A 288,358-nucleotide genomic window follows, 5' to 3' on the forward strand; every position below is an offset into this window, starting at 1 on the left:
ACCTCAAACGGGAGCTCGGGTCGGGGCTGGGCGAGGACAGGGGCCGAACAGAAAGCCTCCTTTAAGCACTCAAACACAATGACAGCTTCAGGGTCCCAGCGCAATCGGGTTGGCCGGCCGGTCATTGTAGTGAGCAGCTACCTGACTGAAGTTTTTAATGAACCAGCGATAAAAGTTTGCGAACCCCAAAAAGCGCTGCAGTTCCTTAAGATTCCGGGGGCATGGCCAGTCCTGAATGGCCGTCACCTTCTGGGTATCCATGGCCACTGCCCCGGGTTGAATGACATAACTGAGGAACCTCACTCTCGACTGGTGGAACTCACACTTCTCTCCCTTAGCGTAGAGCCGGTGCTCGCATAACCGCTGCAGCACTTTCTTGACGTGATGGACATGCTCCCGCTTGGAGCGAGTAAATCAGGATATCATTTATGTATACTACCACAAACTTTCCTAGCATGGTTCATGAAGCTCTGGAATATAGACGGCTATTAGCCAATCCGTACGACATTACTAGAGTACTTGTACTGCCCCCTACTGGCGATAAAGGCGATCTTCCACTCATCCCCCTTCTGAATACGGATCAGGTTATACGCGCTGTGCTGGTCTAAGTTGGTGAATATGGTAGCATCTCTCAGCTGCTCGAGGGACGAGAGGATGAGACGAAGCAGCTCTCTACGTTTGACAGACACTGCATTCAGAGCACGGTAATATATGCAGGGACGGAGACCTCCATCCTTCTTCTTTATGTAAAAGAATCCGGCGGTTACCGGTGAGTTGGACGGTTGGATGATGCCTTGTGCTAGCTGCTTGATGATGTAGGCCTCGAGGGACTCCTCCTCTTGGAGTGATATGGGGTAGAGTCTTCCTTGAGGCAGGGTAGATCCCTCAAGGAGGTCGATTGCACAGTCGCACTCCCGGTGTGGGGGTAGTTGGTATGCTTTCGTCTTGCTGAAGACGTCATCGAACTCCTGGTACTCCGGGGGAATAGGGCTCTCCTTCTCTGACTCCGGGCTCTCGATCCTGGTGGCTATGCAGGGAATAGACATGCAAGACGTAAAACAACTGGGAGACCACCGGATCAGCTCACCGATTCTCCAATCAAATTGCGGGTTGTGCCGTCGGAGCCAGGTCAACCCGAGAATCAAGGGATACTTGGCCTTCGGGAGTACGTATGCCTGTAGAATCTCCTGATGGAGCACGCCTACCTTTAGTGAAATGGGGCCAGTGCAGTGCCGGATAGTTCCCTCCAGCATCCGCTTGCCGGTCACCCCCAGGACGGAGATGGGGTGTTGCAGCTCCTGCAATGGAATGCCTAGCTGGCGTGCAAGGTAGAGATTTATGAACGTACTAGCCGCTCCACTGTTCATCAGTGCCCGCATAGCTATCAGCTCCCCCCCCCCCCCTCGCATGACCACAGGTACAGTCAATTGGGAATGCGCAGTTACACCTAAGGCAGAGACACCTACCGGTAGACTGGGCGTCTCTCGCTCCAGTTTGACAGGACAATTGCGCAGGACATGACCGGGCTCCCCGCCGTAGAGGAGAGAGAAACCCCCCTGGGCACGTCTGCGTCTTTCCCCAGTTGTCAACGGAGTCCTTCCGAGCTGCATAGGCTCCGGGCGGTCGGTTCCCACAGGTGGCGGCAGTCTGGCCGCAGCAGGGGGATGGTGATTGCGGCGCCTATCCCGGACAGTGTTGTCCAGGCGGACCGCTAGTCGGACTACTCATCAAAGGTTCCAGATTCCCCTCGAGACGTGAGCTCTTGGAGCTCTTGATTCAGGGTGTGCCGAAATACGAAAGCAGTCCACCGGAGCCCAGCAGCGATGGTCAGGAATTCCAGGGAGAATTCCGCTGCAGACCGGGCTCCCTGTCGGCAATCCAGCAGCCGGTCCCCCAGGTCTCTTCCCACGATCGAACACCTTCAGGAGGGCTTGATGGAAGTCCAGAGCGGAGTGGAGCAAAGGGCTCTGGTCTGCCCAGAGGGCGGTGGCCCAATCCCGGGCTCTCCCTGTTAGGAGTGAGATTACAAACCGGACCTCTGCCGCGAGATCCCCAAACATCTCAGGGTGTTCCTCCACGTACATGTCACATTGCATGAGGAACCCCCTGCAGTGTTCGGGGTTGCCATCATATCGCTCTGGGAGCTCAGAGAATACATGTTTTTCTCGCCAGTCCATCATTCTTACTCCCAGATAGATTTTTTTCTTACCAGCAATACAGTAATGAAAGATATATGTGACACACAAATTCACCCTATCACAATCAGTGACCAACTTTTAAATGGTGGAGAGTGAATAAATCATTACTAACGGACTCAGAGTTTCTAGAAGTTATTAAAAAAGATTGGACAACATTTATGGAAACAAATAACCTGCCTTGTATCTCTGCATGCTTTTTCTGGGAGGCACAGATATGAATATGCTTTTCATATTCAGCACAAAAAAAGAACAAGGAAAAAGCACTCGAGACAGAACTAGAACATAAAATTAAAACTTTGGAATCAGCACATGTTGCCTCCCAAAAAAAAACACCATCTCAATGAGCTGAGAAAATGTAAAATGGAATTGCAAAAATTAAAGGACAAGAAAACTCTGTTTTACTTAAAGATTACGCTTGGACAATTTTGAACATAGTTATAAATCAATTTAGCAAACCAACTAAAACAGAATAAAGAAAAAGTAGCAATCAGTTACAGACCCCAATGGGAAGACAACTCACACCCCAGGAGAGATAAATCGGATATTTAGGGACACGTAATATTAATTCAACCAATTTTGAAATAAAAGAGTTCTTGAACAATATTGACCTACCAAAATTAAATAATGAACAAATAACGGCATTAGAGTTACCTCTCTCAATAGTGGAACTTTACAATGCACTACAATGTATGCCTAACGGGAAAGCCCCAGATCCAGATGGATTTCCAGCAGAATTCTACAAAACATTTTGGCCTCTGCTAGCACCACTATTCCACCTTATATAATACATCCGGATCATCCGTGCTCATTAAAGGCAGACAGTCCACTAACAACATGAGGAGACTAATTGACGTAATAGACTACAACATTGTCCACTTTCTCCATCACTATTTGCTATATTTATCGAACCATTAGCAGCAGCAATTTGGAAAAATAATATCAAAGGTATTCAAACAGCAAATATAACCCATAAAATTAGTATTTATGCAGATGATGTGTTACTTTTTCTTCAAAATACACAGGGCTCTCTTTCTGAAACTATAGTATAAGACTCAGATAACTTCTCCATCTCAGATTACTCTTAATCAGAACAAGTCAATTATGCTTCCAATATCTTGTGACTTCCAGTTCAATCCAACTGTCCCACTTCAATTTGGGAACGTTAGATACCTGGGTATTAACATTTCTGCCAAGGTGTCAGATCTGATGCGATTAAATCACAGTCCTCTGCTTAAAATGACCTGGCACGGTGGAATAATCTGCCCACATCACTTTTGGGAAGCGTTGCCACAATCAAAATGATGATCTTGCCAAAATTAACTACATGTTCTCAATGGTTCTGGGTCAACCTCCGCTGGCTTGGTTCAAATCACTGGACTCCTTAATTTCAAAATGTCTATGGATTATTTCAAAATGTCTATGGATTATTTCAAAATGTCTATGGATTAATATCTAAGCTTTACAGAAGCCCAAAAACTGTGGTGGTATGGGGCTTCTTCATCTGTACAACTACTTTCTTGCCAATAGATTGATATATGTCCTAAAAAGGACTACGCAAAACAATTAAGACCTTAACTAGCTGGATATCGAGCAAACTTTCTGTAACGATATTCGAATCCAAAACCTGCCATTTATTAGTCATATACTTTAACGACATTGCTGTTTTAGGAGCATTAATATCAGCACATCGATGACAGTCTGATGGGAATTTCCTAAAGTGAATCAAACTTCACTGGTGTCACGCTCAGCTCGTCCGATCCTCGTGTGCCGCGTACCCTGATCATCCACGTGTGCTTCCGCAATCATGCCCAGCTATTTCCTGTTATTTTCGGCTTGTCTTGTGTATTTAGTCTGCGTCTAAGTCCGTATTCCCCAGACTTGTCATTAATGTATCTTTGTCGCCGTCTACCCCTTTTCCCGTATCCTGTTTTCTGCCAAATAAACCCATGTTCCCTCATCCTCACCTTCCTGCCTCCTCCGTACCCGCTGCCTGCCTGCCCATCCAGCGTTCTGACAACTGGTCCCATGCAAACTGACACCCATCTGGAACAACCCTTAAATCCTGCTAAATAAAAAAGTCATAAAACTCCTTGCATGGCATAATAAAGGAATCAAGCGCCTCGAATATACAGTATAATCCAAGACAATCAATATGGTCTTATTTTACAAAATAGTAGAAACTTATGGCATTGAGAAAAACAAATATTAAAATATCTTCAACTTAAATCAATAATATATAATAGATGGTGCCGTAAGCAATTAGATCTGGAGCTTTCAGCTAAAATAGCAAACTTCCTAATAACTCCAACTAAAAAACTACTGTCCATCTCGCAGAATCTGATACAACACTCTCACTCCCTACCCACAAATGGGAAAGGGATTTACTCATCAACCCAGACACACTTCTGGAGGCAAATTTGCTTGAATACCTTTCTAATGATTCAGAACTCCAACCTGCAGCTAATACAGTATAAAATTTTACACAGAACACACTACACAGGGCAAAGGATGTTCCAGGATATCAAAAATACTGACATACCTGTATGCAAGACTTTTAAGAAGGATGCACCTGGTGGGGGACACAGACGGCCCTGGCCGGTGTGGGCAACCTCCTCTCATGGGCTGTGGGCCGGGTGGTCCTTGGTTCTGCTGCACCATGGTCGGGCCCTGGTGGGCAGTCCAGGGAATCTTGAGAAGCTCTGGGCCCTTCTCTGCAAATTGGGAGGTTGGGTTTGGGCCGGGCGGGCGGTCTGCCACTCTCCGATCACCGGGGCTCTGCTCCCAGGTAGGCTGGGAGGGCACTTTGTATGTATGGGCCTTCCTTCGATCATCCTGCAGTTTTGGGGGGGGGGCATGCTGGGTCGCTGTGGTGGGTGGCAATCCATCCTGCGGGTGGGCCATCTGCCGGGGGGTTCCCGGGTGATGGGGCCCTTTGGCCCTGGACCCTCTTGCCATAGTGGGGGGGTAGCGGGTGGGACTGGGGGCTCGCTGCCCATTCCCCTTTGTGGGCCTTCTTGTACGGGGGCTAGCACCCCCTTAGTCCCTCGCAGGCTTCCTCTCTGGTTGGGCGGGTGGTTTTCTCAGGGAGGCGTGGCCGTGGGCCCTTATGCCGTGGGGGTGGCAGGGTGGCCTTGCTTGCCTGGTTCCCCCTGCCTTCGCCTTGGGCTCGGGGGTGGGGGGGGTGCACTGTCACGCCCCCGACCGCATCAACTACCAGCACATACCTATTTGTAACATTATTATTTTTATTATTATTTGTAATTTATTTATTTATTTAGTCACGGTACTAGGGCGGGTGAGCTCGGAGTGGCCACACTAGAATTAAATATTTTTACACTGTAACTTTAATTTAAAATATAGTTGCCCACCTGGGGGTGGGGGGGGGAGTGGGGGGTGGTGATGAGCAATAAAAAAAAAATAAAATTAAAAAAAAGATAGCAAATGTCAATGCGATCTTATATTCACTAGATGGCGGTGTCGTGTGAAAATTGAATCCTGGAGTTGCGGCCGTACTACTGTGGTCCTGCAACTGCAGCCCCAAGTACTGCAGAACCATACTGTTGGAATTTCACTGAGAAAGATTATCTGTGAAGGATCAGCAATACCAACCTTATGATCGGTATGACATTAAGGTATGACATTACAGAGGTATAAAAAGGATCTAATCTGCTGTGCACTATTCAACACCAGAGGGTGCTCAGCCACCACAACCTCTTTTACATTGATTAATTCTTTAATTCTATGAAATTAATCTTAACAAAGGATAGACAGTGCATATAATATTATGTGTTTTTAAACTCTATTACATAGACGTTAATTGCTTTATATTAATTATATATTTTCCGGTGGCACTGCCCTGCTGGTGATTCCAACTCTTGCTGCTGTAACCCAAAGTCGTTTGTTAGTTGTCTGCTTTTAATTTTCTTAATCTTATATATTGTCCCTTCATAATGGTTAAGCATTTTATTTGTGTTTTAACTATGATAAGACAAGAGACACTTAAGGCGGCTCGTTTGGAGTTCGTTTTCCTCGTACTGGGAAGATGGTGGCGTAGAAGGTAGTGCTATCGTTTGGCAATCGGAGGGTTGCAGGTTCGAGTCCTGGTTTCTCCTGACGCCATCGAAATGTCCTTGAGTAAGACACTGAAGCCCAAATTGCTCCCGGTGAGCAGGTTGGTGCCTTGCATGGCAGCCTCCACCACCGGTGTGTGAATGGTTGAATGTGAGGCATGAAATGTAAAGCGCTTTGAGTAGGAGTAGAAAAGCGCTATATAAATGCAGTCAATTTACCATTTACTGCTCAGTGTTCGGTCGCATCATGCCAGCCTCTCCAGTCTCCATTGAAGGTTCCTTGCTCTCAAACGCAAGAGCTTTTGTCACTCCGTTGATTCACCCCACTTCTGCAAACCAACTAGAATCCATCAGAGCGGTGCAGTCCCGGCGGAGAAGAGGTCGGAGAGGGGGGGATCAGACAGTGACCCTGATGGAACAGACGTAGGTATCCCCTGCCAACAATGATGCTGAGTAATATCAGCTGCAAAGTAAAATCGAGGAGCTCCTCAACCACACCTAGCTATCAAATTACATAATAATGTCAAATGACATTATACGGAACATTAAGGGTAATGCTACAAACTACACTTGTTCTTGGTACAAAATGTGGCCAGTATACATAAGTGGTGATTCTGTATTCTGATTTATTCTGTATTATTTTCAGAATAATACACCTAATTTCAGTGTTTCATAGCTTACACAGGATAAGTAATTCAATATATTGCAATTATCACCCAAGGCTGGGCAACAAAATTGTAATTATTCAATGACAGAAATTTTGTCTTTGTCTTCTGATTTCTTCTTCTATTAATTAAAAAAGCAACAAAGTCATTGTTTTTTTTCTGTCTGTAATTTTAGAAGAAAAATGTGGTTAAAAATGTCAATAGATTCGTTTTCTGCTAATTTTGGTAAGAGCAGGCTGTCCTGCTTGACTGGTTCAAGAGGTGATTTTGCAGCAGAATTACAAACTTGTAAGATGATGGCAAATCCCACATGATCAGAATACATGTCAATTTCACACATGTGAAGCAAAGATGGGATGTGAACCCCCAACCATGGAGTAATGAGATAATAGTACCAGGCATTGAAACACCATCCTGCCCATCATATAAATGTGTTTTTTATTTTTCTCTAAATTCCACATTATCTTTTTGGAGATTATATTACTTTTTGCATAGCATTGTGGTCAGATTATTTGAAGATGAGAAGAAGATTCCTTTATACACTACATGGACAAAAGTATTGCAGACATCCCATTTTTAATCCATAAGCATCAATATGGGGTTGGTCTCCCCTTTGCAGCTGCCACTCTTCTGGGAAGGCTTTCCACAAGAGTTTGAAGCATGTCTGTAGTAATTTTTGCCCATTCACCTAAAAGGGCATTTGTGAGGTCAGCCACTGACAATGGGTGATGGCCTGACTCACAATCTCCATTCTAGTTAATCACAAACATGTTCAGTGGGGTTGAGGTCAGGGCCCTGTATGGGCCAGTCAAGTTTTTCCACTCCAAACTCACCCAGCCACATCTGTAGGGACCTTGATTTGTGCACTGGGGCAGAGTCATGCTGGAACAGAAAAGGGCCTTCCCCAATCTGTTCCCACAAAGTTGGAAGAATAGAATTGTCCAAAATGTCCTGGCATGCTGAGGCTTTAAGAGTTCCCTTCATTGAAGCTACAGGGCCTAGTCCAACAAATTGCCTTTACGCCTCCCTTAACTTGCTCTTTTGTTCAGTTGCTAGTTGTCCTGATTATATCTTACGCCTGTTCCTTGTATGCCCCAGTTTACTTTGCAAGTACCCGATCCTGCTCTGTTCCCAGTGGAGTCATTGACTATGTTCCCTAATGTTTATTCTTCTGTTTGCTATGTTTGATGCCCTGCCTGATCATTTTTAGTTACTTAGTACCCCATTTTGTTAGTAGTGTTTTTGTGGAACTGTGAGTAGATCGTCGCTTTCATTTCCAGCTGAACTATGCCTCACGCCCAAAACCCAGACTTGTCCACCAGATTGCCAGAAAGAGAAGCATGATTTGTCACTTTATAGAACACATTTCCAGTGGTGGCATGCTTTACACCACATCTGATGCTTGTCATTGCTCTTGGTGATGTGAGGCTTGCATGCCGCTGCTCACCCATGGAAGCCCGTTCCATGAAGTTCCCAGCGTACAGTTTTTGTGCTCAGCGCTCAGCGACCCTGCTCTGTTACTTTGAGGCTGAGTTTCTATTGTTCCTAAAAGCTTCCACTTTGTAATAATACAACTTACAGTTGACTGGAATATATAGCAGGGAAGAAATTTCACAAACTGACTTACTGCAAAGGTGGTATCCTATGACAGTATCACAGCTGAATTCACTGAGGTCTTCAGAACAACCCATTCATTCATAAATGTTTGTAAACCTGACTGCATGGCTAGGTGCTTCATATTATATGCTTGTGGCAATGGGTCTGAATGAAACAGCTGAATCATTAAGAGGTGCATTCAGACAGTAGAATATTCAGTGCACATTCATAATACATTAATAGAACATTCGTAAGCAGCATGCAAGTACACCTTAACATCCCAACATCCCTCAACAGCTGTAATATACATTAATGACAAACATTAGATAATAATAACAAACATTATAATTGTATAATCATGCAATGTTTGTTATTAATGTATGTTAAAGCTGTTAGATGTTAGGATGTTATGGTATACATACATGATGTTTATGACTACTTCATTAATACATCATGAAGGTGCACTGAATGTTTTATGAATGCAATATAAAAGCATTATGAAGGTGCAGTAAATGTAAAGTCAAATAAAGTTTTATTGTCACATATGTTTGGAGGGAAACAGTGAAATTATTGTCCCACAATTGCAGGGGAGGAGACAGGTACATCAGGGGACAATAGGACAAATCTGGACAAAGCAGTGCAATATAAATATGAATGGACAATATATGAGTAATAAATACAACAATGAAAGAGAAGAAATATACACATTATAAATAAGTTAATTACTTGACAGATAGCAAACAGAGCATCCATCCAAGCAGTGATTTTGTATCTTTAATGTTGGGGAATAATGGCAGATTGTTCACTTCATAACTGTGATGAGCGCTCCTCATGTCTCAGGAATTTTAATAGTCTTCCAGGGATTGGCAAGGAATCCATGAGCTGCATCCTCTCCGCCCCTAACAAACTGAGAATCTTGAGTCTGCATAATTGCATTAGGGGTCGTGGAAGAACTGAAAAGTCACAAAATTCAGAAAATATCACATACCTTTCTGAGTTTGTAAACAGTAGGGTGAGTTTGAGCATGAAAACACTGATCCTTATTTAAATAATCAGTCTTATGCTGTTTCCTATTAATGCCAATTTGAGAATTACACTCCTTTTGATTTTTCACATTAGAGATAAAGCATACAGAATGCATCACCTTTTCACATTCACACACTAAATGTTAAGCCAATTCTTCAGAAACATTTATTTCATGTGTTTGAGGACCCAAATTTGTATGTGTCCAGAGCATGATTTCCCCAGCCATATTAAAATGAAGTAATTATTTTTTTGAGTATACTTACATAAACTGTAGATGGCTCAAATATTTGATATTTCTCATTCTTTTGTGGTTATACCATTTGATATTTTCAGGTGCATTCAGTCTTACCTTTTGTAAAAAATGGTGCAAATTCATTTCAAATGACATGAAACTAACATATGAAATTTACAATGGAGATTTTTGAATTGCTCATATTGCCAACCCATCGGCAATTTATTTTTTGTCTTTATTCTGTTTGGAATAAAGAAAAAGTACTGAATAGCTGTATTTTTGCAAACAGCAATTAAAGCCCTGTTTTCGCATTTCATTTTAACCAAATATTGTTTTAATAAAACTGTTTATGATATCTCACATGTGGTTTTGTTTAAAAACGGACCATTTAGCACACTTCATATAAAATATTGAATATCACTATTTTGTCTAAAAATACCAAGATATGGTTTTTAATCACCGAACCCTATGGACTATACCAAGGAGATGAGGGACATACAGTTTCCTAAGTCACTAAGCAAGATCTCTGTTTTTTTTTTTACTGATTATGACTACATTTACCTGTGATAACCAGATTAAAGTGTTTACGTGTGTTTTTAATAACCAGATTGCTCTGCTTACACAACTTGCTCAGTATTTGGGTCATTATAACCCATCAGATTTCCCCATGAGTCGCTAAATGAATGGTTTCAATTTAGCTGTTAATTCTGGGAATCAAACATATCATTCACAGCTCTTGCATTGTTTGCAACAAGGAAGGAATTTATATCTATTCAGAATAGGACAATAATTTTTACACTCAATAAAAGTATATGAGGTATCATCCTAAATCTCATTTTGAAAATATATCAATATACCATAAAATTTTTATATACCACCCAGCCAGTTTGTTTCACTGCCCCCTGAAACTTCAGCTGCATTCTGGCTCACACCATTTTGTTGTGGCTCTCTTCCATTGGGTTGTGAGTGGACTTGCAGCATTTTTTTGTTTTGTATGTGTTTTCAGACTTTCTGTTGTTCTCAGGGTCAGTTCCTGTTGCCCCACTCTGTGGCTCAACTTGTTGAGCATGCACTTGCCTGTGAACTCCTTTGTCTTGTGTTCAAATTCCACCTCCTCTGTTTTTGTATTTTGTTCCCAAGTGTTTAATTCGTATGAGTTTCATGTTTTGTACTCTGTGCTTGCGTTTTTGTTATTCCCCTAGTGTAGATTCTGTTTCTTTGTTTCTTTGTTAGAGTTCCCTGAGTTTAATTATTAGTTTCAGCTGTTGCCTGTTCTTGTGCCTGCCCTTCTGTGTTTACCTGATTGCTCGTTGCCCTGCCCCCTCCCAGATTGGTTAATTGTCTGTCTCACTCCTGTTGTGTCGTTATCCGGTTTAGTTTTTGTATATAAGTTCCTGATCCTGCTTTGTTCTTCCTAGGGTCATTGGTCTTTCTTTAATGTATGTTTGTTAGATTTATGATGTATTGCCCGGCTGCCTGCCCATTTTGACTCCTTATGGGTTTTTTGTTTTTGTTTTTGTAGTAGTGTTTCCCAGTGTTTTCTGTTTTTGTTAAATGAACACCTTCTGTCTCGTGAGCCACAAGAGGGTCGTCCATCCTCTGTTCCCCACCTGCATGATGCCATGTCCGATGCCTGCCCGAGCCAACCTGTTTCGTGACCGTTGTCTGAATTTGCAGCGCATTGACACTTGTTGGCCACCGTATCTAAGTGTATATATTTTCGCACTGCCTGGCTGAAAAACAAGTCGTACTGTTTAATATTTTGTTGGACCGCCTTTGAATGCGGTCCCACCTAACGTTGAATGCGGTGCACATTCATTAATGCATTGTTTCCATGTGTTTATGCAACATCTCAAACTTTTTTTTTTTCCATCCAGATTTGCATTAATTTCTCAAGATCTTGTATTTATAATAGGTGAGTTGAACTACTCTGTAAAGTGTTCTTCAGCACATCTGAAAGACTTTCAGTGGGGTTAAGATCAAAACTCTGTGCTGCCCAATTCACATGTGAAAATGATTCCTTGAACTCCCTAAACCCTTCTTTAACAGTTTGATCCCCCTGAAACTTGGCATTATCATCCTGGAATATGCCCATGCCTTTAGGTAAGAAATGATTTATTGATGGAATAACCTGGCCATTCGGTAGATTCAGGTGACTTCACCTTATTTTGGTCCGGCAGTGTATATAAATGGCATGGGGTATATGCTGGTTTGGTGAGAAGCGACAAATGTGTTATAAGTGGTTAAATGTCAGTTTCTGCAAGGACCTAATGAATGATTTAAACATAATAAAACGGTGGGTGATTTCGACATGCTTACTTGATTTCTCCTTGATAACGCTCCAGTCCTCATAGCTATCCAGATGCTCTATCAGCCTGGCACACAGCTGCACATTGCCAACATAATCCAGGAGGACATCAATGATGGGTCCTGCCCAGCGACTCACTGAAGGCGTGGAAATTATCTCACAGAACTGAGGGGGAAAGGCAAACATGGCGCTTAATTTGTCTCAAAACACACGACTAGAAAACCCATCCTCATTATGGGCTCGTGTCTGCACAACACTCGCTTGCTCGGTGTTAATTTAGTCTCAAAACCCATCCTCTCTATGTACTCACTAGACCATCTCAACATGCTCATATCTGCATAACACTTGCTTGCTTGACAGGTTGAGTTTTTAGACTTTGGAAGTGGAAACAGTGGCTGATTTCTCCGCTGTTTGCTTTGGAAGACGAAGATGATCACTGGCCAGTCGATGAGAGAACAGTCAGGTTCATGCTCTGTCAAATCGGAGTAAAGAAATCTTACACTAAGTTAACATGTTTCAGAGATCCTACTTTAATATTGCATGTTTGAGGTAGTAATTGGAATCTTAAGCTTAACAAACAGCATCACAGATACCTTCATAGTGTCATGGTATATTTCTACCGATTTAACCTGTCAAAAAGCCAGCTTATGCTAGTATTTCATTAGCTTTGTGTCGGCCATTGGAGGAGGCTTTCTTGCTAACTTGTAGGTCAGTTTTCCCCATTGTATGTATTTTATCCTTAATCGGTCAAAAAAGGGCAACACTGCCTAAAGCCATCCATCATCTCCCGCTTAATACGAGGTCGGGTCGCGGGGGCAGCAGTCTCAGCAGAGAAACCCAGACTTCCCTCTCCCCGGCCACTTCATCCAGCTCCTCTGGGGGGATCCCGAGACGTTTCCAGGCCAGCCGAGGGACATAGTCCCTCCAGCGTGTCCTGGGTCTTCCCCGGGGCCTCCTCCCAGTGGGACATGCCCGGAACATTTCACCAGGGAGGCATCCGGGAGGCATCCTAAGCAGATGCCCGAGCCACCTCATCTGGCTCCTCTCGATGCGGAGGAGCAGCGGCTCTACTCTGAGTCCCTCCCGAATGACTGAGCTCCTCACCCTGTCTCTAAGGGAGAGCCCAGCCATCCTGCGGAGAAAACTCATTTGGACCGCTTGCACTCGCGATCTCGTTCTTTCGGTCACTACCCATAGCTCGTGACCATACTGTATGTGAGGGTAGGAACATACAGTATGTAATAGGCTACAATGACAAGCAATGATGCACTGATTCGCCCTGATACAAAAGCTGCGCGGAAGTTACCCAAAGAGGTTGGAGAAGGTTATAAAGGAAAAGAGAGGACATACAATGTATTACAGAACAGGGGATGCAAACTTATGGACTGATTCTATTTTCATTATTTCAGTATCACTTTGTTTTTACTGTATGTATTCTTTGGTCATTTTGTGACACTTGATGTTGCAGGAACATTTGTAAAACTAACCATGCATTAAATATTGTGTTGATGAATATTTTCTTTGTTTTATTCCTTTTCTCTTTTCAAAGTAAGGGGATGCAACTTTTGCACTCAAATGTGTGTGTATGTATGCATATGAAATTGATATTAATGCATTTTTTTATGCATATTATATGCTATATGAATTTGAGCATCTGGGCTGTGTAAAACTTTTCTCAACAAAGTTAAGTTTAAGTTTTTCTTCTGTGACTAATATAGCCAATAATTATGATTTCCATCACTGTGCTGTACATATGTTTTCATTCATATCTTTATTGGAATGGAATCTGTACACGGGCAGTTGTGCCATGCACAGCATGCAATCTGAGATCTTACCTGCACTGGAATGTAGTCCTGCACATCAACATTGTAGCGTATGTCATCCCTGGGTCTGTGGTAGGTCTTGATCGGAGGATGTGGGCCACTGCCATACTCACAATGGAAGCAGGACTGGGCATCACATCCATTATCCAGCAGGTACTTGAGCAGGGTCAGGTACTTCATGCAGAACATAATCGCAGCAGGGAAGGAGGTGGGGTGGGTGGGGATGTAGGCATTGACATTGGCCCCATGCTCTATCAGCAAAGTGACTGTCCGTATGCAGCCCTGACGCACGGCAATCAGCAAGGGGTTAAAGGTGTCCAGGTTGGGGTTGGCACCAGCTTCTAGGAGCATAGTGGCAGCTTCAGTGTTGTTGTTGCAGATGACATAGTAGAGTGCAGTGCTGCGACGGTCCTCGTACATCTTGGAGCGGTCGTGGGACAACATGGCGTTAACATCAAAGCCTGCCTCTATGAGAGTCTCTAGAACCTCATTCCTGTTGCGTTCTGCAGCCAGGTGAAGGGGACTGATCCCACTATGCCTCACAAGGACCTTGCTAGTGACCGGGATCAGCATGGACACAATTCTGGTTGGAGAAGAGAGGGGCTGAGGAATCAAGCTTTTAAATAATGACCAGTGTCATGTCCAGATGATTCTCATAGGGGCCACACTTTCATACACACACCTTCAGACATCCCACCTTATCATACTTATTCTAGATGCAAATGCACCACCACACACAGCTCTGGTGACATCATTTTTGTCGCCGAGGTCGCGTTCAGAGACTATGTGTGAGGGAGCATATGACTTGAAAATTCTTATTTTTAATATAACATCCATACCAAACTTCATAGATGTGAATTAAGAGCAGCTTTGCTCTACAGCGCTACCCCAGGCCTTGCATCAAAATGTACAGTTGCCTGGAAAGTTTACGCAAGACATATGAATATACAGGAATGTGGATGGTTCACCAGTAAGTTTGAACAAGCCTATAGGCATACTGATATCAGGGAAATGGCTGAGGGAGAACACCCCAGCCATGAAATGAATGAAAGAAGTAACATGTCAAAATAGGTGGTGAGGTGCTAGTGGCAAAACATACAGAGCAAAAAAACTGATTACCAAACTATGATACTGCACATCATTCACATATGTCAGGCAGCTGCTGTCAATTTATAGCAGATTCTCAGAAGTTGCAGGAGAGGTGGGATATCTGGACATTCAGGAGATATTTATTGATCTGCTATTGGGCTCTGTTTTGCTAGGCCAAGAAATTTCTTTTAGCTTATGTTTAATTTCCTGTAATGAAGTTTACATTAATCCTAGATTTGACTGTAAAGGGCAAACTCTATACACACTTCACTCAGAGCCGTACAGAAGCGGACATTTCAGGTCCAGAAAGTAAACATCCAAACCAGGATTTTGTTTCAACCAACCAGTTGAGTGACTCATTATATTCAACTGGTTGGTTGAAATAAAATCCACCTCTGAAACAGTAAACCTGTGTGTTAGTTCTACTCACCGAGTTACTGTGCTTCCCAAAACAGTTGCACTTTAATTTATATATATATATTTTGTGTTATTCCTAAACATTTTACTCCAAATATATGGTTAGGCTCTGTACCTTTCATTTCCGCGTTTGGCAGCAATATGCAGTGGAAGCAGTCCTCCTCTGGCACATATGTTAGCATTAGCATTTCGTGAAAGCAAAATTTTCACAACCTCTTCATGGCCATTCTTGCTAGACTCATAGAGAGCTGTGGCTCCATCAGCTGCCTGGCTGTTCACATCCGCGCCTGAAACAAAAAGACAGTAATGGTGTGATAATAGGGAACAATTTGTTTGTGGGGAAGTATACGCATTTTTTTTTTGTTCTTCTCCTTGTCCTCAGAAATGTAACTTGAAAGAAGATTTTTCCCTCTGTGCACCCCCTCTTTAGCTATGGCCAGTGAGAGCCAGTGAGGCATGCAAGAGTGTGCTGTAAACAAGCATATGATTCACTAGAAAGTAAACCTATAACTGAATTTATACAGCTCTAAAGAATGAACGATAAACAAGAGACTTCCTCTCTCAATGACAAACCGCGCAATGAATGGGCTCCTTCGCCAAACGGGAGAGATTCTGGACTAGCATCGAAGTGTATATTTACCATGCCTTATGAGGAAGCGCAACACATTGACACATCCTCCCTGTGCAGCTGCAAAGAGAGGAGTAATGCCATATTTGTTGGGGATGCTGATGTCGGCCCCGGCCTCCAGCAGAGCGTGACAGATCTCCAGGTTGTCACGCCACACGGCTTCATGCAGAGCTGTATAGCCCTGCTGGCAGATTTTATTCACCTTGCCTTTGAACTTCAGGATCAGCTGCACAATGTCCAGATTCTGTCTTTCACAGGCTATGTGGGTGAAACATTATGGGCTAACAGAATTGCCATGGTCACTGAGACAGAAATTAGCAATCAGTTTAGACATCTAGGCAGAAAAATCACACAGATCACACAGCAAACCAGTTGGTACATAAACACTACTGAGCAGTCATTACACACTACAGCAAAAAGAGAAAATAAGTTGAGAAACATTTACTGTGGATGTGGTCTTATGCAGGTTGAGCTGCAAAATTGGAAAGCAAAAGGCTATAGTAAAAAAAAAAAAAAGCTTTGTCTACCAAAAATATTTGTATACAATTATACAACAGTTTCTGAATTGCTAAAATACATTTCCTAAAATCTCTCCCTTTCTCAAAACACTAAACACAAACCCTAAAATTTAAGCTACACTCGCAATACCTTTGACTCATCTTGCAAAATCAGACAATATTCCCAAAACCGTATTACCTTTGCTCAAAAGCAAACACTGCTTGCCAAACTTATGTAATGTTTGCAGCATTCAGTACTCCGAAAAAGTTACTGTAAAGGACAAAGAAAAAAAATCCAGATGAGGCATGTTACAGTAAAATGTTGTGCAACTGCCAAGCCTGAGTAAAGGAAAAATATTCATTCTGCCTCATCATCACGTCTCACGGCTGGGTCAGGACAGAGTACTTTGTCTGCATCACAGAAAATGCTCTTTCTTGCTGGGTGATGCAGGAAGAATCCTCTGTTTACTGCCTTTGTAACTCACCTGTGGTACTTGCACTCTCATCTGGAATGTATTCTATGTTTTAGTTTGGCTTCTTCCCTTATTTAGAAACATGTGTGGCTAGTTTTGAGTCATGGTGTTTAAATGATGACTACTGTCTGCTGGCTGAGCTTAACTTTTGCAACCTGTGTTTTCAATTTTGCTTCAAAGCTCACCATGCTGTCTGTTGTTAGTGTTTTGTAAGGCATTCTTTTGTGTGTGGATGTAGAGTTCTCCCAGAAAGAAATTAAGTGCTACTGTTTTGGTGGTATGAGTCTATTGTGAGACATAGGTTAACTGTTTTGATGGCTGTAGTGTATTTTGGAGGTGAGATTAACCGTTTGACTAAGCTGCATGTTGGTATTCTAGACTGTGTTAAGAGTTTTGAGAAAGTGACTACAGTATTGCAGAATGTATCTTAGTAATTGAAAAAAACTGTAATCCCTGTGCCCCATCTTGCTCCCCATTAGACACAGAGAAATATATTCAAGTGAGAGCAATCTTGGGGTCACAGTGAAGAGTCAGTCACCCTGCAGCACTCAGGAAGTGGGTGACTAAGGGCTTTGCTCCAGGGCCCACGGACATGTGACTACTTTGCTGAGGCCAAGCTGAAAGCTTCTTATCATAAGCACATACAGTAGGCCTTGTCGGCTGAGCCACACATGCCCCCCTGTTTTTCCATTTATGAGAAATTTCAATGTTTTTATGACCAACTTGCATCAAGAAAAAAAAATCCCTATAATAATTAAACTTGATATCCACATTGATCTGTAACTTCCAGTAGGAAATAAATTGTGAAGATTTCTGTCTGATTGTACCTATGTAGAGAGGAGTTTCTTTCTCCTTATTGCTGATGTCAGGATCTGCTCCACTCTCCAGGAGCCACTCGGTACAGGCTATATGCTCAAAAGACACAGCCAAGAAGAGAGGTGTCTCATCCTCGAAGGTGCGAGCGTTGATCACCTTGTGATCGACTACATATGGGGAAACACAGAATACACAGACATGTAACCATCATGCATCTCTTGCCGTACATGATACAGGTAAGTGCTTTTTGGAATGAGATATTTTGTCACTGATTCTTTACCTCCAAAAAAACATATTGCTGCATTTAAAAAGTACAGAGATGAACTCACGTTTTAGCAAAACCTTGAGGCATTCTGTTTGGCCACGGTATGCAGCCTCATGTAGAAAAATCCAGCCTTGCTTATTTTGTTTTGTCAGGCATATTCCAGTCTTTGCCATCTCAATCAGAGTACTCACAGCACCGGTCTTGATTGCTTTAACAACAGGATCTAAGGGCCTATAAAATAGATCTGCATTCATTTACAGATTTTCTCAATTGCTTTGGAGCATTTCATGAAATATATTTAACATTGTTAAGACTGTAAGAGCATTTCTCAAAACAGTATACGCGTATAGCATGACACTGTGGTTTAACTGCAAAAGCCTGTAACGTGCACAAATGTTCCAATTGTTTCCATAGCCACAGGTGTATAAAATCAAGCACCTACGCATTCAGGCTGCTTCTGTAAACATTTACGAAAGAATGAGCCACTCTCAGGAACTCAGCGAATTCAAGCATGGTACCATGATAAGATGCCACCGGTGCAATAAGTCCATTCGTGAAATTTTCTCGCTACTTAATATTCTACAGTCAACTGTTATTGGTATTATAACACAATGGAAGCAACTGGGAACAACAGCAACTCAGCCACTAAGTGGCAGGCCGCATCAAATCACAGAGCGGGAACAACGCATGCTGAGACGCACAGTGTGCAGAAGTCACCAACTGTCTGCAGAGTCAGTAACTACAGACTTCCAAACTCTGTGTGGCCTTCAGATAAGCTCAAGAACAGTGCATAGAGAACTTAATGGAATGGGTTTCCATGGCCGAGCAGCTGCATCTAAGCCAAGTGCAATGCAAAGCGTCGGATGCAGTGGTGTAAAGCATGCTGCCTATGGACTCTATGAGAGCAGTGGAGACGTGTTCTCTGGAGTGACAAATCACGCTTCTCTGTCTGGCAATACGATGGAAGAGTCTGGGCTTTACCGGTTGTTAGAAGAACGGTACTTGCCTGACTGCATTGTTCCAAGTGTAAAGTTTGGTGGAGGGGGGATTATGGTGTGGGGTTGTTTTTCAGGGGTTGAGCTAGGCCCCTTAGTTCCAGTGAAAGGAACATTTAATATTGCAGCATTCAAAACCATTTTGGAAAATTTCATGCTCCCAACTTTGTGGGAACAGCTTGGGGATGGCCCCTTCCTGTCCCAACATGACAGCGCATCAGTGCAGAAAGCAAGGTCCATAAGGACATGGATGAGTGAGTCTGGTGTGGAGGAACTTGACTGGCCTGCAGAGAGTCCTGACTTCAAACCAATATAACACCTTTGGGACAAATTAGTGCGGAGACTGCGAGCCAGGCCTTCTTGACCAACATCGGAGCCTGATCTCACAAATGCTCTTCTGGAAGAATGGTCAGAAATTCCCATAATCACAGCCTTTCCCAGAAGAGTTTAAGCTGTTATAGCTGCAAAAGGTGGGCCAACTCCATATTAAAGCCTATGTATTAAGAATGGGATGTCATTAAAGTTCATGTGTGTGTAAAGGCATGTGTCCCAATACTTTTGACAATATAGTGTAGTTTTAGGTGTAAAATTATTACAGTGGAAAACTACATAATCTACTTTGACCAACAAGACTAAAGCAACTGAAAATTGCACCAAATAATGACAATTGTAAAAAACTATTTGCATATGGAGCATGGAAAATAAGTATTGAACGCATCAATGTTTTTCTCAGTAAATATATTTCTAATGCGGCTATTGACATAAAATTTACGCCAGATGTCAGTAAATACCTAAGTAATCCACACATACAAAAACTCAAAACAAATAAGTCCATAAATTAAGTTATGTGTAATAAAGTGAAATGACACAGTGAATAAGTATTGAATACATGAAGAAAGAAGGTGCAAAAAGGCATGGAAAGCCACATAAAACCTTTAAAAAGGATTGTCATTACCAAGGTGTCACACAAGAAGCAACTCATAATGGGTAGAAGCAAAGAGCTCACCTTCGCAACCTGATTGTTGCAAACCATAGTGATGGCTTTGGCTACAGATATATTTGTAAACTTCTGAATGTCTAGTGAACACCGGTTGGGATCATAATCCGTAATTGGAAAGAACATCATTTCACCATAAACCGGCCATAATCATGATCTCCTCGCAAGATTTCTGACAGAGGAGTCAAAAGAATAATCTGAATAATTCAAGAGCCAATGACCACTTCAGAGCTCGTTTAAAGTTTTCTGCACAACATTTGGACAAGCCAATATCATACTCCCATCCTGCCTGCTTTTGCCCCTGCCCTGTATACTCCCAGCCCTGCACTTTCTGCTTCTGCCCTGTCTGCTCCCATCCCCACCTTGCCTGCTTCTGCTCTCCATTCTGCATGGTTTTGCTCCTGCTCTGTCTGCTCCCACCCTGTCACCTCCCGTCCCTGCCCTGCCTGCTTCTGCTCCCGCCCTGTCTGCTTCTGCCCTGTCTGCTCCTGCCCTGCCTGCCCCCACTCTGACTACTCCCATCTTGTCTGCTCCCACCGCTGCCCTTCCTGCTCTCATCCTGTCTGCTCCTGCCTTGTCTACTCCGGTCCTGCCTGCCCCCACTCTGCCTACTCCCATCTTGTCTGCTCCCACCGCTGCCCTTCCTGCTCTCATCCTGTCTGCTCCTGCCCTGTCTGCTCCTGCCCTGCCTGCCCCCACTCTGCCTACTCCCATCTTGTCTGCTCCCACCGCTGCCCTTCCTGCTGTCATCCTGTCTGCTCCTTCCTTGTCTACTCCGGTCCTGCTTGCTTCTGCTCCTGCCCTGCCTCCTCTCCTCCTGCCTGCTCCTGCTCCCATCATCCCTTCTTCTGCTTCTGCCCTGCCTGTGCCTGCCTGCCTGCCTGATCTGCCCGTGTTCTTGTTCCTTGTCTCATGTGTCTTCATAGGACTGAATCCCCCACCTTTCAACTTCACTAACATAACTCCACTACAATTATCACTTGCTGATTCCAATTCTGGTTGACTTTACTTCCTAATAACCCCCCCTCCTGTCTCCTCCATGTGGATCCTCTGTTTTTATGAGCCTCCGGTGTGACAGTAATGAAATAGACTTAATCTGGGCATGTCAATTTTTCTGGAGACCTCACTTGAAAGGGGCAAAGATTTTGTCTATAAATATGTCACAAAATTTTGAGAGGCCTGTACTCTTCTTTCATATCATTGCAGAGTAAGAAATAATTTCTCCCTTTAATTCCACTTTAAGTGTGTCCCAAAGTATACCCTTAAAATATCAGTGAAATACTGCACCATTGACTTTAGGCCAAGGTTTTTTTTTCCAGGAACAGAATATGGGTCAGCAGACTAAGTCTCTAAGCCTGTGATCAGAAACTTGCCAGTTCGTGCTCAGCCTCAGCAGAATACTCATGTGTTTTTGGCCATTAAGCAAAGCTCTTAAGTCTGAACTGGACAGGAAATGTCATTAGGCCCTTGCTAAAAAAGACACTTACATCATGCATTATACTGCTTTCCCTCTGGAATAAATAATGGCTGTCTGTCTGTCGTCTGTCTGTCTGTCTGTCCATGCACCGAATAGTGCCCTTTATATGAAATGACATTAGCCATATTATTTCATAAATTTGGGTTTACTCATAAGAATATAAGACATTTACCAGAGGAGGCCATTCGGCCCATCAAGCTCCTTTGGGGAGAACTTAACTAATAGCTCAGAGTTATTAAAATCTTTTCTAGCTCTGAATTAAAGGAACCCAGGCTTTTAGCTTGCGCTACACTAACAGGAAAACTATTCCATACTCTAACTACATGCTGTGTAAAGAAGTTCTTTCTCAAATTTGTTTTAAAATGTTCTCCTGCTAGTGTCCACTTATAGCCACGAGTTCAAGTATTTAAACTAATTTTGAAGTAGCCATTTGGCTGAACAGCATCCAGACCTTTTAGAATCTTATATACCTGGATCATGTCCCCCCTTAGTTTCCTTTGCTCGAGGCTAAACAGATTAAGCTCAGCTAACCTCTACTCATAAGACATTCCTCTAAGACTAGGAATCATTCTTGTAGCCCTATGATGAACCCTTTCCAAGGCAGCAATGTCCTTTTTAAGGTATGGTGACGAATCCTGCACACAATATTCTAGGAGGGGTCTTACCAAGGAATTTAATCGTAGCATCACTTCCCTTAACTTAAACTCCACACACCTACAGATGTAACCCAACATCCTATTGGACTTTTTTTATTGCTTCCCCACACTGGCCAGAGTGGGACATGGAAGCATCAATATACACACCGAGGTATTTAAGAACATAAGAACATAAGAACTATACAAATGAGAGGAGGCCATTCGGCCCATCAAGCTCGCTTGGGGAGAACTTAACTAATAGCTCAGAGTTGTTAAAATCTTATCTAGCTCTGATTTAAAGGAACCCAAGGATTCAGCTTGCACTACGTTATCCGGAAGACTATTCCATACTCTGACTACGCGCTGTGTAAAGAAGTGCTTCCTTAAATCCAGTTTGAAATGTTCTCCCACTAATTTCCACCTATGGCCACGAGTTCGTGTATTTGAACTAATGCTGAAGTAACTATTTGGTTGAACAGCATCCAAACCTGTTAGAATCTTATATACCTGGATCATGTCTCCCCTCAGTCTCCTTTGCTTGAGACTGAACAGATTTAGCTCAAGTATCCGTTCCTCGTATGACATTCCTCTAAGACCAGGAATCATTTTTGTGGCCCTACGCTGCACCTTTTCTAATTCCACAATGTCCTTTTTAAGGACATTTCTCATAATCAGTTACCATTAATTCAGTGGAACCCATAAAATATCTTTACTTTATATTTCTGCTCCCTGCATGGATTACCTTACATTTATCTACATTAAATTTCATCCACTCAGAAATCAGTCCAGTCGCTAATTAAATCAAAATCCCGTTGTAGCCACTGTGCTGCTAATTCAATATCTGCTACACCACCCACCTTGGTGTCGTCTGCAAATCTAACCTGTTTACTATATGTATTGGTGTCAATATCATTAATGTAAATTAGGAACAACAGTGGTCCTAAAATTGAACCCTGTGGTACACCACTATGAACGCAGGCTGACTGTGACATTGTGCCTCTAATAACTACTCGCTGCTTCCTGTCTGTTAACCAGTAGATCCAAGCTGCTACAGTTCCTAAAATCTCTGCAACTTTGAGCTTAAGCAAGAGCCGCTTGTGGGGGACAACATCAAAGGCCTTCTGGAAATCTAAGTAGATCACATTGTAGGCCTTTTGTGATAAATTTCTCTTGTAGCTTCCTCAAATCCATGTTGGCTATCCCTGAAAATTATATATTTTTAAATATTGTATATTTAAAGTTATTTGAATCCAGGCAATCTACTATTTTCACTTGGATTATAGCTTCCATTACCTTTCCTTGGATTATAGCTTCCATTACCTTATTATACACTCTCCACCTCCAAGCGGAAAAAACTCAGTCGGATTGAGGAAAGGAGAGTATGGTGGTAGTAGCTCCATGAGCGTCTGTGGGTAGTGAACCAGGCCCTGATGAGCGGGCCACGGTGGAAATTCACATTGTCCCACACGATCAGCAAGTTATACTGATTGACCTATAGTTTGCTGGATTACTTCTATCCCCTTTTTTGAATACGGGCGTTATATTGCCATGCTTCCAATCATAAGGTACCATACCAGCAAATAAGGATTTCTAGAATAGTAAAGTTAAAGGTTGGCTAATATTATCCCTCATCTCTTTTAAAACTATAGGTAAAGATGCCATCAGGGCCCTGTGATTTATTTATTTTGAGCTTAGCTAGGCTTTGTACCACATCAGCCTCAGCCTATGCTAGGCATAGCAGCTGCTAGAATAACGTACTGAACAACATGTTGTACCAGATAAGGCGAAATTGCCAGAAAGTGGAAAAGTACAGACAGGGGCGGGGGCTGCTTGTAGAAGGGTATAAGACACACATGAATAGTAAGGAAGTCGAACTCTGTTGGGATACGATGTATTACAGACTTCCCAGATCGATCTGATGGAATAAAAAATGGAATAAAAGGTTATTGGAATAAAAGGTTATTGGACAATTCATCCACGCCTCCGGGTGATCTCTTCTCATCTACGAACCCGATGGAGTCGGCGTACTCCAACAGACCCAGTAGGATAAGCGGTTTGGAAAATGGATGGATGGATGGATGGATGGATGGAATAGACAACACGGTGGTTTGCCAGTTTAGAATAGCGCTTGTGCACTTTCTCTTAGGTATCTCATGCATAGTGCTAGTACCGCCTCAGTATGTCATCGAAACTGCGCAGCGTAAAACCACCTTTTTGTTTCGTGCTAATTTGACCTACTCCCATACTAACATAGTGATATTATAGGAAAACAACTGGTATAATGAATTGAAGTATAAATCAAAAGGTAATTTTATAAAAAAAAAATGTAAAATGATGCGTCATTTTAAAATATCGATGTCGACACATTTTCAGCATCGACATCATCGTCTACATCGACTAATCGCAGCAGCCCTAGAAAAAGCTGCACTCACACCTTACAGTCCCCACTGACAACCCACTACTTAAATGTTATAGATTTAAATATACCAGTGTTTTGCAGCTCTTTTTGTCTTCACTGAAACGAAAGCTGGCTCATAAAATCTAAAATTCTCCTAGAAATCACGTCTTTGAACTCCATTTATCGAGTGGCTTCAGCCTACTTTTAGCTAGCATTACAGTAACGGACTCTAACTGCTGAATTTCCATTGGCATACAAGTCATGCTTTGTTGCAGTTTTTCTCCATTGGTTTGGCTAATTTCTTGAAACAGAAATTACATTCTTAAAACTATAAGATCAGTCTTGCAGTTCTGCGCAACATTACAGCTAACTAGCAAAAGTTCATATCTCTCCCAAAACTGATCACACATGCTTCAAAACTAGATTCCTTTCCCATATAAAGAGTCAGTACCATCAAAATTTCAAAGATCTTTCTCAATTGTTATGTCTCATTTGCATTCACTTAGTGCTTTTCCCAAATACCATGGTTCACCTAAAAAGCTCACATCTCTCCATAAACAGTTTACCCATGTGTCAAAACTAAATTCCTTTCTCATATAAATAGTCAGTGCCCCCAAAATACATCGTCCCTTTGGCATTGTGTAAGCACTGCAAGTCAAAATGCATAGATGTTTCGTCACTACGGCAGAGGTCTAGCTAACAGAATACAATTATGTATAAAACTGAAAAAAAGGATTTTATAGTAAGAGCAGCCTCCAAAGTTTGACATCACACACTTTGAACTCATACTGCCAAGGAAATTGTAACCATTTTTATTTACACACATAAAGTAACTTCCATACATCAGTGTACATAAAAAGAAAATGTATACATTATTCTGTATATGTACAAAATATAAACACAAACTAAAAACAAAAATTATATTTAGCCTACAGTGCTGTAAATAAAGTTTCACAACTACAGTAAGACTTTCACTGGTCGCTGTCGTCACCCTCCCTCTCCTGGCCACCATCCTCATCGTTCTGCTCTGTTTGCCCATAGATTTTCGTACACATCACAACGGATATTTTCCCTTGTGATGCAATGAGGAAAGAAACGGTGCGAATGTCTCAATCATCCCCTACACTGATCCCCTGTGATGTCCTCACATGCAGCATCCATTGCATGGAGCAGGGACCTCTGGTCTTCAGCCCGATGTTCATACACTCTCCACCTCCAAGCGAAAAAAAACTCAATCGGATTGAGGAAAGGAGAGTATGGTGGTAGTAGCTCCATGAGCGTCCGTGGGTAGTGAACCAGGCCCTGATGAGCGGGCCACGGTGGAAATTCACATTGTCCCACACGATCACATAGTGTGGTAGGTGAGACCCTTCGAGACCTGTCTCATTTTCTGGGACCAGATCAGTATAAAGACGGTCCAAGAAAATGAGGAGCTTTTGAGTGTTGTATGGGCCTAAACTGGGGATGTGTGTGGCCGCACCATTCTCAGATATGGCAACACATATTGTTAAATTGCTGCCTTGTTGGCCTGGGACATCCACCGTGGCCCACTGACCAATGATGTTACGGCCACTTCTGCGGCCTTTGGCCAGGTTGAAACCAGCCAACACCAGGATGTGAGGTGTTTCATTCCCTTCTAGTGCCATTATTCTCTATAATAGAGTAAAAAATCTAATCAGTCATATAGAGGAGTCATACACAACAGTAATAGGAATTACATAGGATTGTTTTATGTTCTCCTCCACAAGTTCAATATAGCCTACTAATGGCCACTACTCCAGTGGTTCCAAACCTGGGGTACAGGCCTATGCAGATGTACTGCAGGGAATATTTGACACAAAGAGGAAGGAGAAATACTGAAGAAATACTGGTACTGCAGCTCTTTCACTCTGTCAGTGTTCCTCTCAAATTGTACCCTGTAAATCTGCTTCATGGTCATCTGATGCTTCTTCAGTACCCGGTCTATTGTGGAGATACTGATAGTTGACATTTTGGAATTTGTCATTGTTTTTAAGGATTGCATCACGGATCTGTCTCAGTGTGGTAGCATTATTTGCAATCACCATGTTACAGATCTCTTGTTCTTGTCATTCATTGAGAAGTTTTCCTCTGCCACCCATGTGAGGTTGTCATCCAATCCTAGACATAGAAGTCAAAGGGCAACACTGTATGACAATTTGTAATGTATGCCTTATGTATTTGTTATAGAATGAGTTACCAATGTAATTGTATTGCTGTTTTACTTACAGGTGTAATGCATCACTGCCCAGTGACTGGAATACTACTCTAAACTGTATCAATAATTCCATTTCATAGTATCATACTGTAACATCACATTGAGGTAAGAAATTACAGTACTGTAGGCCTACACACACACACACATGGAATGAATAGTTTATACATGTCTTGCTTTACAGTATGCACAGTACTGTATACTGTAATGTCTCCTATACAATAATTCCATCATTGACTGAGTACATACCTGTTTTCCTTGCGAAATGTATGGATGATGGGGGAGATTGTAGAATGAGGCACATTAGGCTGCATTCGGCGACCTGCCTCTGCCATTGTGAGGCCATGGTTGACAACATGGTCTATAACTGTGGCCCGAATTTAATCGAGGACATCATGGTGTCTTCGTGCTCCTCGGCCTCTTCCCCCATTCCACCACCACGCATCCTCACTCCTCCTCCTCTTCTTCCTCCTCCTCTTCCTCTTCCTCGAGCAGGAAGTTGCCCTTGTTCATTTACTTGCCGAGGTACCTCCATGTTCATACTGCAAATGGTACTAGCCCTGGCCAAGCTCTGTACATACATCCATCCATCTTCCAAACCGCATATCCTACTGGGTTGTGGGGGGTTCGGAGCATATCTCGGAAGCAATGGGCACGAGGCAGGGAACAACCCTGGATGGGGGGCCAGCCCATCACAGGGCACACTCACACACCATTCACTCACACATGCACACCTTCTATACATACATGTTTGCCAGCATTCACAACCATAGACAGCACCTGTCAGGTAACTAAACAAACTGTTTGGTTGGTCATCTGAGATGTGGGAAACTCCTCCTTCATTAGTCAAGTTCTAATTTCACCTGACTGTCAAATACTGTCATGAATTTATCAAACGTTCCAAGGAATTCAATTATGGTCTTCATGGTATTATGTTCTTGACTAATTTTGACAATTGAACAGACTATTGTGCATATGACGACTTACACAATGAAATCATACTGACATGTTTTGGAGAGAATAACCATTAGACTGAGAATCAACTAATCAGTTTAGATCAGCAAGATCTATTTATTTGGAAAATGTGCTAAATGTGAGCTCATTGTGCGAACTGTAGGCTACTTGTACATAACCGTTTGTAAAGATGCACTGAGACACTTGAGACATGTACTAAGACATTTGCAATTTGATGAAATCAATGAGAAATGCCATTCTGTTGTGAACAATTGCAAGGTGGTTTGGAGATTTGTCCATGTTATTTTGAGAATGTCATTTCTGTTTCAAGAAATGAGTCAAACCAATGGAGAAAAACTGTAATATAGCAAACATTACAGTCATTACTAATTTGACTTATATTCATGTATCTGACTGAACTTAAAACGGCGAAGCTCGGATGCTGTGCAGTTCAGTGGCTCCTCTCCTCTGACCCTGCATGCAGGCAGGCTCACGCTGTCAGCTCTCTGTGTCTTGCGTGTTTTAGCGCAGTGCCATAGCAAAGTTTTTGCGGGACCTAAGATTGAATTTACAGCTACAGTAGATCTCTCTCCATGTCCTGTTTGTTTCAGTGATTTGAGCAGCTTATGGATGTAGTGCCGATCACGTTTCTATGACAACAGTTTTAGCAACTGAAAAGGGGGGGCAGTTGGGGCGGACAAGACATACAGTAGGGGGTGGCACCTGCCCCCTCTTACACCCCTGCTGGGAAGCATACACACATTTTGACAGTACATCAAAGCTCTTTGATTTGAGTTAATAGTTTTGGATAGGTTACAGGCTTTTGTAGCTATAAACCATAATGTTGTGATATATGTATGAACTGTTTTGAGAAATGTTGCTATATTTTTGAGAATGTTAATTATGTGACATGAAATGTGCCAAAGCAATCGAGAAAAACCATAGTGACAAACATTACATGAGAACAACAAGCACCATAGTCATAATTGTATAAAATTCATCACATACACATTATATATATATATATATATATATATATATACAGTCCCTGACAAAAGTCTTGTCGCTTATCTATTTTGTAGAAACACCTGCTATTAACCTGACTTTTAATTAATCAATTGATGTTACAAATAGCTCATATGAAAAGCTAAAACCCTACCAAATGATGTTTAATGCATTGAAATGAAGTAGTTTCACTGAAAAAAGATTTATCATTTAATCAAGACAGAAAGGTCAAATTTTGGCAAGACAAAAGTTTTGTCGCCTATACAGAAATTGACCAAATGTACTGCAAATACAAAAATATGTCAGCAAATTCAGTAGTGGTGCTGTGAGATCCAAATTTAATATCTTGTATGACTTCCATGAGCTTGAAGGACTGCATCCATGCAGTTTGGCAAGGATTCATACAATTTATTGATGAAGTCATCAGGAATAGCAAAGAAAGCAGTCTTGCATGCCTCCCAGAGTTCATCAATATTCTTAGGTTTCATCTTCCATGCTTCCTCTTTCATCCTACCCCACACATGCTCAATGATGTTCATGTCTGGTGACTGGGCTGGCCAATACTGGAGCATCTTGATCTTCTTCGCCTTGAGAAACTTTGATGTGGAGATGGAAGTATGTGATGGAGCACCATCCTGCTGCAGAATTTGGCCTCTTTTATCGTTGGGAATATAAAAGGTAGCTAAGATTTCTTGGAATGTCAGACTATTGATGTTGCCTTCCACCCTGCAGATCTCTCGCACACCCCCATACTGGATGTAACCCCAGACCATGATTTTTCCACCACCAAACTTCACTCTTTTCTGGGTGAATCTCGGATCCATGTGGGCTCCAGTAGGTCTCCTGCAATATTTGTGGCGACTGTGGTGTAGTTCAACAGAAGATTCATCTGAAAAATCCACCTACTGCCACTTTTCCAGCGTCCATCCTTTTAGCAGGCTGTGGGCCTTGGCAAATGCCACACGGTTTTTCAATTGTCTTTTGTTTAGTGCTGGCTTCTGGGCACTGATTCGACCATGGAGGCCATTTCGAGACAGAATCCGACAAACTGTTCTGGTTGACACAGGGACTTCAGGTGACCAGGTCTCGTGGAGCTCTGCTGCAGTGGAAAATGGGCTGGCCTTGGATTTTCGAACCAAGAAACGGTCCTCTCGAGCAGTTGTCTTGCGGGGTCTGCCTGACCTGGGTTTGTCAAAAATGTCTCCAGTCTCTTCAAATCTTTTTTTTTATCCTCTGTACTTGACGCTGAGACACATTGAAGGTGTCTGCCACATCAGCAGTGGATCCGGTCTTCAGCCTCTTGATGATCAACACTTTAGTCTCAGGGTGAATCTTAGGCATGTTTGCAGAGGTCTAGTTGCAGTTGATGTGAAGGTCTAGTGTAGTGGGGTTCTTTTTATACACACCTGAGACCTAATTGATCCATTATTAGTCACAGGTGAAGCTCATATGACAAGGCGACAACACTTATGTCTTTGAAAAAATTGATTCAATGGGCTTTACCAAGCTTTCAATATTAGAATACTTTTTGACAGTTTCGTTTTGCACTGAAACATTACTACAAAAGCTGTTGGGAATAAAATGAGCCATTTCTTGTAAAAAAATCTTGATTAGAAATATATTTCAGTGGCACTTGAGGTCAATTTGTACACAAGCGACAAGACTTTTGTCAGGGACTGTATGTGTGTGTGTATGTCTGTGTATATATATAAATTTTTTATAGCTGTTATCGGTATGTTGCAATGTTATGGTACTTACATGCTGCTTCTGAATGTTCTGCAAATGCATTATGAAGGTGCAGTTAAAATAAAGTGTTACCAAATATTTGAACTAAGTGCAAAGGCTTCCCCAGAAGTGAAAAGAAGGAGGTCCTCTTAAGTGGAGCATAAGCAGGAGCAATATCTAAATGCTGCATGGAACTGAAATAACAAGCCATCTGGTTTATCTAGCATCAGAGCAGACGGAAGTGGCACTTACTCCTCCGGATCAAGGGTGACTAACATTGACCCATCGTATCTCCTCCAAGCTGCATACTGCTGGCCATCACTGTCGATGAAGGAATAGCACTTTCTTGCTCCTGGACCTGGGTCTGTACGAGCATTTTTCAGAGTGATGCTACAAGGAGACATACATCATGTTCATAAGCCAATTCACTTGGATATGAATTGAATGATAATACACTAGAATTTTAATAAATTGGTTCTCTGAATTGGGAAATTATCATTAGTCATGCATTTTTTTGGCCCAGGTAATTGATCATACATGTAATACAGTTTATGTTAAATGGGACCTATTATGCGTTTCCAGTTTTTCCTTTAGTGTGTTATATGTGCACATGTGAGTGAACCCATCCTGGGTTGTTTCCTGCCTGTAGCCTCTATGATAGGCTCCGGACCCCCCATGGCCCTGAGTAGGACAAGCAATTACAGAAAATGGTTGAAAATGGGCATACTGTAAAACAGCCCTTCAAATGAAAATGGCAAGATTATATTAAGAAACAGCTCAGCTTCTAGCTCAGGCACTTGTTACCCCATGACTTAACAACTCTCTACTAACAGGTTTACCAGGTTGTGCCATCAGGCTACTGCAGATGATTCAAAACCTAGCAATATGTCTGTAATTTATTCAGACAAAATGGTCTCATGTCACACCACTCCTTGTATCTCTTCAGTGCCTCCCTACTGAAACTCACATCAAGTCCTTGGTGCTGGCTTACAGGTCAGTGGACAGGCACCCATCTCCATTTAAAAACTCCTGAACACCTATGTCCCATCTTGCCTCCTACAGTCTGCAGATCAATGCTGCTGGGAGTTCCCTCCAGCACATGAGAAGTGTCGCTCCCTGGTGGTGGAATGAGCTACCAAACCATATCCGGTCATCAAACTCCTGCTTTACCTTCAGGAAACGCCTTAAGACTGTTCCATGAATTCCACTACTATTTATTGTTCTTTGAATGCTCTAATGTTGCACGTACTGGCCATCAAATAGTCTTATTAGATTCTGATTTGTCATTAGTTATAAGTCTATTTGTGTAGCTGGTGGGTAGCTCCTGCTCCAATACTGCATAAACTTGTAACTGGGCATTCATTGGAAGCTCAGCTTAGCCACACTTATGCATATTTAGCTCCTTGACAGTCGTATGTTTGTCATGTGCTATTTGGCTGAGTTGTACATTGCTTTGGACAAAAGTGTGTACTAAATATGTAAATGTAATGCAAATATATATAATGATCATAATTATTCTTACATTAAGCAAATAAGTTTCCACCCAGTTAAAAAGTTATGCATTTATGCATAAGTAAATAAATTAATCCTTACATGTACCATGCAAGGTTAAAGTGCACAGATGTCTAGTTGAAGACAGAGTAAGATGAAACATTGGCCTTTGGTACTTCATGTACCACAGCCCACCTAGGCTCACCATGGTGTGTCATCCGCTGGTGGAGCAACATGTGGATGTGCAGAAATGGAATCTGCAATAGGTGGCCTTGACTGCATCTGTACTATCGGTGTCTTACTGTGACCAGCGTAGTCCACAGAAACATGGGCATCTGTTAGGCTGCGTTCAACAGCCAATGAGATCAGCTCATCTTCCGTCAATCCGCTGTAAACACTGTAGTCTTCAGATGCCATTGATAGTCCTCTTGTGCTATGAAAGGTCATAGAGATGTAGCAAAACACATGGCAATAGCAGACATTCAATTAGTGTGTATATATATGTATATATATATATATATATATATATATATATATATATATATATATATATATATATATATATATATATATTAAAATTTTACACTTCAAATTTATATTTAATTATCCATTTCCACACTTGACGGCGATCATTACTACAGTAACCTAAAAATTAGAAACAGGTGCATCGAATCAGGTGCAAATGATTAGATTATTATTAGACTAACTGCTGGCAGTTACAATGACAATGTCACCTTACATAAACAACTGGGGCCGGTTGCACAAAACACCTTAAGTTAAGATTTTCCATAAAGTCCAAGTTAAGCTTTCCTTAAATAAAGTCGGTTGCACAAAACACCCTTAAGTCTTCTCCTTAAGGTTTCCTTAAAATGTGACCCATCACCACGAAATGAGTCTTAAATCGCACTGGTATAAATACACCCATAAGACTCATTTCGTGGTGATGGGTCACGAATGTTCACTTAATTATATTTAAATTTATATAACTATAAATATATATAGTCATATACTTAAGGAATTCTTTAAAATTCCCTTAATGGTTGCACAAAAGACCTTAACAACCAAAGTAAGGAAAAAACATAAGGCACCTATGACTTAATAATAGTCATAAATGAAGAAAATGAACGAATCCTGATAAGAGTGTCCTGCGACTGGGAGTACCCAATGAATAAGATTAATGACGATCAATTGATTTTCCCTGAACCACAGTCAATTAATCTTTTTATATGTCCTGTGATGTGTTTAAAATTATTAAATCTGTTTAACAGATCGATCTTTCGATTTCACAGAATAAAAAAATGATGTAATGATATCCTACTAATTAGTGCGGACAAGTTTCACCCTGGGCACCGGCAATATTAGATAGAAGTACATTACTTACTGAGCAAATTTTTCCGATGCAGAAATATGGATACACTATATTTTATAGGCTATATTTTTGTCAACATTTCTGCTAATAATCATAAGCAGGTGTGACACTGTACAGTTTTACTACTGTAAAATGTCTTTCAATGCAGTAAATCCCTTAAGATTTTTCCTGAACTAAGGAAACATTTTAAGGGATTCTGTCCAACACCCTTAAATAAATCCCTCAGTTTAGGAGAAATTGCCATTAGGAGAAAGCGTCATACTTATGGGGAAAACTTAAGGTGTTTTGTGCCCCTGGTCTTGTTTGGTCATAGCCATTGGGGTACATGGTGCCATCATGCCAACACTGCTGCACAAGGCTCCCAGAAGAGAGGTTGTTGATGCTTATGAGTCTGGCAAGGATTTATAGGTATTTCCAAGTTAATTGAAATCAGTCACTCCACTATTTGTAAAATAATCCTCAAATAGACTGGCAATCTGTTCAGGTCACCCCAAGAACCGAGCACAAGATGTATGAGGACGTCTCAAAGACCCCAAGGGTATCATCAAGAGATCTATAGGCAGCTCTTGCCAGAGTCCATGTGAAAGTGCAGGAGTCAACCATAAGAAAGAGATTCCACAGATTTGACCTGCATAGGAGGCCAGCAGGGAAGATATCTCTAATCTCAAAACAGATTATCACCGCAAGATTGAAGTTTTAAATTAAATGCCAACAAGAGTGACAACACTTCTGGAACACTGTGCTCATTCAGAGGAGTGAAAGACGGTGTTATTTGGCCTCAATGCCAGATGTCATGTTTGGCAATAAAAGGCAACATTTGAGAAAAAGAACCTCATACCAACTGTGAAGCTTGGTGGTGGGAATGTTTAGGATTGGGGCTGCTTGGCTGCCTCAGGGCCTGGCCAACTTGCCATCATAGTGTCAACAGTTAATTAAACATCATATATCTTTGAGGAGAATATCAGGCCATGTGTGAAAATGTTGAAGGTGAACCATAAGCGAGTCTTTTATCATAGTAATGACACAGAATCCATGACTGAGTTACTCAAAACAAAGAATACAAGAAACCCCTCCAACATTACACAAGTGAAGGAATATTGCGTAGAGGAATGGATAAAATTTTGGTATGTAAGAAACTGATTACATTTATAGTTATAAGAAATGCATTCATATTTTTTGTTATTCCTGTGTAATATATGTCATAATCTACCACATACATAAATACTAAACTTGATCGCCATATGTGAGTGCCTTTGACATTCTATTAATAGAAGTTTATTGATGCAGGCTATTTACACACCTCCCAACAAACAGCAAAAATCATGTATAAGGTTCTTCAGTCAGAAAACAATGCATTCTAACAAGAAATATTAATGGGATTAAATAAAATTGGTTTGTTAGAAAACTTTTTCAATGCGCATGAAATAAAGGGGTGGCCTGCCCCCTTAATGCATGAATCTGTATTTTAAAAATGTGACATCATTTGGCATTTGTTTAGATATTTTCCACAATTTTTTTTCTGTGTGAATACAGTAGTAAAAAGCGATGTGGAAAAACAATTTTGTATATATAGCATCCAATTAAATATTTAAACACATTTTAATGCACATGGTTGCTGTCCATGGTATGTACTGTATGTATAAATTCCATGTTATGTTTACATGTTGTATCAAGGTGTTGTTTGACATAAAGTGAATAGAAAAGAGAAGATTAGTGTGTAAAACGTATTGGTCAAGAGCAGAGCATGGTAAAAGGGGCAGGTAGGCACTTACCTATCTTCGGCTTGTTGGAGGATGAAGCCGACCGTAATGCTTTTAACTGGAGACCTCAGCTGTTGTCTCGACTCACTGCCTCAGGCAAGTCCTCACTCTTCCGCAACTGGACACCCACGTCTGGCGTGAAGTGTGTTTATTTTCTATTAGCTCCAGTTTCTTGGGTGATGGAATCAACAACAACAACTGAAATGTTTTAAAGGGAAATTAAAATGTATCACATTGTGGCTGCACAACACCTGGGTTTCATTCCTACCCTTAGTTCCATGTTTTTGCCAATTACATGGTATCCCATGGTCCAAAGACAAAAAGTTAGCTTGTCTTCACTGTACCTATGGATCTGTCCCCAACTTTTTAGACAGATTTTTTTTTAAGCAATGGCCTAATGTTGATCAGGAATGCATATAATTATTATTCTTGAAGTATTGTGCTTTTCTGCCCTTCTCTTTCCTGTTCACTGTGTATTAGTCATTCTTTATTCTTGCTCTAAAATTCAAAAACAAAAATTATATCATTATACATCATTTTTGCTACTTTTGTAAGTGTAAAAATGATTTTCACTGATTTTTCAGTTAATTTATACTATATCGATAATTGAATTTTAACTAGATTTCAGAATAGGTTTATGTATTTGTATGGCTGCCAGAACAAAATAATATAAAGTTAAGACCCATATCAACATTTTATTTGAATGACACAAAATACATAAATAAACTATTCTGTTGGGTTGAATATGACTATGCATTAATTTGTTAGTGGTATATATGTGATGTTTAAGTAATGAAAAGTCTTAGGAATGTGGTAAACAATCTAAAGATCCTTCATCGTTCACCCAAGATGACCTCTCTAAACCACCGGCATATTAGAAATTAGATACAGTTAGTATACATGTATCATCTGAGTAACGGTTCCTAATTTTAGGGCATTACATTCCTGCAAGATGTTGTGACTCTGATGTCACGTGCAGGAAATGCCAGTTTTTTCTAGAATATGACAGGGTGCCAGAAAACATAATATTAAACCAAACCCAAACAGGACTTCTGTGTGCGTGTCTACTCAAATGTTTTCAGTGGAAACTTTCAGCATGCTGCAAACTGAGAAGTGTTTGAAATGGACTGATCTAGGAACAGTGAACATGTCTCCCAGTGCTCTGAAGCATGAGTGCACTGAATTTATATACTGAACTAAACTTGGCTGCAGAGGGAGAGAAGTACAGTAACAATTAGCCAGCAGCTGTCTTCCTAACATAACAAATTTTCCCCTAGATTTGCTGACCCTTCAGTGACTTTTTTATAATGACTTTTTGAGTAGATGTTCCTACTTTCCTACACTCAACATGGCTCTCCAGCTACTGGTTGTGACTTGACAGGGAGATCCACGAGATTACTTTAAGCCTCATAGTCCAAGAACAGGTGTTATTCCACAAAGCAGGATTTCTTCATTAGCCAGATAATCCAAATGAAAGGATTGCCAAATAGGAATATCACTTATCCCTCTGCCAATTGGACAGTTGTTATGTTTTATGTTATGTTTTATGTTATGTTGTATGTTATGTTTTATGTTATGTTATGTTATGTTAAACTGGTGCCAGTTCTGTTCCCAAAACCTTATATGTATGAATATGATGAAAAATACATTTATTACACGTTATCATCAAACAAAGTGTGCTCCACAATGTCCTCTTTGCAAATTTAAAACATTAATAAAAACTATCTAGAATGCTGAAAAAATAGTTTGTCACCTTTCCCTGCTCACAAATGCTACAGTCCACTATGAAAAACAATATTAAAATCCGTAAACAAATCTGGTAACACTTTACTTGATGGGGCACAAATAATATAGTATTATACTATTACTTATTATTAACCACAAACTTAAGTCTTAGTTACATAGTTATTTCATTTTAATTCATCATTAATGAATTAATGCATTTCCTATATGTATGATTTCTGTTAATTCTGTGATCCTTTGTGAACTTCTGAATTAACTGCTAAAGGAATTACTGAAAGGATAAGTCAGGAATAACACAGGTTAAATGCTTATGTCATATTTGCTCTTCATTAATAAATCATGATGCATATTTCACCCCAAGCAGTTACCATATTTGTGAACTACTGGAGAAACTATTGAACTACTGAATAAACACGTAATGAATGACACAAGTTGAATACTGATCTCATGTTTATTCATCATTAATGAATCGTGCCTCTCCTGGAGCCGACACCTTATCATGGTGGAGGGTTTGCGTATTCCAATGATCCTAGGAGCTACGTTTCCTGGGGCTTTATGCCCCTGGTAGGGTCACCCAAGGCAAACAGGTCCTGGGTGAGGAACCAGCCGTAGTGCAGGTTATTAGACCGCTTATGATGAGAAATGACATGGACACACGTTTTCCCTCGCCCGGACGTGGGTCACCAGGCCCCCCCCTGGAGCCAGGCCTAGGGGTGGGGCTCGATGGCAAGCACATTTTACTAACTGTGTCTAACTTCTAATATGCAGGTGGTTTAGAGAGGTCATCTTGAGTGAACGATGAAAAGTGCAACTTACATGCATATACAGTATAGTGATTTTCTTAAGCACAAATATATATTTTGAACATTTCTTGAAAATACACACTTTATTGAGAGGAACACAAACAAATTAATTAGTATGATTTTCAAATGACATTTAAACAGTTACATGAAGTTTTGATAACTCACTAGACACAAAGCCACATAGACATGAACAAACGCAAATACATGAAGAATAACCCAATCCAAAACACTGGACAAAGAGCCAGAAAACCATGGGAGAAAACAGGAGCGATGCACAGAAAGCTGATCGGCAAACACTCAGCATAGAGGGGTTCTCAGTAATTCACAAGGTTCTACCTGAAAGGCAAAAGGTTAATTTAAGGAAAAGGAAAACCTTTGTACAATTATGTTAGCACAGATGAAAATTGTTGTGCTGGTTAAAGAAGCAATAAAACTGAACTTCTTTGGACTAGTTGAATATCTGGAGCATCAACAATTGTGGGTTTGATTACAAGCTCAAAATGGTCAGAAACAAAGAACTTTTTTTTAAAACTTGTCAGAGAAATGAGGCTATTACTTCATTTTGCAGTGACACACCATGGACGGCACTTAATTGGAGCCAATTTCATCCTAAAACAGGAAAATGACCCAAACACAGCTTCAAACTCTGCAAGAACAATTTAGAGAAGAAGTAGCCAGCTGGTGTTTTGTGTATAATGGAGTGGCCAGTACAGTCACCATATCTTAGACTGTGACAGCAAACTTCAGTGCAAATTCTGGAAAAGCGAGAGAAAATGTGCACACACAGTAAAAATAACTGAGGCTCTTACTCAGTACACTGCTCTCAATGGACCAGCCATAATCGGTTGTTGATGTGCAGGGCTCCAGGCTGCGACCAAAATTGTCACATATGCCACTTTTATTGTGAGTGTGTGATTTAAAATTTCACTTGGACGCATTTGTACCATTGTTTGATAATCATTAGGATGTTTTGCTGCATAGGTACTGTGTTGATTGAATTGTTATTGAAAGCTTTTTTTCTTCTTCTCCGGTTCAGTGCGTATTTTTTTTGGTGAACATATGCATGCACACAGTGTGGTGGTGCAGTGGTTAGCAATAGGAATATCACTTCCCCTCTGCCAAATATATAATGTGTTGGGAATGCAGTTTTGTCACTGCTTTGCCATTTAAGTCACTACTTTTTCTTTTATTTATTATGTTCTCCTCGTGTCATTGTAGGGTTTTCTCTGCGTGCTCCAGTATTCCCCACCAGTCCAAAAACCATGCTGAGGCTGATGGGTTACCGTGCCCGGGTAAGCAGGAGCAAGGAGATGGAGAATCGGGGAATGAGGGATTTATTCGGGATACAAGAAGGAACACTGGCAACATACTGTACCGTCACAACATTACTGACCGGACTGGGGAAAACATACCTAACATTGACTTAAATACACTGGACTAATCAACAACAACAAGAAACAGCTGGTAACATGGGAATTCCACACGAGGTAGATGAGGGGTCGTGGCACACTGGAGGAGCAGACGAGCGGGGCATGACAATGGGAGTTTACAAATTTGTAAGCGGAGAGACGTTGTTCCAAACACACAATTTTTATTAAAAGTAAAGCCATAAAAAGATTGGTCCGTCAAAACACCATATGCCTGAAGTACAGCCCGCGTACCAGTAGCCACTTCTTGCCGTACTAAGACTGGGCGCTGAAACCTAAGACATCGCATGATTTTTCCTGGTTCTGTTGTGCTAACAGATGAAAAAAAGATATAACTACAAACCACAATGGCAAATCACACAAAACCCAAAAAGGAAAAGCACTGCAGTCTAAACAAAAGGAAATCAACCAAACAAATAAAATACAAAACAATTTACATTGATGACACACTAAGGACATTACCCATTCAAAACATGACACCAAATATACCAAACCAAAATAAACATAATACAATCAAAACAGAAGGAACACAAAAAAAGCGGGGGAACAGTCAGCCCCTCTAACTCCCGCTCTCACGCGTGTGGACGCACACACCCCCCCAAACAGTTCCCCAGCTAAGGACCCGCTGATGAATCGGACTGCTACAGGCTAGACGGAGTACAAGACAAACTGAAAACGTGCAAAGCGCGAAACCGTGCGAGCGTCACTAAACAGCAGCAGTAAGGCAGAGCAGAGCCGCCGCTAGGCAGGGCAGCAGTGGTTCCACGTAAGATGAAGCAGCAGTCACCGCCGTGCCACAACACACGAAACCCTGTGATAAGACAATAAGGTAAGGGCTGATTAATTAGAATGTAACGCTATCTGCCCACATACAAACCAGGCAAAAACGTTTAACTCACACTTCGGGAGAAACCCAGCCATATTAATCAATTTGTTTCCAAATCTGGTCAATGGTTTCCATGAAAGTTGATGTATCAAAACTTACACCAGCTTAATTAAAATCATCAGTAAAGCGGCAATCAGTCTGATCATAAATACCAAAAGGACTGATACAAACCCCCTTCTGAAAGCCCACCAAATGGATGGTCAGCCATTGGTTCAGGTTTCGAATTCCTGGTCATGCCTATTCATGAACTTTAGACTATAAAACCTGGCACCTCAGAACAAAGACAAGGAGAGTAGCAGAAAACATCAGCCCGAAGAGAGGCAGAGAACATCAGCCCAGGAGAAGAGAAGCCCACAAGAAGCCCTCCTGAAGCCTGAAGACCCAGCTGGACAAAGAACTGCAACCAAGACAAAGCTTCACAAGGAGAGAGAATCAAAGGGGCTCCACTCCAACAACTGCTGCAAACACCCCACCTCCCTGAGGGCCATCAGCCTCTGCAACCAACTGCCAAGACACCCCCTCCCCCCCACTCCTCAACCACGTAAACTATCCATCCATTTTCCAAACCAGCCCATGGGGGGCCAGCCCATCGCAGGGCACACTCACACACCATTCACTCACACATGCACTCCTACGGGCAATTTAGCAAGTCCAATTAGGCTCAGCATGTTTTTGGACTGTGGGGGTAAACCGGAGTACCCGGAGGAAACCCCACGACGACATGGGGAGAACATGCAAACTCCACACACACGTAGGCGGGGACTCGAATCCGGGTCCCAGAGATGTGAGGCAACAGTGCTAACCACTGCACCACCATGCCGCCCTAAATTTACCATTTCAATAACAAAAAGTTGGTATTATTTTAGATTAAAAATTTAAAGATCCCACTCATTTATTTCATAGGGTTACATGTAAATTAACTGATGGGGTCCAGACATATTCTTATTTGAGTATTGGTCTGGTTATGCCAAGTTAGGTCATTGTTATTTTCAATGGTATAAATACTGCCTTATGTACTCGTACCATTACTTGTTATCAGCAAGTGCACAAAAGGTATCAGTGGAACCCTACTATGAAGGTTACATAGCCTACGTACAGCATGTGCTACATGTACTTTATATTCTAAACAATGATTAGCTAAGTAATTCCAAATAGTTTAAATTATTGCCATTTTGGGTTATGAAAGGTTTCCTAGGAATGCTTTGCTTTTGGATAGTGAGGGAAACCTGTATTTAGCTTTACTCCCCATTTCTTGTCAGAGCACAACCCTGTAAACCCACCTGACACTTAATCACAACTCTGCTGCCAGCAGGCAGGCAGATGGCTTTGTGTGTTTTGTCTTACTATGTGTGCATTTTGGGAGAGTTCGCTTTATATTACTTACCTAATTAGTGCTGATCGTTTTGTCAAAACTTATGGTGTGTTCCATTTGAACTGGAGATCTGGAATTTTCAAGCTCGTAGTCAGAAATTTCAACTGGAATCCCCCCCCCCCCAAAAAGTCAGACTGGAACGTCAGTGGAACCACTGCAGCTCTGGCCTCAGAATTCACAATGGCTGTGCCCTTCATCAACCGAACTGAAAGCTGTAGTGATATACATCGTATACAGTCATCACTTAAAGTTCTTGCCATTCTTAATATATCCATCTTCCAACTATTTTTCTTGCCTATTGTTACAGGAAACCAGAAGTACATGGCAGGCAGCATAGGGTATATGAAAGAGGACACCCATGATGGGATGCCAGTCCATCACAGGGCAAAAGGCAGGGGACACCCAGGATGGGATGCCAATCCATCACAGGGCAAAAGGCAGGGAACACCCTTGTTGCGATACCAGTCCAGCACAGGGCACAAGGCAGGGGACACCTGTGCCACCCTGCCCTTGATTTCAAAATAGAGAAAATAGCCTCTTTACATCATGCATAAATGTTTTATTAGATGTAACTAATGACAACAATAAAGCAGAAGTAATGACTGATGGTGAACTACTGAATAATATGCATGTATAATAAACAAGTAAAGGTGAAACAGAACATTGAAAATTATAGCTACAGAATAAAGCCCTAAATACATTAGGAGTATAGAGGTTACATAAATTGGAGGCACCACTGGGATAAATTGTATACAATTTAGACCTTGTTATAGTGAGCTGCTTATGGTATTGGTGAATTGTTTTAACAAAAATTCTCATTAACGATATTAAATAAGAAAAAGGGTAAAGAAAACTGATTGTTTATTTATTTTTTATTTTTAGCATAAAACAGAAAAAATTATTCATATAGAACTGATGAGAAACAAGCCCATGCACAATCTGATCCACTAGAACAATTGAAATTTACAAATTTAATATAAAACAAACAACATTTACACATTTTTCAGCAAAACATAATAGTCTCCGTATATTTCATTCTGATTGCAAAACAGTTATTTATCATGAAAACATACATATGGAAGTTTGTGGAATTGCCTGGTTTTCTGTGGCTAAGAAATTATGTGGTTCTTTAAAATATACATAATCTTTCTACTAATTTTTTATTATACAGGTTCACATACATCAGTGATCGCTATAGTTTAAATAAATTGTCAAATAAGCATATGGCAATGCATGTTGTGTTGTTTGCTGAATAAGACGATCTTCATTTATTATTATAACATAACTTAAGATCAGATCACATTTCAGGAGTCATTCATGCAGAAATCCACACAATTGCAAGAGGTTCACATTCTCTTTATTGGTGTAATTACCGTTGTGAGTAGTCATATGTCATATTTCATATCATGTCATGATTTTATGATATATCATGTTTATATGTCATATTTAGTTACTCATATTTAAAGTACTTTTTCATTCAGGAAAAAATGAAACCGTAGAAACACATTAATTTAAAGGTGTTGTGATTCAGACCATTTATACAACATAATAAATCACATCAGATCCAGCTTTCATGATTTGACAAGTAATTTAGTAAGATAAGAGTGATATAGAAAACTAACCACCCTGGATTATTCTTATAAAATTACTTGAGTGAATGTGGCTCTTTATTTTCATCTTCAAATATTTGTATTATATACAATTATGACAAGAAACAGGGCAGTTCATAGAAACATTTTGCAAGTGTTTCAGTTTGGTCTCATAAAATATTATTGTTCTCCAATATGTGCAATTTCACACTCTACACACTGTATACATGTTAAAATAAAAAGATATTGTTTCTAAAAATGCAAAGATTAATCACTTCAAATATGTCTTCAATCATAATACATACACACCTGCTCACACTAATTATTATTTACCATATTTGATATTTATTTGATTACTGTGAATTTTGTTCAAACATCAACAAAGTGATACAGGTTTTGACATACACACTTATTCTCATATGAACCAATATTGCCATGATTACCAGTAGAAAGACCATAAAAACATGTTAAGTTTTTATTTTTAAAATCCCATAATTAGTCATTATTCTGTACATTTGTAATCTATTCTCATTTAATTAAATTTAATAGTTAGCTATTTCATTTAGTCAGATCTAGTCATATATTACATGGTATGCCTTACTTCCAAAGTGTCATTAAAAACATTGCATAACTGTACTTTTACTTAAAGAAAAATTAAACACTTTAAATAGTTAATGTTTTTGTTTGTTCTCAAAGGCATGTATCTGTATAGACTAATGTGACATTTTCATTGCAACAGTACAAGTATACGCATTATAAGTAAATAAGTTCAATAACAGATAGCAAACAGAGCACCCATATGCTAGTACAAGCAGTCATTTTATATCTTTAATGTTGGGGGATAATGGCAGATTATTCACTTCATAACAGTGCTGAGCGCTCCTCATGTCTCAGGAACTTTATTAGTCTTCCAGGGATTGGCAAGAAATCCACAAACTTCATCCTTTCCCTCCCTAATAAACTGAGAATCCTGAATCTGCATAATTGCATTAGGGGTCGTGGAAGAACTGAAAAGTCACAAAAAAAGAAAGTGTCACATACCTGTCTGAGTTTGTAAACACTAAGGTGAGTTTGAGCATGTAAACACTGATCCTCATTCCAATGATCAGCATTATGCTAGTTTGAAAATTACCCTCCTTTGCTTTTTTGCATTAGAGAAATAAAGTACCCAGAATGCATCACCTTTTCATGTACACACACTATTAAGCCATCAGTTCAAACATTTCTGTGTATGAACAAAACTGTTAGGCAGAAGAATAACTGAGATGGGTTAAATCAGAATCAGAGAGGAAGGGGAGCACCGACAGGTACAGAGAAACCTGGTACAGAGGGATGGTCCTGAATAAGCCACTGCATGTTATTATATAACGATTGGGGCTTTATTGATCCCTGTGGGGAATCTTTACACCACCCACAACTTGCTCTTTGTAGATGACAGCAAGCTAGCTGTGAAGGGCAGCCACCTGTTGCAGCACCCAGGGAGCTGAGGGTTAACGGCCTTGGTCAAGGGCCTACAGACATGCAAAGGCCAATTTTGAACCAGTGATATTCTAATCACAGACAGAGGCTTAGCTCATTGTGCCACATGCTTATCATATGTATTTACAATCACAGTCCATGTAGTTTTACCAAATTAATATGAAATTAACAAAAAATTGGGGTATTGATTGAAATAACAAATTATTCACAGATTGCTTCTTAAGTATGTTTTACCTCTTGAAGAGTCCAGCTAGTAAGTGAAGTTTTGGAAGCAGTAGGGTAAGCAAAATACAGTTAAGGTCAAAATACAAAAACATGGGACAGAAATGAAGAAATTGAGGTGTCATATAGGAATATCTCATCCTCTTGAGAAAGTAATGTCAGAATCTGAGGTACTAATGAAAATTTACGATAAAGCTGATGAAAAATTAAGAGGTTAAAGTTTAAAGAGGTGGAGCTGCGATCCATTAAGATGCATTTTGGACATAAGGAGGCAGAGCTGAACTCAGCTGGGCTCTATATAAATTTAAACCCTGTTTTATGGATTGAATATAAACTTGTATCTTGTCCTGGGTGCACCCAAGCCTTGTGCACTATGCTTCCTGGGATAGGCTCAAGTAACATGAAATACTTACATCAATCATGTAATTTAAGACAATAATATAAGGAACATCACTGATGATGTGTCCAGAAGCATCAGCAGATGTATTTACACAGTGAGCACCCTGAGAGATCAGTGGTAGCCAGGAAAGGCTGGATGACAACCACAAATAGTGCGGTGACTACAGGAGAGACAATGACTGCTTGGAGAGACGGCAACCCGGGCAGAATACTCTGGCAACCCATTCTGTGTCCACCATGAGGAGGATGCCCAACCAAGCTACGACGTACTCAATGGAAAGATACCTCCAGGGGTTTCCCGAGAGGGGGGGAGGATGAGCACCCCAGTCTGACGGACACTATGGTAACAGACCCAGGCAACAGACAAACGACTATGAGCAAGCAGTGTACATGTGGTAAAGTCTGCAAGAACATCCATGGCTTAAAAATCCACTAAGCAAAGATGAAATGTTCGATGGAAGCAGGAGCATCACAATGCACAGGTGTTCAACCTGGTTAGACGCAGGAGAAGCCTGGCCTGGAGTCACCCCACAGTGCCCGGAACCTCCATGTGCTGACGACAACTCTCGTACTTAAGTCGGACCAGAGGTGGATTAAATGGCCTGCAGCTACCATGACTTCACTGTGGAAGCAGTTTGACAATGATGTCGACCAAATTCTGGAAGCGATGGCAAAGGGAGGGGCTGACCAGAAGCTTCAAGCCATGATCACGATCATTGTTAACATTGCAGCTGAACGGTTTGGCGAGGAGCAGAAGAAAGGCTCTGGAACTTCTTATGCAAAGAATCATAGAGCTGCAAAGATCCACAACATCATGAAGGAGATGAAAGCACTGAAGGCCCAGCATAAGAGGAACTCATTAGCCTAGCCCAGTTGTTGTGCATCCTATGGAAGAAGATCAGAGTTCTCCGCCAGGCAGAGTGGCATCGGAGGCGGCGACACGAGAGGGAAGCTGATGGCGTGGGCTAGTATGCATTTCAAACCTGCCAAATCAAGATCCGTGGTGCTGAGGAAAGGAAAGGTGGAGGTTTCGGTTTTGCATCACAGGCACAGCCATTCCAAAAATCACAGAAGCCAGTCCAGAGTTTGGTCAAGGATTTTGACAGCTCTCTGAGAGATTCAGCATCTATTCAGTCAACCTGCACTAAGTTGGATGAAATCCATGGACAAGTCCAGTCTTCCTGGAAAATACAAAGCCTGGGTCTACCAGCATGGCATCCTTCCAAGGATCCTGTGACCCATTCTCGTCCATTCTGTCCCAATCACTACAGTTGAGACCCTAGAGAGGAAGGTCAGCAACTACCTCCGGAGATGGCTTGGGTTTCCAAAGAGCCTGAGCAGCATCGCACTCTATGGGCGCAACAACAACTTGCAGCTGCCCCTAAAATCCTTGGAAGAGGAATTCAAGGTAACAAGAGCTAGGTTAGTGGTGCAGTACAGGGACTCTAGCGACCCAATGGTGGCCAAAGCTGGAAACCAAATGAGGACAGGCAGGAAGTGGAGGGCAGAGAAGGCTGTCCAAGATGCTGAGGTAAGGCTGCATCACAGAAGCCTGGTGGGAGTGGTCACACAAGGTTGAGCCGGGTTAGGTTCTTTCCCAACTCCCCAAATGAACACCAGAGGGAAGGAGAGGCGGTGCCTTGTCAAAGAGGAGGTGAGAGCAGCTATGGAGGAGACAAGGTCCTGTAAAGCAGTGGGAATGAGGCAGCAGGGCACTTGGACAAGATAGGAAAATGCAGTTGAGAGGAAAGTGACCTGGACTGAGATCTGGAAAGTCAAGCCTCACTACATTAAATTCCCCATCCAGGTGGGGTATGATATGCTTCCAGGCCCATCGAACCTGCAGACATGGAGCATAGCAGAATCACAAGCTTGCCTATTGTATTCCAGGAGAGGCACCCTAGAACACATCCTCAGTTGCTGCACCACAGCACTTGGAGAAGGTCAATACCGGGGGAGGAATGACCAAGTCCTTAAGACCATCGCTGAAACCATCAGCACAGGACTTGAGTCGGCAAAGCAGTTTCATCCCTCCAAGAAAACCATCACCTTTGTCAGGACTGGGGAGCCAGCAGCCCCAGCTGAAAGAGCACCAGTAGGCATCCTTACCTCTGCTAGAGACTGGCAGCTGTTGGTGAACCTTGAGTGGCAGCTGAAGTTCCCCAGCCACATTGCTGTCACCACCCTTTGTCCTTGACATTGTCCTTGTGTCTGAGGCTACCAAGCAAGCCGTGCTGCTGGAGCTGACAGTCCCATGGGAAGACCGCTTGGAAAAAGCCTTTGAGAGGAAGCTCACCAAGTATGCAGGACTGGTCAGCGGCTGTCAGCAGACTGGATGGAGAGTGAGTTGCCTCCCAGTGGAGGTTGGCTGCAGAGGTTTCGCGGCCCGTTTCCTTGGCTGGTGCCTTAAGCAGTCTAGGCATCATTGGACAGCGTAAGAGGAGAGCCATTCTCAGTATCAGAGAGGGCCTCCAGATGGCAGTGGCTCAAGAACCATGGAGTCGTAGTAGCTGGATAGCCATCTGGACAAAAGCTAGGGTCTGATCAACCCTGGCTGGGTCACCTGGATGATGGTGTTTGATGTTGAAAGACCCGAAACACCCAATGATTCCAGGAACATCACTGATGATGTGTCCAGAAGCATCAGCACATGTATTTACACAGTCACTCAGGGAGTTCAGGGAGAAATGTGAATTTTTCTGGAGCTGAACTTATCAGCCAGCTTGTTTGGTTTATTAGCATAGTTCTCCATAAAGTAAACTTTTAGAAATGCTGTCCCCCCCAGACCTCTCTATGATGGTTTCTGTTAACCTTATAAGAAACATCTACTGTTGGGAAGGATAGCTTTTCCTGTTCCAGACACAGAGTCTGACCAGATTAGCATAACATGGAGATTTGACTTGATTTGATAATGTATTCCTTTCCTTCGCCAGAATCTTACTGCTAACCAAAGACTTTTAATCAATATGTATATTAGTATGTTCATCAGTCATTACAAAATCCTTCTTTCAATCCATCTATCCCATAACCATACATTCCAGGAATAAGCACAAGGCTGGTGTACACCCTGGATAAGATACCAGTTCAATATGATTTTAGATAAAATTCATAGCAGGCAAAAATAGCATAATTTTTTTCAGATACATATAAGTAGTAATAGAAATGGCTAAATGTTGGTTTCAGTCAGAAACAAATGAAAGAAATTATGAATAACAGGTGATTTTGAGGTGATTACCTGATTTCTCCTTGATAGAGGCCCAACCCTCATAGCTATCCAGATGTTCTAACAGCCTGGCACACAGCTGCACATTGCCAACATAATCCAGGAGGACATCAATGATGGGTCCTGCACAGCGACTCACTGAAGGCGTGGAAATCATCTCACAGAACTGAGGTTGAAAGACAAAAAACACATATCAAATAACAGGGGGTCCCTGGGCCTATCTCAGGCAGCAGAGAGCACAACGTACGCTCTTGATGGGATGCCAGCCCATCCATCAAAGGGCACATCCACGGCAAATCACCCACCATGGGCAAATTAGAGATGCCAGCTAGCCTAAATATCTGACTTTGTATTATAAGTGTATAATTTTATGGGCGTAAAGTTAATATTTAGAAATATATATAATTTCAATCAGGGACAGCAGGTGGTGGAGGGGAGGAGAGAGGTCTAATTGGGGCCCATAAAAATTTGGAACATCACTGGATTGGTCTGGGGTGGGGCCCAAATATGATCTGCTGTCATGGGGCCCGGAATCTCTAGCGGCACTCCGGAGTTCAAGAGATTTAATTTTCTAGTGATATTCCAGTGATGCTAGATTTTGCTCAAGTATCAATACCCCAGTTTACTCAAGTACAGGATACATCATACAGCCACTTTTCCAGTATAGGCGGCAGAGTGTCAAAAATGAATAGCATCATGGGTAGCACTGCAGATTCCAGAACTGTTGCTGAATCATGCTTCTTTGGATTGTGGGGGGGATCTGGAGGAAACTGACTTAAAAGGCCTGTCTGAAATTACTCTTGGTCATTCTCTGAAACACTGACTGCTGCTGGACTGTAGATTCTGTCCTACCACATATCCCACACAACAGATTTTTTTTAGTGTCCATTTGCACCAGAGGAAGTGGCTTGCATGGTTGCATGTCACTTTAATGGCTGAAGGCACCAAAGTCTGATACAAATTTATTACATACTACTACGACGACTACTACTACAACTACTAATAATAATAACAAGTGATAATAATATAATAATGATACAAACAACAAGAATAATAATAAAATAATAATAATAATATAGCATTGTTGGCCACTGACACCTGGGTGCAAATTGTCATGACCCGGCTCGTCGGCTCCTCGTGTGTGCCACACCCCCTGATTACCCACGTGTGCTTCCCTGATTGTCTCCAGCGTTGTCCGATTTCTATGCTTCGTCTTGTCCTATTTAAGTCCTGGTCTTACCTGTTCCCCTGTCCGTCATTGTGGTTTGGTGATGGTGTTGCTGTCGTGTCCTGTTCCAAGCCTCAGTGCCATAATAAACCCCAGTTTTGCCCCGATACCTGCCTGTTTGCCTGCTCTGTACCAGCCAAGCCGCACGATCACCGCTTCGTTCAGCATAGATCGTGACACAAATAACATCTACCTTTTAAAAAATCATCCCGTCTAATTGTGATGTATGTTTTGCACTGTTTCTATTATTTACACTGTGAAATTACACTGTATTTAAACTACCCCGTATATGATAACCCCCATCCCCCCACTTAACGACCTACCTGTTTAATGACTGCCTGGACTTACAACCAGCTGTACAAAAACTTTGGTCGTGGAAACGGCAGCGCGGCGTTTTTATTATATACTATTTGTTCTGCTTTCTAATTTATTTGGGTCAACGAAGGAAGGATAGTATCTTGTTTGTAGTAATTGACCTTTATTTAGATATATCATTTCAGTTTACACTGTACTCGCCATCTGTTGACATTACAGTAGTTTGATGCATATGCCTTGTAATGTGGAATAGGGAACCTCCAGTAGTACGTAAAGCACAGACGTTAAGGTTTTGCTGTCTTATACCTTTTTTCATAAGCAATGAGTTTTTTACTTGTTTCATATCTTGCTTAATATGTAGAAGTGACTTATTTTCTATGTGCTGTTTTAATTCTGCAATGTGCAAAAGGACGCTGAAAGTGATTCATTGTTTTGCAGTGAGGCTAATTTGTGATACAAGCCTATATATACTGACGTATCATTTTATTGATGATTAACGTTGTCACTTACTGGCCAGCTTGTTATAACTTCGCTAGATAAGAGATCGCATAAAAAAAAGATACCAAAAAAATAAAATGCACTTTCGCGTGCGTACGACTTACGCACAGAACCCTTCAAGGACTCCATAGATCTCCTAAGTCTATACTGTGTTTTATTACAGTTTCACTCATATATTTTAACCTTACACAAACAGAGAAAACACATAGCGGGAACAGTACTGTGTTTATTATTACAGTACTGGCTTATTGAGCAATTTGCTTATTGATCTAGTCATAGGAGCAAAACTACCGGTAAGCCTCTGATTTATTTTATAAAATAGCATCGTGCTCACGTGCTGCCTGCTGCGGCAGCTCCTTCGGCTTACAGTGCCCCGCTTATATAGATAGCCCTTGTTTTGTTGTATGTTGCACTGTGGTCCTGAGGAACTAAATTTTGTATCACAGTACTACTATGTGTTATCACAATAAAATGCACCTCACTTCACTTGATACAGCATGTAATTTTTTTCCGATTATGTTACCAACATGTGCAATAAGTATATCTTACTCTTGGTCTGATCATAGGGCTGAACACTCATTTCACAACATGTTAACTAAGATGTCGATCGTACCTGCACTGGAATGTAGTCCTGCACATCAACATTGTAGCGTATGTCATCCCTGGGTCTGTGGTAGGTCTTGATTGGAGGATGTGGGCCACTGCCATACTCACAATGGAAGCAGGACTGGGCATCACATCCATTATCCAGCAGGTACTTGAGCAGGGTCAAGTACTTCATGCAGAACATAATAGCAGCGGGAAAGGAGGTGGGGTGGGTGGGGATGTAGGCATTGACATTGGCCCCATGCTCTATCAGCAAGGTGACTGTCCGTATGCAGCCCTGACGCACAGCGATCAGAAAGGGGTTAAAGGTGTCCAGGTTGGGGTTGGCACCAGCTTCTAGGAGCATAGTGGCAGCTTCAATGTTGTTGTTGCAGATGGCAAAGTAGAGTGCAGTGCTGCGGCGGTCCTCGTACATCTTGGAGCGGTCGTGGGACAACATGGCGTTAACATCAAAGCCTGCCTCTATGAGAGTCTCCAGGACTTCATTCTTGTTGCGTTCTGCAGCCAGGTGAAGGGGACTGATCCCACTACGCCGCACCCGGGCCTTGCTAGTGGCCGGGATCAACATGGACACAATTCTTTATGGAGGAGAGACCGAATTATGGAGTCAGAATTATGGGAACCAATAATGTCAAGTCCCAAGCAAGATCCAAGCATTCTCTACTGCCCCATAATAATAATATGACTACTCATATACTTTCATTTAAGAGTTATTACACTAAACATGGTTCTAATATTCAACATTGACCATTTTTTATGTTGTCCCTCAGATGATATGAGATTATCAAACCAAGCTCTATTTATTAAATCAATATAAATATATAGGATATGAAATAAAATATTAATATTTGAATTAATCTATTTTCTTGAATAAAAGCCGATTAAAGTGCATACTGATATGAATGAGAGGTTAGGAGATCAGTAAAGGTTTAATTGCAACTGGTCCAACAGCTACGATAAGCTTGAGTTAATTCCATAAGTTACGGGAGAGCTCTCAGCAGAACTGCAGGCTATGGTGACTTACTTAACTGACAGTTCACTACAGTAGGAATATGATGCATAGTTCAGCAACTTTTCTCTGCAAAAGCAATGCGGGACAACAAAGCACATGTTACTCCGTTAGAAGCTGTGCTACTTACAGCTGTCAGGTGGTGCTATGAATTTTCCAAGACACTTAATACAGTGGTGTCTAGCTGTGCCTCTGTGGACATTGAATACACTCTTTGTATCAACAAATAAGTGACAAAAAGTGACATCAGGGTACTTGGGAAACTGCACCAGTGGTAATAAAGTTGCATGTCAAAATCCCCAGAATGTCGTAGGATTCATTATTACGAAGCTTTGGATTTATTAACTAAACACTCATTTGTATAAACAGACCTTTTTAAGCTGCTGTAAAACTGGAAATATATACTGTGTTTAAAAGCATAAGGTATTTCCATGCCTTAAAAGGCTTCTAAGGCCAGAAATTTCTGAGAAATGTATTGTGTGTCTGAGGGAGAAATAGCAGGAAAAAAATTGCATTTTAACATGGTGAACCCACATGTGACAATCAACAGAATATCTGTACTGCCCCCTCCCCCCACCCAAATGACATTCAACCAACACACCACGACTGTGGTAAACATTAGCTGTGGAGTCAGCTTAGGCCAGCATTCCCCTGGGACGCAGCTGTGCCCATCACCAAGATATTAAGGCAGTCTACAGTGCAAAACAGGATCCAACACGATATTAGGAAGGTGAAAGTGCATTCAGTGCAATATAAAATTCACATATAATCATGTAGAATTTTAAATGTAAAGCATTGCTCAGTTCTCAGTTTGACATGTGAAAACCTGGTGCAACAAAAGCATTGAGAAGCAACTCTTCTGCTCTTTTTCTATTGAAAATATGCAGGGTTTCAAAATGTAATATTAAACTGAATATAAATGCATTTGAATATTGCACTTCAGTATTTAAAACAGAACAGTATTATGTTTTCATCATTGTAGTTTTAAACTGTGGCAATAATAGTTAAAATTCTTCAACAAAAATTTCTGGCGAAGGAATTCCTTCCTCAGGAGAAGGAAATGCAAGGGAGAATGACTTATTGAATGAGTATTAAATCCTCTCTGGATTCAAATGAAAACATACATCAGTTCAGTGCACTCTAGAACACCCTTGCTAAAACCAAAGGTAAGAGATTAATAATGCCTTTGTGGTCAACTAGCTTAATCTCGCACTGATAAATTTGGAGAAACCCAACTTGATCCCATTTCTATGGGAAAACTTAACCCCTACCCAGCCCTGACCTGAACCATAAGAAACTAAACAAAATACGAGACTTCTTGCATTTTTACTTTTTTGATTGCAGTCACAGATCTTTGTGGGGAGCTGAAAAATCATGCGCACAACTTTAAAATAACAGGGTTTTATTACTTTGGTCCCTAAAATGTAATATAAACATAGTCCACACACACACACCCATATATATATACACTGTGCGTGTGTGTGTGTATAGCATTAGAACATATGGAAATTAAGAGTAACACAAGAAAAACTAGTAAGAATTTCTTCTGTTCTCCAAAATGTTACTGATACCTTACTGGATGGCTGGATGAACACGGCTTCAGGTCCCAAACCCCTCCTCAGGGTCACCTTAGCTATTCCATATGTTTATGAAATATCACCAGCAGCTCTCTTAATTCATTAATTAAGTTTTAAAAAAAATCAATGAGTTATTGATTAGCTATATAATGCATTCTAGTGGTCAAGTCAAAAAATGGAGGTATTGGATCCCCTCACATTCAAGGAATGGCTGGGGTGCCCCTGAGGAGGGGTTTGGAAGCTGATATTAAACTCTATTTTCTTCTCAACAAATTTACAATTATATACTTACTACCCAGATAAATAGCTTTTAACATTTTCTTTGACTAAGACTTTTGCACAGCATTGTATTTCATATATCTGCATAGAGCTAGGAATTTGAGACCATTGTCCAATTGCTCAACACCTCACCAGAGGCATTCAATGGAATTTAGGTCAGGGAACTGGGATGATAATGGAAAAAGCTTTATTCTGTGGTCACTAAACCATTTTTGTTTCCCTGGTTTTTTGAAGGAAAAGTAGACCCACAATATTACAAATTCACCACCATTCTACAGTCAGGATCAGGTTATTTATATCTAATAATAAATGATTGTGTAAACAAATAAGTACTTACTACATTATTTAAACATACTTCACAAGTAGCTATATAAAGTGTCAGGCAGTACCTACCTATCATTCCCACGCTGAGCCGCTATATGCAGGGGAAGTAGCCCCCCCCTGGCTGCTATATTGGCATCAGCATTTTGAGACAGCAGGATCTTCACGGTCTCATCATGGCCATTCTTACTAGCCTCATAAAGGGCTGTGGCTCCATCAGCCGCCTGACTGTTCACATCTGCACCTGTAATAAACAAGACAGTGGCTATGTTACATGGGGCCTACTTGCTGGTTCCAAGCCAAAACATAATCTATCCCAATGATGACCTTCTGGCAAATGTTTTCTAATAAGGAAAACCAAATCAATACACCACTTACTGTTTTTCTCGATTGTTTTGGAGCATTTCTCAAATGACAATTAACATTTGACAATTAACAAGAAGTGTAACATCATTTTTGATTCTGTGAAATAAATTAGCCACTATTTAGTGCATACATGCAAACGGTTTCATAGTTTCATAAAATTGTCATTATTTAGACCATTCCAGAACCACTCCAGATCCTCTGCTGTCATAGTTCCTCAATTGTGGACTCTCCTCTTTACCTCACCTCAGGTGTTTAGTACATACATGCAAACAGTTTCATACAATTGTCATTATTTGGCATAATTTTTAGCTGCTTTAGTCTTGTTGGTCAAAGTAGATAATGTAGATTCCTATTTTCATAATTTTACCTCATCATACGTTGACTCATTTTTTATCAAATTCAGCTACATTGGTTTTTTATTAAAAATACATAGAAAAAATACTAATTGTCTTAAGTCAGTTTACACAACTTATGTTGATCAGGCAATGATGAGGTTATGTAAAATAATATATTCAGGTCAGGTCAGGTCAGGGCGGGGAGCAGAGATGCAGCGCATTGCCGCACCCACGACATGGCAAAACTCCTCAGGGTCTCGGCCTGCAATCGGCCAGGCAAACACACGGCCCATTCCTACCCTCTGGACATGGCCATCCATCTGCCGCAGCCAGGTGTTACATGGGCGTCCCTTTGGCCTAGTCCAGCTGCTTGGATCCTCAGCAATGAGGATCCTCCGAGCCAGATCATCCTCAAGGAAACGCGCCACATAGCTGTAGGGCCGTAACTGATGCTCCCTCACAATGCAGATAATGTGCCTCATTTGCACTCCTCTAGCAACCGCTCATTCGACACAAAGTCAAACCAGCGGTACCCAAGGACTCTCTAAAGGGAGACTGGTCTTCGTCTCAGTTCACTGGACAGCGTCCATGTTTCACAGCCATACAACAAGACAGGAATCACCCGGACTCTTGCAAAGGTATTAGGAGTGCCATACACCCCTTTCCAGTGACCTCATGACCCCCATGCTCTTCCAATCCGTCAGCTGACTTCATAGGAAGAGTCACCAGAGACATGAATGTTGCTGCCAAGGTAGGTAAATCTCTCGACAAGGTGCCTTGCGAGATGAAACACCTCCTTCTGGGAAGACTGGCAACACCAACACAACCCTCAGCAACCTTCAGGGTCTTATCACAGGTCTCCCACATCACATTAGAATCTGTAGTCACACCAAAGTCTGCAAGATCCTCACACAAACTGCATGCAGATTCATCAGAAACAGCTTGATCTTGGAGTCTGGCTACGTCTAGCCTCATTCTTCTAGTAGGTGGTAGCATACTAGATTTAAGCTGAATCTTCAAAGAAGCAACAACAAGTCTGTGGTCAGAATTCACAAACTGGGCACTTCTGCAGGAGCCTCCAGCATCTGCCCACGAGGATGTGATCGATCTCCTTTGCCGTACCATCAATATTTGTGCAAGTCCAATCATGAGGCTCAGGGCATTGGAACCAGGATCCAGTAACCTGCATACCCTGGCCTTTCGCAAAGTCAAGGAACATGGAACCACTTGAACCCTGGTCTTCAGACCCATGGGGACCAACACAGTCACCTTGTGGGCACCCTTCAACCACCGAGTGAAGTTGTGAGAAAATGTCTCCCTCAACGAGAGATCACTCAAATAATATATTGTATTGTATGAAATCAAATTAATTAAAATAAAAAATTATAAACTAAAAAAATTATGAATAAAAAAATATTGTCTTATTTGCCTGGTGTTTGGTGCTGATAAGGGGGCGGCATGGTGGTGCAGTGGTTAGCCTTGTTGCCTCACACCTCTGGGACCCGGGTTTGAGTCTCCGCCTGGGTCACATGTGTGTGGAGTTTGCATATTCTCACCATGTCATCGTGGGGTTTCCTCCGGGTACTCCGGTTTCCCCCACAGTCCAAAAACACGCTGAGGCTAATTGGACTTGCTCAATTGCCCGTAGGTGTGCATGTGTGAGTGAATGGTATGTGAGTGTGCCCTGCGATGGGCTGGCCCCCCATCCTGGGTTGTTCCCTGCCTCGTGCCCATTGCTTCCGGGATAGGCTCCGGACCCCCCGCGACCCAGTAGGATAAGCGGTTTGGAAAATGGATGGATGGTTGACAAATTCATTGGTGGAATTATTTGCTTTTGAGACAGGAGTTAATTGTTTTGGGCACATTACAGGGTTTTGCAGCTAAACCTTTGTATTATGCTATATGCATGTACTGTTTTGAGAAATGCTGTTACAGTCTTCTAAATGTTAAGCATTGATCAAACACTGATTCATAAAATATGCCAAAACAATCGAGAAAAGCTGTAAAACGATGCTGATTGTACTTTTAATTGTAAATCTTATTAATTTTTTTTTTTATTTACGTTGAATGCATGTATCAGTACTGCCATGATGAATTCCTACTACATGTCAGTGCACCTGGTCAATAAAGTGAATTGTGACAGTGAGGAATTTTCGGTTTATCCCAACGCTCACCACTTTTGATGAGAAAGCGCAGGGCCTCCACATGGCCACCTTGGGCTGCCACAAAGAGGGGAGTGAGGCCATACATGTTGGGGATGCCGACCTTGGCCCCAGCCTCCACCAGCATCTCACAGATTAGCAGGTTGTTGCGGCAGACTGCTTCATGAAGCGCCGTCCAGCCCTGGATGCAGGTTTTGTTCACCCCGCCACCGAACTGCAAAATCAGCTCCACCATTTTCACGTTGTCCCGCTCACATGCTGTCACAGCAAAGAATGACACAGCTTGTGCTCATGTGTACACCAATGGTGAACATCCTTTGCTCACACTATGCTAATTCCTCAAATATTTATACGAATTTGACGAACATGTTAAATATATGGCTGCCTATCCAGATACAGCCTTCGTATTATGAAGTGGGGAAAAAAATCTTAAGTTTATTGAACAAATGTCAACAATACAGCAAACAGTGATAGATGTACTGTGGGAAATTAAATGAGTTTCCTAGAAAACTCACTACAGCGAGTAACAGAAGCATGGAAATAAACAAACAGACAAATAAATAAACAGATGCACAAATAAATTAATATTTTTAAATTATCAGAATAACTTAAAATAGTAGAAGTAAAGTAGCAAAAAAATTACTGAATGAATTAATAAATTGGTGGGTGAATGAATGAATTAAATGAAATTGTCCATACTAATAGCCTGACGAGCTACTGAGCAGCCTGTCAGCCAGCTTACTGAAGCAGGGTACCTTTGAACAGGGGCGTCTCCTGGTCTTTATTAACAAGGTCAGGGTCAGCTCCGTTTTCCAGCAAGTAACGTGCACAGGACAGCTTGTCCCTGGAGACTGCCAGGAACAGCGGGGTTTGCTCGCTTGGGGTGCGTTTGTTGATCATACCGGGATGAACTAGGGAGAAAGTAGTGTAAAATTTACACCAAGGGCCACCTGAGAATATGCAAGTATGTTCGTCATGTTTTCCATGTTTAACCACAAGTTCTGCCCTACCCATGTATTGCACAAATTTGGAAATGTACACCATGTACAGTGGAAACCATTTATGGTGATCACTTCTGTCTGGGTGAAACTCATCACTATTAACAAATGTTCATTATAACTGATTTTTTTTTCTTCTTCTTTATGTGTCAGGCAGATTACCATCTCATTGACATTTGGATATTTATTACATGAATATAAGGTAATAAAACAGACAGCATTGCTATTTGCTTAATTTTTTTTGACAATTTCAAAATATAGTACAGCTGTTACAAATGCTTGTCAAATTACAATACTGTATAAATTAAATTACTGAACTGTGTATAATTCAAATATGCTGTAATACAGTACTGTACAGTACATAAATATTCAGATCAATTAAATTTTATTTACACAGAATTTTCACAATGTTACATTGTCTTAAAGCGCTTATTGTAGTTTAGCTGATGCATCCAGGTGGCTTGTTTTTGGCAGTTCGTTAATGACATTTGTCATTGAGAGAAAATGGCTATTTTCCCCGTCATGTTTTCTGTGCATGAAACATTAGCCTCAGGATTAGCCTATCAGCATTACCTATCCAGAAGCAGACGAGTTACCACAAGGCAAAGTAGGGTAATCAAAATAAAGTAAAAAAAGAATTACTGTAGTTTTAATTTTTTCCATATGTTGTTGTGTTTAAAAAGACCCAAAATGAACACTGTAAGTGGATTGCTTGATCACTTGAATTATTATTTTACAGGAATGATTCTGTCCCAAGCTTTTTGACCCATATAAGCAGTTGATCACTATAACTGTGATCACTATGAGTGGTTTCCACTGTACGTATATATAGATAACAAAATACAGTATTTAGGTTCCATTAGAAGAAACAAAAACCGTTATTAATGGTGTACAACAGGGTTAGAAAGCATATTTCACCAATTTAATAAGTGATGTTCAAAAGGATTAAGATCACCAACCTCTGAGCAGGACAGCCAAGCAGTCCAGTGATCCATAGTAAGCAGCCTCATGTAGTGCCAGCCAGCCGTCCTTGTTGGGTTGGGTCAGACTCTCCGGATCAGACTTTGCCATTTCCTTCACAGTCTTCACATCATCAGCTGAGATCGCTCTGACCACTGGGTTCTCCTCCCTAAAAGTCAGACTCCTCCTATGTATGACTACCTTTCTACATTATTTGCGCATACTTATCCCCATTGTATCATTATGTATTGCGCATTTATTGTCCACTCATACCTATATTGCACTGCCTTGTCTTACATTGTCTTTTCTTTTATTGCACTTCTGTTGTCCAGTTTACATTGCTGTTTGTCCTATTATCCCCCCCCCCCCCACCCCATGCACCTGTTCCCTCCCCTGAAACAGTGGCAAATGAATTTCACTGGGTTCCTCCAAACACACATAACTATAAAACTATAAACTTCTTTACTATGATCCTGCTTCTTACTATCGGCAGTAGCTCGTATAGAACTTCAAGACAATAATACAAGACTTTTTCTTTACAAGCACTTTACCATGAAAGTCATTTTCTTTATCAATCCCAAATAATATTTTGTCAAAGCCTAAGCTTCTAGAGGAATGATAGCCTTTAGATTGACCACACAGTTACTTAGGAAATTCATTCATTGGCTTTAAGGGATGGTGAGTAATTGAGGTGAAGACTGTAGTCATCTCCCAGTTTGCAGCAAGTCAAATAAACAAGTTTTGTGCCCTTGGTTGTATTCCTCTTAGTACACTTTTTCTCAATTGCTTTCATGAAACATACTTAACATTCTCAAGACTATAAGAGCATTTCTCAAAACAGTATATGCATATAGCACAGCACTAACGTTTAGCTGTAAAAGCCTTTAACCTGCCCAAAACAAACAAGTTTTTTCTCAAAAGCCAATAATTCTATGAATGAATTAGTCATTCCCACGAAAATGTAAAGTATAGTCTGCATAGTTCAAAAAAAAGGGTCAAAATGCTTAGATATATAGTCAGTATGTCAATGTAACTATGCTCCTCAGCTCCACAATTCTGAATGATAGTCATTTCCCACTTTCTCATTGTAACTGACTGATAATTTTTCTTTAGCAAACCTATACTTATTCATGCCAAAGACACCAATCCCAATATTGCAAGGCTCTATGTTACAGTATGTAAAGTTCACTGGCAAGAGAAAGCACTTGCATGTACATATAATTTCTTCAAATCTCCAGACACACTACAATAGCAAACAAAAAATTTACATGGCACTATATAACACAAAACCAGCAAAATGGCAATACATGAACAACAAAATGACATTGAAATGAACCAAAAACACTGTAATGCTGTATCACTGCAATTTATGGAAAATTATTTTGAAAGGTTGGTTAACTGTTTTGCATGTGGTGGCAAAATACATTTATTTTTAAGGTTTAAAATTATCACAGTGGGAAATTACATAATCTATTTTGAACAACAAGACTAAAACAGCTGAAAATTGTGCCAAATAATGACAATTGTACAAAACCATTTGCATATACTGTATGTGTTAAACCTTTTGTAAATTTGTGTGAAGCGATGAGAAATGATGTTCTGCTGTGCATAAGTCATTTTATGGTGTGGCGATTACACTTGTTGTTTTGCAAATGTTAATTGTCATTTGAGAAATGCTCCAAAGTAATCGAGAAAAACTATAGCACATATTGAGTCTGCCGTGTTGCCTATGATTGCAAAGATGATTTTAGAGAATCACAGGATGGCTCACACACAGCTGTACTCACTCTTCGGGTTCTGGCATGATGAGGGTGCCATCATATCGCCGCCAGGCCACCATCCGCTGGCCATCTCGGGTGACGTAACTGCTTCTAGTTGCTCCTACTAGCCTACAATGTGTCAGATGACACAATTATGAAGAGCAGTGACTTTGAATTCAAAATCTGCTGCACAGCCTTAGTAATCACTAAGTAATCATTAGTAATGTGAAAGATGAAAATTCTCTGGCTGTTTTGCTGGTGGGCTGTACTGTATCCAGGTAAAGAGGTAAAAAAAATGTCTGTGGGTTGAATAGATTCCACCCCTGACTGTCTGCAAGGAGTTCACCAAGCACTCCCCCTGCTGTGATTACTTGGAGTGAACTTATACAGAAGAGATCAGTTCTTCAGCTGCTGTAGTTACATTGTTAATTAGTGATTCAACTATTCTAGTACAAAAGTACAACCTGACTAGATAATTGGTGATGTAGTAGTGTCCTATCCTGTTTTCTGTAGGTAGCTTAATGTTACCCAGGTGGGTTTGCTGTTGGAGGGATCACTTCTTGGTCAGCAGCTTGAGCATGCTGCCTGGCGGATTGGCTTGGCTGCCTTTGCATTGCAGGTTTGCTGCTTGACGTGGCCTGGGCATTGGCTGCATTACTGTCAGCCAGACTGCGTTCGATAGCAAGCTCAAGCAGCTCCTCGTCCGAGAGGCCACTGTAAAGACTGTAGTCATCAGATCCCAGCGTTGAACATGCCCGGCCTTGTAACGTTGCACCAGAGGCCATGCTTGCTTCAGGGAAAGGAAAACTGCAATAATCTGAATGCTGTTCTTCCACAGCCCCTTTTCAATGTGGCAATAGGTCTAAAAAATAAAAAATATTTTTTTTCCAGAGGTACTCATGTCTGAACTTAAGTTCACATATGAATGGATTTGGTCTTGTCACACACTCAGGTGAATTTTTACTGTCATGACTCAAACACACATGACTCTAAAAATCTTTTGGAGTCCATAGCCCTAGTTCCAGAACCATTTTGCCAGAATTTATGCAAGTTTCAGTGCAAGACATCTAGTAAAAAGAAGCACACTGCAGAATGTACATTTTAGAAAGCATTGATAACTAAGGTGACCTGCACAACTTCCAATTTCTATTGACATTTGGAGAGAAAACATAAAGACAGGTACGTAGGCTGATGCAATGACTGAGCTCAAGCGAGCTCAAGCAAAAAAAATCATTTTACAGTGAGATGAAGTGGTGTTTCTGAATTGCCCAGTGTGTGAGCCTGTGATGAACTGGCACCCTATCAAGGCTGATCCAGCTTTGTCCCCTGGTAATAATTATGGATGGAAGGATGGATCACTTCTTTAACTTCTATTTGTTTTATTTAGTTTTTTTTATTATTATTTTTCCATTATGCAATACCATCCTCTCAGCAGTGGAATTTCCAGTTCCATGTTTCCACTCTTCCTAATTATTCAAGAACCACCACAAGTTCCTAAATTTATTTGATGTACTTTTCTGTTTTTGCTTTCCAGTAGACTTCCTGGTGTCTGTCCAATGGGTATAATGCACTGTAACCATAATGGCAGTCAATACCTTTATTTCCATTCCTTGAGTAGTGCACATAGTTATGCAGAGTCAGCATTTTTTTCCTGCGCTACAGCAATTACATGTTTAATTAAAGCCACTGCTTAGATAGAAAATCACGTAAACACTGTAGGCTGTTTGGTGCACATATTTCTATAAAGGTCATATTTAGATTAATAAAGTTAGCCACTGTCAATGTGACCCATTGCTGATCAGTAGGATTATGTGTCTGTTAGAGAAAAAAGCCTAAGGTCATGTGCTCTGTTCTTCAACACACAGAGCAGATGGCTTCCATAAAACACCACCTTACACCCTCACTGCCCTTAGCTTGTGTTGACCTTCCAATGTACATTACTGTGCTAATGCTACAATGAGATCAGACATTGTCATACATCAGACATTTTTTCTATGAGCAAGCAAAGGCCTGAATATAACTCTAGACATATTACAATGCTTTGAAAGTCTAGTCAACATTTGTTTAAGATACAATTTTCTTTTAATTTTTTTTCATGTTCATATACTTGAGGTTTCACCTGTGAAAGGTGTTATGGGTTCTTTTCTAGAAAATCAACTATGACAATATGACAATATGAAACATAAAACCAGCAACTTATTGCAAACAAAGTAAAAACACTGCTTTTTAAAGAACCACAAGTAATATTAAACAATGCTTACCTTCTTCCTTGATGTTTGTCTTGCTAATTTGCCATTAGCTCTGTTTAATGGTTAGCTGTGTCGCAAGCTCTCAGCAGGAGACCTGTAGCCACACTGCCGCAGAGCACCCTCCGAAGTGTCTAGGGGGTATTTTTGGCCTGTTCACATGATACACGCAGAGTGGAGACCCAACTGTTTTTTTTTTTTTTTACCTCTCAGGTTGCACACAAGGGAAAGAGAGTTTAGTTCTGCAGTGGCAGAAGAAGAAAGTAAACCGGACCCAGCATAAAATGAAAGTATTAGGTGGGCCCATAGTCTAACAGTAATACTAACTTCAGCCAGAGTCAGACAATAATATTAGCTGTACACAGTATCAGGTGGCAATGCTAACTGTCTGGCAGTCTAAGCCAGTATCTAACAGTAATATTAACTTGCCCCAAAATGAGACCATGATGTTAGTTGTGCACAGGTCATATAGTAGTGATAAATGTACACAAGGGTACCTGCCTCATGATAAAGTTAATTGGACCCAGTGTCTCACATGGATGCTAACTGTTCCACCACTGTCTTCAGTCAACAGGTTAATTATTCAAAGGTGTATTAAGTTATTATCTGGACTTCTATGATATGTAAACAGTACCATCAATCCATCTTATCAGTATTTTGTCATGGGGGTGGTGGTGGGCGGGGGGTATACACTCTTGACCAGTGACCAGGGGCCAACGGGCAACAAAAAGCGGCCAGGGAATTTGTCCTTGATTAAAGGCGGGGGGGGGGGGGGGGATCATTAATGATCCAATAATCATTGCCTGTGATGGGTTGGGCACCCCTAGTATAACAGCTACCGTCCCCTCTAAAAGTATTGGAACAGTGAGGGCAATTCCTTTATTTTTGCTGTACACTGAAAACATTTGGGTTTGACATCAAAAGATGAATGGTATTTACAGATCTAGACCAAAAAATTTGGTGTTCCATTACAAACGATGATATCTTCTAAGTTGTTTAACATAGATGTAAACACCTGAAGATAAAAGCTGAATTACTGATCTGTTGTCTCATATTCATCTTTTGATGTCAAACCCAAATGTTTTCAGTGTACAGCAAAAATAAAGGAATAGACCACATTGTTTCCGTACTTTTGGAGGGGACAGTATCTAATGCCAGGGTTGGGGAGGAATGACCAGCCCTCACAAGCCCATAGGGAAAATCCCTCAACTTCCTGATAACCATTCTGCACCTGTTATGCCAGCCTATCACAGGGCACATACTGTACACCCACACATGCTATGGACAAAAAGAGATGCCAGCTAGCCTAGGTGCCCGTCTTCAGATTGTGGGGGAAAACTGAGATACCTGAAATGGCCAGGAAACCTCCCACCTCCAATCACTGAACCAGCCATGAATAATACAAGAAATTAAAAACAATAACTATATATTTACATCCATTTTCTACACCCACTTGTCCGGTGTAGAGTCCTGGGGGGTTCCGGAGACTATCCAGGACACTATTGATGTAAATAAGGGAATAGCCCAGAATGGGGCATTGACACATCACAGGGCACACCACACCATTCACACCTGCGGCAGACACTTGAACGCTGGTCCCTGAGGCATGAGGTTAATCCTAATGCTAACCAATGAGCCATTAGGCTGCTCCTCATATACATAATGGTCTCATTAAGTCCATTGGAGTGAATACATGCAATTTACATTAACTAATGTACCTAACTGCATGTTTTTCAACTTTCGATGGATACCCATACAAGAAAGGGATAGCATACAAATGGCACACAAACCCTCTGAGGCCACCATGCCACCAAGCCATAAAATTATGCTTGCCTATAATATTAATGATATCTTTATTTATATGACTTACAAAATGTACAGTATGGACTTTGTGTATACAGACACTCCTCTACTTACGAATGAGATACGTTCCAAACAGCCGTTCGTAACTTGAAATGTGCGTAAGTCGTTAGTCAAAGTCATTTTAAGGGTATACACAAGTACAAAGAACTAGGATGCTGGGAGACGCACATTACGCTGCTGCGCGGCGGGAATAGCGGACAGAAGTCATACTAGGAGGAATTGGCGCACAGAGCCTAACGAACACAATTTGGACTTATAGTCCACTTCGTTCGTATGTCTGAAAGTTTGCAAGTTGAACGTTCGTAAGTAGAGGAGCGTCTGTATTTAATTATCTTGTCAAATACTAGTGAATAAGACGATAGACGTATAATAATGATAATTTAGAAAGACTGAGCACGTTAAGTGCTCAAGAGATATATTTTATCAGACTGACTGAGGACTTTAAAATATTTGGTGTATACAGTAAACATGCCATTGTGACACTTTAATTGTGAAGCAACAAACTAGGCCAAATATTTACCACAGTATATATAATCCATATAAAGTGGCTTGCACCATAATATCCTGCTCAATCATTCCATGCAAGTACTGTTTGAATTACTATAGAATTCCCATAGGAAATTAAATAGAATAAATCTAATATGCCACTTTAAGCCCTTGTTGTTGTTTGTCAGCCAGAGATTCCTTCCACAGTTTTCAGAGCCTGTCAGCCAGCTGGCACCTAAGGCCACCTTGCACAGAAAATGGGATGGGGCCAATGAAAGGCCTAAACAGCTCCTGTGCCTGAACCTGAGCAGGGCCAGTCTGGGACTGCAAGTATCCGATTACAGACAGAAAATACCAGGAATCTACCAGTCAGGGACATGGCAATGTAGGAAATGTCACTCACAGAGGTCACTGTCAGATACATTCTCTAGGTCCCTGTTTGATCTTTCTTTTTGTTTATTTTTACTCAAAATAATCTGCTATTGTTTGCTTTAATGGGGAGTTATGCATTTTAAAATGTGGTAGTTCAGTTTTCAATACCTATAACTTAACAGTCCAAGACCATAAGCCAAGACCATAACCACAACCTACATTTTCACATTTACTGTAATGGAATGCGCGGCGTGGTGGTGCAGTAGTTAGCACTGTTGCCTCACACCTCTGGGACCCAGGTTCGAGTTTCCGCCTGGGTCACATGTGTGCAGAGTTCGCATGTTCTCCCCATGTCGTTGTGGGGTTTCTGCCAGGTACTCCGGTTTCCTCCACAGTCCAAAAACATGCTGAGGCTAATTGGAGTTGCTGAATTGCCCATAGGAGTGCATGTGAGAGTGCATGGTATGTGAGTGTGCCCTGCGATGGGCTGGCCCCCCATCCTGGGTTGTTCCCTGCCTCGTGCCCATTGCTTCCAGGATAGGCTCCGGACCCCCCACAACCCACCAAGATAAGCGGCTTGGAAAATGGATGGATGGATGTATGTATTGGAATGCAATTGGTTTGTAGTATATAGCTGCTTTTGAGATTTTTATTTTTCTTCACTGATCTGAAGAAGGTCTTAAGATGTCTCTGTGTAAAGCTGTGTTTAAGGTCTCAGGTGAATGCTATTATGCTTTACTGTACTGTATGTCTTACCATATATTGTACTGTGTATTTCTGTATATTTTGAAATGACAGTAAAGTCTGACCTGATTTGTTTTCAGATAAAAGCAAAAGACATTTAATATAAATAATCTTTCAGTAAAACAATACCAAGCTTATTTAATGACAGCTTCGGATTCAAAGAAATTTCACTTTAGAGCTGAAACTGCCTTTGTTGTGGTTGGCTGTGTAAATGTAAATGTTAAATGCTGTGGAGAGCAAGCAGCCCCTGCCTTGAATAAGCTGCTGCCTCCCTCTACTGGTTTCTGAGAACCAGTGGAGTTACTGCCCACCAGAAGTATGTGCTTAAGTGTAAACTTCCCTACTTCCGGCACATAATCCTAGACTCTATGACTTTCCAAGTATCTAAGAATGATGTGGCTCATGTCGATTTGGTACAACAGCAAATATTCTGAACAGTTTAAAAATCGTCATTAATATTTAGGCTCAATAATAATGGTCATGCCGTGGTCGGATTTGCACTGAACCCTGAATGCTGATCCAGCGTGCCGCCCGTTCTTTTAACCAGATCTATCTATCTATCTATCTATCTATCTATCTATCTATCTATCTATCTATCTATCTATCTATCTATCTATCTATCTATTTCGGGGGGCGCTGACTTGCCAGCCACTTTGCATTGCAGATGATTGCTTAGGGTGCCACTTAGGCTATGACAACTACCACACATGAGGCATTTTCCTATCTGGATCTGTCACTAACCATTGACACGCATCAAACTAATGTCAAAAGCTGTGTTACATGAAGACTCTGAAGACACTACCTTCTATCTTGGGAGACATTTCTGTGCAACACATGTATCGTGGGTGCAATACCTTTTTCCTCCTAAGCCTGCCTGGACCACTGTCTCCATGGAGACCCGTTAGGCTGCTGCAGTATGTGTTAGAGAGTTGAATGCGTGTGCGCAGATTTTGAACTCTGAATGTCAAAGCTGGAATCCTTTTTCAGCGTATCGATGAGTAATAGAACAGTGTTAAACATACTAGTGCATCCATGAGTCAGATAGAGACTCTGCGTTCAAAAATCTCCGACTGCCTCTTTATTATTTTTTGACGTTTTCTTTGCAAACAGTAATTCACTTTAATATTACTAATTATGTAATACTTATACACATACTGATTAGATACAGACACGTTTTAAGCTGAGTTATGCCAATGCAGTACACACTCATACATCTGAAAGAGAATCGCCAGACCAGAGAGGCTTACATTTTAAATTAAATTCTATACAAAGGACAAACGTACTACGGAACTGAATTATTGCGAAAGGTTTATGTTTTCTTCTTGACGTTTGTGTGACATTTTTGTTAAGTGGCGAGTGCTGATATTCCGGCAGTAGAATTTCCGACAAAATAATCAATAAAAAATGGAATGCGTAAAATTTTGCTGTAAAAAGGATCCCTTGACGTCCTCCTGTCGCGTCAGAAATCGACGCAAAACTTTGTTGAAAGAAGAGATGCTCAATCAAGTCGCTGAGAGACGTTTTCCTGACGTCACAGCTCGTCTGCGCTTAACGAGGTACCGTAAAAAGACAAGAGGCTCATTTAGGGGTGGAACACAGCGTTTCCCAAACCAAGAAAGAGCCTGTACGGTTATGGTCGCTATAATGATTTAACACCATTGGATTCGGAAATAGGAAATAAAACCCATGTTCGGCAACAAAATGACATTGAATCAATCCAATTTGATTGGGCACATAGATGACCTGCAGGACCTAACCATCAACGAAAGACCAATACGGAGGAGTTTAAAGGTATTTCTGTCTATACTGGTCTTGAATGTCCAGTTATGTTCTACATTAATCAGTTTTGCCAAACTGTACGAGTAGATGTATTGCATTTGATAAATCATAAATGTATTTGTTGTTGTTTCATCCCAAATGTATTTCAGTACTTACATGTTTTTTTTTCTTTTTTTTCTGGTAAATTATGTAAACTAGAGATTTTCGCATCAAATTCAAAGTTTCAGTTGTAAATGAAATGCAGGTTATATTAATAACAGATTAAGTGTGATGCGATAACTCAGTATTTATTAAAAGGCATACTCGTTAAATTGTTTAATTGTTTCACCAGTCGAATTTGTACTGAGGACTACTAGAACACGATCTATCAGTTATGCGATCTTGGCAAATATTTGCGCAGTAACATTAAGCATTGAATGCAGATATGCGTTATGCGCGAGGATGTTTGTTATGTGTCATAAGGGATGTATCCAGAAGTGTTTAGATGGTCAGTCCAAACCACTACCACTGCAGCCTTTAATGCAAAACGGGGATTGCCCACTTCGCCACCGTGACGCAGTTTCTGTCAGGGGTCTCTTCCACCAGCTGTGCCCCTCAGGTTTCCGCTACAGATATCGTTGTTCGGTTTAAATCTTAAGGGTTTCTTAAGCGGATACTTTAATAGCTTTTTGATTTCTTATTAATAATAATAATAATAATAATAATAATAATAATAATAATAATAAAATGCACTCGTTTACAAATATTTAAATAAGTACTCTCGACGTGACATTCTGTCTGTTCGTGGTCCCGCATGCAGTTTTAAACTGCGCATACATGTGAATGTGTAAGGCTCAGATGCCGTGGGTGGGTATCTCCTGCTCACTGCTTCATAGGCGGAGCCAAGTAGCCTTCAGGAGCTTGAAGGTTTACAGTAGCAAAATACATCCTCCCTCTGCTGGCCAACGAACTCTCTGCTCTCTCCTGCTACACTGGGGGAAGTAACAAAGGCAGAGGAGCTAAGTCACTTCAGAGGCATGCAGTACAGCCTGTGCCTCCTTCCCAAGGGTGAAACTGTGCCCAGTATTGCAAACTCCTACCTGGCTTCAGCACAGAGTGCCAGGACCTTTCACTGTTGAACACTTTTTCAAAAATCTTTCTTTGCCCCAAAATACCTTGTACACCTGTGGGCACCTGTGCACTACAGAAGAAAATTAATTTGATGGTGGAGTTGTGTGTTTCCATTTCTCTACTCATATGATTCTGTGTTTGGATAAGTTTCTAACTTAGGGAATTTGATTTGTTTTCCTTTTTTGTGCTTAGGATTCTGAGCTGTTGTTCTAAAGAAATTCCTTTAAATTTCCTACCTTTTAATTTTCTGTTTTCCTACCCTTAGTCTGCAGAGGAGATTGAAAAGCTGACTGTGGACGAGGACCTAAACGATATAGAGCGAGCTGTGTACCTCCTCAGGTAATGAGGCGAGCCAAAAGCCACAGTGGATATTTTATTTTTACAGTACATCTCCTTTTATGGCTGCAGATTTACAGACTCAGGTAACGTTAAGTTTCACCCAGCATGAGGTCAGATTTGGACTGGCAGCCATTGTCTGCCAAGCCAAGTTTAGTTATCACTATTGCCCATGACTGAATTTTTAGATGTGACAATGTAAAGTTTCATTATAGTGTCTTTACACTTTTTTTTAGAAAATGGTAATAATAATATATCTGGTGCTGTGTGTTGAGAATGTATTTTTCACAGTAGCCTGGTCATCAGAAGGTTGAAAAATAGGATTTAGTGTCCATATTGGATTAGAAAAGGGTTATGTGCATTTCAAAGTACATGTTAATTGCTTAATTTGTCTTAGAGAAATGCATAAAAAAGCAGTAAAATGTTTAGCTACTTTATTCAAAATTTTAATTTTGCACATTTGGGGAATAAAACATATGGGTCAGTCAGTCAGAAGTTCAGCTCTGAGCCTTGGAGGGTGAAGGGTGTATGAAAATAAAGGCAGATTTTGGGAATATGAGTAAATCTATCTGGACACCAAAGCAAACACAAAGTGACATGCTGCCAGCATCTGCTTACTTTCTTCAAAAATCAATGCATTTATGCATTTTGCTGGGGAATGATTCAGTCTCTGGCTATGTCTGCCTCATAGGTGCCTGCTGGAAAGCCCTCATAGCACAGTGTCTGTGATACAGAGTGCTCTCTTCATTGTACCCAGAAGCGTTGTTTAGCACCACTCAAACCACACATTCATGTGCGGTCCCAGAGGCTTGAGCCACAAATAGTCATCCATCCATCCATCCATCCATCCATCCATCCATCCATCCATCTCTAATGCTGAATGTTTATTGGTTTTTAGTTATTGTTTTTCCGCCTATATACACTGTCATTGGTAAAGTGAAATTTGAGAAACTTTTAATAGAAATTTTAGCCTCAAATAACAAACCAAAGCTGTAGTACTGTACTTCATTGTGTATACATGTGGGAGGTGTTCCAATTACACGGTCGGCGCGTTGTGTATCAACTGTTTTGAAGGAGACAGACATCAAACATACATATATAAACTTTTGTGAATATCAAGTACGAAAATATTAAGCAATTGTTTTTCTAATAAATAGAATGCTACGTTTTGTTGTTTTTAGTAAAAACTCCAGCCAATTTTTGAGTGTTTTTCTATCCCTTTATTTATAGGCTTATAAGAAATTAGTTATAGAATATATATGTTTTCCCCCAGAAGGGTAGTATGTGGATCATCCTGGAAGTGAATACACACTTTGTTTTCCATCTAATGTGAATAATATTGACGATTCATGGTTTGGTAAAAATGTTTTTTTTTTCACTCTGGAAAACTTTAGCGCACAATGTTGCAACTTGAAAGCCCAGATCGAGTAAGTTCTTTGAATTCTAACAATATTTGATTCATGGCTCTGTGTTATACCTATCCAAAGTTATGAGCCTGAGATTAATGGGTACGAAAATCAACGCATTTCGCGTTTGGTGGGTTAAATAATTGCATTCCCCATTTAGAAGAAGCTGAAGCAGTTTATTCTGCTAATCATCTACTGTAGCTGGCTACAATTTTCTGACTCTACTCAGTAGTTGTTTGTTTAGTTTTCAAAGCATCTGGGGGTGATGAGGGGCAAGTAACTTTTTGAGTGGTGCCCCAGAAACTATACTGCCTTCCTTGACAGTATCAGTCAGTTGTTCCAGTTCAGTGTTTAACAGATCAATCTCAGGGTATCCCAAATGAATGGGCCTATATGTCAACATGGAGGGGGGGTTCATGTTAAGTCACATAGTAAGGACCACTCCCATATTTAAGGATGTGGAATGTTCTGGAATCTATCCCTTTGAGATTCTGTTGTTATGTTAGTAAACACTTTCATTAACTTGTATCAAACCACAGCTATTATTATGTCCCGCAGCTGTTTGGTTTGTATTGCTTTCTTTTTACCCATTGAATGAATGAATACGTGAATGAATAATAATAATAATCTATCCATCCATTTTCCAAACCGCTTATCCTACTACTGGGTCGCAAGGGGTCTGGAGCCTATCCCGGAAGCAATGGGCACGAGGCAGGGAACAACCCAGGATGGGGGGCCAGCCCATCGCAGAGCACACTCACACACCATGCACTCACACATGCACTCCTACGGGCAATTTAGCAAGTCCAATCAACCTCAGCATGTTTTTGGACTATGGGGGGAAACCGGAGTACCTGGAGGAAACCCCATGACGACATGAGGAGAACATGCAAACTCCGCACACATGTAACCCACCTTCACATTCTCCATCCATCTATCCATCCATCCATCCATCCACTCATCCATCCATCCAAGTATCCACTTATCCTGTTCATGGTTGCAGGGGGTTTGGAGTCTATCCTGGAGACTACAGGCGCAAGACAGGGAACAACCCTGGGGGGATGGGACTCCAACCCATCGCAGAGCACATTCACACACCATTCACTCATACATATGGGCAATTTGGTAACTCCAATTAACCTCAGCATGTTATTGAAGTGTGGGGCATAAGTCAAGTGCCCAGAGGAAACCCCACAATGACATGGGGAGAACATGCAAACTCTACACACTTGGAGCCATGGCAGAGACTCGTCCCAGAGATGTGAGGCAACAGTGCTATCTACTGAGCCACCATGCTGCCCCCATAAATCTTATATCCTATTCATTTCTTTCAATGTACACAAGTGAAATATTGTGCCTCTACCATCTTCCCTAGGGGTCCCTCTCCTTCCTTGGCTTATTTTTATACAAACCTCTTGAGAAAGCTCAAATTTCATGATTGTATAACACTATCTTACACACAGTCTATCGTGTCTACATTGCCACTTGGAAGCTAGAGTTTGGCTTGGAGCTCAGGGAGGGGTGCTCCTGTAAGGATATTGGCAGACTACCTATTACTAGAACACATGCTTGACTAAGCCTTCTATCATTCAAAGTAGTGCAGAGAATGCATCTTTGCCGGAGATTTATCAAAATCTTAAGAACATGTGATCATTCAGCCTGTGATCTTGTGATATATGTTTGCAAATTTGTGGAATTATTGGAACTCTGTTTTCTGGGAGTCAGACTGGAGTTAATGCTCATTGATCACCATTTATGGTATTACAGCTGACCTGTTGTCTTTATATTGCATGTAGGTTGATATTATTACATTTTTCCCATGTTTGGCACAATGCAGAATTTACAGTATTGTAGATCTTCTCTTAGACAGGTGGCTGATGGGTGTGTTAAGAAATGACAACAATTTATTGCCTATATTGATGTGCTAAAAACTCTGTATTGAGAACTTCAGCCTGTAAGATATCATGAGCAGACCTCCACCTGTCTGCATGAGTGTCTGTCCATCAGTCTGCCTGTCAATCGAGCTATTCATCTGTCTGTTTGCCTCTCTGTCAGGCTGTCCATTTTCTTACCTGCCTGCCTGTCTGTCCTCAATCTGCCTGTCCCCCTGTCCATCTGTCTGGCCATTTGCTGTCTGTCTGTTGACAGTCTGCCTGCTCATCTGTCTATCGGCCTGCCCATTCATCTGCCTGTCTATCTGACTATCCTAATTTATGTAATTTTTAGGATGGGGATGTCTGGGGTGGAAATGGAATTTTTGTGGCAATAAATGTTTCATTTAATTTGCTTTCTGTTCTTTCCAATAAAGAAGAGGAACTGAGCATTTAGTGCTTTTCTTTCATCCATCCATCCATCCATTTTCCAAACCGCTTATCCTATTGGGTCGCGGGGTGCTTTTCTTTCCTAAGTGGTTAATCAGTTAAACTGAATGGAAATAATATGATTCTATTTCTCCTTCAGTAATCTCATCTTTTAAATATAAATGCATTAATTTTGTTAGAACAAGCCTCATTTTAGAAATGTTTCCGTTATGAATGCAGAATACTCTAGATTTGGAGTAAATACTGTATAGGAATTAGATGATAAGTATTTTCTGAAAATTTTGAACTGGGCTATGAGCTCAATCTACTCTTTGCACCATTTTTTCTGGTGAGGGTCACAATGGACATATGTTGAGCAGAACAAGCTAGTCCTCCTGGTATTCTTGAAGCTGTCATCTTATAATGCATTATATATCTTCATAATGCATTATAATGATTGGTATAAGAATCAAGGACAGTTTGTACTACATTATGAAGGTATTTGTTTATTATGCATTATGAAAGCTTTGCGAAGCTCTCATCCTAAATGCAGTACATAGACCACAGGACATTTATCCACTTTGCCTCAGCCCGGGACTAGAGATGGTAGCGATGTTTCTCAGTCTTTATAGTTTCTTCTGTGCATGGTAGATTTTTAAGTTGCATTTATGGGTGCAATGACAAACTGTACACAGACAGTGGTTTTTGGAAGTGTTGCTGAGCTCATGCAGTGACTTCCATTATAGAATTGTGTCTGCAGTGCTGCCTGAGGGCCCAATGATCATGACTATCCGATACTGATTTTCAGTCTTGTCCCTTGCATATAGAGAATTCTCCGGATTCTCATAATCTTTCACTGATGCTACAGTATGTACCACAGATGATGAAATCCCCAATCATGTTACTGACCTATTGTCAATTAGACAAATTAATTGTGAGACATTCCACCAGGCATTTTTTTTAGTATTTCATTAGCATTATAACCTTTTCCAGTCTTGTTGCCCCTGTCCCAACTTTATTGAAATGTTCAGCTGGCATCGAATTCAAAGTGAGCATATATATATTCAAAGTACAATACAATTTTTATTTGCATTTTACACGTCACAACTTTTTTGGAAATTGGGTTGTATTGTAATGACTACACACTTCACCAAGACAGCCTGAATAGAGATGAATTAATAGAGATGGATACAGTATTTACAGTAAGTGTAATTCCCAGTAAGTTACATGCACACACACATTTATTGGGGGGGGGGGGGGGGGGGGGGGGACTGGTGAAGTGATGAGCTTAGTTATTATGTTTTGTCTGTGTGTCCCAGAACACTATTCAAGCAGCCAGGTGTTAATCTTTCCAAGGTCCAGTGTCCATTATCGGTTTCCAGTCTGATTCTCAGGATCAGCTGTCCTATGTTTCCGTTTCATCTCTCTCCATTTTGTCACACCTAAACCCCAATTGCTGTCCCTGTTCCATCCTCCTTTCCCCATTTATACATAATTCTGTTAGCCTTTTCTCATATACCAAGTCTTACAGTAACATTTTACCAAATATATAGTTCCTGAGGCATCATGGAAATTTAGTTGCCTCATGATTACCCTTTCACTGCAGTTAGGTTAGGGTCTGCAGGTGTCAGTGATTCAAGAATGTCAACAGTCTTTATATACCTTATGTCACATGATCAGACCAAGACCTTATGTCTTGTCAGAGGTACCACTGAAGCTTAGTTTTACGGTATTTGTTTCAGGCATGAAAGGAATTTCTTTTTGAGAAGAAGTATCCATGGTCTACAGAAAGTTCTCAATAATAATTGTGCCTGTGTTCTTGTCCTTAAATCCAGCTCGGGCCAGGAAGTGCAGAGGGCCAGCGTGGTCATGAACTTGCCCAATCTGGTGCGACAGAACCCTGCTGAGACATTCCGGAGGGTGGTACCGAAAGTCAGGGTGGGCTGAAGTACCACTGAGACCTGAGGATGCTAGGTCCCACTAGCAGTCCCGGTGATTTGAGCTATGTCTCACACATGCAGGAAGTGCTCCATGTGGGTGGGATGGAGCTACAGCTGGCTGCAGCCTCCTCATTTCTGACCATCCTGCAGGATGACATTGTCCTCATTCAGACGCATACACACTCCATTTTACAGATTGTCCTGCTCTACCTGGACCACCGGGATGCAGGTCAGTGCATGTCTAGTTTAGAGGTCTGAGGCTAAATGCAACCTTTTCATTATGATTAGTGTGTGATGTCACAGGTGACATCCATGAGCCTCTGAAAGCTTTCAAACGAATTGCAGTGTACAAGACAACCGGATGTTTACTATATAACATTATTAGTATGTGCAGTACAGTACAGTGCAAAAATCAAAGAAAATGTTTAACGTCATTTATCTGGGTAGTAAGTGTATATTTGCTCAGAGGAAGCTCAACTTAACATAAGAACATATGCACATTAAAATTAACACAATAAAAACTACCAAGAATTCCTTATGTTCTCCAAAAAGGCGCTGATATCTTGGATGTCTAGATGAACACAGCTTCAGTTCCCAAACCTCTTCTCTAGGGCATCTCAGCCATTCCATGTATTTGTTACATTTGACCACAAGCTCACTTAATTGGTGAATTTAATTAGTTAACTTAGTGAGGTATTTATTAGCTAGACAAGTGTACTAATGATCAAGTCCAAAAATATTTTAAATAGGTATCTTAGATGGTTACTGGAAATACTGGGATAACTTTAGAAGAGGTTAACCTGATACTCTGACAGACATTAAATCATAGTTTTAAACTGAAAGATCATTTTAACACCATTTCTTTAACCATTGTTAAAACTGACTTTTGTGCATTACTGTAGCATCCAATCTAAGATGTTCACTGCCTGGTGCCATTTGCATCCTGGAATAAGCTCCATTCTGACTGGAACCCAGTACCATTGTTGGAAAGGTTAACTTTGAAATGTAATAGACTACAGATTACTAGTTACTAAAAAGATTATATTCGAATGTACCACCTGCGGAAGCTCAAAGCCTAAGTTCTTTGTAAGGAGGAGTAGAGGAATAAAGAAAAAAGCACTTATGTTACTCAGTACATACAGCTTTTATTTATTTTTATTTACAGGCATTTATTTAACTATAAAATGAAAACATCCTTTATCTAGTCTCAGAATAACATAAACTATTCCAAAATCCAAACAGATTTAGATTCAGACAGGATAATCAATTCTTCTGGAGGTTGTTTTTCTTTTCAGTGGAAAAATTCAATGTCTTTTCAATTCCGTTTGTCAAACCCACTGCGGCAGACAAAATAACCAAAATAATAAAATAACTTTGAGCTCTGAGAAAATGATAAATAAATTAAACTCAACCAGTCTTCATCTACCCGGGTAGTGTTTTGTACCCTTTCTTTTACTGGAATGTAATAACATGTCAGTGCTCACCTGAACAAAGCGATGAGGATCAAATCTGTCCTCTGGTCTGATGAAAAGCTCCACTGCATGTCCATTGTGCGCCCCCTATTCATCCACTATATGTCCATATGTCCTTCAGTGAATCTTTCTGATGAATAGACTTATGTGGATTGTCAAGAACAAAAAACAATCTGCACAAGCAGGGCAACATTTAGCAGAGGTGAACATTTCAGGTCCAGAAAGTAAAAATCCAGACAAGGATTTTGTTTCAACTAACCAGTTGAGCATAAAGAGCCACAGTCACATAGTACTCAACTGGTTGGTTGGCCTGGTCTGGATTTTTACTTTCTGGACCTGAAATTTCCACCTCTGACATTTAGTCATTCTTTAAACAACAAATGTATTAACTTCAGAAGTACTATATAATCCTCTTCATTGCTGTACATGGAAAACACTTAATATTAGCACACCACACAACCACATGGCCCGCATTTCCCTTAGTTTCCTCTGATGTAGGTTTACTTTATTAAGTCAAGTTTAACTCCAATTAACTTTTAGTAACTGTCTTGAGAGATTAATCACCTCAAAACAAAAATAGCAAAACTAAACCTCATAATTTTTTAGCAAGAGAACATTTCCTCACTAGTTATAAATACATTGCTCTGCTTTGTTAGCTAACCGGTGTGGCAAACACTCAAAAACGCCGGAGAATGTGATAGTCATTAAATCTCTGGCAAGACACAGACCTTCTAACTCGTTTCAATTGGATTCAGTTCAGAAAACCATTGAATTGTTATTTTTTCATTGCATATCCTTAAAAGTTTTTAGACCTTTTTCTCGTATCATTACAAGCTGCATCATTCCTTTTCCCACTTTCTGCATACAGCCTTTCTTTCTCACCTCACCAGAAAACAGATTACACAATGCGTGGCCCAGACGGGTCAACGCAATGCAAAAGCCACAAGAATGCAAAACCACAACACAAATACAAAAGCCAGAATGGAAGTGGACCACAACACAAATGCATCTATATTATTTGTCCCCATTTCTGGGGACAATTAATGCTGTTAATTGAGACCACAAGCACTGGCACTAACTAGGAAGTTACACAGATGTACAGGAAAAAAGACAGAAGTAGCAAGAGCAAATGGAATTATTTTTGTACCTCAGCTAAATTGAATACATCAATTAGTAACTTTTTTGCTTGGGTCTCCATATTTCTGCATCAGAAAATTAGATCAATAACCAATCTACTGTAACACCAGTAGGGTACATGTTCCAACATGCCCCGCAATTGTAAATAGCCCTTGCATTGTTGTGGTTGTTAATGTTAATGGTTGCATTTCCCTATTGTTGCACGTGTGTTTGCCCGTGTCTTGTGTGTACCAAAAGTAGCCAAATAGACGTTGCCTGTATATTTTGTATATTTTTTATGCTGCACGACTCTTTTTCAGTGGTGAGCAATGCATGGCTCGAGACGCTGCTCTCAGCAATTGATGTCTTGCCGAAGGAGACGATCAGACAAGAGGTAGCTAAGCACACACGTGTAAATGCACACCTGTATTTTTAGACATGCACACACACACATACACAGAGCTTTGTATTTATATCTTTGGTGGGGACTGTCTATTCATTTCCATGGGCATAACCCTAATTCTAGGTATGACGGCCTTAACTCCTACCCAGCACTAACCATAACCATAAACAACCAAACAAAATACAAGATTTTTCACATTTTTAGTTTTTTAATTGCATTAACAGATTATTATAAAATTGAGGTTATTCTTGTGGGGCCCAAAACATGGGTCCCCACAGCATGAAAATAACAGGTTTTTGTCAGATTGTGGGGACGTTTGGTATACTATATACAGTACAGTACCAGTCAAAGGCTTTTGCACACCAACCACTTTTATATTTATTTAACAAACTACATATTTTTTATTCCTGTTAAACATTGGAAAGCTGTTGAGGGAACAACTATAAATGAAAATATAAGTCAAGTAAAGCAAGTTTACTTTATAACATGGAAAGAATATGTAAGAGTGCATGTCTGACATCCTATTAACTGATTGTGTGGTGATGGCAGTGTCAAATTCTAGGCTGTTCTTTAACTTTAAATGCACCAGTCAACTGTTTCATCCCATTGGCTGTCTCTTAATAATTCGTTAAATATCAAATGCTTGTCTAATGGTCCAAATTATAATTACATTAGGTAGGTTTTTGAATGTTAGTAGTGAGACAATTTGTGAGTCTGAAACCTTGATTATGGGTGGCAGATGTCAGCTAACAACAAGGAAAAGACAAGCAATTGTCACTCTGAGAGGCAAAGGCTATAGTTACAGAGCAGTTGCCAAGAAATTGAAAATTCCTTTCCCCCCAGTTGCTTATACCATCAAGAAACAACAACAAACTGTATCTAGTCTGGACAGGAAGAGGACTGGTAGGCCTCGATCCACATCTAAGCCACAAGACAATTTCATAAGTCACCAGTTTACATAACAGAAGGTTAAGTGCACCAGAAATGAAAGCGCAGCTGAATGAATGCCATGGCACCAACACGTCAACTTCAACTGTACACAGAAGACTGAGGGAGGTGGGGCTAAATGGTTGTATATCAGCCAGAAAGTCACTTTTGATGGTTTCTAACAAAAGGAAACGGTTTGCATGGGCCAAAGAACACAGAAACTGGTATGTAGAAGACTGGCATAAGGTACTGTGGACAGGAGTTAAAGTTTGAAATCTATGGTGTTATGTGCATTGGCACTGAGGAGAGGATGCTACCACAGTATGTAACTTCCACTGTTAAGCATGGAGGAGGCAGTGTGATGGTTTGGGAATGATTTGCTGGATCTAAACCTGGAAATTGACATAGAGTGAATGGAATTTTGAATCAGAAAGGCTACCATAACATCTTGCAGTGACATGCCACTCCATCAGGTAACACTCATCGGTCAGTCATTCTCTATGTAACAGAGCAATGACCCTAAACATACCTCCAAATTGTGTCACAACTATTTGCAAAGGAAAGAAAAAGAAGGGAAGCTGAACCTCATGGCCTGGCCACCACAGTCACCTGACCTGAACCCGACATGGCTAGTTTGGGATGAACTAGATAGAACTTTCAAGGCAAAGCAGCTAACTGCTGCATCACACCTGTGGACAATGATCCAGGAGTTATGGAAGGAGCTTAGAGAACAGGATGTAATGTCCCTTGTAGAAAGAATGCCTTGAATTTGCTCTGCTGTTATACAGGTAACTGCTAGAGGAGGTGACTTTGATGAATCAAAGGCTTGACATTTTCTTGCTAATAAAGGTACTCAAATGGTAGGCATGTAATCGTGAATCGGTTAAAAATAGATGTAATCGTGTGACGATTTAAACCAGCTAATGTGGAAAATGCATCGCTACTTTAGGAGCTCTTCACAATACTTTAACAGACAAACTGGTGTAATATTACATTTGATTTCATGACGTGAGTTTGATGTCAGATGTCACTCCATAGTCAAATCGACGTCATACGTCAGTTTTTGGTTTTGACCGAACGTGAGATGGTGAGGAAATTTGAAGTTGAGCAAAATTGATGGCCTGGTGGCGCAGTGGTTAGCGGTGCTGACTCACAGCAAGAAGGTTCAGTCCCGGGTCCTTTCTGTGTGGAGTTTGCACACGCTCCCCATTTTTGCCGGGGGCTCCAGTTTCCTCCTATGGTCCAAAAGTGTGCAGGATAAGCTGATTGGTCAGTCTAAATTGGCCCTAGTTGTGTGAGTGTATGCGCCCTGTGGTGTGTAGGCGACTGCCTGGGGTTGGTCCCGTGATAGACTCTGGTTCCCCCGCAACCCCAGTTGGGATTAAGCGGTTTCAGAAAATGGATGGATGGACGCAATGCCTGATCTTAAATCGATGGTGTGGCAGCTTCCCGGTAATCACAAATGAAAACAGCGAGAAAAGCACAGACAAGATAAAAACTGTGTGCAAACGTTGTATAAGACTGATAACATACACAAATAGCACGTCCACCGGCACCACAGTGAGCTGAGCGAAGATTATTAACAGGGCAAAAAGCTGCACATGCAAGCCTTAGTTTATTTATTTGGAGATTTTTTTTATGTACTTATTTTGATTTGAATTTTTTTAAACAGCATTATATTCATTTTCAGTGGCACTGTTAAGAAGAGGACACATTTTGCACAGTTTAAAAAGATAAATAAAGGAATATTTTTAATAAATTTGTCTGCAGCTCATTCTGCTAAAAAATCGTGATAAAATTGCATAGTGAACTCAGAATCGTGAATTGTATCTAATCGTTACATCACTATCAAATGGTGAACATACTGTAAATATATTTGTTAGCAAATAATATTGAGTGTATTTTAGTAAATATTAAGTGAGTAACTTACAAACGTAGAACATCTCAGTCTGTAGAAAAACTTTTGATTGGTAGTGTATATGACTAGACATATATAAATGCAAGCTGACATGGGTTCAGACAAGTAAATTTGTTTATTGTGATATAACAAGTAAGACATTGCCAGCAATTGGGAAATATTTATAAAATGCAATAGAGTAATGGCGAGACTGAATGGCCAGAGGTCAAAATCCATTTCCCAAGTGACAGGCTCAGTGTTCTTTCCTATTTTACTGACCCACAGATCTTGGGCCCACTGGTATCGAAGGCACAGCTCTCACAGACGCTGCCGGCCCGACTTGCCAGCTGCCGCATTCTGGGGAAGGCGGCTCTCAAGTTTGAGTCCCCACTGTGAGTGTGGCTGTGCCAAATCACTCAAGCCATGACCATCCTTTGCACCATATCTCCTTAAGCACTGGGTTCTACAATCACCACCATGCACTTGGGCTGGGTAATTAATCAAAGTTTAATTTCAGTTATGATCTGTCTGATTCTGGAATTGGTTTGTCTGGGTGAAGGGTAAAGAAGGAGCTACTGCCTATCGTCCTGTCTCTGTGCCAAGATGTGGAATTTGAGGTCCGATCCTGCATGTGCCGGCAGCTGGAGAGCATCGCCAGGGGAATTGGGTAAGAATCTCCTCTGGTCAGTCACTCGGGGTTTCTGCTGATTCTATTCAGCAGTCTGAAAATCTGCTTGCATAATGTAAACCGTACAAGTCAATATGTGTACCATGTGATCAAAGAAGAGGCGCTGAGCTGAAACAGCACAAATGAATTTGTTTTAATGGGCTGAAAATAGAAGTTCTGGAACATGGTCCCCTCCCCTTGCTTTGTGCAACTTCAGGAAGTAATTCTGGTGTTGCACATTCTCATCAGTCATCAGAATAAGATGTGTATCTCTCTCAGGGTCTGGCTTAGCATTCAGCTTGGAGGCTCCAGCATCCATGAATATTACGTCACGTCAGTGTTGTGAATGCAAATGAGGGCAAATGCATAGAATTTGATTGATGGCAATGGTAATTTGGTGTCTTATTCCATCCTGGTCATTCAACTAGTGTCATACTACATGCGGTTGATGTTTTATTGCTGGTAGTTGTATTGTGGCAAATTCATATCCCTTTGATTAAAATTAAAAACTATGTGCTGTATTGGGGGGCTGGGGCAAGGTGACCTCATAGGTCGGGGATTTGATTGGAGTCCATGACTATGTGTGTGTTTGTGTGATTAGGTGAAGCCCACCTCACTTAAGAATTCAATGACTATTTACACTATTCACAAAAGTATGTACAAACATGCCATAATCAACATCAGATGCAAAGTAATCAAACAACCAGGGAGATCCTCCAATAGAAAAATGGGGTAGCAACCACAGCGCATGTATAGTTGGAAGGAGAGAATTTAGGCATGCGGAGGAGAAAGATGTGACTGTGTGTGTGTGAAGCCTGCATGCAATTCCCAGTTGTCTTCCTAGGGTGGAGCCCACCAAGACGCTGGTGTTGCCAGAGCTCATGGAGCTGGCTCAGGATGAAGGAAGTATGGTGCGCCTGGCTGCTTTTGACACAATTGTCAGCCTCCTAGAGATGTTTGACAGCGGTGAGTGTACCTAGCTTTTGCCACCTGTCTTGTAGCTCTGTATAGCTTCACTACCTGTTATCTCACTTGCTTTGCTGGGTGTGTTCCGCTTCACTTCCTTTTATCTCACCTGCTCTGCTGAGTCTGTTTGGCTTCAGATCCTGTTATCTCACCAGCTCTGCTGAGCTGTTGAGTCTGTTCAGCTTCAGCTTCTCACACCCTGCCTGGGCAAGCTTAACATTTCTGTTACTCAACCAGGCAAGTCCCACTCACTGCTTTAAGACCATCCCGCACAGCATATCACCTTTGTGCAGTGCTGCTTCTTGGGAAGTGTCTCTGGCACCATCTCCACCTTCGATTGCAGAGGATCGGACTCGCATCATCTTTCCCCTGGTGAAGGCCTTCTGTGAGAAGTGCTTCCAGGCTGAGGAAGCTGCCCTGGCCTCCCTGTCATACCAGTATGGAAGGCTCTGCCACGGCCTCTCAGGTGTGTCGTCTAAGGAGGTACTACTACTTGCTGGTAGCATGAGTTTCAAAATTGTGACAGGCATCAATAACACAAATCAATTTCACAAATATGAAATGACACATGCACCGCTGTCAGTAAGGTAAGCACATCCTAAGGCAGTCCTTGTACAACTACTAGTCTCTTGTACATCTGCTTCTCATACTAAATAACCTTAAGGGGTTTTGGGGGAGGGGCTTCAGCTGTTTTTGTACTGACAGTCGCTTTTGATGAGCTGAAACAATCATCTTTGGTGTTCATTCCACTCTCCTGCTTTGTAAAATTCAATTTCCTCCTTAATCCCCCCCATCCTTGTATCATGCAGATCTGTGATCTCGCCCACATGAAGCCGTTCTACACACCATGCATCACAAACCTAACTGTTGAATCTTTACAAACTTCATTCTAAATAGATTTTTTTTTGTAGGTGCATTTCAATGTCCAGTCTTCAGTGCTGGTACCTGACTCTAGAAGAGACCCGTGATCACAAATGTGCCTGTTTGTCATAGGGAGCTTCACAGAGGAGCAGCACCTGTGGTTCCTGGAATTCTACAAGAAGCTGTGCATCGTGGGCCTCCAGCAGGAAAACGGACACAGTGAGGCACCCACTTACCCCCTGGAGCTGGAGAGCAAGTATGCGCTAGTGCGCAAGAACTGTGCCTACAACTTCCCAGTGAGTCCCCATTGCATCTGCTGGGCGACACTGTGCACTTTGTATCTGTGCATGTGCACCTGATAAGCAGAGAGAGAGGTCATGTGGAAAAATCTGCCTATTCAAAACAACACGGTCACAAACTTCTGCCACAAATCAATAAATTTGTAGGACAACCGGAAAGCCGTCTTTAGGGTGGTGCAAACAGGTGCAGCCGCACTGGACCGCGTACCCCAGGCAGCCCCGCTCAAAATGTAAACTTGCCTAGATAATGATAGACTAAAACAGTAATTCATTTGTTTTTTCCATTGATTGTAAGCAACTACTATTTATCTGAATGTTATTTTGGCTAAATATTAGGGCTGTAACAGTACACTTAATCATCCGTCTCCCAGTGACATTCATGGTGCTTTTACCAGGGCTGAAAAATAACTATAGATACGCGGCCACACTTGGTCGTAAAGAGCCAGGAATTTAGTTCATTATGATTGTTATGATATTATAGTTTCATTTTTAATTTATTTTACATAATTGTTTTTACAATGTGCAAATAAGCGTCTCGTAGGTTTTGTTATTCAGAAAATTCAGACACATTGATTTCGGTTTACAACCATTCTTAATTCTGCTTGTGTTTGCAGTTTTAATAATAAATCATTTTCAAAATTTTTTCCCTGCTGATCCAACAAATCCATATATACTGCTCTTTACTGAGCACGGTTTCTTGTTTAATCTGAGTATGTTGTTTGCCACCTGCAGGCCATGGTGGTGTATGTGGAGCCTAAGCACTTCCTGTCTGAGCTGTACCCCACCTTTTCCAGCCTGTGCCGTGACCCTGAGATTTCTGTGCGCCGCACGACTGCTGTCGGCTTCCATGAAGTAGGCCAGTTGTCGTGGCTCCTGAAACACACCAGATACTGTACCGGTAGGTTGACCAGATAATCCATGTCAGGAAGGACACTTTGAGCTACTTCAAGTTTTACAAGCTTTTAAAATGAAAGTGCATGGCTAAATCGTTAAGTTCTTCTTGTGCTTTTGTTAGATTGTTTCCTTGATTGAAAGACTCATCTAGCTGTTTCTCATTAACATCAATGACACGTGCATGATTTTAGGAGACGGCCAAACAGCACACAGCAAGAACTCGGGCTTAAGTGAAATCCTGGTCCTTCTAACTGAAATGGTAGTTTACAAATCTTGTTATAGCTCAATGTGTCCTTCCTGTCATGGATTATCTGGTCACCCTACATGCTGCTGATTGGGGGGCGTCCCTGACATAAATCCTTCCCCTTCCTTCATCTTGCAGGTTGCCAAACTGTTAGGACCCAGTGTACACTGTATCCACAAAGAGCTTGTGACACTGCTGCAGGATGACTCACTGGAGGTAAGAGCCTAAGTTCACCCCCGTTCAGATAGACAAACACTGGTCTGACTTGTGGATAAAGCCTGGAGATTCAGTTGTATCGCATAATTAGGGTAAGGTTCTGCCTATTCATCCATCCAGAAAACCTTTGGTAATTGTGCATTAAAATCTGTAAAAATGTGTAATGTTTGTAGAAGCTTATTTACACTTATACCACGGCAAATTCTGCTTTCTTACTCATTAAGAGATGTCACTTCGGTTTTAGTTACTTTTGTGTAACTACACAGGTAGTTCTGGCAGCATAACAGTTCTGTATTAATGTGCTTTAATGTTTATTAAACTTGTGTGACTTTTTACTTGTAAATAAGAGGTCATTTTTATCAGAATAACTTTCTTCGGTTTCCAAAATGCTAGCGCCTCCCTATTGAATATTTCTGTTGTAAACCATGGTACAAGCAGGATAAACCACTTTGAGGTGTGCGGTCATATGAAAACAAACAACAACTTGGTGTAATGCGGCACATGGTTCATGCTTTATTTAGAGAAATGAGACTCCAAGCAGGGGGCGGCATGGTGGTGCAGTGGTTAGCACTATTGCCTCACACCTCTGGGACCCGGGTTCGAGTCTCCACCTGGGTCACATTTGTGCGGAGTTTGCATGTTCTCCCCATGTCGTCGTGGGGTTTCCTCCAGGTATTCCGGTTTCCCCCCACAGTCCAAAAACATGCTGAGGCTAACTGGAGTTGCTAAATTGCCCATAGGAGTGCATGCATGAGTGAATGGTGTGTGAGTGTGCCCTGCGATGGGCTGGCCCCCCATCCTGGGTTGTTCCCTGCCTCGTGCCCATTGCTTCCAGGATAGGCTCCAGACCCCCTGCGACCCAGTAGGATAAGCGGTTTGGAAAATGGATGGATGGATGGATGGATGGAGACTCCGAGCACAAAAGTTTGGCTTATTCTCTGTGTATGTAGGTCTGATATTTTTGTCTAGCAAAAGAAGTATTAATGGTGTCTGTAACTCTACCTCTTATAGGTATTAGATGCCCTCATGACCCACTTGCAGGAAACTCTGGAGCTGGCCACTTTGCGGGGAGAGGGCGGTGGGCCTGAGAGCAAGGTATCCCGTGTACTGTCACTTTCTAAAAGGTGAGCACCCTCTGCTGGCCTATGGCCATTACTGCCTCTTGGTCTCCCTGTGTGTTTCTCCAGGTGAGCATACCAGATCTGGTTCCAGCCCTGGCAGCTGCAGAGCAGAAGGCGGCCGCCTCACTGCGCTGGCGTGTCCATGAGAAGCTACTGCAGAGATACGCCTGCCTGCCCCGTATTGTCTCTGGGGACCAGATCTACTTCCGCTTCCTTCAGAGGATGTTCACCATTGTCACCACCAACGTGAGACCGTCATTGAAAGTTTCTCATTCGACCAGAATCCATCACCGAACCACAAACACTTTACAGGCAGTCCCCAGGTTACAAACAAGTTCTGTTTCCAAAGTCTGTCTTTAAGTCAAATTTGTAGGTCATTTGTAATAATAATAATAATAATAATAATAATAATAATAATAATAATAATAATAATAATAATACTGTGGGGCGGCATGGTGGTGCAGTGGTTAGCACTGTTGCCTCACACCTCTGGGACCCGGGTTCGAGTCTCTGCCTGGGTTACATGTGTGTGGAGTTTGCATGTTCTCCCCATGTCATCGTGGGGTTTCCTCTGGATACTCCGGTTTCCCTCCACAGTCCAAAAACATGCTGAGGCTAATTGGAGTTACTAAATTGCCCGTAGGTGTGCATGCGTGAGTGAATGGTGTGTGAGTGTGCCCTGCGATGGGCTGGCCCCCCATCCTGGGTTGTTCCCTGCCTCATGCCCATTGATTCCGGGATAGGCTCCGGACCCCCCGCGACCCAGTAGGATAAGCGGTTTGGAAAATGGATGGATGGATAATAATAGTGTGCACAATACAGTAATAATAAAAGTAACTACATACTGTACTGTACCTCGAGCTGATGATCCGCTGAAGTGTGTGTGTTAGTACGAACCATTGTATTGAACCCAAATTTTTTATATTTATAGGCTCTATGGTAGTCGGATTGTATGTACGTATGTAAGTTTTCTGGACATTCGTAACCCTAGGCCTGCCTGTATATACTGCTCCAGTATCTTGCTATATGCTGTACAAGAATATGCAGATGATGAAGGTTGGTTCGATGTTTATATCTCGCTGCATCTCTCTCTTCAGAATGCGCTCCCAGTCCAGAAAGAAGCAGCTAGAACATTATGCGTATTCCTGCGGTACAACCGCAAACAAGAGCAACGGCAAGAGATCATAAGCAAGGTGGCTGAGCGTGAGTGGACGGACACAGGCTTACATGCATGCTTGCAAATTCTGAGACAGTATATGAACAAATTTCAGGATTGGTTGATGGTCTTTTATGATCATTAACAAAAGGGTAACTCATAAAAGATCATACTCAGTAACACAGTTTAAAATTTAGGGATAAAAGCATCAACTAAATACTAAAGGTAGTAGTGAGGACAAAAGTAGCAATACTACAGTAATGCAGCATTTTCAGCCAGTATACCGTGGCACGCTGGAATGTAGAATTTAAAAAAATGTACTTGGTCTTGAACCAACAGGTTAAGAGCAATGTAATGATTGTTATTTGTAAAAATATGTGTTTATTTGTGGTGTGCCGTGGAATCATTACCTTGTAATCATTACCGTGTGCTGGGGCAGAAAAAAAAGCCTTTGAAACACTGTCATAATGATTCCTTAGCTTTTGTCACAATAAAAATAAAAATAAAAATATCTGGACAATAGCAGTAAGACTGTAATGCAGAGTGTGGGATATTGTCTGTCTTCCAGAACTTGCCCAAGGCAGAAGTTACTGGAATAGGCTGCGCTATTTGGATTTATGTGAGATAGCCATGGACCTCTTCTCTAAATCCTACTTTTGTAAATACTTCCTGGTAATGGCCCTGGAGTTGGTCAATGACCCTGTAGCCAATGTCAGGTATGGAATTTTGAAGTACAAATTTACAAGCAGTTCCCCCTTGGTATTAAAATTACATACAGTTGGGGCAGTTTTATTTTGTAGTAACAGAACTGGCTTTGAGACTATGAGACTTATTTCTGTGGTGCTATAGATGAGTGCAATGAAGTATAGTGAACTTTAACATCCACAGGTACAAACTGTGCCACATGCTGCCCAGGCTAAAGGCATCTATCAGGCTGCCAGCAGATAAGCACTTGCTACAGCAGCTGGAGTTCTGCGTACACAGACTGCTGTGCCGAGAGAAGGACCAGGATGTGGTGGCGAGCGTTCGCAAGGTAAGGTTCTCCCCAGAGAAGGTGCTCTCAGTGTCCATACCTTTAAACTACCACCAGATGAGAAATTACCCCAGCAAGCCTGAACTGTCAAATTCTGATCAGTTCCAGTGGCAATTACAGATATCCACAAAGTACCTGTATATTCACTGTTCCATCATTGTGGTTGAACTGCTTCATAAGAAGGATTGCATTTTTTTCAGACAGTGCTGGAACTGGACAAACTAGACATCACCGAACCAGTAAGAAGTGCCTGTGACTTCTCTGGCTTTACATTATCATTGTTCTTGGCGTGAGTGACCTCCGATATCTCCCCCGTTTGCCAGTATCACAAGCGACATGAGCGAGACTTATTGGACCAGAAGAAAGAGACGGAGGAGGCCCTTTTACTGGAGATGGTGAGAAAAGCCAGGCCTCTGCTCTGCTGCAAATAACATTTAAGACATCAATGTTAATGAATTATCTATTTGAACATTTAATTGCATTTTTGTTTATCATTTTAGGCATTTGTTTGTTCTTTTTAGGGTATTCTGTTTGTATGGTGTACCAGAGAGAATAAGTCACTTTGAGCAGAACTTAGTGTGGGTCCGTTTATGCATCATAGGCGGGAGGGGGCATGTCCCTTTATTCTGATTGGTCCAGGGTCATCAGGGTATCAGATGTGTTTCACAGTCAGGGGTCACGTAGAGCATATATGTCGTAATAAGAACATAAGAACTATACAAACGAGAGGAGGCCATTCGGCCCATCAAGCTCGCTTGGGGAGAACTAAACTAATAGCTCAGAGTCGTTAAAATCTTATCTAGCTCTGATTTAAAGGAACCCAAGGATTCAGCTTGCACTACATTATCAGGAAGGCTATTCCATACTCTGACTACACGCTGTGTAAAGAAGTGCTTCCTTAAATCCAGCTTGAAATGTTCTCCCGCTAATTTCCACCTATGGCCACGAGTTCGTGTATTTAAACTAATGCTGAAGTAACTATTTGGTTGAACAGCATCCAAACCTGTTAGAATCTTATATACCTGGATCATGTCCCCCCTCAGTCTCCTTTGCTTGAGACTGAACAGATTTAGCTCAAGTAACCGTTCCTCGTATGACATTCCTCTAAGACCAGGAATCATTTTTGTGGCCCTACGCTGCACCTTTTCTAAGGCCACAATGTCCTTTTTAAGATATGGTGACCAAACCTGCACACAATATTCTAGGTGAGGTCTCACCAAGGAATTGTATAATCTTAGCATTACCTCCCTTGACTTATACTCCACACACCTGGAGATATACCCCAACATCCTATTGGCCTTTTTTATTGCTTCCCCACACTGGCGAGAATGGGACATGGAAGCATCAACATACACACCAAGGTCTTTCTCATGATCAGCTACCTTTATTTCAGTGACACCCATGAAATACCTGTACTTTATATTTCTGCTCCCTAGATGGAGAACCTTACATTTATCTACGTTAAATTTCATCTGCCAGGTATCGGCCCAGTCACTAATTAAATCAAGATCCCGCTGTAGCTGCTGAGCCACTAATTCAGTATCTGCTACACCACCCACCTCGGTGTCATCTGCAAATTTCACCAGTTTACTGTATATATTGGTATCCATATCATTTATGTAAATTAGGAACAATAGTGGTCCTAAAATCAAACCCTGCGGTACCCCACTATGAACGCAAGCCCACTGTGACATTGTGCCTCTTATAACTACTCGCTGTTTCCTATCTGTTAACCAGTTATCAATCCAGGTCGCTACGGTACCTAAAATACCTGTCGCTTTGAGTTTAAGTAGGAGCCTCTTGTGGGGGACAACATCAAAAGCCTTTTGGAAATCTAAGTAGATGACATCATAGGCCTTCTTATCATCAACTTCCTGAGTAGCTTCCTCAAAAAACTCCAACAGATTTGTTAAACAGGATCTACCTCTCCTAAATCCATGCTGGCTATCCCGCAAAATGTTATTGGAGTCCAGGTAATCTACCATTTTCTCTTTGATTATAGCCTCCATAACTTTACCAGTTATACAAGTTAGACTGATTGGCCTATAGTTAGACAAATTACTTCTATCCCCTTTTTTGAAAATGGGCGTTATGAAGGCGTGCTTCCAATCAGAAGGTACCACACCTTCAGATAAGGATTTTTGAAACAGTAAAGTTAAGGGTCGGCAAATAATATCCCTCATCTCTTTTAACACTATAGGTAAGATGCCATTAGGGCCCTGTGATTTATTTATTTTGAGCTTAGCTAGGCTTTGCAAAACTTCTGCTTCAATTATATATATATTAGCTGTAGACGATGCTGGATAGGTAATAACTGGTAAATTACTAAGGTCCTCAACAGTGAATACCCGTGCAAAACTATCATTGAACTCATTTACTATATCAATGTCGTTTACTATTATAAGACCCTTCCTATCCTGCAGATTAGTAATTTGAACTGTGGATGTTGGCGAACGAAATTAGGGATGAGAAAAAGGTCAGTGTCTTTCTAGCGACTATTGGACCTGAGGTTTATGGGCTTTTGAAGAACTTAGTCACACCACACAGGCCTGCGGCGATGACGTACAAACAGTTAACAGAGACATTGCTTTCTCAAACCCCTTAATAATGGCAGAGAGGTACCACTTTCAGAAACACAATCAAAAGGAATCAGAGTCAGTTTCTGATTATATAGTGGCGATACGCCAATTGTCAAAGCACTGTGTGTAGGTCGAGCACTTTGAGAGATCGGTTAGTTAGTGGGCGGATCTCCGAGTTAATTCAACGCAAATTGCTGCTGGAAAAAGACCTCACATTTTCTAGAGCATGCGAGTTAGGGCAGTCCATAGAAATGGCGTCAAAAAATTTTCTGGAAATCTTGGGAAAAACAGAAGGTATCTGTGAATCAAGTCTATAAAATAAAAGGGGCAAACAAAGAATAATAGCAATTTGGAAACAGGATTGGGAATTCAACTCCACGAGAGTGTAAATTTAAAAATGAGAAATGTCATGCCTGCTCAAAAACAGCTCTTTTTTGCAAGAGCATGTAGAAACAAGAGCCGAACAGTTAAAACCCAGTTTGTGGAACAGAGGATCAGACTGGTCAATGAAGATGACACTTTAGGAGTGTTTACAGTATATACTGCTTCCAGTGGGGACAGGGGCATCACTGTTAATGTGAAGTTGCATAATGAATACATTAGCATGCAGTTTAGATACGGCAGCAGTGTCTTTGGCATCTGAAGTTTTGTACCAGAGAACATGCCCATAAAAGAGACTAACATCAAACTAAAGGCTTACTCTGGGGAAAACATTCCATTGCTTGGATATGTTTTGGCACCAGTGGAATTTGTGACCAAAAAGCAAGGTTACCTCTGGTGATAGTCAAAGGCGATAGACCAGCCTTGATGGGTAGAAACTGGCTTGAAAGCTTTAAACTTGATTGGAGGAGAATTTTTACAGTTGATAATGAAGCAAATCAACTGGATCCAGAGTTACAAGCGGTGCTGAAGCGCCACCTAGTGGTATTTGTTCTGAATGCAGGTGCTATAGGGGATTTTGAGGCAACCATTAGGATGCAACCAAGTGCACAGCCAATATTTTCTAAGGCCTGCCTCATGCCATGTTCTCTGAAAGATGCTGTGGAGAAGGAATTGGAACTTTGGAGAGAGATGGAATAGTTTCAAAAGTGGAGCGACGTGAATGGGCCGCTCCAATAGTGGTGGTTGCAAAGGCTGATAAGTCAATTCGTATTTGTGGAGATAAGATCAGAGTAAACAGTCAGCTGGAAGAAGAAACATACCCTCTGCCCAATACAGAGGATTTATTTATAACCTTTTATCTGGAGGAAAATAGTTTTCAAAATTGGACCTTTCTCATGCTTACCAGCAACTCAAATTAGACAGAAACTCTGAAAAGTATTTAACCATAAATACACACACAGGAGTGTATCGCTATCGTCGACTCAGCTATGGCGATGCAAGCGCACCATCGATATTCCAGTCAGTGGATAATAGCAGCTATAAATGACCAACACGACAGGCAGAAATGTACTTTTTTTATCGCACAAGCCATGGAAGGGATGGGGGTGACACATAAGTGGGGGTAGGAACTGTGGAATCAGGCAAGGGGCAAGAATTTAGGATATATATTTGTTATTTTAAAGAAGGTGAACATGATTATTTAGTTACATTTAATAGGAACTAGTAAGCTGCATCTAGCATCATGCATCAAATACACATTAAAAACTTTAATATGGCCTTAGTTATTTTAATAAAGACATTCTTCAGTAAATGTCATATATTCTATAAGGTGTTCCCCACGGCCCCTGCTTATATTATCTCCAAGCTTGATTTGAGATGCTTGCTGGAGTATCATGTTAAGTTGACAATGGTAACTGAGCTGCAGCCTGCTTGGTAATTAATGAAACATAGTCCAAATTCAACAGTGTCAGCAGTCATCCACTTTGCAATGTGACTACGGAGTGACTATAAGGCCCCGTTTAACCGCTGGTACTTATTTAAAAAAAAAACTTTGACAGAATAAAGCCTTGGTTATTTTAATGAACCAGGGTGGCTTAATGGTTAGGGATGTGCATTTGTAATTGAAAGATTGCAGGTTTGAATCCCTGACCAGCAAGACACCACTGAGGTACCCTGAGCAAGGTACCACCCCCAAGCACTGGTCCCCGCGTGCTGAATTAGCTGCTCTCTGCTATGTCACATTGTCACATATGGGTTAAATGCAGAGGACACATTTCTTGTTGTGCTGTGGTGTGTCAACAATGACAATTAATCACTAAATTCTAAACATGATTTTTCAGAAAATGTTTTTCACGTTAATGTGCGCAAACACACACCCCGGAGGTCGGAGGGCTTTAGAGTTTAACTTTAGGTCTGTGAAAGTACGATCGCGATCTGTATCCAAGCCCCAAAACACATTTTAAAATTTTAAATAAAAGACATTAAAGGCGTTTGTTAGTGTTTAAAGGCTTTAAAAAAAACTTTAGCTGCCTTTCTTAAATGGACAAAAAATTGGCTCACCACTATTAATAGTTTATATGAGGATGGGGTCTTTGCAACATTCACATTCCTATCAGTCAAGTATAACCTGCCAAAGAAGCATCTGTTTAATTTATTTCAAAGCAGACACTTGTGCAAAAGCTGTTTCCTCATTTCCCTAACCGGCCACCAGAATCGGGGCTTGATGAACTTCTAACCCTTAATTGCAACCGTAAACAGCTTATCTCTGTCATGTATGATTCAATAAGCTCTTTAAATAGAGTTTCTACTCTATCCCTGAGAACCTGACTTTGGTACTACTTTTTCAGACCACCAGTAGAGGGATATCCTAGATAGAGTTCACTCTTCGTCCATCTGTGCTAGACATGGCTTCATGCAGTGTAAGCTGCTTCATAAAGCTCATTTTACCAATGCTAGACTGCCTAAAATATCCCCTGCAGAGGTGCTGACTGCAATAGGTGTGGAGGGCCCTAGGTCCATCCAAGAGGTCCAAAAATGGTGTGTGAGTGTGCCCTGCGATGGGCTGGCCCCCCACCCTGGGTTGTTCCCTGCCTCGTGCCCATTACTTCCGGGATAGGCTCCGGACCCCCCGCGACCCAGTAGGATAAACGGTTTGGAAAATGGATGGATGGAAGATGATTGGTGGAGAGGTCGATGAGTTGATCAAACTAGTTGCGTGTTCTGTTTGTGTGAAGTCTGCGTAAATAAGGAGTGTGAGGCGGGTTGCTAGGTTCTGTGATACAATCTTGATAGGGAGCATGTATTGAGAATTACAACTCATTCGTTATCAAAATGTAAAAGCCAGTCCTTGGTGCGCGATTGCGTGCTTGTCTGTGGCTTTGCTGTGTGTGTGTGTGTGTGTGTGTGTGCACGCGCATGAGCGTTAACAAACATAATTAATGTTTTTTATCCTTTAAATTATTAAAATAACCATGGCAATATTTTGTCAAAGTTTTTAAAAAGATGTTTTTGATGCTTGTTGCTAAATGCTGCTCACTAGTTCCTACAATTATTAAATGTAATTAAATAAACCGGTCCAACTTATTTTAAATAAACTAACAAACTACAACTAAATTGTTTTATTCCTTAAATCTTATTGGCTTAAAATTTTTATATTAATTTGTCATTCACCATTTAAGTTATTGTGTTTTATTCTATTTGATTAATCAAATGTAGCTAAACAAACCATGGCTGTGGTGTTACAGATGGACTTTTATTTAAATTAGAAATAGATTATTTTATGCTATTTACAAATAAGACAGATTAATAAATAGAGTTAATGCATTTTCTGCCAGGAAGGGTTGCTGACTGAGTGCTTCCCATACACAGGGTCAGCAGCTAAACGGGGTGTTATAGGCCCCCCGCTGTAGTCTCGCTGCTAACGTTTGTTGGATGGCAGCCATGTTTAATTCCATTATTCTATATGCACGTGCTACATGAGGAGAGAGCGAGCGCATGTCGGGATGTCTCTATGCGCATGCGCTACAGGCTGATCAAGTGCATTGTGGGAAAACTTCTCCTTTCAACTTCATTCGCCATCAGGGTTGGGCCGAAAAGGTACTTCCTCCTAAAAATTTGCTGGTTACAGTAAATGCTTTATTCAACCTTAATAAAACATTGGTAAATACTGCTAAAGTTTTTCTTCTTCTTCTTTAAAAATGTAGGTTAAATATAATGAGTTTAAGTGCTTTCTTATTTTAAAATACGGAAAGTCAGGACACGTGTGCCTACTCCTAACAGCACGTGGCTGCGGCCTGACACCCGTTATACTGTAGAAGTCCTGGACGTGTATACATACGTGTATACCATATACCACATGATCCTGGATCAATCAGACACGCCCCCTCCTGCCTATGACGTCATAAACGGACCCACACTAAGCTCCACCCAAAGTGACCATTTGTTATGATCACCGGTTGACGAACAAGCAGGAAGCAGGGAAGGACGAGGCTGGCAGGCGAGGATGCTGGATATGGGGTTTATTTAAGGGAAGACAGGGCAGACGGTGACAAACTAACATCAATGACAGACCTGGGGAAACAGACTTGAACACGAACTAAATACAGGACATGACATAAGACCAATGGAAAACAGCTGGGCACAATCGGGGAATCACACGTGGTCGATCAGAGGGGCGTGGCACACACACACAAGGGCTGGACGCCTAGGTCATGACACTATTATTCTCTCTTGTATCTTTTTTAATTTATTTAACTATAAAACTATTAACTATGTTTACTATCCTGCGATGGGCTGGCCCCCCATCCTGGGTTGTTCCCTGCCTTGTGCCCATTGCTTCCGGGATAGGCTCCGGACCCCCCGCGACCCAGTAGGATAAGCGGTTTGGAAAATGGATGGATGGATGGATGTTTACTATCTTGTACCATGTCTTGCACTGTATGTTTGTCTCTCATCCAGCACTCTTCCGTACCTTGCTATATGCATCACATTCTCCCCCTAAGTCACTAATGTTTGTCTTATCTTATCTTATAAAACTAAGTAGGACACATGATAGCATTATGTAGGTAGCATTATGAACATCTGCATGGCTTGGGGTTTGAGTCCTGCCTGCGGCTCTTTGGACATTCCCTGAAAACGAAAGTAACGAAATAGACTAAGGATATCTCTTAGTCTCCTTGCAGTATTTTAATAGTAAATAAATAGTAAATCCTTAATTTGCCATTAGCACAAGTATATTAAATGGTAAATGGACTGCATTTATATAGCGCTTTTCTACTCCTACGAGTACTCAAATTGCTTTACATTTCATGCCTCACATTCACCCATCCACACACTCATTCACACACCCATTCGCACACCGGTGGTGGAGGCTGCCATGCAAGGTGCCAACCTGCTCACCGGGAGCAATTTGGGGTTCAGTGTCTTGCTCAAGGACACTTTGATGGGGTCAGGAGGAACCAGGCCTCGCACCTGCAACCCTCCAGTTGCCGAACAATAGAAATCCCTCCTGCGCCACCATCTTCCCCGCCACCATCTTCACCGATATTATTCTCTTCATCGACCACATCTTGCTTTCCATAGCTTGGAGGTCACAACACATAGTCAGCCAATGCATCACGCCCCTGGAACTGGGGTTGCATGCCACGCACATGTAACTATTGTGCTGAGGCTGGGGCACAAACCCACTGAGCCATTTACTACCCCCTATGTTTTACTTGGATCTCCAGTGGGCATTTTAAATGATTGGTACCATGTTGTTTCTCACACCTGGCACAGGAGCAGCTAGAAAGACATCAGAGTGAAGGGAGACTTGAAAGTGACAAACATTTAGACAAAAAGCGTGAGTAATTTGACTCTTCACCGCACCTTATGCTCTGTGGCCTGATTCTGATACCAGTCATGTGCTATGAATCCCAGGTTTGGTCAACCACAATGTAAGGTCACTTCCTGTTGGGATTGTTAAGGGGAACGCTTACATTGGAATGTTGCTGTATATTCTTCAGACTACTTGATGAATATTATTCTGTATTTCTATTCATTCTTTTGAAGTTCACAAATGACAAGCCCTCTCCAAACCCTCTGTGATTTTGTAAGAATAATGACCATGACAACACTATCTTATCTTTTGGCCTGGGTACTTGCAAAAGCATCGATATGAGGATGATTGATTATGGCTATTTATTGTCCTCTCTTGGATCTGAAGGGAAAGAGACAAAGCGGACCAAACTGGCACGAAGCCGCTCTCTCAGCAGCCACCCCTCTACATCCAAGATGACCACTTTGGACAAACCTTCGTAAAGCTTTTCACTTCTGTCAAAGCTGTAGTGATCTAAAAATGGACATTTCTATGTGAATACTTATAGCACCTGTGAAATATAAACCAGTCGCATATTGAATGTTTTTAGCAAGAATTTAGATTTCATAAATAGTCCTGTAAACACGGCTCTTATCTCCCCTGTTACTGTTACAGAAAGGGCAAGGAACCAGGAACCTGCCCAGCAGTGAAGGGGCCCATTCCCTCCTCTTCAGGTTAGTATCCAGGACATTGTTTGACATATCTCTCCATGGGGAATTCGGGTTGAATGTAGTACATGCTTTTAAGATAGCTCAATTAAGGATAGTTCAGGTCGAGAAAGTAAAAATCCAGACCAAGACTTTGTGTCAACCAACCAGTTGAGTATAAAGAGTCAAGGTCGCAGAGTACTCAAGAACATAAGAACATAAGAACTATACAAACGAGAGGAGGCCATTCGGCCCATCAAGCTCGCTTGGGGAGAACTAAATGGAGGTCACAACACATAGTCAGCCAATGCAAGTGGTTGGTTGAAATAAAATTTTGCTTCTACTTTCTGAACCTACACTATCGACCTTTGTGTTGAAGCATCTGAAACACTCTGAAAAAGCTTGTACTGTGTACCATCATATAAGCCCGTGGCGAGAATTACAGAGTGAGTGTGGGAAAAGGGGCAGATCGTTGGGGTGTGTGCAAGGTCAGAAACAGATCAGGAATGTGAGTCATAGAGGAAACGGGAAATAAAGAGCGAGTTAATGTGAAAGCCATAGACAGGCCCTTATCACTCACAGATGACGGCCTCCGCTCTCACCACTTTGGCCATGCCCCCTCCTCCTCCATGCCAGTTCTGATCCGTAGCAACACCAGCAGCACTCTGGACCATCGGAGCAGCACGATCAAAGAGACCAGGAAGCTAACCATGTAGGTGCAGTGTATGCCAGCAACTACTGCAAGTATATCACAAAAAATGGATACTGCAGTCCTAAAATGTCTATGAATGATTGGTTTTGCTTTGGCTGATATAATTGTTAAAAACGGGTGAAAATCATTCCAGTAACATCACTGCAAAAAATAAAAATCTAAGCAAGCAATCTAAGCAATATTTTCTTATATTTGGACAAAATTCTAATTTTATTAATAAACTGACTAAAAACAAATCTTATGGATAAGATTAATTTGCTTGCATTTAGGCATATTGTCTTATGTCATGACCTGCTCGTACAATCCTCTTGTGTGCCACGCCCCCTCATTAACCCCATGTGGAATCCCTATGTTCACAAGCTGTTCTGCGTTCATGTCTGTTTCCCCAGTCCAGTCACTGACATTGTTTTTTCATGTTGTGCTCTGTCCATAATAAAACCCCATTTTTTGGATTTCCCCGCTCCCTGTTCGCTCATCCTGTACACAATTATGACATCATAATTTGGGAAATCTTACCAAGAACAATTTTATTACTGCAATGGTGGTTTAATTTAGCCAGTTTTAGGCCATCTTGCCTCAAAAACAGGAAAAAATATCTTTAATTTCGCAGGCCATTTTTTTGCCATTTTTTGCAGTGTAGTCAGTTTATTAATAAAATTTGAATGTTACCTAAATATAAAATCATACTTGCTTTCATTTTTTTTTTTTGCAGTGTAGACAAATCACTAAAAGCTAAATACGACAGATAAAATGACTATAGAGCACTAGATTACTGTATATTGAAGAGGGTTTCTTTTTGCCATAGTTCAACTAGACTTTCATTGTCTGTTGTAAATTTGTAATTTGTATTACTGGATATTGATGGATATAATTTTTTTTTTATTTTAAGTAATACATGAAAGAATAATAAATCATAAATTATTTTTCATCCTTAAACGATTGTTATACAAAGCATAAATTCTTTGAAGCTTCACTTCAAACTAAACAAATCAGTTTCCCTCATCTTTTCATTGCAGGCAAAGAAAATCCAACTCTTTCGGGATGCAGTAAAAATGGGAATCCCAGGAAGATTCTCCACCCATCTCCATATTCCCGCATTCTATGCCCGGCTTTCTCTTCATTGTGACAGTCTTTCTCCACCTATGGAGAAATCAGCATCCCTCTGATTTGATTCTCTGACTCTCCGGGTAACACAACAAATAGACTAGTAAACCAACATTCAGAAAAAAGCAATCCCTCCAGCTAACTTGAGCATGTGCATTTCAACGCAGTCCTTAGGGACCCCAGACATGTATGTTTGCTCCCAACATACCTGTCCTAGGTACTTGGTGTACTTGATTGCTTGGTTCAGATGGGAGGGAGCAAAAATGAGGACTGGGTTGAGATAAACTGGCTTAAAAGGAATATCAGAATTTGAAGTTTGCCAGTTAGAATACATACACACCCTTTCCTGCCTTATTCCAACAGTACTGGTATCATTTGTATAAAAAGAGAAAGAGATTAGAACAGTTGTACAGTATGTATTTCAGTTTATTTTTGTAACATAGCATGCATTGCTGTTTTTTTTATAGATCTGGACAGATGTCGTAGGTATTTTTATGAACATAACATGGTTAAAATCCCTTATTTTGAGCATCAAGTTCAACTACTATAACACAAGTGATACATGCCCATAGTAAGGTCTGTATTGAGTTTTTATTTCTGAGTATATAATTTAAACATAATGCAATTTACATATCACTATATACTAGTGCAGGATTTCCCAATTCAGGTCCTGGAGAATCATATTGCAACACATTTAGCAGATTTTCCTGTTCAAACACACCTTATTCAGCTCAGCAACCAATGGCCAGGTTTAGCAGGTGTGTTACTGGCTGAAGTTCTTTTTGGCCCTTTTGCAAAACTGTATAAGATAAGCAGTTATAGAAAATCTATACATATTGATATTGTAAATACTTATCTCAGCATAACCCTATCCAGGATAAGCAGTTGGAATATTGATAGTTATTCAGCAGTTTTAATGATAATGAACATGAATATCCTTTTCTATTTTATGAAAGAGGTAAATCATTAAGTTTCCAAACACAAGTTATTTCTAAACATAAACATAGGATTAGAAAGTGCATGACACAAAAACCAAAAAAGTGATTTTAAAATGTGACAAAGGGCTGAGAGGAACTGAGCAGGTTAGTGTAGGTCACTGAACCTGTCGCAGTATCACTCCATCACATCAGCTCTTGGTAGGGTCGATCACTCGGCCCATGAACAGGATGCTGTTGGTGATCTCATGATAGATGAGGAAGAGGAAGGGTCGGTTCACTGTGAGGCGGGGGAGCATGGAGAATTCGCTGACGCTGGTTGCCAGGGAAGCAGTAACTGATGTTCCCTCCTCATCAGCCTTAATTATGGCCTTATGCAGTACCTGAAATTAAGATGATATTATTTTCCCACATTTTCAATTTTTCCAAACAAAATTATATCTTACTTCAAAATTCTTACGGAAAACAAAAATACCAAGATGTCAGAACTTTAATATGATTTAATATAATTAGGTGACACACATAGCTTTGGAAAAAATTAAGAGACCACAGCAAAACTTTTAGTCTCACTCATTTCTCAGTTTATGGGTATGCTTCTGTAAAACATACATTTTTTGTAAACTTTACCCTGGCATCTTCTCAGTTTGTCATTAATGAAGGGCTTATTTCTTGCTTTATTGGACCTCAGTCCTCCTTCTAGCAGCTTATTACAAACTGTCCCAGCAGTCCACTTGTTTCCCATTATTTTTGAAGGTCATTTGATGTCATCCTCTGATTCATGAGGCATTGCTGGATAAATTGACGATCATCTTTGGCATTAGAAAGTCGCTTCTACCCTCTACCTGGCTAGTTTGTGGTCTTTGCCAGTGTTTCCTGTTTCACATTGTTCTCTGGAAGCATCCTGCCAGCAGAACCAGGATTATATCAGGAGTTAACAATGCAGATTCTTAAACAAAATGGAGTAATCTCTTGTTTTTTCCAGAGCTCTGTGTATGTGTGTTATCTATAATTATATTGTACATCTCTAGAGGAATGTTAGAGGTACTCTTTTGCCTATTTATCGGTATTTGATGGATATAAGTTTTAGGTAGGTTTTGTCTCATTCTCAAACTTAACTAAAAAACTGTACCATAAACCAACATGGCACAATCTCAGGATATCATCTCATAGTAACTGTACAAAACTGCTTGAAACTTCACTGTAATGCCGCAAACTTTTCCTCTTAAAACTATGCTGAGAAATTATCACTGTACACAAATAATTTACTGAAACGAATGAAAGTAGTACGGCCTGGTAGTTCAGCGAGGAGCACCCACCCACCTTCAGGTTTGATTCCCACCCATGGCTGTGTGTGCATGTGTGTGTGTGTATGGGGGGGGGGGGGGTAACTAGTTCAAAAATCATATAGTTTAACGAATGTGAGCTTTGTAACGGAATAGGCTGCCTATGAACTCTATGGTTTTGTATGAATTGTGTAAAACACACCAGTGCAAGTGTCTTTTGTCACCACAACTGTAGATGATTACTGTATGTGTGCTTAAAAATTTGAAGTTGTCAGGTTTACTGTTGGTTACCTTCAGGAAAACACTTGCCAACTACAGAAGTCTTTGATTATCTCTGTTCATTTACAGAAAGTGTTCACTAGAAATGACAAGCTAGCCAATACAATATCATCCATTTTAATCTGATAAGTTATGGTGTGACACGCTGAAACGATTTAAAAGAAAGTATGAGAACAAAATAAAAACTATTTTTTTGTGTCGGCCTCTGTATTTTGACGGTCACTCTCTTGTCAAGAACAAAATGCTTCGTATTGATGGTTCATCATCAATGTATCAAGATACATTTTAAGATATCTTGCTGTTCTCAGTATGGGCTCAGGGTTTTGTAATCTACTGTGCTTGATAGATGTATGATGCTCAAAATGTTTCCTCTCAGCCTGCATAAAATGTGTGTGGTGGGAAGTCGCTGGTTCAAATCCTACTTCATGCTGTTTTTGATTTTTTTTGGGAGGCCTTTGGATTGGTGCCTTGTGCTACTTGAATAGGCTCAACATGTCCCTGTACAGCTATAGGGAATAGATGGATAGATTAAATAAGCTGTATTGGTTCATAGGTAAACTACTACCCATGGTATGGCTAAATCACATCACAACAATGTTTATGTTTCTGGAATTTTCCTGCAGTGGCTTGTCTTACCAAAAAATGTTTCAAGACCGCTATATACAAAACTTAATCCACTTACAAATTGGCTCTAACACTTCCAAATCTGTTCAGTTCACAAGACTAATTTATATAGGAACAACTGGCAAACAGGTTTTAAAATCCTCACAACGTAACTGTAAATGTAATATAAAAAGACAATGAAGAGCTGGGGTAGGCAGCCTAATCCTGCAGTGATGGTATCCAGCAGGTTTTACATCCTATCTAATATTGCTACCATCTGCCAGAGTTCAGGAAAGTTTCATCAGAAACCAGGTAGGATAGAAAACCTGCTGGATATCAGCACTCCTGGATCTGGGTTGCTTACCCCTGATGTAGAGCCAGAGTGCTAAAACAGTCATATAGCACCCTGCTACTTGCTTTGCTGACTGACCTCAGACATCTTCAGTTCTGCCGATTTGCTGAACCCAGTGAGTTCGGCCCTGCTGTCAAAAATATTGTCGATACCAAGGTCAGGCAGCACCTTTGTCATGGCGTAGGACTGCTCCAGCCTGATCCTAGGCAGCTGCACCTCTAGCTTGCTGGAGAAGAGGCAAAAGAAACATGAAGCAGAAGTACATGCCAGGCCAACAGAAAGCTACAGGCCGGTGTCCCAGAAAGAGCACATCTAATAAAGCTACAGCAGCATTTCTCAAACCAGTCCTCAGGGATCTCCGGGTAGACCACGTTTAACACATTAGTCAAGTGTTCTGATTAAGTATTCCAGGTCTGGGGCCCATCCACCAAAGAATAAGCTAGCATATCTGTGTGAATTTGTGAGAAAAGGACATTTACGTTTTCTTGAGCTTCTTGACCCAGCCGAGGAAGTTCTCATTGGTGAGCTCCTCATCGATGGAGGTGTAATCGACATCCTTGTCTGGCAGAAGAATGAGCATGGCGACCTTGGCCTGCAATGGCAACTTCAGGATGCCGACTTTAAGGCTTCCATCATAGGCCAGATAGTACCTGTCCACCCTAAACATCATCGGCACTTGCACAGTTTTGTACTTGTTCACAAAGAAACGTTCTTCCTGCGTGAAGCTGCTGTTAAAGGGAAGCTCCCACTTAGCTGTGGAAACACAAACACTTCAGCTGGTCAACTGATCCAAACTGACCTATCAGTCAAACTAATGCACTTACGGCAGCCCAATACAGGCATCCCCAGGTTAAGAACATCTGATTTACGGATAATTCGTACTTATGAACGGACAGCCGGAAAGTCTATTGTATTAAAACTTTTTGTCAAATACAATGGTTTGTAATAATAAATGCATGAACTAATTTGTGATGCTCAAGAAAACATTGTGTGGCTTCAGCTGTTTGATTGTCAAAGGCACAGTATAGTACCCTATGTAGTTACTTTTATTATTACTATATAATAATAATTATTATAATGTACTATATTATTTTTCCAACTTACCTACAAATTATACTTAAAGACAGACTTGGGTAACAGATCTTGCTCGTAACCTGGGAACTGCCTGTACACATATTTGAGTTAAATATAAACTACATCGGGGCGGCATGGTTGTGCAGTGGTTAGCACTGTTGTCTCACACCTCTGGGTTCAAGTTTCTGCCTGGGTCACATGTGTGCGGAGTTTGCATGTTCTCCGCATGTCGATGTGGGGTTTCCTCTGGGTACTCTGGTTTCCCCCCACAGTCCAAAAACATGCTGAGGCTAATTGGAGTTGCTTGCCCATAGGAGTGCATGTGTGAGTGACTGGTGTGTGAGTGTGCCCTGCGATGGGCTGGCCCCCCATCCTGGGTTGTTCCCTGCCTCGTGCCCTCCGTGACCCAGTAGGATAAGCGGTTTGGACAATGGATGGATGGATAGTATAATGCAGTATCTTAATGCTTTTATTTTCTATACCCCCCTGTCCTATGCAGGGTTGTGGGAGTCTGGAGCCTGTGCCAGAAGCTATGGGCACAAGGCTGGGAACATCCGAGGATGAGGCACCAACCTATTGCAGCCCTATAGATAATTTGCTAACCTCAATTCACCTTTTTGGAATATGGGGAGAAACTGGAGCACCCAAAATAAACCCCACAACTACATGGAATTTTTTCATGCTGAACAATATTAGTATAATATTTAGTACCTACTTGCTTCCAAGTATTCAAGCAAATCATATAGTACTCCATGGCATGCACATGATAATAGCGCCACATGAAAGCACGTCACCTTGAAAGAAGATGCTGCTGATGAGCATGAGCTGGGTCTGGGGGTCAACGTTTTCAGCTACAGATCTCACGTTGCCACCTGTCCGGCTCCTCATGTAATCATTAATAGTGGTTGTGCTGGCCTGGACGTTTGAGAAATCCACTTTGTTGATGTCTGCACCAAAGAACTTCTTAGCCTGGTCACTAAAAGCTTTCTCCACCTCCAGCTGTTGTTGAACAAAGAAGGCCGTGGCCTGGTCTGGCTGAAGTGCCCCGTTCTGAGACAGACTCTCCTGCAACCCCTGAAAGAGTTCTGGAATTCGTTCTGGTTGGTTGCTTTGCTTCAGGGTTGCCAATGACAGCCCCGCAAGGATCTGGTCGCGTGTGAGCCCTGGACTGCCCCATAACATTGTGGCTAGTGATGCGGAAATGCTCAGGGGTGAGAAGACTATGTTATTGTCGCTGGAACTAGCAATCTTGCGGTAAAGATTAGTAGCAAATTCTGTGTTCCTGGCCACCAGTTCGATGACGTCCTGACTTGTCTCCTGGGCTTGGCCAAATGAGACCAAGGCTAAAGAGCACACCAGGAGGCAGAGAAGTCCTGTCTTCATCATGGTTTAATTGTTTTAATTAGTCCACCCTGCAAAAGCCACCGGAAATATATTCAGAAATATTCAGAAATTAGAAACCCAAAACTACTTTTGAAGGGATACATTAATTTAGGCTAATAACTGGCATAATAATAACGTTATTTACTTGTATATATTTAGGAACTTGGTTCTAAGTATTTCAATTTGCATGACACTTAAAAACACAGCACATTTTGTATACTGTAATCTGTATTGATTTGCATTGTTGCTTGCATGTTTACACTTATTTTATATTTTTTTTCTTAATTTTTGTTCTATATGGTTTGTTCGTGTATGTACCAATACAGCCAAGACAAATTCCTCGTACATGTAGGCAAACCTGGCCAGTAAAGTGTATTCTTTTTCTGGTTCTTTATTACCAATCTAACATTTAAATTCCTCAGGTGTCAAAATGAAGATTTCTGCTATTTAAGTTTACAATAAGGAAGTTCTAGAGAAGTCATATTCTATTAGAATAACTGTTATAAACATAGACATTACTGTGGCCTGCAGGCTCATCAATCCCAGTTCCACCATTTACACCACATGTTTGAAATGTTCACCTTAAATATCATAGACTTTTCCTCAGTGGTCAAAATAATGCATCAGAAAAATCAAACAGAAGTTTACAAACTGTGTCTCCAATGCATACAATCAAACGTTTTCACGTTTCTATTACTCATAACAAAAAATGAACCTTCTGTAAAAATAAAGGCACCAAAAATGTAGTGCAGTGCAGACGTCATCATTTCATTTAGTAGACGATGATAAATGCTCCCTCACTATTTAGAGATACAAAGTTCAAGTATGCCTTGCCATGGTCCATTAACTCAGCTAAGTATCACTCCTTTTTAAGTCCTTGTTTAAGTTTCTGGGGCAGAGGAATGATGTTAAAATGAGCAGAACCAGAAAAGCAGCTGTGCAATTTAAGATGGTCTGACACATTATGTTTTGAAGTAATAATTTCACCAAGAAGTCTGTTTTTTTCCAAGAGAACCAGATTTCCTCTTGGTATCTCAGCAAGTACTGAGCAACATCAAGTCCTTCAATTATAGATTTACTATAATAGATTCACAAAATAACGCAACCCTAATGCCTGAAACGCTTTTCGAAATTTCATGTCTTTTGAGATATGTGTAAGCAAGTTTTTGATTGCTTGTGTTACACATGCATTTTTCGATAGAAAACTACATAGAACATGAATTCAATGAAGACACTAGTTTCCTGTTAAAATGCATTAGTACAGCAGTCAAAAGAAGTTAAGATGGCAAATTTTTGTCCATGTTGTGTTTAGGCACAAAAGAAAGATCAGCCAGCCATCCATCTTCCAGCTGATTATACCCCAGATAGCACCATGTTACTGTTTCAACACTGAATGCATTGAATTATGGTCAGTGTTACAGTAAATTATCAACGTTGAAACTGAATTGATTTTTGGTCAAATTTTCAATATTGAAATATTGATGGTGCTATATAGTTATATATACAATTGATGCTATATAGTTATATATACAATAAATGCCGATTATTGTCGCTACACTTATTTGGCTATACTTCGTTGCATTTCAACATACAGTAACACTACTTGACGGAACACAAATAGTTAGTAACAACTCAATAACTACTAAATTACGAACAAATCATGAACTAATACAGTGGCTGATTGAGATAAAATATGCGTCACGATTCATTAATTATGAATTAACATGAGATCAGCATGTAAGTACGACTTAGTTTGTGGTGGATAAATAATAATAATTAATAGTACAATACGACATTATTTGTGCCCCGTCAAGTAAGGTATTACGGTAGTTTTTGTTGTTAGAATGTGAGCACTGAGATATCCCAGAGACATGTAGCTTAGGTAAGTCCCATCCATCATGTTCACTTTTGTACACTATTGGACCTAGCCATTCAATGCCAGTAATATATAAAACGGGACGCGCGTTGTTTACAAGTGCCTCATCCTTTCCAGAAACACACCGCACAATGTCGGCCACTACTCAGCTTTCGTCAATGCGTCCACGGAAAACAAGATCTGAATGATGAAATAATAAGAATACATCGCAAATGACAACAAATGACAAACGAAATTATGTAGGGAGCTCAACACCACAAATACGCAGTTATTACCACTAAATGATAAACGCAGCATCTCTGAAAGCATATCATAACGTACGACTAGCGGTAAAACAACGAAGCTGCTTTTCGGCAAAGACAAGCATACTGTTCCTTGAATAATGAATAAGGTTAAAATAAATGCATAAATACTAGATAAATGATATATATCTACCATACGTAATTTCTGAATTATGTTATTTCCAGGTTACTTACGTTTCCTTAGATCCGATGTCTGCGTACAAATATGACGATGCAATACGTGCAGGCGGCGGCGCTGGATTCACCAATCACAGAGCAGCTTGTGCACGACAGCGACGCAAGTATATTTAGTGTATGTATTTAGTTTTATCTTATTTAATTATATATTTTTATTATTTAATCTCACATTATTATTATCATTATTATTATTGTTATTATTATTATTATTATTGTTGTTGTTGTTTTTGTCGTCGTCGACGTCGTCATCATTATTTATTTAATCGTTTGTTTATCTATCTACTTATTTATTTATTTATTAGCCGTTTGACAAAAACATTTGGTGAATCTATGTCTGTATCTATTTATGGCTTGTCAAGAGTATTTATGTAAAATGTCACTATTTTAAATAAAAGGGCAGTAAGAACAGAACATATCTTTTAACAAAACAAATAAATAAATAAATGTACATTTGGCTATGTATGCATGCATCTTATAATGTATTTGCCTTTAAATACTGATATATACTGGATATATACTGTAGTACTTAATATTAAAATACATGAATTCAGCTTTATTATTTATACAATAAATATTTACTGAAAATTATAATTGTACCTTAGCATGTTTAATGTCTGATTGAAATTATGAATGTCTGTGAAATGATCTGTTTACTGTTTACTAAAATGCTATTTCATGACAGGCAACCCGATTTTAAATATATATCATTTCCCTCTATTATTTAATACAAAATGATTTAACTGTATTTATACAGAAGATTCAAACTGCGGTCGTTGTTTTTTGACTGTCAGCTCAGATTCTCATCCTATAATCCAGCAGGACCGTGTGACACAAAAAGAAATCCGATTAGTGTGTACTTTAGGATACCAATGGATCAAAGAGTCAGAGAGGATATTTTTGTTCAGGGGGTAGTAAGTGCATGTAATACAGCTCCAGTACATCTCTATTTTCTTTCCAAAAAGGATTTCCAACAAATTTTACCAGTATTATATACAGGCCTAATAGAAGTATGGGACTGGCCTGGTCAGGCAGTGGGTGGCACTGTTTCCTAAGATTTTGCTTGTTTGTTTTTGTGTGTGTGTGTGTGTGTGTGTGTGTGTGTGCATGTTGTATTTAACCACATTGAGAAGACACACACACACACAAATAGATCTACAGTTACTGTAGAACATCAAGGGCCAGATTTACTAAGCAGGGCAAAAAAAAACTAATGAGGTCCCCAGTTCTGTGGGTGATCTACTAAAAATGCTCAGATTTATGAACACAGACGCAGTCAGTTCATTTAAATGATGACCAACCTAATCTGCCAAGGGCAGCACAAAATATGACATCTCTTTCCGCATTAAATAACCCTGAAATATGCAGTAAATTGCCCACCGCAAACCTTAGTAAATCATGTTGTGTGATTCGTTTAAATACTTTTCTCCCTAAATTTTGCGCTTTGAAATGGAACTCATATAAATGCAGATGTAATATGACTAGGTGAAAAAATTGTCAACACCTGTCCACCGCTGCACGTCTTTAGTAAATCCTGACAGTACTATTTTAATGCCACAAGTAAGTAAGTCTGGCCCACAAGTGTAAAGGCTAAACAAGAATTTCATAGCAAAAATGTTCTTTCAGGCCTTTTTGGTTAAAGATTGTCACATTACCTGCAGTTTGCAAACAGTTCTGCACTTTAAGAACACGTCATAAATCTGTATGTAGTATAATGTAATGTGTTAATAACATAGTGTATTAATTCAATGAATTATATTTGTTACAGTAGCTAGTAACCATAGAGCCCTTCATGAGAAGACATGTGTTAGTAACAGGCATTTCATACAGCTGTGGGGGAGCTGGTGATGTCAAGATTGTTGTGTAATTGAATATGATGTATACTTCCAGAAAGCATAACATTTTTAAAAAGTCACAATTCTCTTTCCCACATGTCCAGTGATTTGTTAACTATACACCATGTATATTTGTTATGCATCTTTTTTGAGCATTAAAATTGGAAATAAATATAGTTATAGGCAGTATTAGTGGCTGGCAGTATGTTAGCATACCTTGAATCTGTTGCCTAGATTATTATATTAAGATTTAAGCACAGTATGCACATTGGAATACACATTAGCTACTACAGGAGAACATTACCACTGTAGTCTTTTTCCCCGTAGGGTATATGTGAAGTTGGGTAAAACATGTTTCAAAGATAATGGGCCTCATTCACCTGAAAAGTTTTCACAAAGATTCATGCATTCATCATTGTTTTCTTATTTAGAATTTGTTCTTGAGTAAGAACAAAATCTGCACACACTTTATTTGGACATTCTTAACTTCTCTCCCAACCCTTCTTAATTTCTGTGTCTTTACATAGCACTGCAGTCTCATGCCCTTTAATGGGGATTGACAGGGCATTAACCATCTGATGAATCTGATGTAGACTATCCTTAATACTTTCTTATAACCTTTCTCAAGAACACATTTAACAAAAATCTTTGATGAAATTGGTGGATCAAGCTCAGTGAAAACAGTCAACACTGCCACATTGTAGGGCTTGGGGTTAGGGATGCAGGCCGCCCACAATCTGGAAAAACCATATAACATTTTTTTGGTGAGCAAAGTGTGTGTGCAAGTGGAGCACAGCAAAATTATCTTTTTAATGACTTCACTGTTAAACAAGTTTGCATATGGCACAAGACAAGACACAAAAATAATATTATTCCCCATCCTTTTAAGTACGAATGTGTCTTGATTTCTCCTTCTTGAATCACCTTTTCCCAGATACCTCTGTGATAAAAAAAAGAGTTCCCAGAGATCCATAAGGAGATCAGGTGGCAAAAGCGATGGGTTTGGGATGCACGTTGTCAGGCCCAGGCTGGGTAGGACTCTGGAAGTCAATGTTGGGATCATCGTCCACCTGATAGCATTTCCCCAGGTTCTTGATGATGTTGAAGTTGTAGCTAGCAGTCTCAGCAAAGCTGTTCTCCAGGAGCCAGCCGTCAGATTCGGAGTCAGGGTCGCCCTGCCTCAGCACATTCTCCATGGATGTCTGCAGGTAGCGAACCCCTGTCAATACAGAGAGCTGCAGGAAGGGATCACAGCATGTCAGAGTAGAGAACCTAAAATATTTTGCTCTAAAATAAAGCCAATCCTTCTGCATTGTGACATTGTGCTTTCAATAGATCACGGTGTTGGCATAAGATATTAAATGGCAATTTTTTTGGGGCAGAACTTGCAGTGAATTTAAATCTCTAACTTTTCGCCGTGCTCCACTTGCACACACACTTTGCTCACCAAGGGCACCAAAAAATGTTATGTGGTTTTTCCATATTGTGGGGGGCCTGCATCCCTAACCCCAGGCCCTACAATATGCAAGTGTTGACTGTTTTCACTGAGCTTGATCGTTGTGGATGCGAGCCGTGCTCACAATCATTCAATCTGTTAATGGACAGGTCTTCAAATTAGTAATTGCCCCAAACAGAGATACTGTACTCTAGGTGCATCCTTATTTGAGTGCCATCATCATAGACTCTACCATTCATTTTATCCTACACTGGAAAAATGCTTTTATTATCCATGCCTGTAAGATAGTATTTGATGATTTTTTTAAATGTAAACAAATCAAAGCAAATCAGAATCTTTACTGACAAATGATCAAGGCCGGTGGAAATTTTTGTTGACACAAGTTGCAACAAATAGACATGATATTACGACAATAGGCAATTATTCTTTAAAACAATTCAGAGTTAAATAGAGTATCAGAAATCAGTATACCTTCCAACCCATGAAGTCTTCACTAATGTTGGCTGGTGGATTAAGTAACCAAAAGACTGGCATGACCAGTGAGAGATACTCGTAATATGGAGTAATGAAACAATCTTAACACACGAGCATATGGTGCTGGACTTTTCCTGGAGATCAGCCTTATTTGGCACATTAACCCAGCATAGGAAAGGTGTGGTATTACTCCTGTGAGATGCTCACAGAACAGAATAACACGATGCTGCTTAATGGACTAAAAATGTATAATTGTTTGGTAATAAAATACATATTAGTTGCGAGTAATCCACAAAAACTTATTTTAGCTACACTGGTCTATCCTCATGTTCTTCTGCTTACATGACTATTAGAATGATGCAAACATCAAATTTGATGCCCTTGATTAATGTTATGCCTCCCTATAGAAGTTCACAGGTGAAATATTGCTATTGCCACATATGCATTTAAGGTACGTTATGTGGCAGTTAAATTAACCTAATTAATTTGCCCATTCAGTCGAAATTCTTGAAAAATATTTAGCTCTTATATCTTTAACATTAAATAATAGTTAACATTAAATGTTTAAGGAGACTCAAAGGCCAAAAGTGAACCCAAATGCAACTGATTTCTCTTCATGACTGCATATAGTACCACTCAATAGCCTGGACACCCCGATCCATAGAAAGGTTTATTTGTACTTTTCTCTACATTTTAGAATAATCATAAAGACATGAAAACTATAACATAATATACAGCTCTGGAAGAAGTTAAGAGACCACTGCACAATATTTTGTTTCATTCATTTCTCAATATATGGATGTGCATCTGTACTGACAGTGCACGTCACACCTGCACTTAATGTTTCCCATTCCTTTTGAAGGTCACTTGATGTCATCCTCCGATTCATGAGAAACTGATGGATAAGTCGACAGTCATATTCGCCATTAGAAAGTTGCTTTTGCCCTCTAAATGGTTTATGGTTGTTCCCAGTGTCTTGTGTTTCACCTTGTTCTTTGGTACTGCTGAGCCTGGAAGAAGTCTGCCCTGCAGTGTAGTCTTGTTCCAGCAAAACTAGGATTAAATCAGGATTAAAAACACAGATTAAAATAAATAAATAAAAAATTATTGAGCGATCTCTTAATTTTTTCCAGAGCTGTATATGGAATTATACACTAACCAAAATAGTATTAAACAAGAAAAAAAAATATTTGTTGGGGGGTTGGGGTGCAGCTCTGTGGGTTGGGACTCTGTAGTCCAAATCTCATGGTCAGCAGAGTGATCCCACCATTAGGCCCTTAAGTGAGACCCTTAACCCCAATTGTTCCAAGGACTGGGTGATCATACTTTGTCCTCTGCACCAGTTTCATAAGGTGACCCCCTGGGATGCTTTTCCAGCTGTCCTGAAGGAGGTCCCACATATATGCTGAGCTCTCATTGGCCACTTTTCCTTCACTTTCTGGTCAAACTCACAATATTTTCTACCGTTAGGTGGCCGGGTCATGCGATGAGACACTCCATTACTCTCCTTTGTGGATGGCTTGGGGTGTATGCTGCATGACTTTTTGAAGAATTTTTGTCTTTCTGCATTTATTACAGAATTTGAAAAATCACCTACGTATAGAAACAGTGATATGGTGATCCAGAGTTTTCTAGATAATCACTGCAACAGCACAGACAGCATGTCCCTCACCTCAAAGAGCCAGATGAGGAGCACGGTGAGGCCGATGGACTGCATGATGTGGGTGTAGTACTCCAGCAAAGCCTGCCGGCAGCCCTGTGGCCACAGGTTCAGCTCCTCTGCTTGGTAGTTGTAGTTATAGTGGGCTGAGTTGTTAGTCACCTGGTGCTGGATACAAGGCCGCGGAGAGCTGGGGTTGCAGCAGCTAAAAGGCACTCCGTCAGTCAGGTACTTTCCCTCCACGTTGCTCCTCAGTCGGCTAGTATGATGGACATAGATCCAATGCATGGTACTTAACATTATTCCATCAGGTTAAGGATGCTAGCTACATGTTGTCTATATAGTATATGATTTTACCAAACGCAACATACTATTTTATTATTTTTTTGTGAAAGTAAGGTTACACAGTCCCAGGAGCAAAATGGGGTTAAGGGTCTTGCACAAGGGTCTAATGGTGAAGTCTTTCTGCCAACTCTGGGATTTGAGCCCACAGCCTTCTGACAACAGACATAGAATCCTGACTCTCTAAATCACACACCACTCTACCATGTCAGAATAAGCTTTATAAACCTTTATTATAGCAGCAAGCATTTTACAATAAACAATATTCTAGAACAGGAGAGGCCAATGTTTTCCGTGAAGAGCCAGTGTGTATGCAGGTTTTTGGGATAACTTTTAGGTCAGCTGCTCAAACCCAGGTGGGAGAGTTGTTCAGCCATACACAACAGCCCTATCTGGGTAATGTTGGCCACCCCTCCTCCAGAATGAGCATATAGTCCATTGAACCAAAGGTACCAGCACAGGGAATGATATCATGGCACAACATAGCTAACTATGACTGGAACCACAATGCATTAAGTGCCACCTGGCATAACGTTTGTTCAGTGCTGGAACATATAATATGTAGAGTTACCACTTTCCATGGATATTATTGAATAACAGTAATGTAACAATCAGGCGGAAATGACCTACAGTGAATGACATATCTGGGTTTTAAAATAGCAAGCACATGGAATTTGGAGATAAGTCCCATGAGAACCCTCACTTACTCTGCCACTTCTCCACGGGACATGTCCAGGTACCGATTGCTGATCCACTGTATATGGAACCAGTCATGGAAGCCATCATTGCCACAGCATTGGAAATGGATTTGGAGAAGGTCCACAGTCCGTTTGAGGAAACAGCGGCCAGGTGTGTCTGTGTCCTTGTAGAAACGCATGGCATCCTGCAGCCCTATAGACAGTGACTCCTCCAGCTCATGGCGCATAGCATAGCACATGAATGCTCCCGCCAGGAGGCAGAAGGTGAAGAAAAAGGTGCAGATAATGTAGGGGAGCATCAGCAGCTTCCAGCGCAGGAACTTGGTGGTGTCCACACAATCGTAGCAGATCTTACCACCCAGGAAGTTGATGGCACAGGCGATGAGGCCCACAGCAATCAGCATGTTAGGCACAGAGTACACCTCACGGTTAGACATGAGCTCCTGACGCCGCTGGATCTCCACCTTCAGGAAGAAGCCAAGGCTGAGCAAAATCATGCCTGTCACCACAGACACCCAGTTCAGGATCCACAGCATCTGGGCTAGCTTATCCCGCTTGGTTTTGGTGAAAGTCACTTTCAGGACCGCCATCTTGTTTTCTTAATTTTTTGTTCCTGCCTTTTGATATTTTGGAGGGGGGTGGGGCACATGAAAGAGGGATGGACTGAAAGAGGAAGCGTATGGGTGCTATAATCAGCTAAGGGAAAGAGAGTGGTGAGGGAGAAGCCAGGATGGAAAGTCCACGTAAGCGTCTTAACCAAGAGAACCTTGAAATACTGCAGTACGGCCTCAATCCTATGTATTAAGACCGTGTGAATAACAGAGAAGTGAATACAGTTTAAAAAGAACAACAGCAAAACAACAATAAACAGTTTTGTTGATAGATCATGCAGGTAAATAAGATGCTGAAGATGTAACGTATGTTTTTTTTTTCTATTTCAAATGTACTGGAGTCTCACTTGAAGTGGATTGTTATAAAAATAGACTTACAGTATAGTCAAGACATTTTATTGTCATTTCACATACTAAAATAAATAGTGTTTCTGCAGTGCATCAGATATCAAGAACAAAAAAAAGCAGTAGAACAAAAACATTGAACAATAAATACTGGATACAAAAAAATACACATCGAGGACGCAGGGCAAACAGCTTTGCAAAGAGACTTTGGGCCCCATGAAATCATATCGTATTGGGCCCCTGTCACTCCAGCACCCTTGGAATCATCCTAATTTTCCCTCCGTTTAGGTGCCCCTGAGTAGAAATAAACAGTAGGCGCAGGACAGTGCATATAGATTGTAGACAGTGCAAAATAATTAGAAAGCATATATTGTCTTTAGCTGACCATACTGAATGGAATCTTTTAAACTTTATACTGACAGACTTCTTACCTGTATGAGGAGATATTTTAAAATAACTTTAATTCCATGTCCTCTGTTGGGGTGTGTATTGTGTTACTGACAATCATTCTAAAATTCATTCAGGAATATGGTGCAGTTAGTCCCTCGCAGGCTGAGAAAGGCAGCACTGGTGTCTCTATCCTCTGTATCCTCCCAATGTGGTCCACTCCTCCCATCTGACCCCCCCAACCCTCCATAATCCTCTTATTGCTTGTAAGGTCCATGGGATTTAAACAAACCCTGGGGGATTGCAGGAGGCATCCTGGGATTGCTGCGAGAGATTGCTGGGATACTGCGAGAGAGTGGTGTTGAGCTGCGGTGATTGTTTTGGGATTGTTTGTGATTGTTTTTGGGGTGTTTGGAACGTATTTTCTGAGTGTTTGTGTGCTTTAATTGTTTAGTGGGTGGCTGTGTTATTTCTATTTATTGTTCTTATTTTGGTCGGCGTGAGTGCTTGTCTGTCCTGTCTGTTTATTAACAGCGCGATTGTTACGGGCAGTGAGCTGCGTTTTCTGTTCGCGTTTAACTCCATAAAAAACACCGGCGGGGCGAAATAGCTAATAATATCTAACGTCGGTAACGTTACTCAGCGCCAGAAAAGGACAGTTGCTCCTGAGCTTTGCTCGGTCGCCAGTCGGGGCCGGGAGGACATTTTCCACTTTTTTCCCCGCTCCGGCAGTAGCCTGCTGTGAGGGGGGTTTTGTGGTTTTTCGACCTCCCAAGAGCAATTTCGATTTCGTTTTGTTTTTAGTTCATACTTGGTTCAGGCAGAAGTTCTTTTGGTAAGTAGTAGTAAATTTATCGGATTTAAAATTTTAAATAAAAATAATAATTAAGTTCCGTTTCAACCCAAGTAACTTATTTTAGTGTACTCGGCACTTTATTGCATTTAACGGTACGCTAATTAATCTTTAAAGTTAAATACGCTATATAAATTTACTGGGCTGGGAGTACGGGGTCATAGTGAGTTAGTTAATTATGGGGCCGGCTCAGTGTGGCGTTTGCAACATGTTTGCCCTTCTGGACGTTAGTGTCCAGTCGGACTTCATCTGCGAGCGATGTAAGCTAGTGGACTCGCTCATGGTCAAGGTTCGCGACCTTGAGGAGCAACTGGCTCTCATCCAATGCAACAGTGAGTTAGAGGAGCAAGTTAATACGCCTTTTAGGGAGAAGGTGTGTATGCCACTAGCCGGGAGGGGGGAGAATGAAGAGCAGAGAGGTCGAGAGAGCTGGGTGACCGTAGGTCGTAGACGCAGGAAAGGGCGTACACACGTTGCAGAGGCGGCATCACCTGAGGTGACTGTGTCGAACAGGTTTCAGGTTCTTCCAGCTTTAGAGCCGGAACGGACTGGGGAGGCAGGTGGGCCCTTGGGCACTGAGGAGCCCCCTCCCCCCAGGAAGAGGGAGGTTGTGGTAGTGGGGGATTCCATTATTAGGGGAGTAGACAGTTATGTGTGCACGCGTGATAGAGGGTCCCGTACGGTGTCTTGCCTGCCTGGTGCCCAGGTAGGAGACCTTCCAGATCGTGTGGATAAGCTTTTGGCCCCAGCTGGGGTGGATCCAGTTGTCGTGGTGCATGTTGGCACCAACGACATAGGCAAGGGTAGAAGGGCTGTTCTGCAGGATAAATTTATAGAAGTCGCCAATAAGCTTAGAAGCAGAACGTCCACGGTGGTATTCTCTGAAATACTCCCCGTGCCATGTGCAAGTCAGGCTAAGTTAGCTGAGATAAGGAAATTAAATGCGTGGCTAAAAGGATGGTGTAGGAAAGAGGGGTTTAGGTTTATGGGGCATTGGAGGACCTTCTGGAACAGGTGGGACCTGTTCAAGCCGGATGGGTTGCACCTGAACCAGAGGGGAACCAGTGTATTGGGGAGGCGTATGTGTAGAGTCGTTGAGGAATGTTTAAACTAGGGACTGGGGGGGCAGGGAGGTTAGTTAACTATGTCAGTGGGGGGAAACGGAAAGCCCCAAATAATCATATTGTAAGTGGGCACCGTAATAGGCCTACCCTTTGTTGTCTGTATTTAAACGCCAGAAGTATTAGGAATAAAATTCATGATTTAGAGGCTTTTATCTCATCGGACTCTTATGATATTATAGGAATAACTGAAACGTGGTTGAGTGAAAAGGATGGACAAGAATATAATATGGATGGTTACATGTTGTTCCGTAAGGATCGTATAGGAAAAAAGGGAGGTGGTGTTGCAGTATATGTAAAGGAAAACTTGCAGGCAAGGGAACTTACTGATATAAATAAAACTACGGAAGCAATATGGGTAAAATTAGATGCTAAAAACTCAAATAGCCTAATTGTCGGTGTTTGTTACAGAACACCTAATATAGCTGCTGAGGAAAGCAGATTGTTATACAGTGAGATTAGGACTATGAGCAATAAAAATGATGTGGTAGTTATGGGTGATTTTAATCTACCAGGAATGCAGTGGGACATTGTCACTGGCTCTTCAGAAAATGAACTGGAAATGGTGGAATTAGTACAGGATTGTTTTTTTACTCAATTTGTTAACACCCCTACCAGGGGAGATGCCATTCTTGATCTTGTTCTCTCTAATAACCAGGACAGGATTGGTAAATTAGACGTTTTAGAACCACTTGACAGTAGCAATCATAACATGGTCAAATTTGAGGTTAAGTTTAGTGTTCGAAGAGCTAAGTCCAAATCAAAAATATATAATGTTAGGAAGGCTGACTTTAAGTGTATGAGACTAAAACTAGAAACTGTGAACTGGATGGAGTTAAATAACAAAACTGTTGAAGAGGCCTGGGAATTTTTTAAAAGCACATTATTGCAAGTGCAAGAGGACTTCATACCTGTTTCCAGCAAGAATAAATCTAGGAAATTGCAACCTAGGTGGTTTACTAGGGAAATAAAGCATAAAGTAAGGAGGAAAAGGGCTTTGTTCCAGCAATGGAAAATAACTGATGATGACAGAATTAAGCAGGAATATCTAAGTCTACAGGCTGAGTTAAAAAATGATATTAGACGAGCTAAAAGAAATGTCGAAAGGATGGTTGCATTGGAAGCTAAGGATGACGTTAAAAGTTTCTTCCAGTATTTTAACTCTAAAAGAGCTCTAAAACCTGAAATTACTAATCTGCAGGATAGTAAGGGTCTTATAATAGTAAACGACATTGATATAGCAAATGAGTTCAATGATAGTTTTGCACGGGTATTCACTGTTGAGGACCTTAGTAATTTACCAGTTATTACCTATCCAGCATTGTCTATAGCTAATATATATATAACTGAAGCAGATGTTTTGCAAAGCCTAGCTAAGCTCAAAATAAATAAATCACAGGGCCCTGATGGCATCTTACCTATAGTGTTAAAAGAGATGAGGGATATTATTTGCCGACCCTTAACTTTACTGTTTCAAAAATCCTTATCTGAAGGTGTGGTACCTTCTGATTGGAAGCACGCCTTCATAACGCCTATTTTCAAAAAAGGGGATAGAAGTAATTTGTCTAACTATAGGCCAATCAGTCTAACTTGTATAACTGGTAAAGTTATGGAGGCTTTAATCAAAGAGAAAATGATAGATTACCTGGACTCCAATAACATTTTGCGGGATAGCCAGCATGGATTTAGGAGAGGTAGATCCTGTTTAACAAATCTGTTGGAGTTTTTTGAGGAAGCTACTCAGGAAGTTGATGATAAGAAGGCCTATGATGTCATCTACTTAGATTTCCAAAAGGCTTTTGATGTTGTCCCCCACAAGAGGCTCCTACTTAAACTCAAAGCGACTGGTATTTTAGGTACCGTAGCGACCTGGATTGATAACTGGTTAACAGATAGGAAACAGCGAGTAGTTATAAGAGGCACAATGTCACAGTGGGCTTGCGTTCATAGTGGGGTACCGCAGGGTTCGATTTTAGGACCACTATTGTTCCTAATTTACATAAATGATATGGATACCAATATATACAGTAAACTGGTGAAATTTGCAGATGACACCAAGGTGGGTGGTGTAGCAGATACTGAATTAGTGGCTCAGCAGCTACAGCGGGATCTTGATTTAATTAGTAACTGGGCCTATACCTGGCAGATGAAATTTAACGTCGATAAATGTAAGGTACTCCATCTAGGGAGCAGAAATATAAAGTACAGGTATTTCATGGGTGTCACTGAAATAAAGGTAGCTGATCATGAGAAAGACCTTGGTGTGTATGTTGATGCTTCCATGTCCCATTCTCGCCAGTGTGGGGAAGCAATAAAAAAGGCCAATAGGATGTTGGGGTATATCTCCAGGTGTGTGGAGTTTAAGTCAAGGGAGGTAATGCTAAGATTATACAATTCCTTGGTGAGACCTCACCTAGAATATTGTGTGCAGGTTTGGTCACCATATCTTAAAAAGGACATTGTGGCCTTAGAAAAGGTGCAGCGTAGGGCCACAAAAATGATTCCTGGTCTTAGAGGAATGTCATACGAGGAACGGTTACTTGAGCTAAATCTGTTCAGTCTCAAGCAAAGGAGATTGAGGGGGGACATGATCCAGGTATATAAGATTCTAACAGGTTTGGATGCTGTTCAACCAAATAGTTACTTCAGCATTAGTTTAAATAGACGAACTCGTGGCCATAGGTGGAAATTAGCGGGAGAACATTTCAAGCTGGATTTAAGGAAGCACTTCTTTACACAGCGTGTAGTCAGAGTATGGAATAGCCTTCCTGATAATGTAGTGCAAGCTGAATCCTTGGGTTCCTTTAAATCAGAGCTAGATAAGATTTTAACGACTCTGAGCTATTAGTTTAGTTCTCCCCAAGCGAGCTTGATGGGCCGAATGGCCTCCTCTCGTTTGTATAGTTCTTATGTTCTTATGTAAACAACCTTTGTCACGTGGGCCAGTCTGATAGCTATTGCTGATCATCCTTTATTCTTTCTTTCTTGTCCCATATTATCAGTTCACATATTTCAATTCATAACTTTGCAAATAAATAAACTGGTTCCATCTTCACTTATGAAAATGTCTTCAATTCTACCAATGATTGTCTTCTGCGGAGTGTTCACCCCCACCTCAGCCCCATTCTCTGTCCTCCCGCTGGGAACCCTTTATGACTTTATTAAACCAATGGCATTACTGTATTCTTTATGGCCCCTGAAATGATTTTCATATCCAATTAAAAATAAATTAATTAAAAATGCTATTAGGAACAGCACCAAGGCAGCTGAGAGAACCTCGAGATGGTTGGGGCTGAGGAAGAGCGAGCCATGGAGGGGTGTTACTCTGACACAAGTCGGGGTCTGATCAACCCTGGCTGGGTCCCGCAGGACAGGGAGTCTGATGTTTTGAGACCCGAAACACCCAATAACACGGGAAAACATCACTGATGATGTATCTGAGTGCATCAAATGATGTTTTTTCGAATCAATGACCAAGAAGTCGCAGGCACAATGATTTCTGTGTTAGGTTTAGGTTCCTCAGAGATGGGCCTGTACACTAATTGTTATACTGATGATTTAATTTGAATTGCCCTGCTCATTTATTTCTGTTACTACCAGGGGTGGAAGTAACAAATTACTGTACAACTACTCACGCTACTGTAAATAAGTAGTTTTTTTTCCGTGTATTTGTACTTTTATGAGTATAATTTTACTGTACTTAAGTACAATTTAAAGTAACAAATCTATTTCATAACTTTTAGAATCACAATTCGTTCCCAAATATGGCAACGATTTTAATTAATATTCAAACTTTTTGACTGCCATTTTGGTGGCCAATAGTGGTATCCAGTGCCAAATGGAACAATGAACCCTGATATTTGAACGCAGTAGGTTTTGATCATAATCGCACAGTGAAAGAGCTCAGAGTAATTTAAGTACTGAAGGTTTTGAGAAACTTCATGGAAGACAGCAACATTCAAAACAGTAAAAATGACCAAGAAATACCGGAGCATGAGAGGCTCTGGCCGCGCCTAAAGGAGTTGTTCATGTACAGAGGGAGGAATGGAGATAGCATGTTGAAGCAGTGCAAACTTTGTTTGCCATCTGCGGTGCTGATTGATCAGTACTATGACATCGTTGTGACATCAGCTAGTCATCAACGGAAGATCACAGCCACACCAAACAAGCTCTCAGGAAGTAAACAAGTTACCAGATGTGATGTTGGCAGCTGCAAGCAAACATGTCCCTCAAGCAACTGTTGACAAGCTCATCATCAATTTCATATGTGAAGGTATACAACCATTTGCAGTGGTTGAAGAGCCAGTTTTTAAAGAATTAATTACCACATTGCAACCTCAAACCAAAGTCATCTCCAGGTCCACTGTTCATACCAGAATCTGTGACGCAGCTGATGACATAAAGACAACTATAACTACAGAATTAGCTAAAGCCAAATTCGTTGCAACCACTACTGATTGTTGGTCAGCTCATCAGAAAAGTTGGTGTCACTTAGTGTCACTTGCCCTTGGATAGAAGAAGAGTCCTTGGAAAGAAGATCTACAGCACAAGCTTGCAAAATATTGAGAGGGTCATACAGTACACATTTGACATGATTGCTAGTGCCTTGATGATGTCCATTGCCAATACAAGATTAGAGACAAAGTTGTAAGGTCAACGACTGATAGTGGATCCAACTTTATCAAAGCTTTCCATGTTTTTGGGCCACAGAATAATGCGGGTAGATGAGGATGAAGCAGACTTGGATGCTCTTGATGGGAGTAACCATAGTGAATATCATGATGCAAGTATAATCTTTGATGAAGACTCTGGTATGGAATATCAGCTACCCTGACATGTGCATGTCACCTGTTAAATCCTGCGGCAACAGCAAATGCTGCTCTTGCAGAGTGCATGAATGACACCTACAAAAAGCTTTTTCATGCAACCTTTGCAGAATGCCAGGGCATTTGTGGTGATCTCATCTGGCTAGTGAAGTGGTAGAGGACAAGTGTCAGCTACAGATCATTCGTCCCAGTACAACATGGTGGATTTCAACCTATCTTGCCATTGAAAGAATAATACACATCATTGACATGAAGGGGAAGATTCCATGAGGAGTGTATGTGACTAATTCAAGGTGAAAATGAGAGTAACATTAAATATTAACTATGCAGTCTCTCCCTATTAAAGTTATGATTGGCTTAGTTGTTTATGTTATACACATGCTTTATCTTGCAGGTTTAGTCCTGCAGAAGTTGCATTCCTCCAGGAGTATTTTGTCATTATGAAGCCACTGGTAAAAGCTTCAGACATTCTACAGTCAAAGTCCAGCACCTATACCACTTCTATCCAAACTTAACAGGCTGGACACATCAAGCAAGACCTGCATATCACTCTGCAAAATGGCCTACAGAAGGGTTTTGGACAGATGATGCTGCAGCCCTTTCCCAAGTTCTGAGCTATTCAAAATATTACAGTATCATTTATTGTGATTTATGTAATTTAACTGTGGATATTTAAAAATGTTCACAGAAAATTTTAAATTGTGTTCCAATGACAGCCTTGACACATCTGAAACAACATCTTGAAACCATAGAGCATGAGAGTGAGCACACGTCATTTGATGACGACGATTTCTTCTCCAGACCACTCTCCAGAATGTTGCAAATCCTGTTGAGCTTGATGGTCACCTTGCATGTGCCTCAGACAGCATGGAACTGCTTCACTCCTTCCCAACCATCAAGAAGCTGTCTGTTAAGCTCAACACTGCTCTGCTTGCATCAGCTGCATGCAAACAGCTCTTTAGCTGTACTATTCACATCCAAATGCAGCCAGATAGATTCCGTAAACTTTGAAAATCAGCTTTGGCTGAAACTGAACTTAACTTAAGGCCCTTGCCCTGTTGTGTGTAGTGTGCTGGGAAAAGTTCATACTACAGACAAAACTCCTGTTAAATGTTTATTTGTTTAGAACACAAATTTCCTGAATTTGATCCATTCATAAACTTCATCAGTGATGTAAAAATCATTGAAGTAGCTATTTTCTATATGGTTCTCTGATTTGATTCAGTGATTGATAATTGATAATTTATTAAATATATAAAATTTAATAAATATACTAGTTTTTGAGAAAAGTACTTTGCACTTTTACTTAACTACTTTTTTAAAACTAGTACTTTTACTTGTATTTGAGTATTATTTCAGCAATGTAACAGTATCTGTACTTCAGTACAAATTTTCTGTACGCTTTTCACCACCGGTTACTACACAGTCATTGAGGCTGGAAGGTTAGCTGCAGTGAATAGTGTGCGGGAACAGAGGCACAGAGTTCAGAATTTTCCCCTCGAATGGTTTTTTTTTTTATGTCCCTGGGTCGAACAGGGATGGAGGGAAAAGGGCAAGGTGTTAATGACTGCAGGGTCTGGTGGGTCCAGGCCAGTTTTTGGTCCCAGTCAGGGCATGGCTTTGGGCATAAGGTGAGACGTTGACAAGCTAAAAATAGATCTTTGATAATAATGCTGTGATAAAATGTATATTTCTTTTTGTTAACAAGATGAGATGTAACTAAAATGCAAACTCGTGAAATGTCAGACATTCAAAATACATGAAGTTTGTCTATAAGCATATTTAAGCAATACATTCCTGCATTAGTTAGATTTGCTGAGGGACGTATGCAGATCAGATCAGAGCCGTACGGATGCTGATGTCCTTAACCGATAATAATAATAATAATAATAATAATAATAATAATAATAATAATAATAATAATAATAATAATAATAATGGAGTTTGTATGTTCTCCCCATGTCGTCATGGGGTTTCTTCCGGGTACTCCGGTTTCCCCCCACAGTCCAAAAACATACTGAGGCTAATTGGAGTTGCTGAATTGCCCATAGGCAATATATATATACACTACTCACAATAAGTTAGGGATATTGTGAGAGACTCAGTGGATGTCATGCATACGGTGTTTGTTACACTTCAGACATTTTTGGGATAGGGAGGCAATTGTATTGGGATGATAGACACACATCATTTTGTGTTTTCCATGTAATGGTCTCATTGTGTACTGGTGTGCCTTATTGGGGCCAATGCCACAACACAACCTTTCTCAATGTGGCATCAATTTCAACAGTCTGTGGGGATAAAAAGCTGGTATTTTCAGCAAGTCATTCCAAGTTCATCAGTCAAACAGCCATGAACACACAACGTCATTTAACGGACGACCAGCGCCACCTGGCCATGGCGCCTTCAGATCAGTAGCAGGCAGTCAGATGTTGCTCGTGAACTTGGTGTGTCTCAAAGTGTTATCAGCAGACTTGCATCAAGACACAGAACTACTGGCAGAGTTCAGGACAGACCCGGGAGTGGAGCCCCACGAGTGACAGACCGCAACGATGACCAGTACCTAAGGACCACTGCACTCAGACATCGTTATGTAACTGCCACACAGCTGCAGGCCTGTTTACGAGATGTGCGGGGTACTACGGTTTCCAGACAAACCATTCGCAACCGACTCCACCGCTTTGGCTTGAATGCCAGACGACCGTTGCAGGTGACTCAACTGACACCAAGACACCGCCGTGAACGTTTGCAGTGGGCACAAGACCATGTGACCTGGACAATGCAGCAGTGGTCTACCGTCCTGTTCACTGATGAGTGTCGGGTCACCTTGCACAGAAATGATGGCTGTCAGCGTTGCTGGAGACGGCGAGGTGAGCGATACGCTGAGGTCAACATGGTCCCCAGGGTTTGCTTTGGTGGAGGAGGTCTGGGTAGGCATCACCAGTCACCGCAAAACAGATTTGGTTATTGTCCATGGCTCAGTCACTGCACGTTCTTACCTCAGAGACATCATTGAACCCATCATCATCCCCCAATTCCACCAGCACACCCCCAACTTTCTGTTTATGGATGTTATTGCTCTGCCACATCGTTGCAGAATTGTCACGGCTCGACCTCAGGAAGTTGGAGTGCCTCATATGGTATGGCCATCAATGTCCCCTGACCTGAACACCATAGAGCACGTCTGGGACCAATTGAAGCAGAGACTGGATGATCGTACCCCACCCCCACGTGACCTGGCAGAACTGCGTGTAGCACTTGTGGAAGAGTGGAACGCATCGCCTGAAGACAACATCATGAGGCTAGTGAGGAGCATGAGACGCCGCTGTCAAGCTGTCATTGCGGAAAATGGAGGAAACACCCGCTACTGACATTGCCAATTTTTGTTATTTGGGGCTGTCCCTGTTATTGTCAAAATTTTTGGGGTAATAAATATTAAGTTAATTTCAATGCTGTTTCTTCTCTACATTATTAGTAACATCAAAGGGAACTTTTACATATTTCATTAATATTCAGAGCAAATTGGAGAAGCACTCATGTACATTACAATATCCCTAACTTATTGTGAGTAGTGTATATATATATATACAGACCCTTTCCAAAAAATTTGAATACAGTATCATGGAAAAGTTGAATTATTTCCATAATTCCATTCAAAACATTAAACTTTCATACACAACTTAAATGATTTAAAGTACTTAGTTGTTTATTTGTACATAATTTGGGCTTCCAGCTCATAAAACCCACGAAAACAGGAATTCAAAAAATTTGAATACTGTGAAGACATCACCATTTACTTCTCGGTTTTTGCAGAAAAAAAGAAAGAAATTAGGATCACATCAAATCAATAAAATATGGTACTTTCAAAACGATATGTCACTCTTCAATACTTGGTTGGGAATCCCTTTGCCTTAATCACTGCCTCGATGTGCCGTGGCACTGAGGCAATCAGCCTGTGGCATTGCCTGGAAGTTATGGAAGCCCAGATTTTCTTGATGCTTGCTGTCAGCTCTTCTTTGTTTTTGGGTCTGGTGGACCTCATTTTCCTCTTGATAATACCCCATAGATTCTCAATGCGGTTTAGGTACGGCGAGTTGCCTGACCAGTCAAGCACTATTGATGGCATGGCCATTAAACCAGGTTTTGGTGCTTCTGGAGGTATGGGCAGGGGCCAGGGCCTGCTGGAAGATGAAATCTGCATCTCCATACAGATCCTCAGCAGAGGAAATCATGAAGTCCTCTAAAACATTCTGGTAGGCTATTGCGATGACCTTGGATTTAAGAAAGCAGAGTTTACCAACACCTGCACCGCACATTGCACCCCAAATCATGACCGACTGTGGATATTTCACACTGGACCTCAGGCAACTTGGGTTCTGTTCCTCACCCAATTTCCTCCAAACCCTTGGACCTTGATTCCTAAATGAAAGGCACACTTTACTTTCATCGGGAAAGAGGACCTTGGACCACTGGCCAACAGTCCAGTCCTTCTTCTCCTTGGCCCAGTTGAGATGCTTCCGACGTTGGCTGAGGCTCAGAAGTGGTTTGATCCGAGGAACCCGACAGTTGTAGCCCATCTCCCGGATGCATCTGAATGTGGTGGTATTTGAAACTGTGACCATTGATATGCTTGGACACAGCACTCTGTGAACAGCGAGCCTCCTTAGCTATGAACTTTTGTGGCTTACCCATCCTATGGAGGGTATCAATGATGCTCTCCTGGCCAGTTATCAAGTCTGCAGTCTTCCCCATATTGAACCTAACTGAGACAATTGAACCAAAGTGAAGCGATTTAATGACACCTGGGGAAACGTGTGCAGGTGCAGTGCAGTGAGGTTAGTAGATGAGTTGTGTGTGACACTCAGTTTAAATCATTCATGCCCTGTAAAATTTGGGCTGATGTCTTCACAGTATTCTAATTTTCTGAATTCCTGTTTTCATGGGTTTTATGAGCTGGAAGCTCAAATTATGTACAAATAAACAACTAAGTACTTGAAATCGTTGTGGGCCTTGAATCTATAAACTAAGAAAGTTTAATGTTTTAAATGGAATTATGGAAATAAATCAACTTTTCCATGATATTCAAATTTTTTGGAAAGGGTCTGTGTATATATATATATATATATATATATATATATACACAGACCCTTTCCAAAAAATTTGAATATCATGGAAAAGTTGATTTATTTCCATAATTCCATATATATATATACACTGAACAAAAATATAAACGCAACACTCTTGTTTCTGCTCCCATTTTTCATGAGATGGACTTAAAGATCTACAATTCATTCCAGATACACAATATTACCATTTCTCTCAAACATTTCTCACAAATCAGTCTAAATGTGTGATAGTGAGCACTTCTGCTTTGCTGAGATAATCCATCCCACCTCACAGGTGTGCCACATCAAGATGCTGATCTGACATCATGGGTAGTGCACAGGTGTACCTTATACTGCCCACAATAAAAGGCCACCCTGGAATGTGCAGTTTTTTGCTTTATTGGGGGTCTGGGGACTCAGAACCGGTCAGTATCTGGTGTGACCACCATTTGCCTCATGCAATGCAACACATCTTCTTCGCATAGAGTTTATCAGATTGTCAATTGTGGCCTGTGGAATGTTGGTCCACTCCTCTTCAATGGCTGTGCGAAGTTGTTGGATATTAGTGGGAACTGGTACACGCTGTCGTATACGCCGGTCAAGCACATCCCAAACATGCTCAACGGGTGACATGTCCGGTGAGTATGCTGGCCATGCAAGAACTGGGACATTTTCAGCTTCCAAGAACTGTGTACAGATCCTTGCAACATGGGGCCATGCATTATCTTGCTGAAACCTGAGGTGATGTTCATGGATGTATGGCACAACAATGGGCCTCAGGATCTCATCACGGTATCTCTGTGCATTCAAAATGCCATCAATAAAATGCACCCGTGTTCTTCGTCCATAACAGATGCCTGCCCATACCATAACCCCACCACCACCATGGGCCACTCGATCCACAACATTGACATCAGCAAAGCGCTCACCCACACGACGCCACACACGCTGTCTGCCATCTGCCCTGAACAATGCAAACCGAGATTCATCCGTGAAGAGAACACCTCTCCAACGTGCCAGACGCCATCGAATGTGCGCATTTGCCCACTCAAGTCTGTTACGGCGACGAGCTGGAGTCAGGTCAAGACCCCGATGAGGACGACGAGCATGCAGTTGAGCTTCCCTGAGACGGTTTCTGACAGTTTGTGCAGAAAGTGTTTGGTTATGCAAACCAATTGTTTCAGCAGCTGTCTGAGTGGCTGGTCTCAGACGATCTTGGAGGTGAACCTGCTGGATGTGGAGGTCCTGGGCTGGTGTGGTTACACGTGGTCTGCGGTTGTGAGGCCGGTTGGATGTACTGCCATATTCTCTGAAACGCCTTTGGAGACGGCTTATGGTTGAGAAATGAACATTCAATGCACGAGCAACAGATCTGGTTGACATTCCTGCTGTCCGCATGCCAATTGCACGCTCCCTCAATGCTTGTGGCATCTGTGGCATTTTGCTGTGAGACAAAACTGCACATTCCAGGGTGGCCTTTTATTGTGGGCAGTATAAGGTACACCTGTGCACTACCCATGATGTCAGATCAGCATCTTGATGTGGCACACCTGTGAGGTGGGATGGATTATCTCAGCAAAGCAGAAGTGCTCACTATCACACATTTAGACTGATTTGTGAGAAATGTTTGAGAGGAATGGTAATATTGTGTATCTGGAATGCATTTTAGATCTTTAAGTCCATCTCATGAAAAATGGGAGCAAAAACAAAAGTGTTGCGTTTATATTTTTGTTCAGTGTATATATCGCATCGTGATGGATAGGAGCATTGTGAAGCTTCTTTTGCCACATGATAAAGTTTTTCATGCAGCTTTCAGATGATTTACAGTTGGTTTTATAAAAATTCTAGACTGAATGGTGTAGCTTTGGTTAAAAGCAGAACAGAGTTAAAGTGAAACCCAGACCATTGTCTAGGTCCTCTGTAGCTACCAATGCTTACATACTTTTTTCCTGGTTGCTCACAATCACTCATGGTCTAGACACAGGTTTATTGATTTGGTGGGAAGATTATGGAATAAGCAGTCTGCAAGGGGGATTCACAGTGACTTTGATCAAATCAGAGTATTCCTTTGGAGTAGTGTTTTACAACCCAGTCCTTAGGGACACCCAGATCCAGTCCATATTTTTGTTCTTGCTCAGTTCCCAACACACCCATGCCAGGTATTTAGAGTTCCTGATTGGATGGAAGCTGGAAGGGAATGGGTACAGTAAATGCAGCCTGAGTGAAGGGGTACAGTGATCCATCCATTTTTTGTACAGAATCACAAAGGTTCAGAGCATATGCTGGAAGAAATCTGCTAAAAGCAGGAAATAACTGATGCCGGGGCACCAACCCATCGCAGGGCACACAAACCACTCACACTTAGACCGGAGTCTATCCCAGAAGCAATGGGCATGAGACATTTTGTATATACATTACCTTTGTATTTGTACTTAGAAAGTACCTACTGGTACTGTATTTTGTATGTGATTTGCAAGTTTAATAGTTGATATTCTGTGGTATTTTATTGTTATTATTTTTCCGCTTGGGAATGTGGGTTGTAGGTGTGATGTGGCAGTGGAGGGGATTAGGGATGTGATGTAGGAAGGGTATGGATGCATCTGAGGAGTGGTGAGGTCCAAGGACGAAGCCTTATAACATCTGTAACTGACTGTATTGAGAGAATAAAGCCAGTTCAGTGTGTGTCTTAGTGAAGGGAGGGCCAGGCAGCAATGGCCTTATGATTTACTCTTTAAAGTGTGTGAAGATACTTTGCATATTGCCTGGTTCTCCTGCCCGCTGCATGTTGGTGGTGCAGATTCAGTCCCAGCTCTGTCCTCAAAAAATTCCCAAGTGATTTGAATTTGTTTGCAGAAGTTTTACAAAACTTAATATAAACATGAAATATTTAAAATAGCGGAACATGAGCTCTAAAGTATAAAAAAGACACTAAGTATGAGCCTGCGGTCATAAGAAGCAGAATGAATACGGAACTGTGAGATCAGTGTCAGGATGTGGTTCTCATGGTCAGTGGGGCCCTAACATTTATATACATGGAAGCAGGCATGAAATTTGAGTCAGGGGCTTTGTACCCTCTTTACCAAGTATATAACCTATTTGCATGGTGTTGTATTTTTCTCAGTCATATATATATATATATCCATCCATCCAATTTCCAAACCGCTTATTGTACTGGGTCGCGGGGGGTCCGGAGCCTATCCCGGAATCAATGGGCACGAGGCAGGGAACAACCCTGGATGGGGGGCCAGCCCATCACAGGGCACACTCACACACCATTCACTCACGCATGCACACCTACAGGCAATTTAGCAACTCCAATTAACCTCAGCATGTCTTTGGACTGTGGGGGGAAACCGGAGTACCCGGAGGAAACCACACCATGCCGCCCCCTCTATCTATCTATCTATCTATCTATCTATATATATATATATATATATATATATATATATATATATATATATGAGCTTGTTTCTTTTTAATCCAGCACATTGCCTGATTACTGCTAAAACCGTCTTACACACCAATTGACCAACATTTACTACTATGATTCATGCACTTCATTATTTTAATCTTGGGATTTATTATTTTAATTTTATCAAAAGCTGGTGATCTTGAATGAGCAAGCATGTCATATTCAAAAAATTACTGCAGCACAGTGTAGCAAAAACTAATGCACTGACCATTAATAAAATATCACCAAGGTTTTATATGTAATTTAATTACTATGTTTTAACTACTCAAAGTATTTAAATATTCGAAGCAGTAAAATCTTCCTATACTCCACCTACAGTATAATCCACAACTTAACTGCGGAAATAACACCTCAGTTTTTGTATTTAACCAGCCATTTGACACATACTAAGTCATTCTTCACAGGAACTCTGTCAAAGGAAGAAAATGAGAACTGGAGAGATAAAGACTGCAGTGAAATATATTTTTGTTGGGCTCCTCTTCATCATTGAATATCCTGCCATGGGTAAGCGACAGTAAACACTGGAAAAAATTAATTTGATTTGATACAGTTGATACGAGATTGAAATATTAAGAATTTTTGAATATTTAAACCTAGACATTGGCAGATGGTTGTCTCTATGTACAGTTAAAAACCAAACATTGTGTGTCTGATTTTGTCAGAAATACTTATTTTATAAATAAATGAGGCCGTGCAGGAGTACTAATTTGGCAAAGGTGCAATGGAAACAGAGGGGACAGAATATTGTGATGAGTGAGCTTGACAAACCACAGGCAATGTGTGATAGGGTTTTGATAGCGTTTACTCTTTAATTCACTTTGATGAAGGCAAACAGTGACAAACACCAGTGTAACCTCAATGAGGGTACTGTAAGTATGCAGTTAACAGGGAATGTCCCCAGAACTTTAATCAATGTCATATATAGGTATTGTCTTGTCAAAGCTGGTATAGAACATTCTTATTATAACATTAATGGAACGTTATTTCCATGTTTTACATTTTAACAAGGGTTCTGACAAAGTTTTAAGGATAACATTATTACCTGAATATCCTTTTAATGTAAATAATGTTGAAAAATACTATTTTATAGTACACAATTTATTTTATAAATATGTGTACACTGTGAACAGCCTGGATCCTATGACCTTCAAGCTGTAAAGCATCAGTGCCAAGCCTGCTGCTTGTAATCATTCATTAGCCTTTGTATTTACGTACCTGTTTGTCTCGTCAGCCCCAGCCCAGTCCTTGATGTCGCTCCTCCTGTCTGCCCATGTTCTTCCCCTTACTAGTTTTCTTGTTTGGACACCTCGCAGTCTTGTTTGTCCTCCCATTTAGTTCATAAAACCCTTTTTGTTCACCAAACGCTTCCTTTCAAGTCCTTAATCTCACATTTCTTGATGCTACTCTACCAAACATTTTATTAGTATATATTTTACTATTCGTAGCTATAGTAGACATTGTAGCAATGAGCACATGGAACATGACATAGAGCAGCAGGTAGAGGAGCACATAGAGGCGCATGTGCAGTAGAGGAACATGCAGAAGAACATGCCTGCTGTCAAACACACACATGGGCTTCAATCTGCACTGCATCAGTCACTGTTTCCCTTTTTCATAAATATCTGCCTGACAAAGTAAATTAATATTCTTACCAAAAAGTGTAAATAATGTTTCCATTTTCTCATATAGGTGTCAGTGTGGAGTCCATTGCTGTATACTCCCAGGTGGGAGGTACTGCTACTCTGCCGTGTGACAATGTCATTCAGTCTGACTGCTCCTCAACCACATGGATTCATGCTAGTAGTGAAATCGAGGAATACAGTAAACTGGTTAATGATGGAAATATGAAAGATTCAAACTTACATGAGAAAATAAAACTGGGGTCTAACTGCTCTCTGCACATTCATAATGTCAGCACTGCGGATGCTGGGTCTTACACCTGCAGACAGATTATCAATGGAGAGCAAAGAAAATATGACACTTCAGTTTACCTGTCTGTTTTCACAGGTATAAATTTCACCGTTAGCCATAACGTTGTTCATAATGACATGCACCTGTGGAAGTAAATCATGATGTCTTAATACAAATCATAAAGGGATCAGAGCCTTCCTGGAATGTAAATGTTCTTCTGACCAATGAACTCCATTCCAGTTATTCCATGTGCATAAAATGCATTTGAAATTTTTGTTGAATGAATGCAAACATGTAATATTGGGGAAATTTGATTTAAAGACTATATATGTGTTTGCATTCCTCAGTTGTTCCAGTGACAGATTTGAAGCCTGGCAGCCCTATGACTCTACAGTGTCTTCTGTACACCTACCGTGGTCCTGGACAGTGTAATAGTTATCTATTTCATACTCAGACTTTGAAGTGGGTGAATGACAAAGGCACTGATTTGCAAGGAGATCCCAGATATCAGATACACACGTCCTCCTGCAACTCCACTCTGACAACTGAACTTCAGTGGACAGACAACAACAGGAAGTGGGGATGTCAGCTGACTGCTAAGGGGGAAGTGAAGGTTTCACAGAGTTACACCATCACATTCTCTGGTAGGAAATCTAGTAGTCTAGTAAATATCTGGTAGGGATATTTTGAATGAGTAATGAAGTAATGTGCAAAAAAGGAACAATGAACAGGTAAAATTTAATACAGTCGACTCTTCCACATCACGGGGGTTAAAATGAAAATATAGGGAAGTGAAAATATACAAAGAAACAAGATACAAGAAACATGAGATATAAAGATCACTGCAAGATCAGTGCAATCATGATGGCATATCACATGAGAGGCTGCCATAAGCACACTGGGCATCCTCCAAGCAGATTTTATGCATTTATGAATTACTAAACTTTATGTATGTCATCTGCTGCTTTCTCAAAACTCCTAAAAACTTCCAGAAAATTAAATTTAATGTCTTTTCCTAACCCTGTGATTCATCAAAACCATGATGGGGAAAGTCGTGATGCTGAAGGGTCATCTGTAAATGTATAAGTATGTATAATTAACGCCCTTTACACCCTCAGTCACTTTTTCTAACAGTTTCTGCTTATTCTAGGTGCAGACAGAACTCTTACCGCAGGTAATGTCTTATCACATGCCTGCATGCAGACTCACTAGCCTCACTATTAGGTACACCGCTTTAATGCAACCAACCTGCCCTGAAACACCAAATCATGTGGCTACAACTAAACATATGCAGTGAACAGACTGTGTAAAGAGGTTCAGTCACTGTTCAGCGAGGCATTTCAACACTAAGAAGGGTGATCTAAGCCATTTTGCATATGATGTGACTGATGTGATGTGACTGCTGATAGACGCAATGGCTCCTGCATCTCAGGAACAGCTACCTTCCTGGGATTTTCATACACTGCAATATGTGGGATTCCAATAATAAACAGCTAGTGAGTTCTGTGGGAGAAAACACCTTCTGAAAGAGGGAACTCTGAGACCAGAGTCAGTAAAACTAACAGGAAAATGTGGGGAAATAGCAGCTCAGTGCCACAGTGGTGTGCAGAAAGTCTACTCTGAATGCATAACTCGTCCACCGTAGATGTAGTTCTGGAGACCATGGTGGGGACTGCCAGGTACAAGGTACTAGGTAGATGTGCCTAATTAAGTGGCCACTGAGTGTGCTTGTGTTAGGTGTGATTTTAGGACTTGACCTTTAGGGGGCTCAGCCCGCCTTAGGGTTGCCACTTTCAAGAAATATGGGGAAGAAACATGGATCTGAGAAGAAAAATAGGATGGCCGACGTTCCCAACAAAGGGTCAGGACACATAAATACAGCTAATTAAAAAACAGTTATGACGAGCTTTCAAATAATTAATTGAAGCCATTTAGGTAAAGTCCTAATCCTTATCAGAACAACTTATAATATTTTGTGAACAGGATTTCAAGACCGAATGCTGAGAAAAAAATGGGTGGCCATATATATATCTGAGTCTGACCATATATTAACCGAAGGACAAAGTTAAACATGACAGATCAGCATGTGATTAATAAATATTCACTTATATGCTTGGTATGTCATTAGTGGGCAATGTATAAATGGAATATAAAATAGTAACAAAAGCATTAATGTAAATATACTGTACCGCATACAGACATGTCTGTAGTGGTTACTTATACGATAAAGCGACCATCTGCTACTACACTCACTGTCTGTTGTGCTTCACCATTTCAGTTCCCTCACTAACTCAGCATTTTGTATCTCAGCCTTTCTCCTACTATGATTTTTGAATGCAACACTGTGTGCTACTTGGCAGGTTAGACCTCTGAAGGTCACTGGTTTGAGTGCTGACCCCGGCAGGATAGTCACATCTCCTCTGGGTCCTTAACCATGACCCGTAACCCCCCAAATTGTTCCAGGGGTGCTGGATGAATGGCTGGATTCCGCTCTTAGACCCCAAGCTTTTCAAAGGAGAGTATGATGGAAAATCCAAAAAGAAACATTCCAGTGTACTTGTACAGATTAATATTTGTTAAACATCTTAAATACTTTCTTAATCTAGATAGGGGAGAAAAGCATTGTAAGCATTAACATATGATCCAATACAAATCTGCCTTTTTCCCACAGAGCTTCCTGTGAGACTGACGTTCTTCTTCCTGGCTCTGATCACCCCTATGATCATTCTGTTTACACTCCGCCTTCTTAAGGGTGAGTCTAGTTACAGCAAGTAACATAGCTATGTGTGAAGCATTGTCTCAGTATGATGTGTGGATTATAATATCATCCAACCCCCCATCCATGCATCTTCCAACTGCTTATTCAATACAGCGTTGCAGACAAATAATAGCAGTATAATCCAAATTAAATTACTTTTTATTTTAATTTAGCATGTCTTATTTATAATTAAATTATTCAGTTAAGATTTACTACTTACTGCTTAACAGGACTGAGGATGTTTCTCTTGTCCCACAGGTCAATAGTGCACAAGCAGCATTCTTCAAGAGAAGAACTGACTTCCTGCTTGCTACTTCTCCCTTACTTTATGCCTGTAGCATACATTTTATCTTCACCATGCGCTTAAACATTTTGTTAGAGTAAAAAATGTAACAAAATATAAATGCCATGACAATAATATGAACATCATTCAAAATATATTCAGTACAACAGATTGGAGTTTTGTTGTGTTTTTCTCAGTGAGTACTGTACATGCTGTGTAAACCATCCTTACAATTCAGTATTTAGTGACAATAATTTAGGATCGCAGATTCAACACTATTTAGCTTTCAGACAGTGGATATGTAGAAACTTTCAGACAGTGGATATGTATGAGCAAAGCTCTTTTCTTTATCATTAGTGTACATACCAAATTTATATGTTTGATGTGTAGTAATGCACAGAAAGATGTGTAATGCAGTAAAAATTGTGTTAATTCTAACCTCAAATAAATTATATAAATATAATATACATTTCAGTTTAACAGCACATAGAGTTTCTGAATTATTCAGAAAGTCCATTATCAATTAGTTAAATTAAAATATTAAAAAGTTTGAAGGTATGTGTTAAACCCAATCCATTTTTCATCCTTTGTATAGAATCTTCCATAAGCAGAGAACATTAAATATGAAATTTGCTCTAGATGGGATGCAACAGGAGAAATAACATAATAAATAATAAAATAATATGTGTATCTTACACACACACACACACACACACATATAGGAGTACCTGCCTAGGTCACATGTGTGCAGAGTTTGCATGTTCTCCCCATGTCGTCGTGGGGTTTCCTCCGGGTACTCCGGTTTCCCCCACAGTCCAAAAACATGCTGAGGCTAATTGGAGCTGCTAAATTGCCCATAGGAGTCCATGTGTGTGTGAATGGTATGTGAGTGTGCTCTGTGATGGGCTGGCCCCCCATCCTGGGTTGTTCCCTACCTTGTGCTTCCGGGATAGGCTCCGGACCCCCCGCGACCCAGTAGGATAAGCGGTTTGGAAAATGGATGGATGGATCGATGGATGGATTCTGAATATGAAATGAATCTGTATCCTCCTGAAGTGCTCAATGAAACTGATTGTCCAATCGGTTTTGACATTTGCAAAACCCTGGATAAATGGAGTTTATCAGCTCATCATCACCTATTTGTGAAACAGAGCACTCAAGGGTAAGTTCATCACCAGGAAAGGAGATGCAGGCAGTTGAGTGGGACACAGTATAAACGGGGTACTTCCCACTTGCAAAAGCACTAGTCAATATCATATACCTCTACTACTGCATCTCTCCCTACCCAGATGCTAACTAATTCTCTCACTGTTGGACTGTATTGATTTACTGACTGAGCTCCATATGCCTCTTGATCATACAGTACAATTAAAAGAGCAATAAATGGAATACAGAGCTGTAAGTATGGAATAACTTTAATATAAATGAAGAAAAGCAGAAATTGGCATGTTGGCATGGTATCAATACTAGACCTAATATTTGGTTGTGGGGGGGACATTTTTTGAGAATAGGCAACTTAAATTTTAAAAAACTCCAAACATCTATAAAGTGTGAACAAACTTGTTTTGATATGACAAGCATTTATTAAACAATAAGATAGCAAAGGGCAATAATTAGTGGAGGTGAAGTATATTCTTGTCCATAATGTAACCACCACGCCCGTGCGTGTGGTTACGTAGTGCTGTAGCCTAAATAATACCTGTGATGGGAAAATAATGAGACACATTACTTTTCACAGCAAATGGCTTCCATTGCATTTTATTCTGCATCTCACATAAGAGTTAACAATTCTCTATTAATGCACTATAACAAACTTTACGTTACAGACATAAGTGTTTTATGATGAAGTTATAAGTTAACACCGTGAACCATCCACTTAATACTGCACAATATGATGCATGCCGCTTTTCAAATGGCGTTACTACTGTTTTCATTTCAATAATACTTTTTTTTGCGACCGGCACAAAACCCCGCGATTTTTATGTATCCGGAGCTAATCTCCCTGTTTAACCTCCTTCACTAACGCCATGAAAACTTTAGTGCAAAACTCGGTATTTCGTAAGTTAAGTTTTTGTGATAAACGCATAAAGTTATCAAACTCTTAAACACATCTTTATCATTAACATTCACAACCATTTGTACAGAACACACACATTTTAACTAACCTGTGATGGGAAAATAATGAGACACATTACTTTTCACAGCAAATGGCTTCCATTGCATTTTATTCTGCATCTAGCCATTACCCGTCTCCCAGTCCCACCACTCTTGGAGCGCCATCTACAGGCCTGGAGACTAAACTATTTTAGTACCTTCGGCACAGCATTAGATCGCCCGTAATAATGAACATCACCGTGAGACCAACTTCCCCTTGAAACCAATGTTTTCTCCAGCTGTGATTTTAATAACTAACAAAATAACAATTTCTATATAATGCGTGTGTGATTCTTTTTCTTTTTTTTTTGTGGTATCGTTGTATTGTGATGTTTAATTGTGTGTCTGGTACAACACCCTCTACAATAACAATTAGTTTTAGTTCTTGAATGTTTGTCATCCACAAGGGATTCAGAAAATATTTGGACCCATTCAATTTTTTCCACATTTTGCTTGGTGGAGGCTAATGCTACGTAAACTGTGTAAATTATTATAAATTATTTCCCCCCCTCAATCTACACTAAGCATTCTGGTTTGAAGGGGTCTGAATATTTTCTGAATCCAACATACATATGAATTAACAAGATACTTAAGACTAAATCAGGCTAAATTCACCTCTGTACAGAACATTAACAGACTGTACTGCACACTACACACAGCATTCTGCTGTACTGAGCGTGTACTGAACTGTGGGCTTTAAATCAAGAAATAGGACCAGTTTAATTTCTAACTATAGAAGGAAAACCCTGACATGTACATATGTTTTATATAAAAATATTTAAATCTTTATATTTAAAAATATCTGTTGATATTTTTTTAAAAGATGGACTCAGAAGGACCAGCCAAACATTTCAGGGAATCATTTATTTTGTGTTAAGCATGCCTTACAATCCAGACACGGTTAAAAGACTATTCTATAAAAGCAGTGATTTTAATGTTAAATATTGCATAGCTTGTTTTCATTTTAAATTAAATACAATATATTGTGAGCCATTAAAAACAACCATGATTATCCAAGATGTTTAATTTATTAAGGTACCTAAATGAAATAATAAGTACATTAATAAGTGGAAAGCTGTCTGAGGTGGACGATTACTAATGAAGAGAAGCTGTTGTCAGAATAACAGCCCAACCAGCCCACTACTAAACAGTTTTAAATGCTTGCTGGTCACCCTTCTTCGCCTCCAGTCTCATTATCCCTTCCCTGAAAACCCACTCTTATGTCCAACTGTCCATCCCGCATAGTGACAAATACAGCACACCGAGTGTCTACTTCCAGCAGCTACAGGCAGGACATGAACAGGCTACCAACCTGCTCACATAAATACAGGAGACTAGGAAGGAAAGAAAGAAACCAGACCCTTCAGCCAGATTAACCCCCAGTGTTAAAAGTGCAGTATTTTACATATAAAACAAATTTCAAACTAAACCATGGAAGAGGGACGGATAAATGTTAATTAGCAATATAGAGACCAAAACAGCATTTTAGCAAATGTATTTATCTTCCATAAGAGCGTATACCATTCAGTTCTGCAACGAGCCTATTTTAAGAACTCTGGGAAACAAGGGAGGGCTAATTGCATGAACAGATGCAGGAACAACACACTGGGACACAAACCATCACCACTAACGAGAACAGGTAGGACATGAATAGGAATCAGAAGCACCCATATAAATACTGGACCCAACTAGAAGCTTCACTCAGATTAAGCCCGCCACAGTTGATCAGATCCCGGAATGTGTTCAGGTGGCGTGCACATTGGATCTTCTCACCAGATCCAGAGCCATCTTGAGGATTTCTCAGCTGCTTCAGTGACGTCCTTGATGGCTCTGCTCCTTGTTCTTCCTGTGATGCCTAGTACACTGAGGGCTTCTATCACCAGATGCTCATATTTAAAACTGTTATCTATCTTACTAATTGAACCATAGCACAGATTGTTTCATGGGAGTTGCTTTTGACAACATATATGTTCATTTTCCCTTTGAAACTAGGATAACTACAGCTGATAGACACCCACTGATCCTGTGCCTGGAAGTCTATGGAAGATTCATGTACATACTGGCTAAGTGGAGCATAGACAAAAGCTTTCTGGTGAATATGTTTGAGTGATGTGTTTTTGGAGGCCACCTAGATACCTTGCTTCACTGGGAGTGAAGTTGTGAATACTGGACCCAACTAGAAGCTTCACTCAGATTGACACTTTCCAGCAGAGTGAGCTATCCTAGCATGCAAGAGACACCGAGGACCCTGAGACAACCCAAAATGCTGGATAGAGGGGTTCAGTGAAAGAGGTGGTGAACCTGTATAGGAAGGTCAGTCTATCAGAGGAGACACTGTAGAAGGACAGAGTACCAGCCTCCCAGTCTAGATATATTCCTACTCTGTGGGAACCTGAGGGATGTATGGGTATGAGAGTCTGTTTATTATTATGACAGACTGAGAAACTGTCAGTAGAGCAGAACAGACTCCATGACTTGTCTTTGAAACCAATCTTGCATTTATCACTCCCTTTCATTCTGATTCCTTTATAAGTCACTCCAATATCGGCTCCATTGCCATTCCACTCAACCTCCCAGTAACAGCGACCAATCAAGCTCTCTCTACTGAGAACTTGGTTCCAGTAATTAGATTTCTTTGGATGATCAGGATATAGCTGCTCCACGCTCACACATGTCACCTTCTTGTTCCCCTCTGACAGAGACATCGATCCGCTTGCTGTGTTGGGGTCCAGTGTCAGCTGACAGGAGTCTATAGATAGCCAGTATTTTTTGTAATTGATTAGATCTATTATTACCATCCCATTAACTCTAAAACAGAAACTGATGCACAGACTTTGTAAAATATATGCAGATCAAAGGAAATTCTACACACATACTCCAACACAAAGATGTGCAGTGAAATTTTAGTGACATCCCAGACTCAAAAGAAAGTTTTAGAACTTGACTTTGTACAAAGAAAGCTGATAAATGAACTGCAACTTAATTTCATCTTTAGATAAAGTCACAAGCATGCACAAATTAACCTTGATGCATACAGTATAAGCTAAACACTCTCAAACACACAGACTGGGTATCCATCTTTTTGTGTGGACTCTCCATTCATTCTATGGGAATAACCCTAATCCTAGCTAGGACAACGTTAACCCCTACCCAGCCCTAACCTTAAGTATCCAAAGAAATACAAGACATTTGGCATTTTTAGTGTTTTGATTGCATTTACAGATTTTTATAAAAATTGAGGATATCCTTGTAAGTACTGAAAAAATAATAGTATTTAACAAACACTTACATTTCAGGAGCCATGGTCTGATCCTGCAATGCCAATCATGCTCCACACTATAGAATAATTATCATGACATAATGTTAGTGTATCAGGTTGTGTAACTGTCCTTCTTCACACACATATATAAACGTTAGTAATACTGACTGTGTACTCACCTCAAATTCTTGTTCGTGGGTTCCTGTATAATTTTGTGTTATCTAATGTTAAGTAGTGTTTTATCTTACCAAAATGCACTTACTGCCTAGACAAAGAACTTTAACTATAATTTTCTCTTAGAACACAAGCAAAACACATATGACACAGGAACTAACACACAGAAACAAGCACAGTGATCAAATAAGGACAGTAAAGGCAGGCAGTAAAATATGCTGATAACAAGACTAGATGAGGAACAGGTGAGACCAAGAACTAATTACTAAATAACAGGGGGATTAATCAATCAAGAGATTCGGAAAGGGTCAAATACCAAGGGTAACTAAAACAAGGAAACCTGAACGAAATGGGAATAAGGAGCAAAAATCAAGGAACTGTAACTGAAATACATAAAGACATAAACTAAGAGAACATACAATGACAAATGTTAAACAAAAAACAACTGAACAACTCACAAGAAAAGGAGACCCTGGATGATGGTTTAGCGCGTTAAGCGACGGGGTAACCCGAGGAGCAGGGAAACACACTAGGGTAACATCAAACAAGCCAAACGGGGTAGACACATGGAAGAGGGCCAGACAGGCACTGATCCTGACATTTTCTTCTGCAGTGTAAGAATTTTTCACAGTACTGTACTCTTTACTCACTTCAGTTTCTCCAGTTTGCAGCTAGGATCATCCTGTACAGCAGAGAGCCGCTTTATTCCCGAGACTCCTGGGTGATTGTAGCTTAGATCCAGCTCTCTCAGATGTAAGGGGTTTGATCTCAGAGCTAAAATCAGGGAAGAACAGCCTCTATCTGTGACTCTACAGCCTGACAGTCTGTAGATAGATAGGTAAAACATTGCCCATCAATAAACAAGATTACCTCAACATTATATTATGTTAAAATGCAATGTTATGAGTATTAAAATGCATGTCTTCTCCAACACACTGTGGAGTCCCCAGCAGTACTGACCTCAATATTTCTAGTTTGCATTGTAAATCCCCCAATCCACCACATAGCAGATCTATTCCTGAATCCTGCAGATCATTGTCACTTAGGTCCAGCTCTCTCAGGTGTGATAATTTTGATCTGAGACTTGAGGCCAACACTTCACAGCATGTCTTTTTGAGCTGACACCAGTTCAACCTTAAGAAGACAGAATTAATTATCTGCATTGTATTCCATTATCCATCCATCCATCATCTTCCGTTTATCCGAGATTGGGTCGCGGGGGCAGCAGTCTCAGCAGAGAAACCCAGACTTCCCTCTCCCCAGCCACTTCATCCAGCTCCTCCGGGGGAATCCCGAGACGTTCCCAGGCCAGCCAAGAGACATAGTCCCTCCAGCATGTCCTGGGTCTTCCCCGGGGCCTCCTCCCAGTGGCACATGCCTGGAACACCTCACCAAGGAGGCATCCAGGAGGCATCCTAATCAGATGCCCGAGCCACCTCATCTGGCTCCTCTCAATGCGGAGGAGCAGCGGCTCTACTCTGAGTCCCTCCCGAATGACCAAGCTCCTCACCCTATCTCTAAGGGAGAGCCCAGCCAACCTGCAGAGGAAACACATTTAGGCCCCTTGTACTTGCGATCTCGTTCTTTCGGTCACTACCCATAGCTCATGACCATAGGTGAGGTTAGGAACTTAGATCAACAGGTAAATCGAGAGCTTTGCCTTTTGGATCAGTTCATTCACCATGACAAACCGATGTTGTACCAGTCTGCCTGTCAATCTCCCGCTCCATCCTTCCCTCACTCATGAACAAGACCCCAAGATACTTAAACTCCTCCACTTGAGGAAGGACCTCCTCCACAACCCGGAGAGAGCACTCCACCCTTTTCTGGCTGAGGACCATGGTCTTGGTTTTGGAGGTGCTGATTTTCATCCCAGCCACTTCACACTAAGCTGCAAACTGCTCCAGTGAGAGCCAAAGGTCACGGTCTGATGAGGCCAACAGAACCACATCATCTGCGAAAAGCAGAGACCTAATCCTGAGGCCACCAAACCGGACACCCTCAACGCCCTGCTGCGCCTAGAAATTCTGTTCATAAAATTTATGAACAGAATCGGTGACAAAGGGCAGCCCTGGTGGAGTCCAACCCTCACCAGGAATGAGTTTGACTTACTGCCGACAATGCGGACGAAGCTCTGACACCGGTTATACAGGGACCGAACAGCCCTTATAAGGTAGCCCGCCACCCCATACTCCCGGAGCACTCCCCACAGGACTCTTCGAGGGACACGGTCGAATGCCTTCTCCAGGTCCACAAAGCACATGTAGACTGGCTGGGCAAACTCCCACGCCCCCTCCAGGACCCTGCCCAGAGTATAGAGCTGGTCCACTGTTCCACGACCAGGGTGAAAACCACACTGCTCCTCCTGAATCCGAGGTTCGACTATCCGACGGACCCTCCTCTCCAGCACCCCCGAATAGGGAGGCTGAGGAGTGTGATCCCCCTATAGTTGGAGCACACCCTCCGGTCCCCCTTCTTAAAGAGGAGGACCACCACCCTGGTCTGTCAGTCCAGAGGCACTGCCCTCGATGTCCATGTGATGCTGCAGATGCATGTCAACCAGGACAGCCCCACAACATCCAAAGCCTTGAGGAACTCCAGGCAAATCTCATCCACCCCTGGGGCCCGGTCACCGCGGAGCTTTTTAACCACCTCAGCCACCTCCGCCCCAGAGATAGGTGAGTCCACACCCAAGTCCCCAGACTCTGCTTACTCATTGGAAGGCATGTCGGTGGGATTGAGGAGGTCTTCAAAGTATTCCTTCCACCGACCCAAAACGTCCCGAGCTGAGGTCAGCAGCGCACCATCCCCACCATAATGTGTTGATGCTGCACCGCTTTCCTGCCCTGAGCCGCCGGATCGTGGACCAGAATCTCCTCAAAGCCATCCGGAAGTCATTCTCTATGGCTTCACCAAACTACTCCCATACCCAAGTTTTTGCCTCAGTGACCGCTGAAGCCGTGTTCCGCTTGGCCCGCCGGTACTCATCAGCTGCCATTATCTGAGTCTTTTTGGAAACATGTTTTGCTGTTGTTTACAGTTTACACCATTGGATGGTATATCAATTTAAAATAATTTAAAATTATCACCAAGTACAGAGAATTTATCTTAATTCATTTATTGTGTTTCGAGAGTATATTATGAACGATCTTAACAGTTGTATTGTCACCTGTAATATTAAATATTATGCAAGTTTATGGTCTAAACTTCACTCTTACTATAATTTTTTATCCTATGGAAAATAGTCAAATACAGGAATGAAATCCTTAAGTCTGCTTTGGCTTGTGTTTTAAGAAGGACTGTTTTCGGCTTTTCTCATTACTTATTTCTCATCTGAATTGACAGAGATAAGAAGACTATGGGACATAAAGAGTTATTAGAAAATTATGTCATTTGTGGATGTCCAAGTGTCATGCCCGGCTCGTACGATCCTCGTGTGTGCCACGCCCCCCTGATTATCCACATGTGCTTCCCTGATTGTACCCAGCTGTACCCTGTTGTCTTGCCTATTTCAGTCCATGTCTTGCCTTAGTTCTTTGTCCGTCATTGATGTTAGTCGATGTCAGATGTTTTCTATAGTCTCCATTTCCATAATAAATTCCCCGTCTTCCCTTATTTTGCCTGCTTGCCTGCTTCCTGCTCGCTTGCCTGCCCGTGCGTTACCTCACATTACCCGGCGATCGTAGCATCGAGTTTTTAATATAACCAAAATGTTAGCAAAACTTGTCAAATGCTTACACTCTACTCACTTCAGTTTCTCCAGTTTACATCTTGGATCCACCAGTACAGCAGAGAGAAGCTTCACTCCCAGTTTTCCTGGGTAATTGTAACTCAGATCCAGCTCCCTTAGGTGTGAGGGGTTTAACCTCAAAGCTGAAGCCAGGGAAGAACAGCCTTCCTCTGTGACTCTGCAGCTTGACAATCTACACAGATAGACAAAATCAGTACATAAGATAACTTCAGCAAAAATTAAAGTGCTAGACTACTCCAATATAATATGGAATACCCAGTAATAACAATCTCACTACCTCGGTATTATACAGTAACTCGGTATTAGGGGGCAGAGTGTGGCAGTAATCAAAAGGTCACCAGTTCAGTTCTAGCCTATCTGCAGGTCCTTGAGCAAGGCCCTTAACTCAGTGCTACAATGGGTGGCTGCCCTTCACAGCCGGCTTGCTCTCACTTACAGAATGCAATTTGGGGAAGGGGAATAATAATAATAATTATTATTATTATTATTTCCTGTGTGGAATACCCAGTAATACTGACCTCAGAATCTCTAGTTTGCATTGTAAATCCCTCAGTCCACCACACAGCAGATCTACTCCTGAATCCTGCAGGTCATTACCACTCAGACCCAGCTCTCTCAGGTGTGAAGATTTTGATCTGAGAGCTGAAGCCAATGCTTCACAGCATGTCTTCGAGAGTTCACACTGGTTCACCCTTAATAAGAAGAAGAAAATTAGGTAGTGAATAAAGATTTTTTAAACAAATAAATGCTGCTCTGCTTGCACAAGTACTGTACACTACAATTCTTCTTTTCACATAACCCATCTTGCTCCCCTTTGAAATATACACACAAATATACAGTTGGAGCAAAACATATATTAACTTCATATGACATATGGATGAACATGTAAAATAATAACTACACAGATACTGAAAAGCCAGACAAATAGGCAATGCCTTGATATTGTATTGGATGGAGGGCAGTGAACTGACAAACCAAACTATATGTCCTAAAGCTGGATGTCTGGTGACCCTAGAGAGGGGGTCGGGTGCTGTGTGTTGTAACATGCCACTTGCTTGACAGCCAACTAATCTGTCTTGTAGGTACAGTCAAAGAGAGTGAGTGAGAAAGAGAGAGAGTATGTGAAAGTGACAGAGGTTAGGTCAGGGATGGATTTAGTTTAGTTTAACTGTGGATACAATGATAAAATATTTGTGGGGAATATTGTTGCAAAAATTATGATTTGACGTATTTTCCAAAATGGCTATATTGTTACCATGTTTATGGTTTTAAATAAATGTAATTTCTATTCATTCATTCTTTAGAATTTTTTATATTTTATTAGGTTTATTTGGTTCTTGTCTTAATTTTGTGTATTCATTTTAGATTATTGGTTCTGAAACTATACATTTACAAATGTTTTAAAAAGGTGTGTTTGCATTCATTATTATAAAAAAAAAACATTTACATTTAGCTTGAAAGTATAACCAACATTTTTTATTAAAATAATAGCCATCATCTTAAAGCAGAGTCAGACATGTAGGCTACAAAGCTGAATTGAAAGTCATATGAAAAATTTCCATTATCTTTGTGTGTAGCCTAAGCTGACTTTCCCAACAAAGGTGATATTCATTGGCTAGTCACAGTCAGTCACCAACACCAAGTTGTTTGTCTGTTATTGTCGATTGTTGAGAATATCATCAAATCACACATGCCTAACACAGACACATCAAATTATAAGTGTGCTGCCACCCCCCCCCCCAGATCTTGCTCTGGATTAGGCTCTCTGTCACGCCCAGGAGACGAGCGAGGGGCGATCGCGGCTTGGACGGCTCAGAGAGCCATCAAAAATCAGGCAACAGGCAGGATATGGGACGAACGGGGGTTTAATCAGAAGATCCGGGGCTGGGAACATAGGACGGCAACTGACATCAATGACGGACAAGGGGAACAGGTCTGACCAGGACTAATCAAAGGAAGCGGACACAGCAGGAGACGATCAGTGAAGTATCACTGCCGGAGGCAGCCGGAGGGGCCGCAGGCGGCCGGGAGGCCGTAGCCGGAGGGGACCCTGGAGCGGCCGAGGAGACAGGGCGAGGGACCGACAAAGGGGCAGAGGAGGGAGACGAAGGGGACACCAAGGGAGGGGACATGGGAGCTGGAGGGGACCCTGGCGAGGACAAGGAGAAGGGGGGAGCCGCAACAGGCGGCGACGTCCGCCGACGCGCCTGAGCGGGAGGACCCGCAAGCGACCGCCGAGGACCCGGCGGAGGGAGCGAGCCTGGGCGACGAGGGTGAGGAGGGGGACCCGCAGGTGACCGCCGACCCGGGGGGCCAGGACCTGCAGGAGCCGACCAAGCCCTAGCGCAGGCGAGGGAGGGCGAGCTAGGGGGCAGGGCGGGCGGGACCCCAGCCCTGCGTCTGTGTCCCCGCCCCTTACGGGACACAGACATTATGACCCTTGGTTGGGGTCGAGTTCGCCAGCGTGAGGGCCTAAGAGTCACAAGGGGAGAAGGGACTGGAGTGGGTCCAGGGACTGGAGCTGCAGGCAGGGGGGGCGCCTCGGGCGTGGGCGCTGGAGCTGCAGGCAGAGGGGGCGCCTCGGGCGTGGGCGCTGGAGCTGCAGGCAGAGGGGGCTGCGCTGGCTGCGCAGGTGGTGGCTGCGCAGGCGACGCCGGCTGCGCGGGCAGCAGCGGCAGCTGCATGGGCGCTGGAGCTGCAGGCGGCAGCGGAGGCGGCTGCTCGGAAGCCGGGTCCGCAGGCTGAGGGTGCGCCTGCTCGGGAGTGGCCGCGGGAGCTGCTGCAGGCAGCGGGAGCGCCTGCTCAGGGGTTCTGAACCATTCTGTGCTGTTTAGCCAGGTGAAGCCAACAGTTGTCTCAGAAATTGGGAGAGCTTGCTCAGGAATGGCACAGGCAGGTGTGAGTGCATCTGCAAGCACAGTGAGGCGAAGACTTTTGCAGGATGGCCTGGTGTCAATGAGGGCAGTAAAGAAGCCACTCTCCAAGTCTGGGACAGACTGATATTCTGCAAAAGGTATAGGGATTGGACTGCTGAGGACTGGGGTAAAGTCATTTTCTAAAAAGATCATCCAGTGAAGAAATGGTGAGCACTACCAACAGTCCTGTGTCATGCCAACAGTAAATCATCTGGAGACCACTCATGTGTGGGATTGCTTCTCAGCCACGGGAGTGGGCTCACAATTTTGCCTAAGAATACAGCCATGAATAAAGAATGATACCAAAAAATCCTCTGAGAGCACCTGCTCCCAACCATCCAAGAACAATTTGGCGATGAATGGAGCAAAAGGCAAAAGTGATATCTAAGCGGCTCAGGGAACGAAACATTGACATTTTGGGTCCATGGCCAGGAAACTCCCCAGACCTTAATCTCGTTGAACTTGCGGCCAATCCTCAAGAGGTGGGTGGACAAAAAAACACCCAAGTATTGATTATGCAAGAATGGGCTGCCATCAGTCAAGACTTGGCCCAGAAATTGATTGACAGCATGCAAAGGCGAATTGCAAAGGTCTTGAAAATGAAGGGCCAGAGAGTGGATGGGAGTCTTTGCATAAATATAATGTAATTGTCAATAACGGCCTGTGACATTTATAAAATGCTTGTAATAATACTTCAATATACTATAGAAACATCTGACAAAAAGGTCTACAAACACTGAAGCAACAAACTCTAAAGGCACTTGTGTCGTTCTCAAAACTTTTGGCCACAACTAAGTAAAACTATCGTATCTGTGAAAGTGTGGCAGCCTTTTAAAACCTCTCTTAAAGTCACCTATTTACAATTACAATCCAGTATATGTACAGATCATTAGAGTACCTTGTCTAATACCTCATTTAATTTGTAGAAGCACTGATGCTGGTGCTAAAATTTAACAATTACAGTGGTATGCAAAAGTTTGATAATTGAAATTGATAATTTGATATTTGATAATTTTCATGCTTTTCCTTTATGAATCACTGGTTGTTTGGATCAGCAATTTCAGTTAAATATGTCATATAGCAGACGAACACAGTGATATTTGAAAGGTGAAATGAAGTTATTGGTTATTAAGTGGTTATTGGATGGATGAATGGATGGATGGATGGATGGATGGATGGATGGATGGATGGATGGATGGATGGAAAAACAGCTTGGAAAGCAAAGCTGTTGTTTTTCTAGCCATCGCAAAATACAACAGCAACTTCTTGGCAAACAAAAGAATTTTTTAATTGCTATTGGGTTACTGTATAATGCAATGTCTTATAATGTTAAGTAGTGTTTCATCTTAGCAAAATACAATTACTTCCTAGGCAAAGAAAAAAACTAATTTTCTTCAGCAACATGAAACATTTTTCAAAGTACTGCACTCTTTACTCACTTCAGCTTCTCCAGTTTACAGTTGGGATCCTGCAGTAGAGCAGAGAGCAGCTTCACACCTGAATCTCCTGGGTGATTGTAGCTCAGATCCAGCTCTCTCAGGTGTGATGGGTTTGACCTCAGAGCTGAATCCAGGAAAGAACAGCCTCTCTCGGTGACTCCACAGTCTAATAGTCTATGGTGAGTCAGACAAATCATATCATTAAATATGAATAATCAACTTTATGTCACTGCACACATACAACCACATTATCAGTATTAAACTCAAGTAATGATGTCTACTCCAGTAAACAGTTCTACATCTCCAGGTTTATTGTCTAAAACTCCTAACAGAATTTTTGCATAAAGGCTACAAAAATATCATTTTTTAGCATACCTGCCAAACAGTTGCAGTCGATCACCACAACTCTACACTGACCACCCCCCCCAAATACAAATAAAAGTTAAACTAATTAGCTATTTGATAAAAAACAAATATGAATAGACTACATATAATTACATTACTGTTTTGCTATACATTATATGTATTACACAAACACACCAACAAAAGATGTATTGAGGGATAGAGGGAGGCATAAAGGGAAAGCACACCTGTCAACTACTGATTGCTGTTTCTTTATTGTGTCCCCAAAATGCCAGTTTCTGTTGACTAAATATATATATATATATATATATAGAAGTTAGTTTATTGAGGCAGAAAATATTTTGCTTCACTGAAGTCCCTTTCATTAACATAAGTGCCATGCCATTTGCTCACAAAACTTTGCAAGATATTTTGAACTGCTGCATTTTTTTGTTTCAGGTGTAAATGATGGTTTTGATTATATATTGGCATTAAAAATATATTTTATCCGATATGAATGTTTTGTTTTCTTTTTCCTTTGGTTAGTGAAACGTTGCTTCACTTGTTTTCCTAAGGAAACCTTAAATAGTTTTACATGTACAGAATGGATATGAATATGACTCCCAAGTATTTAGGGGATACAGTGGGATTTGGCAGATGGGGGAACCCTAAGATTTGGTGTTGCAGTGCAGCAGGGAATTATGGCTCAAATTAACTGCCAAGTTGACTCAAGCTACTTCCATACTGCTGTATTTTCATGTAAAAATTGTTTTCAAGTGAAAACCATTTCCATCCACACAGCCCTTTACACATGATTTACTAAACCATTTCCATGCACATTGAAACAATTAAAATGTATATGATGTATAGCCTACTTCCTTGTCTGCTACAGTATGTTGGAATACTCATTACTTTTCTGAAAGGTGACCAGGTGACCAATGAAACAATGACAGGGTGCAACTAGTGGGATCAAATCAGGGATGGGCCATGTAAAAGTAAGGACCCATTAGGGAACTTTTAGAGTTTTTAAAAGTCTTTCTTTTCACTCATCCACACTGCAACTCCAAAACTATGTTTTCAGAAGTATATGGATAAGAGACTATTTACAAAAGTCTCCATCTTTGGGGGCTCAAAATTCCAAGGTAGTGTGGATGAAAGGAAAAATTGGAGACTAATATCTACGTTTTAAAATGAAAATGTAGCAGTGTGGATGTAGCGTGATACTACTGGCGGGACCAGGGGTGGAGCTAAAATCACCTCCTGCCCAAGCTGACAGCGAGTGCAGGCAGATCAGGGGAGGAGGGCCCTTATAAGAGATTCCTGACAGTCATCGCCAGCAGCCGCACCCCTCACACCATGCTAGCTCCACTTCAGAGTGGGACCTAATGTCACTCTAGTTAAGCTAGCCAAAGTGTCAGCTACCATACCGGCAGATAGCAAGATTCATAGCCAAGTTGCACATAAAACAGTACGTTTGAAGATATTTGTTGAGTTCCATTGAAATGTTACATTTAAAATTACCTACAACTTCAGAAAAAAACAACTCTATGAATCTCCCAATCAGATTTATTTACTTATCAAATGAAGTTGCCAGAACATTGTTCTGTATCATTCTGGCCTACTATAACCCCTGCTAGCAATACTGACCTCAGTACCTCCAGTTTACAGTGCAAATCCCCCAGTCCAGCAGAGAGCAGATCCACCCCTGAATCCTGCAGGTCATTGTCACTCAGGTCCAGCTCTCTCAGGTGTGAGGAGTCTGACCTGAGAGCTGAAGCCAACACTTCACAGCCTTTATTTGTGAGATAGCAGCTGCTCAGCCTGGAAAAGGATTAGTCAATAATAGTGGTGATGCAAAATATTAAAATGAGCATTTATTTTCCATATAACTAGAAAAGGCAGCTGTACAACAACACCATTGTAATCCTCTGAGAGCCCTGTTCCCCACTCCTTCAATCTAATCCATACTCCCTGCAAATGTACCAACCTGCACAATTACTATAAGTATTGGATGGCTGAAATGTAAATGCTAAAGCCAGTAAGTATGTTTTTACCCGAGTCCTAGTTCTGACGTGTAACCTCTGAAACAATACCTATTCATTTATTGCACATTCCACTTACATGCCAATTAGCAGAATCTTTCCCTACCAATTTGGTGGTTACCTGTATTTCTTTGTGTATGTCTTAATGTACACGTCATTAAATGTCATTAAAATGTCATTTCTATGATTCATATTTTTTATTTCTAAATATTTATATTCTATTTAGCTGGCCCCCCATCCTGGGTTGTTCCCTGCCTCGTGCCCATTGCTTCTGGGATAGGCTCCGGACCCCCAGCGACCCAGTAGGATAAGGGGTTTGAAAAATGGATGGATGGATGGATTGATATTCTATTTATTCCTCATTTGCACTATGACCAACACTTTCTGTGACATTAACATAGGTGGAGCAGCTACAAACACTTTATATTTTTTTTGTCTTTTTTGGTGGGCAGTGTTGGTGTAATTCCCTGAGAAACCAAAATGTTCCCAAACTGCCGATTATGATTGACTGTAACCAGGATTACCCATAACAAACTCACAGACACAATTAACATAATGTTTTCTATGTTAAACATCTACTTGTGAATTTAGATTCCCTCCATGTCACGAAATGTGTTCATTCATTTCATTGTGCATAATGCATAGAGAATTACTGGTAGCAGCCTATCCATCTTCAGTGACATTTACAAGAGCAGGAGCCCGATCTTCCTGTATCATTAGGGATGCTACACGCCCTGCTCATGGACTGTTTATGCTGCTTCCTTCAGGCAGGAGGCTTTGCAGCATCAGGACCAGAACCTCCAGACTGAGGAACCCAGTTCCCAGAGGCTACAAAACTGATGAACTCTAATGCTATTTGTTAACTTCTGCACTTCTGCACATCTCTAAATTCTGCAAACTCTCATCCATAGTACAATGCTGCTATAAATAATCAGTTTTTCATATCAGGGCATTGCTGCAATAGTTACCTTCAGTGCTGCACTTTATTACTCTAATTTTGATACCTTCGAAATGATGATTTTTTAAAAATTATAGTTATGTAAAAGAAAACACTTTGAGGTTTACGCTAACATTAATATGATGACTATACACAAACACAGTAAGAAGCGTTTAATCAATGTCCAAGATGAAAGAGGAATGATGGTTAATAATTAAAATTATTATATTTTGGTCACATTATATGTTAGAGCCATAGTATAGGTAATAGAATATGGTGTTGTTTATTTGTAATGTATGATATTATAGGAAGTTTAAGGGAGTGACTGTTTATTTGTAATGTGGAATTTCACTTTAATATTGTTTCCCGGATATGAAGAACTGTCTGACGTCACGAGTTAAGTATCGTAAAATGTCAGTAGTGCTGTATGCGACTGAGGGCGCAACAGTCTTTGACCGTGGCTAAAGGATATTGTGTTAATATTGGAAAAACCTTTAAGTTGTACTGTTACGTTTATATACTGAAGAGTTTGGAAGTTAAACGTTACGTTATTCTCTCAGAAAGATGATCGCGGAATATTAGAACAGCACTAACATTATACTTATGTCATGCTCGGCTCGTCCGCTCCTCGTGTGTGCCACGCCCCCTGCTTACCCACGTGTGCTTCCCCGATTGTACCCATCTGTGTCTGCTTATTTTGATTAGTCACGTCCTATTTAAGTCCTGGTCTTACCTGTTCCCCTTGTCCGTCATTGTGGTCTTTCTGCGTCTGATGTTCCCTGCTCCCAGTTCCCAAATTAAAACCCCTAGTTTGCCCTGATTCCGACCTGTTTGCCTGTTCCTTACCCAACTACCCGCACGATCGCTGCTGTGCCTGCCCGCGATCGTGACAACTTGAGGGAACATTAATAATTTAGTAGTACATGACAGTTCATGTATTCCATTCAAGCACTATATTAGTTAGCAATTAACTAATTAGTTAATTAATGGTAAGACTTCACTTGAGGGGGCAAATATTACTTATTAGTTTATTACTCAAGAACAAATCATGAACTAATATATCCCTATGATGCACGTGAACTGGCATGATCGATTAATGATGAACATGGGATTAGTACTTAACAAACACTTACTTACTGGTTAATTAATGCATTAAGAAAGCATTATTCATGTCCCCTCAAGTAAAGGCTGATTTTTTTATTGTGAAAAAAATTATCTTACGATTTTATTTAATTAATAGCTATATGTGTAGTTCGGTAGATGTTAGGTAGCTCCTGTTGTAATACTGCTTATACGGCATTCATTGCAAGCTCAGCCTAGCTGCACTTACAGTCAGGTCCATAAATATTGGGACATCGACACAATTCTAATCTTTTTGGCTCTATACACCACCTCAATGGATTTGAAATGGAATGAACAAGATGTGCTTTAACTGCAGACTTTCAGCTTTAATTTGAGGGTATTTACATACAAATCAGGTGAACGGTGTAGGAATTACAGCAGTTTGTATATCTGCCACCCACTTTTTAAGGGACCAAAAGTAATGGGACAAATTAACAATCATAAATCAAACTTTCACTTTTTAATACTTGGTTGCAATCAATTACAGCCTGAAGTCCGGAATGCACAGCATCATCAAACGCTAGGTTACATCCCTAGTGATGCTCTGCCAGGCCTCTACTGCAACTGTCTTCTGTTCCTGCTTGTTCTTGGGGCATTTCCCCTTCAGTTTTGTCTTTAGCAAGTGAAATACACACTCAATCGGATTCAGGTCAGGTGATTGACTTGGCCATTGCATAATATTCCACTTATTTGCCTTAAAAAACTCTTTGGTTGCTTTCGCAGTATGCTTCAGGTCATTGTCCATCTGCACTATGAAGCACTGTCCAATGAGTTCTGAAGCATTTGGCTGAATATGAGCAGATAATATTGCCCGAAACACTTCAGAATTCATCCTGCTGCTTTTGTCAGCAGGCACATCATCAATAAATACAAGGGGACCAGTTCCAGTGGCAGCCATACATGCCCACGCCATGACACTACCACCACCATGCTTCATTGATGAGGTGGTATGTTTTGGATCATGAGCAGTTCCTTTCCTTCTCCATACTCTTCTCTTCCCATTACTCTGGTACAAGTTGATCTTTGTCTCATCTGTCCATAGGATGTTGTTCCAGAACTGTAAAGGCTTTTTTGATGTTGCTTGGCAAACTCTAATCTGGCCTTCCTGTTTTTGAGGCTCACCAGTGGTTTACATCTTTAGTTGAACCCTCTGTATTCACTCTGGTGAAGTCTTCTCTTGATTGTTGACCATGACACACATACACCTACTTCCTGGAGAGTGTTCTTGATCTGGCCAACTGTTCTGAAGGGGTTTTTCTTCACCAGGGAAAGATTTCTTCGGTCATCCACCACAGTTGTTTTCCGTGGTCTTGCAACTCTTTTGGTGTTGCTGAGCTCACCGGTGCGATCTTTCTTTTTAAGAATGTTCCAGATAGTTGATTTGGCTACACCTAATGTATTTGCTATCTCTCTGATGGGTTTGTTTTTATTTTTCAGCCTAATGACGGCTTGCTTCACTGATAGTAATAGGTCTTGGCATCTCATATTGAGAGTTGACAGCAACGGATTCCAAATGCAAATAGCACACTTGAAATGAACTCTAGACCTTTTATCTGCTCCTTGTAAATTAGATAATGAGGGAATGACACACACTTGGCCATGGAACAGCTGAGCAGCCAATTGTCCCATTACTTTTGGTCCCTTAAAAAGTGGGTGGCAGATATACAAACTGCTGTAATTCCTACACCGTTCACCTGATTTATATGTAAATACCCTCAAATTAAAGCTGAAAGTCTGCAGTTAAAGCACATCTTGTTCGTTTCACTTCAAATCCATTGTGGTGGTGTATAGAGCCAAAAAGATTAGAATTGTGTCGATGTCCCAATATTTATGGACCTGACTGTATGTCTAGTTGACTCCTTGACAGCAGGAATGCTTGCAATGTGCTATACCTTGCAATTTCCACACTTGTACACTGCTTTGTTCAAAATAATGTCTGCTAAATATGTAAATGAAAATGTCTGTGTGTATAGAGCATACATGGCTCATTGTACAACTCACTGTGCAATACTATTTCCAACGTTCTTTGCACTGTCACTATCATTCATGGTTAAGGGGATTAATGAAATATCTATCTTTCTATCTGTCTGTTTTCCTTCAGTACCAAGCATTAAGCACTATTTTGTTCCTGTGGTTCCTCAATTGAGCCTATATAAAATATATTGCATTCATTTAAATATATGTGCTTTAAGTCAGACTAGACACATACCACTTACAAATCCCCTATATATTTCAACGCTAATTGACTGATTTTTAATTATATAAATGCTTTCGTTTTATAATAATAGATGGCATAATGGGTATTATCACTGCTTCATTATTAAAATTTTATTAAAATTACTTACAGAACTGTCCTAGATTTCTTGACCACAGGTAGCAGCCTCTGAAGTCCTTCGTCTGATCTGATGTATTTCTTCAGATCAAACACATCCAGCTCCTCATCTGACATCAGCAACACAAAGGCCAGAGCTGACCACTGGGCAGGTGAGAGGTCTTCAGCTGTAAGACTTCCTGAATTCAGGTAACTTAGTACCTCATCTACCAGTGATTTGTCATTTAGTTCATTCAGACAGTGGAACAGGTTGATGGTTCTTTCTGGAGATAAATTCTGCTGTATTTTCTCCTTGATGTAGTGGGCCGTTTCCTTAATGTTATGTGATCTGGTTCTTTTCTGTGGCAGTAGCCTTTTTAACAAACTCTTATTGGAATCTATTGACAGGCCGAGGAGGAAACAGAGGTAGAGGTCCAAGTGTCCATTCTTGCTCTTTAATGCTTGATCCACTGCAGTCTTCAACAAACTAGCTGATGAGTTTGATAGAAACATGTATAAAGCAGCAAGATACTCCTGAATACTCAGATGTACAAAGCTGTACATCTTCTCATGATACAACCCAGAGTCCTCTGAAAAGACTTCTGTGCACACTCCAGAGTAAACTGAAGCTTCATTGACATCAATGCCGCACTTTTCAAAATCCCCCTCATAAAATATGAGATTGCCTTTTTCAAGATTCTGAAAAGCTAGCTTACCAAGTTTAAGGAGGAACTTTTCATTGTGTTTTAAGCATACATTATGTCCTATTTCTTGAGTTTTCTCATATTTATCTTTTAAACTTGTCTGAAATATCAGGAAGTGTGTGTACATTTCAGTCAGAGTACTTGGAATTTCTCCACTATCAGTTTCACTAAAAAGTCTCTCAAGAACAGAGGCTGAAATCCAGCAGAACACCGGTATGTGGCACATGATGAAGAGGCTCCTTGATGATTTCACATGTGCGATAATCCTGCTAGCCAGGCTCTGATCATTAAATCTCTTCCTGAAATACTCCTCCTTTTGGGCATCAACGAATCCTCGTATCTCTGTCACCTGGTGAACACACTCAGGAGGTATCTGATTGGCTGCTACTGGCCGGGAAGTTATCCAAAGGAGAGCAGATGGAAGGAGATTCCCCTTAATGAGATTAGTCAACAGCACATCCAGTGATGTTTTCTTTGTTACATCACACCAGCTCTCATTGTTATGAAAATCTAGAGGAAGGCGGCACTCATCCAGACCATCAAAGACAAACAAGACTTTGTAGCTACACAACTCAGTCGAATTGAATGATTTCATTTCTGGTACAAAGTGATGAATCAGTTCAATGACACTGTATTCATCCTTAATTAAATTCAGGTCTCGGAACGGAAGAGCAAATACAGTTGAAACCAAAAGTTTACATACACTGTATAAAAAGACATATAACTTTTTTTTTCTTACTGTCTGATATGAAATCATACAAAACCCTTTCAGTGTTAGGCCTGTTCGGATTCCCAAAATAATTTATATTTGCTAAATGTCAAGATAATGTGTGAGAGAATTTTTCAGAGATTTTTTTAGTACTTTCTTCAAAGTCAAAAGTTTACATACATTTGCTTAGTATTTGGTAGAATTGCCTTTAAACTAAATGACTTGACGCAAACGCTTTGGGTATCCGTCCACAAGCTTCTCACAACAGTTTAATGGAATTTTGGCCCATTCCTCCTGACGGAACTGGTGTAATTGAGTCAGGTTTGTAGGCCGCCTTGCTCTCACACGTCTTTTCAGCTCTGACCACAAATTTTCTATGGGATTGAGATCAGGGCTTTGTGATGGCCACTCCAAAACATTGACTTTGTTGCCCTTAAGCCACTTTGTAACCAATTTTGCAGTATGCTTAGGGTCATTGTCCATTTGGAAGACCCATTTGCGCCCAAGCTTTAACTTCCTGGCTGATGTCTTGAGATGCTGCTTCAATATTTCAACATACTGTTCTTTCTTCATGATGCCATCTATTTTGTGAAGTGCACCAGTCCCTCCTGCAGCAAAACACCCCCACAACATGATGCTGCCACCTCCGTACTTCACAGTTGGGATGGTGTTCTCAGGCTTGAAGGCTTCCCCCTTTTTCCTCCAAATATGACGATGGTCATTATGGCCAAACAGTTCAATTTTTGTTTCGTCAGACCACAGGACATGTCTCCAGAAATTAGGGTCTTTGTCCCTGTGTGTATTTGCAAAGTGTAATCTGGCTTTTTTATGTCGCTTTTGGAGTAATGGCTTTTTCCTCGCTGAGTAGCCTTTCAGCGCATGTCGGTACAGGACTCGTTTCACTGTGGATAGTGATACACTCTTACCAGCTTCAGCCAGCATCCTCACAAGGTCTTTTGCTTTTGTTCTGGGATTGATACGCACATTCCGCACCAAAACACGTTCATCTCTTGGACTCAGGAGCCGTCTTCTTCCTGAGCGGTATGATGGCTGGACATTCCCATGTTGTTTATACTTGCGTATAATTGTTTGAACAGATGAACGTTGCACCTTCATATATCTGGAAATTGCTCCCAAGGTTGAACCAGTCTTGTGGAGGTCCACAAATCTCTTCCTGATGTCTTGGCTGATTTGTTTAGACTTTCCCATGGTGTCACAAAAGGAAGCAGTGTGTTGAGGTGTGCCTTTACATACATCCACAGGTGTGCCTCCAATCAACTCAAGTGGTGTCAGTTAACCTATCAGACGCTTCCAAAGCTATGACATCATCATCTGGGCTTTCCCAATTAGTTTTAAGACATAGTAACCTTAGTGTATGTAAACTTTTGACTTTGAAGAGAGTACTAAAAAAATCTCTAAAAAATTTTCTCACACTTTTTCTTGAAATTTAGCAAAAATAAATTATTTTGGGAATCCGAACGGGCCTAAAACTGAAAGGGTTTTGTATGATTTAATATCAGACAGTAAGAAAAAAAAGTTATATGTCTTTTTATACAGCGTATGTAAACTTTTGGTTTCAACTGTATGTAGTGTATATCCTGGTTTGCTTTTCCATCCACCCAGTCAAGAATAAATTTCTTCATGGAAACTGTTTTCCCAATACCTGCAACTCCTTTTGTAAGGACAGTTCTAATAGGTGTTCCATGGCCACTTAATGGTTTAAAAATGTCATTGCACTTGATTGTAGTATCGCTTGTCACCCTTTTCTTGGATGCAGTTTCAATCTGTTTTACTTCATGTTCATTCCTGTCTCCTCGAGTTTCACCTTCAGTTACATAGAGTTCTGTATAAATCTCACTAAGAAGTGTTGGGTGTCCTTTCTTAGCTTTCCCTTCAAATACACACTCAAATTTCTTCTTCAGGTTACATTTTATTCTCTGCTGACATTGTAACAGGAGTTCCCCTGAAATTCAATTATAAAACACAAAGTCTCTGTTTATTATATTTGTTTACATATTTTATTATCTATAACTTAAGGACCTAAATTTTCTTCTGTAGCTGCAACATATATTGCATTCATGAAATCATAAATAACTTTTCAAAACACTCTAACACATAAGTCAAATTATATTAAAATGATAAACAGTGAAATTTCTTTTCATCAAACCTATACTATATAGACAAAAGTATTAGAATACCTGGCCAGAACACCTACAGGAACTTTTATGACATCCTATTCTAAATCCATCGGCATCAATATGGAATTGGTCCCCATTTCAGCTATAATTGCTTTAAGCACTCTTCTGGGAAGACTGTCCATGAGATTTTGAAGTGTCTGTGAGTGTTCAGAAGAGCATTTCTGTGGTCAGGCACTGATGTTGAAGGTGAAGGCTCGCAATCTCCATTCAAGTTCATCTCAAACGTGTTTGATGGGGTTGAGGTCAGAGCTCTGCGTGGGCCAGTCAAATTCTTCTATACTAAACTCACCCTAGCCTGTCTTTATGGACCTTGCTTTGGGCACTTGGGCGCAGTCATAGTGAAACAGAAAATGGCCTTTTCCAAACTGTTCCTACAAAATTAGAATCATAGAATTGTCCAAAATGTCTTAGCTTACTGAAGCATTAAAAGTTTATTTCACTAGAACTTAGGGGTCTAACCCAATGCCAGAAAAACAACCCCAAACCATTTTCCCCCCTCCACCAAATTTTACAGTTGGCACAATGCAGGTAGGTAATGATCTACAGGCATCCACCAAACCCAGACCTATCCATCAGACTGCTAAACGATCACTTTGTTACTGACTTATTGCAAAGGTGGCATCAGCTACCATACTTGAATTCACCGAGCTCTTCAGAACGATCCATTCTATCACAAATGTTTGTAAACCTGACTGCATGGCTAGGTGCTTGATTTTATATAGCTATAGCAATGGGTCTGAATAAAACATCTGAATTCATTGATTAAGAGGTATGTCTCAATACTTTTGTCCATAGAATACATTTTTTTCTAAAGTACTAACATACACAGAATGGTATAAAACTTACTCTTCTCCAGTCTGTCAGCAATATCATTTTGCTTCATGGTCCTCAGGATGTACAGTGTGATCTTCAAAGCTCCCTCTCTACCACAGGTCTTCTGCATCTGATCATCACTGTCCAGGTAATTGTCCTCATCCAGCAGAGGCTCAGAGCATTCTGGGTAATTCTGGCCTAGATACTGTGTGAACTTCTTCAGTTCATCCTTCAGGAACTTTACAGCATTTTCCTCTAGTGACTAAAATAAACAGTTATAGTTATAATTACTTTTGCTACTGATGCCATAACTTCTCACAGTTTCATTTGTGAATTGCAGTTGTAAAAATCTTGCTTTAAACAGTATTAACTGCATACTTCATAGGAGTGTAACGGTACACATATTTGTACCAAAAATTCTCGGTATGTGTCTTTTGGTTCAGAATAAATATGTACCAAACAAATGCAACAAATGCAGAACCTCTATGTGTTTCCCCTGAACAAAATTCAGAAAGGGGCAGATGAATCTGCCACTATGCATGCGCACATACTTCCTAATGTGAAGCTATAAGTTGTTAATATGAAATTGAGTACGGTACAGGTATTTTTTTTTATTCTGCACCATAATGGATATTTATTTTGTTATGCTTTGTAATTTTTGAGACAATATTTGTGTTGTGCTGCACAGTTGTAATATGAAGCTATAAGCTGTTAATGTGAATACAGTACAGATCAGGTACAATTCATTTTCTAAATGTGCACTTTAATGGATATTTATTTTATTTATATTTACTTGAGAGAATATTTATTTTGATTTACTTTTAAGTAAATTTAATTTTTATTAGTAGGTTGCAGCAGTCTTGACAGGAAGAGTCATACTTTGTTCAGTAAAACACTGTTTAATAAAGAAAAAATAGAAGCAATTTGTGTTTCTTTTACCCCCACTGTACCAAAAATGTACCGAACTGTGACTTCAAAACCAAGACACATACTGAACCATGATTTTTGTGTACCTTTACACCCCTACTGTATTTTACTGTGCTAAAAGTCAGATAGTCAAAGGAAATGCCCTGTAAATAATCTTAATGTTGGGATAAAACTATGATGTCTGTAACAATCCATTGACTTTGCTATTTAAAAACTTCTCCTCACCCCAGTTTTTGTTACTATGGAATGGAGTTTAGTATTCACATTCCCAGATAGGGTTTTAATCAAAGGTAATGGTGAATGAGGCAAAAATGGACCATGAGGGATCAAATCTGGATGTTAGGAGGAATGACAGGCTAATGTCCATTTTGTCATGAAGTAGCAGTGTATTTAGACAAAATGCTTAGAAACACTGACTAGCTACACAGGGGAACAGAGCAAGACCAACCACCACTGAGAGACACAGTAACATTAGCAAAGCCTCAGCTGAGTGAGAGGGTGAGTATACACAGGGGTAATGAGGGCTAAGGGGAGACAGCTGTAAGTCATTATGAGATTAAGGGAAGGAATTGGGATGTCCAGCAGAGACCACTGCTGGCCAAGCAGGAGCACAACAGGAAAGAATGTGACATTTGCTGTGACTGTCCAAATTATCCATGTATTTATTGTCTGGATCATTGGAATATCATGTTTAGCTAATCAATAACATAAAATTATTCGGCCGGCTAATTAATTAAATGAGTTAGTGAAATTTAACAAATACATGGAATACCTGGGGTGCCCCAGAGAAGAGGTTTGCCGACTGAAGCTGTTAGTTAGTCATATATATATATATGGATACTTCATACATACTGCAAATATGGATGACAAATCTCTTTCATGACACACATCTGATTTTTTCATTTCGTTTCTGTGAATAAATCACATTAAATCAGCAAAAATGTAACTGTATGACAAAAGCTGCTTATACTGCTAGTTCAATAGAATATATTTGAAAATATGTTGTGAACCACCACATTGTATCAAAAAATTCTGTAACATCGACTCGAACCCATGTCCCACAGGTGTGAGGCAACAGTGCTAACCACTGCACCACCATGTCACTCCAAGTTCCAACATGTAGCTTGTAAATAATAATTTTTGTGACATTAATTTTATTCTGCCACTTCTGAAGCTCACCGTGGTTTTTCATATTTATCTCACTATAGTATATCAAAATATACTCTAAAAATACCCGATCTCAACTATAACTATACTGTTATTTATTCCTTTCTCCCTCCCCATTCCCTCTTGTTCTCCCTGTTTACGTCTTGACCCTAGACTGGGATGTAACATTAATATATTCATTAATTTCTCGAAATCAAAAAATGAGAATCATTGTACCAAAACTACATTAATTCTGGTTTGAATCATCAGTATTCATTTAAATGAATCTATTTTCACCCAGGTAAAATAGGCACATGGGATATATTCGCCTATTTATCCCCAGCCTCTTCCCTCCCTGTCCTTTGGCTCCATAAAAAAATACAAACACTGTGTTGCTTGTATGGTTGCATGTCACTTCAACAGCTGAAGGTGCCAAAGTGGGATACAAAGTTAAAAGACAGGATACATTAAACACAAAATCTAACCTTGTTCCAGTAATGGTTAGTCAAAGGCACACAGTAATCTTGCTAACATTAGCACAGCGCATGAAATTCATTTTCCACAATTTGGGAGGATTTCCCTCTTATGTGTACAACATGGGGAGGAGTTTTAGATTTTCATGTGGGGGGAGGGGGGTTCAGTAAAAAAAAAATATACGTGGATTCAATAGCATTAGCCATGGAATTTTTTTAGTGGAATAACATTTTAGGTTTCTGAGACTAGGTGCATATAGGATCTGCCTAATTTCCATCCATCCATTTTCCAAACCGCTTATCCTTCTAGGTCGCGGGGGGTCCAGAGCCTATCCCGGAAGCAATGGGCACGAGGCAAGGAACAACCCAGGATGGGGGGCCAGCCCATTGCAGGGCACACTCACACACCAGTCACTCTCACATGCACACCTACGGGCAATTTAGCAACTCCAATCAGCCTCAGCATGTTTTTGGACTGTGGGGGGAAACCGGAGTACCCGAAGGAAACCCCACGACGACATGGGAAGAACATGCAAACTCCACACACATGTGACCCAGGCAGAGACTTGAACCCGGGTCCCAGAGGTGTGAGGCAACAGTGCTAACCACTGCACCACCATGCCACCGCTCTGCCTAACTTAAATTGTTAAAATAATTAATGGTTTGTTAAATCACAGAAAAAGGAATGTACTTCATTATTAAAAGACACCATTTTCAATAAACAATTAAACAGAAGCTTTCATCACTGTCTGCAATATAATTTCTAGTATGAATCATGATTTAATGAGTCGATGGGAATATTTGTTATTTATTTGTCTAAAGAGCAAGATCCGTTCTTGAAAAGAGTTGGATAACCTATTGGCCAATCACTCTTATTGGACATACAACACCCCAAGATGAACCTGCTTTTTTGATTTTTATACAGTATAACCATAGTACTGCACGTTTTTAATAAAAAGCCTCTATTTTAAATTCCCAAATAAAACCAGTACATTAAGTCTGTAGAATCTCTCTATGAACTCGTTTGTATGTGCCTGTATGCCTTTAGACTGGCAGTGTTGATAATTTTTTAAATAGTATTGGTCTAAATGTCCATTTACCTTTGATCTGCAGGAAAATGCCCCTTGCTAAAATGAGTTGGGATGTCCATTGACTGGTCACTCTTCATGGAAATGCAGCTATTATCTGGTGAGTCTACTCTCTCCATCAGGACACTGTGGACAACAAAAGGAAGTAAACCTTTCAAGTAACCTCATCTTCTTTTTGTTGATATACCGGACATAATATGCAGTCTGCCCCATTAAACTAGCTGATATCTGCGTTTCAGGGCTTTTGCATGTGTATGTGCCTGTATACCTTTAGACTGGCAGTGTTGATAATTTTTTAAATAGTATTGGTCTAAATGTCCATTTACCTTTGATTTGCAGGAAAATGCCCCTTGCTAAAATGAGTTGGGATGTCCATTGACTGGTCACTCTTCATGGAAATGCAGCTATTATCTGGTGAGTCTACTCTCTCCATCAGGACACTGTGGACAACAAAAGGAAGTAAACCTTTCAGGTAACCTCATCTTCTTTTTGTTGATATACCGCAGTATATGCAGTCTGCCCCATTAAACTAGCTGATATCTGCATTTCAGGACTTTTGTATGTGTATGTGCCTGTATGCCTTTAGACATTAGACTTTCACAGAAGAAGCCAAATTACTTGTTTAATCACTGTCAGGTGTGATCATGGTTACACTGATGGTGAATCAAGAGTCTTAGGGCACAGCTGAGCTAAGGTCTATCCTGCTCATTAAGTAATTGGTAACATCAGAATTTGTCACTGAGGCCACACCACCAATTGGTATGAATTCAAAGCCTCTAGAAGCAGTCTTGAAGCACATGTTGCTCTTCTTTGAACATTTGCCAAGGTGAAGAAGGAGCTAACGAGTGAGCAACGGGTTCGAATAAAGGCCCTTTTTGATGCTGGCTGGAGTTACCGCCGCATAGCCAAGGACTTGAGATGCAGTCCAAGCACTGTAAAGTACAGTTGAGACCGCCATGATGCCACCAACTCACACCAGAACCGAAAGGGAAGAAGTAGGAAAAAGAAACTTTCAGACAGACAAGTGAAGCATCTCAAAATTCTCAGTCTTAAGGACAGTAGAAAGACCTCATGAGAACTGCGTGATGAGATCAACAACACAGTGACTAATGGTGCGTCAGTGTCCTCAAGAGCTGTGCGTTGGAGACTGGGAAAAGGAGGACTTGTTGGCAGAATAGCAGCAAAGAAACCATTTTTAAGAGAACAATATAGTGAAATGCCTGAAATTTACAAAAAGCACAAGAAATGGACAAAGAAAGATTGGTATAAAGTGTTTTGGACTGATAAGTCCAGGTTTGAACAGTTCGGTGACAAGCGAAGACTGTATGTTCGATGGAGGAAAGGGGAGAGATATAAAAAGGAGTGTCTCTTGCAAACAGTTAAACATGGGGGGGGTAGTATTATGGTGTGGGGTGCCATTTTAGCCTCAGGAACAGGTGACTTAGTGAAAATTGATGGTACCATGGATAAGAAAGTATACCACAACATTCTGGTGAGGTATGGCGTACCATCTGGGAGTCGTCTTATTGGGTCTGGATTCATTTTCCAAGAGGACAATCACCCTAAACATTCTTTTAACTATTGAACGAACTACTGGGTAAACATATACAGGATAAATATTATGCAATGTACAGTGCAGGCAGTAGAAACACTGCAAATACACACTGTATGGTACAATTAGACAGAGCATTTTTTAATAAACCAGTGTCTGGGTTCAGTACATATCCTTGTGGTGTGCTAGTGCTCAGAGTTATAGTGGAAGACTGGTGGGAGCCCAGTCTTACCAGCTAAGTACTCTCTGACAGGAAGCTTAGGATCCATTCACACAGTGGTGAGCTGAGGCCTAGCTGGTGGAGTTTGGAGGTAAGCTTTCATTGGACTTTAAATTTTGTCCTACCTCATCTCTCTCACTGGTTTATAAAAAAATGCCCGGTTCCAGTTCCTCACCCATACAACAACTGTGCAAAGTAAAAAGGATCAAACAGGTTTTTTTATTATTATTATAGTCTTAACAAACAATGCATTCTGTTGCAACAGATCAGTGCTAAAATCACCAGAAATCAACTCTGTAAACACTACCTCTCCTCCCTGTGAAAATTTTAACAAGGGCTTTTTCAACAGCTGCCTTTAAAAGTGAAAATATCAACAGCTTACCATTCAGTAGTCTCTGGCTTTTGTCCCAAAGAGCGAATCATTTCAGGAACAGCCCCACTCTTTTTAAGCTGTGTAGAGGGACTTGTTTCTGAATCAGAGTCGCCCATTATTGATATGTGCTGTGACAGAGTAAATGAATCCAGGTGGAGCCTCTATGAACAGGAAGGTAAATATACAATATATGTTTGCCATGAGGTGCAAACTACAAGATCTAGCTCTCAAAACATGTATACATGAAATGAAAAGTTGTCTGTCTCTCTGAAATGTTTCAGGCGTTGTTTTCTGTCTGATAATCCTGCGCTGAAAGTCAGCATAATCGCACACAGGTAATTTATAACATGTTAAAATGCTACTAATTTTATTTAGATTTAAACATCATTGTGCATGTAATATTTACCTAAAATGATATTTTCCTGGTTAAATTCTAATGGTCTTAATTAGCTTTACGCTAGCAGAACACATTTAACGTATTGTGGTATCCGTTGACCTCAACCATAAAACTACATCAAAAATACAGGCTGGGTAAAATCCTTTTATTTATAGTATTTAACAGGACTATACATTACCACAACACCTGTTTGTATAACAGTATACAAATACAAGTATCTTTGTACTTTGTTATTTACTGAACAAAGAGAGGAAGGGTCACTGTACGAACAATGGGAACTACACATAGTGCATAATGTATACACAAACACACGGGGATAAAGCTTAAACGTAAGCAGGGCACTAGTACAGAACACACAATGCATGGAACCAGGAACATTAACTACATGAATGACATAGACAGCGGCTATTTTCAGTACAACAGTGCGGCATGCTGGGACATTTGCAAATAGGACAGGCGGTGCTTGGCTCACCGACGCCACAGTATGTTAAGGAGAGAACGGCTGTACTTGAAATTAATTACCTCCTTGATAATGCTCTTGGCTGGTTCCTGACAACTGTAGTGAATGATTTATGCTAATAGCCTTATTTTGCCTCAAGTCGTATAACATTTTACTGATTCCTAATTGGACAATGGAATTAAGTCAGTATGAATACGGTCTGACTCTCGAATACATTCTCGCGTGTACGTTTAAGTTAAACGGGCCTATAATAAAACTATTTAAAATTATTATAGTCGATACAAAGATGTAGAGGAACGCAGCAAATTTCCTAAATTATCATTATCTTTTTTCCTTTGGTACTGAAAAGTAACATTTTGTACAGGTGTTACAGTATTTATCAGAGTAATTAAGATCTTGTATAAACTGGAAACAAAATAATTATGTGATTATCACGGGGTTTGTTAAATCCAATAAAATAATCTAAAAATAATTGCAAGCACTGCCGTTTTCAACTCCAGTAAGTATTAATTTTATTTTTGACTATTTTCTTACCTTTCAATATGAAATATCTTTATTTGATTCCCGAGCTGTGTGTACATCCTTAACAGAACTGTGATTATGGCTGGAAATACTTCCACTTTTATTCACAGGTACAGGAATGTGGACAAACTCGAAGGCATGACATGTGGTTTATGTAACATGAAACGTAATAAGAGAAGCACGCGCACCCCCCCCCTCCCAAATATGACTGGATTATATTTACACATGTAGATTTTCAGACTTATATCTTGATTTTTAATTGTTAATATGTTGCAAAGACATTATGAGCTGCACAGCTTTTCGCATTAACTGTAATTTTTGTAGACAGTTGGAAAAATACAAATAAAATGATAAAATTTAAAAAAGATATATATTACACAATGTATATATTGTGTATATATACACCATGCATACATGTAAAAAAGGTTTCACAATGCTGATTCACAGATCTGAAATACCTACTGATCAAGTGCAGCCAGTTCAGGACGTTTTTATTCGCTGCCAGTACTCACCACCAGGAAACGCCATTATTATCAGTGTGTTACAGAAACTCTCCTCCTCGTTCTCATGCCGAGAAATCCAGCCAAGAAAGCATCAGGAAGTTTCCCTCAAGTACCAGCAAGTCGTCTCCCCTATCAAGTTTTAACTGTCACATGTATTCAGGGAACAGTGAATTTCTTGTGCCACAGCTGCAAGGGGGTGGAACACATACTGTTGTAACGGTACTGCTAGGATCTGAGGCTTAGCCTAGAGATCTAATGTGTCCAAATATTCTCAAACTGAGAATACAATTGTTAAAACATCTGAGCTAAACAAATCATTTAGGGCTTCTTCGCATTTAGTCAGTGCATCCTGCAAGACTACAAGAAATACCAAGAACAAGTAACGCCTACTACAAGGCACGCCCACTTTATAGCAACAACATGTTTTGGTATCCGATCTTTGGGTTGGACGAGTATCTGTCTCAGCGTGTTGGTGGGTTTGAAATGGACAGGTATGTGATGTTTTCCAAAAATCCTTTTCAGCCTCATAGACACCCCAGACATGTATGGTGTCACCAAGCCTTTCCATTGGTCCTGCGACTCTGACTGTTCCATTGTCCTTTTTCCGAAACAGGGTCCTGCTTTGTTAAAGGCCCACTTGGGATATCCACATGTTCCGAGGGCTGTCTTCAGATGCCTGTTTTGCTTTTTCTTAGCTTCTTTTTGCTCTTGCGTCATGCAATAATAATTGGATAATAATGGATTAAAAAAAAAATCTGTCACATCAAAGCTGCACAGCAAAGGGCATCACAACTCTTCTAACTTTTAGCATTTATTACCCATCTTTCAAGGCCATGACTGGTAATCAAATACACTCGCATCCTTGAAATACCTCATACCATTCTGGAGACTTGTTTCATAAGCCTCTAAGAGTCTTTCTCTGACTCAAAGCCAAAATAAAACTACAAAACAAGGTAAGAGCTAAGAACAAGAAGTTTCCGTTTAGCTTACAGGAAGAGAATTCTCTAGTTTTTAAAAATAATAAGAGCTGAGCTGACAGAAACACAGCTCTATTTCAGTCCTACCTGAGGGCAGCCAATAGACTCTCATGCGCTCGCACATTGGTTGAGAATGTACACAAAGTTCTGTCATCATGTGACCATGACAGCTGCAAGGTATATTACCCAGTGTAGCTCAATCTAATAAGCACAAAGTACAAACACATATTGCTACACTAAGGTTAACTCTTAATTCCCTTGAGCTTACATTCTTGAGTGTTAGCTGTGTTAGCTGCCTAAACCCCAGGCACACTTGCATCAATATATACATTCTAAAAGCTGATTATAAAACACCCCTCTGATCAATTTTTCTCTCATAGGTACTTATGGAGGCATATTATCAGCAATGTCATCTGGGACTGACCGTGCTACTCACACAGCAGCAGCAATGGTAGACCCCAACATCGTCAGACTTGGGGAAAATGGCTACAGTGGTACCTTGTGCCGCTTCCCTTATAGTCTCACCGGATGAGGCCTTGTGGCACAGCATTTGCTGTCCAAATGTAGAGTGGCACCACACTGATAACCTTATGGGAAGAGCTTATAGTCCTCCAGCATTTCTGAACAGAATAGGTAATACCTTTGCAGACCTTATGCTTGCCATGTATTCTTCTCTCTCCCCTGTCATGGATGCAGCGATTGGTCAATTAGTGGATGTCTCTCTCCAGTCATTGGGTGCTATTGCTGGTGAATATGGGTGAGCCTTGGGCTTGCTCATACAGGCCAGGAGGCAAGTGTGGCTGGCCCAGTCCCTACTGTCAGAGCCCTGCTGGACTAGTTTGAGAGCCTTGCCTTTGTTTCCAGGTCAGATCTTTGAGCCAGCAGTGCAAGTTGCTTTGGAAACCGTAAGCTCTTGGGGCCCCTCTTTGCAGATGCCTTGACCACACATCCCAGCTTCATATTGCCTCCCATCATGGTATATCTCCACGTCCTACTCAGCCTGAACCCCTGACCAACTAGAATCACACTCCAGCTCAGTGATAGCAAGTCTGCCGGCCAAAACCCCACCCCTTTCGGCCAAAATCGATGAGTCCTTGGGTTTACCACCTCCCAACTCAACCACTAGAGAGAAATCACCTCAAATCACTAGCTTTTATACAATCTTAGAGTTACACTGTCAACTCCTCTACCTACCATGGTTCGACCCATAGTGGTCCAAAACCCAGGACACATACAGGGCCTTCAGCTATGAATTCTCAAGTTCTTACAAAATGGTGCAATAGAATGTGTAAACAAACAGACTCAGCCAGCTGGTTTTTATTCCACCTATTTCCTTGTCAGAAAGAAGGACAGCAGCTTTAGACCCATTCTTGATCTGAGGGGACTGAACTGTACCTCAAACACCTACCATTCGGGATGCTCTGCACTAGGGATGTCAACTTCAGGGCCACATATTTTCATGTTTCATGTTCCTGTTGCGGGGCGGCATGCTGGTGCAGTGGTTAGCACTGTTGCCTCACACCTGTGGGACCTGGGTTCAAGTCTCTGCCTGGGTTACATGTGTGTGGAGTTTGCATGTTCTCCCCATGTCGTCGTGGGGTTTCCTCCGGGTACTCCGGTTTCCCCCCACAGTCCAAAAACATGCTGAGGCTAATTGGAGTTGCTAAATTGCCCATAGGAGTGCATGCATGAGGGAATGGTGTGTGTGAGTGTGCCCTCCGATGGTCTGGCCCCCCATCCTGGGTTGTTCCCTGCCTCGTGCTCATTGCTTCCGGGATAGGCTCCGGACTCCCCGCGACCCAGTAGGATAAGCCGGTTTGGAAAATGGATGGATGGATGTTCCTGTTGCCCAGGGGCATTGGCACCTCCTATGGTTTCCCTTTCAGGACAGTACCAGTAACATGTTTTCCTGTTCGGCCTCTCCCTAGCTCCATTTGTGTTCACACAGTGTGTAAAGCCCTAGACCAGGAGTCGGCAACCTACGGCTCGTGAGCCACATGCAGCTCTTTGAAGAGACTGCGGCTCTTCTCAGAATGATAGTATAGAACATTTTTATGTATTAATATAATTATGATAAATAATTCATCTTTACGAAAGTATTATTTATGAGTTAATGTTATTTTTCATTTAGATATTTCTTTAGCCATATGTGAATGAGGCAGTCCATTGTACGCTTCTGTGATGGTTTAACGGCATCATTCACTTCCTGAAAGTCATTCTCTACGACGAGAGTATGTCTCCGGTCAAATGGTATGCTTTTTGGAGTTTTCTTTAGTAGCTGAGATTGGATGTACGCTTCAACATTTATTGGGATTACAAATTATTGTAGGGAGGCGACGGATGAGATGAAACCAAGGACACGGGACCTGGAAGACAAGAGCAAGACCATTGACGAGGGACCAGGAACTGAACAGAAACACAGAACTGGCACAGGGGCAAGAGCCGAGCCAACACCTGACAAAGGACAGGGAACGCTGACAGGCAGAGAAGGAAAGGAGACACAGAGAAAATGGAGGGACAAAAGGAGTGAGGAGTGAAGAGAGGCACAGAGGGATGAGGAGCAGAGACAGGAAGAACAGAGGAACGAGGAACAAACACAGGAGGCATGGGAGGCCAGACGGGAAAGGCCGGGAGAGAATGGGGAGCCCGAGGGAGCTACAGCGGGTGACGGGAGGCAGCCGGAGGGGCCGCAGGCGACCGGGAGGCCGGAGCAGGAGGGGACCTCGGAGGGGCCGAGGAGATAGGCCAAGGGACAGGCCAAGGGGACGAGGAGGGAGTCAGAGGGGGCACCAGGGGAGGCGATGAGGAAGCAGGAGGGGACACCGGTGAAGGCAAGGAGGGAAGGGGAGCCGCAGCAGGCGACAGCGCAGCCACAGCCAGCAAGGGCAATGTCCACTGACGCGCCGGAGTGGGGGGACCCACAGGCGACTGAGGAGCGAAGCAGGGGAACCCGCATGCGACCAACGAGCTGTCGGAGGCAGGACTGAGGCTGGGCAATGAGGCATCGGAGGGGGACCCGCAGGCGACCGCTGACCCAGAGCCACAGGACTCGCAGGCGCCCCCCGAGCCCCAGCCAAGGCGAGCAGGGGCGAGCGAGAGCGAGCCAGGGCGCAGGGCGGGCGGCAGCCAAGGCAAAGTTTAGGCTGGGATCGACCACGCCAGGGCAAGGGTGGAGGAGTCATGAGGGAGGTACCTGAGGGGTCTCATTCGAGGTCCTCCACCTCCAAGGAGGAAGGAGCGGTGGTCAGACTGGCTGGGGCCTCCTCGGGGACTGGGGCTGGTGTTATGGGGACTGGAGCTGAGTCAGGGACTGGGACATGGGTTACAGGCGCGGGAGGAGTCTCAGGCGGAGGCTGAGGGGCCTCGGGCGGAGCAGGGCCAGGCGGAGGCAGAGGGGCCTCGGGCGGAGCAGGACCAGGCAGAAGCAGAGGGGCCACGGGCAGAGCAGGGCCAGGGGGAGGCGGCGCCTCCGGTGGTGTAGCAGGCAGAGCAGGAGGAGGCGTAGCAGGCACAGCCGCGGGTAGTGCCGTAGCAGAGACCGCGGGCGTAGCAGGGATCTCTGGCATGGGCGGAGCTGCAGCAGGGAGCTCAGGCGGTGCAGGGAACGGAGCAGTAGCTGGAGGCGGGGCCGTGGCAGGTGCCTCAGGGGGAGCAGAAAGCGGGACTGTGGCAGGTGCCTCAGGACCAGCAGGAACCGGAACCTTGGGGGGTTCTGTTGAGGGGATCTGCTCTATTCCCAACAGTAGCAGCCTCCCCAAGGACGCGGCGATCTCCTCCAGCTCGTGTGAAGATGACGCTGGAGAAAACTATGTGAAGGCTCCCTGGAGCTGCGTGACCGGTTGGGGCCTCGCATGCCGTCGGGGCCTCCATCACCCTCCAGAAGAGATCCTGGAGGGTGAAATACGTCCCACCTAGGGACGTCGCGGCGGGCACCTGTGGCAGCTGGTCTGGGATCTCCAGAACAGGCTGGTCATGAACAGGCTGGTCAGGCATGGGCAGGACAGGCATATCAGGCACGTTGGAGAGCGCCGCTTGGGTCGGCATCGTAAGAGTGGGCGCTACCCCTTTAAAAGCCCTGGGGATCCGAGGAATAGCATCCCACACGGCTCTAGCCCCCCTATTTAGCAACTGCATGGCACATGCGAGGATCAGACGAGCTGGGCGTGACACCCAAGTCCTTGTAAAAATTACAGTATTATATTTTCTCCGATTTATATATTATAGCCAGCTAAGTTGTGACTATTTTTGCACTGCTCATCAGCACAGCAGTAGTGAAGAGAGTGAAGGGCTGAGGATGAAGACTATCACTACAGAACTGAACAATGTTGTAATATTAGTCACCTTTTGCGCTGTTATGCGTCTCAGTGATTTAAAACTGAGATGCTCCCCAAACTTGGTTTTCTTTATTTTTTGTAAGTACTTGAACTTTTGTTTTCGTGTTAAATGCATATATGCCCATATCACATTTAAAAAAACTGTATTTCAAAGCCCCTTCTCTACCCATTGTGGCTCATTGTAAATCTTGGTTCAGATATTTAGGAAAAAATGGCTCTGTGCTTTAAAAGGTTGCCGACCCCTGCCTTAAACCCTCTACAGCACCAGGGCATGCTGGTCTTGCTGTATCCTGATGATTGGCTTCTTATCATCATCTTCTTTAGATGCTGGAGAACGTAATAGCCTCATGTTTTGCCATTAGCTGGGAGAAGAACTCCATTGCTCCCACCCAGACGGTGGAGTTTATTGGCAAGGGCCTAGACTCCAGGCAGATGCTTGCCTCCCTTAATCCAGCCAGACAGCTTTTATTCAAGACAACCCTGGCACAATTCTGCAGGGGCTGTCACTTGCCCTATCTGACCAAACTCTGCCTGGCAGGATTGCTGGCTACCACTACATCAGTTGTGAGGCTTGGCAAGGGAGCAGAGTAACTACACACATTTTTGTCAGGAATTTGTCAGCACCACTGAAAATAGGTTTTTGAAAAGTGTATCTTTAAAGTAGATTTTAAAAAAATAGAATAATCACATTCTAAATGATCTCAGATTATTGGTGGTGAGTTTGTGCTAAATAAAAGCATTTGTAGCACTTTGGGATAAATGTTTTTTGATAGGTGAAATATTTTACAGTTTTTCCGAATTGCTGAAATATTAAAAATTATTTAAATCAAACTTCCAATTGCCAAAAGTCATTTATTGAATCAGTCACTTGTTTGGCGAAACTTTAAACCATGCTTACCTAGTTAGACACAATTTGCAGATCTCAGTCACCCTTTTTGCAAAACTTTCTCATTCATCAAAACACATTTTGCGCTTTGGTGAACTTTGATGCAAAATAGAAAACACAGGCCGCAGAAGTTAAGCACAGTCAGCACACAGTAGTCATTTAAACACAATGACTAAAAACTGTTCACACACATTTATAAACATTTGAAGAAGCCAAAGAGTGACTAGAACATAGAATATGTACCATAGGTGAATATGAGCTGAATTTCGACGTCAAGGTACAAATGGGTCACACAGAGGATTTCTGCATCGCCCAACAAGGGATAGCATTGATAGACCCAGCCCTGAGACAGGGTAATGAGGCAGAATGAATTTTCTTCCGTGACTCTGGCTTGGCAATTGCACAACATTTTACTGCAATCAGTAATGCCTCTCAACTGTTTACTTTTTGGCTTTGTCCTTTACAGTAACTTTTTTGGAGCACTGAATACGGCAAATATTACATATTAGTTATCAGAAATAACTATACAGTATACTATACAAATATTTTTGGTAGACGACCATACTTTTTTTTTTACTAGTCTTGTGGTTTCTAATTGACATGCCAACAACAGTTTTTACTGGTAGTGTTTTCAGTTTTTTTCTGTAGTGTGTAGTGTTCAGTAGTGTTTATTTAACCGGCTAACGACTGGCTTGATGCGTGATATGAAACCAATGTTTGCTTTTGAGCAAAGATAATGTAGTTTTCAGAAGATTGTTTGATTTTCAAGACGAGTGTAAGGTTTTGTGAATTTAACTTGAATTTTAGAGTTTGTGCTTAGTGGTTTGAGGAAAGGAGAGGAGATTTTAGGAAATGCATTTTAGCAAATCAGAAAAACTGTAAAATCTCAAGGCATGTCAGACTACTTTGAAAGTGGGTGAGAGGCCTCAGACTCCAGAGGGTTACAGTAAATACTTATTATGCTATGTTTCTTTTATGTTCCTCTTTTTATGTCTGCTACTATGATAAAAAATGCCCTATCTATCTATCTATCTATCTATCTATCTATCTATCTATCTATCTATCTAGTGCTGCTTCATTATTCCATTGTCTTTCTGCAATGTTCTGATGTACAGTACTGTCAGCAAAACAGCATGATACTACCACCACCATGCTTGACCATTGGTTCAGTGTTCTTAGGTTAAGAAAACAACCTCACCTTGATCCCCTGCAAACATATCTCTTTTCATTGTGGCCAAGCAGAGAAGTTAATGACACATTCACACGTCATTGTGACTGCCCCCCACCCCCACCCCGTGAATATGCAGCCATCAGCAGCCTTTCAGACTGTTAGCCAGACAGAAAGACAGAGCATACTAAGGAATGTGTCTGTTTTATTCAAGCACGGTACAGAACCATATGTTTTTTTTTTTTCATTTTCTACTCTGTCCACCTTTATTCTCCACAATCAACATTATTATTTTGTTTAGGTCTTGGGTCCGCTTCATCTCCAAAAGGGGAAGTAAAATACAAAATTCAAATTTCACCAATAAACTGACTAAAAACACATCTTATGAATACAGTTTTTCACAATCGCTATGACCGTTTTTGCAATACATTTACAGTTTTTCGCAATTGTTTACACACATTTTCTGAAAGCATGCCCCATATTGTCATAACTCTACACACAAATCAAAACACACACACAATGGGCAGAACCCTTCAATTCTCTAGCAAAATGAAACTTTACATTCATAACAATGTAATTTCTTCTCAAAATGGCATTTTGTTTTCAAATGACACACACAAACCATCATATGAATAGACATTTATAAGAACCAGTTGATTACTGATGTGCTTAATGTAAAACACTATGACCACTTCTTCTCCATTCATCATAATGACTCACTGTAAGCCTTTTTTTGAATTTATATTCCAAGAATTTACTGAATACAGTTACAGTAAAAAAAAAAACAAAAAAACAACTCTGCATCCTCTCTTCTGTTTTGGTCTGGCTAATCTACATCACAAGCAATGATTGCCCTGGCCAAGCAGCGGGGGAAACATCGCCTAGCATGGCGAATTCAGCCATGAAAAGCATCAACTGTCATATCTCCACATGCATCTTCCATAGCTTGGAGAAGGGGTATACGTGTGTGTGGATTTCGGTCATACACTTTCCATTTCCATGTAGAAAACAAATCCTCAATAGGACTGAGGAATGGAGAATATGGAGCAGCCTGGTGGAAACTTATGTTGTCCCAAATGACAACATACCTGAGCTGCTCTGGGCCATCTATCTGATCTGGTGGAATGAGTGTGTTGTGTAGGATTTCCAGGAATGTGATCAGATGGGCAGTGTTGTAGGGGCCAAGGGTAGCATGGTGATGGATGACACCTTGGTTGGTAATTGCTGCACACATTGTGATGTTCCCACCACGCTGGCCAGGGACTTCAACTCTCTTTGCCCAGCCTCCCTCATTGTTAGACCATGGTTGACCACACGGTCAACCAAAGTGGCTTTGATCTCATCAGAGATTACCTTCCTCGTCCTCCCTGTCCTCCTCCTCTTACTCTCACTCCTCTGGCTCTGCCTGTTTCCAACGTTGGCATCCATTGTTCCAAAACAGAAGAGCTCACCTGTTGCCTTTTATAAAGCTCTGATTTCTAAATTACAATTATGTGTGACAGGTGTTTACCCATGTGATGAGTTAGTATGCAAAGTAGGGCAACTGACTTTACAATTTTGAATGACAGCGTGTTCCTTGTGAAAACAAGAGATTTTCTTCATGAAAATTGTGCCAAATGCAGAGAATAGTGTGTAGTGTTTTGAAAAAAGTGTGTTTTAAAACTGCAATTTGAGTGTAAAGCAGGAATTGTGCTTGTAGTTTAGCAGAATTGGTTCAGGGGGTTGGTGCATCAGTTACATGTTGTAGTCATTGTGTCTCAAGTACAAGTAATTGTGCGTAAACTTCTAAGAAAAACTGTAACAAGTTAATGCACTCTTAATGCACCAACACACCTAAAACACATAATTGGCAAATTTCATGCTCAAAATCACACATTGTAAACTAATCCCCAAAACTAATTTTCAAAATACAATAATAAAGTACCACAGTACACTATGTCTAGCAAAACACTGCAAACATGTTTTACAGTTTTTTACAATCGCTATGACAGTTTTTGCAATACATTTAACAAGTTTCCTAAACTCAACACAGTTAGCACAACATCCGTATTTGTAGGCTATACAGTTAACACATTTCTTGTTGTTATCATGCAAAACGCATACAGTTAACACCAATTTAAAATGTTTGAACTTCTTTTACACACAAGCTCAACCAATGAGAATGAGGACAAAATGTTGTTGGTGTGATGACACAAATTACAGTTTTTTACAATCGCTACGACAGTTTTTGCAATACATTTAACAAGTTTCCTAAACTCTTAATACAGTTAGCACAAGATCCGTCTTTGTAGGCTATACAATTAACACATTTCTTGTTGCTATGATGCAAAATGCATACAGTTAACACCAATTTAAAATGCTTGAACTTCTTTTACACACAAGCTCAACCAAGACCAAAACAATGTAATTTTACAGTCAAATTTACAAATGCTTTCACACTGTATGTCAGAACACATAACATCATGTTCTAAACATACCTAATATAGGCTAAAGTCAAAGTGAACAGCTGTTCATATTGTGAATTGAAACACAAATATATTCCCTGTATTTTATTCCATTGCCAATTAGAAACAGCTTATTGCAGTTATGGAAATATATAAATCACAGCTGATTCCCATCTAGGAACCACAATCAGGTGTTGAGGTTTTTCCAATCACATCATCATATGTTCTAAAAGAGGACTCTTTGGGCTGTTCTTGTGTGGAGAAGGAACAATATAAAGCAACAGAAAGAAAGAAAGAAAGAAAGAAAGAAAGAAAGAAAGAAAGAAAGAAAGAAAAAGAAAGAAAGAAAGAAAGCTTGCACGAGGGAGAGGAAAACGAGTACCAGGATAATTGAGTGGGACAAGGACAAGGGAGAGGAGTGGGGCAAGGTAGAGGGAGAGGAGTTAGAATGCAAATAGAAGTCTGTACTGCAGCAGTTCTGTGTCTGTATTTTTTTTTACATAAACTGTACATTTTATAAAGCTACTCTGAGATGGTCATTAATTTTTTTGTATTGAATTTCTGCAGCAAAGGAAACAAAATGCATGCATTTACTAAACCCAACAAAACAAAAATGTAGAAAGGCTTCAAATATAAGGCCAGACCTGACACATAAAATAATGCAGTTTCTGTAATTTCAGCTGATGATAGTGTTTTTTTGTCAGTGTGTTATGATTGACTAAATGTTCCTGTTGGAAGAGAACATGTGTTAGTGTTTTCAATAATTATTTGATTTTAAAACATGTTTGCAGTGTTTTGCTAGACATAGTGTACTGTGGTAGTTTATTATTGTATTTTGAAAATTAGTTTTGGGGTTTAGTTTACAACGTGTGATTTTGAGCATGAAATTAACCGTTTTGCCAATTGTGTGTTTTAGGTGTATTGGTGCGTTAAGAGTTTAGGGAACTTGTTAAATGTATTGCAAAAACTGTCATAGCGATTGTAAAAAACTGTAAAATCAAATAATTATTGAAAACACTAACACATGTTCTCTTCCAACAGGAACATTTAGTCAATCAGGAGGGACATTTGGTCATGTGGACGATGGTCAAAAACCTTCCATCTCCAGGCTGAGAAAAACTCCTCAATGGGGTTGAGGAAAGGGGAGTAAGGGGCACGGAAATGGGACATCATCCTTGGATGGGCGTCAAACCAGGCTGTGACTGCACAGGAATGGTGGAATGCCACATTGTCCCATATGATAACATATATAGGCAAGTGGTCTCCCACCTGTCCCCTTTCTACCTCTGGCACCAGTCTTTCGTGCAGGTCTTCTAAAAACAGGAGAAGGCAGTCGGTGTTGTAGGGGTCAATCTGACATTTATGCAGGAGTGCACCGTTGTTGGAGATTGCGGCGCACATGGTGATGTTGGCTCCTCTCTGGCCCGGCACGGTAACTGTGGCCCTTTGGCTTATTATGTTTCTCCCACGGCGACGCCTTTTCGCCAAGTTGAAGCCAGCCTCGTCAATAATAGATAATTTCATGTGGGACTTGATTGGCCTCCAACTCCATGACTCTCTGAAAGTAATTAGACACAGTGTATGTAAATGCTGTGCTCTACTGTTATAGAGTAGTTTGCTGCAAAACACACTGTGTATAGTACAGTAATGACTGTATTGCATAACCTTACCTGGACGTATTGGTGACGGAGTTCTTTGATGCGCTCACTGTTCCTTTCAAAAGGAACTTTATATAGTGTTTTCATTCGGACTCTGTGCTTAGCTAGAGTCCGAGAAATGGATGTTATGCTGATTGCTGCAATGTTCCCAAAGACAAGGTTGTCCTCTACAACTCTGGACTGAATGTCCTTCAGTTTTATTTCATTGTCAGCAATCACCATGTTGACAATAGCAAGTTCCTGTTCTTCATTCAAGAGCTTTCCTCTGCCCCCTGAGGGAGGTAGATGTTGAATCCTTAGAGGGACAAAATACAGTTACATATTAGAGACCGGAGGCATACAGTCACTCTAATACAGTAAATGGTAAAATAATTTACACTTTGCTGTAGGAGAAGCAATATCCTACCTGTTGGTTTCTCTGAAAATACGGACAATGGATGCCACTGTATCCCAGCTGAGATTTAGCTGTACTTGTTCCCCAGCCTCTCTGTATGATAGTCCGTGTTTTATGACATGGTCAATGATAGTAGCTCTTATTTGATCAGTTACCCTAGCTCTGGTCCTTCTTTGAGCGCCACCACGCATTCTAACTCCTCTCCCTCTACTTTGCCCCACTCCTCTCAATTGTCCTGGTACTCGTCTTCCTCTCCTTCGTGCAGGCATTTTCTTTCTTTCTTTCTTTATTTCTTTCTTTATTTCTTTATTTGTTGCTCTATATTGTTCCTTTTCTACACAAGCTCAGCCCAAAGAGTCCTCTTTTAGAACATATGATCGGAAAAACTTCAACACCTGAGTGTGGTTCCTAGATGGGAATCAGCTGTGATTTATATATTTCCATAACTGCAATAAGTTGTTTCTCAATGGTAATGGAATAAAATACAGGGAATATATTTGTGTTTCAATTCACAATATGAACAGCTGTTCACTTTGACTTTAGCCTATATAAGTTATGTTTAGAACATGATGTTATGTGTTCTGACATACAGTGTGAAAGCATTTGTAGATTTGACTGTAAAATTACATTGTTTTGGTCTTGGTTGAGCTTGTGTGTAAAAGAAGTTCAAGCATTTTAAATTGGTGTTAACTGTATGCATTTTGTATCATAGCAACAAGAAATGTGTTAATTGTATAGCCTACAAAGACGGATCTTGTGCTAACTGTATTAAGAGTTTAGGAAACTTGTTAAATGTATTGCAAAAACTGTCGTAGCGATTGTAAAAAACTGTAATTTGTGTCATCACACCAACAACATTTTGTCCTCATTCTCATAGACTCTAAATGCTGTCTGACAAACCCCAAACAGACTGTAACGTCTATCAAACTGCTCTGTTGTTTGTTGGAAGGTTACTAAGATTGTCATTCTGCTGTTAGGTTCTGCTGTCTCTGCAGTCTTGTGAAGCTCTGTTAGTGACTTGGAGCATTCAGGTTCACCCCCCTGACCAAGGTGCTTCTTGTCTGGTTACTCAGTTTCCCCAGATAGCCAGTGCTAAACAGAGTCTGGATGGTTCAAAACTTCTTTCATTTATAGGCAATGCTCTCTCCGGGTTGGGGATGGGGTCCTTCCCCAAGTGGAGGAGTTTAAGTATCTCGGGGTCTTGTTCACGAGTGGGGGAACAATGGAGCGGGAGATCGACAGGCGGATCGGTGCGGCGTCAGCAGCCATGCGAGCGCTGCTTTGGTCTGTCATGGTGAATAGCCAATAGGCGAAGCTCTCGATTTACCAGTCGATCTACGTTCCTACCCTCACCTATGGTCATGAGCTATGGGTAGTGACCGAAAGAATGAGATCGCGGGTACAAGCGGCTGAAATGAGTTTCCTCCGCAGGGTGGCTGGGCTCTCCCTTAGAGATAGGGTGAGGAGCTCAGTCATTCGGGAGGGACTCAGAGTAGAGCCGCTGCTCCTCCGCATCGAGAGGAGCCAGATGAGGTGGCTCGGGCATCTGATCAGGATGCCTCCGGGACGTCTCCCTGGGGAGGTATTCCGGGCATGTCCCACTGGGAGGAGACCCCGGGGAAGACCCAGGACACGCTAGAGAGACTATGTCTCTCGGCTGGCCTGGGAACGCCTCGGGATCCCCCCAGAGGAGCTGGATGAAGTGGCCGGGGAGAGGGAAGTCTGAGTCTCCCTGCTGAGACTGCTGCCCCCACGACCCGACCCCGGATTAAGCGGGAGATGATGGATGGATGGATGGATGGATGTGGAGGAGTGATTGGAGAGTTTTGTTCAGTACATTGAGCTAAATAAATACTTGTAAAAGCTCACTATTGCTGGATTTATTTCACCTTTTTATTTCTCAATTTGCTTTTAAATGCTTCTTTGTACACTACATTTAGTTTCTCACCTTACTGGGAAATGCCAAACGTTTGTAAGAAGGCCTTGTAGTTTAAACAAAATGTTTCTGTGAACAATAATTGTAAGTGATAAAAGAGAACTACTGGTAGGCAGTTTGAGTTTATATTTGAGACTATTTATAAGAGTAATAGAACATAATCTTATAGTTTCAAATTGCAATTAATATAATTTACAGATAATACAGTAGCAGGATGTAGATGGTTTCAAAGTATACAGTGGGGCAAAAAAGTATTTAGTCAGCCACCAATTGTGCAAGTTCTCCCACTTAAAAAGATGAGAGATGCCTGTAATTTTCACCATAGGTATACCTCAACTATGAGAGACAAAATAAGAAAAGGAAATCCAGATAATCACATTTACTGAATTTTAAAGAATTTATTTGCAAAGTATTGTGGAAAATAAGTATTTGGTCAATAACAAAAGTCCATCTCAATACTTTGTAATGAAACCTTTGTTGGCAATGACAGAGGTGAAACGTCTTCTGTAAGTCTTCACAAGGTTGTCACACACTGTTGCCGGTATTTTGGCCCATTCCTCCATGCAGATCTCCTCTAGAGCAGTGATGTTTCGGGGCTGTCGCTGGGCAACACGGACGTTCAACTCCCTCCAAAGATTTTCTATGGGGTTGAGATCTGGAGACTGGCTAGGCCACTCCAGGACCTTGAAATGCTTCTTACAAAGCCACTCCTTCATTACCCGGGCGGTGTGTTTGGGATCATTGTCATGCTGAAAGACCCAGCCACGTTTCATCTTCAATGCCCTTGGTGATGGAAGGAGGTTTTCACTCAAAATCTGACGATACATGGCCCCGTTCATTCTTTCCTTTACATGGACCAGTCGTATTGGTCCCTTTCCGAATAATCAGCCCCAAAGCATGATGTTTCCACCCCCATGCTTTACAGTAGGTATGGTGTTCTTTGGATGCAACTCAGCATTCTTTCTCCTCCAAACACGACGAGTAGCGTTTTTACCAAAAAGTTCTGTTTTGGTTTCATCTGACCATATGACATTCTCCCAATCCTCTTCTGGATCATCCAAATGCTCTCTAGCAAACTTCAGACGGGCTTGCACATGTACTGGCTTAAGCAGGGGGACACGTCTGGCACTGCATGATCTGAGTCCCTGGCGGCGTAGTGTGTTACTGATGGTGGCCTTTGTTACTTTGGTCCCAGCTCTCTGCAGGTCATTCACTAGGTCCCCCCGTGTGGTTCTGGGATTTTTGCTCACCGTTGTTGTGATCATTCTGACCTCACAGGGTGAGATCTTGCGTGGAGCCCCAGATCAAGGGAAATTATCAGTGGTGTTGTATGTCTTCCATTTTCTAATAATTGCTCCCACAGTTTATTTCTTCACTCCAGGCTGCTTACCTATTGCAGATTCACTCTTCCCAGCCTGGTGCAGGTCTACAATTTTGTTTCTGGTGTCCTTCGACAGCTCCTTGGTCTTGGCCATAGTGGAGTTTGGAGTGCGACTGTTTGAGGTTGTGGATCATACACTTTCCATCTCCAAGAGGAGAAAAACTCCTCAATCGGATTCAGGAAAGGCGAGTATGGAGGGAGGTACAAGTTCATAAACTGCTCATTGATGTTAAACCATTCCCTTACCGGAGCAGCTCGGTGGAAACTGACATTGTCCCACACTATCACATAGGTGGGAATGGGATTCTCATTTAGCTCTTGACCCTGATGGTCTTGAACTTGGAGCTCAAATAAAATATCTCTTAGATTGGCAATAAATCTTAGAAGGTGCTGAGTGTTATATGGCCCGAGTGTAACATGGTGATGTAGAACACCATGGTTGCTAATAGCAGCACAGATGGTGACATTGCCACCTCGTTGACCAGGGACTTCAACAATGGCCCGCTGTCCAATGATGTTTCGGCCTCTCCGTCTCCTCTTTGTTAGATTGAAGCCTGCTTCATCGACAAAGATGAAGTCATGGGGTCTGTCCAAGGATTCCAAGTCAAATATTGTCTGTGTAGAAATGCAATATACTGCATTTAGAATTTTGTAAGTCATACAGAGACAGTGCTATACTGTAGAGTACAATTAAGCCTACTGTATGCATTTTGTATTCTTGTATTCTTTGAGTCGTATGACATTATCTTGAAGGACCATGCCCACTATAACGGCCTCTTGCTCTTGAGTGAATAAAGCCGTCCTTCCACCTGCATGTGGTAGCCTCGCAATTCTACAAAAAGTAGATGTGCAGTTACAACAAATATTCATGCAGTACTATACATACAGTGATGAACTGTACAAATGTCTATTGAAACAGTTGCATATAGTGTAGTACAGTAAATTTGCAATTACAAAAATAGAGTAGTATACTGTACTTGTTCTCTTCTCTGAATGTCCTTACTATGGTGGACACAGAAAATTGGCTCAAATTGGGTTGCACTCTTAGTCCTGCTTTCCTCATTGTCAGTCCATGGACAAGAACATGGTCTATGACTGTTGCTCGAATTTCATCAGATATTTCCACTCTTTGTCTTCCTCTTCCTTCTCCTCATCCATCTCCTCTTCCTCACCCTCTTCCTCTTTCTTGTCGCCCTCCTCCTCTTCCTCACCCTCCTGTTCTTCCTCTTTCTTGTCGTCCTTCTCCTCGTTGCCCACCTCGCATACGCACTCGTCCTCTCACATTGTTTCTTCTATCCATGCTCAGACGTTCTCCTTTCTACCTTCAACAACCTGTTTGCTCTCTGAACTGGCTTATATTGGTTGTGTCACATCATTTGAAACAGGTGACATCAATTTTGAGTGGTTGTGTTCAATCAATGACATGTTTTCTCTAATTGTATTTGAGCGTTGCTACTTGTGTTTACCAGTATGGATGACGTGTGCATTAGAGTGTAGAATGTGTTTTGAGAATGAGAATGTGTTTAGAGTTTTGCTCAAAAGTCTAAGGAAGATCTGCATATTGTGTTTTACCATGTAAAATGCTTTGAGGTATTGACAACAGACTGCACAATTAGCTAAATGAGGTCAGGCAACTGAGAACTTTCTCCAGCCAATGGGTTTTAGTGTTTTAGCAATTGAGAAAAACTGTAACACTGTGTCAGAGTCTGTCCCAGCCTTTCGTGTCTTCTCTCCATTTGGCCAGGAGATGTCACTAGTCATCCTGTCTTCCCTGCTGTCCAAGTCTTTAGTGTGTTTCCCCAGCCCCCCCCGCACTGCTGTATGGCTCTATGGGCTGAGCGTGCAGCTACCACACCTTGTAGTTGTGTGTTCAAATCCAGCCATGGCTATTTTTGTCTTTATTAGATTTTGTTCCATAGTTTTTACTTTCTATTAGTTTTCATAGTTCTTTGATTAAAGTATTAGTTTCATGCTGTTGCCTGTTTTCTTGCACCAGTCCTTGTATGTTCTGCCAGATTTCTCGTCGTCCTGTACCCTCCCTGACTGGATAATTGTTTTATATCTCACTCCTCCTGCGTCATTGCCGAGTTTGGTTTGTATATTTATATTCCTGCGTTCAATTCCTGAGTTGATCATTGTGTCAAGATTAGCAGTTACTCTGTGCTGGTTTATAAGCTTGTACTATGCTCCCTTTCTTGTTCTTGCTCCCTGTGTTGCCTTGTTCCTGGACTTTGTTCCCTTCGCATTTCTTTTAGTTAGTCTTTGTTTTCCTTATTTTGACCCCTCATGTTTTTTTTTTAGTTTTACCCAGTGTTTTAAATTTCAGTAACAACCCCCCCCGTGTCTCAGAGCCATCAGTGGATCGCCACCTTCTTTTTCTTTTCTTCATTTCCTGCACCATGCCTCGCCCACATAACACCATGGGTTTTAAAAATGAAGCATAGTAAAATTCTAAATGTTAAATTAGCATTTGACTTGTTCTTGTATCCCAAGTTGACGTCTAAAAGCAATGAGGCTGTCATCCATTAATTTTGATCTAGGGAATTCCTCAGCAGATTAATCACACATATTCCAAAAAACTGTTTAGACTCATTACCCATACAGGGTCTATTTCTGCAATGGTACTTCTGCAGTATCAAACGGACTGTGATGACTACCTGCTCATTTTCCTGGCATCGTAGCAGCCCTTCAGATTTGAGAAAAGCACTGTGGATGACTTTCATTATGTTTTTCCTAACCGGTTCCATTATGATGTTGTCATATGACTGGGTTTGTGACACATGAATACCAGGATAACAGGTTTGTTTTCTGTGGAAGAAAGAAACCAAACAGGTTACAATGTGCACTGATAGACACTTGCTGTCTTTCTGTGGTTTATTGCATACAGGCACATCATATGAAAAAGGGCATTTTATTGTGTCCAAAAATGATGTCTTTGGAATTTGGAGAACTTCTTGTTACTTTAATTAAAAATGATGCAGCTGTGTATTTTGTGATGGATATACATAAAGCTGACTATCATTCTGAATACCATCTGTATGCAATGGCAAAACAGAGTACAAGCTTGTCTTAACATTTATGATTTGGTAGATTTTTATCCGTTACCATCATACACAGTTAATGGACACCAAGTCATTCCTCTTAAACATAGTGTAGTGTCAAAGTAAACATGATCTTGGGCACTGTTGTGGAGAACCACTGAAAAATAAAAATGCTTAGTAAAACTGATAAAATACTGATTACTGGTTTTATTTAAGGGTAAACAAAAATTAAAAGTGTAAATCCTTATTCCCATTAAACACTGGAAGCAGAGGTTTGTCTTATCTGTACATACTGTGTTAATTTTTTTCATGTGTAATCTTGAAAACTGGTGTCATTCTTTCTTAATTCCAGAAATGAACGACTTGGAGCAAACATTTCTACGCACCGTAGTCACAGGTCTTGCCTGACCTTCCAGTGGTGGCAAAAGATATTCTGGAAGAGACCTTACAGTCCCCTAGGAGTTGAGACATATGATGATTTTAAATTCATTGAGAAAGCCGATTTGCTAGCGTTAAGAGCAGTTCAGGCCAGAAAACTCCTTTCTGCATGGAAACTAAGATGTAAGTAAAGCATTTCAGTTCATGTTTAAGCTAGTGCCAAAAGCAGGCTGCATAAAAAATGGGAGATATTCACACTGTTTTCTCGATGATGCTTCTTGTGTGTATGTGTGTATATTTTTGCAGGTCAGACACCTGAAAGAAGCAGCTCATCTATTGATGCCTCGCCAGGACCTCCAGCATCCTTGCAGTCTCTGTCACCAAATTCATCCTCAACCTCTTCCAACACCAGCCCAAGTCCTGATATAGATTGGGTGGATAACTTTATAATACCTTGGGATAAGTTCCCAGAGGAGCTGATTCAGTCATTGGAGAGAGGAAAGCGACCACGTCCTCACATGAGAAGGGAGATGGTTAGGATTTTAGTTAATGAGGTGACGAAAAGAAGCACCTGCATAAGTAAAAGGAGTTCTGCTGAAGTGGCCAAAAAGGTGGTGGCAAAATATCCCAGATCTTTGCAAGACATAATAGGGCGATGTGATAGGACCAGGGTATCACTCTCTTGCCAAACAGATGCAAAATAGGATAGGGAATGTTAGGCGATCTACGACCCCAAAAATAAGGAGAAGAAAGCATCAAACTGATGAGTCTGATACAGACGAAGTTCCTCCAGAACAGAGAGCAGCAATCCAGGACACCTATAGATGCATTTACTGGGATTTAAAATTCCTGCCCCTTGGAGAGTCCACAGAGAGCCAGCATGAGAAAACAGAAGAACTGAAGATGATGTCTCAGGAAGCTGAAGCAAATCCAGAGGAAGTCAAATGTCTAATGAAGTTGACTTTCTACACACAATGATTTTTATTGTCACATGACTGGTACAGTATATGTGAGTGAAATTCTTTTGTACAAGCCTCACAAGCAGTAGTGGTGTATAAAATATACAAATACAAAATATAAGAATAAATGTGCACATGAAAAATATGCACACAAATGAATATGAATTCATAATATATATATATATTGTGATGCCCGGCTCGTCCGCTCCTCGTGTGTGCCACGCCCCCTGATTACCCATGTGTGATTCCCTAATTGTCTCCTGCTGTGTCCGATTATTTTGAGTTAGTCATGTCCTATTTATATCCTGGTCTTGCCTGTTACCCTCGTTCGTCATTGCTTGACTCTTGTGCGTGACGTTCGTTGGTCTCCCTTAGTTTCCATGTTCCCAGTGTTCCTTTCCCCTAATAAACCCCCGATCTCCCCGATCCTGCCGCGTCTGCCTGATTTTTGGCCAACCGCCCGCACGATCGCCTGTTCGCCCGAACCGGAGCGTGACAGAATGACGAACCGAAAAAAGAAGAGGAAGCAGGGGAGGAAGAGGACCCCTGAGGAGTTCATCAGTCTGGGTTCCTGCTCGCTCTCCCACCCGTGGACCCCTTTCGAGAGCGAGAAGGAGGAACTACTCCAGAGCCCCGAGGACGAACCGCTCCGTTTCGGAGCTTGTTCTCTGGCCAGGTTCTGGGACTGCAGCGACGACGAGGAGGAGAGGCAAGTCCAATTCCCGGACCTCAAGCCCTTGTCCCCGGATCAGCCACCGCCCCTCGAGCGGTATAATTACCGGCCCGAGAGACTACAGCATTGGGGAGGGATTCGAGCGGTCAGAGACTCAGTCCCGCGTGTGCCCCGCTTCCCAAAGGAGGCAGGGATCGTCTCTCCCTCAGCGGACTTACCAGTCCCGCCTGTAGAGGCAAAAGCCCCTGAGGAGCTCTCCTCGCCTCTGTTAGAATGCAGAGAGCAGTTGGCACGCTCTCTGCATTCCAGGCGACCTCCGCCTGCGCAGCTCGCGGCGCCCGCCCCCCTGCAACCTGCGCAGCCGGAGCAGTCCTCGCTACTGCCCGTGCAGACAGCGCAGCTTCCTCAGCCCGCGACACCTGCACAGGTGCCGCCGCTAGATCCTGCGGCTACCGTGCTGGGGCTGTCGCCAGTACCCGCGGTTCATGCGCCGGGACAGCCGCCTCCGCTGCCTGCACGACCGCCGGGCCTACCGACTCCAGCGGTTAAGCACCCGCCTGTGCTTTGGGCTCCCGCTGTCGAGTCGTCCTGTCTGCCTGCAGTTCCCGCGCCCACGTCTGGGGCGTTCCCGTCACCTGCAGCTTCTGTGCCCTCGCCTGAGTCTTCCTGTCTGCCTGCAGTTCCCGCGCACACGTCTGGGGTGTTCCTGCCATCTGCGCTGCCGCCTGCGCAGCCAGCGCAGCCGCCACCTGCAGCAGCTCCAGAGGCACCCCCTCTCCCTGCAGCAGCTCCAGAGGCGCCCCCTCTCCCTGCAGCAGCTCCCGGGCCGGCGCCCCCTCTCCCTGCAGCAGCTCCCGGGCCGGCGCCCCCTCTCCCTGCAGCAGCTCCCGGGCCGGCGCCCCCTCTCCCTGCAGCAGCTCCCGGGCCGGCGCCCCCTCTCCCTGCAGCAGCTCCCGGGCCGGCGCCCCCTCTCCCTGCAGCAGCTCCCGGGCCGGTGCCCCCTCTCCCTGCAGCAGCTCCCGGGCCGGTGCCCCCTCTCCCTGCAGCGCTCCAAGTCCTGACCGCGCTCCAGCAGCTCCCAGGCCGGCGCCCCCACAGCCGGCTGACCCTGTTCCGGTCCCTGACCGTGCCCCAATTCCTGTCGCCCTAGTCCCTGAGGTGGTCCCAGAGGACTCCATCTTGGCTCCTCCCTCTTCGGAGGTGGAGGAGCTTGAATGGGACCCCTCGGGGACCGCACTAGTGACCTTTTCTCCCTCGCCCCGGCGAACTCGACCCCGACCTGGGACCATCATGTCTGTGTCCCGTAAAGGGAGGGGACACAGACGCAGGGCTGGGGTCCCACCCGCCCTGCCCCCTGGCTCGCCCTGCCTCGCCTGCGCTGGGGCTCGGTTGGCACCCATGGGTCCTGGCCCTCCGGGTCGGCTGTCGCCTGCGGGTCCCTCTCCGGTGCCTCGTCGCCCTGCCTCGCTCCCCCCTCCGATGCCTGGTCGGTTGCCTGGGGGCTCCCCGACGGCGGCTCCTCGGTTGCCTGCGGGGCCCCCACCTTCGGCCCGTCGGAGGACGTCGCCGCCTACGGCGGCTCCCCCCCTCGCCTTGCCTTCGCCCTGGCCCCTTCCAGCTCCCTCGTCCCCTTCCCCGGTGCTCCCTCCTGCTCCCTCCCAGGCCCCTCCGCGGGTCCCTCGCCCTGCCTCCTCAGCCCCTTCTCGGTCCCCTCCGGCTCCGGCCTCCCGGCCGCCTGCGGCCCCTCCGGCTGCCTCCCATCGCCCGCGGGGGCTCCCTCAGGCTCCCCTTGCTTCCCCCTCCTTCTCTCCCTTCTTTCCTGCCCCGGTCCCTCCGGCATTTGTTCCTCCTTCCGCCTATGTCCCGCAGTCCTCTGTTCCTGGTCCCTTTGTTCTGCCCCGCTCCGCTCCTGGTTTCCCAACGTTCCCTTCCGTCACTCCCGCTCCTTTTGTTCCGCCTGTTCCCACTGTTCCGCCCTTTCTGGTCTGTCTCTCTGCGTTCCCTGCCCTTTGTCACGTCCTGTCGTACGTCCTGTCTCTCGCCATGTTTTGTTCTTCGGTCCTGTTTCCCGTCCTTCGTTGATTTTGTTCATCAGTTCCTGGTCCCGTTTCCCTCGTCCCGTTCGTCGCCTTCTCCGGGGCGCGCCCGGTGCAGCGCGCCTTTGGGGGGGGGCTCTGTGATGCCTGGCTCGTCCGCTCCTCGTGTGTGCCACGCCCCCTGATTACCCATGTGTGATTCCCTAATTGTCTCCTGCTGTGTCCAATTATTTTGAGTTAGTCATGTCCTATTTATATCCTGGTCTTGCCTGTTACCCTCGTTCGTCATTGCTTGACTCTTGTGCGTGACGTTCGTTGGTCTCCCTTAGTTTCCATGTTCCCAGTGTTCCTTTCCCCTAATAAACCCCCGATCTCCCCGATCCTGCCACGTCTGCCTGATTTTTGGCCAACCGCCCGCACGATCGCCTGTTCGCCCGAACCGGAGCGTGATATATATATATATATATATATATATATATATATATATATATATATATATATACACCTGCGATGGGCTGGCCTCCCATCCTGGGTTGTTCCCTGCCTCGTGCCCATTGTTTCCGGGATAGGCTCCGGACCCCCCGCGACCCAATAGGATAAGTGGTTTGGAAAATGGATGGATGGATGGATATATACACACACACACATATATATATATGTGTGTGTGTGTATGTATGTATATATGTACGGAATGTCCGTAGATGAATGTTGTGCAAAAAATTATGCAATTATGTGCGGTATGGAGAGGATAAAGTGTCGAAAAGTGCCAGTGAAGTGTCTATGAAGTACTAGTGGTCAGTGTTCAGCAGTCTGATGGCCTGATGGAAAAAGCTGTCCCTCAGCCTGCTGGTTCGGGACCAAATACTGCAATATCTCCTGCCTGACGGAAGTAGTTTAAACAGTTTGTGACTGGGGTGACTGGAGTCTTTGATGATCCTCCCCGCTTTCCTCAGACACCGGTTCCTGTAGATGTCCTGGAGGGAGAAAAGTTCACCTCCAATTATCCTTCCAAAACACTGCACCACTCTCTGTAGAGATTTGCGGTTGTAGGCGGTGCTATTGCCGTGCTAGGTGGTGATGCATCCAGTGCGGATGCTCTCAATGGTACAGCGGTAGAAGGTCCTGAGGATGGGGGGGCTCATGCAGAATCTCCTCAGTCTCCTGAGAAAGAAGAGGCACTGATGCGTCTTCTTCTCTGTTTTGGCCGTGTGAACTGACCATGTGAGATCATCCGCTAAATGTACACCTAGGAAACGCTGCTCACCCTCTCCACAGCAGCACCATTGATGGTGATGGGGGTATGTGCACTTCTACACCTCTGGAAGTCCACTATCAACTCTTTAGTCTTAGCGACATTGTGAGATGGTTCTCCTGGGCACCAATGTGACCTCCTCCCTGTATGCCATCTCATTACCATTGGTGATAAGACGCACCACTGTTGTGTCGTCTGCGAACTTCACAATGATGTTGGAGTTGCTAGTGGCCGTGCAGTCGTAGGTGTAGAGTGAGTTTAGTAGTAATACACAACCCTGTGGAGCACCAGTGTTAATTGTGACTAGTGATGGGAATTCCGGCTCTTTTAAGAGAGCCGGCTCTTATGGCTCGGCTCACTTAAAAGAGCCGGCTCTTTCGACTCCCAAGTGGCTCTTCAGATTTTTTTTGGTGCTTAAATTAATTTATTACCAGAAATAATGTAAAATTATTAGTGAAACGAATTACTATGGTTGGAAATCACGTGCAATCATTTTAGCCAATTCCTCATCAATTGTGTTCTGTTTGCACAAACTGTCTCATAGAGCTCTAGGTTGTAGGTCTAGGTGGTTGTGGTGCTGTACTGGATGACGGTGTAGACATTAACAAACTGGCACTTTCAACAGTTGCAGTAGACAAACTGTCACTTTCATTAGTAGCAGGTTCACTTGCTTGTCTTTTTTCTTCCCACTGCACTGATGGATGTATAGTTCTCATATGCCAAGTCGAACACATCCTGTAGCACCGCCCTTCCCCCTCCTGCTCAGTGCAGACACGCATCGTGTAGTTGACCAATCCGTGCGGGAGGAAAAAAAATAGAGAAAGAAAAAAAGCGGCTCTGACTCCGGCTCACAGGCAGGAGCCGGCTCCGAGAGCCGTTTCGTTCGCGACCGACAAATCACTTTTGATGAGTCGTAATTGCATTAGGATTCACTGAGCAAGTACTTTGCATATTAGTACTTAATGTGCCCCACCAGGTTTTCTGTGCCAGAGACGCCACTTTATGAGGTCTAATTTAATCAAAAGCAGAGAAGTAGCCGTGACTTTATGCCCCCCCCCTTCCGCTTAATATATAGAGCTGTGCGACATGTGACGCTTGTGCACAGAAGACCTTTCATCCAGCCTACTTTTAGCTTTTGCTTTCGTTCATACAGACAAAATCTTATTAGGAAATAAAGGGCACTGAATTAAATAAATCATCATGAATAATCTGGTAAGCATCGCCCGAAACTAATTATCCAAGGAGCGGTATTGAGCTCTTAGTTAATATCCGTGAAAATGTGTCGCCTTAAATGCAATTAAATTCATAACAAAACGCGACGTGCAATGGTTAAAGTATAGGATAAAGCATCCCATTAGTGTAAAATACAATACGATGAAATACAGCTAAATACATATCGTAGCATAGCATATCGTAACTTCTAATAAAATAAAAGCCATATATCCATCTACATCTTTTTGTTCTAAAACTAAATTATTTTGTTTCATAACTGTTTCAAGACGTATATGCTATGCAAAGGATACCAAATTATATTGGGGCGTTCTCGTAATCGTTTTGTTTTGTTTTCGATATTTCACATAAACGGGCCAAGCTGTTGGGAACGAATCAAGAGCACATTCTGTAGTAAGCCTGCAACTGGACATGATGGTGCTCTGGACCAGTTACCTGTTTGAACTGATACAAGTGCGATTCGATAGTGACTCTTCATTTCCAAAGGCAGACGCGCACACGCACGCACGCAGTAATAAGATTAATAACAAAACAACAAAAATAAATGGATAATTATAATAATTATTTTATTATTATTATATATAGATTTAAAATAATATTGTAGCGGGTGGAGGACTAGGGGTGTCCAGAGGTTTATTATAGGGCAGTCCCCACCTTTTCAACCAATTTATGATGGGTTGAAAGATAGTGGGAATGGGGGTGCCTGCGGAGTAGACTAAGAGAAGTGGCGGGCTCCGCACGACCGTATGTATACTGGGGAGGAATTAGATAGTGGGGCATTAACCGTCAGTGTATTTCATTATTGTTTGAGTTTGGTGTGGGCTCCATTGCGTGTTCATTACAATTCTTTTGCACACGCCTATACAGGTGGAATAGTGAAGTGAACCTGAATTTGAATCAGCAGGATTCATTTTCCACATACAGTATCATTGTTTAAGATTATGTTCACTTTGTAAAAATCTGCTGTAAATGCATCGAAAAGCATCTCATAAAATATCTCCTAAGAGGTATATATATTTAGAACAGTAGTGCCTGCTGACCAGAATTTTTAGTGAAGCAAACTCTATCCTGTAAAAAAGATACCCCTGCCCAGTAAAATTTCAGACATCATGTATTAGTCATAATGATAAATATTATAGTAAATATTAAAATGTTTACTCTGTAGTTCTGAACATTCACCATTTGTTGTTGATTATAATCAATGTAGCCCTAGTTTGGCTTATTTCTGGTGTGTGACTATTTACCTGATGATTTTAACAGTTTTCAATAGGTGCACGCTTTTCTGTAATTCAGTAATTTTAGAAGTTCAAGTAAAATTAAAGGCTACATTACTGTTTTGTTTTTACTCTCATGGTGTTGGCCCAAGAATCCGTTTTTTAGAATGTATGTTTGTCTGTAAGTCTATTAGCTTAGCGAGGCAGAAAATGTTTTCCTTTACTGAATTCCTTTTATCAAGTTAAAGGAGGTGCTGTTTTGCACAATACTTTGTCAGAATTGTTATGTACGGCAACACTTTGCCTAAATAAATTTACAACAGCTGACTTAAGATGGAAATATTTTACAGTTTTTTTTTTTTTGCTATTATTACGTACAGTGTTGCACACTATGTTGCTGTAGGCCAGAGTATGAAAGTCTGCGTGATTCCTCTCCAGGTAAGTTCTGCGATCTTTGTTATCTTTGTCATTTTCTGTTTGAAAACTTTCACTTTCAGTACAATTCAACAAACATATAATGTTTCTTCATTTTAGAACTTGACCGTTCTGCCTTAACTGGTTTGTCATAAATTTCCTGTTACACCATTGAGTTGGAAAATTCCCTTCCTGTTCATGACAATTGTAATTCATTTTCTAATTCTTTTTCTCTCAGTCTTGCTGACTTATGCAATTTATTCATGCCTTCCCCCCCATTCATGACAATCATAACTCATTTTTGAATTCTTTTTCTCTTTCCCAGTTAAAGTCCACAGGCTGATTGTTGGAGAAACTTTCCAGACCCATGATACCTTCATGGAAAATCTGCAGCTGCAGATAGAGCTCTGCAGTGAAAACAGCTGCAACGTCATCCTGGTCTTCTGTCCTGTCACTTCTCGGATTGGGACAGACATGGAGGCAGCAATGACCAGAGTTCCAGGTGAGCAAGGATTTAGTCTCTAACTTCTGCCAGTCACCTGGGATATGGAATACAAAAAAAACATTAAAATTATACACTTTGGTTTTATCTTTACAGAATCTCTTCAGCTCATTCAGGGTGCTAGGCCCTCTCTTGTGCTCTCTTCTCTTCAGCTCAGCCCACAGGTTTTCAGTGGGGTTCATGTCAGGGGACTGAGATGGCCATGGCAGAAGCTTGAATCTGTGAAAACATGTGATCACCTAACCATTTTTTTTATTTGGACATATTCTTAGGATAATTGTCTTGCTGGAAGACAATTTTGGTTTCAAAAATCCTGGCATTTCATGGAGCCCATAATGCCATGTACCATAACAAGGTTTCCAGGGTTTTTGGAGGAAAAACAGAACCTCCGCCATATTTTAGTAGGGATAAGGTTCATTTTACTACAGCCATCCTTCTTTTTACACCAAACCCACCTTGAATGTTTATTACCAAAAAGCTCCATTTTTGTTTCATCAGACCATTGAATTTTGGTTCCAGTCAAAATTGTAATAGTCTTTCGCAAACTCCACGTGTTTACATTTGTGGTTAACTGACAAAAAAGCTTTTTTTTCTGGCATACCATCCAAATAATACGTTAGAATGAATGTGGTGTCTGATTATTTTTTCTGAGACGTGGTAACCCCAAGATTTTACTTTGTCTTGTAAATCACCACCAGTGATCCTTGGGGATTTCTTGCCTCTCTTACAATTTTCCTCACTGTTTGTGGAGGAAAAATAAACTTGGGTCCTCATCCAGGCAGGTTTGTAACAGTTCCAGTTGTTGTCCACGTTTTTATTTCCCTAACAGTAGAAACGGGCATTTTCAGGTGAGTAGCTATTTTTCATACTGACCATTCCCTGACTTATGAAGGTCAGCACACTTCTCCCTCATTAGTTTCATATGTTCTCTTTTCTTTACCACGTTGAAGGATGACTAAGGGAATTTGTGATCTATGTCACTTTGGCTTAGAACAGAAAAACACAATTTAACATTAGAACATGTGCACATTAAGAGTAACACAATAAAAACTAGTAATAATTTCTTCTGTTTTCTAAAAAGTTACTGATATCTAGTTGGATGGCGAGATGAACACCGCTTCAGTTCCCAAACTTCTCCTCAGGGGCACCTCAGCTGTTCCATGATTTTGTTTCATTTTACCGACAGCTCAATTAAATAATTAAATATTGGCTTAAAATGTCAGTGAGAGATTGATTAGCTGTATGAGGTGTGCTAGTGGGCCAGTCAAAAAATACATGGCTGCACTGGACAGTCGCTGCAAATACCAGGATGATTTTAGCAGAGGTTCTGAAATGGCTAAGCTGACACACTTTGACAGGCATAATATCATAGTTTTACACCAACACGAGGATAATCTAAACATCATTTTCTTTGCCTGCCTAAGACCTTTGCACAGTACTGTATAACTGTGTATGTGGCAATGAGCTCAGAGCACATGACAGTGGTGAACCTCAGTAGTTTCCGTACATAACCTAATTGCATAGCATGACTAAACAGAGCTAACATCGGTCTAGAGACATACTTCTACGGTTACACCTTGCAACAGTGAATAGTGTGCATTCTATAAAGATTACAAAGATTACATTCTCTAAGGGTTACATTGTCTTCTGCAGGTTACCTCTTTTTAGTATTTTTCTAAAGATTACATTATCTGATTGCATATAATATTTCATACCATCAGTCCCTTCCTTCTCCAGGCAGTCGGTGATCTTTTTATACTAAACCAAAAATGTGCAATAAACCACAGAGGAACAGAAGCAGCATGTATGAATATACATGCTCACCTGTTTTGTTTCTCTCTTCCACAGAAAACAAACCTGTCATTCTGGTTTTCATGCACCACTGTAACAACCCAGGTCACATGACCAACATCACAGTACAACCACCCAGGAGCAACATACAAGTCATTCACTGTGCCTTTCATGAATCGAAAGGACTGCTGCAATGCAAAGAAAATGACCAGGCAGTTACAGATGTGCGGATGATGCTGCAGAGGTACCAGTGAAGAAACAGAACCGCTACGGAGGAAGTGTGGATTACAGTAACTCTAGTGCACAAACTCATGATTTTAATCAGTGTAATCAATTATGCTAAGATTATAAACAAATCCTGTGATTATTCTGGTGAAGAACTGAACTGCACATAGAAAACATTTGAGAAAGGTCTGGCTACAGATCCACTGTGAGGCAGATCCATTGACAGACCGGACGTCCACTGTGCTGCCTGCAGCATTTTTTTGTTTATTCAATATGGTGGATTTTTTGGTATCAGCTGTGTTCTAATTTATAATATACACTATTTAAAATGGAATTTTTACAGTTATTGTTTATTGTGTTATATATAAGGAAAAACTACACCCTGCGAATGAATGTTTGAGTTTTAAGTAATGTTGAAACATTAAGGAATGATTGCTTAAAGGAAGTTATTTCTTTCTATGTAGATCATGCTACTGCTATTTAATATCTGTTTAACTTAATTTTTCTGAGACGATGTTAGATCTTAATTGAAACGAGCGCTACTCTGCAGAATTTTGGAATACAATTCTTTAATAGCTCTAACTTTCCACAGTGGATTTCTGGTCTGTCAGTGAATCAGTCTCACAGTGGATCTGCAGTAGACTCCACTAGAGTATTTTCACTGGAAAATACCCACCATTTTGGGTAAATTCCCACTTATTTTTATGACTTAATCTAAGTAATATAACTTATTATATTAGGTTATTTTTTATTATTTTTGTAACAGGTGTTTTAAACTGGGCAATAAACCTGAAAAGTCAAAAATGTCCCAATGGCTTTGCCAAGCCATGTTGACTGGAAATATGGCAAAAGAAGTGATTTAAACACGGCGAAAATGCGAAAAGCAATACAATTAATGTCATATAAGCTTTTCACCAAAAATAATATTTTTGGATGAGACCCCTTTGCAATCACCAACAAATTGATTATTAATTGTAATTTAATTCCATATTTATTTCCCAGTCATTAAAGTTACATATATTTTGTAATTTAATTATGTAACAATATTACTGTCACAACTAACGCTGGACGGGGCAATGCTCAGGCAGTGTGAGCGACCAAGCAACAGGCTCGCAGGCAAAAGTAGGGCGAACGGGGATTTATTCAATGAACAGGGAGCAGGAAACATCAGGTAATGTTAGTAACATTAATGACAGACATGGAAACAGGGGAGACCAGGACTTAAATACATTAAAGCTGGGCAACATAATCGGACAGGGCTGGAAACAATCGGGGAAGCACACATGGGTAATTAGGGGGCGTGGCACACATGAGGAGCGGACGGGTCGGGCGTCACAATTACCCTATAACTGTTAATTGCACAGTTGTCTGTGATTGTGATTCATCTCACCTAACATTAAAATTTCTAATCACAAATGTTTACACATTAAATTCCCAAATTAAAAAAAAAATCATAGCAGCTTGCACAACATAAAAGCATCTCACTCCACTTTGCTCACCAACAGACTTTTTTTTTTATCTGTTTATGGCATTGTTCGAAAAATAGAATGTAAATATGTGGGGGGAAAACTAAACCTCAACCTTTAGGTATATATCTAAAACAAAGGTCTCTGATCCTGAAGAGCTACTATCCAGTAGGTTTTCTATCCTACCTGCCTTCTGATGAGCCACAGCTGTTCTTACGTAAACACCAGGAACAGGTGTGGCACATCAGAAGCCAGGGAGGATGGAAAACCTACTGGATACTAGCTCTCCAGGATCTGAGTAGGAGACCCCTGATTTGAAACCCCCTTGGCAAATAGCTCTGGAAACACGGGACCTGTCCCGTCTGCTCATTACGTTCCCATTTGGCTTGTGACCTCTGCTGGTCATCTGGTAATTCCATATTTGTTTCCAGCATGAGGTGCGAACCATCTATACCTATGTTTAGTTTGTTCTTTGTCAGTTGTGTACATATGCTCCAGCTCCAAGATCCTCCCTTTTGAGGGATCCCCTGTTCCTTCTGCTGACCACTCCCAGTACAGGAAGCCTGCTGTCCCTCACCTCCTAGCTGATGAATTCTTCACCCTCATTGGGTCTCGCCAGACCCTCCGGTGGTCGCATCTCCACTGCTTGCTCCAGGCCCCAAGGAGGCTGCTTCAGGAACATCCACAATGCAAGCTCCAGCCCAGAGGAGGTCCCTTGGCCCAAGCCTCCAGCACCTCTTCTACCATCTGCTTCACGCCTCGCCTGCTGTCAGGTTGTTGCTAACCTTGCTGCCAATGCATGTCCTGCCAGCTACCACCTAACCGCCTGCTGTTGCCTCACTGCCGGCACCTGTCCCACTGCTGCTGCCTCCTCAGGAGCTCAATTCCCCTGCAGCATTCCTGGAGCCCAGTTTCCCTGCAGCTGCCATGTCATTATCATTCTCGTCAGCAAGCCTGGTTGTTCCCAACCCACTGGAGGTATTGGAATGGGACCCCTTGGGCATCACTTGTCTTACTCCAAACCCTGCATCATTCCCATTTCACACTATGGGAACTATACAATAACAGCTTATCAACATTCCATTTATCACTGCTGCACCTATGATGAGTGATGACTATTTTCATAAGGATTTCCTGCCAGCTTCCACACATGTTATACCATCAGTCCCATTCTTTCTCCTTTCTACTTAAGTGTGCCATTCACTCTCTTCACCATCCCTTGCGACTATGGTTGATACAACCACAGCCTGTTTTATTCTCACCTGCTGGGCCACTAACTTAGTGACCTTTCCTTCAAAGGCTGCTGAACTCATCAAAGCTGGTATCTCAAACCTCGGTATCACCTCGCAGACCAGAAACTTCACTGTCATTGCTCCCATGTCCTTAGATGGGGTTGCCAACACCCATCTGCTGAACCAGTCAACAATCACCAACATGTACTGCTTTTTGTATGCCACCCTTCCCATAATGTGTTTGAATGGTCCCTTATGGGCCAGAATGTGCCCTATTGGAATCGTAATTGTCTTTCATATGTTATTTTATATACACACTTTTCACTCTGATGTAGTGATGTGTCGGTTGCAAAGGAAACGGCTCTCGGAGCCGGCTCTTTGAAGTGAACGATGAGAGCCGGCTCCCGCCTGTGAGCCGGAGTCAGAGCCGCTTTTTTTATTTCTCTATTTTTTTTCCTCCCGCACGGATTGGTCAACTACACGATGTGTGTCTGCATTGAGCAGGAGGGGGAAGGGAGGTGCTACGGGATGTGTTCGACTTGGGCTTTAAGTCTTAATTCGTCTTGCTCTCATTTTGTACCATGTGACATGGTCACGGATGGTGACGTTTTGCAGTGCCGGCTGAAGTCGGACAAAAAATATCTAATCATGATGCATTGCGTTGGGACTAGAATGCACTGCTTTAAGCCAGCGATGCAAACGGCTGTGTGAAGTCGAACGCACCCATAGACAAATACAGCAATCACACAGAGAGAGAGAAACAGGAAGGAAGGAGATGTGCGCGACAAAATGAGTGACTGCAGGAAACGGAGTAAAATTTGTATACATTCAATTGCATTGATAATACTAAGGCAGAGTGTAGAGCTTGCAAGGTTAAAATCTCAACTGAACAGGTTCTACAAATAACCTGCATTGGCACATGAGAACTGTACATCCATCAGTGCAGTGGGAAGAAAAAAGACAAGCAAGTGAGCCTGCTACTAATGAAAGTGACAGTTTGTCTACTGCAACTGTTGAAAGTGCCAGTTTGTTAGTGTCTACACCGTCATCCAGTACAGCACCACAACCACCTAGACCTACAACCTAGAGCTCTATGAGACAGTTTGTACAAACAGAACACAATTGATGTGGAATTGGCTAAAATGATTGCACGTGATTTGCAACCATAGTAATTCATTTCACTAATAATTTTACATTATTTCTGGTAATAAATTAATTTAAGCACCAAAAAAAATCTGAAGAGCCACTTGAGAGTCAAAAGAGCCGGCTCTTTTAAGTGAGCTGAGCCATAAGTGCCGGCTCTCTTAAAAGAGCTGGAATTCCCACCACTAATATGTTTAGAAGCAACAGCCGATCAAGACAGTGTGTGTCTGTGAGTACCTGTTTGTACACCTGTGTGAACACCTGTGTGTGTGAGCGCGCTTGTGTTCATAAGGTTTCTCTATGTAAATGTCTAGTAGTGTGTTTGGGGAACCACAGCCCTGCCCCCCAGGACATGAAGCAGACATGGAGGAGACCTGGGCCCCAGACATCCAGAGGCCCCCCAGGGCACAGGAGTCCCAGGAGGACCACCACAGGGACAATTGCAGCCCCCACCCAGAAAAGGGCAAAGGAGGGGGGTGCAGGAGCCCCAGGGGGCCTCAGCGGCAAGCCTACAGGCTCTGCCGGCGGCCAGCCATACCAGTGTAGACCGGTCCCCTGGCCCTCAAGCAGGGGCCCGACAGAGCCAGGAGGGCCAGGCTCCGGCAAGCAACCACCGAGAGTAAGCCAGCACCCACCTAAGCATCCAGCCCTGGACATCGATAACCACCAGCGCACTGGCAACCGGGGGCCTCGTCCACCGGTAGGGAGTGTGGTGGGGGGGAATAGGGTCCCACCCCTGGGGGAGCCTGAGATGTTATTTCAAGTGGAGTCTAAGACCTGACCTGACACAAGCACACACATACACAGGCATACGTTCCCACTCTCATGCACACATAAACAAATATTCGCGGACACACATTCGCCCAACATGGAGACATGAACACTGTACACACACTCACACTCACCATATATACTATATACTCCCAGATCCAGGCACCACTACCCCCAGAGGGGCAATCCTCAACCAGACCCCAGAGATGGACACCTTTTTTTTCTCTGGCGTGGAGACAAGACCACCCCAGTCCCCACAGCAGCAGAGAAACCTAACAGCCCAGACCCTGACCGAACAGCCAGCTAATGCTCTCAGCCCCAATCTCCAGACGGTGAACAGATAACGGGGGTGTGAAAAGACCCCATGTTCCACTTCGCCCGCTCAAATGTGGCGTTGGTGTGTGTTGTTCTAAAGTGCTTTTAAAACAGGGGAAGAGCATGATGCTAACCACCCCCTGCCGACCAACAGCTGGTGTTAGCTCGGCCCCTCCCCAGAACCCTCAATGTCTATGTTCGACTTAAAATTGAGAAGTGCACACTGGCACCATTGGTAAGGCTGAATGAACAGACCGCCCTCTGGATGCCATTCTGTGTGCCCACCCCCAAGGTCCTATATGTATGTGTCATGAGAGAGTAAGTAATGATAGTATCTACCCTGTGATGTATGATTGAGATACAGGCAGTCACGAGGGGACAGAGGAGGAATATCTCCCCTGCATCCCAGCGATGCACCTGCACCTCAAAGCCCTACATGTCTGTTGGTGTGATGGAGCAGGAGGAGAAAAGCATTTAGAGATGGGGAGGAGAGGATTGGGGTGGGCAAGGTACCCCCCCCTCTGGAGCCAGCTCCCCCGCTGAACCCCATAGGCACCCCCCGTTCCCCGAAATCCACCCAGGGCAGGGGGCAGGGGGCCCAGGCCCATCCAGACCGGGGCCCATGGCAGCGGCACCACCAGGCCCCACGGAGCCCGGGGTGGCCCACCAGACCTCACCACAGAGGAAAAATTACACCCACCCCAACATTCAGTCAACTCCCAGACTACATAAGACAATAGACACCCAGTCCATCCTTCACCTCTACTGGACCCCCCCCCCCCCCCCCCCCGTAGACTGGATACCTCTAAGGCAGGAGACCCCCAGTTCCATCGACGTGCCAAGGGTCCCCGCACCGGGGCTGGGCTTCAGTGCATGCACCAACCCACACCCTGACGACACACCAACCAGGACCCAAGCCTCCCCGACCCAGTCGGAACCCCAGCCCGGAAAAACACCACCCATGAGCCTCCAAAGCCCCATCCAGGCCAGGACCGCAGCCCCAGTGCCGAACCCCCCAAAAAACCCATCCCCAGGGAACCCCCAGATGCCCCAAGCCAATATGTCCCCCCCACGCCAATGACAATGAACAAAGCAGGACAAAACTGTGACCCCCAACCCCACTAGGTGATGGCACTGATCAAAGGAGCCCAGAGAGATTGATCTAGTGTGGCGGCAGAAGCTGTATCAAGACTAATATGGTCCAACAAACTGTCTCTATATTGGTTGATATTAAGATTATTTTTATTTTTCCAGTTCATTAGGACAGTCTTCTTAGCAATGCATAAGGTGGTGAAAGCCATGTGAATTGTGTTAATCTCTGTAGTGACACTATCTAGGTCTCCCAACAAGCTGACTGAAGGAGAGACTGGAATGGTACATTTCAGACACTTTGATAAGTCCTCACAAATCCTGCGCTAGAACCTCGGAACAGGTGGACAGAACCAAAAAGCATGGATGTAATTGTCAGGTGTATCGCCTTGACGTGTGCAGTTGTTAGAAGACATAAAACCCATCCTGAAGATCCGATGCCCTATATAGTGCACTCTATGCAGGATTTTGTATTGTATTAATTGTAAACTGGGATTTCTAATCAGTTTAAAGGTTTTTAAACATATCTGACACCAGAAATTGTGGTCCCAGCTCACTGATAGATCTGTCTCCCATTTTGCAATAGGAAAGGATATTGATTCATCCATTTTGGAAAGTGTCCTGTATATTTTAGACAGTAACTTGGGGGGTTTTGAGATTAAGGAATTCTGCCGCACTTGGTGGTATTTGTAATTTGATTTGATTAGACCTTAATCTCTTTTTTACTATAGATTTAACTTGTTGATATTCTAAAAATCTATTCTTGTTAATCCCATATCATTTAACTAATATGTCAAAGGGAATAAGTCTATTCCTTCAAATATATGTTCCAAGTATTTAATACCTTTACAACTTCAATCTGAGAAGTTTATCATATTATTGTTTAGTAGTACGTCAGGGTTGTTCCAGATGGGAGTACGTGTGCATGGGATTAATGAAGACAGCATTCGTGTCGTTTGATGTTTGACCTAATGAATGGTAGATCCAAAATCTCTATATTATTGCATAGTGCCATCTTCATGAAAAGCGTATCTAATAAAGTGTAGTATGTTTGATTAATAGGGTCATTTCATTTATTCAGTTTTTGACACTCAGGTATTTTCATTTGCTTTATGTGTCTTCTATTAGCTCTCTGTATGCGTGAATGAACGGGGATGTGGTGTAAGTGAAGAAGCAATAAGCATATTTCTGGAATTGTAGTAGATGGTGTGAAAAACCAGGGGCTTGAATCACAAAGCTGGATTTCATGCTTAGCCAGATAACTTGTCAGATTTAAGGCAGTCTGGGCCAAGTGTAAATGAACAAAGACAAAGTCTTAAATCTGACATGTAGGGAAATCTGGCTTCATAATACAGGCCCCAGGTAGAGACAAACAAAGGCAGATGCGATGAAAAGCCATGCTCCAAACACAGGGAAACAGTCAAAAAGCTGATAAAGTAAATATAGGGTTAATATCCAAATCCAAATCACAAGACGGAAAACAAAAACCGACAAACAGGAGTCATGCGTAGAAAGCAGATCATGAAACACACCTCAGTATAGTGGGATGGTCAATATTTTTATGAAGGGAATTGAAAAAAGCTGCCAATTAATCCAGTAGATTAGGTAATCAAGTAGTCTGCCACTCCATGAGCAAGGCCCTTAATCCCCAATTCCTTGGTAAACCTGGTCAAACTCAGTTTCCTTAACCTAAATTTTCTATCTATCTATCTATCTATCTATCTATCTATCTATCTATCTATCTATCTATCTATTTATCTATTTTTAGCATTTCGGTTACACATCTCTGTCACCTTTTGTCTTTCTCACAGCCTGATGTATATGTAAACTGTTCATTGGTTCTTATCACCTGTGGTCACCTCAAGTTTACCCAGTTAAGGGCACTTTATGAGGCACTGCATCACATTTTATCCACTGGGAGGGCTCCTATCATGTGAGCTACTATGTTGCCTACACATAATTATTCTTAAGCATATGATCATGCATACATTTGAAATCTTATACATTAATACTAAATGGAAATTGTATGGGTGTCCCGGTTAAATAATCCTTCTAATATAAAGATTTTTTTTAACTGTAGCACGGTGGTTCAGTGGGATAAAACTTCGCCCCCACACCTCTACGACTGGAGATCTGACTGGTCCCCCTGCTCTGCCTGTGTGGTGTTTGAACTGTAGAATGAATTTTTTTTCAGTGAATTTAATCCTTTGACTTCGTTCAAATAAAAGTAATTATATATAATTATAAACATTCTATATTGATGATATACCGCCGAATTTCCTTATATTGTAGATAAAACTTATTTATTATTATGCAGACTGACTGTTACGCCGGAGGGTGGCGGAAAAGATATTCGAGTGTTTCGTTTACGTTTATTCCCGGAACTCATTGTGCTGGAAGCTGCTTGGTAGTTGTTTCCACACGACGGTGATTCGTTGTGGGACCGGAAATTTCCCGGAGTTTCGTCACATTTATGGTGGGAAAGTAGGTTTATTGCCAAATTATGTTAGCGTAATTTTATTTAATGTAGAAATTATGGCCACAAAACGGAAAGCGGATATATCGGTACCTGCCGAGGAGAGTGACCAGCTCCTTATAAGACCACTGTAAGTTTTCTTTTTCTTATAGTCCATTTGGTTTGAAAGTGGTGTAGCTGACAGTTTTGCATTTCAGGTTAAAGCTTGATTTAATATTTCTTACAAATCGGGTTGCCAAAAGAATGTCTGGAATGATCTGTAGATAACTATAAATTGCATTATATAAAATCTATATTGTAATTTGCCTACCTACAAGAAAATGATTCCTTAAGAAAATAATCTCAGTAATGATAATGATGATTACGGTTTTAAGCCAGTGTTTAAACTCACGAAATTTGCGTTTGGTTTAATTATGAATTTGCTCATATGACTGCGAACAAATACGAAATATCTGTTCTGGGCAGGGATTGCGTGTAGCTGTATAAAGAAGAGCATCTTAAAGAAGGGACGGCAATTCAGAGTGACTAATTTTCACAATTATTATACAGTCTGACCCACATGAGATTGCTGAATTTGCTTTTTTCTGTGCTTTAACAGTGGCGCCGGGCAGGAGGTAGGCAGGTCATGTATTATCTTGGAATTCAAAGGAAGAAAAATCATGGTAAGTTATCGTTGCCCAAGTACAGTGCATTTCAGTTTGGAAGACGTGTCTGGTGCCTTATTTTGTGTATCTCTACAGCTCGACTGTGGCATCCACCCAGGTTTGGAGGGCATGGATGCACTTCCATACATTGACTTGATTGACCCGGCCGAGATCGATCTTCTGTTGATCAGCCAGTGAGTCGACCTTGTTTCCCTGTCCTTTGCACCCAAATCTGTATTAGTGCTGTTTGCCTGAGATAGAGTGTAGCTTGCTGAATGCAAAAAAATTGAGCCACTTCTTTTGTTGTTTCCCCCCTCAAGTTTCCATTTGGACCACTGTGGTGCTTTGCCATGGTTTCTACAGAAGACAAGCTTCAAAGGAAGAACCTTCATGACACATGCTACTAAAGCCATCTACCGATGGCTCTTATCAGATTATGTCAAAGTCAGGTGGGTGAGCTTTTGTTACGTAGCTGGAATGAAAAATGAAAAACTAGAGATAGTAAATAGGTCATTTCAGTGAATAAAGAAATCCACATATGATTATGAGACGAAAAATCTTAAGCCGAGGCCTTTTTCATCTACACCAGTGGTTCTCAAACTGTTTCTATCTTTCCACACTTGCAAGAAGAAATATTTTCATGCCCCTCGTCAACAAAACAATGAAAAGCCTAGATATAACTTTATTTAGATAACATCAAACTCATTAACATTAATTTTATCAGTAACTTTTGTTAAGCAAAAAAACAACTCACTTCAAACAACTTTCTGTGACATTGTCACTACACTGCTTCTATAGTCTGCAATAAAAAAAAGGCAAATTAAGCCGAATTTGCACTTTTCTGGAAATACAACAATAAAATTCAGTCTGTATAAACAAGATCAAATGCAGAGGTGAACAAGACATTTAGTGAGAGTTTCCTTTGGCGGGTTTCATACTGTCAGCTGCCAAAGTTTTCGCACATAAAATACAGACAGCTCTCTCCTCATACACAGACAGATCTCTCCTCATACAGAGCAAGATATGCTTCATTATATTTCCTTTTTGGCTTGTTTTTTTTGCTGGTTTTCAGCACTTGCTTCATGTTTCTCAGCGCACCACCTGATTTTCTTTTTGTACCTGTTAATTATCTGTCCATTTTGACCCTTTAAGGCTCTGGTAGCACTGAATGTGCAGGTTGCTACTTTCCCCCAGGTCTCTTGTGCCCCATTTGTCATGACTCCACACCCCACACTTTGAGAATCACTGATCTACACTTTCCGTATCCTTTAAGTTTGTATAGCTCATCAGATTAGGATGATGATGAATCATGATTAATAGTACTTTGCCGTGGAATTATTTCACCATTAACTCTGTTACATTCATCATATTACATTTATTTGTCTTTTTTTGCATTTAGTAATATCTCAGCGGACGACATGCTCTACACAGAGACTGATCTGGAGGAGAGCATGGACAAGATAGAGACCATCAACTTTCATGAAGTGAAGGAGGTGGCTGGCATCAAGTTCTGGTGCTACCATGCGGGCCATGTCCTGGGGGCCGCCATGTTCATGATTGAGATCGCGGGCGTGAAGGTTCGTCACCTCTCCCTAGTTTGACGTGCCACAGATCTGCAAAGGATCATGGGGTTTCTTAGATTGCAGTCTAAGCAGGCTGTTTCCACCTGTCGTCCTTCAGCTGCTCTATACAGGAGACTTTTCCCGCCAGGAAGACAGGCACTTGATGGCAGCTGAGATCCCCAGTGTGAAACCTGACATCCTTATCATTGTGAGTCCATTTTAATAGCCTGTTATTAATTTAAAATTTGAGGGTAACACAACCTGCATTTCTTTTAGGGAAATGTGAGCTTAAATGAATTATTAATTTGTATTGTCAAAAATTCTTAGCTATTGATTATATTTTTGAGTGCCACACTTTGGACTTTCATTTTACAACTTCCTGTGGTGTACAGTAATAACTCCTGTATCTGGCATTCAATGATGGGCACACTCTAGTAACCGGTACCATTTTAAAACACCAAGTATTCAGAATAATTATAAAAATATAAATTTATCAAGCAATACAGTAAAGCAAATATAACAACAAAAAACATTGTGCAATGCTAATGTCAGTTCCTGCTTTTGCCTACAGAGACACACACTTTAATAGTCATTCTGCTTGCCCCGCCATTGATCTCTTGTGTTCTATCTGGCAGTGACATGACAATGTGTTAAAATAATGGTACAATAATCATTACAGTGTGTGTAGAACTAAGTATAAGAGATTTGTGAAAATTCTGTGTTTTTCAAACACGACTTTCAGCTACCCGGAAAATTCAGCTCCGGCAGGGAATCTCCTCTTCAATCTGGCAGGGCCTCAGGCCTGAACTTGCTGGATTCAAGATATTTTAATATACTGTGTGAATTTATTTGTATTAATGTGTTTTTCAGTTCTAGTTCTGGTAACCAAAATAATATTATTGTTCTAGTTATCCAGTACTTAACCTAAGTAATTTCTGGGATGCGTATTACATTTGTTGCCACATTTTTGCCCAGTTATGAGCTGTAATGCTGACGTTCATAACATGTCCATGCTCATATCTTAGGAGTCCACTTACGGCACACACATCCACGAGAAGCGTGAGGAGAGGGAAGCCCGTTTCTGCAACACCGTGCATGACATCGTTAACAGGGAGGGTCGCTGCCTCATCCCCGTGTTTGCGTTGGGAAGAGCCCAGGAGCTGCTCCTCATCCTGGGTGAGCCCCTTCCCATGATGCACCTGTCTGAATATGGGCGGCTGCTCACATTTGGCAGTGTTAACATCTGAAATTGTGGTTTGTGTTAATGTGCAGCAGTTTCATTTTTGTTAGAATTGGTTCCTGCAATTCAAGTATGAAGGGTTAATTACACTCATGGCATTTTGGCGCAGTGGGTAGCCTAAGCCTACTTCCCTGACAAAGACAGTAATTGTCAGTTGCTTCTCTGATATCGTCGATAAGCGATAATATTGTCATATCACCCAGCTCTACTCCACAGCCCCCCATATATTTCCATATAATCTAGGGTCTATGGCAGTGGTCACCAACATGGTGCCTGAGGGCACCAGGATGCCCCCAATCACCACATGAGTCGCCCACGGACCTGTTCTAAAAATAGCACAACTCACCATTGAGCAGCATCTAAAATTTTATTTTATCCTTTTACTATTCTTCAATCACATTTGTATTTATATATATTTGAAAATGACAATATCTGTAAAAAAAAAAAAAGCCTTTTAAACATGTTTATTATACATGAAGTTTAAGAGGGCATTTAAAACTGGTAGCCCTTTGCATGGCTAAGTACCTGTGAAGTAGCTCAGTTTCAAAAAGGTTGGTGACCCCTGATCTATGGTGTAGTGTATTAAGGATTAGCGCAGGGCAGTAGAAGAAAAGGGCAGGGCGGTGTCTGCTGTCACATCAAAGAACCTACTAGTGTGAGCACAATGTTAAGTGATAGCTGATGTTGCATGTGCTCTGTGACACGCCCCGAATAGACGAGTACTGGCAGAACCACCCGGAGCTCCATGACATCCCCATCTACTATGCCTCCTCGCTGGCCAAGAAGTGCATGGCCGTTTACCAGACCTACGTCAATGCCATGAACGACAAGATCCGCAAGGCCATCAACATCAACAACCCCTTCGTCTTCAAGCACATCAGTAACCTCAAGGTGGGTCAGCTCAAGGGCGTGTGGGAGTCGATTAGCAGAAGATTATCGCATTCGTTCATGTACAGAACTTTAAAATGACTTTAATAAAGTACTTTCAAAATGATTATTTTGAAACTATGGTGAATCCCCTCCTAACTGCTAAAACATTGAGCCAAGCCGTCCTCCCACAACAGAGCATGGACCACTTTGATGACATCGGACCAAGTGTGGTGATGGCGTCGCCTGGGATGATGCAGAGCGGCCTCTCCAGGGAGCTTTTTGAGAGCTGGTGCACGGACAAGCGCAATGGTGTCATCATCGCCGGCTACTGCGTGGAGGGGACCCTGGCCAAAGTGAGTTGGATTCCAGCAAGTGACCACCGTATCACACGCTAGTCCTCCTGTCCAAATGATGCGGATTTAATTTGTGTCAAGTGAAGCATCCTGTATCCAGCGAAGGTGTTTGAGAATGAATGGTGTCAGTGTCAGACAGACCAGAAATGGTGTTGGAAAGATGTTGATGGTTGTCAGAGGTTGTTGTTTGATACACAACTGGACTTCCAGTGCATAGGCGCCTTAGGGATGGCTGAGGGTGAATTCTCATGTCTCCTGTTCATGGCGTGTGATGTCACATAATTCTCTTGTCTCCACAACAGCATATCATGTCCGAACCGGAGGAGATAACCACCATGTCTGGACAGAAGCTGCCCCTCAAGATGTCCGTGGACTACATCTCCTTCTCTGCTCACACGGACTACCAGCAGACCAGCGAATTCATCCGTGCCCTCAAGCCCCCTCATGTGGTGAGCATCTGTTACTGCATTCGGCAGCCATGTGTGTTTGTTTTTTCCATAGAAGGCCAGTCTATATGAACAATATGCATTTAGACTGTCATTCTTCAAATAGGCACGAAACACAGACTGATCACAGCGACACATACATATTCAGACCTACATTTCTTTAAATCAAAAATTGGGGGTCATTGGTAACACACTTCATAAGTAGTTTGACGTGTGCATTCAGAATACCCATATCAGCAGTTATCAAATGTTACTTCTCCTACGGCTGATGTTTTAATAACATGTTAATCAGAATCTTAAAATAAGATTTAGTAACTGGGATTGAATCTACTTGACAAGAAATTAACTGTGCATTGTATTTATTTATGGCTATTTATGGTTATTGTCTGTGTTAATTGTTTCATTCCTTGTTTTATCTTTTAAGCAGATATTAATTACTTGCAGTTAGATCCATAAGTGTCTGGACACTGATGCAAATTTTGTCATTTTCTCTCTGTATACCACCACAATGAATCTGAAATAAAGTAATCAAGATGTGAGCCAAGTATAGATTTTCAGGTTTAACAAAGGTATTAAATTAAGCTGTTGGAAATTACAGCCATTTTCACAGAGGTCCTCCATTTTCAGAGGCTCAAACGTAATTGGACAAAGATATTGGTATTGTTTTAATACTTGGATGAAAATCTTTTGCTGCCAATAACAAGTCTGGAAGCCATGGACATCACCAAACACTGAGTTTCCTCCCTTGAGATGCTTTGCCAGACCTTCCTTGCTGCTGCCTTTGGTTGCTGCTTGTTTATTGGTATTTCTGCCTTCAGTTTTGTCTTTAGTAACTGCAAAGCATGTTCTGTTGGGTTAAGATCAGATGATTGACTTGGCCAGTGATGAATATCCCATTTTTTTACCTTGAGAAACTGAGATGTTTTGGGTCACCATCCGTCATCCATTACAAAGAACCTTATTCCAGACTTTTAAAGATATTTTCTGGCAAAGTTTGATCTGGCCTTCCTGTTCTTCAGTGTTACCAGTTTGCATCTGTATAATCTGTATATACATTCATGAAGACGTCTCTTGATTGTAGACTTTAGATACGTCTACCTCCTCAAGAGTGCTCTCGACCTGGCTACATGTTGTCAAGGGGTGTTTCTTCACCAAGGAAAGAATTCTGCGATCATCTACATTAGTTGTATTCTATGGTCTGGTTGGTTTGGGCACTCATAAAGTTTTAGCTATTTCTCTGATAGGTTTATTTTCTTTTTTCAGCCATCTGAAAAAAATGATGACCTCCTTCACTTGCATTGACACCTCTTTGGACCTCATGTTGAGTTCCAATGAATAGCTACCAAATGCAGATTCAGTGCTTGGAGTCAACTCCAGACCTTTTATCTACTTAATCTGTCATGGAGTAACGAGGCAACAGGCCAGACCTGGCCAAGAATCTGTGAAAGACTTTCTGAAAACTGGGTGTAATTTCTGAACGCTTAATACAATCTTTGTTAAACCCCTTAAATTAAAGCTGAAAGTCTTTACTTCCATCACATTTTGATCGCTTAATTTCAAATCCATTGTGATGACATATAAAACACAATATTGCTGCTAGACAACCATGCATTTCACTCCACATTGTACCAAGAATAACTGTATATGGGACAAGTAAGACATTGGTCTTATACCTGTCTGTTTTTACCCCCCCCCCCGCAGATCCTGGTGCACGGAGAGCAGAATGAGATGGCCCGCCTAAAAGCCGCCCTGATCCGCGAGTACGAGGACAATGACGAGGTCCACATTGAGGTGCACAATCCCCGCAACACTGAGGCTGTCACGCTCAACTTCAGGGGGGAGAAGCTGGCCAAGGTGAGCATTCAGCGCTTGGAGCTGCATGTGGTCCAGTGAGCTAAACCCCGTTCATCACTGCCTGGGGGTCATCCCTGGTTTATCCCTGACCATTCATCATAACCTTATATTAATGGATAGAAGATGAAATGAGTAGTTACTGAGTGTGTGTGTGTATATATATATATATATATATATATATATATATATATATATATATATATATATATATATAAATATATATAAATATGAGAGAGAGAGAGAGAGAGAGAGAGAGAGAGGGGGGGGGCATGGGTATGTAACATTGTTGTTTTTTTTTTTTTTTTTTTTGGTCCCTCAATTCTATTCAAATCCACGGATGCAATCAAAAAATTCAAGTCTTGTATTTTGTCTGGTTACTTAGGGTTAAGGTTCGGGCTGAGTAGGGGTTAAGGTTATCAGGGATGGGATCAGGGTTATGCCCACAGAAATGAAAGGAGAGTGCCCGCAAAGATATAGATACCTAATCTGAGTGTGATTCCTGTTGTAGGTCATGGGTTCTCTAGCCGACAGGAAGTGTGTGCAAGGACAGAGAGTCTCTGGCATCCTCGTGAAACGCAACTTCAGCTACCACATTCTCACCCCATCCGATCTGTCCAGTAAGTGGCCTCCAACATACTGCTGTGTTAAGCAGAGCCTGCCGGCACCTCATCATGTCTCCCGCAGACCACATGGCTTATGTTCCGGTATCGCCCTGAGGTCTTGAGTCCATCTCCTGCAGATTACACGGACCTGGCCATGAGCACAGTGAAGCAGACGCAGGCCGTCCCTTTTACTGGACCCTTCCCCCTGCTGGTCAGCCAGCTGCGAAACCTGGCAGGTGAGTCGCATCATCTGCCCCCTGCAGGTCTTTCTGCTCATTGTGTTAGTAATCGCAGTCTTAGTAATACATGATTTTAATTATCCTATTGAAGGTTCACACTTTGTCAAACACATAAACATACACTGTGGCGTATGTAGTGATATTTTTTCCACCAGGTTCCTGGATTATGCTGAAAAGGAAATACGTAAATCAAAGACATAATATAAAAAGATTTCAAAAATATCATTAAAAATTTGATACAACATAAGTAATAAAAGCAATTGAATTATATTTATTTATTAAAGTATATTCCAGTTACTACACATTTGGCTTGTATGTTTGTACCTAAATACATTATTTTCACTTTTACATGCCAAAACTGCATTTAGTAGTAGAACTGCATTCTGCAAATGATTAAACATTTCTGTTTAGTTTCCGTTAATTTTTAATTGTATTCTATGTGTGGAATTTTTAGTAATGTTACTTAGAATTAAAGATTATAATCGTGCATTGATGCACTGCTGAGATTCACATGGTGGCCACTACGTGTCTGGTTAGAAAATTAATCACCACCCCTTTAACCAATCAGATTTGAGAATTCAGCAACGGCGTGGTATAATTAAACACGAATATTCAGGTGGGAGGGGAATAATCTGATAAATGTGGAAAATGAATTGTCCCTTTTATCTGGACAGATAACTGAAGTGATTATGGTTGATGGGAAACAACTTTGAGCACAACTGTGCCCTTGAGAGGTAAAGTGGGCTATCCCACAAATACAAAGTTTTGAGAAAATGAGCTCCAAAGTTGATTTTTTTTTTCAAAAAATCAGTGTGCCTATACCCTACAATTGATATATATCATAGGTAGCACAGATCTCGGTATATTTAAAAGATCGATAGACCCTCAATAATTAATATTTGACACTAAACTCATTTTTGACTGACATGTGGGATAGCCCACTTTACCTCTCATGGGCACAACTAAGCATCAGTTTAATTGACCATCTAATTTATCCTCTGATGTGAGAGGTGACATGGCCTCTGCTGCCCCCTGCTGTCATGTTCCCATGTGCGATAGCCTTGTGGGGACACAGTTTGTGTGATGAGGGCCATGGCCATCTTCCTGTTCTGCAGGAGACGTGGAGGAGCTGGATATCCCCGACCGGACCGCTCTGAGAATCTTTAAGAACATCACTCTAGTGCACGAGGTCGGAGTGGTGGTGCTGGAGGTGAGACCTGTGTGTGTGAGTGTGTGAGTGAGTGAGTGAGTGAGTGAGAAATTATAGTGGTGTGATAGTTCATATTCTAAAAAAATGTAGTATAATACTTCAATAATTTTAAACTTTGTTTTTATTCTTCTTTAGAATACCTGACATTTTTGGATATTACCCAAGAACAGTCCATTTAACGAATTCCTGAAGACACGGGAGTGAATAGTCACTCCGGTACTCAGTGCCTGATATGTTGACAAAAATAAAACAAAACAGCTGAACAGTGCTTTTGCGCCCACGTAGTGCTGTCAGTTACATAACAACATCTACACTTGCACAGTGTCATCTGCAAGCCTAGTGCAAAAAAACGGCTGAGAGAGCCCGGTGGAAGAGGCACGCTAGCTAACACGCATCCGCTACACTATTTTTGTTACTATAGTAACACAGGGCTTGCTACAGCCACAGGAGATGTGATTGTGAGGTGAGGTGAGGTTTTAAGCTAGGGGAGTGTTAGCCTAATAATTCTGCCTAAGAGCACTGTAAACACACTGATAGCTTGGCAGGAAGGTTACACTCGGAGTGGAACCAGCACACAGACTTATAGACACGTCACCCCTGATCCTGGGTAGCTGGTCAGCATGCTGTCTGCACAGCCCCAGAACCTCCGGAGGTTCGGCCTGAATGCTCACCAAGCGCACACTGCTCAGGCACTTGTGTAATTGTGTAATTATTGATATGCTTGAAACAGGGGAGGCTTCTGGTGCATGTAATGCTACCGCTTGAGGTTTTGCGTGTGTATTACATAATATAAAATATTAGCGTGTATGAGGGGTGCGTGTTGATATTTCCATAGCGTGGTTTGCTTAATTGTCACCCTTGAGCTGGAAAAGTACTGTGGATTTTCCATGGGTCTGTGGAAGGTTTGAAAACGGGCTTAAAATCCAATTCTGCACTGCAGGGGATTCTGTGTCTGATGTCCTCATATGAATATAAGAATAAGATTTTTTTTCCAGCCAAAAATTGTTTTTACAGCACTTTTAAGGAGAATTTTTGAAATTTACTATCACAGTAATACAGAATAACTGGTGGTTCTTGTGTGTCCAAGTGTGTGTTTTCTTTCTGTCCCGCTAGTGGATTGCCAACCCGTTAAACGACATGTACGCCGACGCTGTCACTACTGTGGTTTTAGAGGTCCAGTCCAACCCGAAAGCCCAGAAAGGTCAGAGAACAGACTACCTATAATTCAAGTGTGAAATCTGCTCGCCTCACTGCGGTCTGCCGGACATCCTACGAGAGATACTAGTGAAACACTGGAGACACTTTGGACCTGTTTGGCAAGTATTTAGCTGCTGTCTCTCTTCTGTTGATAGTCATGGATTCCAAGAAGGGCAAAGTGGACACAGACATTTATCAGAAGAGATTGGAAATCATGCTACAGTAAGTATGTTTGCATCTTTGCTGGTGTGTAACTTACCAAGCCAGGGGACTAGACAAGAATCAACCAAACGCTACTCAGTCTGGGAGCCCCTTCAGTACTTGCACAGCAGAGGTGCTGGGTGCCCCTCCATTGAAAGTCTATCGCTCCACATTGAGGTTTCTCCTATGGTGCCCTCCTGCTTTCGTCAGTCCACCCCGTTAATCGCCTTTCCCTTTGCACCACCCATCCGCTGCAGAGACATGTTCGGTGAAGACTGTGTGGATTTCAAGGATGAGAAGAACCCGTCAGTGACGGTTGACGGGAAGACGGCGTACATCTGCCTGGAGACCCGGGTGAGTCTTTCCAAGTTCCTGCTTCTCCATCTTCTCCTAGGACGTGTTTCTGATGAAGCTGCTAGGAAAGATGCTTTACCTGAGGTACCTCTGCTGAGCTGTAACTCATCACAGTACAAAGCCTCCAAAGTAAATACCGATTATCTGGAGCTAGTTTATCTCCAATAGCCTTTGAAATTAAATGAGGCTCCATTTGCCATTTACACAAGTATAGGTACATTGGAACGCTTCTTTTCACATATCATGTTCTTCTCTGAGACACCCACATATACAGGTGCTGGTCATATAATTAGAATATCTTGAAAAAGTTGATTTATTTCACTAATTCCATTCAAGAGGTGAAATTTGTATAATGTATACAAGCTGATTGTGTCACCAGGTGTCTTCAATACTGAACCTTTTCACAATATTCTAATTTTAGATACTGAATTGGGGTTTTCATTAGTTGTCAGTTATAATTATCAATTAAAAGAAATAAACACTTGAAATATGTCAGTCTGTGTGGTATGAATGTATACATTATACAAGTTTCACCTCTTAAATGGAATTGGTGAAATAAATCAACATTTTCAAGATATTCTAATTATATGACCAGCACCTGTATACAATTGAGAGTGAAATTTGTGGTGCACATATAGCATTCTGCCCCTTATCCAGCACCCCCAGAGCACTGCGAGAAGTTAAGGGTTTTGCTGAATGGTCTAACGGTGATGTGCCTATTCTGCCAAAGCACGAACCTTGAGTCAGTCCCCTCCACACTGTAGCCCAGCGTTTCCCAATCTGGATTTTGGGAATCACGGGAAAACCCACATTTTTGCACCCTCTCAGCTCCTTGCCAGACAGTCCCAACTTCTTCTGGGAGCTGGAAGGGAGTAAAACCATGAAGTGTCTGGGGGTTCCTGAGGTCCGGGTTGGGAAACACTGCCCACTTCCTCAGCTCTCCAAAAGCCTGTGGTCTCAGCTATAACATGTTTGCTGACTGTGTCTCTCTGTTGGGGGGGGGTGTAGACCGTGGACTATGAGGAGGGTAGCGCCGAGGATGAGTCCCTGAAGGAGATGGTGGAGCTGGCAGTGCAGAGACTGTATGACGCTCTGTGCCCAGCCCTCTGAGGATACCTGCTGTCCTCTGAGGGTGAGCGAGTCGGGTCATGCTGAAGCTGCCCAGAACAGGCCACAAGCACCACAGCCCTAGTCGCTAGCAGACCCATGGCTGCTGTTTTGGACATGTTGAAGTTAAGGGGCACATCTGAAAACTTGGTGAAACATCCAGTACAACATGTTTGTATTATTATTTTTTATTTTAATTACTGAGCTTCTGGTCAGTTGTATCAGTTTGATGTGTTTGGGATGTTTTCCCAATAGCCTGCTGTTTCACAGAATTAGCGGACAGTGACATTTTGTTGAACATGAACGGAATATTCCAGAATTATAGGATGCTGGAGTAATGTCCACTAAATAACATTTTCTTGTAAGCTGTAAAGTACAGCGTTTGTTGGTGATTAATTAAGGTAATAAACTTTTTTTTACCATTATGATTTTGACTTCGGTTTCTAAATCAAGAAAACATTACTGAACCCAGTATTGTATTCCAGGTAGGCTAAAATCAGATGCATGGCCTATAATAAAATTTGGCTCCATTTTCATTAAGATATCGTGAAGAGTGATATAATTTGTCATGAAATCATAGACATTTTATCAGAGTACATGACTGGCATCAGCACCTGCACACAAGTACAACCGAGGTCTGTTTCTCATATGTATGAAGAGATCGTCCCAGCTGAGAATCGGGGTCTTGCCTTTAGGCTCACCACTCCTTGGCAACGTTACTCTTTGGTAAAGTCAAACTTTAAAAACTTGCTTGAATTTTTCTGGTAAGTCAACTTGATCAACCATCACAATCATTTGCTGGTGACAAATTACTCTCTTGAATTACTCTTTCTTGATTTTTTTAAATAAGTTACTATGGTACACTGCCTTTAAGAAGCTGGCACAACCAAACGCCTCCCAAAGCCAGCCTCCATGGCTTTGTATAGCTGCTTGTGATTTCCGATTGCATGCCCCAAAATAGAAAGTGCTCTCAGCGGCCATCCTTGACAGACTGTATAATCTTTGCAAGGCATCTGAGAGAAACGCCTTGGCAAACTACTTGCCGAGACCCAAATCACAACCCCGGACATGCCACCACCCCCGAACAATATCCTGCTGGTATCAAATGTGTCGCATTTACCTAGTATTTTATGGAGTTTGTGTGACATCAGCATCTGAAAGTGTCCTCAACCAGCATTATGACCGGACCTCAAGCTATGTAGCCTAACCCATGCAGCCTCTGTACCTGATTTCAGATAATGTAGCCTGTTTTGCTGAATATTTCCTGAAACACTTGATAGGACCACATTATTAACTAAACCACCCTTTAGCAACATTTTCACTGCATACATGTGCCAGGTGAAAGCCCATTCTTAACTTAGAAACACACTAACCACACATCACCTCTTACATTCAAAGGGGGACTGAACCCTAAAGCAGGAACTGCCAAATATGACATTTGATCACCTAACAGTAATGTAAACACAATTTAAAATGTCTGACCAATAACGCAGCTCTTCACTTAGAATGTCAAACATTAAAATGCAACAATATAAAAAACAACTCTTAGCACAACTTGCAAGAGGCGGAAGTGATGTTGCTGATTAATATAGTAAAACCTTGGATTGCGAGCATAATTCGTTCCAAAAACCTGCTTGTAATCCATCCATTTTCTAAACTGCTTATCCTATCCTGGATAAGCAATGGGCACAAGGCAGGGAACAACCCAGGATGGGGGGCCAGCCCATCGCAGGGCACACTCACACACCATTCACACCTATGGGCAATTTAGTAACTCCAATTAGCCTCAGCATGTTTTTGGACTGTGGGGGGAAACCGGAGTATCTGGAGGAAAGCCCATGACGACATGGGGAGAACATGCAAACTCTGCACACATGTAACCCAGGCGGAGACTTGAACCCAGGTCCCAGAGGTGTGAGGCAACAGTGCTAACCACTATATAACCACTATAACCTCTAAAGCACTCATATATCAAAGTGAATTTTCCCATTTGAATTAATGGAAACTCAGCTGATTCCACAACCAAAAAATAATCATATAAAAATGATTAATACAAAATATAAAGTAAAAATACATAAAACAAATTAACCTACACTTTACCTTTTAAAAGAACCGTTGATGGTGTGAGGGAGGCGAGAGTGAGGAGAAGAGGAGGATTATTTTTTAGGACGACTTTCATTATAACTAACGGAATCACTGCTATCTATTGTCTCACTGGAATCTTTCTTTTTGTGCGACTTTAACAAGGAATCTATCCAATGACAGCAGACCGAGCATGGGAAACGACTACCCACAATCCTGCAGCGAGAGAAGAACCATCGGCTGTTGTGATTACGTGATGCTAGGCAGACAAAGCGTATACATTATACCCGTATTGCAAGACCTCGCTCGTTTATCAAATTAAAATTTTAAAATTTTGCTCGCCTTTCAAAGCACTCAGAAACCAAGTTACCCGTAATCCGAGGTTTTACTGTAGCTACAAAAAGCATAAAAAACAGCCCCCCCAATACTTTTTCATCTTTTTCAAGTCATATCTTAATTACTCAAGGTGTCCACAGGACTTAAAAAATGACACACCCATTTTTGAACCCTTTGGTGGCTTTGACTCCATTTCATAATTAAACTTTATTCTTGCAGCATGAAAAAAAATCATTTTGAAAAAAATATAGCCCAATGCAAAAAATTCTACCACATTCTACTTTACTGTAAATGACAAATTTCATTACTTATCACATGCCTTGATCCAAAGCGATGCACAAGTTAGAGAACAGCAAGTCCTTGGAGCAACTAGGGTGAATGGCCTTGCTTAGGCACCCAAAAGGTGAAATCACTTTGCCCACCACGGGACTTGAACCAGTGACCTTCCAATCACAGTCCAAATCCCCAGTCACACATCACCCTAGAGATAATCATTACAAATTTCTAGATTCTCTCTCAGCAAACAAAAACCCACACATGCATTAGCAGTTAAAAAAAATGGTTGCTGGTTTATAAAATGTCATTTTATTCATGGTACATAAGCTGTTACACAGGGCATTTAACGTTTTCACAAGGCTTTTGGGAACTACAATCAATGATTAGCAAAACACAATAGTGGTCCAAATCGCAAAATGACAGTCACTGGACAAACCAAACACCCTCCGGACATGTGCACAAACCTGCATCGAAGAGAACTAAATAGAACACTTGGACTAGTGTGTGATTTATTTCCCATTCCGAAGTAAATTAAAATAAAAACATGCACATAGCTTGTGTCATTGTTCGGTCTCTAGGCATCACCTTTAAGTCAGACATGCTACAAAGTAACACATTGAAATGGGTACCACAGAGGACAGGAGCATTTCATGACCTTTGAAGGAATGATAGACTAATGAGTGACTGTAAGCAACCATTGCCTCGCGAGTACATAGCATGAATCAACCAATCACAGCTTGCAGATGCTTTACCGCCGTAATACCCCCTAGCAAGCTGGGTTCTGAAACGACTGATTCAGACATCAACTGCTGTAACATTATTGGATTACCTTGCTGAGAATTATGGGACAAGGGGGAACCAAGAATACAGGAATTTTCATGTAATTTCCCACAAAATCCTGGGTTCTAGACTTTCTTAGCACTGACATTCAGACATTTTCTGAAGACTCACAAAGCCCTTCAAGGTCATTTTTGAATTTTAAATGGAAGTTACTCAATGTAAAGTGAAACAATTAATACTTTCCAACATAAATGACATGAGGAATGTTGGGACAACACACAAAAACCAAGGAGCAGAGTTACTTTAAAATATCAGTATGGATAAATTGTTTTGCTCTCCCAAAAGCAGCTGTGTGAAAAATTTCCACAAATAGCTCTTCAGTAATGATGGGCTTCCATTGCTAGAATAGTGGAACAATAAGGAATGATGGTGTGTAAAAAGGTTTTTCTTCTTTTCCTGTTTTTGTGTCGACGGGGGTGACTCCCTGGGCATCTAATTATCGCCTCCATCTCCGGCCTCGCCGTCATCTGCTGTGTTGTCAGATGTCCATAACTGGAGAGAGACATTTCAGTTTCAGCATCTCAGGATTCAGTTTCAGAGCACCAGGGGAATAGTGCTATCAAACCTCCCGGATGGTATTAACTAGACTTGCTTCTAAATAAATGAAGCACACACTACTGCTTACTTAAAAGGAAGCAAATATTCACATTACTGGTTAATGTATATGGAAATTTGCCCAAAAAACTGCACCGGGCTGCATATTCGGAAGCTGCACAGGCAACTACCTGACCGGTTGAGCCAGATAAACTGGAATGACAGGCCAACTATCACCTTCTAGGAGAAAAATAGCCAGGCCTGAAGCCTGCAGCGAACACCACGCGCTCCTGCTGGACAGCGTAAACCTGAGTAGCAGGAAGCCAGGAATACTCACTGTCAGATTGTCTCTTAGCAGCTGCATGATGAGAGTGCTGTCTTTGTACGAGTCTTCGTTCAGTGTATCGAGCTCCGCGATGGCTTCGTCAAAGGCCTACGCGTACATGCAGAACAAATCAGGTCGCCCTTTGTGTTTGTCATATGAAAATACCCTCTACCCACTGCACTCTACCCACTGGCCTCAGAAGAGCTATGACTTGTGTGCAGGCATTTTCAGCAGCTGGACAACCCCAGGGACCAGCAGAAGGATAATAAGCATTAAACTGACTTTACAGCATTCCAGCTACAAGTTAACATCCCATGAGTATCTGCTCCTTATAACCCTCTCTACGGTACTCAGGCACAGGGACTGGACTACTGTAATGACCCAGGTAACAATGTCTGGGACAATCAAAGACAACTGTCAAAAGTCTAAGCACTAAGAAAACATTCTGAAGTCACATTAAACAAGATTAAACATACACTAGTAGCTGTGAAAGTTCATTCAATAATGCCTACAAGATGTTGCATTGTGCTACCATAGTTCCTCGACACCAGCAAATTGCAGATAAAAAGAAAGAACCTGTTTAGCCAGTGAACACGCCTGCTCCGGGGAGTTGAGAATCTCATAGTAGAAGACGGAGAAGTTGAGGGCCAGGCCCAGGCGGATGGGGTGTGTGGGCTGCATCTCCTTCTTGCTGATGTCGAATGCCTCCTGATAAGCACCCTGAGAACTGGCTATCGTCTCTGTAGGGGGTGATGGGGGTTGGCATGAGGAGGAAAAGGAGGGGGGAGCTATGAGTGCAGCACAATGTTCTCTGGAACAGCAAAGTCAAGCACATTTCAAAAGAGGAGATCAATGAGCGACATCTAATATCCTGAGGAATGGGACAGGCCGTAGTAAGGACCTGGTAGGGGCAGCTGTGTCACAGGATACATGTACCAGTTATCCCAGACAAGGCTCATACAAATGGAGCGATCCCAAAACACACCCAGGTCCAAATAGCAGATTATCGCTACATTGTGCGGATATTTTGGTCCTCACAATGTAATATACACACAGTCAATGTCAAGCTATATCCAAGGGGAAAATGCACAGCAACTATACATATAGCATAAAGAATTTTAACAACAATATCAGGGGATTAAAATACAGCCTGGGCAGTGGATCAGAAACACCCAGAGGTAAGCTGGTTTGAAGCTACTGCGAGCTTTAATCAACTTTCATTAAAGTCGATACATTTAATTCCAGGGAAATAAATAAGTGCGGACTGATTTTCTGGAGTCATGCTGTGATTCTGTAAAAGCAATCAAACATATTTCTATTACTGCTGGGTAAAAGAAAAAACAAAAATTTCCTTGTGGTGCAGAGGAATCAGAAATGGCAGATAAACACCAAACCTGGAGAGGGAGCCGTGCTGAGACACTCACCTTTCCTGTCCTCTCCAGATGCAACTTCAGCAAGGTATCTGTAGTAGTCTCCCTTCATCTTTAAATAGAAGACTTTGCTCTCAGGGTTAGTGGAGTTGGCAATTAGGTATTTACCCAGTAGTCCCTGAGGAGAAAGGAACATGTAAAAATCTGTACTAATCTGTACTTTACAACTGCAATTCCTAATTACCAGCAAGTGCCAATGATCCAAGAAACCAGGTCTCAAAACCCTCCATGCCACAAAAGCACATCTTCACCCTGTTGCCCAGGCTGCTGCTACAGGAGTGGTGCCGAGAAGCATGCATGCCTGAACCCTCATTTCTCTGGATTCCCAGATGCACAGAAATAGGCAAGTCACATGTTCATGCTACTTGGTGACATGACACTGAATTTTAAATTAAAACTTAAATTTTCCAAGATGTACTGCACAGTTGTACAATGAAAGGCGGTCACTGTTTGGTCTCAATCTGCAGCCGAGAAACCTGGTTTTGGTTACTATGGTAACCACTGGTGTGAACCATCACCACAGACCAAGTAATCTAACAGACCATCTCACTGATTCTCAAACCACGAAAAACACCCACATGACTGTTGCAGCCTGTAACCAGCGCTTTAAGAAGAAAGACATTTGCGTATCAGGTACAAGCAGACACATAACTTCAGGGCTTCACCCAAGAGTAGTTTACAAAGTTTGCCGACAAGCACAAAGCATGCCCCATCCTATGCCCCAGATAGAATGAGGACCATAATTATGAAATGTCTATTTCAGCTGATCTCTCCTACTGGTGCATGATGGTCTGCATAGCACTCACTGCAACACCAGTCCCAACCTTCAAAGACAGATCCGTGTCCCACGTCCCCTCACAAGACCTCTGATGAGCTCAGCCACACCACGAGCCGCCCCATCCCAGTCCGGCGCCTCACAGCACACAGCTTCAGCTTCCTCTCCTTCCCGCTGGCTTCTTAACGAGACTTCAATGAGACTGAATGTGTCCGATGGGTCATGAGACAAAATACCCCACCTGCTAATTGTGCTAAACAAGCCTGAAATCCTATGCATATTTCTGCTATTTAAATATATTATCTAATAACTGAGAAAACTTTAAAATAGGATTCATATATTAAATCAGATTAAATAGCCATTCGTTTGTTTCTACAAATGAACAGCAAATGTTGACAAATTGACTAATTAAATTTCAATTGTTCCACCAAAACATTTATCCAGCAATGAGAAGATGAGAAGATTACAGTACAATTCATTAGCAGAATGCTAGCAGGCAGAGCAAAACTATGCAGCCTCTACAGTTGAAGCAGTCACACAGTCCTATTCTTCCAGATCATCATTTCTGCCCTTGAGACTGCAGCTAACTAGCTAGGCAGCAATCTCAAGCGGTCAATAACTCCTCCCTCTCTTCCACTCAAGCGGCGGAATCCACAGATAACTACCACGTATGGTTTGAAACATCTAAAAAAGTAACTAGAGAAGATAAAACTTGGTCAAATTGGTTAACTTTCCTCAGCATTCAGTCAGGTTGAGTGCTTGTCAACAGGTAAAAAGCTGGTCATCCTCGCTGTCTCACACATGGAAAAGGCCGCGACTGTGCCGACCCCGGCTTCACATTCTGACCCAGCACGTTGGTAACAGCCTCTTACTTGAAAATGATGGACAGAGCAAGAGTGCACTGAACTGAAAGCAGAGAAACAGGAATATGGTTACTCACATTATCCTAATTCTGCCAAAGGAAGTCCTCGTAACGCCACATGGGCCCCCATCTCTGTCCCACCCCCCTGCAGTTCGCTACAGCGCTGGGAAATAGAGCTGAAGCCTTGTGGTATTTATTTGATTTATTATTCCTGTGGAAACACGCCCGCATGCTTTTATTTTCTATGGCCCACTTTTGTCAAGACATTAAATTAAACCCGATAAGTGCAAGTTCTCTGAAGGTGCACACAACGCTGGTTCCTTAAGAAGTATTGTTCACCTGGCAAGTAACAGAACAAGCTTATTATGATTCCTAGGTGGAATTTCCTAAGGAGTGTGTTACTACTAACTTCTATCTATCAAATAAACAGATTTTAAGCACACTCCCATTCTGCCTCCAACATATATTTTCAGAATCCTACTCATGCCATGGACAATGACAGCTAACCAGTCTATCCATCACACAAAAAAAAGCAAGCACAAAATGTCTTTGGCTTGTGCGAGGAACCAAAGCACCCAGGGGGAGAAAAAAAAAATTATGCCAGCACAAAGGAGGTACAATTCACTGGTATGCCCAGAGACACAAAGCAAACAAAGAACATGGTGCTGGCATGATTCAGTGCCAGGTGCCACACCTCAGCCCAGCCTGGCCCAAAACTACAGGCACCATGCTACTTCACAGCATCACAGGGGGAGTAGCAGAGCCAAGCAATCAATGCTCATGCCACATTAAGTATGCATGGCAGTCCGACAAGACTAATAAACCAAACATAGCATGGAGGGAAAGAGGCCTATCCAGGAAGCTGCAAGTCATAACACCATGAACGATTTTAAAATGAATCGGTCCCTGACAGGAAGTAACTGCAGAGGGGACCTTAACACTTCATCACAGAAGCAAGAGGGAGATGTGCTAAAACAATGAGAGGGGAAACTTGTGAGATGACCAGTTAAAAAAAATTAAATCAAGCTCTGTGACAGATTCTTCACTGACTGATTTTTCCAGAACAAACTGAATGTTACGAGATAAAAGGGATAAAGACTGGAAGCTTGTAATGGGTTAAAAATCAAGGAGTCGACTCAAGCACTGTTCATCACTGATTTATACAATGATGTTCTCCATATATGGCCAGTTATCAACATGCCACAAGAGGCTGCTCAAAGCAATATGATCCAGCCTATGTTCTCTCACCAACTTAAAATAATGGATGCCAAGCGCACAGTCTGGTGACACAACAAAGAGTATAAGCATTATGAAAAGCAACCCCGAATACTGACTTAGCTTAGAAATGTAATTTATTTTCTTCTACACATGGGCAACACAGTTAGCCAGCTTTCAAGACCAAATTTGTTGAAACCATCTAAGCAGTTCAAGACATGTAAAAGCAGCTTGATTTGTGCATTACCTATTTGACAGAATCAAATGAAGGGAACAGGTATGGTTAAGGTTATGAACATTTAATTTAGATATTTCAACAAGGGATACGACAAACTCCCCTGTACATATATGCTGCCACATTAAACAAAAATGCCTCAGCTAAACCACCGAGCAACAGTTTCCATCCATATTGATTCAAAAAGGTAAATTATTCATGGTTGTCATGGTCGTCTCTTACGATAAAATATCATTAGGAGGTAGAAGTGCAGCATTTCCGCTGATGTACGTATTGATTAAGAGCTCTAGGATGGAGAGGCGAGCCGTCTGCACCAGATCAATGGTGCAGCGTCTCTGCATGGTTCTTGATAAGCATCAAGGAGACCAGCTCCTTGCAGCATTTTGCAATGTGACCTTTGCTCAAAGTACGCCCCTTTCACGCAGCACTACAACCACGGCGTTTTCACTCCGGATCTGGGTGTTGCGATTGACTCGAAACCTAATCCTGCCGTCTTCGGATACGGCCAAGCAATACGCATTTGGTCATCCCCGGAACCTTAGGATGGTCATTCAAAACGTAACATTTACATAAATACCAAAACGTGACCTACACCGGTAACCAAGCGTAAGCGTCAACCCCAGGTTCCGGCAAAGGTCTTATCGTCGCGGCTAACCAGGGTTTACGCGTCTAGGCAGAAAACTGGAGAAGGGCCGGCTAAGCCCATCTCTGCCTCCAGAAACTTCCCCAGAGACGGGCTACATAAAATTTATCGGCACTTACCAGCACGTCGTTGCAGATATCTCGTAGCTCGGACTCCACTTTCTCCCGGTATTCCTTGACCATCTGCAGCTTCTTGTCGCCACCCTCGGTCTTTTGCTCGATGCTAGAGATAACCCTCCAGGCCGATCGCCGGGCCCCCACCACGTTCTTGTAGGCGACAGAGAGCAGGTTGCGCTCCTCGTTGGACAGCTCGGCTCCCTGCTCCGTCACCTCCTTCATGGACGAAGCCATGTCGTCGTAGCGCTCAGCCTGTTCGGCCAGCTTCGCCTTCTGGATAAGCTCCGTTTTATCCATGGTTTTTAATAGTTAATGTCGCTTCTTCGCGCCCTTTAAAGCAGCTTCACTGCGAGTCCGGCAGCAAAATGGGAAAGGAGTGTCTGGGGAAGGGCGAGCCAAGCGGGCGTGTGGGTGCCGCGAAAGGGTGGATTCGTCCGGAAGACTTACGGGTAGTTAGCGACCTACAGGAGGGAAAGAGGCTGTCAAAACGTCACTTTCACCAAACTCCCTTTAAAAGCAGCATTTCAGTTTCATTCGCAGACAGCATGCCTCTAATGACCAACTAACCAGCCGAACCTTACCAGACAACTGAAATATAGTACGGCCGGACTGGGCGACGATCTGCGCACAACGAAGCCGATCGCCAGAAACAAAGAGTAAACCAGGGCTGACATCCGCGTTAGCTGGTGACAGGTACAGATACACAAGGTAAACCACAACCACCTAACGCGGAGGCTCGACGGGTTTACCAACCACCTAACTGGTCGGATAAGATCAGATTAGCCTCCTCATAATATAGATTAAAACGGACTTGGTTGGTTTCACGCCAGGTCAGTGTACCCGATTTATGGACGGTATCCAGGCGAAGCCGGAATGCACGGACCGCCGAGCTCAGGCTGCCCGCGGACTAAAAGGCGCATTAAGGCGCCTAAGCAGATCGCTAAATTGTCAACGTCTGGTGAAAGGGCAGCTGGTACGGGACCTCTACGCATAACTTAAAGCCTCCCTTAGGGGAACAGCGTTAGTCAAACTTAGGTCTACGTATCTGTAACTTTTGGGGAAAATATTCGTTAAAGATCACCAAATAGCCATAACTTTGCAAGATGCTAACTGGCTAGGAAGCTCACTGTCAAAATGGATGCGGCAAAATACCCTCGGAGTAACCCTAGTATGGTTACCGTGTCTCATTCAGCTTTATTTTATATTGGTTCACTGCGATTCAAGACCAACAAAACATTAAAATGCGTTCTTGGCAATTTCCCGTATTAATATATATTTTTGATGGTATAGAAGAAGCTTTGCCCAACCTTCCAGAGATTCCGTCCTCCTCCTCCTCCGAATTGATCTGCTTTCGGGTGGCAAAAGGGAAAAAAGCTGGACAACACTTAACAGACTGGAAAAAGCGGGCAGCATCTGACATCCACGACCTCCAATGAGAGATGCGTAAGTTCCACAGATCGTCCGTCGGCGTTCGAATTATTTGCCAATAGAAATGTAGCGCGGGGTAGGAAGGCGGGTCTTAAGGGGCATGCTCCACAGACCTGCGGACTGCAACCGAGGGAACTGGGTTTCCTCCAATTAGAGTAAGGGATTATTATTTTTTTTAGAGTAAGGGAAAATGTCACCATTGCGATGGTTATGCATTTTACGTACTGTTCACACTGAAAAGTTAACTTTGCGAGGGCTGCTGTGGGCGTGGGATGTCTTTCGGTCGCACCCCTTTGTACAGGGGTCTTCTCCCTACTATGAACAAATTTATATGGATGTTTTTTTTTAATTCCCTGCATAGCAGTTGCGTAATTGTAACCACAGCGTTAGGTCAAAGTGAGTTTGGAAATACCTCTTAACATTTCAGACAGTGCCAGTACCATTGAAGATGTCCAGAAATAGTAGCATAATTTAGAAATAATTTCGTCCCCCAGTCAGCAGAAATACCAGAACCACTGTGACATTAAACTTTTTCAATGAGAATATTGTCATTGTTTTATGACTTGGAGCATGTATTTATTTGAGTGCCCACACAACAATGGACCACAACAGTCAGCCCCTGGGGTGTGATCAAGTTTTTTATCATGAAATTAATTTCATTGTAGTTATATTGTGTGGTGAGGACCTTTTCAAAATACCGTATCAATTATACATGACTCATAAACTAAACAACTATTAAGACAACAGTGTAAGAAAACAGGACACTAGAACTGATATAAAAATCAATTTAATTATTACATTATTTAAATAATTTTTTGTGTCCTTGCTACAGTTGAAACACAAATTAAATAACTCATGCTAAGTAGGGATGTAAGGATGGCAAAAACTCACGTTACGATAACATCGCGATAAAAGGTTCACGATACAATAACTTCCACGATATTAAAAAAGAAACAACTCTTTTAATAATTAATAATCAACATGTTTATTTATATTAAATTAGTTCTTCCTTTTAACCTAAAGTGCTTCTGCTTTTCTTCATCAGTGAAATATCCAGCTATGACCTTAAGCCTTTGCCAGAACTTAGCAGTAATTGTCCTTTGCGATGAATGCCTGAACAATGCATGTAATTATAAAACAAAAACAAGCAGTAAGTAGTTCCTTTATAAAATATTAATTATTACTTCAGCAGCTGGATCTTTTAATCAAAACACAGTCTGCAATTCCGAAGTAGTGTTTTCTGCCATTTTTCCTCCAGGTCTGTTTTCATCGCGTGAAATATAGGCCACGCCCATACATACTAACACGCTAAATAATACGTGAAAACGGTGAACGTGTAATATACAGTTCAATTCAGTCCATCATATCCTAACTGCACACGCTGTAAGAAATTCAAAGTTCCCTCTACTCATCCTTCAAATTTGCTCCATGGGTTCAGCTCACCATCCTGCTATTAACTCCGTTCGATGGGTCCCTTTTCGGTGAAGCACATGCATATCCATTCCAAATCTTCGGAAGTGTCAATGTAGCGCAGAAAAGAAAACAATTTATCGTGGTTTAAAGCATTTCTTCCATCTTCCTTTGGTTAATTAAAAATCTTCTTACACCACGTAAGTTGTAAAATTAAGTTTAACAAGTTTTCTTTTTACCGTATTCTAAATCCTACGGCAGTACTCAACCGCTTCTGCAAAAAAACAACATGCTCTCTTCACGTTACTTCGTGACATCATCTCACATCTTCATACAATCTCCTTTTTCTTAAAGAGATAAATTATAGCTTTGTTAATATACTGTAAATGTGTTTTTGTTTCTATTTGACCAGTTACTTTGTAATGCATTTAATGTGAGTTACACCCGGGCAATAGAACACAAAGCATTCGCTAATATAATATGTATTTTTTGAGATGGAGCATATACGAGCGAAATAACTACGTGATATCTTGGTTATTATCGGAACAGTCCGACAAAGGTTTTGAGGTATTTTTTTATCGTATTATTACGCTTATTGTTACACCCCTAATAGTAAGTGATGGATATACATAAAACAAATAGGAAATTGCTATATGGGCTTAAGAATGGATGTCATCACCTCAACAAACACATTCAAGTAACACATAATCTGCAAATTGAGAAGTATTTTCTACCTCTACCAAGAGGTGGGGTGGTCAGGCATCACAGATACTGTACCTGTCCTTTTTAGCAGAGGGGGATAGTTGTGGTCCAGAAAGTAAAAATCCAGACCAAGATTTTGTTTAAACTAACCAGCTGAGTACTATGTGGCTGTGACTCTTAATACTTAACTGGTTAACTGAAACAAAATCTTGGCTTGTATTTTTACTTTCTGGACCTGAACTACCCGTGTCTGCTTTTTAGGTATAGTGGAAATAATTTGGAAGCAACTGTGACTAGATGGCTTTGTCACCTGATTTCCCTTTATCACGCCTCTTAAATGGGCAATTAACTAATATTTATTAATGGACTTGAAAGTGAAAATTGTCATTTGTTATTATATTGTGTAAAAGCACTGAAGTAAGCATATTAAACTTGCAAGTGGTGTGTAGTCAGAGAAAATGCAGGTGAATGATAGCCTATATTATTCAGTTCAGTGTGGTAATGGGAAGACAGGGAATTTGAGCTAAGGAAGTAAATTTCCTAACCATCCAACACAGACCCTGCCTCCAAAAGAGAGGCATTTAGTGTCATATACATGTCAGATTTACCCCTTTGTAATTGGTTAAACTGGAGAAAAAAATCGCTTTTTGTGTAGCTCCCAAAAGACTTGGCCTGCAGCTCACATAGCAGTTCCATTCTTAATATTTTAAGCAAGGAAGGAAGACAGGAAATGAGTGAATGGTTAGAAAAAACATCTAGGTTGATATTTATGCTTCGTCAGAGATGGGGGTATAGCAGGCAGTTTGAAGGCTTATGGCAATACAGCCGCTCCTCTACTTACGAATGAGATACGTTACGAACGGCCGTTCATAATTTGAAATGTTCGTAAGTCATTATTCAACATCATATTAAGGGTATACGCAAGTACAAGGAACTACGCTGCTGTGCGGCGGGAGTAGCGGCCAGAAGTCGTACTAGGCGGAATTGGCGAGCAGAAAAAAAAAACGGGAGCCTAATGAACACAATTTGAACTAACAGTCCTCTTCGTTCGTATGTCTGAAAGTTCGTAAGTAGAGGAACGTCTGTATTCCAATTCAAAGGATTTTGTTGTTTTTTTGTATCAGTATGAAAAGGAGCTGTTCTTTTTAAAACATAGGAATGGGATGAAGGGAACAAGTTGTTTTGAGTTTGAAATTATTGATAATACAACAAATAGACTATACACAGAAGATGTGAGTTTCTGCCAGTGTACACAATTGGTGATGCCCTGCACCTGTTACTCCTTCCCACTGAGATGCTCACAAAGGCCTAAGGAGTGCTGCTGTTATGGCATGATGCTGCAGAAGTGGTAGTTTGATAATATGGGCATAGACATAACTAAATGGCTATTCATATGCAGGTAAAATTTGATCGAATTCAGATTTGAATTCATGGGTTCTGTCTTCTGTGTATGACCCAGAAGATTAGATTCTCCACTAGCCATTTTCTCAGTTTTGATTTAAACAGGCCAATTATTACTTTCTATCTGAGTTCTTGTGCTCTTGAATCACCGGAAGTGATTCAATTAGACATAGTCATACAGCTGACAATATAATAAATCATCCAGGTAGGCTGTGGCATCCACCCCTCCCCCTGAGTTTTGATCATCTGTAGAAGCACAAAAAGGGAGATAGACTGCAGAAGATGGAGGCAGAGGATCTGTCATTTGAGACAAGCCGAGTGAAAGCAGAGCCGGGCCCCTATGGGGTTACTTTGCTAAATAAGGCCATTTGCGAAAGTGCAGATTATCAGGTTATAGTGACCAACCCCCCCCCCCCCCATACACATGGGCCCAGGATGGCTTTTCAGATGGGTCCATTATTTCCTGCTGTCTTCAGCAACATTTAATGTTTCATCAGTGCTTTGAGCATCTGCGTGCAAATGGCTGATGACTGAGCCTTTGGTCTGGATGCAGATCGATTCTAGAAGTAGGAATGCGGATAGAGAGCTGCAATTCCAGGCACGTAAGGAAATACCTGCAGAATATCTGTAATAGAAATTGTGCCAATTTTGGTTGATGATGCATATAACAACTGAGTATATTTTTCTGCATCACCCATTTTATCAGCCATAAGCTTTCACCTGGATCCTTCATCTGTGTACATATCCGGTTTTTGTGCACTTGCTCTTATCAAATCAACATTTTATTTAGAATTACTTCTGAAATGTCAGCCACGAACTGAAGCTATATTGTGGAGCTGGATTTGCTTTATACCAGAATGTCTTGTTCCAAAGTTGTCTGAAAAATGGTGACGCTAGTTTTTTGGGCCAGTTATTCACATCCATCCTTTTGAGAACCATCTACAATAATGTCAGTTTGATAAATCATACATTGCATTTTTATACGGCATCATTAATCTTAAATCATTAGTCTGAAAATACTGATAAGGGTGATTGGGCAATTTTATTAAACTGTTTTTATATTTAATATATAATATTACATATAACATTTATTATGTAATATATCACATTATTATATATCATATATATTATATAAAATTATTTATAAATTATTATTTGCACAAAAAAAAATCAACTTTACAGAATATTGAAAAAGAAAAATCCATCTACCCATCCATCTATTTTTTGTAACCGCTTGTCCTATTCAGGGTTGCGGGGGTCTGGAGCTTATCTCAGAGGCTATGCACGCAATGCAGGGACCAATCCAGGATGGGGTGTCAAACCATCGCAGTACACACTCACACACCATTCATCCACACATAAAAGAAAAATACACTTTAATATAAGAGAGACCCTAAATATCAATCAGGTAATTGGGGTTTTATTTTTCAGATCCACTGTTGGCCAACAAGAATATTTTCAGTAGCATGGTTATTTAGCATAACTGACTGATATAAACAAATAAAAGTCATTCAAGTGTTCTGTTAAAGCTGTATAAAACGACTTCCCTTCAATATCTTTAAGACAACAGCGACAGAATAACATCTGATAAAACACTGTGTGTTTTACCCTGGACTTATATACTGTCATTAAGCTAATCACAGTGCATGTTGACAGAAAGGAGAAGAAAAAAAGCAGAGGAGTATGAAGTCACTCCCAGAACTGCTTTAGCAGCGATAACAGGATGCAGAGGCAGACGGAGGAGGGGCTTCCAGGGGTGCTGTCCTGAGCTGTGGGGAGCCTGCAACCTGCTCTTTCTGGATCTTAGCCCCCTGCATGGGTGTCTAATGCAGCAGATGGCCCCGGGAGAGACAAGTCACAGATAAGTGAAAATTCAGTGAAACCAGGCTGATTAAGGCAAATATTTTTATATTCTCTGATCCTATAGTATCTACCATGCTTTTATATTCTTTTATTTTTAATATACTGTAGCAAGCACAAATATGTTTTTCTTCCATATATAAACAATTGTATTTTCAAAGCCTCCTTCTAAAGACACTTATTTTTTATTTTCCACAGCTGAAGATCTGTGCTTATAAACTTCGACACAATTTTGATCTTATTCTAGATAATTGGATTATTGTTTTTAAAAAAAATCAGCTATTTAGAGTAAGCACACTTGTTACAGCATGTTGATCTGGGCTCACCGGGGGCCTGAATAATACTGTTATTGCAGATGGTGTGCAGGCAAATCCAGGTTATGTTTTAATAAGGTGACCCTGACTTAAAAACTGAAATCGTTCTTCAGTGAGGGAAAAGCTTGGCTATACTGTGACTTCTACATAACAGAACTGACAGCTTAGCATTAATGGAATCTTATCATAGTTGGGAAGCTATTGGAGAATCCTTGTTGTGCTTCAGGGAGGAGGGATGTGTGTGGATGTGGAGGGGCATTAAAATGCTGAGAGAGTATGGAGACAATGGCAGCTGGAGCCCCTTGTTTACTTGGTGCAGAATGAGATCTTCTCTGGAAGTCTCTCCACCTGGCTTTACAAAGAGTACATAGGAAGTCACGGTCAATCGTGGGACTCTGCCTCACCAATCACTCCTATGGTTTCAGATCCCGCTCGCGCTAAAAGGCACGGTTCGCTTCTGTCGACTTCTGTCTGTCGGAGGGAGCTGTGGCAGGGACAGATGGCGACTTCAGATAGGGCTCCGCTGGTTCTCGCCGAGCAGTCACTTGAGCTGCGTGTGAATGCGTTTTGTTTATTTATTCATTTCTTCATTTATTTATGATTTCAGTCCTTGTGTGTGGGCAAACAGGCAAGCAGAGAACAATAAAAAAAGGAGCGACACATGCAGTTCCACATAACATCCTTGCACTTGCACACCCCACTGTTGTTGACTGACACATAATAGCACATTACGTCAGCTCAATATATCATTACCTTACTAATATAAATCGTGTAATGTGGTCCTGGGAACAGGTTTATGAGGAAAAAAGGAAAGTCCCTCATTGGATATCTCATTGGTTTTGTGAAAGTGACATACACGTATAACTAGATAGCAATCTCAGAGTCCTCTAGGTCAGTGTTTCCCAACCCGGTCCAGATTTTTGCTCCCTGCCAGACAGTTCACATTTTTGCTCCCCTACTAGGAGCTGGAAGGGAGCAAAAATGTGGACTGTCTGGGGGTCCCCACAGACCAGGTTGGGAAACACTGCTCTAGATGAGCCGTAGACTTTTAACAGTAGGCAGGTTGTTTGTTATTTTTGTCCACTTACATGCTTGCTCTGAGTGCTAACGTTGCAGTGGCATTTGGGGAATTCCTCAGTATGTGACCTGTCCAGCCTTTGTGAGGACAATAGGCTCTGGATCCTGGATCCTCAGGAGAGGGTCACCTGTGGTTCAGCTGCTGCCCTGTAACCTTCCCTTAGAGCCCTGTAATCCTACACCGTGTGCAGGTCAGAACAACACAACAACCTTCCCTACTCTCTCTTTTACTTTTTTTTATCTTCTTACCTTCTTACCACCACCGATACACACACACTCATTTGCATTGCATCTCTCAGGGCAGTCGTACTTTTTTAAGTGTAATAAAGACGTGAAATTTCATAGGCTGACTGGTGATGACTGTTTACTAGAATGTGCCCCATTATGTTAAGTGCATAAAAGTCAAGTAAGCTAAGAGCACGGGTTTCCAGTTGCTTTATTGGAGCTGCAAAGTGATGTATGTGTGCTGAAATGTACGGGGGTGTAGACAGAACCCCCCCCCCCCCCCCACATTACTCCGAGACAGAACCACAAATGAACATTTTGTTTTCTTTATTTTTAGAAGAAACCTCCCACTTATTTTAATGAAATGAAAGGCGCAGCAACATTTACCAATCAATGACCTAAAATAATTAGCACTTATATTTTATAAAAGCTGATTTGTTTTGTACAAATATCCCCTAGAGTTTTTTTTTGGTTGTTGTTGAAATAACTATATACATTGGGGTATTTGCCCAGAATTTGTTTTCCAGTCCTCTCCAGTTATTCCCAGAAACTCTTTTGGAAACATTCTGATTAAATTACCAGAACGTTCAAACAGCAAGTGTACTTAAGGTCACAAGAAGGTTAAGGACAAACATTACAGTTACTAGGATGTGCACCTATTACTAAGGCTGTTCCTTAAAATAATACAAAAAAATAGTAATATTTGTAGCTAAGAATGATAGAAGTATTTATACTATCCATCCATCTATCTTCCATACTGTTTACCTGCTACAAGACCGTGTTGAGCCTGGAGTCTGAAATTTAAACCAGTAGTATACATTTCCTGAAAGCATATAACCTTTATGTAAATAGAACATTTTTGTAATGTGAATTTTCTGTGCTACATAGTTCAGGCAAGTGTGTCTGTAAACAATATGTTACAAATACCCTCTTAATTTGTTCTGAGTGTCAGTATTTACCTTTTTCAGATGAGCTGTCATTACAGTTCAGTAAAACCTCTTTAATTAGCAGCTATTCTGTAGGAGAGCACAGAGGGCAGAGGTTACGGAGGGACTGGTCTTCCTAACCTTGCGAGTAGATCTCTGTTCCATATCAGCGTGTCAGCACAGAGAACAAGGCTTACATAATGGTCTCGCCCCGAGGGGGTGTCTCGTCTTGTGAAACCTGCCTAGTAACAGAGCTTCAGAGGCCAATCGCTCACCCCGCCCCCCCACATGCACCCTGCCCTTCAGGGGAGTATGAGAGGCATGTAGAGAGTTGCAGTGCTCTCTCCATCTCCGTCTACAACCCCCGCCGCCTCACCAGGGCTCTGTCAGCCTTAATGGATGAGTGCTGGTTATGTAACTCACTTATTAGCCACGCGCAAGAAGAAAACAGCAGCACCACCCTGAAAATGATGCCTGTATTCCTCAGCAGCTGGGGGGCTCATCGGAGAGCCGCCACTCTAGGCTTCCAAAGTAAAGCTCAACCTGAATTTCTCTAGTAAAAATATCCAGCTGTGCAAATTGGGTCAATTTCTAGGTCACTTTGAATGAGTGGCAGATATGCAATAATAATGTTATATCAAGGGATACTAACAGTGTCTAGTAGGTGAGCTTTTGACTGAATACTACACTGTATTGGCTTATATGTCTCAATGAGATTAATGACTGTCGTTTTCTGAAATAGGTTCAAGTAAAATACATTCATTTTAATGAAGCCATAATGACAGGAACATTGCTCCATTTTCACAGACTTTACCCTTATTATTATACTTATTATTATTAAAACGCTGAATAATGAGGTTATGGGAGAGGGCAGGTCCCCCCTCATAGGTGCTGCTGTGTAAACCTCACCTGCCGTATAACCCTCCCCTGCTTTGTGGAGGATGATGGGTAATGCCTGGTAGGAAAGGGCTTTTGGCCAAGGTGAGTTTGTCACAGGCAAAAGAACAAACCTTGCAACAGTTTTAGAGAAAGCAAAAATATTTCTTAAAACTATTCTGTGCCTCTTTTGTATGACATGCATCCACTCCACAATAAATACTGACTCATCAAACATTAAGGCCTCACCAGCATTTTCTCCTTTACCAAGAACAAGGTGATTAACCTCACAGTTGCAGGAAGACTAGCAACCCTAAGAAATCATTATTTCGTGTTTAAATTATCGGATTCTCAGTGTTTCAAATTCTTCTAAATTTATATTTATACTCAGTTTATCACAGTTTTCTTGCATTATGACTAACGAGATAGTAATTTCATCTTAGTATATGAACTATGCAGCTGGAGATGACTGCAAATACAGTGGTACCTCAGAACTTGAACTTAATCCGTTCAGAACTCGGGCCATTTGGAAAGCAGTGCAGTTTTGACGATCGTTCTGTAAGATGAACAACAGTAAGGTGGGAAAAAAATTAAAATCATAAGTAATCTTTGCAGATAGATGGCTTTTATTATTCCCACCGGAGTCTTGAGGAGCTCTGTGTGAATACAAGACAACACCGGAGTAGCGATATGTCGGTGGCGTCGCGAACGAACTGGTGGGGTATTCCACGAAGCAGGATTAAGGGAAAGTCTTGCTCATTTCGATAAGTCTGTCTTATTTAAGTAAGAGTTCCATTCCATCAAAGTGTCTTAAATGAATCCCCGCTGAGTTACCATAGTAATTTACACCTACGAACAAGTCTGCTCCGGACCAGGTTAACTGTCTCTCTTAGTTAAGCATTGTCTCAAAGAATGTCCGACGTGTGGGAACAGATTCCCAAAAGATCCTCGGACGAAATTCCGCGATCTTACTACTCATGTCATGTAATCTGTTGAATTATGTGTCCTCATCTGACATAATATTTGACATTATCTGATTGAATTATTTTGTTAATCTGTAAGGTGTACCAAAATTACATGTTTTTTTGAGGAGGAGAGTGAGTCTTGTATATCTGTATATAAAAAAATGGAACCCTGTAGTCCAGTGCTCCTCAAACTCGGTCCTCGGGCCCCACTGAACTGCTTGTTTTCCTGTTATCCCTGCCCCACACACAAGTCCCAGTTTCAGCTTCTGATTGACTGAACACAACTGATCCAGGTAATCAGCAGTGTGTAGGGCAGGGATAGCTGGAAAACAGGCAGGGCAGTGAGTCCAGAGGACCGAGTTTGAGAACCACTGCTGTAGTCAGTGCTGTCAGTAAAAGCAAGACGAGAAAGCAGAGAATAAAAGCCATCTTTTCGGAAGTAATCTTCTACGTGATACTTCCATAATATGGAGAACAGAGCTGAGATTGCTACATAATCAATATAATAAAGCCTATAAAATCACGTCTTAGCATTCCAATTAAGTCCAAAACAATTACAGTAAAATACCGTTATAGTGGACGCACTTACAGCGGAAAATCGTCTATAACGGACGAGGTCTGCTGGTCCAGGTGTTGCGCGCCTTTAAGAACATGCAGAAAAAGCATCGGATATAGCGGACTCCCATATAATGGAATTTCGCTTATAACGGACAAACAATTTGGTCCAAAGGGCCGCTTTTCGCTGTAGTTTTGTTTGGCTATAACGGACATACAGCTCCACCTACAAGGCACCTGGCGTGCCGGTGATATCCAGCGCAGATACGTATTCGTGATTATTAATAGCCACGCATCTGGTCAGGTAAAGTTGGATTACTACATGTACAATATAATAATCTATAGCACAAGTGTGTCTACTGGGGTGTGGTGTCATGACCTGCACGTCCAGTCCTCATGTGTGCCACACCCCCTCATCATCCACGTGCGCTTCCCCGATTGTGCCCAGCTGTTCCCTGTTCTTTTGCCCTGTCTTGCGTATATCACGTCTTCCTCAGTTGGGTGTCCGTCATTGATGTTAGTACGTCACTGTCTACCCAGTCTCCCCAAATAAACCCTCAGTTTCCCCATAGTTTGCCTGCCTGTCTCATCCTTCCCCGCGTCCTGCCTGCCTGTTTGCCTGTCCGACCCGCGATTCATAACAGAATGACGCACCCCAAAGAAGAAGCACCACAGCAGACCAAGTACCGGCATCTCGGTCTGCTGTAAGAGGTGATCTACTGGCTAAACCACCCCGAGGTTCAGGAGGACCCGGTAGCACTGGATTTGGCCAGTAAAAGCTACTAGGAGAGATGCACGCAAACCTCCAGCGGTTGATATAGCGCGTGACGGAGTGGAGGTACAAGCTGGTCACGCCTTTCGTCGCAGAGGCTGTCCCCCCGTCGTCCGTCCCATTGGAAATGGCGCAGCCTCCCTCCACAACCCCGAGCTGGAAGAAAAAGAGGAGAAAGCCGGCGAAAGCTCTCCCGCTTCTTTCTAACGGGAAGTCTCCACGATCACCCCTGACGTCACCACCGCCACTAAGCTGCCTTCGTGGGTGGCTTCCCCCTTCCGGGGAACGTGCCTGGCTTTAAAGGGGTCAGGGCAGTATTGGACGCTATCCCGCAGATCCCGCGGGCCCTTAAGGGGGCAATGCCCGCTTGTGAGGTAGCCACATTGGAGCCTGTGCTGGATCTGCCTGTCCTGCCGGTGCCTGAACTACCTGTCCTGCCGGCGCCTGAACTACCTGTCCTGCCGGCGCCTGAACTGACTGTCCCGGTGGCTGCCGTGCTGCACAGCAAGGCTCCAGCCACTGCGGCGCCCCCTGCTGGCAGAGTCGGCGGTGCCAGCTCCTCCCGAGGCCGCGCTGCCTCCGCCGCCTGCTGTACCTCCCGAGGCCGCGCTGCCTCCGCCGCCTGCTGTACCTCCCGAGGCCGCGCTGCCTCCGCCGCCTGCTGTACCTCCCGAGGCCGCGCTGCCTCCGCTGCCTGCATCTCCGCCTGAGGCCCCTCTGCCTCCATCTGCAGATCCGCCGGCTACCCCTGGGACTCCTGTCCCGGTCCCTGACCCTATTCCTGTCCCCCCAGCTCCAGTCCCCGAGGAGGTCCCGGACAATCTGACCATTGCTCCTTCCTCCTTGGAGGAGTAGGAGCTTGAGTGGGACCCCTCGGGGACCTCCCTGATGACTTCCCTTGCCTCGCCCGGGCGAGGTCGACCCCGGCCTGATCCCCGCATGTCTGTGTCCCGGAAGGGGAGAGGACCCAGGTGCAGGGCTAGGGTCCCACCCGCCCTGCCCCCTGGCTCGCCCTCGCTCGCTTTGGCTAGGGCTCGGGGGGCGCCTACAGGTCCTGGGGCTCTGGGTCAGCTATCGACTGCAGATCCCCCTCTGACGCCTCCTCGCCCTGCCTCGGTCCCACCTCCGAGGCCTCGTCGGTCGCCTGCGGGTTCCCCCACTGCAGCTCCTCTGTCGCCTGCAGGTCCCCCCACTCTGGCGCGTCGGGGGACATCACCTTGGCCAGCTGTGCCTTCGCCATCGCCTACTACAGCTCCCCTTCCCTCCTTGCCTTAGCCGGTGTCCCCTTCAGCTCCCTCGTCGCCTCCCCTGATGCCCCCTCTGGCTTCCTCCATGGCCCCTTCGCCTGTCCCTCGCCCGGCCTCCTGGTCACCCGCGGCCCCTCCAGCTGCCGCCCGTTGCCCGCCGTGGCTCCCTTGGGCTCCCCTTTGTCCCCCATCCTTTCCTCTTTGGTCTTCTGTCTCTGCTCTTCATCCCGGTGTTCCTCCTGTCTCTGCTCCTCGTCCCCCTGTGTTCCCTGCGTTCACTCCTGGCCCTTTCATTCCGCCTGTTCCCTCCGTGTCTCCTTTCCTCATCTGTTTGCGTTTCCCATCCTTTGTCAGGTCCTGACTTGACTTTTGCCCCTGTGTCTGTTCTGTGTGTCTCTTTTGTTCCCGGTCCCTCGTTGATGGTTTTGCTCTTGTTTTCCAGGTCCTGTGTTCCCGGTCTCGTCCTGTCCACCATCATTGATGTTAGTACGTTGCTGTCTAACCCTTGTTTTCCACGTAGTTTGCCTGCCTGCCTGTTTACCCGTCCGACCCGCGATTCATAACATGTGGCATGAGTAAATGGTGTCCTGTAATTGTGTTCTCGGCATAGAGAAACTCTGAATATAACAAACTGTTTTGCCAGGTCCCTTGAAGTCCGTTATTTTACGGTACGGTATTTTACTGTAAAAAAAAAAAAAAAACGTGTACGCATATTACAAATGTCAAACATGAAATGCAATGACTGAAATTAAATACTATGAACAGGAAGATATTTTTATATTTTGTTTACTCACTGTCTACTTTGAAAGTTTATTAATAAAATAGCAAAGACAAGATACGGTTATTTCGCAGAATATTTCACATGGATGTGATTGAAAGTATTTTACAGAGATCAAATAATATTATACAGTAATAATGACATGTAAACCCAACCTACTAAGCACTTGTAACATTTACGTAACATATGCATTTAGTCTGTCTGCAGTTCATTGCCAAGCCAACTCCCTGGCTGTGTTTATGGCCATAGTATTGCCTTTTTTTAACCGTTGAGAGACGTGCCGCTTGACTCATTTCCTCGCACCTACAAGATATCTTAGGTCGGCGTTCACGGTTCGACTTCTGAGTTCTAGGTAATTTTTTTTCCAAACTGGTTGGTTCGACTTTTAAGAAATGCGAGTTCTAATGAGTTTGAGAACTGATTTACCATTGTATACTTTGATTTTGATCATTTTGCAGATATATTCAGCTCTCAACACTCAGACAAGCATCAGCAATGCCTCATTTTCTATACATTAACACATTTCATTATATCCAGTGGTCTTTCCATCAACACAAGTTTAAAGAACTTCTGGACTATAAACATGCCCATTCTACCAGTCTAATGTGGTCACACTATATGATGGTAATCATAATCGGAAGGTTGCTGGTTCAAACCCAGCCTTAGCATGTCTGTGAGTCCTGGAGCAAGGCCTCCAGCTCCCTGGTCACTGCTACAAGTGGCTGCCCTTTGTGGACAACTTACTTTAGAAATGTAACAAGTAATGTAGCCATTTGATTATTTCATCAAAGTTATGTAACAACACTTTCGAATACTTTTTTATTATTCTTCTAACGAATGTTCTAAAGTGGACAATAAAGCTGAAAAGTCAAAATTTGCCAAAAAGTGGCAGTGTTTGAAAAGAGATACAGTAAGACTACTTGATGTGCCTGAGTGACAGTATTGAGTTCGGTAGTTTGGTTTCAATAGACTGCTATGGGGCTTGCTTTTGTTCACTATGGAACTTCACCGTGATTGGCTGGACAGAGATGCTGCTTGGGAGTTACACTGCAACATCCCAGACATGAGGTCTGTCATTGTAGGTGAGTCATAACCCCTAGGTGTATCTGGTGAGATCTCCATGATTCATATTCACTGCACGGACTGGCGTAGAAGGGCAAGCTATGAACTATAATCTCATTTTTTAACACCCTTAGCAGAGATACCCAGAGAGAGGGCAATTATTTGACCAAGGCGTCTTAGGTAAAATAAACACAACCCACACTGGACATTTTTCAAACTTGGCTGGGTATTTCAGTCCTTTGTTTATCATCCCCTGGTGGTTTTTACTAGCCGTCAGTCATGCTGAACTGCATCTCCTCAGATGCTTAATCTCGCAGTCCAAGTAATACTTTGCCAGACTGACTGGATTGTGACCAGTTTTTCAGGTAGGTGTAGTTAAAAACCATGGCAATGCCTCAGTTAATGTAACAGAATTATAGTCTGACACAGTGGAAAGTGTGATTTTTGTTATCAGCCTGTTCTGAGAACTTTCTTTGGTCCTGGTGGAGCATCCATCCTACATGACATATGGCTACACCAGGGATCCAATTAAATCTAAACTCCACCCTTTCATCCCAAACCCCCTTCACTCCGCCTCCAACGTCTGTGTGCTGGTAGCCTGTGTCACGGAGGCACACAATTGTCATTGACAGATTGGTGTGTGTCACAGTCCTGGCCGAATTCCAGCCTAAATGACATAACAATCAGCTGTGGAGGCTGCTGGCGGAGCAGATGCTAAACGAACGTATCCAAATATTTTGCTTCCATCTGGTAATAGTGTCACCCCCCCCCCCCCCCCCACGGGGTTCCTGTCCAGAATGGGACTTGAAAGATGAACTTAAATTCAATAGAATCTTGGAGTGGTTTCACAGGGCAGGTGAGGCAATTACCAGCTAAGCAAATAAAAAAAATCACTTTATCCGTAACTTGTCCATGATGGAATATTAATTAAGTACATTTTTAAAAAGACAAACAGGAAGTTAGCCTATAGAACAAGGACCTTTGATAACATGAGGTGACGCAGGCAAGTATCAGGCATGTCTTTGCTTAGCGTCAGTGCTAACCGGGCCTTAGTTATAGGCTTAGTGACTATGCATATGGATGCTGGCAGGTTTGTTTTTACTTCTTTCCAAATACACTTCCTGCCATCTGCTCTTAGGCTTCTCCTTGACTGGAGTTAGGCTGTGATACTTGTGTTTGTCCAGCTAGGAGCAGCAGCATGTGAGAATGAGTATGATCATTGAGTATGATCACACTGCCGTCACCAAGATCATGTTCATTGCCGGTTCTGACCAGGTATTTTCTTTGGGCAACAGTGAGCATCAGGGATTCATGATGTTAAAATTTATTTATACTTTCATTTTGAAAGCTATATAAATGAGGCCAGTGGTTCTGAGTAATAAGTCATTCTTCGCAAATGGCCGTCAATTAAAGGATTTGCTGAACCAATGTGCAAAATGATATGCATACTCTTCATATGTCCTTTTGAGGTACAATGCTTCCTATAGCATCTAGAGGACATGTTTCTTATTTATACCAGAGAATGGTCTCAAAAATAATACTCATACAAACAAAAACTGAACCACCTTTAGAATTTCAAAGAGAATAGTAGCCTGACACACATGACACACGAGGAACACAGACACACGCATATATGCATACATATGTGTACATGCAGGCAGTCTGTGAGACTGAGTGGGGGCCACCAATCAGCCGAATGGCCATAGGAGAGTATTATGGGAAGGCAACACTAACAGCAACAGCTCTTCAAAGCTGTCTGCACTAGAGGCACTGAGTGCTTCATTATGTCCCTCGTATTCGCACTTACTAATTTACTAATCTTGTCTTGGTCTCTCTTTCTCCCTTTTTCTCGCCATGCTGAGTCACAGCGCTCCCCACTGTTATTTACCCAGCCAGTTCCCACAGCACCCCCCACCACCATAGCTGAGCAGTTAGCATATAGCACCGCGTTGCCAAACTGTTTATTGTATATCCAAGACAGCGGCCGTTGCAACGTCTGGTGAACCTGGTGGCCTTGCCCACGTGCTGAGTTGTGGGACGTGACTCAGCACACCTGCGAGGCATGCTGACCTCTGGTTGCTATGGTGGTGGAGATACAAGTTTTAAGTCAGCAATTTCAGTGTGCAGTCAGTTTAGGACCTCCTCTAACATCACAGACGCAATGGAGGGACAACTGTCAAGGCTGCCGCTAGCCCATATCCCGGAATCATGTTCTTTCCCGTGGGCACTGTATGCCGAAAGGCTCAGTTCTCATGAATAACACTGCTGCAAGCCACTGCGTCACATACTGTATCCGATCATTTGTGTGGAGTCCCCGACGTGTTCTGTTAGCTTATTCTTCCTGTTGTTAATGGCCAGGCAAGCGTGACTGTTTACGGGGCTGATCTCATTTAGCTCTCTGCTTCCCGTTCCCAGCTGCCCATCTCATTGTACCACTCATCCTGCTTTTGGCGACTTCCCAACAGCCCTCCCAGTGGCCTCGGGCCAGACAGGCTGAAAAGGGTGCAGTGGGGGTGTGTCCTGTCCAGGAATGTAAAATTACCAACTGGGGGACCTATTAGTAAGGTTTATGGCTATGGGCCTGGACCTGTCAGATGATTACCAGTATCAGGGGGATGGACAAACACCTAAATCCTCCCTGATCCCCTCCTCTGCTTCTACTTCATATTTTCTTACTTTCATCCAATTGTCTCACTTACCTGAACAAAAAAGAAATAAATCTACCTGCCAAAGTCGCACAAACGGAGTTTCATGCTGAACACTAGCCTGCGTACAGGCTCCTTTGTGGTTCCCAGGGAATGTCTACAGCACGCAATGTAAGTGTGTTTAGTCCTTACAATCATTTCATGTAAGCAGTCATAACACAGCATTGCTGAATTATCAAATCAGATTGGTTAATTTTCTACAACCTCACACGTACTGCCAGCCGGGCAGCTGTTGTGACATGTTATGAGCTATCCCTCACCACGATGAGAACGAAGCAAAATTAATGAAAGTGAATTAAGGAAAGTTGCATTTATATAGCACTTTTCAAGATACCCAAAGTGCTTTACAGAAGCCTAGGGGAACCACATCAATCACCACCACTGTGTAGCACCTAGATTATGTGACTATTGCCATTCTGTGCCAGTATGCTCTCCACACAGTAGCTAAGGTGGTGAAGGGGTAGGAGGGAATTTACCATTTAGATACAGGTGATGATTAGGAGGCCAGATCTAATAGGGCCACAATGGGCAATTTTAGCCTGAACATCCGGGTACCAGTCCTATTCTTTTCTCAGATGCTCAGGGATCTTTTATGACGTCAGAGAGTCAGGACCTCAGTTTTACGTCTCATCTGAAGGACGGCACCATTTTTACAGCACAGTGTGCCCATCACTACACTGGGCATTGGGATCCACACAGACCACAGGATGGGCTAACATTTTGGCCACACCAACACCTCTTCCAGCAGCAACCCAGCTTTCTTAGCTGATCTGCCATCCAAGTACTTGTGGATTTCCTAGTCTGAACTGCAGGTGGTATGGCTGCTGCATATTAGGCTATATTATTACGATGTATATTACATCTGAGTGACCAACATCCAACAGCTCTGTCCACAGGTGCCAGATACAGCAGCAGTGTGAATGTAGGGCTGTCCGGAGGAAACAGCAAAAGCCATGAAGATAACAAGAATGACAGTCATCATGAAATGTGGCTTTATTTGCCATTTGCACAAATACATTGAAGTGCTTCTTTTCGTGTATTCCATCATGCTCTCGTTTGAGACACATGCACATATGCAGAGCATACTGCGAAACCTGGTGTCCACAGGGCCAGCCATTTATCTGGTGGCCTGGAGCATTTCGGGGGGTTAAGGGTCTGGCTCAAGGGCCCAACAAAGCTGCGACTGTTCTGCTGAGGCCTGAAGCAGCAACCTGCAGATCACCGGCCTACCCTCCGCAGCCACACGCCACCCACCTCGGCAGCAGTGTTCTCCCAGCTCCTGCATTTTTCATGAGCCTGTGATGTGTTGCTGGGGTACATGAGCGGTCTGGGTCCCTCAGTTAGCTGAACTTCTTATTTACAGAAGGCATCTTGTTTAAAAGCAGAAATTTGGCTCACTGAATTCACTTCATATGTGTGTGCAAATTTCTATACTTTCCCAATCTCACTTCTTAAAACCGTGATATTTTTATAAACCCTGTTTTTAAAGGTGTTAATAACATAATACAGAGAAATTAAACTGGAAAGGTCTGCATATACATAACAGCACATCTGCTCAATTTGAAAAGTATTATAACTAAAGAAAATCATAAAAACTAAAATTAGTAGTGTGCTGGACTCAGTTTACATTTAGAAAGGGATTCCTAATCTCCAGAGATTTTCGGATATTTATGCAAATGCTACGAGCGAAGTATCTTCTGAGTGCTGCTGTCAGAAATGATTGAGATTAGCTAACCATGGCTATCAGGTGTGTTAAACTACAGATAAACTGTCTCATTTAAGATTAAATTATTTATGATTTTATATATTAACAATGCCATTACCAGCTTTCTGCTTGCTGGCAGTTATCGCAACATTAACCTTATTAATCTAGTAATTGGTTTTCTATGACAATACACAGCATTATTTCATATTGAGAATTTATTGTCAGCTTGATTCAGATAACATGGCAAACATTTTTTATGTGTAAAACTACCCATGAAACATTAAGCACAGGAGTGCTTTTCTAACTCTAAGGTGAAACAAACTTTAAACTTTTCCAAAAAGCAGTTCCACTCCTTAACATTCTCAGTACTTGTGCACTAAAGCACAATGCTGTCCATCTGGAGTCCAGAGAAGTCTGGCTATAACCCACTCTGACCTCATATAGTGGGTTACAGTCTATGATCATTCCTATGATCCGTGAGTCAGACATTGTAACCGTGAGGTGTGTTTGTGCGGATGTTTTTCCCCATAGACAAACAGATAATATGTAAAATGATTTTCCTGCTCGTTGGTTGTGCCCCCATTGTGTAGGAGGCCATGTACTTCCCGGTAATGTCACTGGGCCTCTCTGTTGGGTCAGCCGTTTGGTTCCATTGACTCACACAGAAAAAGACAAAGGATATCATGCCTTCCTGGGAATTCGCTCTGCTTCCCCATGTTCCGTTTACTTGCAGTTACTTATTCAGAAATGACTTATTTCTCTCATTTGTACTTTTGCACTGCATTGTACTATTTTTGGTAAGATACCACAATGTGAGATCTTAATCTAAGGATTAAGGTGACGCAATCACCTAATTTTAATTACATAAAGCATCAGATCATATCTAAGCTTCTTTAAGGGAATGTTTTATTATTTAGTTTTAAGCAATTAAGCACAGCATATTCATTTATTTAAAAATATGAATTACAAATTAAAGTTTTAATTCTTAGCTGTTACTGTCATATGATTTAGAGCCTAAAGAGATCATATTATCTTGATTATTAAGATTTCCATCCATCTTCCACCCTTTTATCAGGATCATAGGGGGCCTAGAGTCTATCCCAGGCAGCAAGGTACACCTTGGGCCATCACAGGGTACACACTGTGGGCAATTTACAGATGCTAATCTGAGTAACTGCATGAGGAACCTGCAACACCTGCAGATTAACCCACAGGACAAAGGGAGAACATGCAAATTCCATGCACAAAGAGTACCTGGAGGTGTGACGCAGCAACGCCACCCACTGAGCCGCTGTGCCACCCTGTTCACCATTTATTTAACTTTATCTCATAGTTGTCAAAGACACTGGTTGATTTTTTTCCTCTGTAATAATAATTGTCAGCTTCACCCGAATGTGTTCCTACATCTTTATTTAATTTCTTTCCTTCCTTTTTTCCCGATCTGTATCTCTCTCTAATGTAAAGTGCTTTGGGACAACTCTATTGTGATAGACAATATATAAAAATGAATTGATTTGAATTGAATCTCACATTGTTGACAGCAGCTCTTAGGGTTTATCATAGAGCTGGGATCTGACCATCAATATTCAACCTGTAGGGAGCCGCTCACTGGCCCAATGGCGGAATCCAATGGCGCAGCCGATGGCTATGAATGCGTGTTGGCCCTTCCAAGCGCTCCTGGAAATTACTTACCCTTTTTAATATATAAAGTATTCTTTTATTCACATGTCTGACTCCATTTTATTAAAGACCTTATTTCAGTATATTGTAGTCATGACGTTTATGTTGTTCGGATTACTTCGAGACTCTCCTTTAGATTACCAACTCTAGTTTACCCCTGACGAAGGAGTCCGCCAGATTCACCCACATCCCACATCCCACATCCGTGGGCTTGTTCCACAGGGTTTGTCTTAAAGGTACGGAAATCGCCACCATTTAACACAATGTCAGCCTCTGATTATTCGGGTCCCTCGACCTATATAATTTCCCAAAGGCTCAGTGTCTGCCAATTACTGAGCATGTGGGTGCCTCGGAGATTAAGCCGGTGTTTACCCAAACCACACGTACGTCCACCTCAGAGGCTCAGCCGGGGGCAACCAATATCATAACATGTGTCAACCTTAGAGGCTGTGAAGGCCGCACCTTTCGTAGCGGTAGTTTGTACGAGGTTTACTTTTGGCTCGTCTCAGGGACTCCGCCGATGCCGCCCATTGTCTTACCATGTGAGCGTCTCAGGGACTATGCCCGGTGCCTAGGAACATAGTGTGTACGCCCCTCAGAGGGTAGACCGGTACCTGTCATCAGCATGTGTTGACCTCAGAGGTTAAGTCGGCCTGTAACTGAGCGTGTGCGAACTCCAGAGGTGTAGTTCTGGTATCCACCTAACTTAACTTGGGCAGTCAAGTTTGGGACCCGGATAAAGGGGATTTACCCAGAGACTGCAAGATAGTATTTACCACTTTAGTCCTAATAAGGATAGAAGTCCAATATGGAAAGTTTATAAAGAAGTTAGCAAGACAGTCATAAAGTAATCGAAACAACATTTATTAAATGTACTACAATATACAATTATTGACATGTGGCCACTTACTTGTAAATACATTTGGAGAAATACAATATTAAACAATCACATACCTCAGCTGAGAGTGCACAAAGTTCTGCAGAAAGTATCTGACTACAGATGGACTTTCACCCAGTTCTCTGTGGGAGCTCTGATTACAGAGTGACTCCCTGACTTCTTCTGAGGCCCTTCCTTAAGTATCCAACCCAGGTGATGGCATGTCTCTGAAGACTGACCAATTTCGGTCAATGGTTAATTTTAGGGGCATTGCTGACCTTGGTTCTCAAGTCCCCAGCCAATCAGATCACTTTAGGGGCGGTTGTAATTCCCTTGTTCTACCATGTGAGAGGCTCTCTCATTTTGGTGGATTTAGCTGAAGTTTCTATATTTCTCTTAGGGAAAGCTATACTGCCTTAAATCTGAGTGTATAACACTCGCCATTTCATGCCTATTCTAACAAGACCCAACATGCATGTATTTGTCCCTAACATCTATGTGTGGTGAGTTATCCTGTTTATAGTGGAAAAGGTGTTTGTGTCTGGAGACTGACAGCTGTTGTTGCTGTGGATTGACTGTGGAACTCCGGTCACTCCGGGGGTGAAAGGTCTTGCATTTCCTGTGTTGCTCCAGTTATTCCTATCCAGTCTCTCAGGAGCCGGAGGGCCTTTGCCTTCCTTAAAAGGGGAGGTCTGATGAGTGGAGTCCAGTCTTGCCCAGGCCAGAGGATCCTTTTTGTGGAGCTCTGAAATAGACTGATGCAGGCTGATCAGAGTTGGGGCCTGCAGGACCTATAAGTTTTATGATATCAAAAAAATGATATCAGATTTTAAAAAGGAAATCCATACAGCAAAGTTCTGCCAGTTTCCTCCATGACCCTGGCATGCAGAACCATTTTAAAAAAATGACAGAGCGGAGCATGAAGCCAGAGATGAGTCAGGTGATAGACACACGCTCCACTGGTCATGTGGAGGCACATTGTTAGAGCACCATGGCCAAGAAATGCTGTGCTGGATGCAAAGGCTTTTGGGTAGCATGGGGTGAGCTTTCAGGGTTATTGACTGTAAAGGCTGGTCCAGATTAGGTGATAATAAAAATAAAATACTATATCACTTTAAAGATCACCTTAAGAAATCCTGTTTTATTTGCAGAAAAGGGAAAAATATTTGTAAATCAAAAACCTTGAGGTTGGCAGCATGGAGGCTCAGTGGGTAGAAGTTCTGCCTCACACACACCTACAGGTTGTTGGTTCGATTCCCGCTCTGCGTGTGTGGAGTTTGCCTGTCCTCACTGTGTCTGTGTGGGTTTTCTCTGGTCCTCTCCCACACTTCAGACACATGCAGGGGGGAGGAGGGTGAATCAGTATCTCTGAATTGCCCATGTTGTATACATGTCAGTACACGTCCTGCACTCTTCTGGCATCTCATCCAGAGTGTTCCCCTGCCCTGAGTTGCTTGGTGTAAGTTCCCAGCCAATGTAAACAAAGGAATCGGCCAACATAATAAAAATTTCCACAAATAATCACTGACTGGCAGAAAAGCCACTGTGGACTGTCCTTCACTTCAGTGTTTTTCAAACAACATAATTGTTGAACTGTTGCATGTTATCTTTTCAGTGGAAGTGTAGTTTGTTGCCTCAAAGGAACTTTGATGGTCATAGCACATCATAAAATAGGGCCAAAAGAGATACGAACCATTCTCTTGATGCCCAATTACTGGAAGACAACCTACCACACAAAATGTCGTTTATCACTAAAATCACAATGAGAGAGTGGGTCAAACAATTCACCCGTATGATGTAAACTATTATTGTATTTTCTCCCTTATCACAGGAAATGACACAGAAGAGGACTTCAGAAGAGGTGTGGCCAGTGCATGCAAGCAAAGAGGCAAATTCTCTAAACCCGTCCAGGTGTGAGTCACAGGCATGGGGCGAGGGCTGCATCACTGCCATAAACAAGTCTACATAAAAGGGGGATGGGGGGGGGGTTGACCATTAGGAATGAGGTCTATCTGTGATGAAGAGAATTTCCCTGTAAAAGCCTGTAACTTACCTAGAACAATTAACTGGTGTATGAAAAGCATATAATTCCACCAATGAATTAGTCAATGCCACCAAAATTAAAAGTATAGTCTGCATAGTTTTAACCTTGAGAGTCAAAATGCTTAGATATATAGTCAGTATGTCAGTGTAACTATGCTCCTTAGCTCCAAAATTGTCATAGTTCTCACTTTTCTCATTGTCACTGGCTGATTGATTTTCTTTAACATACTAATAGTTATTCATGTCGAAGACACCAGTTGCAACATTGCAAGGTTCTTCTTTATAATATGTAAAGTTCACTGGCAAGAGAAAGTACTTGCGTGCACAAGTAACTTCTTCATATCTCAAGACACAGTACAATAGCAAACAAAAAAGTCACACAGCAGTGTATAACACAAAAACAACAACATGGCAATATAAGAATATCAAAATGACAACAAAACCATGTACTGTGTGAAGCAATGAGAAATGAAGTTCCGCTCTGCAGAAGTGACATTATGGTGTGGGGATTACACTTGCTGTTTCACAGATGTTCATTGCCATTTGAGAAATGCTCCAAAGCAATTAAGAAAATTGTAAAATGACACCACAGTTTTTCCCTTGATGCAACATGAAAACAATTCAGACCCATATCGAAAGTGTCACGATCCGTGGTTGAACCGGGTGATTGCACGGGCAGGCGATGCGGGCAGAAAGCAGGCAAGCAGGCGAAGTACTGGGAATACTGGGGATTTATTAACGGGCAGGACAACAGGGAGCAATACGCAGGTACTGAAATTGACAAACATCAATGACGGACAAAGAACTAAGGCAAGACATGGACTGAAATAGACAGGACTGGTCGAAAATAATTAGACACAGCTGGGTACGATCAGGGAAGCACATGTGGGTAATCAGGGGGCGTGGCACACACGAGGATTGGACGAGCCGGGCATGACAGAAAGAGCTCAGGGAGAGATGTGACCACCCTACAGCCCCCTAAACCAAAATCAAGAAATAATAAAATTCACAAAAGGCACATGAAAGGTATGGTAGGCCAAAGGAAATCACAATCCAGGGGCATGACTATTGAAGTCAGCTCCTCCCACCCATACGGATAACAGGCTGTCACTGCTCCCTCCTCTTAAATGACTCATTAGTTACTATCCAATAAATAAGCAAATAACCATAAATAAATGGATAAATAAAGAAATGGGATAGATAGATAGATAGATAGATAGATAGATAGATAGATAGATAGATAGATAGATAGATAGACAGATAGATAGATAGATAGATAGATAGATAGATAGATAGATAGATAGATAGATAGATAGATAGATAGATAGATAGATAGATAGATAGATAGATAGATTTGCTTATTCATGTACATATATGTATGCATATATATCATGCTTCACCAGGGAACATCCTTATTCCCTCTATCTGAAAAAAGCATAACTTCAAAAGCAAATGGATATCCCAGTAACATGTGAAAAAAGCAAAGGGATATCCCAGTAGTGTGTGACAAAGGCAAAGCGATATCCCAGTAGTGTATGACAAAGACAAAGGGATATCCCAGTTATCCCAGTAACATGTGACAAAAGTCAAGGGATACCCCAGTAGTGTGTAGCAAAGGCAAAACAATATCTTATTCGCGTGTGGCAAAGGCAATAAGATATCCCAGTAGTGTATGACAACGGCAAAGGGATATCCCATTTATCCCAATAACATGTGACAAAGGCAATGAGATATCCCAGGTGCATGTGACAAAGGAAAAGGGGTATCCCAGTAGCGTGTGACTTGCTGTAAAAGAACACATCCTGTTATATATGTTATGATTTCAATATCTTATCCATAGTGAACAAACACACATGACGTGGAGTTTGGGACAGATCAGAGAATTATTGAAAGAATTCCTGGATGGTTAGGGATTACAGAAAATAACTGTGAAGACAAAAATAGCCATCAAAACAAAGAGCCAGACTCTGTGTATGAACATCCCAGTCAATACTGTAGAAAGTGTCAATGTTCACAAACTTCTGTTAGATTACATTTAGGCAGATGCTATTTTCACCCAGGCATCTGTATCAAGCAATGCTATTCCACTAAAAAATCCATGGCTAATGCTATTAAATCTGCTAAATGTTTTTATTGCACCCCCTCCCAGAAAATCAAAAATTCCTCCCCATGTGCTACGCATAAGATGGGAATTCTCCTCCATTGTGAAAAAATAATTTAAAGTCTTTTAGCTAATGCTAACACTAATTACCAAGATCCCTGTTTATCTTCAGCTAGCTAACTATTGCTAGAACAAGAGGACATTTTGTGTTTACTGCACCCTACCTTTTACATTCGTATCCCACTGTGGCACCTTAAGCCATAGAAGTGACATGAAACTATTCAAGCAACACAGTGTTTGCGATTTTTGTGCCACCAGGGGGCAGGGACTCAGGAGACTGGGTGTAAATAGACAAGTAGGTGCCGTGTGACTATTTTCACCCTAGTGTAAATAGACACTCCATTACACATATTTTGCATTTTTAGCTAACACTGCATACAACTGAGAAACCAGGTGTAGTCAGTTCCTGGAGTAACTGGGGTTAAGGGCCTAGCTCAAGAGTCCAACAGTGGCATCACTCTGCCAAGCATGGAATTTGAACCAGTAACCTTCCAATCACTGACACAGAGTCCTAATGCACAGAGCCACACACCGATATTATCTTGCGTATTTTAGCCAAATATTAGCACGGACCCTCTTGAATGAATCCATGATATACCTTGACCACAGTTTCAGCTATGCTTCATTTTTTACAAAAAAGACAAGGAACAAAAGAATAGAAATGGAATGGAAACACACATTTTTACTCTCCTTACTATCAGATTAAGACACTGGATCCTTCCTATCATTGGCTGATGATTTTCAGTATCTGTACCATCATTTTCAGTTAATTCGTCCACTGTATACACTTAGTTATAAAATGCATCTTGGGTGATCGGATCACAAGTGCACAATGCTAAATACAGTACAAGCATAAACAACCACCAAGCTGGACACCTTGAAGGGGCATAATAGATGTAAATGGTGATGTGTCTCAGCTGTCTACTTGTTGTCTGATAGCCCAAGATGCATTTTAAAACAAACTGTAAACAGCATCTAAGTCAATGCATCACAGTTGGAAAATTGGAAATATAAATAGTTCATCGATGAAAGAGTCCATGCGTCCATTTAGAGTCCATTTAGTGTCCATTTAGTTTAGCTTGAAAATATGAATGCAACCAAAATTTAGGAAATGCATTCCAGCCACCTTCCCTTAATACAAAAGTGGTGCTTTGTGACTAATGTTAATTTCATTACATTATGCCATACGAATTTTTGAATGAAACATTTCCGTCACATGATCTGTTTATGAATTTGGTCACAGTCTTATCAATCAGACAGTCGTTTCAACAACCTGACCCCAAGCAAACCTTTGAATATCCCCCCCCCCCCCCCCCGTCTGCTCTGTCAATGAAAGATGAAATGTCTATATGTAGCTCATAGAGGAATTTCTTTCGGTTTAGTGATGACATTTACTAACATGCAGGCTGTAGCTTGTACCCCATCTTCACAAATATGAGTTCTGCCACAGCAACTCATTCTCGCCCAGAAAGCTACTCAACCTTCAGAACATTTTCTTATGTAACATTCCAAAAACCTAAAGAAATCCTCATTTGCTCTTATATATAACATGCACAAAATCTGAATTTGGTTCTAAAAATCTGTATTTTCATTAGTATGAGTCTGCTCTCGACTTGTTCTGCCAGCTTACCAGATCTCCTGGAATCGGTACCAACACATAATGCACTGTCCAAATGATTTGCTTTGCTAAGAATATATGAAACTATTTCTTTAGTTAATGACCCAAATCTTACCAGCATTATAAGCATGAACCATTATTCTAAACTAGATTCTTGAGAACCTTTTGAAATTTCCTTTACTATTAGCAACCCCTCTTTTAGTTAACAGTTTGATTGCATTAGTTGTCAAGTATAGTTGGGTGAATTGTTGTCAAATTCCAGTATTAAACAGATTGTTTCATTCTGGGATTAGACAACTGCCATTAGTTTATAATACAGCAATGATAACTGATAGTTCTGTGGCAAGTAAATATGTATCCTAAATAGGAAGCATTATAAATCCTTTACCTCCGGAACTGAACGGGTCTGTTATTGTTGCTTAGTTTCCTTAACTCTTTGTAATTTTTTAACATCTTTTGAATAGGGAAAGAGGCTCCTCTAATTAAAATCCTGAAAAAGTACTTGATGAACATAGAGATAAGAGGTAGGGTTACAATGGTCCACTGGGATGCAATAAATCATAATAAAAGCGAATGTAAGAAACAGGGAAGCAAGATACTGTAACTAGGGTGACCTGTCAGCAAATCAATGAAATGAGAAAACAGCCTGATCACCCCAAAGCCCCCAGTCTCCTTCATACTAAGGTGTACAATGTTATGCTGTTGATTAAGGTTTGTTATCATATTGTATTTAGTTCTGCATTGACTACCCAGAGAGCCACCCATTATTACAAATATGCCTGATTGAGCTGGGCTTTCCTTTGCTGAGCTCCTGAGAGCACTCTGCTGCTAATCAGGGCCACCGCATCCTGCCTAAAAGCGATAGCTTCTTTCAAAGCCTTTTCAAGTGATATGGTGATTATTCCTTAGGTTGTAGATAAAGCAGGTAAGATAGATAACAACAGAAAGAAAATACCAAATGAGTTAAATTAGCATTCCAGATATTCACTGAGGGGATGGCATGGTGGTGCAGTGGTTAGCACTGTTGCCTCATACCTCTGGGACCCGGGTTCGACTCTCCGCCTGGGTTACATGTCTGCGGAGTTTGCATGTTCTCCCCATGTCGTCATGGGCTTTCCTCCGGGTTCTCCGGTTCCCCCCCCCCCCCCCCCCACAGTCCAAAGACATGCTGAGGCTAATTGGAGTCGCTAAATTGCCCGTAGGAGTGCATGTGTGAGTGAATGGTGTGTGAGTGTGCCCTGCGATGGGCTGGCCTCCCATCCTGGGTTGTTCCCTGCCTCGTGCCCATTGCTTCCGGGATAGGCTCCGGACCCCCCGTGACCCAGTAGGATAAGTGGTTTGGAAAATGGGTGAATGGACATTCACTGAAAAGGATGCAAGCAAAAATAATTGAATACTGTACTCCTAATTCCATCTAGTATGAGTTCAATGTGCAACTATGAAAAGTACAGTAGGAAGGTATACAGTATATATGGTGGACACAGTTTTAGTACAAGATATTTTAATTTTTTTATGAGAAATCTCATATTTCTTATAGATTCCCTCATGACTGCATCACACTAGTGTGACGAAGCAATCCATTAATAACTGAAATAGTATACAATAGTACAATAATAATTGAATATATCTGTACTTCCATGAAATTAATATCCAAAGACAGTCCTGCTGAGACTGCAGAAGGCCTAGCCGAAAATACTTTGGTCATCTTGCTAAAAATGAGTACTACTGCTTTAAAGCAAGTTTAGTAGATGCTAATGATGATGTTACCTAAAGGGTTACCATACTACAACAGGACGGGGAGGGGGGGGGGGGGGGGGGGGGCAGGTGGTCCAGATATAAAAAGCTTGATGGTTCAGATATGAATATCTTGACAAGAAAAGAATAATCAACAAGGAGTATACTATAGCATGTATTGATTCAAAAACAGAATTAGCGACTACTTTGGAATAGTCATCCATTTTTTATGACAGCTTAACCAGTGTAGGGTCACCAGGAGGTGCAGGAAACAGCCCAGAGGGGAAGCCAGTCCATCACAGTGCACACACTCGCACACAGAGACCAGCTCACTTAACTTTTGGACTGTGGGTGGAAACCCCCACACACAGACTGACACACGTAGTGTCAGGATGGGAACTGAGCCCTGGGCAGGGTGAGGACTCAGCGCTGCACTGCTTTGAATCAGAAAGGAAGAGATTTCCTTACACGTTGGCTTTTGCAGTTTTATTGTTGCTGTGGCGCAGTCTTTACACTCATTTCAGTCAGCACTAGAAAAAACTTTACCGTCACTGAGGCATTTAATACCCATCTGCACAAGATGAATGGCCGCCTGTCTTTTGCTATATTTTTTATGTTATCATTGTGCTGAAAATGCCTTCCATGAGGCATGGGAAATGAACACAAAGTGTAGCTGGAGGGTGGTGACCCATGAACGAAGGCCGGCCTGCTTTTCATACCACACAAGTGCCCCCTGATGTGGCCAGCGGTAAGCTTCAGCATCCCTTTATGCCGTCACAGTCGGGAGACGGCTCATCTCCCACCACAGAGGATCATGGGACTTTCCCCCCCCTCCCCCAACGTTTCCCCCGTCTTTCATTATTGTTCCTTTGTTCTAACATTTTTCACTCAGTTGCATTTGTTGTTCTCCTATTGCATATCTGCTTTTGAGTGGTGATATCAGAAAATGGTTTCAGTTTTGTTTTCAAATTTATGTTTTAAATCTAAAATAGTGAAAAGAGACTCCAATACACAAAGAAACATCCTCTTCCTGCTTTTTTCAGGCATATGCTTACACTGCATGACTATTCTCAGATGTAAAACAGGAAGGCATTGATTATGTTGCCTTGCTTGCACAGGGACCTATTAGAAACAGGCATTTGTGTGGACAGTATCAATAATTCAGGCCTTTCAATTTCTCCTCATGAGACCTATGACCACTTTCAACATTCAGAGAATCTGTACTGTAAGTCTATTCCCCCATTCTCCTTTTCACAAGGGAGCTTTAGTGAAAGTAAGGTCCTCAACGTGCTGCCTTCCAGCTTTTAATGATGTTGAGACCATCAGTGCATTTATGAAAAAAAATTGGGAGGCTATTTTGAGAAGTTCATTGGAACTTCTTTTCACATATGCCATCTTACTCTCCTTAAGACACACACAGCTTGGAGTCCAGGTGGAGTCAGCCATTTATCCAGCATCTCAAGAGCATTTCTTTTAGAGGGCAGAGGTGGAGGATTAAGGCCGTTACTCAAAATACTACTAGCCAAGGATGGGATTCAAACCAGCAACCTTCAGATCAAAAGCATAGAAGCATAGTTCACTGAGCCACATGTCATCGGCAACAAACAGCCGTCCTTGTCTTTCTTTCTGACCCAACGAGCCATTCCCAGCAGCTCTTCTTAACAACCCCAGACGGGCGTAAATCCTTGTTTTGGAAAAATCTAATTTTCCCTCTTCCCCAAATGTGTCCGTTTCGAGGTGGTGAAAGAGTTTCAGGTCATTCCACAGTCCCAGGGCCCTGTCTGCAGGGGGTGCTGTGTACCCCTCTCCCCACCCCACGCCCACAGACACTTCAGTTAATGAAAGCCAGCTGGCACCAACTAGGCTCCTAGAACTACACCACGGCCAGATTGTTGGGAGATTACAGAGCTCGGCATGTGCTCCTGTTCTGCTCTTTTCATTGTATTTGAGTGTTTTCATCGCTGTCTATGTGCCATAGGGTCTTTCTTCATTTTCTGAACCTCTCTGATAATGGAGTGTGCTGTTTAACCACTATCTTTATTATTGTTAAACAAAAAAAGTCTATTTTTGTCTTTCTATGTTAATAATAATAATAATAATAGACACTTTATTCATCCCTGTGGGGAAACCCTCTTTATACCTCCCTTATCTTCCACTCTGTATGTGAGAGCAAGCTAGCTGTGAGGGGCAGCTACCTGTTGCAGAGTCAGCTGGGGGTTAAGGACCTTGCCAAGGACCCACAGACATGGTGAGATTGGGCTTGAACCAGCAACTTTCTGATCACAGGCACAGAGGCTTAACCCACTAAGGCACATACTACCTCTCTGAGCATGTTTATAAACCACCAGGCCCTTGACCTGTCGCCCCCGTGTACTGTGCGTTTCACTCACACTTATCATCATCATCATGCATGACCCCCTCTAATGGCAAAGTAGGGCAGGTTTGCCAAGATGTGATTAACAAGTATAATTCATGAAAAAAGCACCATCACCATCTGAGTGTTAAGTGGAAAAAACAATGCTATAATAAAACGTGATAAACAACAAGTCATTTTCTAAGGCAAAAGCCGATACATGCAGTGGTATCAAACAATCCAGTTGTCTCTAAAATATATCACGTCCTAAATAGTTTGGAAGAATTACATCATACATTACATCAGCATGTTGGTATGAGTATTGACAGGGAATTATTGTGTGGAATCACTGTGCTCTCAGTGAGGTCCTCTTTGAGCCCTGTGATGGCTGCTAAATGCTTTGATAATTCCATTGCGTATTAAGCCCTTTTGCTTTTTTTTGTGTCTCATTCGTGTCAATTTTGTGCTCGTAATTCCTTGCTCCTACACTGTGTGACTGGATGGCGCTGAGTAAGTGTGAGTGACTGATCTTCCGTCGGCTATGCCTGTGACCTCTCACATGTGGTAACTCCCTGTTTCCTGGCGAGACGGCATCAGAAGCACGTGTCTGTCTGCGCAGCTCTGCATCAGTGTGCTCGCCAGCCTGTATAAATAATGCAGGCCTCATTCTGCCTGCTCCGATCCATGTGCACATGAAATCCCGCATGAGTAACACAGCTCAGATCCTGGTGGCAGAGGTCCAGTGTGCCCCTGCATGTCTGTGTGTGTCTGCGCGGCAGCCTGCATGAGTAATGCGTCTCCAATCCGGCCCGCAGCCATCCTGTGTCTCCCTGCGGACCTGTGTGCGGCTTCCTGCATGAATAATGCAGCCTCGCCCTCGCTAATTGCAGTGGCATGAGAGCCTGCTCTAAGGACAGAGTGACTCTTGATACGTGACCTTGAAGAAGGTAAACAATCTCCCCATAGTGCTTCACACCTAAGGCATTCTCCCATATTCTCCTGCTGGCTCCCCTTCATCCCTTTTCTATATCTATGATAATTTCCTCTCTTCCTCATCTTCTTGCCTTCCCATGCATGCGGTTTTCCACAAGACACCTCAGCTTTTATCAGTCCTACTTTGCCACCATTACTCTAAGGCTAACGTTGCTAACAGAGTCATAGCTCCCTATGTATTTACATCTATATTTACTCCAAATTGATATATAAAGTATGGGGTGGCATGGTGGTGCAGTGGTTAGCACTGTTGTCTCACACCTCTGGGACCCGGGTTCGAGTCTCCGCCTGGGTCACATGTGTGTGGAGTTTGCATGTTCTCCCCATGTCGTCGTGGGGTTTCCTCCCCCCCGTGGAGTTGCTAAATTGCCCGTAGGTGTGCAAGTGCATGGTGTGTGAGTGTGCCCTGCAATGAGCTGGTCCCCCATCCTGGGTTGTTCCCTGCCTGATGCCCATTGCTTCCAGGATAGGCTCCAGACCCCCCGCAACCCAATAGGATAAGCGGTTTGGAAAAGGGATGGATGGATGATATATAAAGTGGTAAAAAGCACATTACAAACATACAGTCATTAAGGATTAGTCTAGGCTTAAAAGTGCCCAGCCTAAGCAGTATTGGAGCTATATCATATCTTTCAAACAAGGCAAGAAACAGTATCCGCCGGTGTGTATGCAGGTTTTTGTGACAACCTTTAGGTCAGCTGTTCAAACCCAAGTATGAGGACTCTTCAGCCAATCAGTCCTCTAATTGACCTAATTAGGGAGTTGCAGCAAAAACCTGCAAACACACCGGCCCTTTGCGGATAAGATTGGCCACCCCTTCCGTAGGCTAACCATGCTAACAGAGTCACTGGCCTTCTGATAGCATCTGTAACTTAATTTATACATTTAGCTAACAATGCTAACAGAATCATAGCTCCTTATGCCCACGGATTGCATTGCTTGTTCAACTCCACCAATTCACACCAATGCTAACACCTTCACCACGCCTTATGCCTGTTGACAGCATCTCTAACTTAGCTCCACTACTTCATACCTTAGCAGGCATCTCACCTTAGGCGGTCTGGGCAGTATGACAGAGATAAAAATGAAATACTGCCTAAGCCTAATGCCTGGTGGCATGGTGGGGGGTGAGGGAGTGTGCGTGTTGGTGGTAATTTCCCCATTAGATGTCTGCCTTAGGCCTCGTCCGCATTAATACGTTTTCGTTTAGTAATGAAAAAACATTCTTCCGATTTAGTCCGCACTACCACGGATATTTTTTTCCCAAAAATGGAGAAAAAATTCACCGCTGTCATGCCCGGCTCGTCCGCTCCTCGTGTGTGCCACGCCCCCTGATTACCCACGTGTGCTTCCCTGATCGTCTCCTGCTGTGTCCGCTTCCTTTGATTAGTCTTTGTGTATTTAAGTCCTGGTCTGACCTGTTCCCCTTGTCCGTCATTGTAGTTTATTGTGGTTTTGGTGATGGTGTGTCCTGTCATTTCGATCTGTTTCCCGTAATAAACCCCCAGTTTCGCCCCGATACCTGCCTGTTTGCCTGCTCTGTACCAGCCAACCCGCACGATCGCCGCTCAGCACGCCCGCGATCGTGACACAAAGACTAATCAAAGGAAGCGGACACAGCAGGAGACGACCAGGGAAGCACACGTGGGTATTCAGGGGGCAACTCTGACAACTTATCTTTCTTAAACGTATTAGTGTAAACACTCATAACTGTAAAAGTTTTGTCATGCCTACACCAGTAAGCTACGTTTGGTTCGTACTTAGCTTGTGACCCTTTCCTGATTAGCTATCTTCATTTTGGAAGTCTCTTTTCCTAATTGATTCATCACGGGAATTGTGGATTGTTTTCACAGAAGTAAGCCACATGTGAACATGGAGGATGTACAGGGTTTTTCCTACCTGGCATATGTTGTTTTGCTTACATGTGTGCAGCTAAATCGTGTTTTGTGTACATTGTGTGCTGTTTACAACTATTGTGGAGCTCAAAATGAATCTGAGCCGAGTTTAAGTGCAGCTCTAGCTTGTGATAAATACGTCCAGCCATCAAACATTAAAGTGCACTGAAACTGAGGGGGAGAGAGTGAGACGTGTAGTGACTAAATTTCTGGATCCCTGTGTTGCTGTGATCCTTTTATGTATAGCTTTGTGTTTGTGACACTACAGTACTGTGATATTTCGCCTTTGCTAAATAAAATACATGCATTTACTTTAAACACATGGTTGTGTGTGAGATTAATCAACAAGCGTCAAGCGTTTATCAAAACTGAACTTTATTACTGATCAAAGTCAAAATAAATGATTCAAGATATGTACTTTGCCCCTTCGAGAATTATATAAAATTTTGGTTAGACAAAAAAAATGCGAATTGCTCGAGCTACAACAAATAAATAAAATATAACGTGCACCACTTCTACAAATATATTATAAAAAGTTTTAGTTAAACGTGTAAAAGAAATAATACATTAACTCGTAATGTAACTCATAGCTAAGTCATTTTGCCTTTTGCATGGAGCAGTGTGAATGCAGAAGTTTTTTTTAACACTAGTGATAACAGTCGTGCGGAAGTAGATCCTTTCTTTTGGAAATCCCCATAAAATTTTTTTAGTGCGGACATAGCCTTAGGATAGCAATGTTAATAGTCATACGTGCAGGGAGTCAATGAGTAGTCCACATTACACTTATAATTCTCTTTTTTTTTTATTTTTGATTTTACCATCACCACCCCCCCATCGTGGCAACATCTTTTAGCATTGCTCCCCCTCCCCCCAATCACCAACTTTTATGCCTACCTTAGACTGACAATGCTAACAGTCACATGCTGTGTTTCCTTTACATCAGGAGCTGGAAGTCAGAGTTGGGAATGACGTCACACCTGAGATAACCGCAGTCCAGTACAACCAATCAGAAAGCAATTTTGCAATGCCAGTACGAACCAGGTTCATTGTTAGCCACTGTTAGCAATACCACTTGATAATGACACATTCCGTGTTATTTTGCACATACAAACACTGTAGCAACATGTACTGTTTTTACTACGATTTAATGAGACACAAGTAAGACATAAGTGCTAATCTGACCTTAAATGCTGACATTTGGTAGCACTGCTATCTCAAAACTACCATCCCAAGCTTTCAGCTTCTCCTTCTGCTGGCATTTTTAACTCCCGCACACATGCCTTTTGCAGGAGTTGCTGAGCCTCACATGCTTATATTTTTCTCAAGGTCTTTTCTTTTTTTCTCAGGCATGGCACATATTTTCTGTCTATGCTTAAGTCAGGGTGATTAGCACATGCCGAGGTGACACCTGTGATCTGTGCACCGACAGGGGCTGCCAAAAGCTGCAGAGAAACTCACACGCATCTGTGAAGACCGAAAGTAAACTGACCGTGGCCAGCCATTTCAGAGGCTATTGGATTTGTGTTTTGGGGGAATGTACCGTGTGGAGTTGACACAGCAGAGGACGACGCTGAAAAAGAACATCAAGAAAAAGAGGATGGCCAGGATTGCATGCAAGCACACAGACACACACACACACACACTCACTCGCTCACTGATTACTTCAGGGTTGTTCCTGCCTCACCATTGCAGACACCAGCACCAGTCCAAATAGCCCCTTAATTATAGTGTAATAAGTGACTCCAACAGAACTGTGTATCTTTCTGGCTCGCAGGCTGCGGAGGGGTTAGATGAAACACTCAATAAGGCATGAAAAAGGGAAGAGTGGGGAAGCAGCAGAGAGAGACACAATGAAGTTGGGGTTATGGGTGAAGCTGCATCCTGCAGGGAGCCCGACATGGAAGGCATGTCATCAGGTTACTAAGCCAGTGAGCCACATCTGCCCTCCCATTGCATTATACTGCCACTGTAAATATCCCTCCTGCACTTTATCTGCTCTTCATCCTTATGATGGACTTCAGTCCCTCACAGGGAGTCCACACACACACATACACACACACACACACAGTCGTGTAATCATATATTTTTGGGAACCGCTCATTCATTTCTATGGGAAAAATGCTAATCCTTACTATGACAACCTTAACGCCTTAACACACACATTGTGTCCCCATAAGGTAAGGTATAACCACTCACATACACACACACGCACACACAAGAAAGGCACTCAACAAAAACCACGAGTGGTGATGGAATTAAAATCCATTATAAAGGCATGAGGCACCAGTGCTGCCCACTGAGCCACCACACCACCCTGCAGTCATACCCTGGGCTTATGCTTATTTATTATTTGCCTTTACACTTCATAGAGAGAATACTGTAGAGACTAACACTGGAACAAAAGTAAAAGATGGATGACGCATTTGGACATGTTGCCATTGCTGAATAACAAGTGTTTATTTACCCTGTTGTAAAATACATTGACAAGGTTTTTAAAAGCAAAAGTTACATGACTTGGTACTTGTCTGTTCACATACAGTACACTAAAAATACAGCACCTGGGTAATAATTAAGCTTTATGTATTATAATCTGACCTCCCTTTAAGTAAATAATTAATGGAGTTCCAACCTTAACCACACCCCCAACCCAGGTCCTGAATTTTGGTGCCTGTATTGGCAATTAACCGGTCGCCCTGAAAAGTTCCTGGCTGAGGAATACCATAACAAGCAATTGAATGAACACAGTAAAAACAAAAGGACAGCAAATGTGGCTCTTCACTTTCTCCTCCACTACTGAACGTGGCGTCACAGCATGTGGTTCAGTGGGCTAAGCATCTCTGCCTGTGATCGGACGACCGCCAGTTCAAGCCCAGCCTCTGCACATCTGTGGGCTCTTGAGCGAGGCTCTTAACCCCCAACTCCCAGGGTACCGCTGTGGGTGGCTGCTCTTCTCTTCCAAACTTGCTTTCACCTATGGGAAGCAAGAGGGGGAGGTGAAAAGAGAATTTTCCTACAGGGGTCAATAAAGTATAATCATTTCATTTTGTCATGCATTGTTTGACTCTGTGTGACCGGCACTCACAATGACCACCTTCAATTGTGTGGTTTTCAGTTTTAAACTGACTCTAGGTACCAAAGAAAACAAATAAAAGGATAGGTAGCATGTTTTCTCAGCTATGAATATTAGGCAGGAAATGCACCACTGGAGAGGCATTTGTATGATAATGTGATTGATGAATATTCAGTTTCTGGGTCCTGATTGGCTAACACTGCACCAGCACAAATTGTCAGTTCTGTGGGGGTCACATCAAGATTCCACGCCTTGCTGTTCAAAGAGAGTATGCATGCTTGGCTGGGGTCATTTTAGGCTCCCCCATTATAAAAATGTACTACAATTAATTATTAAACAGTCGGAATCACGTCAGGTAAATTTGTTCAGCTTCCAACATGCATAGCTGTTATAACTATTCATAAATGGATCTATTCATGAGGTAATTTGCGGAGCAGATATTGAACGTATTTTCTGATTTCTAATTTGAGACCCGTCTTCGCGAGACACATGAGTGGCATGAATGAAGGCAAAAAACAGATGGCGGGGGGTAAAAAAACGCACCATCATTGAAGAGGGAGATGAGAAACACCGTGATACTGGGCTACCAGAGGAACGAATGCAACCTGGGATGCTGAGCGTCCCTGCAGCTCAGAGATATACCCACGCAGCGTGGGGGGGACGTGGGCGGCAGAGCTGGAGGCGTGAGGCGACAGGAGGGAGGGAGGCTGCCCACGGACGCTCTCGGGATCGTTTTCCTTCCTATCCTGTGCAGGATGGGGCTCCCTCCTTTCCCCCTGCATTGGTATCTGCCCTTCTGTTTTTTCTCTCTCAATAGAATAGAATAGAATAGAATAATTTTATTGTCATTGTACATGTACAATGAAACTGTGCTTCCCTGAAAAACTATAAAAAATTTATAATAATGAATACAAAAATCCATCCATCCATTTTCCAAACTGCTTATCCTTCAGGGTCGTGGGGGGTCTGGAGCCTATCCCGGAAGCTATGGGCATGAGGCAGGGAACGACCCAGGACGGGGAGCCAGCCCATCGCAGTAAATACAAAAATAAATTTAAAATAAATAAATAAATAAAATATACACAGTATAGATGTGCAGTATGAAGCTGAATGGTGATGAAATTGTCATATTTCTCAGTTTCCTTCATATGGATTTTCCCTCTGCTCTCCGCTTTGTGCATCGTGGCTGTGGTTATTCTGAGCATCTGCATCTCAGTTCCGCAGCAAGCCGCTGCGCTCCTGTCGCTATCTCAGCGTCGCATGCTGTGCAAAAACCAGGCACTTTGTGATCTTTATCATTTTTATTAAATAATTTCCCTCGGAATGAATAAAGCATTAAAATCTTATCTCGTCTATCACAGGTTTGATCGTGTGATTTTCTTCTTAAAGTTCACTATGTGTGCAGTTTCCGGAACACTGTCAGCTTTTTTCACTGATGATGTAAGTGTTTAAGTAAACAAAGGGAATTTAATAGTTTTGATAGAAATTCAAATTTCGATGTATTTCTCTACATTCATTGAAATATACATAAACCCGATTACATATAGATTAAAACATTAAAACCACATCTTGTTACCCTTACCTTACGGAGGAAAAGGGTGAGACCTGGAAATCTGTGCATTTGTGTGAGCAAAATGTGTTCATATTTGGTTCTGAACAAAAGAGGCCGGTCTGAAATACCACATTTTGGCTTATCGGGTTTTGTTGTGACGTGTTGAGTACCAAGCGAGACCCCGGGTGGTGGGAAGAATGATGTAATCGCCTTCAGTTTCTGCCTCGTTAGCAGAGTTCTCTGATGGGGAGACTTTGGGGAAAAAATGGAACCCACAAAATCTTTTACCTGAGGCAACAGGACATTAAATACAGCCACATCACGAGGCCCTGACAAGGGTGTTTCTGATGCACAAACTCTCAATTTCTTGCATTTCTTGTTATTTTTCTTTTGCAGGGCAGATGTCTGTCACAAAGGCAGAAGACGGGTACAGAACAACAGGCTTAATTGAACGTAATTGATTTATTCTTCAAAAACAGCAAGAAAAGAAACATATTAATAATAATAATCTCGAAAATCTCACGTCCAACCCTGTTTAAAGTATAAGGCCAGAAACATAATTCAGTGATAATTATGCAGGGTTTTATAACCTGAGGCAGTTGTTGGGGATCAATCACTATAGAGACGCAACTGAACAGCATAAACCAGGGCTTTGCCTCTGACTTACGCTGACTGAGAAAAAAGGTTTCTGTTTTGTAGAAAGCTTCTTAGCAATGTAAAACTGTGAAATGTTTCAATCCTTTTTTAATCACACAAAGAGCAAACACTCTGAAGGAAAATAACTGCCCAACAAAGTTCTCAAGATCCATTAATACACTCAACAGAAATAGTATGCAGGATGAATAAAGATTGTTGTATGTGATTAAAATGGTGTAGTGATGAAAAATGACAACGTTATTATTAGGGAAAGATGGACAAGTAAGTATAATTTGATGTTTTACTTTGTCTCTGAGCTGGTGATCAGAACATTACTGGTTTGAGCCCCGCCCTCAGCAGAGCAGTCACATGTCGGTGGACCCTTGAGCAGGGCCCGTAACCCCCAGCTCCAGGGGCACTGCACATTGGCTGACCCTGCGCTGTCGCCACCAAGCTATGGAGAGAAGATTGGTTCACTGAAGAGAAGAATTCCAATGTACCTGTACTTGAGCAAATGGCAAATAGATCTATATAAATATGTTTGTTTGTTTGTTTTGTTGTTATATAAATATGTCAGGATACTTACAAGTCCTCATGCAGCACTGCACATATTTTACTACAGTGATTTCAAATCCAGCAACCAGGTAATGTGACATTACAGGCCACATCTGGCACACTGAAGTACAGGCTTCTACTGCTCCCTGTACTGAGAATCGATACATTATATTTATATATATTTCATACCTATAGTCAACATATTAGGGAAATGCACATTGCGTCACCCCTCCAGGGTTGGAGGCCTGAATCTCGCCCCTGCCCTCTGTGTGTAGTTTGCGTAGTTTCACCATGCATTTAGGTTAACTGGCATCTCTAAGCTTTCCATAGTGCAGTGGTCCCCAGTTCTGGTCGTGGAGGGCCAGTCTACACAGTTCACAAATTTCCCTGCTCAAACACACCTACTAAACCTGGCAAGTAAATGTTACATTGAATAGGGTGTCTGAGCAGGAAATTCTGTGGGCAGACTGGCCCTCCAGGACCAGAATTGTGTAACTCTACCTTATACCACTGTATGTGAGTGTGTGCATGTAGATGCCCTGCCATGGACTGCCATCCTGTCCAGCATATACCCCAATACTGTGCCCTATGCTGCTCTATGTTGTTCCAGCAACCCTCCTGCAACCCCCAGCTAGGGTAACATATTATTACTAACTTGTTGCCAGGCAACTGAATGTTACTTCTCATGTGATTTTATTCTGTCTTCTAATTATAGGAGTGGATTGAGAGGCATCAGATCAAACGATGGTGCATCTAATGCTGACTTAATTAAATGTAAGTAGACTTGGATGCTAACTGTCAGTAGCAAGCTATAGTTCATTTTTATTCCACCATGAAGGAAGAATGGGAGTGTCTGGAGACACCAGCACTCCGCCACCTCGTCGACCCCGCTCTGGCACCGGCAGCGTTTGTGTCCAGCTCTGACTGTCCCCCCTAATCCTGGCAAAGCTTGCTGGTTGTTTGGTAGTGAGTACCGGCAGTTGCCATGGTAACCCTTCCTCACCACATGCCTCCCTTTGTTGTGATCGGTAGCGAAAGCCCCAGCTACAGACATGTTTACACGGTTGAGTAGCAATATGTGACAATTAGCAGCATTTAGCAGTCTTAATTTCATGTTTTTGGGTTAATTTTTCCTAGAAATAGACCAGTCATCAAATGATAAAATGCAAATGATTTAATGATTAATATCTGAATGGAAGCAAATTCTATTCATTACCAGATTAATATTTTGCCCAAACTGAGGAAACATTTAAAGGAATTTAAAAATAGATATATTCGAAAAGGGTGGTCACATGAAACTATCATTGCTCTGAAGCCGGGCTCCTTTACTCAATGGACAGAAAGAAAAGGGGGGAGAGAATAGCTACCATGCTGATCTTAACAATAAAACAGTAAGTGACAGGATCACTGACCCAGTAGAGATTATGATACCAGCGTGCAGTACAGTGAACACTCAGAACTACAGTCAGGAGATAGTCAGGGTGTAGGAAGCCGGGGGGTGTGAACTATTTCATTTGGCTTCATTCGTACAACCCAATAAATACACCTTTGCATTTTAATTATTAAGTTGTGTCCCCCAGTATCAAACTCTCTCTCACACAAGATTGTCCACACTTGTTCTGAGGTAATTCGTGTTTATTTCATGCCCTGTACAATGTAACAGTCAGCACCTCTGTACACAGACGCTTCAGCACCTCTTCAAACAGAGGCTATTACACCTGTATACACAGAGGATTCAGCACCTCTATACACAAAGGCTTCTGCGCCTGTATACACAGAGGATTCAGCATCTCTGTAAACAGATTCTTCTGCACCTCTATACAAAGAGGATTCAGCACCTCTATACACAAAGGCTTCTGCGCCTGTATACACAGAGGATTCAGCACCTCTATACACAAAGGCTTCTACGCCTGTATACACAGAGGATTCAGCATCCCTGTAAACAGATTCTTCTGCACCTCTATACAAAGAGGATTCAGCACCTCTATACACAGACGCTTCAGCACCTCTTCAAACAGAGGCTATTACACCTGTATACACAGAGGATTCAGCATCTCTGTAAACAGATTCTTCTGCACTTCTATACAAAGAGGATTCAGCACCTCTATACACAGAGGCTTCAACACCTCTATAAACAGAGACTATTACACCTGTATACACAGAGGATTCAGCACTTCTATACACAGAGGTTTCAACACCTCTATACACAGAGGCTTCAGAATAATGCATCCAACAAGTCACAGTTTATGTACTTAACAGTATAGTAGATGTATATCACTGTATATATCTACAAGCAGCAGCATCCCTTTGTGTTCCTAAACCTATGAGGCCTTAATCCCTGCTTAGAGGTTCCAGCTTTGGAGTATGGATCTACTCTCCCTACCCACTATAGGATCCTGGCAAGGGCAAGATGGGCAGTTGCACACTGAGGTGTCTATTGAGGAGGCACCATCTTAGCAAAGCACCGGCACCAGCCCCACCCCATCCCACCCCCCACCGGCCAGCATCACCACTGAGGTCCCCCTCTCACCACCCCAGACAAGTTTAATTCCCAGCAGCACCCTGACACGCACCATCTCAGACAAAGTGACATCAGGGCACTGGCGGTGAGGCTCACCTAGCACATGGGCTTCAACCCCCACTGGCCCTAACAGCCAGCATCTCATGGTTCAGCTTCCCATGATTCTGCTCTTCCAGGCCTCCCAGCCTCCCATCGTTGGCTCCCTGCTTGTAGCTCATCAGCAGTCGTTATGGATGTCGGCTTCGTCCTGCTGGTCTGGGCTGCCCTGAGGCTCAGCACAGCCATGGCATTGGAGGAGGGGCCAGCAGCTCTACCGCTGCCTATTTACACCCACCACAGCAGGACGCCCCGCATGGTGCAGACCCCCGAGTTCCCCAAGAGCTTGTGACATCACGGTTCTGCTGCCTTTCGCTTTGATAGGAAGCCATTAAAATACATTCCTTATGTGTCAATAAGATCATAGTCTTATTTGACTATTTAGGCTTCTTATAACCACTTACGCTGGTGAAGCTTACAAGGGGCCTGGAGCCTGTCTCAGGCAGCATACATTATACACTACCAAAGGGCAGTGTAGCGATGCCAAGCAGCCTAACTCCATGTTTTTGGATTGTGACACGAAATCTTATGAGGAGAGGTTAGCTGAGCTGAATCTGTTTAGCCTTGAGCAAAGGAGACTAAGGGGGGACATGATCCAGGTATATAAGATTCTAACAGATCTGGATGCTGTTCGGCCAAATGGCTACTTCAACATTAGTTTAAATACTAGAACTTGTGGCCATATGTAGAAATTAGCAGGAGAACATTTTAAACTGAATATGAGAATATGCTTCTTTACACAGTGTGTAGTTGGAGTATGGAATAGTCTTCCTGTTAGTGTAGCGCAGGCTGAAACCCTGGGTTCCTTTAAATCTGGATAAGATCTTAACAACCCTGAGCTGTTAGTTAAGTTCTCCCCAAACGAGCTTGATGGGCCGAATTTGTAAATTTCTTATGTTCTTATAAAATCAGAACTATAGGAGACCCATGTAACACCGGGGGGACAGTACTCAGTACAGCCGATGCTGCCCTCCGGTCGCCCCCGGGCCCCCATCCCCCCCCCCCCCATCCCCCCCCCCCCCATCCCCCCCCCGGAGCCCTGGAAGTGTGAGGCAAGTGGGCTCCCCGCAGAGATACTGCAATGCCGCCTTGAAAAATTCATATTCATATTCATTTCAAAATACAGAATGAGCACATTTAAGAGCATGAACAGTGAACAATTCATTTTCATCATTTTCATGCTGTTACCTCCGTTTTGGGACTTGACAGAATAAGAGCTTTACTGCTGCAGTGAACACATTATATCCTTCTCACACTGAAGAGACATAAGCAGAAATATTTCTCTTTGTATCCTTGGAGATAACGACTTTACCCACACGTTCACACTCTTTGTTATTAATTCTGCTTTACGTAACAGTGTATCAGAGGAAAACAACAGGACTGCAGATAAGACACGCTTTTGCTAGCAGTCATAAGCTTAAGCTTAGGTTCACAACACTCTCAGTCTGCCTGGGGCACTGATACACTGTCCAGTGAAAAGTGAAGCTGTAAGGAATCAGTATTGACTTTAGAGAGTGTGGATTTCATCTCCACGCAGGCCGTGCCAGACAGATGGACACAGCAGAGGCTACTTTCGCATCGAGTGGCAGGACAACGGATTAATCTCACATTTCCATTTTCCGGATCTAGGTGCGTTTGGGTTGGTTGGATTTCCCCGCTGGAGATCTAGGCTCAGTGGTGAAGAGCCAGAAGGTCTGCAGACGCTTGTCTCCTTTCCCGACCTCGTTATGGAATAGAACTTATAAAGGCTGAAATACATTTTGGTGGATTTATAGTGTTGGCCCTGATTTATGCCTGTAATATCATTGATTCATGTAGTGCCATGCGATACCAGTATTGTTTATTTTACTTAACAGTTCTTTTTAGCCTGGTCATGTCCCTTAAGAGCATATTTGCACTGTTAGATGCAGTTATTTGGCAGTTACTGGTGCCATAACCAAGTCTAGCATCATCCCTTCATTTGAACCAACAGCACATTAAATTATACCACATTAAGCCATCCATCCACCTTCTAACTTCTTATCCTGATCAGGGTCATGGGGGGCAGGGGGGGGGGGGGCAGAAGTCTATGCCAGACAAGACAGAACACAATGCAGGGGTACATGGGGTTCCTGCCAGCTTGGAAAAGTACGGAATTTACATTTGGTGTTTTCCAAGTCTAAATAAGTATGGAAAAAGGAAAGAAAATATGGAAATATTTCGATGGTTCCAAACCATTGCAACAAATTGGCCTACTGTGTATTTAGAAAAATCTTATATATTAATATTGTTGTTGCGGGGCAGCAGGATGGTGCAGCAGTTAGTGCTGTTTGCTCACACCACACCGCTCTCTGTGGGTGGAGTCTCCATGTTCTCATTGTGTGTTTTCCCCCCGCAGTCCAAAGGTTAGGGGCAGCATAGTGGTGCAGTGGTTGGCATTGTTGTCTCAACACATCTGGGACCAGGGTCTGAGTCTCTGTCATGGCCCCATGTGTGTGGAGTTGTCATGGTCTCCCCGTGTCGTTGTAGGGTTTCCACATGCCTCTTAGCTTGGATCAGTTGCCTGAGTCTCAAACACCTCGATTTAACAAGAGCTGTTTGCCAAGAAAACACCAATCACCACAACGTGGGTCGAAGGAAATCAAAGAGTTAACAAGATATGATGCAATTGATGGAAACGTACTGATTTTCTGCACAACTAGATACCGACAGATGGCTCTGAACACATAGATAGGTAGATAGATAGATACATATATACATAAATACATACATACATAGGGCAACAAAGGAACATTAATTTCACAAATTAAAACACAAGTAGCCGTTCTTCACAATGATATGCTTGATATGTCCATACGTATTATTCTGGGTAGGCTGTATATCTCCTTTTGCTGCAATCATCTTTCCTTCTGTTCTCACACCCGTCAGTCCTGTTGTGTTACCGATGGGTAAGCGGTCGGGAGCTGGACAGATGGATGGATTGAAGCTGTGTTACATAAAGTTTACTCATTGGCTCAAAAGTTAGAGTTTAACTGGGACAGCTGGGAGCTGAATCTTCCACCAAATACGACACATCGACACTGTACTGTGAGGGCTGTTGAATGCAGAGGAAAACTGTTGTTCATAATTGTGTCTAAGAATGTAGCTTGCATACTTTATTTAGAAAATGGAAGAATGATAATGACAGGAAAGAGAGTATCCTGAAATGAAGGGGGTGGTTGGCTCATGTGACCCTCCCTACATGTCCTCAGTGACTGAAAAGGTCCTTAGCAATCAGCGAACGCATGACTTCTCATTATATTTGTGAGACTAACAGTAAATAACACTGAGTAAAAGCTCATCCAACATGAGCTTATGAAACTTTAGTGTCAACATGGGGTGTTAGTAAGTGTGTGTGTGTGTGTGTGCATTTTTTTACCTTATGGGGACCGGTATTGGGGCTGGGAGGGGGTTAGGGTTGCCATAGTTAGCGTTAGCTTTTTTCCCATAGAAGTGAATAAGGATAGGTATACCCGACGTCTGCGTGTGTGGGGGGGGGGGGGATTAGGTTTATACTACATTGTGGGGACCATTTTTTAGGTCCCCAAAAAGATCTGTGAATGTAATCAAAAAAATAAAAATGCTAAAAGTCTCATATATTGTTTGGTTACTTATGGTTAAGGTTACGGCTCGGTAGGGGTTAAAGATGTTATGTCGGGATTAGAGTTTTCCCCATAGATTGGAATGGAATGGAATGCTTGTATACAAAATTCATACCTCTCTGTACGATGAACCCAGAACCCCTGCCCATGCCCTCAGAGGGACGGAGCTCAAACAGAAACACAAGCCGTTGATCATATGAAGAATAAACATTTGCATAATCTAACTTAACGAATTGCATGTTTGTCTGAAACGATGCGTTGGTACATCATACAGCATGTATCTTAACGCATGGGAAACCCAGACGCTCAGCTTTGCATCTACAGCTCATAGCTACTGCTGCTCATTAAATCTGAGGGATCGACAGGAGCAGCACCTCATAGCAGGCTGGGGCTCTTCTTAAAGCAGTGAAAATCTAAATATATTAATGTTACAAACTGTCAGAGCTCTTCAAAATGCTTCAACGAACTGGTCACGTGTGCCTGTGTCTATGTAACTTCTGTCTTTTCAGAGACGTTCCACTGACTTTTACTTCAATGCCCAACGTCATGCCAGCAAGACTCAAAGTCTGGCAAAGATGCATAACAAATAAAACGGATCTTTTTCTTTTATTCTGACATGTAAAAATGCATGAAATAAATGCTTACTGGAGACATCTCCACCGAGCTGATTGTCTCAGATGCACAGCAGTGCAGATACTGGGATACTGGATTGGCCCCATACGCTCCCTGTGCAGACCCTAGCGGCCTCAGCCGGCTTCCAGATTACAATCTCGACTCACAGGGGAACATGCGAGGCTCTCAGCACTGGAATGGCCGTAAAGCCTCGGGTAAACAGCAGGTCTGGTGACAGGCTGACTGGGTGACTAACTGCTTCTATGAGGTCATTTGTTCCGGAATGATGGGGGGGGGGGAGCGATGCTCAGGCCAAGCCTGGAGCTTGCCTACAAATAGACACTCTTCCTTGATTATGTTTGGGGGGGGGGGGTAAAAAAGACAATAGGTCTGGGGTGTGTGTAGGAGTGTGGTGCTCAAACAGATTAACAACCACAACTTGACTGGCTGCGACCCCCCCTCCCCCCCCCCATGTGACATATACACTTGTTTCTGCCACACCTATGGGGCAACCCAGAGGCACCGTGCAGGAATGCAGCTGTGTAAAAAGGCAGGGAATTCCCCCCCCCCCCCCAAAAAAAATAAAAAATCAAGCAGAAGAAAAGCAGACGTCCTGGGAGCGGCTCACGCCCAGCAGCTCAGCAAAGCAAACATCAGCATGAGCACACAACTGTTTCTGTCCACCGCAGGGGAATTAGATACACTGAATGTATTACAGCACCTGCAAGGATGCAGCAGAGGTCAAATATACTGCACCCACCTCCATACAATTGCGGATGTGTGTTATTCCTGCAAGCACGCGGTTCTGCGCTGCCTACGCAGGAGGAGTGATGGTCCGGCTAGTGGGCAGAAAGCGGAGGAGGCGCAGAGGCTACCGGTGCTGCAACCACAGCAGTGACAAAGGGGGCAGAGTCTTGTTGGGGCCTGACTGTGGGAATGTTCCGGAACTCTGCTCCTCTTTGGAAACAGGAGCATATGGCAGTGAGAGTAGGGGGAGGGGATGAGAGACACAGGGGAGATGAGGAAGGGGGATCAGGACGCAGACTCGAAAACATGAAGAACACCGCCCCCTGTTGGACAACAATAGGGATTTCGTGCTGATTGAAAAAAGAGAAAAAACTGCTTTCCAGGTGTACAGGATCATGCCTGGGGAGGAAAGTAAGGCCATGAAAGCTCTCTGAGACCTTCCTTTAAACTTTATATGACAGTCAGCATGAGGCATAAGAAATTCTGCATATTATCAGTTTCAGCATCTTACTATTCTACTGCTTCCCTGAAGATAATTATTTCCATATAGCATTATTACATATATCATTTTAAATATCAAAATTTTTTGATAGCTTTATAGCTTGATATCAAAGTGAGTACAGTGAAACGCAGTGGCAGGATATGAGCATTGATTTCCAGCGATGCCCCTCCAGTGTCCATTGCCATGGTGATGAGCACACAATGAGGTCGAGAGGTTGGCAGGATGTGAGAGGATGAAGTGACTGAGAAAAGGGGAAAATGCAAGTGATAAGATGCATTAGCTGAAGCTTCAACCTACACCTTTATCGGTCAATATGTATGTATGTCTATGTATGTAAGTGTGTGTATGTAATGAGACTGAAATAAATTTAAACTTAATTCAGTTCATTATATCTAGGGATGCTTTAATGCACGGGCTTACCTGAGCTGAACCACAGGGGCCTTGGCTAAAAAGGAGCCTCACCAATCTTCTTTAATACGATTTTAAAACTACAGTTGCCACCCATCCTCTATCAAAGAACATAATGGTGTGTCCCAATTTGAACCGACACCCAACTATTGCTGTTGTATCATTCTTGAAATGGATAGTACTTAAAAGGAATGGAATGGAGTGACTGTGTTTAATTTGGGGGGCAGCCCCATACTGACAAACATAGATAGAGACTCATCCTTAGATGTGATTTGAAGGCTTTAAGTAAAAGGTCCGAAGAAGGACTGAACTCTTGTACAATTGAGTGAAGCACTTAACTATCACTGTTTCGATAAAACACGAGGTGTGTATAATTCACTCTGGATAAAAGCATCAAGCACAGCCATACATTCAAACAAAAAAATAGCAATATTAGCTGAACTAGATTTGTGGCTTACTGCAAAGGTAAGGGGGCTGGTTTTCAACAGCGGCACTTCTGTCTGCCCCTGTCGGATCAGCCTTTCGTGGGAAAGTCCATTTCCTGTGCCCATGGGGGAAGAGCGTTCTCACATTACCTCACGCTGCAGACATGCTACAGACGCCTGGGCCTCAGCCTCTGGAATGTGACTCCTTCTGTGTCAGAACAAAGAAAGAGAATTAAAGCACAAATGCTCATCAGGGTGCGTGAACATGCATATTAACACTCAAAGCTGGACATTTACAAGCGACTCTTAAATGGCATCTGATTTGAACTCGTCCACACCACTGTGCAATATCTTCAGAGTAACTGATAGTCAATCAATGTGATAAGGAGGCTTTGGTCCTGAGCATCTGAGAGCTCTTGGTGTGACACCATACATCCATAATCTAATGACTTACATTAAGTAGGGTTGGGGGGGGGCTGGAATTGATCTCAGAGGACACCAGGCTGGGGTACACTCTAGGCAAGAGGCCAGTCCATTAAAAGGTGTGATCACACACAATTATTCACTATCAACAATCTATAGCTGTCTACTCTACACCTGCACCATGGAGAGCACCTTAGTAGGAGCATCAGCACCTGGTTTGGGAGACGTAGGAAGCGGGACAGCAAAACCCTGTGCAGAGTACAGCATTAGGCTGAATGCTCTACCCTGCTGACCACCCACAGCAAGTGGTACAAAGACAAAGTGATGAAAACGAGCCCTCCACCCCAACAATGGCCCCCTCTTGCTGTCATAGTCAGGGAGACGCTTCTGCAGACTGAAGACCAAAACAGAGAGACAGAGAAGCTTCAATCCTGAACAAGTTCATCACTAACAAGTCAATTTACGCACTTTTATCATACCATACTGCAGTTGCACATCTTTTTACTATGTTGATATACTGGGCAGAGGTGTATAGTCCAGCTCCAGAAAGTAAAAATCAACCAAGATTTTCTTTCAAACAACCGGTATTAACAGTCACAGTCACCAAAGTAATTGGTTGGGTGAAAGAAAATCTTGGTCTGGATTTTTACTTTCTGGACCTGAATTGTCCACCTCTGTAATACAGCTCTCTATTTTTATCGTCTATTTTGCAGTCATGTCATTTTATCCATCCATCCATCCATCCATCTTCCAAACCGCTTATCCTACTGGGTCGCGGGGGGTCATGTCATTTTATCTTGATTGTTATTCTAATTTTACTGAAGTTTTATTCTTATTTATTCCTTTTATCCGATTTTCTTTTCACTACTATTGCACTATTTTCACTACTTCTTTGAGCGCAACCCAGAAAGCAGGTGCAGAAACATTTCCTTACACAGTAGCTCAGTGTATGATTGTTGACATAACAAATAAAACTTAGCAGACTTTGTCAATCAGCAACGTTGGTTCCAGGACTACTAACACGATGCCATCAAATCCTATTTTATTAGTTTATCACAAAACTGGTGTTTCTGTAACAGGATCTTTGAAATTCAATTTTAAAAATTCCATAGCAAAGGCATTTACAGTTTTGATTTTTATTTTGCTAATTTCAATTTTTTTAATTCAGCAATAGATGGCATAGATGGCACACAGCCTCCGTCCACTTTTTAAATGTCTCTGTAAAGGTTTTTTCTTTTTCTCCCTTTGTCCTGTCTGGCAGCTTTAGCAGAATCATGGTCTGAAAGCACTGCTCTGCCAAACATGTTTGCTTTACCATGAGAGGCTCTATAAACTCTGTATAGGCCCCTCATGCTGATCGATTTCTTTTTATTTTAATTTTATTTATTTATTTCAGTTTTGACACATGGGGCGGCATGGTGGTGCAGTGGTTAGCACTGTCGCCTCACACCTCTGGGACCCGGGTTCGAGTCGCCGCCTGGGTCACATGTGTGCGGAGTTTGCATGTTCTCCCCGTGTCGTCGTGGGGTTTCCTCCGGGTACTCCGGTTTCCCCCCACAGTCCAAAAAACATGCTGAGGCTAATTGGAGTTGCTGAATTGCCCGTAGGTGTGCATGTGTGAGTGAATGGTGTGTGAGTGTGCCCTGCGATGGGCTGGCCCCCCATCCTGGGTTGTTCCCTGCCTCGTGCCCATTGATTCCGGGATAGGCTCCGGACCCCCCGCGACCCAATAGGATAAGCGGTTTGGAAAATGGATGGATGGATGGAGTTTTGACACATGTAAAATATTGCAGTGGGTGAGCTGGCCGAAGAGGAGGGACAGATTATGGGGGGAGGAAAAAGAAGGAATAGGAGAAAAAAAGACAGGAAAAAGAAAAGTGGATAGATTCAGAAAGGAATAAACAAAATTAAAGCGTGCAGAAAGTAACACAATATACAAGCATACAAAATCTTAGTGTGCTTAGATAGGTGCGTGCAAGTATATGTACATGTGTGCTTAACTGTGTAGGCGAGATGCAGGCTAGTGTGCGTGTGTTGTGTGCGTGTGTTACGTGTGTGTGTTTTCAACATGGAATGTACTAAATAGCAAGGGTGGGAGGCTGCAACCACACCCCACAAGAGCCAGAGGTCGGCGGAGGCAGGCCCGGGAGGATCAGGACGTCTGTAGCCCCCAAAGAGCCCGGAAGAGCCGGGGCCCCACGTCCCAATGATAGCCGCACCCCCGCCCCAGCCGGGGGAGGAGGGAGGTCCCAGACGCAGCCCCCGCAACCAAAAGGGCATGAGCCCCAGAGAACCAGAGACAACAGGTAGCCGACCCCACGAGGGTGCGGCCGCTCCCGTACGAGCCAAGGCCAGGGCCTCTAGGACCCCAGGCAGCCGGGTGCGACCAGCCCTCGGTAGAGAGCCCCACCCACCCTAGAGAGGCCCGAGCACGCCCCGGGCCACCACCCTGAGGAAAGGGGCCAGCAACCATGCCCAGGAGATCAACTGCACCCAGGACGGAGCAGCAAGTCCCGGACCCAGGCCCCCACCATCCACACAGACACCCCGCAAACACACCTCGCAGCCATGCACATAGACCATACTCACATCCCAACAACATACACATACACCCACACACAGAGACAAAAAGACATAGGCCCATCCACTCTGGACTGTAAAGTTCAGTCTAAAGTTGAGCGATCAGCTCTTCTGTCTTTTTCTTACTGGATTTTGCAGCTGTTGGTTTAGCCCGTCTGACCTGCTGCCCCCTAGTGGAATACTCAGTATGATATAATCTTTTTTTCATTAGCGGGGACGAAGTTGTACATATAGATTTATTCAATGTGACCAATTCGAAACAGCTATTGTATAGAATTCAAGGTCAACGTCTGTGGTAAGGTGATGTTTATAAGTAGTGAAATCTCAAAGAATGTTATGAAATTATCACACTATCTGTCCTATTAGCCGATAACAATTATTTGCTTCACTGTAATGCATAAAAGTAGTATTGGTGGTACCCATTGCATCACCTCTCAGCATATACTGGGCTAATTCTGGGATAAGACACAACCTATTCCTTATCTATGTTAAATGTACACTTGGGGCAGTTCAGAGATACAGTACATATTCATTTTTCCAGCACATATACGTAGCATGTGAATTCTGCATATTGCGCATATTTGGAAAAATGTATTTTTAAAAATCCATTTGTCAAAAATGTATAGATATAACTGAATACCTTGCGATGTACAGAAAGTTTTCATTACATTTATTGCACACTCTGTTTTTGAAGGAGTATTTGAGCGCCCCCGTTAGACAATACGTCATACTACTGAAAACCATGATATTTTAAATGTACTTTCACCATTGTCAAGTATAAATTCCGTTAAAATCCCACCACCATAAGATGCCTTGCATATGAAGTAATAATGTACAACGTACTGTTATAAAACATATTTTGTATGCTTTTTGTACAGACTTCTGTACGCTATTAATTTACTACCTACTGTTTGGTTGCATATCGAATGTATTTCCATGTGACACACCGGAAGGGGGGTTGAATTCGTACAAATAAGCGCGTGAAATGAGTTTTCTCTATAGTTTATAACTTTAATAGAATTTGTCGGAAAATGGACGAAGAGTTAATTGTAAGTTTGATTAATTGTGACTGTTTTACGTCGAGCTTCAGTAGTACGATAACTGTATCAGCTCAAAGGTGGAGAAGTATCAAATTGTCAGTGCTTCAAATCGCCTGCGCTGCATAATGTTATATGATTACTCTGGGTTATAATCAGTTTTGTCACTTTTAGGGCTTCTTCAGAGACCCGTGCTCTCAGTGTTCCGCGGTGAACTGGGGTGTCACGGAGGAGGGAAGATATTACTGCAAATCGTGCCACAATGTGATCGAGGTGAATCCTCTGCTAATAAGTGTGCGCTCGGTTTTTAGACGACCTTAACCATGTTCTGCTGTAAAGGTCCCGCTTAGCCGGACGGAGGGGACTGCTGCCTGCTCATGTACTCATTTTCTGTTTTGACAGAGAACCGTCGAAGTTACAGATCCGTCTTGTGTGACTGGAAGCAGGATGTCTAGTATCTCACATGGGGCCAAAAAGCCGGCAAAACAGAGTGAGTTACGTGTCCACGGCTTGTACATACACGGCTTGTATTTAAAGTATAAAAACGACATTTTTGTGGAATCAAAACATAAGCTAGCTTTGAATACTTTTATGCTTATGAAATACAGTAATTATTTCTTCACTGAGACTCCAGAGGCAATATCTGTAATCATGGTGTTGGTAGTACTGCGCTATACCAGCTTTGGCGCTCTACCACTGGGTGGCGCATTAAAATTCCAGTGACACATGCGTTTTATTGCTACATTTTCAAGCACTTCATTCTTTAATTTTTAAATAAATAAGTAGGACATTGACAATAAAGCCAAAGGCGAGGTTGATGTCATTATTATATGTTGAGTTAGTGACTTAACACTGATGCTGTGTGTGTGTTGTTGCAGAGCATGGAAAGGACTGGATGGTGTGTGAAGGGTTTCAGTTCATACTTAAGCAGCAGGCTGAGGCCCTTCTGACGATGGGAGTCCGCCCTGAACTCAAGGTGTGTTTCTGATACTGTTGGTTGGGGATTTTTGTCACAGCATAGCATCCTTTCACTGTACCAAGGAACTAAAATTCTGCCGCATACCTGTCATTTCTTTCCCTTTGTTGCAGTTCTTAAATCTTAAAATTACAGAAATGGATTCGGTTAAACTGCATTTCCAGTCTTTTCTATTTAACCAACTGCAGTCTTAGTTCACAAGTTTTGTGTGTGTTAAAGGATGATATTTTGTGCAATTTCTGGAGAGGATACCTGCACAAGAGTAAACAAGCCTACACCACAAAACCTTTGTATTCTGTGACATGCCAGCAGGTGAGTTTGTGCTTTGTGTGAATATAATTACTTTTCTCATCCAAGTCTCAAGGGAGGGTTAAAATTTTACAACAGCTGTAAAATAAAGAAAATCAGAAATGTCGTGCTTTATGTAAGAAAGCCGTAGGGCTTCGTATGAGGAACAGGACCAGTGTTTACACTAGTATTCTGCATTATTAGGTGTAGTATATAGCCTTTTTTAAAGTAAATGATTCATTAACTTGAAGTTGTCCTTTTCTTGAATCCAATGTATTCCATGTAGTATTTTAGTTTTTGCTTCGGATAAAAATGCACGTATCACTTACGAGTGCTCTCTTTCTTTGGCATTTCCTATTTTTTTTGGTCATGACATCATCATTTCCTGATGCATTGTAGGACTCGGACAGCTGCCCTGAATCCTTGGCCATGAGTGACTTGTCCTGCTTGTCTACGGCCGAGACTGAGAGTGATATGGATGGCGCTCACAGTACCATCTCAGGTATTAGATGCCCCGATTAGACACATGGCGGTCAGTCACAATCCACAGTCAGGCTAGCCAGTATCATAGCAACTCCCCCGCAGAGTTCAGAGGGAATGTGGTCTTTGTAGTGTTCCTTTGGTCTCTATTTAGCATCCTTTATTCTGCAGATTCATTCTTTATGGACTACATAATTGTTTCAAAATTACGTATCAATTCCAAAAGGATCTTTCCTATGAGCTTAGTTAGGAGATAAACAAAGCCCATCTAATTAAGCAGAGAACAGCACATGCACTGGGTGTCAGTGACCAGCCAAGGCATCTGCAGTATTATAGAGGGGAGGGAGAGAATTAAGACACTGTAGCTTTGGCTTTTGGAACTTTGACTGAGAGCTAGAGCCCCCTACTGGGCATGACAGGTTAAGCAGGGGGGGGCTGTAAGCAAAAGGTTTTCAGTTAGTTCCAGCCGGAACTATGCAGAGCCACTACAATTTATTGGAGTTGAACGTAATGGGTGAAGTGTAAGCAGTGGCTTTTCAGGTCGGTCCAGCGACGGGGAGAGGCTGTCCTCAGTGTGCACCGAAGCCCTGGACTCCAGCTTGTACTGCTCTGCCCGAGAGAGGAGGATGCACCATCTGATGACCATGCCTATGACGCTGGCCTTCCTGCACCTGTCCCTGCTGTGGCTACAGGAAGCAATCACCCTGGCTGACCTGCTGAGGTGTGTGTGCGCTGGGGGTGCAGGCTGGGGGTGTTTTTAGGTTCTTTCTACACTTCCCCCATACATTGACTTCAGTATGTCTGTATGTTTAGCATGATCTCATTCTGCATGCTCCTGTACCAGCACATTGATTACGGTGTTTTAAAGCGGCATAGGTGTAATGATGGCTCCCCCTTGTGGCTGTGTTGTGTTTACAGTTTCACAGCTCAGGGCCATATCCCCTACATCAATGCCTACCAGAATTTCCCAGAGGACATGAAGCTCTTTGGCAAAGATGCCCTTATTTTCAGAGCAGAGGTAATGGCTGACTGTGTGTTGTTTCACTTGAAGTTTTTGAAATTTAACCTTTATTTACCCAGGAGAAATCAGATAATAATGAATACAGGCTATATACCTAATAAGTTCACAAACAGCTTTGCATTATGGGAGAAAATATAAACCCGAAGACAGCAGACTTCACAGACCCTCTCAGATGGATGAATGTACTTTATTGATCTTGACTGGGATGTTCTTTTGTTACAGCAGCAAAACATAAATTAAACTGCCACATACCACAGTACACATAACTTAAATATAAGAAAAGGAAGAATTTTAAGATAAAATAGAAAACTGGAAGCTCAAGTAAGTAATCAGACAGATGGGTAAGGGTATTGGAATAATCCCAAATATGCAATAGTAGCTGGATGTTCCCATGTAAACAGTGTGCAAATGGAAATGCCTGATGAAAAGCAATGAAATGCAATATTTAAGAGGGGTTCTTTAGAGTAAATAATTAGTAATAAATTCAGAACACAGATGTAACTTGGAGGCTGTAGCAGGAGATAAACCATAGTACTCTGTGCATATCTGACTGTCAGTGCTGAGCTGTTACCAAGAATGATCCCCGTACCACTGTTTGTGACATTAACACATTAGATGACGTTCATTTTATTCAGATGGTTTCACTTTTCTAACTTATTTTGCACTGGACTTGGATTGTAGATTTGGACTGAGTCTTACAGTATGTGGGTTGGGACTCAGAAGGTTGCCAGTTCTAATCCCTGGGACAACAGAGTGATCCCACCATTGAGCAAGGCCATTAACCCCAGTTGCTCCAGGGACTGGGTGACCATACTTTCTCCTCTATGCCAGTTTCATGAGGTGGCCTGGGATGCTTTTCCAGCTGTCCTGAAGGAGGTCCCACATATATGCTGAGCATTCATTGGCTGCTTTTCCTTCAGTTTCTGGTCATACTCCTCCTAAACTTTTTTTACTAGGTTTAGATTGAGTGGACAGGTCATGTGATGTTACACTGTCATTCTCCTTTATAGTTGGCTTGGCATGTTAGGAGTGACATAAAAAAAACCTGAATGTTGAACTAAAGAAGGAAAAAAGTTCTGCACCATCAGACCCAACATGGTTTCTAAGGATAATTATTATATATATAATAATTATATCTCAGATGAAGTCTTTGTCCTCTACAGTCCATACCATCCTACAAGATGGTCCAGCAGGAAGCCCACAAGCTGGCCGTCTTCTTGGGCTTGCCTCGCTTCCCCCCGCTGACCTCAGCCTGCCCTCTCCACCCATCCCTGCTCTGTCTCCGATACCTAATGGAACTCAACCTCCCCGGTGGGTCACTCTGTGCCGTGATCTGCCTCTGACTGACCGCCTGAAAGCCCACATGGGTTGTTGTTACCTTTAACACTAGAATTAAGAAGCCTGAAGAACATTGCTGAATCCCGATTGATGAATATTTCTCACTCGTAGTGTTTTTACTGATCAGTTTAAATGTGTTCATTATGTTTTAATTTATTTTGCGATGTTTGCATTCTTGTGAGTTGTATGGTACATTCAGCCCCTGATTCATAAGTATTCACAAAGTCTCTATAAGTAACTCTATCCTGGTAATTTGTTTTTAGTGGCAGACGTTTGCACCTGTACACTGTGAACTTGCTAGAAGGTGTTATTTCTGAAAGTCTCCCTTTTATTTCCTACATGCATATCTCAGATGAACTCCATGTCTGGGCCTGCAGGGTGATGCAGCAGGCTGGCATTGGAAAGGACACCTTGACCTATGACCCTCGGGCCAGGAAATCCGGCCTCCTCAGCTATGACGTCTTGGCTTCGGCCCTTATTGTCGTCACATTGAAACTGCTGTTTAAGCTGGATGACCACCAAGAGTGGTTGGTGAATCCCTCCCCGCTTCTTTTAAGTTCAGGCCGTTCTGTCTTCAGCTGTTTGATTTATCTGTGTGTTTTGCTAATATTAGGATGCTTCTCCTCTCCCCATTTTAACTTCAGGTGTTTATCCAATAGTGCTGATGATGAAAACAAGCAAAATCAAGGTAAATTTTGTGTAGCCATTTTAAGTCTATGTTGGTAAACTGTAAAATGCATTACTGAGGTTTTCTAATGCCTGCAGACTTGTATAAACATTTGAAATCAAACAAATAGGTTTGTATTAAACAGTTTTTGCTGTAATTTCTGACCACTGTGGGCATTTGAACATGTTTATTGGAAAACGGGTTTTTCACTAGTCAGGACCCAATCTGCAAAACCCTGTAAATGAATAAGTGCTGTCAGATGCATCGCAGTACTTCTCCTTACATCAGCCCAATTCGGACAGCATGCCAGCCACCCAGTTAGACATGTGGATCATATGGAATGTTGAGCTAATATGGGAAAACTTTTCCATGAGTTTATATAGAAAGGATGGATTTTGTTGCAATTTTTCCCCACTGTGTGTACAGTCTGAGATCAAGTGCTCATGTCAGACCTCAATTATCTCATCCTTTTATTAGACAGCAGTATCTTCTGCTTTCGGAAGTGGTACAAGACTGTCCAGGGGGCGCTAATTGTGGCCAAGGAGACAGAGGATCAGGCCATGGCATGGTGAGCCCTGCGTGACTTTCACTCCATTGTGCCGTCTCACTCCATGTCTTGGCTTTTCCTGTCACTTTCTGTCTGCTTTCTGGGATACAGGATACTACTCCCACCCAGCCAGCTCTGATTGGCTGTTGTCATGGGTTACCTTGTACACCGTGCTCCTATAGCATTTATGTGTCCCACTGCGTCCCACCCTTTTTTCTCATTTGCTGGTTGTTAATGATGCCCAACCCATCTTCAGAATTGCATATTAACATGCATGTCCTTCCTGATATATATGTCAATAAACACGATGTTTCTGCAACCCTTGCATGTTTTCCTGTTTTGCCATAATGCATTTGATATATGAATCAGTCTGCTGAAGTTATTTATGCTTAAAGTAGCTAATGCTGTAGGTAATTTCAGTTAATTTTTTTAATCAGTTTTTTAGTTTGTTTCCTTTTTCATTTAGTTTCAGTTTAGTTTTATTTGTTTTTGATAATTTTTATTTCATTTCCTATTTTTGCTGAACTTAAATTCATTTAAATTTTTGTTTATATTTATAAGCCCTTGGTCAACATATTGTCGAATGTTGACACAATCAGACCAATGCCGATACCAATATTTTGTGCTGTATTTGATATAGGAAGTCATGGAAGTCGCAGAAGCCTGTGTACCCCTCCAAGAAAAATAAGTCCGTTGTCATCAAGCGGAGACGTAAGTGTCTAAGAGTGCCGGAGCACAGAAACTGACGCTTCCAAGGCAGACCAGCCAGAATTCTGCTAATTTTATGAGGGTTAATCACAGTCCTTCTTGGACCGAACTAGATTGTTTTTAGTAAGGTGTGTCATGATTTGGGTGTCTTGCTTTCCCTCTTTCGCTCGCTCTCTTCCCCTCTCTCCTTCTCTTTCTTCTTACTACCTCTCTCCTCTCTTCCTTGTCTGTTTTCTCGGCCCGTCCCAGGGGTGGTGGAGCAACTCCAGGCACACTTCCAGAAGCTCACCGGCTCTGACCCAGAGCCTAGGCAGGGTTCACCTTCCAGCTTCCGGTTGCGGTGGGGCGAGGAGGACGGAGATGGGCCCAGCTACCAGGAGCGGCGCCTGGGCTCCGCCGTAAAGGAGAGGAAGGGTATCGCCAGGCCCTCCAACCCCACATACTGGCACACGTCGCTGAGTTCCTGTAATCCCAGGTCAGAGATGTCAGAATGTCTGTCTATCCATCCAGCCATCTATCCACCCATCCATCCACCCATCCACTCATCTTCTAAACACCCATCCTGGTCAGGGTCGTGGGAGTTCTTGGAGCTGCTTCCAAGCAGCATATGGTGTAAGGCCGAGGTACACCCTGGGTGGGATGCCCTTCTCAGAAGATAATCCATATTTCTAAATATGCTTTTTTAAAAGGTTTACTGGATTGTATTTTGTTTAAAGTTTTGCTGGGTTTTTAGCCTGAAATAGTCAGTCTGACCATGATAGGGTGGTCAGGTCAGAATTTGTCAGATTAACATTTTTTTTTCTTTTTTAACAAATGGGGCAGGATGGTTAATGAATTATAATTCATGGTAAATAACTTAAACAGCAGGCCCCTGAGCCCCAGCGACGTGGGCAGCTTGTAGGATCCGCTCATGCCTCGCCATGCGAAGGACGCCGTCCAGTGTCCACAAGCCTTCTGCAGAGGTCTGCCAGGCCACCTGTCCTCGGTTTTGCA

At 42.0% G+C, this 288,358-nt stretch overlaps 10 protein-coding genes and 2 long non-coding RNA genes across 16 annotated transcripts in view; 4 read left to right on the plus strand and 8 right to left on the minus strand.

The window, feature by feature from the left end:
* Positions 1–9,044: 9,044 nt before the first annotated feature.
* On the minus strand, positions 9,045–35,309 carry LOC125720952 (ankyrin repeat and SOCS box protein 2-like). 2 transcript variants are annotated; one of them, XM_048996862.1, is made up of 10 exons: positions 35,155–35,308; positions 32,219–32,446; positions 30,775–30,912; positions 18,168–18,334; positions 17,850–18,005; positions 16,065–16,310; positions 15,540–15,711; positions 13,931–14,501; positions 12,107–12,260; positions 9,045–9,482 (listed from the first exon to the last, which is right to left on the minus strand). In XM_048996862.1, the coding sequence occupies exons 2-10, from the start codon at positions 32,428–32,430 to the stop codon at positions 9,337–9,339; spliced, it is 1,962 nt and encodes a 653-aa protein (XP_048852819.1). In that variant the 5' UTR covers positions 32,431–32,446; positions 35,155–35,308; the 3' UTR covers positions 9,045–9,336. The 2 variants fall into 2 exon arrangements, with proteins under 2 accessions (XP_048852819.1, XP_048852820.1); XM_048996863.1 differs by lacking the exon at positions 9,045–9,482 and having other exon boundaries at positions 12,118–13,227; positions 35,155–35,309.
* On the minus strand, positions 25,395–30,563 carry LOC125720968 (uncharacterized). Its single transcript, XR_007385630.1, has 2 exons — positions 27,088–30,563; positions 25,395–26,744 (listed from the first exon to the last, which is right to left on the minus strand). It is a non-coding gene; the product is annotated as an uncharacterized LOC125720968 (long non-coding RNA).
* A 6,918-nt stretch (positions 35,310–42,227) lies between the features above and the next one.
* On the minus strand, positions 42,228–63,098 carry LOC125720951 (ankyrin repeat and SOCS box protein 2-like). The gene is made up of 11 exons (XM_048996861.1): positions 62,961–63,098; positions 61,228–61,561; positions 60,727–60,828; positions 58,939–59,108; positions 57,737–57,892; positions 56,994–57,239; positions 54,191–54,362; positions 51,957–52,010; positions 50,940–51,510; positions 48,298–48,451; positions 42,228–43,969 (listed from the first exon to the last, which is right to left on the minus strand). The coding sequence occupies exons 2-11, from the start codon at positions 61,482–61,484 to the stop codon at positions 43,824–43,826; spliced, it is 2,028 nt and encodes a 675-aa protein (XP_048852818.1). The 5' UTR covers positions 61,485–61,561; positions 62,961–63,098; the 3' UTR covers positions 42,228–43,823.
* A 4,883-nt stretch (positions 63,099–67,981) lies between these two features.
* On the plus strand, positions 67,982–100,038 carry LOC125720966 (serine/threonine-protein phosphatase 4 regulatory subunit 4-like). The gene is made up of 24 exons (XM_048996887.1): positions 67,982–68,201; positions 69,565–69,638; positions 75,177–75,279; positions 75,363–75,510; positions 78,190–78,263; positions 81,382–81,488; positions 81,656–81,763; positions 82,608–82,729; positions 83,073–83,195; positions 83,723–83,886; positions 84,622–84,741; positions 85,166–85,243; positions 86,255–86,338; positions 86,431–86,610; positions 87,462–87,567; positions 88,089–88,236; positions 88,409–88,553; positions 88,754–88,792; positions 88,877–88,948; positions 96,791–96,854; positions 97,218–97,308; positions 97,485–97,543; positions 98,099–98,228; positions 99,245–100,038. Exons 1-24 carry the CDS (start codon positions 68,097–68,099, stop codon positions 99,276–99,278), a joined length of 2,478 nt encoding a protein of 825 aa, XP_048852844.1. The 5' UTR covers positions 67,982–68,096; the 3' UTR covers positions 99,279–100,038.
* On the minus strand, positions 99,738–107,693 carry LOC125720959 (protein Z-dependent protease inhibitor-like). Its single transcript, XM_048996878.1, has 5 exons — positions 107,594–107,693; positions 104,653–105,270; positions 103,264–103,537; positions 102,863–103,010; positions 99,738–100,650 (listed from the first exon to the last, which is right to left on the minus strand). The coding sequence occupies exons 2-5, from the start codon at positions 105,242–105,244 to the stop codon at positions 100,459–100,461; spliced, it is 1,206 nt and encodes a 401-aa protein (XP_048852835.1). The 5' UTR covers positions 105,245–105,270; positions 107,594–107,693; the 3' UTR covers positions 99,738–100,458.
* A 2,715-nt stretch (positions 107,694–110,408) lies between these two features.
* Positions 110,409–114,648, minus strand: LOC125720830 (photoreceptor outer segment membrane glycoprotein 2-like). The gene is made up of 3 exons (XM_048996692.1): positions 114,068–114,648; positions 113,031–113,277; positions 110,409–110,663 (listed from the first exon to the last, which is right to left on the minus strand). Exons 1-3 carry the CDS (start codon positions 114,646–114,648, stop codon positions 110,409–110,411), a joined length of 1,083 nt encoding a protein of 360 aa, XP_048852649.1.
* A 24,081-nt stretch (positions 114,649–138,729) lies between these two features.
* LOC125720949 (NACHT, LRR and PYD domains-containing protein 12-like) lies at positions 138,730–157,509 on the minus strand. 2 transcript variants are annotated; one of them, XM_048996858.1, is made up of 9 exons: positions 156,211–157,509; positions 151,412–151,585; positions 149,423–149,596; positions 145,587–145,760; positions 145,067–145,240; positions 142,278–142,451; positions 141,968–142,141; positions 141,174–141,220; positions 138,730–140,633 (listed from the first exon to the last, which is right to left on the minus strand). In XM_048996858.1, the coding sequence occupies exons 1-9, from the start codon at positions 157,473–157,475 to the stop codon at positions 140,107–140,109; spliced, it is 2,883 nt and encodes a 960-aa protein (XP_048852815.1). In that variant the 5' UTR covers positions 157,476–157,509; the 3' UTR covers positions 138,730–140,106. The 2 variants fall into 2 exon arrangements, with proteins under 2 accessions (XP_048852815.1, XP_048852816.1); XM_048996859.1 differs by lacking the exons at positions 138,730–140,633; positions 141,174–141,220; positions 141,968–142,141 and having other exon boundaries at positions 142,428–142,855.
* Positions 157,510–159,184: 1,675 nt separating this feature from the next.
* LOC125720831 (NACHT, LRR and PYD domains-containing protein 3-like) lies at positions 159,185–167,829 on the minus strand (the record flags this gene model as incomplete). Its single annotated transcript, XM_048996694.1, has 6 exons — positions 167,771–167,829; positions 166,389–166,540; positions 164,247–164,360; positions 162,380–162,437; positions 160,634–160,862; positions 159,185–159,552 (listed from the first exon to the last, which is right to left on the minus strand). Coding segments are annotated over exons 2-6 (876 nt in total), but the record flags the coding sequence as incomplete, so codon positions are not given.
* A 37,760-nt stretch (positions 167,830–205,589) lies between these two features.
* On the plus strand, positions 205,590–217,950 carry LOC125720950 (cleavage and polyadenylation specificity factor subunit 3). The gene is made up of 18 exons (XM_048996860.1): positions 205,590–205,776; positions 206,245–206,308; positions 206,387–206,484; positions 206,611–206,739; positions 207,690–207,867; positions 207,971–208,060; positions 208,878–209,028; positions 209,808–209,983; positions 210,157–210,315; positions 210,618–210,764; positions 212,463–212,615; positions 213,124–213,232; positions 213,355–213,453; positions 214,572–214,666; positions 215,780–215,867; positions 216,019–216,085; positions 216,322–216,418; positions 217,427–217,950. Exons 1-18 carry the CDS (start codon positions 205,706–205,708, stop codon positions 217,526–217,528), a joined length of 2,073 nt encoding a protein of 690 aa, XP_048852817.1. The 5' UTR covers positions 205,590–205,705; the 3' UTR covers positions 217,529–217,950.
* A 2,559-nt stretch (positions 217,951–220,509) lies between these two features.
* Positions 220,510–228,639, minus strand: LOC125720963 (14-3-3 protein theta). Of its 3 annotated transcripts, none has more exons than XM_048996883.1 (6): positions 228,502–228,639; positions 227,198–227,655; positions 223,343–223,466; positions 222,495–222,658; positions 221,931–222,026; positions 220,510–221,551 (listed from the first exon to the last, which is right to left on the minus strand). In XM_048996883.1, the coding sequence occupies exons 2-6, from the start codon at positions 227,489–227,491 to the stop codon at positions 221,492–221,494; spliced, it is 738 nt and encodes a 245-aa protein (XP_048852840.1). In that variant the 5' UTR covers positions 227,492–227,655; positions 228,502–228,639; the 3' UTR covers positions 220,510–221,491. The 3 variants fall into 3 exon arrangements, with proteins under 3 accessions (XP_048852840.1, XP_048852841.1, XP_048852842.1); XM_048996884.1 differs by having other exon boundaries at positions 227,198–227,673; positions 228,502–228,619; XM_048996885.1 differs by lacking the exon at positions 228,502–228,639 and adding an exon at positions 227,776–227,901.
* LOC125720967 (uncharacterized) lies at positions 227,770–235,893 on the plus strand. The gene is made up of 3 exons (XR_007385629.1): positions 227,770–227,902; positions 228,485–228,637; positions 233,792–235,893. It is a non-coding gene; the product is annotated as an uncharacterized LOC125720967 (long non-coding RNA).
* A 45,344-nt stretch (positions 235,894–281,237) lies between these two features.
* Positions 281,238–288,358, plus strand: part of LOC125720954 (TATA box-binding protein-associated factor RNA polymerase I subunit B-like) — an 8,866-nt gene continuing 1,745 nt past the window's right edge. Inside the window, exons 1-14 of the mRNA XM_048996864.1 lie at positions 281,238–281,352; positions 281,515–281,613; positions 281,743–281,830; positions 282,219–282,316; positions 282,536–282,628; positions 283,004–283,106; positions 283,625–283,805; positions 284,003–284,102; positions 285,269–285,416; positions 285,796–285,970; positions 286,088–286,131; positions 286,588–286,678; positions 287,298–287,368; positions 287,615–287,840. Of these exons, the coding sequence (XP_048852821.1) occupies positions 281,335–281,352; positions 281,515–281,613; positions 281,743–281,830; positions 282,219–282,316; positions 282,536–282,628; positions 283,004–283,106; positions 283,625–283,805; positions 284,003–284,102; positions 285,269–285,416; positions 285,796–285,970; positions 286,088–286,131; positions 286,588–286,678; positions 287,298–287,368; positions 287,615–287,840 (1,535 nt within the window). The 5' untranslated portion in view covers positions 281,238–281,334. The remainder of the gene's footprint in view (positions 281,353–281,514; positions 281,614–281,742; positions 281,831–282,218; positions 282,317–282,535; positions 282,629–283,003; positions 283,107–283,624; positions 283,806–284,002; positions 284,103–285,268; positions 285,417–285,795; positions 285,971–286,087; positions 286,132–286,587; positions 286,679–287,297; positions 287,369–287,614; positions 287,841–288,358) is intronic.

The sequence above is a fragment of the Brienomyrus brachyistius genome, unplaced genomic scaffold (assembly GCF_023856365.1).
Source record: "Brienomyrus brachyistius isolate T26 unplaced genomic scaffold, BBRACH_0.4 scaffold27, whole genome shotgun sequence".
NCBI classification, from domain to species: Eukaryota; Metazoa; Chordata; class Actinopteri; order Osteoglossiformes; family Mormyridae; genus Brienomyrus; species Brienomyrus brachyistius.

Bases quoted from the DNA above. Each gene is read 5' to 3' on its own strand.
- LOC125720952 (XM_048996862.1), bottom strand. From the start codon at position 32,430: ATGGCATCTGAAGACTACAGTGTTTACAGCGGATTGACGGAAGATGAG. The intron at 18,335-30,774 runs GTAAGTGCCACT...TCTATTTTATAG, and splicing joins GTCACCCTTGATCCGGAGGA to GCCCTTAGATCCTGTTGTTA. The intron at 14,502-15,539 runs GTACAGAGCCTA...TTCTCCAACCAG, and splicing joins GCCAAACGCGGAAATGAAAG to AATTGTGTCCATGCTGATCC.
- LOC125720951 (XM_048996861.1), bottom strand. From the start codon at position 61,484: ATGGCCTCTGGTGCAACGTTACAAGGCCGGGCATGTTCAACGCTGGGA. The intron at 59,109-60,726 runs GTGAGTACAGCT...TCTGACTTTTAG, and splicing joins ATCATGCCAGAACCCGAAGA to GGAGGAGAACCCAGTGGTCA. The intron at 57,893-58,938 runs GTTGGTGATCTT...CTTTCTCCCTAG, and splicing joins CTTGGCTGTCCTGCTCAGAG to TTCATCCCGGTATGATCAAC.
- LOC125720966 (XM_048996887.1), top strand. From the start codon at position 68,097: ATGTTCGGCAACAAAATGACATTGAATCAATCCAATTTGATTGGGCAC. The intron at 88,554-88,753 runs GTAAGGTTCTCC...CATTTTTTTCAG, and splicing joins TGGTGGCGAGCGTTCGCAAG to ACAGTGCTGGAACTGGACAA. The intron at 97,309-97,484 runs GTAAAGCTTTTC...TTACTGTTACAG, and splicing joins ACCACTTTGGACAAACCTTC to AAAGGGCAAGGAACCAGGAA.
- LOC125720959 (XM_048996878.1), bottom strand. From the start codon at position 105,244: ATGATGAAGACAGGACTTCTCTGCCTCCTGGTGTGCTCTTTAGCCTTG. The intron at 103,538-104,652 runs GTGACGTGCTTT...GTGTTTCCACAG, and splicing joins CAGCAGCATCTTCTTTCAAG to CTAAGTGGGAGCTTCCCTTT. The intron at 103,011-103,263 runs GTAAATGTCCTT...CCTCTTCTCCAG, and splicing joins GTCAAGAAGCTCAAGAAAAC to CAAGCTAGAGGTGCAGCTGC.
- LOC125720830 (XM_048996692.1), bottom strand. From the start codon at position 114,648: ATGGCGGTCCTGAAAGTGACTTTCACCAAAACCAAGCGGGATAAGCTA. The intron at 113,278-114,067 runs GTAAGTGAGGGT...CCATCATACTAG, and splicing joins TCCCGTGGAGAAGTGGCAGA to CCGACTGAGGAGCAACGTGG. The intron at 110,664-113,030 runs GTGAGGGACATG...CCCTTCCTGCAG, and splicing joins TCCTCATCTGGCTCTTTGAG to CTCTCTGTATTGACAGGGGT.
- LOC125720949 (XM_048996858.1), bottom strand. From the start codon at position 157,475: ATGAAATCATTCAATTCGACTGAGTTGTGTAGCTACAAAGTCTTGTTT. The intron at 145,241-145,586 runs GTCAGTATTACT...CTATCTGTGTAG, and splicing joins TGCAAACTAGAGATTCTGAG to ATTGTCAAGCTGCAGAGTCA. The intron at 142,452-145,066 runs GTGAGTAGAGTG...TGTCTTCTTAAG, and splicing joins TGTAAACTGGAGAAACTGAA to GTTGAACTGGTGTCAGCTCA.
- LOC125720950 (XM_048996860.1), top strand. From the start codon at position 205,706: ATGGCCACAAAACGGAAAGCGGATATATCGGTACCTGCCGAGGAGAGT. The intron at 206,740-207,689 runs GTGGGTGAGCTT...TTTTGCATTTAG, and splicing joins TCAGATTATGTCAAAGTCAG to TAATATCTCAGCGGACGACA. The intron at 216,419-217,426 runs GTGAGTCTTTCC...GGGGGGGTGTAG, and splicing joins ACATCTGCCTGGAGACCCGG to ACCGTGGACTATGAGGAGGG.
- LOC125720963 (XM_048996883.1), bottom strand. From the start codon at position 227,491: ATGGATAAAACGGAGCTTATCCAGAAGGCGAAGCTGGCCGAACAGGCT. The intron at 222,027-222,494 runs GTTCTTTCTTTT...ATGTACGCGTAG, and splicing joins CGTGTTCACTGGCTAAACAG to GCCTTTGACGAAGCCATCGC. The intron at 221,552-221,930 runs GTGAGTATTCCT...GTCTCTCTCCAG, and splicing joins TGCTAAGAGACAATCTGACA to TTATGGACATCTGACAACAC.